General features: G+C 38.1%; 5 protein-coding genes across 25 annotated transcripts; 4 read left to right on the plus strand and 1 right to left on the minus strand.

Moving 5' to 3' along the window:
* The first annotated feature begins 4,781 nt into the window (after positions 1-4,781).
* On the plus strand, positions 4,782-144,283 carry SPATS2L (spermatogenesis associated serine rich 2 like). Of its 9 annotated transcripts, none has more exons than XR_009958859.1 (15): positions 4,812-4,870; positions 41,548-41,615; positions 41,864-41,924; positions 94,554-94,615; positions 106,353-106,461; positions 110,823-110,872; positions 111,866-112,106; positions 117,545-117,739; positions 118,188-118,323; positions 132,315-132,373; positions 135,110-135,219; positions 135,810-135,912; positions 139,525-139,745; positions 140,943-143,428; positions 143,546-144,283. XR_009958859.1 is itself a non-coding variant. In XM_062579404.1 (14 exons), the coding sequence occupies exons 2-14, from the start codon at positions 41,607-41,609 to the stop codon at positions 141,348-141,350; spliced, it is 1,764 nt and encodes a 587-aa protein (XP_062435388.1). In that variant the 5' UTR covers positions 4,812-4,870; positions 41,548-41,606; the 3' UTR covers positions 141,351-144,283. The 9 variants fall into 9 exon arrangements, 7 of the variants coding, with proteins under 7 accessions (XP_062435390.1, XP_062435388.1, XP_062435392.1 ...); XR_009958860.1 differs by having other exon boundaries at positions 140,943-143,055; positions 143,340-144,283; XM_062579404.1 differs by having other exon boundaries at positions 140,943-144,283.
* A 3,861-nt stretch (positions 144,284-148,144) lies between these two features.
* Positions 148,145-155,566, minus strand: KCTD18 (potassium channel tetramerization domain containing 18). 4 transcript variants are annotated; one of them, XM_062579412.1, is made up of 7 exons: positions 155,406-155,566; positions 154,593-154,790; positions 153,166-153,377; positions 152,022-152,215; positions 150,879-150,973; positions 150,395-150,497; positions 148,145-149,059 (listed from the first exon to the last, which is right to left on the minus strand). In XM_062579412.1, the coding sequence occupies exons 2-7, from the start codon at positions 154,747-154,749 to the stop codon at positions 148,522-148,524; spliced, it is 1,299 nt and encodes a 432-aa protein (XP_062435396.1). In that variant the 5' UTR covers positions 154,750-154,790; positions 155,406-155,566; the 3' UTR covers positions 148,145-148,521. The 4 variants fall into 4 exon arrangements, with proteins under 4 accessions (XP_062435396.1, XP_062435398.1, XP_062435397.1 ...); XM_062579414.1 differs by lacking the exon at positions 155,406-155,566 and adding an exon at positions 155,209-155,336; XM_062579413.1 differs by lacking the exon at positions 155,406-155,566 and adding an exon at positions 155,021-155,187.
* On the plus strand, positions 155,395-179,616 carry SGO2 (shugoshin 2). 6 transcript variants are annotated; one of them, XR_009958858.1, is made up of 12 exons: positions 155,567-155,658; positions 157,020-158,508; positions 162,729-162,883; positions 164,501-164,676; positions 165,110-165,187; positions 166,110-166,192; positions 166,639-166,874; positions 167,385-169,406; positions 172,382-172,529; positions 174,163-174,459; positions 174,610-175,441; positions 179,563-179,616. XR_009958858.1 is itself a non-coding variant. In XM_062579399.1 (11 exons), the coding sequence occupies exons 4-11, from the start codon at positions 162,739-162,741 to the stop codon at positions 174,266-174,268; spliced, it is 2,994 nt and encodes a 997-aa protein (XP_062435383.1). In that variant the 5' UTR covers positions 155,567-155,658; positions 157,020-157,436; positions 158,360-158,508; positions 162,729-162,738; the 3' UTR covers positions 174,269-174,587. The 6 variants fall into 6 exon arrangements, 5 of the variants coding, with proteins under 5 accessions (XP_062435384.1, XP_062435383.1, XP_062435382.1 ...); XM_062579399.1 differs by lacking the exons at positions 174,610-175,441; positions 179,563-179,616 and having other exon boundaries at positions 157,020-157,436; positions 158,360-158,508; positions 174,163-174,587; XM_062579400.1 differs by lacking the exons at positions 155,567-155,658; positions 174,610-175,441; positions 179,563-179,616 and adding an exon at positions 155,395-155,559 and having other exon boundaries at positions 174,163-174,587.
* Positions 179,617-179,636: 20 nt separating this feature from the next.
* On the plus strand, positions 179,637-227,576 carry LOC134142395 (aldehyde oxidase-like). 5 transcript variants are annotated; one of them, XM_062579417.1, is made up of 37 exons: positions 179,637-179,766; positions 180,820-180,886; positions 182,332-182,415; positions 183,684-183,741; positions 187,137-187,233; positions 188,996-189,104; positions 189,634-189,760; positions 190,614-190,675; positions 191,389-191,469; positions 192,580-192,660; positions 193,797-193,941; positions 194,112-194,204; positions 195,952-196,103; positions 196,347-196,440; positions 198,937-199,046; positions 199,905-200,089; positions 202,612-202,774; positions 203,589-203,681; positions 205,657-205,826; positions 207,203-207,329; positions 207,742-207,864; positions 208,752-208,848; positions 209,754-209,878; positions 210,919-211,052; positions 212,324-212,411; positions 213,469-213,555; positions 215,848-216,039; positions 216,342-216,569; positions 217,619-217,714; positions 218,392-218,520; positions 219,040-219,114; positions 220,749-220,801; positions 222,026-222,140; positions 222,785-222,850; positions 223,539-223,727; positions 225,095-225,262; positions 226,332-227,576. In XM_062579417.1, exons 4-37 carry the CDS (start codon positions 183,714-183,716, stop codon positions 226,380-226,382), a joined length of 3,933 nt encoding a protein of 1,310 aa, XP_062435401.1. In that variant the 5' UTR covers positions 179,637-179,766; positions 180,820-180,886; positions 182,332-182,415; positions 183,684-183,713; the 3' UTR covers positions 226,383-227,576. The 5 variants fall into 5 exon arrangements, with proteins under 5 accessions (XP_062435401.1, XP_062435400.1, XP_062435402.1 ...); XM_062579416.1 differs by lacking the exons at positions 179,637-179,766; positions 180,820-180,886; positions 182,332-182,415 and adding an exon at positions 182,536-182,649; XM_062579418.1 differs by lacking the exons at positions 179,637-179,766; positions 180,820-180,886; positions 182,332-182,415; positions 208,752-208,848 and adding an exon at positions 182,536-182,649 and having other exon boundaries at positions 209,759-209,878.
* Positions 227,577-229,620: 2,044 nt separating this feature from the next.
* LOC134141861 (aldehyde oxidase 2-like) lies at positions 229,621-274,690 on the plus strand. Its single transcript, XM_062578388.1, has 35 exons — positions 229,621-229,674; positions 231,675-231,732; positions 233,191-233,287; positions 234,109-234,217; positions 235,578-235,704; positions 236,736-236,797; positions 237,278-237,364; positions 239,514-239,594; positions 241,913-242,057; positions 242,775-242,867; positions 244,150-244,301; positions 245,007-245,100; positions 245,563-245,672; positions 247,388-247,572; positions 247,827-247,989; positions 248,096-248,188; positions 249,498-249,667; positions 250,571-250,682; positions 251,570-251,689; positions 252,416-252,512; positions 254,972-255,096; positions 256,289-256,422; positions 256,840-256,927; positions 260,280-260,366; positions 260,901-261,092; positions 262,531-262,758; positions 264,475-264,570; positions 265,401-265,529; positions 266,347-266,421; positions 266,765-266,817; positions 267,398-267,512; positions 268,594-268,659; positions 269,989-270,177; positions 271,463-271,630; positions 274,493-274,690. Exons 1-35 carry the CDS (start codon positions 229,621-229,623, stop codon positions 274,544-274,546), a joined length of 4,008 nt encoding a protein of 1,335 aa, XP_062434372.1. The 3' UTR covers positions 274,547-274,690.
* The last annotated feature ends 5,769 nt before the right edge of the window (positions 274,691-280,459 follow it).

Raw genomic sequence — 280,459 nt, forward strand, 5'->3', positions numbered from 1 at the left:
TTTAGGAATACCAGTAACTTGTAGCCTGCCAGATTTTAATTCCAAATATACATATTTTTCTCTGTATCAAGGGGGGCTGTTACTGGCTTTTAATATGCACTGAATGCTTAGAGCAATTTTTCTGCTCATAAAAATATTATCAAGAGGCTGACAGCAGCAGCCAAGATGTGCATAGTACAGACAGCTCCTCCAAGCACATTCCTCCTGACTTACACCACATCCTTCTAGGCCATTCCTAGAGCTTGTGTGAACAGATAAAGCAGATTAGAGGTTCCAGGCACCCTAAACTTTCCCCAAAGACCTTAAACTGCAATTCTGTCACCAGGACTATTCATTAGAATTGGCCACAGTGAGAATGTGAATATAGACCTACCTTTAGATGTTTTCTTTGCTCCTTAGAGGAGATCTAAAGTAAGAGCAAGAAATTCTTAACTTCAAAGCAAAGCAAAACAAGCAGACAAAAAGCTCTCTCTTAGGCTATGTCTGAATATCACCTACTCTGTGGTGATTTGATTTGGGGTTAATTCTTGGGATTAAAATTAACATCTGAGAGGAGGAGTGCTATCCAATGTATGAGCAGGACTAAACCTTTTATTTAGGCTTGAGTAGGAAGTTTGGCCATGAGCAGGCAAGACCTGTGCTAGGATTGATTTATGCCCATGTTGAACTTCCTCTTGGGGAGTTACGGTGAAGGCAGAGGTGGCAGCTGTGATCAGCAAACTTGTTTCTGTTTCCCATCCATCTGCAGGCTCCATGGGCAAGCAGTTATGCTTGTACAATACAAATGAAATGTATCACCAGTTAGCACACTGCAGGAGTAATTTTATTAAAGATGAGGGGAGTAAAAAACATGTTCCACTCAAGTCCTTGGAAGTACTTTTTCGGCTTCTTCCTTTTCTCTCCTTTCCCACCCCTCCCCAGTTTCAGTCTAAACAATTCCACGATGATTTCCTTCATGTGTAGTCTTACTTGTTTGTGGATGCTTTCTCTTCATTCCTTTTCAGACATAACCCTCAGATTGTCACAGAGCTGTATGTATTTATCCTTGTGGCCTTTCAAAGTATGTAAATGATTTGCAGATGTTCTACCATACCGTAACCAAACTTGGCTCTCTCAGTTTAACACACGCATGACAAAACCACATTGGCTCTGAAGAGGACTCAGCACAATAAGCTCACTAGGTTCTCCTTCTACATAAACCCTTTTATGTCCTTATTAATTAGAAACAGGAGCCTGTTTTTTTTTTTTTTTTTTTTAAGTTCATATGATAAGAATCAGTTCAAAGAATGAGACACATGCAACATCTTAGTGGTTTTATGATAATACTGCCAGGGATCTGAAATTTATTTTTGGGAAATACATGTGTGAGAGTGTGTTCATGTATACACACATATGTGTATGTATCTATGTGTGTGTATATATATGTTAAAGAAGCATAACTAGTAAAGCTTCCTAGAATATTTTACGTGGTGCATTTACAGTTAATGTGTTTCTATATGTGTTTCACATGGCATATCATTGACCTTAAAATTAAATGAATATTTTCTTGCCCTTATGACTTGAATATCTTTCAGCATGAATAGGTCTTAAAGCTGCTTTATGAATTGGCAACAGCACTGTGGTTTACTGAAATAAAAATATGAGAACAATATGTTATTAATTATATAAATCCCCAGACAAAAAAATCCTTCAGGTTTGGCCATGTTAAGTGTATATCAGTAACTTTTATCCTTCATATTTTATTTATCATAATATGGCACTATCAGACCTGGGCAAGTGGGGAATTACTTCATTATTGATAATTTAATAAGAGGTAAAGTGGCACAAGCAAGTGAGAACATGGTCTGGCTTCATCAGTCCAATTACTCAAGAGTTTCTTGATGAAAATTGCTCCTCTACTGTGCAGATCAACCGACAAATAATTTGCAAAATGTCCTTGATGATAAATCACCACAGTGCATGGACATCACACAGGTTTCAGACGGGTGGTTGGTACAGAGGCCAGGAAATAGGATGGAGAGAAGGCAGAAGGTAATGAACAAAGCCCTCTCTTGCACAGAAGGAGGTGTTTACAAGTTGCAGTGATGATGGGATAATGAACAAGCAGAGATTTCATCTCCTTAGCAACACATCCCTCAGGGTTGTAAATGTTACTGGACAGTAGTGGGAAATTCAGAAAAATGTCAACAAAAATTCGCTAAGGTTATTGAAGAAGTAAGGAATGTTGCTGAATTGAGCACTAGTTGGTGTGGACTGCTTCATGAGGATAAAGATATGCACTGGCTTGGTACATATGGTTGAATTTAGTTGCCCTTAATAACTCATCAGCATCTCTTTCAGAGTCCTAATCACATTCCATCTCCAATTTTATACCACTTAAAACTGCCCCAAAAGACCAGACTCCTGTTTTTTGTTTAAGTTTCTTTGCCAAACAAAGTCCCAGTCCAGTGGAAAGAGATCCTGTTGCATTTGTCCTGCTCCATGTGAATGATGTGTAACATTTATCCCAGATTAAGTTTTCCATTTAATTCTTTTGAATATGACTTTGTGCCTGAAAGAATTGTGCAATTATTCTCAGAATCCCCTTACAATTCAAGCTTTTTTGTTTTTCAAGAATATTCTGTAGTTCCTTGTACTTTATAATTCACCTTCTTGCATCTTGAGAAAGATGTTAAAATAGCTCTTTCAAGTAGATGCTTCAATACACCAATGGGAATTTGACTTACTACATTAAGTCCTCTGCTTATGTGAAGGAGGATGTTTCTGTTGGTTATCTGCCTTCCTCTTGACTATAATTGTATAAATGTAAAAGCTAAGTATAAAGATAGCAGATTCTTACTATGTTGCTATTCCAATATGCAGGGTCTCAGTCTTCTGTCTGCCCTGTCCTTTCACTTCTCTTTAGAGAGAAAGTATTTCAAACATACTGTGAAAACTGGGACCTTATTTTTCTCTCACCTTTTGATTTTGTAATTACGGTACACTAACTGTATTATCACAACTCAATTTAAAGTTTTTATAATCTGGATTGTGAGGTGTATGTAATACAAAGGCTTCAAAGTTGTGAGCTAGTAGTGGAGTTGTAATACTGGATCTGAAAGTTCTCAGTTCAGTTTCTGTTTCTTCTTGAAATTTTATTTGACCTTTGGCAAAATTGTTTCATTTATGTCCCTCCTACATCTGAACAGTAAGGACTGACATTTCTGCTTTTCCTTCTGTGCTTTGTGTGTATGTGTGTGTGCAATTGCTTAGCTCTAAGAAGCAAAGCACTTAAGCATAAACATAGCTTTACTCGTACTGAACTACTGACATTGTATAACTGTATGTACAACACCTAGAAGATGAAAAACAGAACATCATTTGGGACATCTAAACACTATGATGATGCAAATAATGACAGTACCATTTACCATAACAGAGCATGTGTGTTCTGGCTGTGGTCTCTGTTTTAGATAATTACCTGCATGGCGGATTGGGAAGAATTTCAGTTAGCTCCAACATACAAATGAAAAAGCAAGATATTTTAACAAGGAAACATTAATTTTCAAACTGGAGAATTAGGAGATAAAACTGTAGGATAGATGTTGATTGTAATTTCTGGAGGAAGCAAGAAGGTCAATAGTTCTACTAGACTTTGTACAGCAATAGGATAATTAGGGTGAGATATCTTTTTTAAAAAGTCTTTTAATTGCAAGATGTTAGTTCTTCAGAACAGAATCTTAGGCTGAAGCTAAAACATGATAGGTAGTGGTATCAGTTCAAAAACTCATGCTGATTAGAAATTATTTGACAGGAGACGGATATTGTACTGATGCTGAGACAGTTAAGTACAACTGTTGTGGAATTTGTAACTTTTTTCATCTTGAGAAATGTCATCCTTGTCTCCTAATCAGCTTCTGTCACTGCACTATGGCTAAAATAAACATCCATTCTGTGCAAACTACAGAAGGAGCAAGCATTTCTTGGAACTTCCTGTTTAAAGGGATGCATTTTTTCTTGGGATGATTCTGCTTGCCATTTATCCCTGGCACGAATGGAGAATGGGGAGAGAGAGGCTCATGTATCTAATTCCAGTCAGCACAGTAATGTCTGTTTGTCGTGAGGGATTTCTTTATTCCGTCTTCAAAGATGGGGCCAAAGAAATTGTATTGTGCAAATAGAACCTAGAATAGCATGTGTCCTTTTCCATTTATACTGTTTTTTCTAAATTAAAATGTTCACGGGGTTTTTTTTAAGAGTCTGTCATCTGAATGGTGAAAAATGTACCTAGATTTTCTGAACTTAAGTGTTGTTTACCACCTCCTTGGCACTTAGAGTGGAAGTATATCATCTTTGCCTCCGGGGATGAAGCTGGAATACAGTTAAAGCTCAGACACAACAGAGTTGCTCTGTACCAGCTTAGCCACAGCAAATGAAATTTGCTGTCCCTTATTAGAACATTCCCTCACTGAAGAGAAAGCTCCTGCGTGTTAGTTTCAATCCTGGCTTCCTTGCTACTTGCTGTGAGCCTTTCCAGGAGTCTGTTCACCTTTCCCTCCTTAGTTCTTACTTTCTGTCTAGTCAGACTGGAAGTCCCACTTGGGTAGATGCTGTCTCTCATTTGTACGGGTAGTACTTAAAATAGCAATGCAACTACATGGTACCATGTAGTTGGTACCATGATGATATTCCTGTTTCAGGACTGGTTGGTTTATCCAGAAGTATGAGCATCTATAGATAGACTCACCAAAAGGTACTCATAACATCCACTTAACCTTGTGAACTGTTTTCCCTAGATGACCACAGTCTAAATTCTGTGGAGAAGGTTTCTGCTCTGACTTGGTTCCTGAAGAAGGTTCTCTTCCTTGATGCCAGACACCAGTCAGCTAAGGTAATGTAAATGTTCTTCAGTGCAGATTAATCTTCCTTATTATTTAGCCTTAATTTTGGTATCTGCTGCAAAAATCCCTGTAGCCTAACATTACCTTTCCATTCTGTATCTCCTTGCATCCCAGTGAACAAATGCTTTGATTATGTTCTTGTTGGTACAAGACAATGTTTTACCTGAAAGCAAACATCTATTCCATCCCATGATAAGGTGTTAGTAACTGATAGAGTGCCCAGAAGCATGGATGTCTGGATTTGTATGTGAGGTTTTACATTCAAGTTTGATCTGACCTGAATCTGCTTATATTGTTTTACTTGTAATATAATATGGTCTAACTGTAGGTGGAACAGCAGAAAAGATTACCATACCGTCATTTATTTTCATAAGGATGGTTAATTTCGAAGAAAACCAGAACCAGTTCCCCACGTTTCCCTCCACAGATTGTAAAAATATTCTTAAATAAAAATTAGATAACCTAGCTCAGCTTTAATATAAGCAACAAAAGTAACATAAAATTCTGTGTGTGTTTGTGTTTTACTTTCCACAACACAGTGCAGACAAACAAAAAGAATTACCATTTTGGTAAACAAGAACAAGAAAGATCATTAAATATTTTTGAAAGTAGTCTCAGCTGAACCAGAAGTTGACAAGTGTGTGAACAGCTACCTACCTGTGTTCAGTCCTCTCACCATCTGCATCAAAGCTCAGTCTGTGTTTTGCCACAAAGCATCTGATTCATGAGACAGCCTTACAGGAATTTAATTAGCAAGGGATTGTGCAATGTGTGAGCATTTTTCATCAGGTTTCATCAGGTGTTTGGAAGAGGAAAACTAACAGATGTTTGATTCAGAAGTGTCCAGTAGAAACACATCACAGGTCTCATCATTTTTCAGACTGGGATAAATCTTGGTAACACTCTCCCCCCTTTCTTTTTGTTTTTGTTTTAGTGACCTTCAATACTGTGTTCCCAATTTAAACTCATTTGAGTGCGGAGCCCAGATTCAGTAAAGACAGTGTTATATCTGTTACGTTATATCCAGTTATATCTGGACCTCTGCACTTAGTCAAGACCCACCAGGGCACCCTTTTCTCAGAGGAAATTCTCCACGGTGTCTTTGTAGACCTGAGATTGTGCTCAACATCCTCTGTCTTACAAAGAAGACTAGAGATGTGTGAGCATCAGGGGAAAGCATAGTATTTTTGCCCTTCAGCATCATCTATAGGCTTCACCTCAACACTATAACAACTACACTAAGGTGTGCATCAAGTCCAAAAACTTTAGTTTAAAATCTGAATGCCTTTCCCCAATATCTTCTTATCAACTGAAAACCTCAAATAAAACATAAGTATTACATACATAAGACCATAGAATGAAAACCTCCCCTTTATGCTTCAAGGGACAGACTACATGTGCTACCCCAACACTCTGAGCCTCTCAGGCACTCAGTAGGCCTGCAAGGCTCTGACATGCTTTTAGCCAAGCCTGAAATATGGGGATGCAACCAGTGTTGTTAACTCCAGTCTGAAGGGTACAAGCACTTTAGCACTGAAAATGCAAAATAAATCTCCAGTGTTCTGTTGAAGTAACTACTTCTAGAGCCCAGTAATTGTTTCAGGAGAGACTTCTACTCTGAACTGTGGTCATCAGAAGTAGTCATGTCTGTTTAGGGGAGAATATATGCTCTCTGTGAAATGGAAGGAAACTTTGGATTCAAACGAACTCCTTACCTGTAGAAAGGACCAAGCAAAAGCAGCTACTTGTGTGCTCACCATCACATGGTAGATAAGGATGGAAAACCCTGTTAGATCATTTAATCAGTGTTTCTGTCTTTTGCTGGAGTGAAAGGTCTATGTTCTATGTCTAAGAATTTTTTTTCTTGCCTAAGTCTTGGGTAAATGTATGGGGAGAATTTTAGCCTCAGTGGGAAAATTCTTATGTAATCTGAATTGTATCTGGAGTTGTCATTTATTTAAACACTTTTCCTGGGTGTCATTTTTTCCTATTTCAGATGCAAAAAGTATCAGGTGAAAATTAGCAACATTTTACCCAGCCATTTATGAAGTGGTCCTGTTTTCCTCTTGCTTGCAGAACACTAATTAATTTCTCAAAAACACACAGTTCTCCTTTATTTATTTTATCTCCTTTATTTTTCCTTTCCTTTTATTTTTCCTTTATATTTATTTTATCTCCTTTTTTTTATTTATTTTATCTCCTTTATTTTATCTCCTTTAATTAGGTGCATTTACATGATCCCGAGGTGACACATTTATGAAGTGTGATTCTGGTTATACCAACAATAATATCATCTGTTGGACTGGCAGCAAGCTTTTCTTAGTGACACACATCCCAAGACAGGCAAAAGCTAAAATATTTCATTAACATGGAAAGCAAAGAAAACACTTTCTCCTTGTCATTATTACGTCAATGAACTTCCGTAAAGGGGAAGGGCAAAGCTAAAGTTTAAACTATGTTAAAGCAGACATTCAAGAAGAAAGGGATTTGGTACCAAGAATGTTTAAATGACCACTGTCCCACCCAGTATTTGTAACAAAGGTACTCATGAGCTCCTTAAGCAAAAGGCAAAATATGCTGCTTATAGTTCATTCCTCTAGTCAGGGAAGCATTTAGTCCCACGTTTCACATGTACTGTGGTATGGTAATAACATTTGTATAGTAGGAATAGTATCCCATCAAAAAAAGCTTTGAACTTTTCCTTCAGGACAAAATGAAGTAACGAATCTTGTTTCTATAGATCTGTATCTCATGGTTTATGCAAATTTTGACTTTTTTGCAGTTGCAAAATTTGTAAGAGGAGCCTTCTAAATATGTTCTTTTAGGTCTAACAAAAGCCCTTCCCTCAGCAGGACATTGGAGAGGATCTGTGTCCTCTACCTAGCCATCTTTTTTCACTTAACTATTTCTGAAATGCCCATTTTTCTATTAGCTTTGGTTGAATTTGCTAACATTTAAAAGTTGCAAGGAAGATGAATCTACATGCTCAGAAAACTACCTCCTACATTGTGACTACCTCCTACATTGCAGTCTCATTTTCTTAGGGAATCAGCTGATTAAACCAAAATAGAGAGTGCGCTTTTGAGTTGTCAGGAGATACTGTGTAGCGTAGAAGACTAAACGTAGTAGCACTGCTTGGCAATCAAATGCTATCTCATACCAGTTTAGTAGCTGGGTCAGGTCAATCTTTTTGTTTTGGTGAAGCACAGGCTGGGTTGTGAGATATGCTTGGTTCTGTATAGGAAAGAGTTGTATGATTATTGTGGGAATAGGACTGTCTCCTGTAACGTAGGATCATGGTAAAACAGAGCTGAAACAGACCTTCAAAATCAGGCGGGCCATCTCTCTCACCTCAAGGTGGGCTGATACGTGCTTACATCATTCTTGTTTGCCTTTCTTATTCTTAAATGACTGCATTATCTGCCCAAGCAAGCTGTTTCTAGAATTAGCCTACTGCTACCTGAGAGGTTTGCTAATAATTCACAACAGTTTTGAAAGTCACAAGCTTTACCATCATTCATATACAAGCAAGAGTGTGTCAGTTTCTGTATAATGCAGGAAGATATAAAGTATTAACTTAGCAACTGTGTTTAGTCCACTAATACATACTTTCCTGGTAAGGTACGCAAAAATTCCTTTTCTGTAGTGAAGCCTGTGAAATACCCAATTTCTGTTCTGTTGGAAGTGAATAAAGAACAACATCCTTTCAGCAATGGAAAAATCTAAAATCTCTACATGAAGTTTGAATTTCTGTGTGCAAAGTTGAGAAGATGGTGTTCTAGTGGGAGTACCTGGAAGCTAAACAGACTGCAGGAAAAGGAATGTTATAAATATTTGCTTCTGTTCCTAACTGCATAGAAAGATTTGTTTTCCATCCAGTCTGTTTTATATGTGTGTGTGTGTGTGTGTGTGTAAAGAAAACTAAGATGTTGTTAATACTTTGCGATTTGCATTTCAGCATTCAGCTGAGATTCAGGATATTTTATATGTATTATCTTAGACTTGTAGCAGTCCTATGCAATGGTAAGAAGTGTTATCCACATCTTGCAGACAGAGGTACTGAATCGAAGGGGCTGTTGTTCAAAGTCAGCTGCAGAATCTAGATGTCACAATTCTATTCTTCATTTTTATTAACCACCTTAATAGCCCCCTTTTTTTTTCCGTGCCTTACCATAAGAATATTCCCAAGACCAGCACTGTGCAGCTTGAGACTTATTTTGGTTCAGTTCTCTGATGTTTTTGATAAGGATGGAAATAGTAAAAATACACTTGTGAAGAATAATCACGGTTCATCATCAGACAATTAAGGTCCATAAAGATTTGAGGACCTTTATGAGGACCTTTAGAAACACCTCATCCCAGTGAAATCTGTATTGCTAGTTGGTGTGGTATTGCACTGATCTAGCATTCAGGATCACAATACCACAGCTTGAGGTCCAAAGGCTTTAGGGTAATACTTAGTAATTTCGAGTTCCAATTTGAAAAAGCTAAAATACAAATCATTTTGTTTCTTTGCAGGAGATGTATTTCTCCATGTTTAAGTATGCTCCTTCGTGTTTAAACACAGGCTCCACTTAACCTGCAGCTCATCTTATACATGTCCTGAAGACAGAATTTATGTTGAACATCTGAGAGAAATCAGATTTAAATGACTTAGCATTGTGCAGGAATTCTCTGTCAAGGGCAGGGACAGGATCAGTTTTCTCAAGGCCCCGTTCGTTAGCCTTGTGACAATCTTTTGTTTCCTTCAGTTCACCGCCTCCTTTGAAATACATCATCTGTTTCCTGCCATATTTGATGCTAAGGATCTGGAGAGCAGTCTTTTTCCCCGCATAGCCTTGATTCGTTCTAGAGCAGATCTGTTCTTTGCACTCAAGAGGCAGGAATCTTCTGGGAACATTCTGTCAAGGAAAGCCTGTGTGAAAATGTGTGGGCATAAAAGTGCAAATGAGAGTCACACGAAAATCTGTCTGCTTGTAGTGCTTGGCTGTGCAATCTTAATATGCTCTTAAACTCTTTTATATATAATTAAGATTAATATGCCCCTTTGCAGTGGGACGTAAGAGGATAATTCAGCTAGATGCTTCTGGAAATAGGGCATAAGTCATCTGGGAGTGGATCTGCACACCTCAGCATAGCCTGGGAATGATGAATGAACAGTTACACCAGAGCTTATTGAGGGAAGGGCTCTGTGCGCGTGTGTGCATGCACATTTGCACACCCTTGTGTCCGTGTTTAATTTGCCAGGTATAAGAAAACCAAAACCCATATAGAAAAGTGGATGATCCATTTCATGGTGTCATAGTTACTCATGGGTTTTCAGCAGAAGGGAACCTTTAGGTTCACCACACAGAGACCTGACAGTTAAAGTAATTGGCAGCATTTGTAGGTTATTATTTAGCTGCTCCTGCAGGAGAGGGGGGCGAGACATTTTTTTTGCCCCTGTGTTTCAAAGGACAGGAGGGAAATGCTGAGACTCTACACTCCTGGTTCCAGTCCAGGCTCTGTGGGGGAATAGTCTCTGGACTCAGGCTTTGCTGCCCATTTCAGCTCTGAGGTGACTCTTCTGCTCCCTCTGCTCTGTCCCACTGTGCACTCATCTCCTTCTCTTTCTCCTAGCAGTCTCATTCGGTTCATTCTTCTCATTCAGCTGTCCACTCTGTTGCTCTAACAAAACAAATGGGCTAATCATTAAGGTGTATCTACAAACTATTTTAAAGATACCTGCAGTAAGCAGAGACAATCATTTGCTGAAGATCTGGATCTACTCTTTTTTTCTTCTAAATGGCACAATAAAAATCTCAATGGTTTGTCTCCTAAGTGAGATTATTTTGCTTGCTCTACAAAAACTCCTCAGCTATGACCTCAGACAGGAAAGCTGAAAGAGCAGGAAAATCTGTTATAAACATCTGTTACAAACTCTGCATAAATGTCTTAACCTTCTGGGCTACTCTCTGTGCTAGAAACGCAAGTTCATAATGGCTCCAGCTCTCTCTGAATTCCGAGACCTGTTTCATATGACACTAACCTGATTTACAAGAGCAGAAGCACATCAGAAAATTTTCCCGTTAACCTTGACAGGAATATCCGTCCTTCTTCTCAGCAGTCAGTGAGAGCCCCTCCTCCGGTTTGGCTCTTCCCTAGAGCTCACCCTGTGGAGCCAAGGAGTGTTTGCTGCCTGCTGATGCATCTATGAGTGCCCAGTAACTAGTCTACGTGCAGACACTCAAGCAATTGAAAACCTTTCCAAGTGGCCTGCCTACGTCATGCCCTGGGAGCCTACGTGGATGTTATTCAATAATCTTTTCCATATCTTTTCATGTATGAGGGGTGATCAAGGTTCTTACACTCAGGAATTACAGCTATGCTTCCAGTGGATTTGCTGGGTTTCTGCACTGCTTGGCTGACCGTTCCTAATGCAGATACGGAGCCTCCTTTGCTAAGAGCCAGTTGGCTAAGAAAGGGACTCTGACATAACAAACCATTGCTAATATTTCCTGCCTTCCATTATTAATCATAGTAACTTAGTTCTTGCTATCTAATGTATGGCTTAAACATATCCGGGAAAGCCCTTCCAAAACTTTGGATGGATGCCTCTGGAAAATCTCCACTTCCCTTCCTGTCTGTAGTGTAAAACTTCCTGTTCCAGAGGAAAGCATGAGCTCATATGCTAGAACAGGAAAGCCAAAATACCAAGGTTCTGTTGCAAAGTCTGCCATGTACTTATCACGGATAGATCACTCTGCTTCCCTGATGCTCAGTTTCCCTTTACCTTTTGTCTGTTTGGATCGTCATCTCTTTGATGAGTGTGATCCCTTATTATACATTTTACCAGGCTTGTGCCTCTGCCAAAATGCAATTACATAGTATTTTTTTAGCATCTTTGCAAATTGAACCTAAGCTCTTAAGTGCTTCATGGCACTCTGTTAGTGATAAATGTGTACTGGTCGCAGAAAAACAGTTTATTTCATCAGTTCAGAGGCTAGCCAGAAGTATCGTTGCCTTCTTATCAGTCCATCATTCTTACATACATAGCTGCAGGTGATGCAAAGCATTCCTGCCACTACTGTATCCCTCTGCAGTACTAAGAAGAATACTTCTGGCCACTGTTTGCAATTAGAGGCCAGCTCATTCTAAGGTCATTTAATCTGGTACTGATCTTTCCTACCTTGGCGCCTCGGAAAATGGGACAAGTGAGTATGATAGCTTCTAGGCCAAATCTAGGGCTGGTAGAAATTAGTGCAATTCTGTTAACATGAAAGGAGTCATAGTTGCTTGTTACTATTTCTGAAATATCCTCTGAATACTTAATTAAATAGGCAAAGTTCATTACTACAATGCAGCAGGAAGAAATCTGGAAGTGCAATAGGCTCATAGTTATTAACATGTTAATGGTGTTTAAAAATACAATTGCCATGTAAATAATTACATATGTTGCCTCGGGGGTACTGCATGTTTTGATGCAGGTGCACTTCAGAGCAAGAGTTGTGCCTTGTGTAATAACTTAGTTGTGTCACTCAGGACTGGAAAATAGCAAGGCGGTGGCATTTAATGTATGAACAATATGCTAGAGTACACAAGCATGGAAAACTGGTACAAAGTGTGAAAATGTAAATCAGGTGTCTGCCAAGCCAGGACATGTGTGAAACAAATGTTACTGCAATGGTGCTAACAGGTGTTAGTAGCAGTTTCAGCCAGCATTTGGGTTTTCTGCTAATGTTTTTTAGCAGAAATCTAATATCTTTCCATTAAGTGAATCACAGCTTTTATATTTTTCCATGTGGAAATCTTCTGACCTTTCATTTTGTTATATAACAACAGATCAGATACTCTGATGTTGTGACTGGTTCTGACCTAGTCCAGACCCTGCAGCCCCTGGAAGGAGGGTCCAGCCTTCCTTCCTGCCTCCAGCTCCCCATGCAAGCTTTGCTGTGTGGGCAGCAGAGGATCATTCCCGCCAGAGCAGTGGGACCTAGCCACTTGAGAGTGACTGCACATTTAGACAGATACGTGTGTTAAGTGTGACCGGTGTTCTTCATCCTAGACAGCTGACCTTACAATTATATGTGCGTTAAAACACATACTGGCTAGGCAAGTTGATTTGTTGAGACTTACTGCATTTCCTCACAAACCTTGTCACTCTGTGTGGTTAAAAACTTGTAAAAAAGAGAACAGATACTCATCTGCACATGGAGATTACTGAGGTGTGAGCAGAATGGTAAATGAGTGGCACTTTAAGCAACAGTAAATCCATATTGCTAGCCTACTGTCAAACAGATGCCTATCTGAAAACTTGCATCCATTCTGGCATAAATATCCCTGGAGAGGACCTATGCTGAAGAACACAGCAACGTTTCCAAGAATGAGTGAGCATCTGGAGCAAATTCTTTCTTGTCTCCTATGCAATATGACTGTCAGTCTTATCTCATAGCTACCTGTGTGGAAGTGAGAGCAGGTTTTAGGCTGTGCAGTCCCTACAGATAATACATCTGCAAATGGATCTCCTAATTCACCTTTCTCTCTGTGACTCACTTTCTCTTCAGCAACTTGGTAGCCAGTGGGAGTAGATTGTAGGCGTGGTGGAAGTCTTGCAGGAGTAGTGCAAATGTTGGAGCAGCTGCCTGAAATATGTACATTTACCATAAAAGCTAAGGTGAAAATCTGTCCTCTGGTTATGCAAATAGGTAGATGATTATCAGCTAGTCACTGGCAAGTATCTTCATAGTGACTGCAGCAAGTTAGATTGGATAATTTTAGCAGAAAGGTAACAAATCCTGCTCCTATACCTTGTTGCATTGTGTTGGCAACTGGAGCAGGATTTTGCAAACAGTTCAATTGTATCTACCCAAAACAAAGGTGTGTTACACCTGCACTACAAAATCTAGAGTTTTTTTTTCCTTAATGAGCAGCTGTGTGTTCACTCCCAATAGCTTGACAAAACAGTGCTCATGGTTTGTGCTGTTCTGAACATTGGACTAGAGATTTCAATTATAATATATAGGCCCTGCAGTGCAGGACTTGGAAGTACCTTATCTCAAAATGTGTGTGTTGTAGCCAAGGGTGACAAAACAAAGTTTTGGAAAAATGCTTCTGCATTTTTTTTTTCATGTGAAAAACATCATGCAGTTGTAGGGAAGGGACTTAATAGTTATAAATCTTATTTGCCAAATGATTCCATGAATGATTTGAGTGTGTCTTTGGTGTCCATGTGTTCAGAAGGCTGTAGGACAATTGGAATACATTTAGAAAGAAAGTGAATTGAGAGCCAGAAAGAACTTTTTGATGATAGATTTAAGACTTGCTTCATTTCAGTCTTGGTTAACAGATGACTTATTCTCTACTTAAAAATACATAATTGTGGAAAATATTTCTAGCAGTCTCATTTTAGCAGAAGGTGACATATAAGATCTAATGGTTGAAAGCTAAACAAAGCTAGACAAATTCAAATGAGGACCGTATCACAGGATTTTAGATACGAAAGTTAGAGCAATTTCCTGTGCATATGATAGCCTTCAGGTGAGATATATCTGGAATTCCAAATTAGATAGCCAAAATACCAATTCTAATCTATGTGAAATTAGCTATTTAGATAGCTAATGGTTCTTCATCGGGGATTGTTTGTCTAGGGCACCAGATCAACTTCTTTCTGAAGCCTTTGTACAGAGGAGAACAGAAAACCATGTCTTTTTTTTCTTTAAAAGAGTTGTTCAACACATCTGTCTATAGTATTTCAAGAACAGTTTGTTGGATAGGCAGCCTTCATTTTAGTTAGTTTGTACACAACTGAAATTAATACTGTTCTTCAAAGACCAATATTTATTTCAAGAAGTTACATCTTTAGGCTGGATGTTTTCTTCATATTGACTATTGAGCTGTCAGCAACAGTGGTAAGGATTGCAGAAAAGAAAAGAAGCTGCAAAAGACACTTTGGTAATGTGACAACTGATATTTTGATGTATGTGGATTAGTGTTATCTTTGTTAGAGCAAATTTTTTTTAATATTTTATTGTTAGCTGTCCAAAACTTTTCCTGAAGGCTGTGTTAGCTATAGGAGCTCAGGGCTTGTAATATTGCTTTATAATGCTGAGAAATGATCACTTCGGTTCATAACAAATAAAAAGCTTTCTCCTCAGAAAAAACATGTCATTTAGTGCCAAACCCTCTCCATATTTGCACGAAATCAATACAATGACATTTACTGCATCTCATGTTGTTTGATGGAGGTTTTTTCCTGGACTTTTTTTTTTTCAGTAAAATCCTTAAAAGGGGGTTCCATTTGCCAAATACAATTTTCTTATTTTCAAAAATCACTTTTATTTTATATCCTTATCATGATGGTTGCTAATAACTAGTGAAGCCAGTGAAAGGTGTAAAATCAGTACTTCTCCAATGAAGACAATGGTAGAGCTATAAATTTCTTTCCTAGAAGCCAATTAAGTGGTTTTAGTTAAATCTTTGAGACTATTGATAGAACCAATGAGAAAAATAGCATGTTTTTATGCAGTTCAGTTTGGCTTGCTTCAGACTTCAAAACACACATATTTCAAAGAGTAGGTATTGCAGGGAAAACCTTGAAGAAGTGGAGAAACAAAAATTCCACTACTGTGATCTGCCATCTGAATGCTTGCTAGACAGTTATGTGGCTGAGTATCTTCTGAAGAATAGCATCAAGTACATCTCTAGAGTTAATCAAGCCTGTTTATTTTTCCTGGTGGAACTGTTTTGTTGGAAATTTCAAGCTTTACTTCATCTTAATGTTTTGTAGGGAACCTCTCAATTTTGCCCAGACTTTAGAGAAAAAACAGCTGGCTTCTCAGATTTCCTAGGCACTGAGGCTTGCCATCTGGAGTGCAGCTCCTAGGCTGGCCAGCTCCCTCCATTGGTGGACCTCCAGCCAAGAAAGTTGCTGAAGTCAGGGCTTCCCAGGCCCTTAGTCCCCAGAAACATTCTGGACTAAAAAAAAAGAGGAATAAAAAGCTGTAGTCCATGGAAAATTTCAAACTTCCATCTCTTGGTTCCAATTCAAGCATATATGTGTGTTTATGTGTGTGTATATGTATATAATTTCAGAAATTCAAAATTTGCTATGGAACAAAAATTCCAGTATCCCAAAGCTCTCATTTCCCCTATGGCAAATTCTGCCTGAACTGCCAAGTCAAATTGAAACCAAAACCAATATTTAAGAAGAGAGAGAACTGTAATAAAGAATTTCAGGTTCGTGTTTATCCCTAATGAAACTTCACTAACATATGTGTGCTAGAATGAAATGTGGTTTGCTGAAGAATAGAAAACACCTCAGGCATCCTTTGGTGGCACTGCTTCTTGTTTTGAGGAGATGGATTGTGCTGAATGTTCACAATTTCTGTCCAACTTATTGCTGTGTCGTTGCTTTAGTTCTGACCTCTCAAGAGAAATTAAGGAGAGTATATAGTATCAGGAAAGGGTGGCTGCCAAAAGTTACTTAGATTTAAAGAATAAAAGGTACTTGAAACAATTTCCAGGTGATTCAGCCAAATACCCTCCTTACAAAGTTAGAATATTGGCCTGCCCCCTAAATACACACTCCCCATGTAAATAACGCGTTGTCTTAGCCAGATGGTATCATAAAATGCTCGTACATAGGTAATGAATTGACATCTGTGGAAGCACAAAGTGAAGCACACATGAGAATGGGAGTTTTAGTTTTGCAAATGTTCCTTTCTCTTTTCTTTCTAGAAAAATGTAGATGCTTTCCTAACTAGAAAAGAAGCCCTGTATAGTGACAAACATCCAGGAATCAGAGGAAAAGCTGCTTGCAGATCAGATTAGGGGTCCTGTCTGAAGTCAGGCTGAAGTTACTGGTAAAGGGTTCTTCCTTAGAAACTCTTCTATTACCGCTTCGCACCTCTCATGGTGTCTAACATGGGGCCAGTCAGAGGCTGGTGTAACCTTTGAAATTTAATTGATCTATTATTGAAAGCTTTTAAAACTGGATATTTGACACTAAACTGGATCTTTTGTGCCACAAATAGTGACACTGAATATCAAAATGGAGTCAGGGGAACTTGTTTAGCCAAGAACTTGTAATTCACTGGGAGGTTAACTAGCTCTGAAAATATTTTGCTGTGATGGTTAAGTATCATGCTACCTAGTGGCTATTGCTAGCTAGTATAAATGCAGGGACCTTAGACCGATTAGGATTTCTGAAAAGGAAAGGAAATTTAAAATCAAGAAGACTATATACAGGTTTATGGAACCTGTATATAGTTTGTGCTGGTATAAAATTGGATCTATTACAGCTTCCAGATGTCTAAAACCAAGTATATAAGCTGGTGCCAGAGGGAACGGTACTGAGGCAGAAGCTCCTGGAGTTTGTCTTAGGATTTGCCTCCTTTCTCACAGAAATGCTTTTCCAAAAGAGATGTTAGCTATCTGCGCTACGTTATCGTGTTACCTGATTTCCTTAACCAAATACTAGTATTTCATGGAAACTGGAGATCATTGGTTCTGAACTGACGTAATTCATAATGTGGTATTCCTGGGAAGTAACAAGTCTGCAGGGACTGATGTATCTTTGTGACTGACAGGATGTTAAAAAAATTATTGTGTCTAAAATGCCTCCTGGGTTGACTCTCATCTTGTGTCTTCGGGAGGTAATTTCGCAGACTTCTCATACTCTTTAGTGCTTCACTGTCTGCTCTGACTCTGTAGCCCAGTTCTCCTCTCCCTTTAAGCTGCTCTCACTATGCAACAGCAGAGCAGTCTTTCTCATTTCTGAGGAAGTTTCCAAGTTTAGAGATGGTGTTTATGGAAACAGAAAGTAGGCCATCTTTCTGGCTATTCTTTGCTGTCAGAAAGCCCACTAGAGCCAAGGCAAGATGCAAATGAAGAGTCACTGGGGACTGTTTAATTTTTGCTACAAACTGGGCATTCCTCATGTGACCATGACGTGGGAGATATACAAAAGCAGCTTGAAGCCAGCGATGTAGTTGCTAATAATGGTATAGAATCAGGACCTACCTCTTAGTTTTCAGGCAGTATTTACTTGTGAAGTTTTCCATTAGCAAAAAATGCCCCACTTCACAATTTTTTTAGGGTACTTGATGATTCTGTCCCTCTTCTATTGCCAAGCAAGGAGATAGCAACCTGTACCTTTCTGATTCCTTGCTTCCCCCTCGCCACTTTCAGGGCAATCCTATTTTCAACCCTATTGAAAATGAACATATTTGCGTGATTAAGGATATTTAAATGTTGGTTATGCTGGCCTTGCCATGTTCCCTAAATCACCAAAAACGTAAGTCAAAGCTGACTGATGCTTTTGGTGTCCTTGCAGATCCTGGTAAATGGCAGTAACATTACCTAAAATGAGAGTCCACAGGATACGGGGAGGCTTCCTGAGCTGTAGTCAGAGGACCTGCCCCAATTTTTGCCAAGTGAGAATATAGACCATTGAATGGGAATCTGTTGTATGTTTTCTAGATGTACATTAAGGTCTGGGTCTTGCAAACACATACACATGTGCATAATTTTATTTGTTGATTGCTTAGTTATTGTGTCTCCCCTTATTCTCATTGAATTCCTCACTGTCACCACTTTGCAGAGAATGAGATGTGCTTGAGTGCAATATGTTAAGAATTTGGATCTAATGCTGAGGTGATGAAAGGGCCAAAAAGAGAGATAGCTCCAAATGTAGTTTGAGCTGTTCTTTATTATTTTTAATTTGATTTATTATTTTTGTTATTTTTTAATTTTATATTTAATCCCCTATAGGAATTTTTTAAATCTGTTTGTTTATTATAGTAAATGCAGAGCCATTCCTTTGGTCTGTTTTTTAAATCCTCAGTGTCTCAGGTATCCTGTTCAGCTAAATTCATCACCTTTTTACTGAATTCTAAGAAGCAGAAAAATTATAAAAAGTATTGCTGCATAAAAAACTGTAAAAGTGTATTTTGGAAGAGGCATGCAAGCTCTATTTCCCCCAGATTTTACAAAACATCCAAAACATATCCAAGCCACCTGGAAATTATCATGCCTGTTTTCAAGCCTCTTGTGTGACCTGATGGACACACACGGACACACACACACGCATGCATATTTTCAGTTTGTCACAACTTTTGTGCATTGGCACCAAACATTAGTGTCTGAAGGGGCAGTTTACATTTGGAGTAAGTGAAAAAGGTTACTGTTAGTGTTGAAATAGGGCTGATTATGGTGTAGCATGAACCAGATTTTTCTTCTCATGGCAAGACCTTCAAGCTTCAGATCTGAAAAGCCTTAGGGCCCTGATCCAGCCTTTCCAATCCTTTTTCTGACAGCTGGAATAGGCCTTCAGTACGCACATGTTGGCCTACTACCTACTAAGTCCTTGCTTCTTTGGCTCCTCCATTTTCTGGCAACTCCTGTAATAGATAGATATAAAAAAATGCCTTGGCTTCTAGTTGCAATTTCACATATGGTAAAATGAACTCAGCACTTTGTTATGTTTTTTTTTTTTTTTTTTTTTTTTTTTTTTTTAGCCTCAGTCCTCCCTCCTGGTGACAATTCCAAGAGCACATTTGGAAAATGGAGGTAGAAAATAGGAAAAATCGCAGCAAACACTGGAGACCTGAAAGTTTGAAGGTCTTGATACAAGCATAATATGACAGATAGGAAAACCTCTTCAAACTATCTCTGCAAACTCACAGAAGAAAATATGATGTGTGAGTTTCATGTGTAAAAGATGAAGAGTCTGGAATGAGTCTTACACAACATATCTGAGTTTCTGCAGTGTACAACTTAGAAATGAGCACTGAGAATCTACATAATTAAACTGCTGAGAGCTGTGAAACCAGTATCTGAAAGTAGGACGTGCAGTTATTGTAAAGGAGGATTTGTAAAGTCCCTGAAATAGAATTGAGCTACAAATTGCCAGTAGATTTTTTCACTCTTATGTGAAGTGGTTTCATATTTTGGAAATTTTCAAAGTTTTGGATTGATAGTAGTTTCAGTTTAAAGGTTATGAGTCTGTCCCCCTTTTGATGCAGCCTCATTATTCACATTTAAGCAGTGGAAGTTAAAAATATGCATCAGCAAAGAAATCTGAGATTGCTCCTCATGCTTCTAGTATGCAGTAAGTTTTTGGTACAACTACACAAAAAAGTGTTAGTTAATAATGGTATATATAACAGAGTATATAGAGCTTGGTCATGAATTAGCTTAGCAAATAGAGGAGAGGAGGATTCTCCCTTCCGATACCCCCATTCATACAGAATTTATTTGGGTTTTTATACAGGGAGAGGAAAGTGAATCATCAGTACCCATTCAGTTGTTTTAATGCCTTAGGAATCTGATTTCACCACCTTTACTTGCCACCAAATAGAGTAATACAATCTAGGCTTTCAGTAACTCATATACTATGACACAATCTGAGACATTCATGCATTATTCTAAATCTGGTCCTTAAATGTTTAATATAAGGTTTAAATAAAAGGTAACATATGTGTACTGAGGCTGCCTTGTTTCTCTTGAGTCACAGAACTGGAATAACAAGACTTTCTGTCACCATTCACTGAGCTGCTCATTTACATTTGTGCTGTTCATATGGAATTCATTTGCATGCCATTGACATTTGGGGGAGAGTGCTGGAAAGTGTCTGGGAGGATCTGCACTCAATGCAGGACAGATCTCTGACTGCAGTCAGATGGGAGCAAAATTAGCTTGGCCTGTGGGAAAAAAGTGACAAATTAAACTTGGCTTGATGAAATATCTCTCAATTGTAAATTTTTGTTTGGAAAGATTCAGCAGTACCTTGTAGGTAAGGCATACATGATTCGTATTAGAGGAAAGGAGAATTTCATTGCAAATCCCCTTCTGGACTGAGTGGTTACTTGTTATCTTTGAGAAGTTCTTTGAAATTCACTTTTTCCATCATCAAGATATTTTCCTGGTTTACTCAAAGGCTCTGGAGAGGCCAAAGTTCTGTTCCCTGCTGTACTGACCTGGTTTGTGATCTTGTGCGAAAGAGACCTTTTCATAGGTAGCCTGGGAAGGCTTTCTGGAGTTCTGAAACACCCAGCTGCACACTTGTCAGCAAAATGTTCCTTTTGGTTTAATAACTACAGAAGCCAAGAAAACTTGTCCAATGTTTACCAGGACCAAACAGTCTGGTTGAATGAGTATTCAATGGAGTGAACTGTAGCTGGAGTGAATCAAATGTGTGTGGACACTCTCAAAGCTGTTCTTTAGCTTGGGGTGAATGTTAATGACACTTCCGTCATTTCTATATTTCATGATGAATTCATTCAGATACTAGGTCACTGGATAAAGTACTCTGAAAAATATGCACATGTTGCTGCAGACTCAAAATCTGGTAATAGCAGCATGCGTACAAAAAAAATATATTCTTAGGTACTTTGTGATCTTAAAAATCAAATGTTGCCAGAAAATGCCCCAGTTTCTGACTGTGAGCATATACTCATTTCAGCTTTTCCTGGACACTTGGCTTCCCTGTGTCTCAGTAAAAGACTGGGAGATGGGATGTCCATAGGTAAAAGAGGAGGCCTCTGTTGCATATGACTAAAGAGGACTTGGAGCAATCAGTCAAGCTGGACTAAAGGTGGGTATTTTTATTAAATTACTGCATTTGCTAAATCATTTTTTATTTATTTTTCATAAATTATTTCAGGCAAAGCTGCCTCCTTCCTACTCAGTATAGGTATAGCAACTGGCACAGCAGATACCCACAGGGGCTATTGTAATACTGATCACATATATTAATATAGAATTCCCATTCAAGTGAGCAGGAATTGAGCCTAAGTAAAAACAGAGGAGAAGTAGCTTGACTGGGTGAGGTGAAAGGTATCCTGTCTCCTGCTAGTGTCACTGAGCAGTATGTCTGCAGCGTGAAGCATGGCTGCACATTGTTTAAGCCTTCACGTTTTTTTCATGGTGAATAAGTTTGAGATTCAGAATGAGCTTCAAATTCCACATTTATTTCAGGTATCTGGCATGTTTCATTTATTTTGCACGTACTAGCTGTGCAGTGAGGTGTAAAGTAAGTTCAGTTTGGAGATGCGGAGAGAGAAAGAAATACACACACTGAAAAATTCCTCCCTGTTTCTACAGAGATGCTGGCCACACCACCAGCGGCTGGCATCTCCTGTACAGAGAGTATTTGCCTGTATGTTTATATAGGAGCAAAAGCCTCTACTGAGATGCTTTCTGATGAGAAATATTTAAAAATATGCTTAAGTAAGGAACTGTTAAATCCCTCACAAAGCAGTGGCTTGTCACTTTCTCCTTGCAATCTGTTTTTATGACATATATGCATGTATTTTAGATGCAGGAGTACGTAAGTCTACCTTCTGATTTAAGCCTGTGAACAGTTCACAGTAGCTTACAATTCAGTTCAAACCCAAGTGCTTAGGTAGCACCAAGCTTGAGGGTTAATTTACAGCACAAGCTGCCACTAGCTGAAAAGAGCATTTGTTTCCAATTTCTCCTTCAGTAGGCACTAAAAGGAACATGGATCCCTCCCACCTGGCGTTGTATAAAATTTTATTAGGAGCTGGATACCAAATTTTGTACCTTTGGTGTTTCATTCTTTTAGATTTAAGCATATAAAGCCAGACCTTGAAAAGGTCCGATTAGTGCTGATTTACACCCATTCGGGATCTGGCCCAGGGGACACAGCAGCATCCTAACCTGTAAGGTTCTCACTCTGTGAAGCAGTTCTCATGTGCAGTTATTAACTACTATTTTCAAACTGCACTGTAACTGAAATGTAGTCCCCAGTTAACCCAAAGTTGGTTCCAAAAATTGCGTTCACAAGTGAGGTTACTTAAGTTTCACTTAAAAGTAGTAGGTAAATTCCTCACTTGAAAATCCCATTTGATGCTTATTTGCTATTGACTTCCCTGGGAATTGACCATATTTTTGCTTTTGAAAAATCCTGAGATATTTACATACATCTTTATGCGCTTAACATTCTAGCTGTGGGCAGTTCTGAAAGTATCATCTGATGGCTAGCAAACTGGAGAGTTTATTTGTTTTCCTATGTGGTTTCAATGATTTTTGGCATGTTCTTATCCATAGGATTGAACTTTCACTTCTGTTTACCATGAAGACTACCTTCTGGCAAATGCAAAGTGATTCATTATTAGTTTTGCATTTCTTCCTATGTGCTTTAACGTGTGTCAGCTGCATGGGATGGAAAAGATTTTTGTGCTTATAAATTAAAGGCATATAATGGCAAAGATTTATATATGTAGTTCCCATTGCATTGAGCAAATATTCACTACAGCAAAATCCGACCTCTCGAGCTGACAGGACTGTGTTTAATGTGCTTGTAATTTATTTGAAGGCTTCACTGATTTTTATTTTAGCTTTTAAAGTCTGTCACATTCCTATTACTAAGGCATTTTGCCAAAGGCAATCCAAAACACAGTTGAAAAGGAAAAGATGCATAGGGTCAGACACCTCATCCTCTAGGAATTCAGTGCTCATAGAAAATCTGTATGAATGGAGATACTAGAAATATCCCTAGGCTGAGAGATTTGTGATTCTTATAAAGTATATCAGCCAGCTTGCACATGTCAAAGTGGTATTCAGACCCCTTTTTTTCTAAAGGTCAAGTAAATAACTAGAAAAGCAGGGTGAAGTTTGCCTTATGAAGTATTGGGAGTGAAGAAACCCTCAGGTTATGAAAGTCATCCGGCAAAACTAAGTTGGATTTGAGTGATTTGTGAAAGCTACAGACAGAATAATTTATCCATTGAATGCTAGGAAGGAGCAACAGGCATGTTTTTTTTCCTAGTTTCCTGGCTGTAGTGATACTCCACAAGAACAAGCAGCCAGGGCAAAATGGGCAATTGCAGCTGACACTGGTGGCGCCATGAAAGAACACAGCTTGGTTTTAATTCTCTGGATAAAGTTTCCTTGCCACCCCATATATTCTCCTAGTCTCCAGCAGTTTTCCCTCAGGGTCTTCCTAGGCCAAAGGTATTATCCTTGTTTTTAATAGGGCTTGATGCAATGTATAGTCCTCTTAACACACTCTTTTCTCTATGAGGAACTAGCAATACAAATGTTAATTAAGAAAAAAAGTCTAGTGCTGGCTTTTCCCCCAGAGCTCGGAGCTTGGTGGATTCTTGGGCTGCAGCTGGGCTGCAGAGGCTGACAGGAGCAAGCTTAAAGGTGAATGTTAGTGAGTGTCAGTCAGAGACTGCGAAGGACCAGAACGGTCTATGGAGGCTGCCTTTGAAATAAAGACTGACCTGCCAGCCCATGCTTTGAGGACTGCAGTCCCAAGGCTTGTTTGTAACAGAACTACCGGTCTGTAGGGAAGCGTTAGCATGTGGCACTGAACAAGAAGTGAGCCAGTGGGTACAGGAGACAGCTATGAGTAAAGGGTGGGGGGGGGGGGGGAGGCGAGACTCACCCTGTGGACAGGCCAGGAGGTGGGAATCAGAGGCTGGAGTGTCTGGGGTGAGAGAAGGTGAACTGTTACCCAGAAAGAAAATACTAAAAATGTGGCAGAGTGGATAGGTTGTATGTCATGCAGCGTTGATGATTGAAGTGAAAGTTATTTGGCCTCAGAGATGAAAAAAGTTACATGGATAAAGAAAAATATTGCTGAAAATGTAATTTCTGCCAAATTCAAAATTACCACCTCTGAGTGGCAATTGTTAGCAGATGTCAGATTTCTATTTATTTATTTGCTTTCTGGACCAGTTATAGGTTTCATTTTCATCTTGTTTGTATGTTACTCTTTCAAGTCTTTTCATGCGAGGTGTATAGAATTTGTGTACCGGCACTTTAAAATGGCAACACTGAGACATCTGGATAAGATATCTCAATGACAAGGGCAAATTCTGTATCTGTTTAATGGTGCTGTTTGCCTTGTTGGTTTACAGAGTGAAGCATTATTAAATAACCCAGGTGACAGACTGCATAGCCCTTCTCTCTTCTCTCACTGGGCTGATGTTGGCCATCATCACTCACCTGGCTTCTCTGGGGAGCCTGCAGATAGCATCCGTGGCCCTTTATCACCTCCAAAAACTGAGCACCTGTCAGGGAAGAAGTCAGGGCCTTATTGATGCCAATGGCCAAGTCCATTCACTCATGGCTGTTGATACAACCTTGTGCAACGGACAGTGCCGACATCCGTGTTAGCAACTGTTTCCCCCATCAAAGCCTTTTGCTTGGACGAGAGTGTCAGCTGGCTGAAAACTGTCTTCAACCTCCAGATTTCTCTTGGAGCTAGTGGTTACTTCTGTCACCAAAAAAGTATGGCAACTTTTGGATGTGGTACTTATCTGGCCTACTTACACATTCTAGTGACATTTCCAGCAGCTCCTCTGTGACTTTCAGCTTAACTTAAAGCTCCTAGGTTTTCTTTGCGGGGAAACAAGCAATGCAAGCTGAAGGGTAGATTTTGAACATGCTTCTTCACCAAAAGGGCATATACTCTGTGTGACTGGGGGAAGCAAGCTTACTTCTCTGTGGGTTCAAATGAAATTTGAAAATTTGTTCCTAATTTACATACAACTTCTTTGTAAAAGTAGGCTCCTAGACTTGCAGCAAGGACTTGATGTCATCGTTCACTTTGGCACTCTTGAGAATTTTACCTGTTGTCTTTCTAGTTTCCTTCCTAGAAATTTCATAAATGTGGAGAAAAGTAATTTAAATGGACACTAATTAGAGAAGCTTTCTTCCATTTTAGAAGTATATGGAAGAGGAAAAACAAAACAGAAAAGAGTCCAGCAACCTCCTTTTGGAGAGGACAGTACTCTGGGAGGCCAGAGACATTAGTCCTGTTCCCATATCTGTCATTTGTATGATGCCTAACTGTGGGCAAATTGGTTTTGGTCTGTCTTATGTTCTCTTTCTCATGCTTGCTTCTTCTTGCTAATTGAGCCTTTAAGTGAACAGCACTTAACACAACAGAAGCTAAAAGTCTTGGATGGGGCTTCTAAGTATCACTATTAGTGGTGACAATGACAGTGTCTCTGTAGTGTTTAATCTGTGTAACATCTGCCACTCCTTACCCATTCCTACTTGGCAGTGGCAACTTTGTTTTCTTCCAGGTATTGTCCGATCAGGAGAGGAGTAAATTTTAGTGAGCTGGAAAATTCTGCAGTGGTGAATACTTTGGCAAGCATCCTGGATGCAGATAGCTATGTTTAGCCTTCCCGGGGAGCTGACTGTCCTCAGGCTTAACCTATCACTTGCATGCTTTTGACATCTTAGTTCTCTCATGAATGAATAAAACCAAGTAGCATACAAAGGTGTTACTGAAACTATGACAAAATAACCTCTCCATTACAAGTACTGCTGTGTTTGACATTGCTGTAGAGTATACGGAGAACAAGTGGTATGCTAGAGGATATGCAGTCCTCTTGGAGGAAAGAATAAAAAGTATTTAATGATGCTCCTATGTTTTTCTCTAGCTTAAGGCAAAATGGCGGAATTGACTTTTGTTTGACAGTAGTGAGAGACTGTCATTGACTTCAGTGAGAGAAGAGCTTATATTCTGATTCAAATCTTGCTGTGAAAAAGAAGAAATTTGTATTTGAGGCTTCCAGTCTGCAACTATTGCTTATTCTACTTAGTCACTGCTCTAATATCTTGCAGAGACTGGAATGTACATATTTTTCAATATACAGATACTCAAAAGCCTGTCTCCATTTCGGTGCTGGAACACTCCTAGCCATATGAAGTTTCATAGCAGTAGACCGCCCTGAGCCTCAAAGCTGCATGTTCCCTCTGTACTGTCAGGTGCGTGCCCTGGCTAGTCAGCTCTGGTGCTTTCAGCCACCTTCAATGAGTTACATCAGAGAAGGATTTTGTCCAGGGATTCAGCCTTCGATTTGAGTTAGTCACCCTTGATCACAGAAGCTAGACTCTGATAATTTTAGGAGTGTATATGTATGTATGATAATTCCTGGTGTTTTCCTCAGTCTTACAAACTGTTGTGCCCTTTTCTTTTTTTCTATCTTTGACATAATGAATTATAGTCACAATTACATAAAGCTATCTACTAACTATTTTTTTTTTCAGTGGTGACTTCTTTTTCCAAAAGGTTGCAGACTCCACTGCTGCTGAGTGTTTATTTAAAGTTAAGGAATGTAGTCACATATGTTCACAAATATAAAACCTAATTTGTCTGATATTGTACTGTGTACAGCACTTTTTAAAAAAACTAAAATCAGTCTAGCATGCATAGCTTCATGGGTTCAATCCAGCAAGAAAAAGGAGTTAAAATCCTGAGATTTAAAAAATCTTTTAGCAGATATTGTGCATACTGGAAAGAGAATAAATAGATAATTTGCCTGAGGAATCAGAAAATGTGTAATTGATAAAATTGGTGTAAACATTTCTAGAGACAATCATACTGACATAGGATCCTCTAAAACAGTGTAACTGAAACATACCTAGAGCCTGTGTTTCTGAACAGGGCAGGAATGGCTTTGTAGAATCCCACTTGATTGGTGATTTTTGAAGAAAATCAGTCAGAGAGTCTTGATGGTCTTGTTAAGCAGCCTTTGATGCCTTTTGATAACTTCAGTGCTCAGCTGAGTGGGCTTTGTGTTTTCCTGCTGGAGAAGGCATGGCTTTCAAATTAGAGTGAATCATAGCAGTAAGTGATTTCTGAGGTCCGGTTTCGGTGGCACTGTTCCAAAGCCCTGGGAGACATGACAGTTAGCTATGCAGCCATCTCACTGGGACTGACGAGGCTCCAGAGGCCTTGCAGAACCTCCTGTTCTGTAGATATTTCCCATTGTGATTGCAGCTACTTTTAGTTTAAATTATATGTGCTGAGAGAAACTCTGCAGAAAGACACTGAACAGAGAAGATGTGGAGGAAAATAAGGCAAAACACATTTTAAGCAGTATGAAACATGGGAATGAATAGCCCGTAATGATGTTTGCCTACTTTCAAAAAAGAAATTTGGCATTTATTTATTGGAGCCTAGCCTGGAGCCTAACATGTTGTATAGCACTCAGTGGACATGAACCATGCAAACCCACGATCTGCGTCGTTCTTGTGAAAGCTTCTGAAATGTCTGCATTGCACAAGTGATCTGTGCATGCAAAACTTGTTTACTTCAAAATATTTTTCTGTGAACTTTTCTTATTTTACTATCAGAAGTACATGATTTCATCTCTAAATGCAAGAAGTGAGGGCTACAGGAGAAAATAGGAAATGCAGTACACGTCAGTAATTAATTTTCTGTTCCTGGTTTGCCAAGGCTTATAAAAGATGTGTTCAGATATGCATGTAGGGACACAAGTGTTGTTGTTTGGGTATATATAGCATAACAGTGAGCTTAGAATTATTCAGATAATTATTCATACACAATTGAGAAAGCACTTTACTGGAACCATTCCCCCGGCAGTAATTTTGATGTACATTTCCTGCTAAGAATTTGTCCTGTCGTATCTGTATTTACCGAGATGGTTTAATATATGTTCTGAAGCTATGGGGCTGCATTTGCAATATTTTCCCTTACCGAGTATTATGTTGATAGACTTGTCTGTCTGGCAGACTAATTCAGTAATAAAAAGCACTAAAGAGAAGTTAACACATTTGTGTCCTCTGGGTATTCATCTTCCTCTAATTGAAGGGTTGTGCAGTTGATAGTGAAATGACACGTAACCAAAGAGGCTAATCCGTTAAAATTAGCTTGGAGGAGCTGGTAAGATTTAGGAATGCTGTGCTTTGATTGATAGTATTATTTAATAATAAGCATAGAGGACTCTGTGGTTGGATTGGAGGCTATGCAAAGATTGCTGGATGATATACAATGTCTTTCTTCTGTTGACCGTCTATGAACAGATTAAACTAGGATCATCTCTTCTTCTACTGAAGACCTGAGAACAGAGTGTGTAACTAGGATAGAACTGTAAAAATACCAGAGAAGAATGTGGTCCTTCAGATAACACTCAATAAATTCTGAAGGACTAAGGGTCTTTTAACATACCAAGGCCCAAAGTGTTGAATTTCAAGGGCAATATTCTCTACCATAGCTGCTGCTGCAGATCTGTGCTGTAGGATTCTGTAAGATTCTTGTTTATTTTGTCCGCTTCTAATTTATATACTGTACTTTCCTCTTATGTGTTTATTTTAAGTTGTCCTTCACGCAGAATTCCTTGTGATTAAGTAAAATACATTAAGTCTCCTTCAGAACTCTTGGCTGTGTCTCTGGCTGTTACAGAACTCATTGAAAAATCAGGCTCATCAAGCTTCAACCTTTCTTTTTCCTGCCCCTAGACTTTTCTTCTCCCTGGATACTGTGTTTGGGAGAAGTAATCTTTTGCTGTTTTTAAGGGATTTCAAGGAAGCTAAACAAACAAACAAACAAACAAATAAACATAATAAGTACTTTCCTCACTCTACTGTGAATGTTATCAGTCACTGAGAGCAGCAAAAAAAAAAAAAAAAAAAAAAAAAAAAAAAACACTTCTCCATTTAGGGAAGTGAAAAAAGGAAGGCATTTAGCAGGAATCCGTTTGAGCCTGTAAGAAAATAGAAGGAATTTCTGCTTTGAAACAGAAGTAATTGTGCTGACAGAGGGAGGCTGACTTATTATACCCAACTAGTTATCATGTGATTGCATTAGTCTATAAAATCTCCTTCACAACTGTATGCAGTATGATGCTGCAAAAACAGTCCTTTAATTTTTGCTTGCAATGTACTTAGTGCCACTGAAAAATGCAAAAGATTTCATGCAAAATAGAGTAGCTATAAGTCAGTAGAAGACTAAACAAAGCTCATAATGTGATCCAAAGTCCATTGAATTCAATAGCATGCTTTGTATCAGACCCCAGAGTAAGTAACTTAAATTTATAGATGATTAATTTATTAATTTCCATACTGATTTTCCAATAAAGTAGTAGATTTTTTGAAAAAACTGAAAATTGACTTCACTGTTTTTTTTCAGAAGGGGGAAAAAGAACTTCAGGTACATATTCATTTCTATATCCATAATGCTACATAGTCATTTGAAATTATTAAATGTTTTCCATAGGAAAATTACCAGTCACATGTTTAGAAAGTAAGGCACTTACTTAAAGATAATTTAACTGCTGTCAAACTTCAAGAAGAAATCCACAAATGTTGCATTGTTTGGTACTGTATTGGATATGAATATCTCTAAGCTTCACAGCAGTTATTGCTGGAGGACACAGTCAATTGTTCAGTTGCTGTAAATCTAACAAGTTTTTTAAAAATCGGTTTATTTACCTTTTTTTGCACAATATGACCTTTTCTCCTAGATGATACTGTATTTTCTTATCCTAATACCAACAGGAAAAACATGTGAATGGATTTGTGAAGGGGAGTAGACTCTGGATCACCATCTGTAAAATTAACTTCAGTTTCATTGGGAAAAATTAGATCATTGTTTGCTAGTCTGGTACCTGTCAATAGAGTCTGAAATTCATGTTTGGGTACCCCTACAAAGGAAGGTCTTGAGAACTGGATTCTCCTACTCAGTGGGATTTCTGCATACTGAGCATAAAAAGAAAGAAGACCACTTGAAAGGTTCTCCCTTCCACTTGAAAGGTTCACCCTTGATCTGATTTACAAGTTTTTGCCAGGCCCACCAAAAAAAAAGAAGAATGTTTAGCTTTAAAGAAAACAAGAATTGGATCCTCTTAAGACTGTAACTCCATCAGTTCAGTTTAGTTCCTCCTACGTCACATTAGAGGAGATCTGCTTAAGATTTCCATGTGCTCGGACTTGAGGCTTGTAGAAAAGAGGTGACTGGAGTAAAGGATTTGCATAGGACTCGGCCATTAGAAGCGGTGGTGGGCTAGAAGACATGCACTCACTAAGAGTGATACCATTTATCAGCGGTCCTTGCCTGCACTGGTAGCCATTTGTAAATAGGATTTGTAAAAATAAATTTGTAAATTATAGGTAATTCAATAAGAAATACCAAGTGTCTTAAACTTGGTATTTCTGATATGAATTGCAGCCTGTGAACCTGCGTCTGATATCTGAAACAAGAGTGAGGAGGGAATTTGAGAAACACTGAGCAATGGAGAGTTGGTTCCACAATCAAAGAAAAAAGGTACTCCTGAGCCTATCATCAAAGGGAGCTGTGCCCGTATAAGCAGCTCTGAACCCTTTAGAATGGGATTCAGCACTCTTCCCTGTAGGGGAGGGATAGCAATACAGGGCCTTCCTTGAATTTAATTTGTGTAGCATGCAAGATGTGCATACTGTGTAGTCACCCATGCATGAGCAGTTCTGCCAAAATTTTTGCAAATATTATAGTGTACTCCCAGATATGTAGTAAACCTATTACTAGAAGCTGGAGCGTAGAGGAGAAGGGAGGGATCCTTTGTGACTGAAAGTTGCTATACCAGGAATGAGAAAGTTATGCTGATTGTGAAATGATGCAAATTGTTTGGTTATGAGAAGAGATTTGCATAATCATTCTTGAAGTGTCATCTATTCCATCTATAATAAATTGCAATTAAGAAATAGTCTCATTTTGAATTATATATATTTTTAATATAAAATTCATTGGCTTCATGTCATAAGTACCTCTCCAGGCTTATTTGCATATCCCATTATAATTCGTAGTTTTCTACTAAGATAGCCCCAAACTAATCAGCACTTTACAAGTTAATCAGCTCATACTGTCACAAATGGCATAATGCAAATAATTATCCTTTAATTCAACTTCTAAACAGGGAGGAGAAAAGATCAGATTGAACAAAAACAGGCTTAGCCTGAACTCATGAATTGATAATCATGATTAATGGAGGATCTCTGGGAGAAGATGTGGTTAGTTCTCTTGCCTGTAACCCTTTCATCTGGCATAGGGGAGAAATGAGCACACTTTTACTCTACAAACAAGAAATGTCTAAACTATCTTTCACCTGAATGTAAATCTTAAAAGCTGTATATGTTGAAATCTGAAATTCCTAAAAGCTCTACTGGACAGTGAAAAGACTTCTAGAAAGTGAGTGGGATAAATAAAGAGCCAGGAATAACAAGAGAAAAGTCAGAGGAACAGTAAATAAATATTCACCCATGAAGTGAAGAGAGATATTCAAAGCTGATGAGGCAGTGAGGAACAAAAGAGCTTTGCAGCACTCCAGAGAACCAATGGTTTGTTATCTCCACACTGAAGGTAGGTTAAGAGGCCCTTGTTTAAACTTGGGCACTCTTATGCATTTGAGGGCTGAACAGCCAGTCCGGTGAAGAGGTTTGGGTTTTCATCTGCAGAGATTTTGCTTTTGAATCATTCCAAACAACCTGAGTATTGACTTGAGAGATACAGTGAAAAACCTGTGGTCTCAGGAAATGACAGTTCAGGTCTGGCAAGCCCTGTGTGTGCAGAGTGCCCACTTATTGCAAGGGAATTCTACATCCAGAAACTCAGGAGGACAGGATCCCTGAAAACTATGGAGATCAGATTTTCAAAATGGGGAGCTCAGAGTAGATGTCTAATTTTTATTTGCAAGCCTAAACATGTCATCTTAAAAGAGGAGAAAAAAAAAAAACAGTCAACAGCTAGTTACTACTATTGGGAAATGCAGTTCTAAGTTACTATTCCCACTCCCAGTTTCACTTATATTTATCTTCCATTGTTTAGATGTGTCTTCTCTTTATGCACCATGCTCTTAGATGTCCTCCTCATCAAGTCTGTGCTCAGTTCCTTTATTCAAAAAAAGTTTTCTGTCTTAGATTCTCCCACCATTAAATATGTACATCCTGTTTTATATGTATCTCATATACATTCAGATGAAAGGACAGGCAGTGTTTCTCTAGGAATGCCTAATTATAACAGTGAGCTAGGATTCACCAGTTCTATTCTTAAGTGTGTTACTGCCTTAGAATAAACAGACACAATACTTCCTCATTCTAGGTAATATCTAATGCTTATGCAGAGATCTGCAAGGAAAGGTGCGATGTAAGTACAAAATAGTTTTGCTACAGAAGCTAGTTTTTAATACGGTTTTATTTTAGAAAAATGTTTCTGTAATTTGGCAGACAATTCAAAAAGACTGAAGGAGAAAATCTCTATATACTTGCCAGTCAAGGCAGGTGAGAGAGAAACCATGGAAAGTAAAGGGAAATTGTAAATGCCCCACCACTGTGTCATAAATGGACAATATAGTGGCTACTGTATATCAGGAGTCACAGACCAAACAAGTCATGTTTCCCTGGAAAGTACATCAGTATCAAGGCAGAAGCTCCATTTTGTTTAGCACAGGCATGAACTGCTTTTAACTTGCATCCATTAGGCTACTTAGAAGTCAGGCACTAATTCAATTAGAACCTCTGTTGCATTAAAATTTGTGCTTGACAAATCCATGGCTTAAGAATTCACTTGTATATTTGCCTTTTCCATTCCTCAAAAATAATGGATGGCTTAGAAAGGGTAAATCAGGATAAGATCCAGGCGCGCACAGTCTGCTCAGCCTGTAGTTTGACTGCCTTGGAAACAGAATTGAGATACAGCCATTTTAAACCATTAGAAAGAAGTATGATTTTGTGTAATATATAGTGTCCTGTGGCAGTAAGTTCCATCAATTTAAGTCTCAGAGAATAACAGGACTTAAAAATAATTAAAATGTAGATAGCTGAAAGAAGTGTTACATAAGCTTTTCAAGATTAGGTTATATATTCCTGAAAGCAGCAACTGGAGGATATCTGAAGAAATCTGTCTTATCAGGTCTCCAGTGAAAGTAACTGCTTGGCTAAACAGACTAGAAAGGGAAGAACTTGATTTGTTCTTCAGGGGTTGGCAGTGTACAACGTGGATGTGAAATGTGCTCTGCAGCGCGCTGCAGAGTTGAACAGCAGCCTCCATTTTCTGCATCCAGCCGGCAGCTGGAGGCCAGCACGGGATGCCAGATGTACGTGACCTACATTAGCAGCCTGAAGGCATTTGCTGAAATGAAATCTAAGATATTGAATCTTTTCTTTTGGATTTCTTTGAAAGCATTATATACAGGATAATAGTGAAACAGATGGATTACTTCTCAGCCACCTAACATTTAAAGAGCTTATTAGTTTGGAATGCCTTTTTTCCCTCTTCTTTTTCTTGAAAACTTATACTATAGCTTGCTTTGTCCTCCTTTTTGTTGCCAAAAAGTTATCTGTTAAAACTATAAAATGCTGTATTTCTTTCCTCTCAGCAGTAAATAAAATACACCTGATGGCTCAGGGCCATGTCATTTTAAAAATGATATTCCTTCAACTGGGTCATTGTGAAGAATTGTACCGCTTGCATTTCAGGAACATGCGCTCTGTTGCTGAGATATTTTGTTAGTTTTTCTGCATTTGTGGATTCCTTTAATTTCCTTCTACTTGAGTGATATGTTCATTGATTTTATTATGGAGAATGTGTAGAACTAGATACATCATTGGAGAATAGATTTGTTTTGTTCATTTATATCTGTTATTTTTATAATAGATGAAGTGCTTATAAAACTGCCTAGTTTTGGATGTTGAAGGCTACTTGAAGTGGCTGAACCAAAATCCAGGCAGGTTCTATTCTGCCTGTAGTAGTGCTTGCAAATATTGGTGGTTGGAGTAAATGCAAACACGACAGTTTTGATTGGTTATTGGTGGGTAAGCTCTGTTGAAGCAAAATACTAAAAACAGTGTTTGGTTTTCTGAGTTACCAAGCTCTTTGGCACTGTTCTTACATATGACTCACTGAAAGTTAGGCAAAGCATGTTTTAATTCTTTTTTGTGGGCAACTGTCTGGGGTTACCATCTTCTGAGACCGTGGGGCAAAATCATGTTATTCTATTGCTGTTTATGAACAAAGATTCCTACCATAAACACACACCATTCTGTGCTCAAGAAGTGCTTGGGACTCTCAATATCCCAGATCACACTGCCCCTTTTTAGCTTATCTTAGCTTATCTTAGTTTACAGCTTCTGAATTCCCGTTTCCTCTCATATCAGTCTTGAGGCATAGGCATTGAATATTCAGTTTGCCTCAGGACATAAGCATGTCTCATTGTTGCGTGACTATTTGGCCTTGCTCACTTGCAATGTTATTATTTCTGTACTGTTTTCCACTAGCCCACTGAGGCCTGTATTTTTATTGTTACCAGTAAAATCTTTTTCTCGGCTTGGCTTCCTTTGTTGGCAAATGTGGTAAATCTTCACAGGTTCTTCAAAACTATTAATTTAAGGGCCCATAGAAAAAGTTTATAGTCCTCTTAGTTTTATTCAGTCTCCAAATGATTTTTAGTCTCTTTTTTTTTATTGCCTATCTTTCCAATATCTCCAGACAAAGTCTCCTCTGAGACATATATCTACCCCTGTCTTGACACAGAATGAACTTAACAGGGATAGAGAACATGCTGACTCTATGCCATTTGTATATATTACATACATACACATATAAGTATATTCTATACATTGTTATGAGACTCTCTGTCAATGCTTTGTCCCCATTTCAGTTCATGATCAGATAAGGTGTGTTTGTTTTTTAATCAAATCTAGCTTGGGACTTTGTTTTATTGCATGTTTTCATATCCTTTATATTTTTCTGGGGGCATCTGTGAGCAACTTATTTTTGCCTTAACTGATGCCTTAACCCCATGCCTAGAATCCATTTAATTCTTTCAGTTTCTAAAAATCTTTATCAAAATTGACAGCCCACATTCAGGTCATCTTTGCACAGCAGTTCTTCCAGGTTACTGCTCTGAGCAGTGAGATGAGGTGCTAATTTCACTCTCTAGTTCCCCATACCAAGGAGTCTTTGTAACCATTATTTGCCTGTGCGAACAGGCCCCACCTTACACTGCCCTACCCATACATATTACTCTGCTGAATTCCCCTTGCCCAGCTTTAGATTTTTCTCAACTGTGGCTCTCAAATTAGGTGTCTGATTCTTAGTTCTCAGGTCGGCCACAAACTCCTCTATAGCTTTTCTGCCTTTCTGTTCATATCCTTAGCTTACCACCATTTATTATGTTGCATTTTTACATGATGTGGAATTAGAGTAATAAAATTTACGCCCTTTACCTGCATTATCTGAAAGATATTACAAGTATTCAGTGGATTTGCAAAAAGGCTATCTTTTGATCTGTTTTCCTTGCCATTCGTGGCTCAGGACTTCTGAGCTTTTCTCCAGATTTCTCTCTGAAGAGAAAACATTTAAGTTTGTTCCAAATCTCATCACCTTTCTGAGAAAATGAAACATTCTAGTAACTTCAAAATGTCTAAAATTCAAAACTGCTATTCATATTATGCATAGTTTCTGTATAGTGATGTAAATGCGGAAGGCACATTGTAGAATAGACTTCAATAAAGTTCCTACTCCAAATCTAATTTGAAAAAATACTGCAGGACAAGACATCAGAGACTGATGACTGGTAAGTTAGTATAAATATATTAAACCATAGCGTATTCTTTTTCAATTGATTTTATTTTGTGATGCTCTTTGTACATGTACTTTTTGGAGTATTCATAAATAAAGCTGGTAACAGGTTTTTGAGAGAATCCTATGAACAACCTGAATGACGAAGCCTGTGGAAGCTAAGATAATTACAAAAGCTAAGAAAACACAGCTTTTGAGATAAAGTGAGGGAAAGGAGCCTTTTAGTCTAGAAAAGAAAAAGCTGAGTGGAGAAAAAAGTAAAAATACAAAAAAAAGTTCTGAGGAAAACTGATTGATTGCCCTTGCCCGCTGGATAAGGGGCAATTAGTGTCATTTACAACAAGGAAAAAGTGAAGTTTGGTATTAGAACAGATTTTCTAACTGTACAGGCTTTGAAATGCTGCCGTGTCCAAGGAGGCTGGGGAACCCCCCTCACCTATGTTGGACAAACACCTGCTGGGATAGATTAGATGGGTTCTGGGAGTCCAGTCTGCCTCTGTCTCTCTATTATCATTCTCCTCTCAAACTAACATGACTTCTAATGCTACAGTATAGGCTAGATTATTCCAGTTAGTTTTTGCTCTCCCTGGAAGTTGATTTTTGATATTGCTGTTGTAAGAATAGTCGCTGAAAGCTGATTTTTTGATATTACTGTTCTTAGAATAGTAGCAAGAATTTAAAACTTTTTTCCTAATTTTTCTGTTTTAAATTTTTTGTTTGCTTAGCTTAGGGATGCTCATTATTTTGTTTTAGTTCAGTTATGTTTTTCCTGAAATGAATGTTGTAGTTCAGTCTCACAATTTTATTTTGACTTTTGCAATATATTGTGTTTTTCTTAGATTTCCAGGTCCTTGGCAGCATATGATCAGGTGAAAGTGTTGGCTTTGATTTTCCTAAAGTAATATTTTAATCCATCATGGTGGTGCTGTGAATCACAGTGGAGACTCAAAAAACAAAATCAAAGGAAAAAAAACAAAATTGTTTTAAAGATATTCAATTGTTTGAAGACAATCTCATGGTTTCAGTTAGGCATACCTCATGATTTTTGAGATAGATAGTGCAGAGTCCGTGGATCTACAATACACTGTACTGAATTATTTTGATATATTTTCCCAATGTTTCAGATACGAGAGCTAAGTGACAGTTACATGATTTTTTTGTTGCAGTTCTTACACAGCAAACAAGAAATGTCTTTAGTTTGTGCAAATGGCTAATCTGGCAGCTTTTGTTACAGCAAAATAAAAGATAATAAGGACAAGGATTTTGTAAATGGGAAGAACTTTATACTGATGTGTGTTGCTTTTGTTGAAAACTGGGTAATAGTGAGCTTGCTGGAAGCATCTCTATGTTTGATTTACATCGTTTGTTTTTTAAAGTTGTATTGTTTGTTTCCAGCATATTGCCTCTTTAAGGAGCTTTTTCCACAGATAAATAACAGAACTGGATTAGAACCATCTCTGCCACACTGAGGCTGTATTTTAGGGTTGAAAGAGAAATGGTAAAATAAAATATTGTATATATGTATTGCAAACTGTTATGAAATATGAGGAAAAAGAAACCTACTACAAACCTCCTACATTAGGTCCTTTCCTGGAACTAGGATACGTAACAATCAATTAATTCTGTATGTTATTTTAGGTTAACATAGAAAAGTGACTTTTCGCTCGTCATGAATCTCATACTCAGGACAATATTTTTCTGATTCATTTTACTGATGTTTTTAAAAACGTATGTTTCTTTGCTTGCTCTAAACCTCAGACTTCTTTGGGTTCATTAAACCTGCATTCTAGGAAACAAAGCAGGGGACAGTTATTCAACCTCTTGTCAATTTAGGATGTTCAGGATTTGAGATAAAATTATGCCTTATTAAAGTCGTCTTCAAAGGGGTTAGATTCTGTCTAAGGAGCTGGGTTATTTCCTTTTATAGGATTGGACAGAGTGAGTTTTCCTTGTGTGTTTTATTTACCTTAGGTTGAAATATTACAGTACCTGCATAAAAACCCTGTTAAAGTTCATCTGAACTTTGCACAAGCAGAATGAATAAAATCTCCAGAGTCTGGTGCAGCATTTCTCCAGAATACACCCTTGAGTGAAGAAGGCTTTTGCAAATCCTGAGAACATAACATGGTTTGGGCTTGTCTTCTTTCAGACTCCTGTGACTCACTGTCCCAAAAGGCTCTCTCAAGCTTTAATGCTTCAGTCCTGCAAGGTGCTTAGGAGTCTGGCCTTGACCCAGGCAACTATTTGTACTTTGGGAGTTCTCACCTGTATAAAGTGACACACAGTGCTGTTTAGCACATCCCATGTTCAAACCCTGAAACCATGCCCTAAAGAAAGGTGCCCAAGCTGCAGATTTCTGGAAACTGGGAAGGTGTAGTGGAGAAGTAGCACCGCGTGCTTGCTCTCTTGTCACATTCCATCTTAAGTATCAGTTACTGACCATGACTCTCAGGGGTGAGACATGGAGGTGGATGGACTTTCAGTCTGACCCTGTACAACTGTTTTTGAGAAGTTCAGGTGCTCTTTTCTGGCTGAAATAGTCATTGCCTCAGCTGACTGGAGATGAGTCTCTTCATCTTTAAATTCTAGAAGTTAGTATGTAGCATGCTTTGCTTTGCTTTGCCAAACAAATAGCTTCCAAAAACCAGGAGGCTGACGAGCATGCCTTTAGTCCTGGTGTGGCAAGCTGCTAGGCTACCAAGGCACAGGGGGTGAATCGTGATGGCACTAATGCTGGTGGTCCCATGCATTTACCTATATAATTTCCATAGGACTAAGTAGTTTAGACAGGTTTCAAAATGTTATTGCCCTTCTTATTTCTAAATTCATCTATTCCAAATAACAAGTGAAAAAAAATACTTTAATAAAAAGCAAACTGTATATAAGATGTGAAATAATATTACTCCTATTAGCATGAGATCTCCCACTGCTCTGAAACAACTTGCTAGTGTATTTAATAGCAGTGCCATACATCTTATGTGATGTGAAAAGGTCTCAATGATGTCTTAAATAAAAATATTCCTGGCTTACACACAGTTAATATCCATAGGTTATATGTTCTTCCAGAGCTCCTTTCTGTAGTGATCATACTAGTTACTGTTAAATCCAAACAATTGAGAACTAGCAATAAATAAAACTATAATGAAAGATCTTTTTAAGAACCCTCATAGATACTTCTTAGTTTGTTCAGCTATCAGATGAGCAGGCTGGCTGGCAATAAATCACACTTTTTAAGTTAAAGTTCAGTATCTTTTACTTGCAATGATGTTTAATCAGGTAAGACTAAAAGATATCAGAGAACATTAAATTTAATTGATACTTCAAAGGATTAATAATGGGTGATATTTGGAGGTCCTTACTGGATTTTTAATTTGGTACTTTACTATAATGGAAGTTTGCTTGAATAAATATTAAGTAAGAACAAATTCTGAACCTCAAAATGTAACCCAGGAATAATTAGCAGTTATGTTGTGCTTAAAACTTTCAGGACTCTTCTGTGGGTGAAATCTTAAGCACAAAAGAGTTTTTCAAGTGAGCACAGTTTGGTCAATTAACTTGTTAAACGTTTGCATATAATGCAGTCAGAAGTCCACTGTGGTTTTGGAGAGCCAGTGCTCAGATCTAGCAATTTACAGTATGTTGAGAATCCTATAAAGGTTGTATCGAAGTATGGGGCTTGTCAGGTCCCTGCTCCTGATGCAGTAATAAATCACATGGTATTTTTTCAATTGGAGAATATATTAATATGCCTCCTGCTCCAGCAGGAGAGAATAAAATCATAATGGTTCATGATAAATTGCACAAATTTCTTGTACCCTTACCATTTGTAAGATATTTTCCTCCTCAACTTGAAACCACAGTGACACAGAGGAGAGGTTCTTTACAATGCACGATCTCTGCAGAGGAGAATGGAGGAATATTAAAGGATTAATTAAAAGCACAAGTCACCAAAGTTGATTAGAATGTAAACTAGGTGCAATTTCTTGCAGGATCCATTAAAGGCAGTCAAGATTGTGGTAAAGTGACAAAAAGGTTGATGATCTGCAACATCTAAGATATATTTAGATGAAAACAAATGCATTAAATCCAAGAATCCCACAGAGTGGAGATGAAGGATCGAAGTGACAAAGGGAATAGGGGGCAGAGAGCAATGGGAAATTTCTCACATTACTCGGTATGAGAAAAGAACTGAGTCCTTCTACTTATACTAGGTGAAGAGACATGTAGAGTCCTACACACCTGTTGTTCAAATTGTGAGCAGCAGGCCTAAATATTTCTCCTTCAAAAACCAGTTTGACACTATCGGATTTGGTTTTAATATCACTTTTGATATTATTCCTATTTACTGTTATTAGTAATTACCATGTTTTTCTCTTAGCCCAAAGCTTTCGACACACTGACAGCAGCTTCGCAGATTCGTTTCCTGGCGCGTCCCTGCAGCCAGCTGTGTCATCGCAATTGCTCAGCCTTTGCACTCACTGTGATTATCAGTTTGATAGATTGCAGTCGGGGTTTTGATCTCGGAGCAGTTTTGCAATAGCAATGCTGAGCATGACAAATGGTATCTGCTTAAACCCACAGTCTGGCAAATTGTCAGCATTGCGTCTTTCTCAAGCAGCGTGCAGCTTTCTATCTTCAGTAAGGCGATTGCAGCCAATTGTTGGTATCTCTGCAACAAATATGAGGACTGCATTTTACTGTAACTTGAATTCCCACCCTAGCTTTTGATTTTAGTCTGAATCTGGTGTTTTCTCCCTTCACAGAGCTGCTTTTGAAGAAACATATATAGCACTGTATTTTTCTTCATCATCTTTTCTTGTTTTGAGTCTTGTTCTTGAAATGGCAGCTGATTCCTTTACATAATTTAGTTAAAATTAACAACTGCTTGCTATCTGTTTCATAACGGTTCAATATTTCTGGGACTTAAAGCTTGATACTGCACATCGTCAAGGTTGCAGTCCATAATTTACAGCCATTCCTTGCAGAAATACAAATACGCAGCAGGCTTTGGTGGTGTCCTTTTCATCATTCATTGATGGGCAGTACACACAAAGCATGCAGCACCCCTGCTGGGCTTTTATTTCTCATGGGCAGGGTAAAACTTTGGTAATTTTGGCACAGATTTAAGTGCTATCAAATCTTTGAAGAGTCTTGGAGATCTCATGTTCCCTAAGGGTGAAACTTAAATAATGAAGCAAGATTTGTACAGTAGAAAATAACAGTAAAGTCCTCTTGAAGTTCTCTGTAGACATTACCCATCATTTTGAGAGTTCCCTTAGACATTCCTCCTCCTCTCTCTCTCTCTCTCTCTCTCTTTCTCTCTCTTTCTTTTCTTTTTTAAAGAATGCAATGATCATCTGGATTTGACTGGCAAAGCTGCAGTCTAGGCCAGACTTCCTTGGATGTCCCAGGTAAGGAATTAATGCAAATTTACTCTCTGGTTATAAAATTATTTGCATTTCCGCTTGATGTTTGTAGCTTAATTTCATCATGTGTATGAGACAGAAGAGGGGAGAGCGCTTTGAAACCAAGCTTGGCAGCTACAGCATTGTATTCCTTTATTTACAATGGTATATTCCTTTCTGTGGCTCTTGAAGATCTTGTTGACAAGCTGAATTCACAAAGGTGGTATTTTTTTTTTTTTTTTTTTTTTCTGGAGTTAATTCAGATTCTTCAGTTGTGGAGCTGTACTGTTGGGACCATGAGTTGGAAAAATCAAGGTAAAATTATTGAACTGTGCCTACAAAACAATGTCAGTTGTTACTGTTAACGCTTACTACTACTGCAGTTATTAGTGCTGGGTGCAGCATGATACCTGTAGGAATGGTGGATGTCTGCACATAAATCTTCCTGTTTTTTTCAATATTGAGTATCCAGTTTAAAGTTCAAGTGGAGTCATTTTTGCAACCATAAACAATGATATATACTGAAAAGTAGCATATTTTAACGTAAGAGAGCTATATCACTTCAAAGATTATAGTTAAAGCTGGGAATAAAATTACGTAAGTTTTGCAGCCTGTAGCTTCCCTCTACCTCCTTCTTGCTCTCTCTCTCTCTCTTCCTGACTCTGTTGGGGAATTAACTCTTACTTGGCTATAGATAAAACATGGCTTATTTAGCACTTATGACAAAATAAGTAGAACTGCTAAATTCTCCTTATTATGTCAAGTGTGGCCAACTCATCGGGCTAAACTCAGATGACATGACAAGTTTTACAAGAGGGATCAGGTCATTCAGGTAACCAAGACCTGCAGGAGCAAACTCTGCTTATCCACTGCTGAGTGGATAAGATTATCCAGATCTTTCATGGTGCTCTCTCACGCATACGTACACACACACGCATGTGCACGCAAACAGGTGTCACAGTACCACCAAGCATAGTGATACCATTAAAATTTGAGGTGCAGCGAGCAGTTTGTAAGGGAGATTATGGTTGGAGACAAGAGTCCCTCTCCTTCCACTCCCATAACTTCCTTCTCCCCACATGCTTTGATTTTTACTGTGGCACAGAGATTTACTCTAGAGACTCCACCTGATGGGTGAGGTAGCACTGGGAGAGTCCTCAGGCAGAGGTGTGAGATCTCTGTGCCTCTGTGGAAGCCTTCCTTCACTGTGTGCTTTTCTGCACTCACAGACCCCTCCTGGCCCCAAGTGAGATGTCTCGGTTTTGTTCCGGCAGACAAAAGAGAGAGCAGAGAGACAAAGAGCACTACCAGGACAGAGAGAAAAAGGGCTTGTTTCCAGCCTTCCCACTCTCCATAGTGGATAAAGCAGGCAGTGCAGTTTGGCCATGTGCTGGGAGGGGAAGCAGTGGAGGCGTGGAGAGAGAGGAGATGGAGGCAGATGCACAGTGAGGCCAGGCCACCCAGAGCCAGCCCAGTCTGGCTATCATTATAATTCTGTTGAGATAACTGTGCAGGTTAGCCAGCTTCCTACAAATGATATTTTTTTAAGCATATACTGAGTTTATTTTTTCTCTAAATTCTGAGCTTACCCTAGAGGGATTCTCCCATCCCACGAAGTGAACCAAGTAGGTCTTCACTCAGCTGTCACTTGAGAGTATCAAGTTCCCAGGTCTGCATTGTACCTTCCATTAGACTTAGAGCCGCATGGTGCCCCTCGTGGGGGGCTATGACAGCATGTAAAGCTGGTGGTCAGAGCAGGCATCATGTTTGTGGGACCTCCACACCCCATTAGTGCTGCTGATTGCTTCAGCCAATGCTAGTTCAGTTCCTCAGACCACATCAGGAACAACTGAGATTGTGCTATACCAAGTCCTCCTCACTGCATGATCAATAGTTTGGCACTTCCTAGAGCTGAGAACCTGCTGTCCAGGACAGTAAAACCGGCTCTCTTCTTGTTCCTCTGCTTTGTCTGCTTCCTCTGTCTTCCCTTCTTTCCCTTCCTGTTGTTTTCTGGACTGTTTGTGCCAGAATCACATTTCACTGAGTTTCACTTCTGACTCCTTCTCTACCTCCTCATAATTATTTCTGCCCAAGAATAGTCAGATAACTTATAGCAGTAGTTTTACTCGTATACTCAAATTCTGAACATGAAACTCAACCAGCAGTTCTGCTGACCGAGTAACAAGGTAGAACAAAATGGTCGTTTTCCTCGCTGTCATGGTAATGCCACTGAGGTGCTGTTAAGTAACAACATGTATCTGTGAGTTAACTCCTCGCATATCCTTCAGGGAGAGGAGCTCTGGAGTGCAATGGTGGTATCTTTCTCCTAAAACGTTGAAGCCAGCCTAAGGATTTTAATTGATGAGGAATTATGTTCTTAAACAATAACGTCACAAATGGGACGTGTTCATTATGTTCTAGAAGATTTGGGGGGCACAACTATAGAATTGTTGTCTAAATTCTGTTACATGCAGTAGGACACTAGTATGAAGGATGATATAAAAATTATATTATTCTTTGTATAATATATATGTATCATATATAGTAAATATATATGTGTGAGTGTGTGTGTATATATATATGTATATATATAACTGTAAATAGATAGATGGAGGGATGCCCCTTTTTCAGTTTTGTCTTCAGCTCCTTTAATGTCTGCTCTGTCTTCTCTTAGTATATTAGCTGTCTTTTCCGGTCTTTGAAAGTAGCCAGCTGCATTTGTGCATTAAATCTAGTAACTGCACATAGACAAATGTTGTTCTTGTTTTAGCCAGAGTGCTGTTTTAAGCTGGTTTATCTTTAGGGAACTTTGAACAGCTTCAGTCAGGGGTGGTGGTAGGGCCTTGCTGGCTACACTCGGTTCTTGGTTCCCACATAGCCTTTCTGTGCAACTATGGGTGTGGCACTTCCCGAGCTGGGGCTCCCTCCCTGTAAAATAGGGATGCTGCTTTCTTAGTGTACAGAAGTTTTGGGAATCTTTTTGCTTCTGGGGAATTTGGATTCTACTACGTTGAGCTTTCAGAGGCAGAAACCAAATCTATGCTCAACATCATTCCAGATTAAACCTTAAGTGAGCTTGGTCCTTTCTGAATCACATCATTGGCCCATTTTTTGTAAGAATCATTGTACTCCTAAAGCAAATTCTTTATCAACAATACCTCTTTATCTCTTCTCTTTTCAATATTTTTTAGTTTCTCCTGGCATTATTTGTATTATCTAATTTTTACCACTTTAATTCTCTGCCTGTCATGTAACAATATTGAAACTGTAATCCTTGCATTTGTTGTTTTTCTAACTTGATTACAAGTTTCTGCTTGTTGGCCAACCCTTTTTTGAAATACTGTGTCAGACATATCACTCTATCAACTATAACCTCATGTGCCAAACTGCTGACTCCGATAATCAGATTATTCAAATGTACCACTATTTACATTACTTCTCTGATAAATTTCATGTTGAATTCTAGATTTTAAAATGGAATTCCAAAGCACTGAACATCTTCACTCTTCTCTTTTTCCTTCTGGTCAGGATTTTTTTGTGCTGGTAACTTTTTTTTTCCTTCTGAAGGAGACTAGATTAGAGTCTTTATGCAAAACAAGCTATCGAGTACAGAATCTTTCCCTGGTACATACATTCATCTCCTGCTAATGTCAGTGTCAGTTAAACTCCCATACATCTCCAAGATGGTAATGGGACACTTCACTATCAGATTCAGTGTTTAAGGAAAATTGTGATGATTTGGGTGATTAGTAAATGATATGGTACTTTCTACTTCAAGACTTTAGTTTGAATTTAATCTGGCTTACTAGTAGCAGAAAGTAAATTTTCATCTATAAACTGCTTTCCCAGGCCCTGTGTAAAAAACTTCAAATTCTCATAAACAACATGTTTGATAGCAGAAAGGATGACAGGGCAAAGGCTGAAGTACCATTTTGTATACCTCCTAGAACAGAATGCGTATGCAGAAATTGGTATTGCCACAAACATTGTGGTGCATGGTGTGGGGAAAGCAACTGTGAATAGTTCCTGCTATAGATCACCTTATATCACAAAGTTTGGAACCAGATCTGTATTTTTTTGATTTCATGGGTTTTTTTCATTTGTGTCTGACCTTAGCTCCCACGAGAGATTAACCAAGCACCAGCACTGAATCCACTTTAGACAAGTAAAATGGGATAACATTTAATAAGTAAGTAAATGAATTAATTAAAAAGTCATGATGCACAAATTAAAGATTCTCACAAAACTGCAGCATTTATGTATCAAATTCTCAAAGCTGGGGTAGTTAGCTCACTGGACTATGACACAGTACTGAGTTTGCGTATTTTGAAGCTGTAATGGTTTGAAAGAGAAGGGCTTTTCATTGAATTTTGTTCAGTCAATGTGTTTGCTGGACCATCAACACTCAAGAGTTGACTGCACATCTTGTAAAGCCAAAGTGGGAGAAGTGACATCTGTGTCAAAACAGCCAAGTCTCACAGCACCTTGCTTATTCGTGCCTGGAAAGATTGGGCTGTTATAAAACAGAGACTGCTATGTCCAAAAGCTCTCATCTAGCTTATGAACACTCAGGTCTTCTGCTCCCAGTATTGAGTCCAGACAGATCAGTGATGAGCTAGGGCTACCAGCTCCTGGGCATGCCCTATTCTTTCGTTGCTGGAGTTTTGGGGATAGAACTGAGCCCTGCCAGAACACGCAGCATTATGCTTCTGGAGTACAGCCCATGGAAGAATGCCTCTGGGTGACTGGGGATGGTATTCCCTACAGTCAAATGCTGCAGGAAAGTAACACAAGTTCAAAGTGTGACTATTAATGCCTTCCTGCATATGAGGGTTATTCAGTCTAACTTCAGGCACCTAACTGATGCTTACAGGGTCAAAGGCTTCTGTAAAGTCAGTGAGGCCCCCAAATCTTCCCTGACAACCTAGGGAACCTAGGCTGCTCACATATACATCTGAATTGGATGCCTGAAGTTAGAGGATGAGATTATTCTCTTTAGCCCAGGGCCTAGTCTAAACATGGGTCAAAAACCTAGCACTGCTACCAACTGAAGGATGTATTCCTTCAGCTGTTCTTTAGTGCTGACCACATATTAGCACCCTAACTGGATGGTGGAAGTCACCAAAAAACAAGCATTCAAATTAACACAGAACCAATATCCTGGGACTGCAAGTCATTGTCAGAAACTCATCCATCCAGCCACAGCTTTTTGGATGTTGGCTAGTGTTACTGATAGCTGTCTTTGTATTTTTCCACTCCTGTTTGGATGCACTGCATGAGCAGGAGGACTATGGTGTCAAACAATCTCATGTATAGCTGTGGAGCATTTTTTTTTCCCATGTCCTTCCAGCTATTGATGAATTAAGAGCTTGTGCCAAAAAAAAAGAAAAAAAAAAAAAAAAAAAGAACACCCAAGAAGGGAGGACCAAAGATATCAAGCCTAGCCTGTTTACACACTATACTACAGCCCATAATCTACTGCTGTACAGACTGCCCATCTCTGGTGTCCTAGGAACCGCAGTGAAGAACAGGATAAGGTTGCTTACCCTGTACATTGCTCAAGCAAGAATAGGTGCCAAAGTCAGAGTCAGAATCCCAGGACCTGATATATCATGGTGTATTGTTAGTTGTGTTTGTTTTGGGGGGAGGGGTAATTTTTCTTCTAGGTTTTTGTCCCTCTATTTAATTATCCTTTTCAAGTCTGATTTCCCGACTTAATCTGAATGTGCATAAATCTCTAACATAGATTTATCATCTCTATAGAAAGTGCTTTCAGAGGGCTTGTGCAGCTTCCCAGAAAAGGGACACTGGTGGAAAGTGAGGCTTTCAAATTCAACAATGAGCCTACTATTATGCTGATTTTTGCCAAGCCTTCCCTCACTTCTTTCCCATTTGCTATAAGAGTGAGTTCAAGGCTTTTGTTTGTTTGTTTTTGAACTTCAGTTGTTCTTAAGTGTTTACCTCCCTGTTCAAGTCCACTCATTCTGAAACATGAGGCACCACAAGATCCTGCTGCATTACTTCTGGAATTAGAAAATGCTGGTGTTAGGCTCTTTTTTTCAACTGCATGTTTACAGGAAGATTTTAACTGGACTGTTTCTCAATCTTTTTAAATGTTTTTCTTCCTTAGAATTTGTATTTTGACTGTCACAGTCATTTGGAGACATTGTATTTTCAACCAAATGTGAGATATGGGAGCAGCACTTGAAATTATCTGTGATATAAATAAATTAATTGCAAAACAGGTTTTCTATTGATATAATATATAGTCTGCATGCTCATAACCATTTAATCAAATTCAGGCCTTGTGTGAGCTAACATAATGGCATTAACTTATGTATGGTTTGTGAATTATCCTTTCTGAATTTGACCCATAGATTTGATAGCCAAAAAAGCTGACTTCCTTAATCTTTTGCTTGTAATCTCACATGCAAATGTGTAGGCTTTTCTATTTATGAAGATGACCTGAATGTTGAATACAAGTTTGTGCTGATAGCATGTGGAAAAACAGCCTCTCTAGGTTTTCAGTCCTTTGTGACTGACTGTCAGAACTTCATGAATCTCCTTTTTCTTCTTTGCAAGTTGTTATTCCATATAGTGCTCTTTATAACTCCACAAAAGTCTCTCAAAAGGACCATCTCTCTGTTCTTTCCTTGGCAGCTTTCTCCTAAGCTGAGCATGTAAACATGTCTCTCCTGAAGACATTTCCCTGTTAATAACTTCTGGAGCCTCTCTTTAAACTTCTTTCCATTAATATTGCAGACACATATTTTAACTGCAGTTAACAAAAAGCCAGGATAAAATGTTATTATCAGCCTTCCTCCTAACTTCTAACTAATCTATGCCCTGTTTTTAAGCCTTATAAGTTCTTACATAGGTGTAGGCATATGCTTTTCCATTATCATAGCATCCTGCCACTTCATTGAAGGGTTTAGCTCACCACTCCAGACATGTTTTCACTGACGCTGATTTTTACTACTTTACATGATAAACAGGAGTTTGAATTAACATCTTCAGAGATGATTCATTGGCAAGTCAGCACAGTAACCAGAACAAATATCATTTTGCTTTGTGTTAGATACAGGCCAATCTTTATTGATTGAAGTGAACTAATTTGGAGCCTATTTTGTGTGTAGGTTTTGTCTGTGCCATTTCAGATGCCCTCTGTTATTAGCCACCACCCAAAGAGCAGTTCTTTAAATGATTGGCTGTCTACAGCTACACAGTGTTAATGGTAGTGTCAAATCCCAGATTTGTTTTTTTTAGTGATTGCAGGGCTGTTACTTTAGATGCTTTATGAGAAACAATTGTTTTCAACAGCTCCAACTTCCATTCCTTCCTTGAAAAAGAGAATGTGTTTATTTTTCCCCTATGTAGGCTATTTTAGGAAAAACGTGTAGAGGGAGCAGCTTTTGGCCAGATTTCTAGCAGCTGCATTCAGTGATTACTATGCGGAAAAATATTATCTGAGTAACATTTTTTTTCCAGGGGAAGATTATGCAATTTACATGGTTTTACAGTTGAATGCATACCCCATGTGTGTGTAGGTGTTTGTGTGTGTGTGGCAAGCTGTGGAACAAATCATGAGAAGCCCCAAGCCCACACAGTACCCATGGTTGATAGTGGGAGAATCAGATGAGGCTTAGTGGCTACTGCATTAGGCAGGACTCTGAAGTCCTGTGTCTTGTTTCTGCAGCTAAGTTCCCTGCGCCATTTCTTTCTGTGCTGCTGTCTCTTATCTGTAAGCCAGCAAAAATGATAGTGACTTGCTTTGTGTAGTACTGTGAGACTGATTGTTGAGGAGCACTCCAGGAGGACATAATGTAATTGATGTAACAAACTACAGTCTCTACAAGTCTTGCAGGAGCACTACTTTTCTGAAGCAGCAAGGAGAGAGAACAAATAGACACCTTTCTTTGCACTCAGTTGTCTCCTGTTCCATCCTCAGCCCTTACAAAAGCAGTAATACTCTTCATTGCACAAGATATGAATCCGTATCAGACTGATGTGTTCTTCCCCTTCAGAACCAATGAATTTACAAAGGTTGTATTGTGACATACCTCTGGATTACTGCAGGTTGATACCTAACTTGTCACTCTTCAAGGTCCTTTTCATGACAGGTCACCAGCTGCTGGAGACCAGATCCCTAGTGGACACAAGTTGACAGTGCTGCACTGGGCAGTGGAAATATTATGCTTTGCACAGATTTGCAGTTTTTCTCTACATTTACTGTATCCCTTTTAAAGATGCATTTTGTCTCCAGGTTTCTTTTTCTGTTTCCAGTGCCTCATTTGTAGGGAGAAGTGGATTCATGTCAAAGTACTTTGTTTTTTCTGGTTCTTTAATCCTTATGGTGTACAGCCTTGTATTGCACTTGATGAAGAGTGAGGTTGCCACTTCTTGGGGCTCCAAGGAAGTGCAGTGCCTGGAAGCTCCCTGGACAGCATGCTTTGTTGCACCGACCCTTCTCCAGTGCTCCACTGGGACTCTGCTGGCCAGTGAGGCAAAGTCACGCTGTGCTCATGCTACTCCCCAGAGAAGCTACTGCTGGCTGAGGCACAGCTTGTTTAAGGGCTGCTACCACAACTGGGGCTCAGTGTAGCCTCTAAAACTGGAAGCGGTATCCATCTCCTCTGCATTTCAGCCCTGGGGTAAGGACAATCCTCTCCTAAAAAAATTGATTTGCTATTCTTATTTAATTTTGTTTTAGTTTTTTAGGACATCTTTTATGACAAGAGTTGGATGATCATTTTGACTATCCATTTGAAAAGTTCATAATGTCACAGATACTCTCTTACTATGCAACTGTTACTATTGGATTAGTTGGTGTGGTTATATAATGTGTTAGTGGCAGACTACAGCAACCTTTCCTGTCACCACTCCCTCCCTCCTTATTCCCGTGTCTGTACACTTTGCTATACCTGCAGTCTCACTGTTTGTGAGCTTCAGTGTCAACTGGACCTCAGTTAAACAATCTCTAAAAAAAAGGTGGATTTTTAGCCCAGATCATTTCAGTAGTCTGGTCTGCAAGGAAGTGTCACATCTAAGTAGAGTAACAGATTACAGTGCCAAGATAGGAACAGGGAGGTTGCAAGGGAACAGGAAATCATTAAGGTACCTTCTCTGCCAAAGTCATGCTATTGTGTATTTACATCTGGAGTATCTCATACTCTTTGTCATATACAATGAGATTTGAAAATTCCATTCCTATTTTGCAAATGGGAAACTGAGACACAGAATATTAAATGACTTGTCTATCAGGACGCATCAGGAATATGATGGTGAACTGAAATGAGGCGGACTGAACTGGTGAATGGAGGATTTAATGCAAAATCCAAAGTCAGTGCTCTGGTCAGGAGGCCATCTCACTTTATTCTAATAGAGTCCAGGTTCCAGCTGAGTTGTTTAATTGTTGCTGATTATTACTTTACCTTTATCTGTGACTAAACTCTACAGATGATTCAAACACCACAAAACATGTAGTGACCATAAGTTTCATACTGCTATTTGGCATAAACAGAAGATAAGAACTAAACTCTGCACAGATAACATCCTCTTTTTGAAAATGTAGGTTCAGCATACAGCCAAATGTGCTGCAAGTCTATACAAATTTTCACATTTGCTGCAGCAATTAAAAAGCTGATCAAGTAGTGCTAAAACTCATAAAAACTCCTTCAACAATATACAGTCTGTGACACCTACTCTGGAGATCAGCCTGTAGATGTTGGCTTTTTCTTTTATTCTCTGAAAAAAAAATGTTGGCAGATTTGCATCACTCTCTGTATGAAGGGTCACTGTTTCCTGAAGATCTGTTTGAGGCAATCATCCACAATCTTCACTGCAGAATATTCATGATTCCTTCCATATTCCCATACTGTCCTCTACTTTCATTTGCTGTGGATGGCAATTTCCTTGTGCCAGCCTTTGTATGCACCTGCAGGCTTCCCAGTGCTTTTGTTCCCTCTGCTCTTCTTAAAACTGAGCCTAGTTTTTAATGTTTGCCTCACTTGTGTTTAGTACCAACACAACTCACTCTCAGAAGTGTACAAATATAGCATTTCTCACCAACATTCCTGGATTGCCAAAAAAAAAAAAAAAATTCAATGTGCTCAGCCTACAAACCCCGTATTTTTAAACTCATATGCTTCCAGGTAAGCCGTGAAACATTTTTCTTACGGAAAATACATCAGAAGTAGACCACTTAATTTTATGTACATTTTCTAAATAAATTTACAGTTCATCTTAAATAATTAAGTCTCGCCTTTTTAAAAAGTTGAAAGAAAGGATATAGAATAAAGTTGCATCTTGGATTTTACATCCCACTACACTGTCTTAGAAAAACCTGAACTGTTTCTGGCTGTTTTTATTTTTAGGTTGTTCATATACCGTCATTGAAATTAATGAGAAAATAAAAGGAGTGACCTTTGGCTGAGCACATATAGTTTATGCATGAGCTAAACAGCAGGATCCTTTTTCATTCTTTTTTCCCACATTCTCTTTCTTCTTGCTCTCCCACATCCAAATATAATTTGTAAAGCCTTTGGAGCCTTTCATCCTATGTGCTCCACTACATTCCATTAGATGAGCCTCAGGTTCATGATTCTCATCTATTCTCTTTTGCTGGAAGGTCAGTGGTGTCCTTGTTTTGTGAATATAGTGCACTGTTCGCTTGAACTTCAGAATTATTTCCAAAATTCCCAGACAAAATTGGTACAGCTTGGGATGCAGATAAATGCCAGCAATATAAAAAGAGCACTCTTAGAACACAAATACAAGCTTGGACATTCAAAGATATTGTAGTTAAAATAAACCAACATTTGCTGAAGATCAGAATAGTTTTAAAGGCATGATTCTAAAAGAAATGTTAATTCTGAACAAGAGGCCTTACCATAACATTGAAAATTTAATTCATGCCCAGCTTTCTGAAGTAGGTGGACTAATCCATTCAAAACATACTCATTCCACAAAGTGACTGCAACTAAGTAGAGCAGAAACTGCCAGAGAAGGTTTACTGGGACGCCACTAGAGAGTAATAGAGAAGAGAGTGCTATCACAGGGAGGTGGGGTCTGCCAGGCCGCCTGCCTGCCGAGAGGGAGCATGCTGCCAGCTCTGTCTGTCTGAGGAGGGAGGCCACGTACATATTTATTATAAATCTCACCTTGCATTATTTTCCATGTTGCAGCTTTGGAATCCTTCGTAGAAAATAATGACTGAGCGCTGCCTCCGAGCTGAATATGAAGCAGTTTTCCTGCTGAGGGATAGAAAGTAAAGCAGAGGTGTGTTATGATTGAGAGAATCTTCTCTGTATTGTTAGGAAGAGAGATGTATGTAAAGATTTGGAGAGGAAGGACTGGTGTTCCTTCAAGATGGTGTTTCTTATGTTCTGCGTGATCTAGCATCAAAATCATGCAACCTAAAATGGAAATTAATCCACAAGCTTCACCATGTATGTCTTTAGTGCTATGATTTTCCACATTGCTCACATTGCTCTTAAAAATGGGAACTGGTATGTGTTTGGGTTAAGGGAACTGCTGCTGCTGTTGTAAGACACCAATACTGATAGTAAATCCAGATTACAGTTGTTTATGGAAACTTTGTTCTGATTTTCTTTACTTCTGAGCGTGCAGTCGTATCTGCACATTCTGATGTTTAAATTTAAATGGACATTTATTGCTCCTTTACAGGACAAAGGTCTTAACAACAGCTCAGGCTATTAATTTTCTTTGTAGGTTTTAGATAGTATTTTAAAACAGTGATTACTGGAAAACTTGCAGTAAATTTTTATATTCTAGGAGTCTGGTGAGCGCATTCTGATAGGAAGATTCATACGTTAAGTGATTTATGTTGCTTGTTTCATTTCGCTCAGTGAAAAGTTCTTGAATAGATTTTTACACTATGACCACAGTGTTGTCACTGCACATTCCAGGAGTTTACTTGTAGATGGCAAGAAGGGCATACATAAATTATGAAACCTTTGTAAAATTAAACCACCTAACCCCACGGGGTTGCTTTCTCTCTAACGTAATTCCTTCTCCGCGCTGAGGGCACCAAAGACAGCCACGGCGTGTGCTTTGCTGGTGACTGCTGCACCAGGGTGGGCCTTCGGGAGCCCGCCGCCTCCGCTCTGACCTCGCGGCCGTTAACGGCCTCCCTCCTCCTCCGCCTGCGCCTGCCACAGCCGCGAGGCAGCGGCGGGCCCTGCGCGGCCGTTGCCGGGAGAGGGCGGGGCGCGGCGGAGCGCGCGCGCGGCCGTTGCCGGGGAGCGGCCGTGCGCGGCGGTTGCTCGCGGCCGTTGGTGGGCGGGCCGCGGGGCGTGTCCCCGCGCGCGGGCGGCCGTGGCAGCGCCGCCGCCGCGCCCCTCGGCTCCGCAGCCGCTCCGCCGCAGCGGCAGCGCCTCGCCGCGACCCGGCGGCTCCGAGGTAAGGCGCCGGCCGCCGCCCTTGGGCGGCACCTGCGCGGGCTGTGGCGCGGGGCAGCGAGCCCCTTGCTCGGGCCGGGGGTGGTTACCCCGGGGTGCGCCCGGCCCTGCTTCAGCCGTTCGCGTCCCGGCGCCGAGACCCGAGTTCGGGCAGAGGCGGGCGGGCCCCTGGCGGCGGCCCGGGCTCCGGCCTCCCAGCCCCCTCAGGGGCTGCCTCTGCGAGCGGCTCCCCCGGCCCCGAAGTGCCGCTGGAGCTGAAATTGGGCAGCGCTGGGCAAGGCTATTCAGTAACAGCCCTGATCATAAATAATTAACTGCATGCCTAGGGAGTTCAGAGCTGGGTCTTTCCGAGCGCAGCCTTTTATCCCTGGTATCTTCGCAGCCGAACGCGCTGAGCCAGCGTTGTGTTTGGTCATGAAATGTTGCCTTACGCTTGTGCGCGGACTGTGAAACGCTGCTGTTTGCGCTGACTTGCTACAAGGTAGGGACGAAGGTTGCTGTGCCCTAGGTACTGTTTCTGCACGAACCCACCTGTTTGTGGATTTGCTTTATCAGCACCAAGATAAAAGACCAGTAAGGTAACAGGGCTTTTTTTACCCTTGTCGTCTTTCTTACTATACTTGAAAATTTTAATCATTAGGTGTCCAATTCCTTGATATGTAGTGGCAGCTGGCAATATTCTCTTATCATAATCTTCTGCATCATAATGCAATGCTTTCTTTGTTGAGCTGTAAATGAATAGGGTAAGCTTCTTCGCCAGCCTCAGCTTCATCATCCTGAGATGTGAATCACCTGTACTACCAGATATGTTTTCTTTCAGAGAGCTAAGAGGCATCACAGAAAACCCAGCTCTTCCATTTCAGGTCACCTTCCCCTGGATTGATTTGATTGATTCCAGCCTGAAAATATGCATATGCTTTATACACTTCAAGGCAATTAATGATCTTCCTTGGGAATACTTTTCTGTTAACTTTTTAATTTGACTTGCTAGTTATAAGTTATAAAGCACCTTTCTTTGTTTTCTTTGAGTTTCTGCCTTAAAATACCTGATGCAACCGTAAAATATTTTCTAAATGTGATTATTCAAGGAAGGTAAACTAAAGGGAAAAGAGTGCAGCGTGCGAAATGTCAAGTTAGCCAGAAACTTATTTGCACTGGCCTTGAAAGAAATCCTTCTTGGGAGGTAGCCTGTTGAATGCCACTAGCTACAGTTTTTAAGCTGCTGTGAGCAGGACATTGCGCCCTTGCCACAATTGTTTCTGTGAATAGAATCAACCAATATAAATACAGAATGGTTCCCAGGTTAGAACAAGTTGATGAATTTTGTAAGGCTCCATCACAGCCTGCTGGAGCTGAATGCTGTTGCTAGCTTGTGAGTGTTCTTTTCTCCCACTAATTGTGTTATAGGAGTTGAAGGAATTTGGCCTTATGTGAGAACAGCAGAATCTGTTAAATGTAACGAGACACCAATCTAGATAAGGGTTGTACTGTGTCAGGTGCTGTATAAATGTATAAGGAGATAAGGTCACAACTTTGGGAAGACTACTGTGTAAGACAACGTTATAGGAAAGAGGAAGGAAATTAAATACCCTTCAGGATGTTTTCAGGATTGTCCTTAACTGAAGGACCTGTTTCCACAGTCCTTACTCAGATAGGTGCTTCTGGACTTAGTAGACCATGAGCAGAAACATGTGCTTAAGGGCTGTTGTTTTATCTGGCGTTTAGTAGTAAGTCTAAAAACTGAATGCTGTCTCTCCAAATGCTTTTAGTTTTAGGGGAGGCTTGGTTCTGGATCTAGATCCAATTTTTTTTTACGTAGTCTTCCTCACTCAAGAAGGTGGAAATAAGGTTAGGTCAGAATACCATCCTGCCATTTCCCAGCTACAATTTTCCTTGAAGTCTGGAAGTGAAACATGTAGGTTGGGCCTATTTTTAAGAGAAAGCACAAGATCCCAATGGCCTGAAATGTGTTTTACGTTTTCTTTGAGTTAGTTCTCTTCTAGAAATGGAGGAAATCCTAAAGCTATGCCTATCAGGAGTTATAGCCAATTTGTTTGGAATTTATTCCTCCTAGATTTCCCCCAGCACAGGTTATATTCATGCTCTGTTTCATCCAGAAGAGGTCCTCTCTTGTCATTATTGGGACTGTTTCCCAGTATGCTTTCAGAGTCCCAGTCTTAGTGGTCTCTGGACACTATAGATGATGCTGTTTATGCAGAATTCAAAAAAATTCCTTCTCAAGCATTTTCTCAAATCAACCTGAAGTAGCGCCTTTCTCATCCAAAGGAAAGGTTGAACTCCATTCTTTACTGTGGGCTGGAGGATAAAGGTAAAGCTCCATGACTGCCTTCATAATTAAAGATTTTATTGCCCATATTACCGTCGGGAGGAATATGCCTCCATACCTGTGGCTGCTGCAGTTGTCTCTTCTATCCTCTGTTTTTCTGCACTGTCTCTATCTTTCTGTTTCTCTGTCCTTCCCTCTGCATTTTCTTTCCTCCTCAGTTGCTTCACCAGCTCTCTTTAAAACTTTCTCCTTCATGTGCAAAAATAATTGGTAGTGAAATAGTTAACTTTGATAGCAAAGTGCCTTTATTTTAGTCTGGACTTCTGGCATCCCAGTCTACCGCCTTTCCCTGTTAATCCATCATTTGAAAGCAGCATTCTGTAGCATTATATCAAAGAATTTTACTCTGAACTTCACTAAGATTAGTAGTGAGGGGTGGGGGAGGAAGGTTCACCCTCTATGAGCTGTTTGTTTCTGAGCACCTTGAGATTCAAGAGGACAATGCAGCATTGTTTTGCCTCTGCTTTGCATATGGAAGGTTTTCTTTACAGTCCTGAGAACTGTAACTCCATGTTTTACAGACTGGATGCTCTGTGTGAGATCATGGGCCCTGGACCTTGGGGATGTATTTGGCATGCCAAGACTTTTGCTTCCAGTATGTATTTGAAAGTGACATTGTGTGTGATTCTCACAGCAAAGAATCTGGTCCTGGTATTGCATTCCTGTAGTATGCCAAAGATATTATTTACTAGGGCAGTCAGAACAGCTAAATCTATTTACACCTGGTATCTTAATCCAATGATGTGTGCAAAATATATTGCTTGACTTCAAGAAGGGTTGTAGAAGCACAAGAAGTATAAACTCTGGGATGCTGCAGAGCAGCAAGAAGCAGAGAATGAAAATTGGTATTTTTTGACAGCTTAGTTTCACAGTGCGTGGGTGGAACAGACGGGTAAAGAGGGCAAGTCTGACAGCTGTGACTTCTGTTTCTAAATAGAAGTGCGGTAATTCCCATAGTTTTTGGGTACGGATTAGAAGAAATTTGTTGTTGCTTATTAGTCTTCACTGTCTTTCCTGCTGAAAGTTTGTCCATGGGAAGCTTGTTCAGCAACTCTGTAGAAATCATATGTGCAAATCCCATTTTGAGTGTGTGTGCATTTGTGTGTAAAACCTGAGAACTGAAAGTATGACTGAGGGGAGGAAAGAGACGAAACATTTTCCTGTTTATGAGAAGGTCAGCAGGCATAATTAACCCTTCCTTTTGAGAGACTTTGGAAACAAACTTAAAGACTGATTCAGAATCAAATGCTGGTCTCTCAATGTGAAAATTTTCTTTTTGATGAAGAAGCCCCAGTATACTTTGTTGTTGATTGCAAATTCTCTGAATTATGAAGAAGCAATCACAATGCATTCCTTTATTATCTCAATGTAACTATACTTTTGCTAGATTTTGTACTGAAAGAAAAATGATGATTTGTTTTTTAGACAAGGCAAATAGTGCTGCAGCCCCAATTATAGTTCTGAAAAGTTCTGAAATAAAGTCAAAACTCCTGACATGTGTTTTAAACTTTTTTTTAAGTACAAAAGAGACTATCTAAAAATATGCTTCTGCATACATGTTTTGGGAAAGAGTTGTGACAGAACATTGACAAAGCACGTTTTTTTTTCCTGGTTCGCTTTTAAATTAAGCTATACAGTTTCCTCAAAAATCATGAGTTACAAACGAATCTGCAATACTTTTGTGACTCCTTGTCCTTTTCCTTCAGACAAAAGGCCCTTTCAATCCATTGTGTAACGGTCACTGATTTTCATGTGGTCACTCAAGAAAAGGATAGCAATTGGCCTTTATAATAGGCCTTTCAGTACACTCTCTGGTTTGCTGACCGGAAAAAAAATGCCTATGGCTGTGTACTAAATCCAGTGTTTAAATTACTGATGAATCTAATCTTCCCAGTGTTGAAAAGATAGGAGATCAAGTGGCAAAGAAGCCTTACCTGTATCCAAATATCACTGCACTGCTACCCAGAACTGGGGACAAATCCTTGGCCTGTGTAAGCTGGTATATTTTTATTTAGATTGATGTTTATTGGCTAAAAGTCTTGCTGAACTTTTTTTTTTTTAAGTTGTAGATAATTTTAAACCTGATATTGCTTAGATTTCTATGAACTGTTCTTCATCTTCTAAGATGTCTGACACTGTATTATATTCTGAGTGGTGCTAAGCAATGTTACTTGCTTGTGTTGCACATGACGAAATGAACTGTGAGTATGATTTCTTAGGTTATATCTATTCTAGAAAGTTGTGGGCATGTTTTGAGTTAGCATTAAATAAGCTGCTACCACTGTTTTTTGAGCAATGCAGTCTCACTGAGTTATCATACAATTAAGGAACTGCTGTACTGGTGAGGCCAACCTACTTGGCAGCGCTTTGGATGTTGTGGGAAGGTGGGCTTGTGTTTGTTGTACAACATCCGCTTGTAAAAGCCTTGTACAACATCCACTCGGAGGATTGTGGTGTTTGGGAGCAGCACCAAAGGATAGTGTTTGTGCCATGAAAAAGTTTGTCAAATGCAGTAGCTCTTCAGACTTCTAGGTGATTTTGTTACAAACCTGTGCAGAACTTGCCCTGAAGCTTCAGCACTCGTCTGCCTGAGTGCTCTCCATGGCACAGAAAAGCATGTGGCTATTGCTGCAGCAGGCCCCTGCATACTGACAGCTAATGGCGTGGTAGATCAGGCATTGAGCCTTTTGTGTTGACTTAGGTACACCTGCCAAGAAGAACTTAGACTTCAGATGAAACATGTATTCAAATGGTAATTTCAGACTGAATTATTTCTTTTCTTAGTAATGTATAAATTAAAAAAAAAACTTCAGTATGCACTGGACACTTCCAATTTGTGGATTGCACTCTTGCACTACACTTGTCTACTTTTGCTATTTAGATTACAGTGCCATGTATGATTCTATGTGTGTAATTAAATGTACTAAGTGCCTGGCACATGCAGTCTCAGTATGACGGTATTCAGACTGAGTGGGAATGTGTTCAGAGACTGTGGTTTATACTAGCCCTACAAGTCCCAAGATGTCATCACTGTTGCAACTCCCCCTTACAGTGTTGATGGGGGGGAATAACTATGTTATGCGGTAATACTGTCCTGTGTAGCATTTGATTTAGTGACCTTTGGGACTCAGTCTGAATAAAATGTTGCCTTTTTTGTAATTCTGTTTTCCAATAATAATTTGGTACTGGCTATGAATTGTTTTGAGCAGCCTCATTTATTAAGCTGTTGGCCAGAAGTTGTGCTTCAGTGGCAGGATCAAAGCTTATGTTCTTTGCTCTGGATTTGAAGAGAGGGATACTCTGAAAGCACAGTGTCAGCACATAAGTGGAGAAAAGCTTCCCCATCTTGGCCTGTGACTCCTGAGGCTTCCTGTGTGCTGCAGCCACTTCACTACTAGAGCAGAAGAGTGAAACATGCTTCTGATGAGAATCTCCCCCAACTTGAGGGTTTTTCTGCAACAGCCAAACCACATTGTGTACAAACGTAGTAGAAGCCACAAAAGATGAGGTGATGCATCTGGCCAGCAGAGAGGCAGCCAGGTTTGAAATGAAGGGGAGGGAAAAGGAAACAGCAGAAAGAAAAAGGTGGAAGGTCAGAAGTAGTGTCAGATACGCAGAGCTGTAGCAAGAATAGGGCAAGAGATGTACCTGTCAGGGGTTCTCGGAAGGTCTACCAAGTGAGGCAAATACAGATGAACCACAGCAGCTGCTGTGGCTGTGAAAGAGGAGGGCCTGGAAGCTTGAGGTGGTGCATGGAGCAGAAGATGGTGACTGGAAAGAACCTGGGGAGTGTGGGAGGTCAGGGAAGTATCCAGGTGCTAGAAAGAGCACTGGCACCAGAATTTTTAGCTATAGCTATGTAGATACCCAAGAGGGAATAGAAGCTTGAGGTGAGGGTGAAAGGGAGGGGAATTGCAGGGAAGATTTTCTCTATGCAGCAATGAAACAAGATCAAGGTTTCCATGGATGTGAGGGAAGAGACAGGAATTTTTCTCGGGTTTGGGCATTGGGTTAAGGGTCTAATGGAAATAATGAGCTTTTAGCAGTTCGCGTGTTACTGGTTTAGAGTCAGATTCTCCTGGAGCTTATACCGACAGAAATCCCAAAGGCAAGCACAGAATTTGGCTCATTATCATTGCTTCCTTGTCACTCAACAAAAACTGTAGTCTCAGTAACAGGCAACAAGGAGAGAACACACCTGTTTCTGATATCAGTTCTCTTGTGCCTTTTGAATCATTGACCTGTTATGTGCTGATTCTGCACCAATGTCAGAGGTTTTTGCAGTAGTAAGGCCAGAAAATGTGGTTGGCATAGCTGCACTAATTGATTGCAATTGCTGCACTGACTCTTTTTAATGTGATAATGATTACTTTATCCTAAAAGAAGTAAAATAGTTGTTGAAACAGCAGTATGTTGGGAAACCTTGAGCTGACCAGGCAGAAGAGTTCTGACTCTCCAGAGTTTATCCTTCTGTGTAAAAGGGTGCTATGGAAAGCATCATAGTTCTTCCTGGCACACACTGAAGACAGGAAATCCTCAACATCGGTGGGGTTGCACTATTGTGATATTGAGAGGAAAGTCAGTATCTTGCCTTATGATCTATTTAATATTTGTTAACTTCTGCTTTCTTATTTGTAGTTACTTTGTAATTACGTTTTACATTAAGTTTGCTGGTTTCTTGATACAAGAGGGTTCTAAGCATTAAAAGTTTTAATGATCTAGTATTGGGCTTGCATCACAGTATGAAATGTAATCTTTCGATTTATTCCTGTTGTGAGACACCGAAGGCCTTCATGTGTCTGGAACAGGTGAAATCCAGGTCCTCTGCAGCTTAATTTCTGGGGAGGGGATTTTCTCAGACTAAAATCTTGTCCATACTTTGTACATATTATAAATTTTGCAGTGCTTTTTATTTGAGTAGGAGTTTGGCTGTGTGTCCTTTGCCAGGAATACCATATGAGAGACAGCTGTGGAGCAGGCTGGATGTAGTGTGCTGCCTTTCACTGAAGTAGTCCTGTGTTTATATGGTGCTCAGTTCTGAAACTTGTGACAGTTCTGTGAGAGGGTTCACAATTCGTGGTGTTTGAGATGAAAGGTGCTCTAGAACGTGAAGCATCGTGTTTTGTAATAAGGAGAACAGGGCAACAAAAAAGTGGAAATTCAGAGCAGTGGCAGTTTCGCATTCTGGAAAGTCACTCTGCTGCTGCCTGTTCCAACAACAGATGGTCTTGTATGAAAATTCATCCACTGCACTGCCACCAATTGACAAAAAAATGATGGATTTTCTTTCTCTGCACTAATGGTTGATTTGAGGTTCACTTAAGTTACACTGTATCTGACCCTGAGAGCTGTTTTGATTCTCTCGGCTCGCTACCCTATAGGTGAGGAAAAGGTAGGAAGCTATTAATTGCCTTCTAAATTTTGGATTTTCAGAGATGTTGAGTATATGTAGGTGAATGGTGGTACCTTCCGAAGCATTTTAATGAGAGTTGCTGAAGAGGAAAAGCAGATATATTAAGCTGTAACAAGGGGCTTGTTAAATGGAAAAGGGACTGCAAAAAGGTTAGTTATTGTCAGCATTACATTGTAATAATTGCAAAATCATTGTTTTATCTCTAATAATTAAACTGAATAGCACACTTTTAAAATAACACTCACTGGTTTAATCATGCTCTTTTAAAATAATCTTCTTTCTTAATAGTAAAGATTACTTCTCTGTAAATTTTGTTAAAACTAACCAAACAAAAAACACAGTCCCCCTCCCCGCCAACCCAACCTTCAAGATTAGTTAGAATTATTTAGGACAAAATATGGCCATCTTGTATCTTGATATAGTGCTTGTTTCAGGCTGAACTCTATTCTTACCAGCTTCTTCATCCTTACTGAGCTGGCTGAGAAGTCAGGGCCAGCTTTTGAGAAGTAATCCAGTAGAAATGGTCAAACAGCATGGCAGTAAGTGCTGTCTTCTGCATTGCCAAAAGACTTGACAGGGACAACTTATTTTGAAGCCTTGAACTACAAGTTATGAACACAGAGAAGGCTCTTCACTGCACCCATAGGGGAATGAGCCAGGATCTTGCAGGGCTGCTTTAGTCCTGCAGGAATGGTGAACCGCTGGAGCTGATGCCAGCAGACACCATGTTTGCGATAACACAAGTGGCATTGCTATGCTGGGTTTTTTTGATTATTGTTATTAATAAATTTGTTACTAGGCTCCAAAAAAGGCTTTGGCTTTTGCTGATTTTGGAGCTTTGGTGATGGACTTCAGGGGGACTTACGCACCACATTTTCAGACACTTTCTGATTGCAGCACTGGCCACAGAAAAGTGCTTTCAGAATTGAAATTGAAAGGATAGGGATACACAGGCTCTTGAACTGCAGATGTACAACTTTAGAGACAGACCATAATTTATTAAGCCTCCATATTGATGCAAGTGTAGAAGGCTGCTTTCTCGTGGCTAAACGTCAGACATTTCAAAAAAAAAAAAAAAAAAAAAAAAAGTTCAATTATACAAATTATCTTGATTAATAGAAACAGCCAAGAAGCACTTAGACGACAGGGACAATATAGAAATATATCAGCCGTATGAGCACTGAGTCTGAACTCTACTAGGTGAGATTTTCAGTGTGTGTGATACGAGGAAGGCTAAAATGTGTATGCGCCATTTGTGTTGTCACATATTGAGATAGAAATGAAGATACTATGATTTATACTGGTCTGACTCTGTGCTCTTTTACATCACAGTTTTATGTTCTCATATAGTTTCGTCTTTGAAAGACTGTACCAAATTTACCATTGCACAGCTTGATCTTATATCAGGATTAGTATAGGAATAAAAATGGGGCCTGATCCTTGCCTGTTTTTAGCCATCTCCCCAGATTGCTTGGAATGCTGTCTCCATATTCAGAGCAGTGCCTGGAACTTACAGGCTTCCAGGAGTCCATTTGCTTTTTATTAGATTCTAGGAATTTTTTTTGTTTAGTTTTTAGAACAAAGTCTGAAAAAATGGAACTTTTGCTTCAAAGTGACTAATGAAGCTAAGCCGATAATTTGTATACAAGTTTTGGCTCAAATGGCATGAAGTGAATGAATTCTCACAATTCCTTGAAAGGATAAGCCTGCAAGAGAGATGCTGGTAGATCTTAACTGTTACGTGTTAGCAGCTGTGTGTTAATTTAATTTCTGTGATTATTGACAGATGTGAACATTCCTTTGCGAGAAACATAAAGAGCTTCAGTGTATTGAACCTCTAAAGGTCTCTTCACCGAAAATGACACTGTCAAGAAAAAAAAACACTCATACATCTTTTAGAGCTGTTACAAAAATGGCTATGCGGTTCCATTTATGCAAAAATACATAAACGGTAAGGCCAAAGCAACACCTGTGTCTCTGGAAACTTGTCTCTGTTGATGGCAAGTGTAGTTTCTTAATGCCAGTTTCTCATGAGGCATTAAATCTATGGAATCTCAATTCTAGTTGTGTGGGAATTGATTTGCCAGTTGGTATGTGTCAATCTCTTGTGTAAAACTTTTTTTTTTTAAGTTATTTGATTGTTTTTTAACAGCTCGATTCACGTGATAGCATAGTAGCTAGATTTAGGTCAAACAAGTATCCTGAGGGAGAGGCTGTTTTCAGAAGTCTTCTCTCACTTAAATGCCAGGGCTGTGAGATGAACAAGGCATCATGGTATCTCTGGTAACCCACTGGACTTTTCATTGGAGTAGAATGCTATATTTTGTCTTGGGGCTTTTTAAAAACTTAACCATAAGGCATCAGAGCTGAAGGAAGCCCTATCAGGGGTTGTTTCTTTGTTGCTGATACGGCTAATGTTGCATATTATATACACGGAGTTAATTTCCTTTTCTGTGAGCTATCACAGTTCACATTTCTCTTATGCATTTGTAACATGTTTATTTTTGGGGTAGGGATGGGCAGGTCTGCAGTCTGCGGTTTTTGCTTTGTTTCTTCCCTTATCTTGGAAGTTCTGACAGTGATCATAAAGAAATGAGTAAAAAATAGGCCTCTGATACAATGAAGAAGGAAATTTTGTTTTTATCTGCTACCATTTCTAAATATGTGAGATTAAAATAATTCTCCCTCTTGTTTTTCTTCCTCTCATAGTGTCTTGTCCATACAAAATACATTTGTATAGCCTTAAATTTTCCTTTGGAAGAAAAGCCGTTTCTTCCCTTTTCTCCCTTTCCTTTTTCTTTAGAGAAGCTGTAATGAAAAGAGTAATTAAAGTGTATAATGTTTTGAAAGTTTCTATCTGAATAGGAATTGAAATTTGAAAATGTGTTGTATCTTTTTTCTTCCTCCCAAACTAGTTCCTGGAAATTGCATTTCCAGCAGAATCTCTATAGTCCTATGAAACTTCCCTGCTTCTGTAGTTAAAGGGGGATGTAGCCCTCTCTTCTGCAGTGATAATGGCAACCACAAAATGGAAAAGACTGCTTAGTTTGGATATATTGAATATTCAGCACCTGCATAAATCAAATGGAAACGTTACACTATAAACATACTAAAAAATACTGATATTCTAGTGCAGACTGAATGGGAGGTGGAATTTGGGAGTTGTGTTTTTCTGTTGCATGAGTAAAACTTATCATTCTCCTTGTAGTAAAATATGGATGGGAATGGGATAGAGAAGTGTTCATTAAATACTTTGCAAAACCGAAAAAAAATCTAGGTGGGATGGTCTCAGTGGTGACCTAAATTATACCATTTGGGCATTTCAACCCATTCTGTACAGTTCTGTACCAAAGCCAGTATTAAGGATCTCTTAACCCACACCCAATGTATTCTAATGACAGAGGAATCTATCTGCGTTCTTGTCCCATCTCTGCTCTTGATATGCTGCACGACCCCTTGCCTGCCTGTTTCTATTCGTATTTCCCCATTTGACTAATTAGATTGCAGCACTCTCGGTGTTTGCGGTGCCTGACATAGCAGAACCCCCTCTGTCCCAGCCTCTCAGTGCTAGGATATTACAGCTAACAACACTGTGTAATTCAGAATTAACCAGAAGCTTTTACAGTAGGAAAAACAGTGTAAAATTTGATCTGAAAACAGCCCCAGCCAATTTACTATGCTCTGAAGCAGTCCGTGCAGTTCAGAATGTTTACTGTAACGTGTATATTTTTGTTCCATTAAGGATCTGATATGTGACTTTGGTTCTCATAATAGCTGTCCAGCTAGCTCCTTGCCAGAATTCAGATTGATGTTCAGTGTCAACTGGTCTTCATGGATGACCAGGAGTAAGCGTCTATTTCAGGGCAGTGCATTTTATCCAGTTCTGTGTCCTCGGACTGAAGGGTAAAACCTACCTTATATTCCCTCCAGGCCAACCTGCATTTCCTTTGTTTTTTTAAAAAACTGCCTATCAAATATTCAAAATGCACCCAATGCAATTCTTCATAAATCTTCCCATGGATGTGGAGTTTGTGCCCTGCCCTCCTAGATATGAATTTCTGAAATTATTTTTTAGTTTTTAGAAACTAAAAAAATTTTACTGTGTACCATGATGCTGCATCATTCATTTTGAAGGCCTGCATCTATGAAGAATAGACTACCCTGGCCTGCTCTCTGAATTTCTGTACAGTTCCTCAGTTTGAGCAGGCTGTCATGATGCAGTTATGGCAATTTTTGCTATCGTTTTCTCCCTTTCCCCCTCTGCACTTTGCACATGAATTTGTGCCATAAAGAGCCCTTGCCAATGGTTATAAGATATCAGCCCTTTGCAGATCAGGCAGAGATTATTTCACTCCTTTCATGTGCTTACCTTGGCAAAAAGCAGACCTCTGTCTTGAGGTGTAGATTTATTGCTGCATATATCACAGTAGCAGCAGTCGTATATTTCAGCTAATCCAGAATATATGTATTGTTGTATTTTAGCTCAAAAGGAGTTTTTAACAGAAATTTGCAACAAATTCAGAATATTCTGAGAAATGTTATGAGTAAGTCCTACTGCCATCATTTGCTAGAAACATTTCTTCTGCTGGAACAACTACTGAAAAGAAAGAAAAAGCTCCTTTAAAAACATACCAACCATAAATGGCTTCTGACCGTGAAGTCAGTCGTAAACTTCCAGCAGCAATATGAATCAGAGTCCTGTAAATAGTAAGTACAAGAACTGGGATTTGTGCTGATCCTTTCTGTTTTGGACATCACATTGATATCTCTTCCCACCCCCCCCCCCCCCCCCGCCAATAGCCTCTTTTGATAGAGGTTGAGAGCATCTCACGTTGATTCCTGTATCCCGATATGTCAGTGTAGCTGGTCTTCCTGGACCTTTGAGCCACGGTGAAGAGCCAGGAGACTACTCTGCATTGTAGAGAGGTCACGAAAAGGGAAATGTTGGAGCAGTTCAAAAGCTGGACATGACAGTGATTTTCTGTAAGTCTTACAGCCTCACTGTGAAATGGTTTAGAGCTGGACATGCAGCAACTTCCACTGGCTATCGAGTGCTGTTGACTCTGCAGCTCCTGATCGTTTCTTCCTCCTGGAACCAGGAGTTGGTACTGTGCAAGCAGCCCACATGCCTGCACTGTCCTGTTGCTGGTCATCTGCTAGTGCCTTGGCAGAGGGGCAGCAGCTGCAGCCCAAAGCCGTTGATTCACTGCTGTTAGTATGTCACACTTGAAGTCAATTCTGTATACTTAGTAGCAGGCACTTACCCCCCCAGATCAGGAACGGTGTGTTATATGAGTCCTTCGGGTAGGTCAGCTCCCTAATCATCTGCTACTGGCAGGAAATAGCCATGAAGTGTGACGGCAATACAGCCTTAGGATTTTCAGCTATGCCTCAGGGACAGCTTGAATACTAATAGTTTGTTTTAGCATGTTGTGCATTAAATGAGACATTTTGTTTATATGTGAAAGGACAAGGTGACAGGACAAGAGGCAAAGGGCAGAAATTGAACCACAGGAAGTTCCCCCGACCGTGAGGGGGAATTTCTTCCCTCTGAGAGTGATGGAGCACTGGCACAGGTTGCCCAGAGAGGTTGTGGAGTCTCCTTCTCTGGAGATATTCAAGGCCTGCCTGGACGCAACCCTGTCTAACATGCTCTAGGTGACTCTGCTGAGCAGGGAGGTTGGACTAGATGATCTCCAGAGGTCCTTTCTAACCTTACTGATTCTGTGAAAAATATTGTAATTTCACTGTTTCTTCATAACTTGATTTGCTTTTAATAGCCATTTTTTAGAACGTGCTGTAGTCCTAAACAGATAACAGGAGTTGCTCCTACAGCTTCCCCAATTAATTGGCTCTAGTAATTCACTAGGAGAGAGGTACTGATGAACTGAAGTTTAAGATACTGCAGTGGCTGAGAGAAATTTCAATTTTTAACATATCAGCTGATCAAAGCAGTGGTCAGGGAGTGTTTGTCAAGTGTGCAGATACGGATGTTAAGCTATTTGCTGAGATGTGAAAGCCTCAGATTTTCCTACTGAGGACCATATTCTATATGAGGAATTCTGTTAACTTGATTTCATCAGTAATGTGAGCAGAGCATACACTATGTAGTTATATACCCTGGAAACCCTAAAAACAAGCTAGATAGATTGAAGCCATATTTGTTTGTTTTTTATTGTGCCCACTTCTCCCTTAAAACCAGCAAAATTCTTAAGAAATAAAATGAAAAAAATAACATCAATGTACTGTTGAGTTTACTAATCTGAAACAAGTGGAAGTCAGTTCCCAAAGTAAAGGTTGGAAAGGGTAGCTCAAACACTGTACACACAGGTGGTGTTTTCCATGCAACTTTTTCTCATGAAATGTAGGTAACATTACTTTTTTTTTCTTTTTTAACTATACCATAAAGTATGTAGACTGTGTCTTGTGGGTGAGTTGATGTTGCTGAAGCAAACTTGACTCTTGATATATCAAAGGCACTTTGACCCAGAGGTACCAAGTCATTTGCTGGGGCTGAGGTGTCAGTTCCTGGGACACATCATCAGCAGTAAATACGTATTTGTTCCCAGGAGAACAAATACAGACTAGAATTCTGAATAAATGATACATACTGAGAGTACTGTGCCAGCAGACTGGGCCAAACTGTAATTTCCTTTAGCTTATGGTATATTTGAGTTCCCTGGAGGCTTTTGGTATTTTTACCAGCAGTCACTCACTTTATGCAAACTCATCAGCAGAAAAAAAGTGATATTTTTTTGCTTAATTTTAGCCAAATTCTTCCATGAGTAAAAGACTATAACAACCTTTTCTTCAAGTCCAGGCCAAAATACTTCAAGTCATCGAAGAAACAGTAAATTCTGTCATGCAAAGTTTGGAGCAAACTTTTCAGCTTTTTTGTGCTATTTTTATGTCATTCCCATGAAATAACTGCTTTGACGTACAAATTAGTGTTTCATGGAGCCTTCTGTCTCAAGGCTGTGAGAGCTCTGCATGCTTTGTGGTGTGAAATTCCACATGGGAGTGAGTTTTTGTTAGTTATGACTGAGTTGATCAAGATCCTCTGGGTAATTTTGATTCTCCTTCCTGTTAAAACTTCAGAAGAGTCTAGAGTTGTATTTACATTTGTAGGTTGGTTTCAGGATTCATTTAGGTTCACTATAATCCCGTTCTTGGAATTTATATGGAACAGGAAAAGACGATGTTTCCCCATCCTAAAAGGAAGGTAGTGAGGAGTAGAGCTTGATATTAGAAGGAACATTTCTAATTCCAAGATCTCTATGCTGTTAAAACCCAGAGCATATGCTTCCTGGAAGCAATTGCACTGAGCTGTGCTCAGCTCTTGCAGGAGTGTCTGGGAGGAAAGAAGCGTGTGAAACAGCTCATACAATAGCTGGCTGTGAGCTCTCAGTCCTCCTTTATTCCAGAGATTAGGTCATCTAGGAAGGAGTGAGAGGGAACCAGATTTGAGGATCTCATTGCTGTTGTATTCCTGGCCCTGCAGCTGGTGCTCCCTCAGGGGGACATGGTACTTGCTGTTCTGATGAGTGGTGCACAATGGACATCCCTCTGCTGGACTTTGAAGGATTCCCAGGAGATACCATCTCCTTCAGGGGGCTTCATGCCTAGTTACGTTGTTGTAAAAGCAGACTTAATGTTGTAGATTTCTGGCATGATACACTATTGATGGAACGTTTCAGCTTTCACATTCCTGATCTGATATTTTTTGATAAGCACAGAAAGGTCAACAGGAGGCGAGATCCTCTGAAGCCCCCTAATCACTGTATTCCAGTTTAATTTGGGGGAAACATTTCTAGGTGCAGTACATGGTTGGGGTTTATTGGTGTTCTTACTTATTTCAGTCTTTGATATTTGGAGCACACACTAAAATCCAGTATCACCTCTGCTGATACTTCAGCATTATGTGTTTTTGCCTGTTGCAGCCTGGACTGAGAGGATGAAATGGTTTTCTGTCTCTAGCAATTAGGATTAACCTATAATAATGTCTAAGAAAGGAAAAGTTGTAAACCTGTTCCTAAAGATTGAGTCTACTAGTCCACTATAAGTTCCATATTTATTTTTATAAATAAATATTTATGTTTGTTTGTTCTGTGTGTTAAGCACATGTCTGCTATAGCTATATGGTGTTGTTTTTAGTACTGATCTCACTGTCTTACCTGTGGCACTTAGCTGCTATAATGCTGTCTATAAATTGCAGCATAAACTCCGTATCCACAACATCAATGCGGTATCCACTATCCGTCATGTTTAGCAGATACCCTTCTTTGTCTACTCTCGTTCAATTAAAAGCATGTATATCCAGAGGTACTTTTTCCTCTGCCTATTTGTTTAGATAAGCAAATCACTTAAACTTTTTAAAAGTCTGGTTTATATATTCATATCCTGACCAAAAAAGTATACCTTGAAATGTATACAACTAGGTCAATGTATGTATTTCAGTATTTAGAAATTGTCTGTATGATTTAGTTGAAAGAATTGCTTTTATAAATTGCTGGGAAAAAACTGCTATTTTAGAGTGAGGGCAAAACTGATTTCAGCTAACTGCACAAAATGTGAAGCACTACTCACTTCAAAAATTTCTGTCCTTTTGTTGGGAAGCCAAAGAAAGGTTACGCTGAGGATGTGCCGGTTTGAAAACAGTGGTGATTGCATTTCAGTTGAGAATGAGGTATTCCAGCTGTCATTAATTGTAGAAGCTGCAAAATACTTAATTGTTCTGGTTTACTAGAGAGGAGTGAGAAAATAGTTTCTGCCCAGAAAATGATATTGTGGATATTTTTTGGAACTTACTTACACTTTTTTGTGATCTTATTTTAGAAATAATCATAATCTTATGTTCTGTGTGAACTAACATACTTAAATTTATATGGGTCCACATTCTGAACTTTCTAATAAATCTGTGAAGATTATTTTTAACTTGTCAGTGCCTAGCCTATCTGAGATGTGTTATTTTAGAGAGTTCTTCAACCTCAGTAAAAGCAAGCTTTCCTGGCAGATTGGCCTTTTGGTGTACAAAAATGGGAAATAAAACTCGCAATAGATTCAAGGGGTAGCAGAACTCAGTTAGGAGGGAAGCAGTTTTCACAGAGGCATGGGAAATCTGTAGGAGCCTACAGATTGTAGAGAATCTTTTTCTTGTTCTTCTGAGCATCTTCACTGGCCCCTGAAGTCTGTGAAAACAGAAACCCCATAGCTCCTGTAGGCACTGAATGTATCTGGGCTCATGAGGGTACAAGTGATTGTCTCAAGCAGGGCTTTCCAGCTCTGTGATGTTGCTTGGTTACCATCATTCCCACAACTCTCAAATAAAGCAAAGCAAATGTAAAAACTGGTTTCTATTTATGGGCTGGGCTACTGTACAGATCCAAACAAAACAAAACTGTAAATCCTCCATGGCTTCTTTAATGATCCCTCCCCCCCTCCCCGCCCCCGAGTATTCCACTTGGCTAGTCACAGGAGCTTTCTACTTAAAATGTTTCTTCAGTATATTAGACTACTACTAGGATTGTGCACAAATTCATGGACTTTTTGGCTGGTAACCCTCTAAGTTCAAGTTCAGAAGCTAGAATCCTTACTGAAAATGCAAGATAACAAATAATGGCTTATGTCATTGCTAACTCTAACTGGGATATAAAAGGAACAGAGCATCTTTCTGTGACATTATCTGTTAGAGGAGAAGCAGGGATGAGATTTGCCTTGTTGCTTTACTTGCCTGAAAAACCTGAGGAAGCAGTAAATCTAATGGATATACTTTGTATGTGTCATTCCTTGGAGGTAAGGGAGAGGGGCAAATGCTTAGCTTAGACTGTGTTAAGGAATATCTTGTTTAGTAATAATGAACTATTGTGGAGAACCATCTGGCTGAGAATCCCATATGATTTTATGAATATTACTAAACTTAGCTTTACAAGCCGTCTTCTGACCTTAGAAGGTGTTTTCATTTATTTGGAGGAAAATTCTCCTCTTGAATCCAATTAGGTGATCTTGGCAAATTACACAGACACTCTGTGAGACTGAACAAAGTATAGGTACCTGAGCAGCTATTCTGTTATTTTCCCTGCTCCACAGACAAATCTCCACAAAATGAGAGGTATTATCTTTGTCATCTTCAGACTCAAAAAGGTAACAAGCATGAGACAGCAAGTCTATTGATATGTTACAAATAGGTATACAAATTTCTAATAAACCTAATTCACAAAATAAATCTTCTCCAAAATCCCTACATATGAATGAGTTTCTTGGTAAGTAGTAAGCAGAGAGCTTCTGTAAATCTACTAGAATCATTAACAGTATGCCTGGAGTGGGTTCCAGAATCTCTTAGTTTCAAAGAATGGAGGAAACTAAAGTAATTAGAGGTATTTGGCAGTCAGCCAGAGGTTGAGGAAAAATAACCATATCCAAGTAAAACATGTGCCCAGCTGTGAAAGAATCTATCATTGTCTATCAGAAGTACAGGAAGTGTGGGAAGCAAGCAGAACTTAAATGTTGCCTTATGCTAGTTGTGTGAGTGCTACTGCTTTAACAAAGCTCACAAATCATTCCTCTAACTGTCTTGGGGGTTCTCTAGATTACAGTGCTTCTGACAGTGAAGCTGTCTTGCTGGACAGGAAATCAGTCTTAAACTAGTTGTTTAACCATGCAGCGTTGAATTTCTAGTGTTATCACGTGTATGTTATAGGTCCATTCCAGCTCTCTTGGAGGTCAGCAAGAACTGGCTTAGGCCTTTAAGGCTCTCAGAAGAAAGTATTGAGTAGCATTAAAGTTAGCAGGAACAGTGGACTAAAATAATGACAAATCAGTGTTTGGGGAATACACCTTTGTGTATACATGTTATTTATGTGTGGACTTGTTTTGTAAAAAAGTGTATTTATAAAGTCTGAGGCTTATTCTGAAACTCTAGCTCTCACTGTTTCCATAGGACCAGGAGGAGTTTCATATAGGATAACAGGATTAGATTCTTGATATTTATGCCTTTTAAGGCTTATAAATAATAGTAAGCTCCAGAACATATTTATTCTTCAAACTATGCTATTTCATGCTTGCTGGAGCAGAAGCAGTGCCAGTTCTACATCTGATTGCACTGCTTGCTCTCTGCTATGAGAACCTTGAAGAACAATTTTTCATTTGACAAGACTGTACAACTTTTAAAGGTTTTTTTCCTCGTTACAGCTGTTCTTTACTGCAATTCCCAGGTGGACCAATATTGGACATGGATCCTCTCTTTTGCCCTACTATGGTATTATTGTCCCACTCGTGTCACTGGGCAGAAGTCTGGCCCAGGATGAGGGCTGGTCTTGTCGTGCGGCTTTTACTTAGTTGTTTCCCAGTCATAAAATCAGTGTGAAATTTGCTTTTGCTACAGAATATGTGGCAAATCCCAGATAGAGGAGGATTTCAGTCAAGGAGCTTAAGCTGCTTTATAGTCTTGTGTATCTTGTGTTGTAATGAGAAGCATACATTGTAAATTTTCATATGAATTTCACTCTTGAAGGCAGGATCTTGCTGAGTATCCTCAACACTGCCTTCTCCGGTAGGAGTTTAGAGATTGCGATTCACAAGATAGAAAATGGTAGTTTAGTAGTAAAGGCAGGCTGAGCTCGTCCTTGGAGGCTATTGTTATTAAATGACAAAATATTGAGAAGCAAAAAAAGGAATCTCCTACAGCGTTGAAGTATAGCAGTGACAGACAAGGAGCATGTTGGGCATACGGTTGGGACTGAATGTCTAAGGTTTGACTGGAAAGACGTCCAGGCTCATTTCCATGCACTAAATAGCTATGCATTGGCAGTGAAAATAGGGAAGTGTGATCAACTCACCAGCTAGGCCTCATCTTCTACCAGTGCCAAAATCCTTAGCAGACTCTCCCTCACTTAGTGTAACAGCAGACCGCAAATGTCCTCTGCGCTCCGTCACGTCAGCATGTGATTGAAGACTCCCTACTTCTGCAGACTTGCTTCTGGTACTAGATGCTCCATCAGTGACCTCACCAGAGAAATACTTGGAATGAAAACTAACCATGGTCTGTTGTGTCCTGTGTTACCAGCACTGATTCCAGCTTGTTAATTCCAGCAATAAACCTAGCGTTCTCAGTTCAAGCAAACCCTATTCTTAATATTAAATATAGCAGTGACATATAGTGACACTAGAATTAAATGTGAGCATTGGACCCTGCAAGCTAGCAGTACTCAGCTCTTTCACTCTTCCTTATACTAGTGTTACTGTTAGTTTGGATTTAACAATATGGAGTGTTTTGTTCACTTTAATGTTCAGTCCTGCTGCAGTATCTAAGTTCTCTGCATTTGGCCTGCTGCAGGCAGGATCTCATGGATTCTGCTTAAATTAGGAGTTATGTAGGATGATACTTGCAGCAATGTTTCGAATTGAGGGTTTGATTTAGGACTGGTGAACTTGACCAAATTATTTTATAGCTGGCTTCTGCAAAGAGGAGAGCTGATAGAGACAGTCAAATAACCTTCAGTTACTTTTAGTGCTAGTCCTCATCACAGGTGTATATTTAAAAATTCCTTTTGGACTGTGCTTAGGATATGTCCTCAGGAATGGAAGATTTGAAGGTTATGTTTACTGCTAGCATCTAGAAGACTCGTAGGGCTACAGTGGAGTTGGGAGCGTTTAGTTTATCAGCTTATTTGTGTCACAGATATATCACAAAACCTCAGGTTCAAGTTAGGGTTAGGGCTGTGCATCAGAAGAGGCACAGTCAAACAACTTCTTTTACTCTTGCATAGTCTCAAGATGACTCTTGTATGATAAGGACTCCTGTCCAGTGTGTCATACAACTCATGTTATGTTTTGGTTCTGCTCTCTAGATTTAGTAAAGCCCACATCTCTATGGAGAGCTCCTGTGGTCTAGACTGCATCTTAATAGCTGGTTCAGGTGCTCGTATTTGTCATGGGTTACATACTAGAATTAAGGACATGCTAAGATCAGAGTTTGAGATGGGAGGAATTGAAGTTTGTATTCTCCAAGGCTGTAGAGCTGTATTGAGCACTTACTTCTGCTGCTTTTATGGGCTTACATTTAGTTTTGATGCTGTTGTTTGACACTGAGCTCTGCTTGATGTGAGGTTTGGCAATGTGATTCCTGAATCTCTGCTGCTTTTTTGTTCAAGTCCTGCAGGAGGGGACAGTGAGTTGAAGATTTTGAGATCGTATTTCATGGCATCTCCTGCCTGTGATTGGGGCTTAGGCTTTGGGAACATATACCCTTTATTTTCCATCAACCATATACCTGCCACTGATGGATATGGGCCACTGGTTTTCAAGTCCCTATTCTTATCTGTGTGTGTCACAACACATTTCTACTTCAGAATCTTTTTTTGTTTGAAAATATGAAGGCACTTAAAAATTGACCTTTCATTATGATGGGAAATTATCTTATAAACATTTGCAGACTTTAAGCTACAGTATTTGATAATAAAAGTGATGTAAGTTTTCTTTTAATTGTTGCACCTTTACTCTTAATTTATTTTCTCCTCTCGAGTCATTATTTCCTGCGTAATGTTTTCTTTGATAATATGCCATGAAACATAAAATGAGGACAAAGTGGTGAGTCAGGAAGGTAGTCAGATTATGGAGAGATGTCTTATGTAAATCCATTTATGTTTTAAGGTATTACGTCTCATTTGATCAGACTAGATAGGTGTGGTATTGTTTGGAAGGAAAGAACTTTTACCACATCCAGTATGACGTCTTTTTTGTCAGTTTTGTGTGTTATGTATAGCTGACCACATTAGTTACTTTAACAGACAGCGATGCACAAAGCGAAGACTTTTGAGTCCCATTTTTTTGTTATATTCGTTTGTCTTTTAAAATAGTCTATAACAGTGACAGCCCTTAAAATTACAAGAATTACAACTCTATCTTGAATAATTTTCTACTGGTGTCTGTTGAGACTTGGTTGTTTGAGATTACTTGCCACTTGGTTATTCAGTATTTCATTAAATTCAAGAGGACAGAAGTCATCAAAAAACTAATTGAGCAGAAACAAAATGCTTATTTTTTTGAAGTTGTAGACCTCTCCCCATTTGATTTTCAATTTTTAGTTTTCTACTGAAGTTGGAGAGGAATCTCTCCCACCGCTTGGGTTGAGGAAGATCAAAATTGGTGCTTAGAAGGTAGTGTTTTTGCAGGAAGAATAACAGAATCACTCAGGTACCTCAGTAGAGTAATGTGCATGTATAGTTTGTTCCGTTTAAATCCTAAAAATACTTGATGCAGACTATGAACATTTCTGAAAGGAGAGAGAGGTCGCTATTTTGGAAATAGAAAGGCATTAACCATTAAGAGTCTTACTCTTTTGCAGTCTTAATCCGTACACTCACTCGATGAAAAGGATACATAGTCTTCCTTGTTCTCAGGCTCTTCCCTGGGGTTCTTCAAAGGGAATGAAGAGCCCTGGTCAGGGTATGCTACCCAAGGGGCATCAAAGTGGGCACACTTCCTCTCCAGGTTTCCAGCCCCTCTACTTTGCTCATGAATCTGTAACTGTTAGGTGGATTCCAGTCCCCAGAAGTGCTTTCTAACATTGTTGACATGCATACTTGTATTTCTTCGTCAGAGCATCAGATTTTAAATTGCTTCATTTATCCCTTTGATTTTTGAACGTAACTGTGATTCAGCAATCCATGCAGAAATATGTGTTTAGATTGCAAGGGACTTTGGGATGTAAGTTGTGAGAGTCTGTGTTGTGAGAGCCTTTGGTAGATGAAGTGCTTTGGGGAACAATGGGCTGTTTCAGATGCAGAAGGAATTAAGAACTTTTTACCCCATTTTAAAATAAAAGCTGCAGCTCTGTTAGGACTTGTGTTGTCCAAAAGTTCACTGTGGTCTTTGGCAGAAGATGTAGTTTCCATATGGATAAACTGAGTGAAGATGGATGACAGCAGTCATCCATTTCTTGTCTATACTGAAGAGTAAGTATTTTCTAATACAGAAGAAGTAATTTGCAAAGACAGACCAGCTATACTGGCTTAACAGAGGCTGATGTCTGCACACAAGATGCTCAGAAATGTCACATTACACTTTTAGGGTTAGTTGAGGAACTGCTAAGCAGATCTTGTTCCTGAGCAAACCAGGACCAGTATGTGACTCAGGTGGTAACTAGGAAGGAATATCCCTGTCTGGCATATATAGTTACATCCCAGGCTTGCCCATAACTTCTTTCTCCTTGTAATTGCAGGAGGGAGGATAAAACTACCTATTACTTTTTTTTTCCTTCCAGTGAAATCAGGAAACTGGTTTCTGTTCGTTTGTGTGTGCATGCAGATGTAAATGGATGCATAGTTGTCTGTGTGGTTGTGTGTGTTCACCTTTGGGGAGAATTCCTCTGAATATCTGTTTGCAAATTGGCAAAGGCCTTGTACTGTAGGCAAACTGCTAGCATGACTATCTGGATTTGCCCTTGCTCCCACTGAGTTACTGTTCTTGAGATAATGTTGCTTAGAGGAGAATGACTGCACAGTGAAACTGCACTGGTGCTGCTCAGAGGGACTGGATTAGTAACTAGTGAGTTAATTGTGACTGTTGCACCTACAGCCCTCTAGCATTAATGGGTAAAGCTGTTAGCATCACTTAAGATTTATTCTTCTGATCATCCCAATGTGATGGCTAGCTTGAGTTTAAAATCTGAGTTCACTTTAAAATTAAGTTCATTTTATCTGAGAGTATTTATATGTGATCAGGAATTCAGCTAATTGCCTGAGCCTTGCTATTGCTTAACCTCCCATGGCAGTGAAGACAAGCTCTGTAAAAATTGAAAAAAGCATCTGTCAGCACCCCTGCATGTTGGCCATAGCACTAAAAGGATGAGGGTTTCTTCTCTCCCCTGCCCCCCCCCCCCCCCAAAAAAAAAAAAAAAAAAAAAAAGAGAGAGAGAAAGGTCTATAGGGAGGAAGCACAGAAGTAAAGTCACTAATAACATTCTTTTTCGCTTTCAGTTGTCTTTGCAGGGGATACAGCCTCTTGGAGAGGATAGAAACGTAAGAACAGAAACTAGAGTCATTCATAGTGGTGAGATAACTTTTTTTTATTTCTCTTCACTAATCATTATGTGACAGTTATCTCGGAAACTCGTAATTCACACTTTCAACCTATCCTCTACAACCAAGTTCATTGCTGAGCTGTAGTGCTAGAGCTGATCACAATGTCACATGCTACAGTGACTACAGGAAAAAATAGCAAATGCAACAATTGAAAAAGTAGTGCTTTCTGAATTTGTTACCCTGCAGCTTTGACCTCTTTACAAAGACACAAGAGATTGGAGGGTAATTGTGCTTCCTTTCACATTGTGCGTACGTGTGATGGATGATAATAAACGGAGGGTACTTCTGCTTTTTTCGTATGTTCCATTAGTGCAACAAGACAGGAATTTTGAGGGCTTCTTTCACTGTAGCAGCACAGCCTATTGGAACATCTTGAAAGCAGCTCTGATTTCTATTTTGCTTGTGGACCATACCTTTCACCACTCTGGATAAATTCCCTTTCTTTAGCTTCTGCCTCTGTGTTGTTAGGTTGATCAGTTCTTACTGTACTGTCCTACTGTGTCCTACGATCCATTTTGATTGTGTGAACTGCTGTGAAGGCATATCATGGATTGCAACTGAAAATTCTGCTGACTTGGTATTATGAGTTTGTCCTATACAAAGTAAAGCCCAAGATGATGGTCAGAGAATTTTGGTAAATGACAGCTCCATAGTGTGATAGCAAAATGGAATAAAATATCAGGAAAGTAGGTCTGTGTAATCACCACAGTCCAGAGGTGGCCTGAATGCAGTGTTTTTTGTCACTTGTTTTGGAAAACATTTGTTTAAACATATCAAGAGTTCCTTTTGCTATTGTGTCTGAAAGTAGCCAGTCTCTCTCTGTCCAGCATATTGGAAAACATGAGCAGCAGATTGTTCCAATCTAGAATCTGACAAGTAGAAAGCTAATGACCTCATTCTTCTATGTAGTTCTAATGGAAATGACCATTTTTTCAAATATCTTTAAGGTTTTTTTATTTTACTTGCAACTTTGGACATCTGGATTCTGTTCCCTATCAATAGCTTTGTGAGAAGTCTTTGAATCATTTAATGCCTTAATTTTGCATCAATAAAATGGCAGGATTCCTTTCCTGCACTTGAGTATGGATGTGGGGGTGATAAATAGACTATGCAATCTTTTGTGAAATACTCTGATGTTGTTATAAGAGGCAGAAGAAGGATTCATTTGCCAATGCCCTTGATTGCACATACCATATTTATTCAGTGTAGAGTGGTAACAGTGTTTATTTTCTTTTTCTTGAAACTTTTTAAAAATAGTTTCTACATGGCAGAACTCCAAAGCTATTTATGGTGGAGTGTTCATAGAAAGCGGCCTTATAGAAACAATCTCTTGTTAATTTATAGTTTAACACTTTAAACTCAGTAGCTGTGAACTGTGTAACTTCCTCAAAGGAAAGAAGAAACGAAGATACAGATGCCCAAAGTGTTTCCTATATATCTTCAGATAAGGATTGTGGCCAAGTATGTGGTGAAATACTACACGTATAGCTATGACTTTTACTTACTACAACTAAATGAATCCTCCAGTCTTTCTGAATAGACTTCGAGCCACCAGAAAGAGATGATCTGCCTGGAGAGCAGGATCCTTGGAAGCATCTCTGCACTCATCAGAAATGCTATATAGCACAGGAATTTCTCAGAAGAGCAGTGCTGGCTTTCGGCCATCTCAGTGAAACAATGGTAATTTTTCAGATGTATTTGGTCTTCTATATCAGAATAATAGCTAGTGTTTCTGAAAACAGGAAAGACGTTGCTGGGTAGTTAGTGAAGGGCTAAATTTGTGAACCAGATCACATACCTGGAGTGGCAGTAGTAGGTAGGTTGGTAGAGCCCCTAAAATGACAAAGGACTGTCCTTGCAAGAAACCTTGGGGACAAGATTCTGAGCTAGTGGTATCATTGGGATAGAAGCTTGGGAGAAGGATGTGTAAAAGGGCATGTAACAACGGAGTTTGTACAGTTCTCTGAGTAGAAATTTTACGCTTTGCTGTGTGATGGTCTCATGGTAATGCAGTTCCCCACCATATGTGCGTGTGCACACACACAAGTTGTGCAGCCAGCTGGTATGTAGGGGGAGGTTGAGCCATCATCCCTGTCTTGCTCCCAAGCAGCATCAGAAGAATGGAAAGTCCTGTTCTCTCCCATAGGACTCAGTGTTTGGTGAGGACTGTGCTGAGGTAAGGGAATTAATTTCTGGAGCATTTTGTTCCCATCTGAGACACATGCATATACTAGAGGCTTCTTTTGGCTTCTGTATCTTACCAGTTGTCTTTTGTAACTGCAGGACTTGGGCTTCTACATGCTAAAAGCTGGACTGGGTTTTTAATTTTAATCAGTGTTAGTCTGCAAGCAGTACTCTATTCTCAGATATGTAGTGGGACACTTAGATGCATTGCACCCAGTTCAACCTTTGGGTGTTTCCTCATCCTTCTCAATAACATTCTTTTCCAGTTTTCCAGATCCTTCCAAAATACCTCATGTCTTCATGGCACCCACAGTAAGGTCTCAGACAATCTTAAAAAAGAAAGAACTACTACTCCACATTTCTTACAGTTACACCTTAGCCTTAAAGCAGGACAGGCTTTATTTTTGCATACTCTGTGTCTGAGCATGAATCTTGCAGGTACATCCAGAGAAGAGGAGTATTCAGGACACGCTTCTCTCTCCCAACAGTCTTGGATGAGACTTAGTGCTGCAGATACCTTTCATCCTCAGATGCTGTAAGTCAGCACAGCTTAATTTAGCCCAGTGAACTCAGTCCTTTCACTTCAAGAAAACTTTTTCAGGGTAATATTTTAAAAATTATGCTAGCCTTGTCCTCTAATTCTTGGTTTTTCAGCTCTGAGGATCCTTCAAGCCATTACTAAAAGATTGCCAGTGTGTGTATATATTTTTCCTTTGTGAAAGCATCACAAAGGCTTAGGCAAACTTATAGCTGCATGAGAAGTTTCAGTGTAAGAGTTTAAGTCTCAAACTCTTAAAGTCTGTTACTGGATTTGTCGGTCAGGATGTTATTCATTCCCAGGAGAAATGTGACATTACAGGATTTGAATGGTCACACAGTAAGCACCTGACACAGTGAATGTCTTCATTAAAGACGCTGTTGAAAAGCCCTGAGCAGTTACATACTGAAACACTGGTTTGAATGAAAGTTTCCTTGAACAAATGGGAAGAGTGAACATATTCATAAAGAAGCAGCATACATTGAAGGCAGGAGAGAGTTGCATTTCTTCAATATGTTCTAAGGTTCATGCTGCAGAAGGTACAGTTTTTATTGCGCAGTGGTAGCTTGCACTTTTAGTCCCTCTTTGGAGGATGTTAGAAGAATTGTGGGTATTCTCATCCTCAGTGACAGAGGAAAAAACACCTTCTCTGAAGGCAGTAGGATGGAGCGTGTGTTCAGCTAGAAAGGAGCACTAAGGCTGTAATTTGTGCCCTGCCCAAAAGCAGGGTGTATATGGGGATAAGATGGTGAAAGACTCTTTGTATCTTTTCTCTAACTGCACAGTCAGGCAGTTTAAGAAGAGGGAAAAGAGCCAAAACATTCCCTGTTTGCTATGCTGTCATTGCAAGCAAGGTGGCTAGACTGTCTAGTCTCAATGAGCGAGCAGAATCCGTGGAAAATACATGATGGATAAAATTCAGCTCTCCCTATGTCAACACTGTTGGGAATTTTGCATGTTTAAGAAAGATAGCTAATGGAGCAGAATCTCATCCTGAGTAAATTATTTCTCATACATGGGTCTTTCTTGTTCCTTGTTGGAGAGGGAAGTCCAAATATTAAGCAACTACAAAGCCAGCTTCTCTTTGGTCAAAATCCTTGGATCTATGGATGCCAGCAGTAGAGCTGTATGTTAACCACAGAATGTAGCTGCAGCTCACATCTGCTGTCTGCAGGGACAGTGCTTCATGTTTTGGTATGTGGCTAAATTAGGGACGTGAGTTTGTGGCAGTTCTGACTGTGTGGTTTTGCTACAGAGAGAAGTCGTTCAGAATGACTGCTGTGATTGCTCTTTATGAATGAAGTTGCTAATTTTATGCAGGGTTTCATGAAAATACTCTTAGATTTTCAAAGATCAGCTGCTTAAGAATCACCTTTGTCTTTACTTGAGATGCCTCTAGATAAATGAAAGATATGACTGGCCTTACTTGACAATCAACACAGTGTTCAGATGTGATTCCCTGACTTCCCTAACACTGTAACTTCCTTTTTTGATGAGCTGAACTTATTAACTCATCCCACATTTTGTCATGGTTTGGGCTCTGTGGAGAAGGATATCTGGCTCTTAGGGAGTTCAGCTTGCTTTTTGGAGAAGCTTTGTTCAGCAGATGTTTCTGAGAAATGTTGAAATTGTGACAAAATAACATTTTTTCCCCCCTAACAAAAAGCCTGTTGAAAAATTCCCAACTAGTTCAATGTACTATATCAGCTATTATTGCTTTCAGAATGGTTAGATTAAGTTGAGATGCTGAAAATTTACCTTGCTTAGCATGCTAACTCAGTGAATTGGCACAGTTTCTTGCCTATGCTTATATGCAATACATGGGAGCTTCTAAGTGCTGTTGTAACACTGCTAATAAACAGAGATGGGAATGAAGATTTAGCAGGTAAGACTGTTGTGAAGTCCCTATATAAAACCTGCCTTTTCGTGCATTTCTTGTCTGGAAAGTGCCGCTGTCCATGTTTTAGTACCCAAGAAATGTAGTTATGGCATACTTCAGTACCTGACTTTTTCAGTATGTAGGGCATTGCTAGAGCTTAATTTGATACTTTTGAACAGTGAGGCCCTCGTTTCAGATGCTGTGGAACAAATAATATGTTATTTTATTCTACAAAGATTTGTTCAAATATTTCTTCTCACTGAGTGCAAAGTAAAGATCTTGTAATATGCCACAGTTTTTTACGAATTTGTTAATTGTGACGTGCCAAAGATCACCTCCATTTAATGGACAAAAATAGACAAACCGAAAAATACTCTAGCGTATGTATCCGTGTTGTGTATGTAACTGGTCTTACCTGCCTGGGAGAACACCCTCAGAATAAAGCATGCCACTACTTTCTCTGAAGTATTTCTCAAAGGAAGAACAGAACTTTTTTTTTTTTTTTTTTTTTTTTTTTTATCTGTTGATAAAATTGGTCCATCTGTTGTCCTCATGTCACGTTCATTTCCATGGCCAGTCAAGCAGCTGGCTTCACTAGGATTGTCATTGCCTAGGTAAGTGCCAGGCAGCACTTCACATGCTTTTGGCCTCCAGAGGCAAAGAAGTTTTCTGGATTGTCTCCCGACGAGAGGAAAAGACAGGTTGTGGAGCCTTTGTATCTTTTTGGCAGTGCACAGTCTGCATTGATTAATTGTACTTTTACAATTAATTTTGACATCCCTGTGAATAGCAAAACCTAGATGGTGTTGATTGCTACTGGAAAGAATAATTGATTTCTTGTTTTCCTTCTATAAAGAAGTGCAGTTTGAAGTCAGTAGATACTGTAATAATCACTTTGTTAATATGTAAGAGCAAGTAGGTTGAAGGACTGAATGAACAATAAGTAATTATAGGTTAGCTTGTTTAATGCTGTATTGTTGTTGTTTCCAGGAATATCTTTTGTTAACACAGGAAATCAGTTCAAAGTCCTTCTTGAGGATAGGAGGTTGGGGGAGGCGAGGAAGGCCAGCATTTGTTTTAAATCTAAGGTTTGGATATAGTTTGTGATTCTGTGGATATTATTAACTTTGGAACATTGCTGGGCTTTCATCTGTTTATCGGGAGTATACATCACATCATTTTAACAGAGGAATGTCTAGGAAATGTTTAGTGTTTTTATTACATGTTTATCTACTTCACTTAAAATACTGTTCAAGGGAAAACTTACATCTGTATGAAAGGGCCTATATGGGGTGACTCAGAAAAAGAAAGGCTACTTTTAACTTCAGTGCTCAGTTTTGCAAGGTTCAAACTACTCTGGTACATTTAAATCAGTAAGTACTTACTTTCAAGCATATACATAATTTCACTGACTCATGAAGTATGTTTACATATTCTTTGAACACACTTTAGTCACCTGAGGCATAGCTGTGTAAGACTTCTTTAGGACTTTCTTGCTTCTAGTTGAGTATCTGGCTTTAAAAGGATTCTGAAAGTACTCTCTGGAGTAAAGTACATTTAATGAATACTGATAAAGTTCTTCCCTTCCCAAATTTAGCCATAAACTTGCCACTTTTATTATGAGTGCGGGGCTTCCTTGCAGGCTCTGGCAGCTGCGTTCAAAATGCTGCTGCCTGGAGATTCCTTTGTATTTCTTATGGCTGTGGAGGTGAGCTCTGCTGGGTAGCTCTGCAGTGCTGACCTCTGGGCCCAGCGGCCAGCAGGTGTAAATCCATCTGCATAGCTCCTTGAATTCAAAGGAATTGCTTCAGCTTGTATTTGCTGAGAATCTGCCCTGTACATCTAACTGGTAAATTGTGTATTCGAAGAGATGTGAAAGGGAGGGAGGAGGAAAGACAGTGCAGACCCACAACACTTGATACAAGATTAAAAATGTGAAAGAAGGCTGAAAATGTGAGTATCTCTTTGAATTTAAGATTTATTCTGAGATTATAGGAATTTAATGATCTGGTAGCAGTTAGCTGGTTGAAACTTGATGCCATGTGATAATTGTATTTCTGAATGTCTGAAACAAGTGTAAATTTGAACCCCTTTTAACACTTAATTTTGTCCCTCTATTCTTAGTTTTTAGAGAAACCACTGTGACTTGAGGCAAAGCATTAGATACTTTGGCATTATCATTCCCATACCACAGTCTTCTAGTAGTCCACATTTGTGCAACCGCAGAAACAAATTAATATACACTGTCTCTTGGCATGCCATTCCAAGTTAAAAATCAGAGCCAATGTAAATGATTTTTAATGACTCGAGCACCTGCCAAGAACGACTTAAAAGATAATGCACAGTTTGTAAAAATTGAAAATTAACTTTCTTGGATTTTGCAGAGGGTTCATGAAAATATGTAATTTTGGTAGATTGTATTTTAATATTTCAGTGCTCTTTATCAGTATGTTTGGCAAGATTCCTTCAGACACTTGAGGAGGAGCAAGACTGTAATGTTTATTTTGACAAGCACTGCTGTGGAAAGTGAGTTTTCTCAGTCTGTTTTTTTCTGAAATACTGAAAGAAATACTCTTTCCAAATCCCCCATCCCTCCTTCCTGTATAGCAAAGAGGACCATTTTATTATCTGTGTAGCTGAATGCAGCTATTCCAATCTGTGCTTGGCTGTGCTAGTGAGATGCATGTAGTAATCCCAGGAACTTTAGACGCCTCCAGTTTATGCTGAATCACAGAGTTACGTTCTTTAGATGCTCCTCTAGGATGCCAGCCAGCAGAAGGCAGGCTATCAGCCCTCGGCAAAGTTGGGAGCACAGCAGTGTGATCCACTTGTGACTCCCTGTTGCGGAACAGGAACAGTATAGAGCCACAGGGCACAGTCCCTGAAGTGAACGGCCCCAGGAGTTGTATCAGTTGCTGCTTTATCCTGAGCAGTCACTGGCAGCTGCAGTATTGATGGAGTGGTGCTGGGATTCTTGGCTTTGAATTCCCAGAATGGGGAAATGCCTTTACTGGCTCTTGATTGGTTTTAGGGAGCTAGTTAATTACATGTGGCTTTGAAGGTAAGATGAAAAATAGTTAGAGAAACTCCCCTTCTTCCTACTTCAGAAGATGACCCAGCTGTTAAAGCACAATTCTAGGGGTTTGGAAAATGATTTGGAACAGACACTTGATCCTCAGTATCAGTATGCTGGAGATATTCCCCTCTCATTGGACTACTGAGGTGAGTTTTCTTGATCTCTGTCATCTGAGCTGCTTCACTTTGATTAAATAAACATTTGTAGGATCAATTTGCAGAGAGGGACTCCTCATTCTTTGAAGAAGTTTTAATTTTTATGGATTGATACTTTCCTACTCTGAAACAACAAATTGTTAGTAGACTTTTCAGCTCATTGCAGTTCAGATTTTTTGACATTTTCGTGGTTTATCATAGCTTCTGAATGTGGCATAGTGAGTGTTTCAGCTCCCTTGGTAGTTGCTTCCTCCTTCAGCAAAAGGTGATGTAGATTGTGTAGGTCGAAGAGTATGGGAAAGCACTATTGCTTCCATTTTGAACTAAATTTATATTTTACCACCCACATCCATTCAGTGGTAAATTTGATAGCTGTTGAGAGCTAGCAAAAATTCAAGACTGTGTATCTCAGCAGGGACACAAAACCAAATGAATGAGTTCAAATACATTATGTAATGCAAATTGTAAAGAGGAGGAGAGGGGAGCTGACTGCTTCAGATTCCTGTCACTCTGCTGCAAACAGCATAAAGCTGTGCAGCTTTGGAGAGGGACTGGCCTGAAAAGAAAATACTTTTTTTGACTGTATGTTAAGGACTATCTACTAATCAGTAAGGTAAGGAGGCTGGGAGGAATTTTCAAAGGTTGGTCCTAGATCACTTGGCTGTTCATTAGGAAAGAGCTCTTATCGCGTGTAAATACTCTTATTTAGAAATGCCCAGTACTGTGTAACAACTCCATTCCAGAAATCTCAGTGTTCTTAGATTTTGAATTCTCAGTTTTTGTTCAAGAAATCCTCAAAGCACAGATAACACTATTTTTTTTCAGTGTTTAAAATGCTATTTATTTTTAAAGTAGTTGTGCTTATTTTGTTATTTTAAAATATGATTAATTCATAAAGTGTGATGCCTACATACATTTTTTTTCTACCTACTGAACTGTGACTGAACTGACTAGAATGTGTTCTTAAAGCTTTCAGGGTTAGCTGTTCTTTTGATGTCCATTAATTAGCAAACATTTGACTCAATTTTCTGTAATAGAATATATTATGAGTTTATGAAATTTGAACATTCCTCCAACCTTATTATCTTTTCTGAACAAAGAGAATGGGAGATTGATCTATCTTGTAGCTTTATCTATGTTTTTGCTGATAGTATGACTTTTTTTTTTTTTAGTCTATAATATTATTAGAACCACTGTGATTGAGTTTGAACACAATCAGTGCAACTGAAACAACAGAGAGGAGAAAGTGAAGAGGATTGAGAACCTCATAAGTCCAGTGACTTGCTGTAGCTCTGTTATAGCATGTTGCACTTGTTGTAGTCTAACATGCAGAGGTTGAGGGTCACTCACCCTAAACTCGTTGCCACTACAAAGCAGTTCATGGCCATCCTCTGGACTTGGTCAACAGATAGTAGTAAGCCACAGAAAATTAGCCTGTTTGAATATTAGTGTCATGTATATTTTTAAAGCACGGATGTAAAATGTAAGGTCATGAGTCAGAGATCATCTTATAGTTGGAAGCCAAAAAGCCATCAAAGGAAGAAGAGCTTTATACCTCATTGAAGCAAGTTTACTAACTATGTAAGTACAGAAGATGACATCTGATGTAATAATGTAATAGCTATGGAATATATACATATATACGTACTATTAGAAGGGAAAAAAAAAAAAAAAAACGTTATTCTAGTAAGCAGGTAGCCAGACAGGGAAAGCTGAAATGTCTGTCAGTGAGTGTTAATGGTATTGTGATGGTGCTCTGACAGGGAGTAAAATACTGGGTACTTGTATAAAGTTGTGGATCACAGAGGTGAAAGTGTCACGGAACAATTTAGTGGAAGTAGCATTCCTGAGAGTGTATATGTGTGCCTGTGTACCTCTCGGCAGTTACAGAATGTCTGCTTTGTACTAGTACTCACCTGTTCCATAATGTGGGTACCTTGTTTTGTATTGGACTTGCACATGTGTCCTCCTGTTGCTGATTCTTAATTCTGATAATTTGCTGTAACTAATGCAGAGCTGGCCTTTTGTTGGTGTTGTGATTCAGCTATTTCATATGACAGAGTTCTTATTTGTTTTTGTTTTGGCTTTTTTTGTGTTTTTTCTTTTTCCAAATACAGTAGGAGCAGAGGTCAATATTTTGCAGTGGAAAAATGCAAGGTGATGGCATACATATACAGGAGAAGATATTAAAGACCTCAGATACCATTGATCTTATCAAGTGGCACCTGCCAGGCTAAAGTGGCTAATTTTGGACTTATGAAAACCAGGAAATACAAAATGATGACATACACCATTTCTAGATATGACTCTTCAGAAAGGTGTAAGGCAATACTGGAAAAACAATAGCTCTATTAATTGCACTTTATGCTATTTTACTGAATGTATTCCTTCAGAATGACACAGAAAGCTTAAAGGGCAGCTGATAGGACGCTTAATAATGTGTCCTAGATGCTCTTGACGCTGGCTATGTTTATGCATTTATTTTTTAATTACTATATTTATCTTTAAATGCTACATTACAGTAAATAGAAAATCATGATCTTGAGATAGTGTCTGAGTCTTTTGCTATCTGAAGTCATTTCACAACCATGATGACAGGGCTTTGGGCACAACTGAATTAGATATGGAGACAAAAGCTTTTGAATTTTACATAAATGGAGATAGGTCTCTGACTTGTTCCCTCAAACATCTTATTAGAGGGCACCAAGGGTTAGTAACTGTCAGTCACATACACACTAATGTTTGGCCTTTAACCTGGGAGAGAATTTTTTCCGCTGCTGTTTAAATAAAATCTGAGTGAAGACTGGAATAATTTCTGTCTGAAATACTTGAATTTTGAAGTTGCACTCTTGCAGTTTTTTCAGCCCTTATGACACACAGACATTACATTTTTTGATGCATTTTTAAGTTATGTTGATCTCAGCATTCATCTGCTATTCTCTGGTTGCACCTCTGTAAGATAGCATCAGTGAAAGCCAAGTGTGGAACGAAGGACATGTATCTCTGATTCTGCTGTTTTTGTCTTCACCTCGGGCATGTGGAAGACTGCAGACAAGATGGTATAATATAATACACGGGATAGATAGCAATCCCATTTAAAAATGAAATCTAATTTGTTAGAGGAACTAGGTATGCAGAAAATGAAAACATGGTACAGGCTGCTACAATCTCTGTATGTATTTAGTATCCGAATCTTACATTTGAATTTGGCTGTGAAGTTTTGATTGCTTTGAAGTTGGTTCTGAAGTTTCAATTGCTTTGTTCCCCCGGTACCTTACATGTCTGTCTTTTATAGCAGAGCAATTTTGACTGAACTATTTGGAAATGAGTTAACGACCCTTAATAAAAAATACATATGTATATTCCAGAGTCTACCATTGCTCTACTTTATAAACATATTTGAGTGACAAAATTGTGAATTCCAGTTGCTCTGTTAACAGTGAAAGCTTCCTCAGTGATTGCACTCTGAATGTGTGTGGTCACACTCAGCAGGGCTGGTAAGTTTACCAGTAGTAGGGTCCTCTAGCCATTTATCTGCTGCCTGGTGTTGCTGTACTGTGGCTTGAAGCCTGCAATCGTAGGATCACCTGCATTGTAAAAGGGAAGAGAAGGAGGACAGTGCAACAAAATCGTGGCATTTTTTTGGTTGGTATTTGGTATTTGGAAAGGTTAGCCACAGTACATTTGGAAGAAATTACCCAAAGAATAAGGAAGTACTGGGTTCCTACAAGGTGCAGCAGACGATTGCAGGAGCAGACAAGGACTTGATAGGTGTTGGCAAGGGTCAAAGCAATTAGACCTGGGATTCCTATTGTGTAGGGGGGGAGTGTTCAAAACCTTGTGTTGGGCAGATAAGGAAGCATATCACTTAAGGGATGTGAGAGACTTTCTCATCTGCAGGCTTACGGCTAGAAACCCCTCCAGCACTGGATTATCCTGTGCTGTAGCCTGTGGAATACTATCTTTTCTCCATTGCCAAAGATGAGTTGTATTTGCAGACAATGAAAACGGTGGAATGGCTGTTACACTCTACTCCACTGTGACAGAGCTTACTGCTGGTATGCTTTTACAAATCACACCTGCCTGGCAACATTTATACTTTTATAAGCTCTATCTCCCTCACCCTCCACCCCCACTGTGTATTTGCAGAGGAAATCTTTTTGCTCTGTTTGTTGGAGGGAGTGGGGGTGTTTCCTCTCTTTCTGATACAATTCCTAAGGCTGAAGTTCAGATGCTACCAGGTGATAGCTGCCAGGTTTTGCAGCAGGGCAAGGCACAATCTTGGTCTCATGTGTCTCTGATCCTTATGATGCAGGCAATCCCACCCATGCAAAATGCCACACAAAATGAAGTTTGGCAGCTTTGCCCCAAGGCCTATCTATCTGGAAATGTTTTGTGAGCCAAATACCCCACAAAGCAGTACAAGTTGAAAGCTGGCAGGTGTTCTTTGGAGGCTGAGCACAGCAGCACTAGGATTTTAGCACAGCTTGAAGACAGAGAAGGAAAACTGCTGTAAAGGCTGGCAGGCAGCCACATATTTAAGGCTGTGACAGGTGAGCTCTGGCATATTTTGCTACAGTGATTTAAGGTTATAGCTAGCTGTCTGCCCTGCTGGCCGTTGCTGCTTGCAGTAGAGGCAGCAGGACAGAAAACATGCGAGCTATCCTAGGCCTTGGGTATCCTAGACTAGTCTCACATTAGTCAAACTTGCATGGAGTTATTTGAATTGCTTGATTTGGTAGGGGAAAAAAAGGAGTAAAGCTCTGCCAGATTTAATGTATTCTGCTCTCCATCATTCCCTTGGAGCATCTCTCCTGTATTTTCTCTTTTCTTTTTACTGAAATGCTTTGTTTTAAAAGGCAATGTACACCATTCTGTTTGGAAGTATGTGATAGCGATCAAAGTAATGCCCTGTTCTCCATATTTAAGGACAGAATATAGCAAGCAAATGAGAATGGTTTCCTGTTCCAGAAAATATGTTTGGAAATCAATATCAGAAATTAATGACCTGTTTAAATAAGAGATTCTATGGTATTTCTTTTGTTTCTTTCAATCATTTTAAGGTTCTGTTGGTATGACATGCAATGGTGTTTCAGAAGCACAAATACAAGGAAGAGATGCGGACAGAAAGGCAAAGTATTTAAGCTGGACATTCAAGCTGAGAACCTTTCATACAGTGTTTTGTGCATCACAGATTGTATGCTTGTGTTAAGTTAAACAAAAATTTTAGCCATTGCAGAAAATTCTTTGCAAAAGATCTTTCTCCAAACATTTTGTGCGCATGTATATGCGGTTATTGACATGTAAGGAATGCTCTCTGCTAGCTTTAGGGCTCAATTTGGGGTCATACTCTGCTGTTACTGCTCTACAACCAGAAATCAGTGAGACAGCTTAGGTAAGAATAAACTTCTCTTAAAGAGTTAATATTCAGACTAAAGCTGTTAAATTTTAGATACAAGCCTGCAGCAAAGGCTTCTAAACTTCATTGGGACTATTTCCATGCATCAAATTATTCATGTGCTATAATCTTTCTTCACAAGATTAGAAATGCAGCAGTTTTTTAATTCAGGGATTTAAAAATCATTGCAGAAAAAATATCAGTTCATTTGATGAATGAGTTTGTGGCACAAAGAGAAAAAATAAACGTGATTAGCTTTGAAGCATAGCGGTAAAGAATATTTTTAAAAACAGTGCTACACTAACATTTTGCTTTTAATGTATCATTTGTATTTTACTTATATAACAAGAAGTGCTGGGCTGAATTCCATAAATGAGCTAGTGTTTTATGCAAGTTATTTCATAACTTGCCCTTGGAGAAGGTGAACAAAAAGTCTAACTCATTTTCAGCGTCTTCGTTTTGACAATTGATAGCTGCAATATGTATATTAATGAAGAGTCTGAAATGGTGAAGAATGAGTCCATATGCAATAGCCAATGCTGCCTTAGTATGATCTTAAAAAAAAGAGAGAGAGAGAGAGAGAGAGAGAGAGGAGGGCGGGGAGAGAGAAACTCAGTGAGAAGCGAGGTTATTTTAGTTTTATGTGGCTTGCCAAGTCTTCTTGAAACAGCTTGAGGCTGCAGGCAAGCTGAATCAGCACAACATTCGGCGGTGGAAGACTGTATTCATAGTAATACCTGGCCCACACAGCAAAGGAGACACAAATCAAATCTGGCAAGGTGCTCTGTGAAGTTTTTATGTCTAGCTTTAAACTGAATCTGAGAATTGCTACAAAGAGCTAATTTGGGTAAGTGTTCTAGTATGATTTAATTAGCAAACTTAATTTAAATTAGAAGCATTATTTAGCTAATATCATTGAAGTAGCAAAAGTTGAGAGATTCAGGCTTTTTTCTTCTAAGAGAGGGTAAATAAAATTAATGTGATTAATTTACTTGATACAGATGCAATTTTAAATTTTATACTTTGGGTTTAAAAAAAAAGAAAGTAAAATATATGTTAAAAAGGCAGACCTTAAAGATTTGAGTTGGCAAAGATTTTTTTTTCCCTTTGTGGTTTTTTGGCAGATTAATATATTTTCAGGACCAGAAGAGACTATTAGTTATAATCCTTATGGTACTTGGTTCATTTCCTCAAAAAACATGTTTTTTTCCCTGAAGTTTTTAAACTATTTTTATAACTTATATTTATAAATTTTAATATTTATAAATGTTGGATGTATTTAAGTCAGTATGCAAAGTGGCAGGCTTCCGTTCAGTAGTCTTTAACATTACTAAAACTCCTAGATAGTAGATGCAACAGTGATCTGGTCAAATAACCATTCATTAACATACAGCTATCTATTAAAAACAGAGCAAGATTTCAGTCCAGCATGGTTTTGATGTTGCTAGGGAGAGGATATGCTTTTCCATGAAGCAGTAAGGGAGTAATTTCAGAACTAGATTCTGCAGTCTGTGTGGGAAATCTGCTGGCCTATTTATGATCTCATGTTTTGTGCCTATGTGGCATGAGAAATAGCTTACAGCAAAAAGCAAGAAGCCCCCAAGAAATGGTGAACTGGGACTACAGACTGCAGTTGTTTCTTAACACTTTGCTTTAGTTGTTCAAACATTAAATACTGGAGATTGGGTTGCCCCAACCTCATATTCCATGTAATCTTGCCTGTTCTTTCCAGATATTTTGTGACTCAGCTGTTAGCCATTGAGTGGGTTTGACAAAGAGGCTGAGTTGAGTCCTTTCATCCTTGATTTTAAAAAAGAAAAGATAGTCCGAGGTATTTTCTTGAGCAGACAGTATGGTGTTCAGAGTGGCCCAGTTGCCGGGAAGAGGTCTTATTAGACACTGCGGGACTGCAGCCCTGTGTCTGGGCGGGGTAGTTGAGTCGTTGGTTAAAGAACATGTAAGGCAGATAAAAGGTTTGTGAATTTTAATAGATAGTACATCACGGTATAATAAAACAAGATAGGAAGAGCAGCCTTATCACTTCAAGCAGTTTTATCATAACTAGCAATGGAAAAGGTCACTTTCCTTTGCTCAGGTGTCTTGAGACTTCCTCCCCCCCCCCCCGCCAACCAGCACCTTTTGTTTGGGTTTCCATAATTCAGTGTCCTCTCTTCATCAGACTGAAACTCAGAAGTACATTCTCTTCTCCTCTTCTTACCTTCCTTTTTCCACTTACCATACGCAAAGTTTGGTTATATTTGAAAATGTGTTTCCTGGGATCTCATCTTTTTAATTAGAAAACATATGCATACAAAAATGAGTAACAAGATTAAATACTGTTATTGGATACTCTAATAGAAGCATTTAATTTCTGAAAAGTGAATTATGCTGAAGTGCTGTGTTTCAAAGTAGGAGCTGAGGGAAGATTGTTTAGGTGTAGCGAGAGATATAGAAGAATTATGGGAACTCTCATTTATCAGGAAATATTTCAAAGAGCTCAGATACAAAAAAAAAAGAGAGAGTTTCAAGTTAAAAAGTTGGAAAGAGCAAATATTTCATGCTAATTTCTGTAACTTCATAACTGTAACTTCAGTGTAGAGTTAAGAAATTTAGTAAGCAAGCCAAGCTTTTCTTCCATTTGATTGAGTCTTTGCTGTATTTTTGTGTGATTAAATTTTAAAATGTGAAGATTTAAGCCTATTCCTTACTGAAGTCTAACACTGATGGAAGCAGGATCAGGCAACTGGATTCCCTACTCTGTTAACTCTTTGTCATGTGATACAGTGTCTCCCTATTTCCAGTTATGTGGCTGTGTAAGCAAAAGCATATAGCAAAGTTTGTTAATCTCATGCAAATTCCATTCATGTGCTCAAGTTTTCAGACCAGACTTGAAGATTTAACTGTACAGACCTGTCAGCCTCAATAGGAGCTGTGTGGCTAAATCCTCTCATTTAACTTTGGAAATACCAGCCAAGCAGCAGTTGTCCACGTAACTTCCTGGCACTTCTAACTGCTTTTTAAGACTGGCTTTTCAGACAAATTTTCTGGCCAAAATTAAGATTGCTGCTGAATGAGAAAACAGGAGCTGTTGAGTTCAGCTAAGGTATTCCTTATTTTAAAAGTCTGAGAGATACCACCAAGTAATAATAAACAGGGTCCAAGAGATGTGGCTGGGAGAAACACGACACCCTTTTTATCTAGGTTCATACCAATGAGGCATTTGTAAAAGTGTTTTTAGAACTAACCTGAGGAGAGCATGATATTTGGGCTGTTCTTGCTTTTTGACAAGATTGAGCACTACTGTGCAGGAAGCTAAGACCTGTTCTTCTGTACTTTTCATGTTTCTCTAATGCTTACTTGTAAGCACATGTATTAGTCCTTATAGGTGTAGCACTTTGACAGGTTGGAATTAAAATCTCCCAATTGATCCTTTTTATTTTTTTTCTTCTTTCACAGACAATATTCTTACCAGAAGAAAGATGGCAGAAACCAGTTCTCCCACAAATATCAAGGAAAAGGTAGGCTCAAGTAACAACACAGTGCAAACCTAAGATGTTTATATACAGATTTTATTCCTGTTCCTTCAAACACTGCTCACATAATTAAGTATAAGTTGACTCTATGCGTGAAGTTAAGCACACAGGCAGGTATTTATAGTATTAGGGTATTATTCTCAGCTGATGAAAAACATATTTTGCTTCCCTGAAAGGAGGTAATGTTTTGTCAGTTAGGCTTCTCTTACACTCTTGTGGTTTCTATGCATGCTGATGCTATGGAGAATGGTACTTTGTGATGGTTGCTGCCATAGAAATACAGTTTTTAAAAAGATATATCCCATTGAAAATCATTTTCTTCAGTTAGACAGTGTTGTACCTGTGGTGTGTAAGAGTAAAATTACAGAGCCGGAAAAAATTTGAAAGGTTTTTTGTTTTTGTTTTTTTTTTCTTCTTTCTAAGTAGCTCTGCTTTTAACTGCATTCTGTGCACATGAGTAGGTCCACTTCATATCTTGGCTAGTACTAGAGCCTCACCAACCTTTTAGGAGCACTAAAGGGCCTAAAGCATGGAAGACTCCCTTCTGCAGGCCATTTGTATGTGAGGTGCTGTACTGCTGGGGATGTGGACTCACACATATACTCCACACACATACCCACAGTAACCACAGGTGTGCAGCATGACACAGTCTAGCAAGAGCCTTGGGCTGGGCTTCTATAAGTGCTGCTATGCTGGTTAGTACACAAACCAGGATGCAGGTTGTGAAGAGACAATCTTAACACATAGTTATTCCTCACCAACGTAAATAGGAAACCAGGAAACTTGCCAAAACACTGGAAAAATGAGAGAGAGAACTGGGAATATTTCACCATGCTAGAGTTGTATTTTAAAAGGAGCTAGGTTTTAAGAATTCACCTGAGCATCATCTTTATATAATTAGTTTTATTATATTTATATTTGGTTAGAGAGATGCTTTACATTTAGGAAGTTCAGAAAAGGCTAACATGGGCTTTATGAAGCCCAGTATGGCTCTCAGTGAGACAGTTTTTAAGTTGGTGTGATTCATGTTAAAGGCCAGAATCGATTTCCATCAGTGAGCCTTTTTTTTTCAGGTGTTGATGAAAAATTGAGTAAGCCTATTCACTTCATGAAAGCTGCACAAGGGAAAAAGATCAAGTTTGTTTCATAAAATATGTTCATTCCCGGAAACCCAGAATGGTGACGGCAATGTAAAACTCGGAAATGTAGTTATCTTCCACTGTATCGCAAGACCTGCCTGTGATGTGTTACACATCCTGCAGGGCAGTGGGCATGTGAAATACTCTGTTCTCTCTAGGACTATCAATGGCAAAAGCAAGGAAAAAATTAAGTACCGTTTCTTGGATGAACTTTTTTTTTTCTTACTGACAGAAATAAGTTACTCAGCACAAAAAAGATTTGCCTAACTTCCATTTTGTAGCTCAGCACTTCTCTGGACCAAAAACACAGAAGATCATTTGGCGTGAAGAATATGTGCAAGATACTTTAAATATGCCTTTCTAATCTAGATGGAAGATGGAAAGCAATTAATTACCTGAGGCACTGTCCAAGGGTCTGCTTTCTGAGTCATATTTTTCTTCATATTCATTGTTAACTCATGGATCACTCGTCATGCTTGAAGATTTGCTTGTCAATATGAATCTGTATTTCAGTGATGAATATCTTCGTTAGCCCTTGATAACAGCCCAGGGTTTAAATATTGAGAGCTTGATGGATTTTTGCAATAGAAAAAATTGCCATTAAATCTCATCTGCTAGTGCTGGAGTGCTAGAAGGCAAATTACAGTAACCCTCACAATGCAGCTCAGTAAACCAATTGAAGTTCTGTTCATTTACAATGTGGCTTAAATTCTTTATTAATTTAGTCAGTTTTACAAGAGTAGGATTTTACAAATCATCTGTTAGTCTTTTGCCAGTTTAAGAATGAAGTACTGCAAGAGGACTTTTATTTATACTACATATTTGCTATTCCAAATCTGATGTCTGTTGGGAGTAACTAAAATGAAATTTTTACAAACATACAAAATTTTAAAGTCGGAAATTAATTAGATCAATCCACACTCCTTTATGACTGGATTTTTGTTGAAGTTCTTGTATTTTCCATCAGCGTTTAGTGCCACTATATTTCCATGCCAGAATGAAAAAATAAGTTAACAACAATTACATTTTTATGCAAGATTACTGTTTTCTATTCTGGAAAAAACAGACTAATGACCTGCTAAATAAAGGCTTAGCAACAGAACAGCATAGACCTAAGAAATTGTTGCCTACATCAACTGGAAAACTGGCTTGTTCAGTTTACCATTCTATCTGGGCAAGTTTTACTTGTTTTAAGATGAGATTGCCCTGCTAGTTGGCTTTAGTTACATTTGCATGTACACTGCTAAAATGTAAGGATCTTGCTTGCACTTCTGAAAAGCTGGCATATTTACTGTATCCTGGCAAGGGAGTCCAAATCAGATCCCTTTCTCTCTTAAAGTAGTTAAATGTACAAAGCAAGAAGCACTCATGAACACTTGCTATGCAGCATAATAGTAATGAGATAGTGTTAAACTTTTTTTTTTGGGGGGGGGGGAGTATTTATGGGAAACAAAAATGAGATTTATAAATTTAATTCCCTTTCCCAAGTTCCACACAGCTGTAGCCATCAATGCAAATATAAGTAGGCCTTGCTTTTCACAAAGCAAATAAAAAAAATTGAAAGTAATACAGTTCCTTCTCAAGTCTCCTTCTCTCTTCACCCTTCCATCCTACCTCTGTGCTTGCAGATTATAGTATATTTAAGACTTTGATCCTGCAAAGACTTGAATGAAGTCAAAGCTTCTGAACATCTGCACACAAATACTTATTGTTACTCATTTTTGCAAAAGTGGAACTCAAGTTTTTCCTTAAACTGCATGTTGTTTTTCTGCAACAAAAATGTAGTACAGAGGCCATGAAATTTTGGCTTTTTTTTTTTTAATGATCTCTACATGATCGACCTCTTATGCAAGAAAATAAGACCTCTGCCACTGTCTTAAAGGTGCTGCAAAGCTGAGGCAGGCATTGCAGTCATGATTGGCTAAAGTTAGGCTGTTGACACACATGAGGTCTGTAAGACTCTACCCTCTAGTTTGAGGCATAAGAGAATGCTACTGTAGTACTCTTTGGGTAATTCATTCTTAGCATTTCAGCTGAAATAGTTTATAAAGTCAGTAGGTTGTACATTCTATTTTACATCATCTTTTTTTTCCTGTGTGATTTCTATAACTGTTGGCCTATGATATCAAGAAGCCTAATGGACATTTCCATAGCGGGCAGAGGCCCCTGCAGCTGTGATAGTTGTTTGAGGAGGCAGGGATGTTCAGATTACCATATTTTCATGCAGGTAAGTCACAGATTTTCTAGAAAATCACAAGGCCTGCTTTTCAGCAATGGCTAGTTACATGCTTATGTAGGTAATGCAGGAAGATGTTTAGCATGGGGATCTCATAATATCTCATAATAACCTCCTCTGCCCTGATGATTATCGTAGTTTTTTTCCTTTGCTATCCTGCTGGCTCTTGTTATCCTTACTTCTGTGCCTGTCTCTGATTATCTGAGAGTACAGTGTATCTGAGAATTTGTTTTCTAGCACCAGTACCTTTAAAGACTGAGTTGTATGTAATTCAGACTGTATACGTACAAATGTACAAATTCACTGAATTAAGGAATAAAATGAGCCAAGCTCATTGGATGAATTCCAAAACAATTTCGTAATATTAATGGCGCTATATTAGCGTTAACTGCACACATCACCAGAAGAAGTGCTAAGGTTCTGAATGATGGGACCTCAGCCATTAGAGTGAGGACTGCAAACCACATCTCCTGTAACAGTTAAACCTTTTGGTTTAAACAGAAGGGAGGGAATATCAGACACTCCCCAGAATAACCATTCAGCTCTGGCATACAGTTTTGATTTTGATAGTAAGGAATTGGATCTGGGTATCAAGAATTGTTCAATATTGAAGATTGAGTTGTTGGGCTCATCTTTGTTTTTATTGTGTATCCAGACATGCTTGAACAAGAACAGTCTTTTGTCAGATGGAATTTACAAAATACTCAGATGAAAATCCTGTTCTTGGGATTCTCTAGGGGTGAAGTTTTACTGAAGTTCTCCTGAAGGGTTTGCTTTTTCATTTCATTGTCATTTCAAATATCACCTGAGCCACACCTGTGGTTGAACAGATGAGAAGGTTTGTTCTATAAACAGCAAGAACAACACTTACTCGGATGTTTTGGGACTTCAGGGTTTTCTTTACAACGTAATTGTGGTTTTCACAAGCAATGGCAAGATGCAAGGAAAGAGTGGGATTCGTGGTGCAACTAATGGAAATAGTATATAGATTTTAAAACATCCTTTACAAAAGCAGATAGTTTCCAGTCTATGTGGGTCATCTTAAGATTGACTTTTGCTGCTGTTCCATGCCAACTTGTTCATCTAGGTGAACTGAGTGCAAGACCAGCAAAGTTTTTCAAGATGCGCTTATGTCATTTGATAAGCCATTTAAATTGCACTAAGAATATTATAGGTTCAGCTCTCTAAATAATATTGCCATTTTACAAGTGAAACAGTTTTTACTGAGCCCTGTTTTGTTATTGTATAATAATGATGATAAATATTTTTATTATTATGAGGTCCTTTCAGAATTCCTGAAATGTCTGTTTTCCATTTCACTAGCTCAGAAATTTGGGAGTGGGAGTACTATAATTCCAAGATATTTGCCCAAGGTGGATTACTGTAGCAGGTAGAATTTGTTCTCTGCTTCTAAGAAGTAAATGATCTAATGGTATCAGTGTGATAAACAGGACATGTAGTGAAAAGAAGAGGTGCAGACTTCATCAAAACTTATTTTGCTCGAAGGAGATGTTAACAATACTTACTCAGTGTGTCATAAAGAACTCAGTAAAGTTTCTGAAAAAAAATCTGCAGCCTAGGAAATACACCTTTAATGCAGCAAAGTTAAATTGTTTTTATGAAATAGATTTGTGCAGAAGTTTGTTAAAACCTTAATTTCTGCCATGAAGTGTTTTGAAAATGCATTTTCCTTATGAATGTAGCCAGGGCTTCTGCTAATACTAAATTCATAAATTCTAGACACCAGTGGAGTTCTGCAGACACACACCCTTAACTGATCCTCTTGCAGGATTTGGGCCAAGCTTAATTGGAGATACAGTCTAATTGAATATGGCTTATGCTGCTGCCTGTCCTCAACTGCAATATACATATACTATCAATATATATGTGTGTGTGTGTGAAGATTTGCTATAGACATACAGTAAAAATAGGCAGAATAGATGGATGTCTGTGTATTCGCTGATGATCATACTTTTAAAGTGAATTTAGCTTCTCAGAGAAAGTCTGTTGAGCTTAGTGTTTAATACAAAGTGGCGTTGGATTTGGGAGTAGTCAAGACAGTGTTCATGTCAGTACTGGCTTTGGTAACATCTGAAACAAAAACAGTCATTAGCTGTTTTTCTTAGTGTTCCTAACAAAGCATAAGTATGATAAGTATTTTTAAATAAGTAAGTTACCATAATAATAACTTATTTCAAGGGAATTAGACCAGCTGTTTTCCGGGGTTTCAAAACAACCATAAACTTTCAGCGAAGATGTTTGTCAGGAATATTTAAACAAATTGTCTGAACCCCGGATATGTTACTTATTCACCAGAAACATCCTCTTTAAGGGTGATGCCAAGGAGGAGCAGATGGAGTAGAGCAGCAAAGAGGCAACAATTGATTCCATGTTGTTACAGTTGCCTGGAAACCATATGAAACCATACAGAGGACCTAAAGGATGGAAAGGAATACACTGATAATGTCAGCTTGGTCTTGGGTGCAGAGTAGGTAATCTACTGTCACAAGTCTGTTTTCACAGTTTACCCAGGCTATGTTCTTTTCAAGCTTCATTTTTCAGGGAAATCCTTTGAGATAGATGTTCACAGGGACTTCAAGTGAATGGAGATTGTGAGATTGTGAGTGGTTAGAATTTCTGTGTCCTCTGCTCCTGTGTGCAGTGCTCCTCAGAGATAACCTATTATTGAATACTTCTTTAGTGTGAACCAAAAAATTGTCCTAAGTGAGATTGCGTAGAAGTTGAACAGTAATCCTCAGAAAAATAGTCAAGTACAATTTATCAGACTTCAGAGATTTTATTATCCGAGGAGACTTTGAACATTTTTGAATTTTGATACAATTTCTGGGAGGTCCTCCATGATGTCTGAGGTAAGGGTGCAATTTTATAAGAGACCAAAGTAAAATGACCTTATGATAGTGGAATTTTTGGTCCTGACAGATGCAATCTGGAAGCATGGCTCAAGCTGCACTGACTTCAGCACAGCTTGAGCAAGCATTAAAAGCTAAGTTGCAGCTCAGAAAAGGAGTTAAAAATCTTCTAGACTTTAAACATGAATTTATTTTATCCCTATTGAGGAGAGCAGTTAGGTCCACAGAAATTACGTGCACACTGAATCGTCGTTTTAATGGAGGCGGACCTGGATTCTGTGTTCCATCTTTTTGGCTGTGTACAGTTGTTCTCAAGATCGGGCTTCATAGTCTCAACTATTTTCAAGTAGCTTTTGCAAGCTGAAATTCTGAGTGAACACTATTAGTAGCAGATTAACAAAGAAATATCTTCTCTGATCACACTATGTGAGGGGAAAACCCACCAAATTAGTTACTGTCAGTGAAGGCCTATCAGCTCATGCTCACAACACAGTTACCATTCTCTTCAAGTCCTAGAATGTGTGCCTAGCATCCATATGATGGCACAAGATCACTGGGAATCTACACTGGATAAAGACAGGATGATTCGCAAAAATCATTAAAACAGCTGACTTCCCTGTAGTCTGTCTAGTAATGTTCTTCCTGTGATTGGGTTTCGAAGTAGGAAAAAAGTTCTGTGTTCTCCCAGATAAGCAAGGAAATACAATTAATAAAGTAGTTTTTGTTTTTGCAGACTGTCAGATATTAATGCAGTATCATTGCATGTTTGGAAATCTTTAGCTATTTTTGTACTTCTTTTTAAGCTTTAAGATGACAAATATTTTTAAAACGGAATTTGTGTATTGATGAGAAGTCATAAAATACTAGATTATTCCAGTTCCAAGGTCTATGTTGCTTATGTACTGTTAAGAGGATCAGATGTTCTTGGTAAGTTTGAGGACTTCAAGTTTAGAGAAAGATAACTGGAATTTATTCTCTACCCTGGAATACGACTCTGTCATGCTTTTATTAAAAGCAAGCTCTAGACAATTTTCAGGACTGGGAAATGACTGATTTCTCTCAAGCAGCTGGCGACTTGAAAGCAGGTGAGGTATACAGCTGTGCTGGCAAAAGGCTGGTGTATCATCTGAACCCCTTAGTGAGCCAGCAAAGTCAACCTGCCTTGATTGCCTAGGTCAGTCTGTGCCTTCTTTCACATCCAGCCCTACCCAATATCTACCACTTGTCATCCAAGCGTTCCTAGAGCTCCAGCACCCTTGCAGTCACCATGGTCTGTGATATGCCTGTTGTGACCTTTAGCTGTGTAATTGTGCCAGTGTTAGGCTATGCTGTCAGGAAGGCTCTTTGCTGTTGATTGTTTCTTTTATATCATCATATTCCTTTCCAGATATATATATATATATATATATATATATTTTTTTTAATGTGGAGACAGATCTCAACTTCAGGCACAGAAGTCTAAATGTGTTTTGAAACAGCAGGTTAAAACACAAAGAATTGAAATATTAAGGACTTTGAAATGTGCATTTCTGGGTTAAGGCTGTCATTTGGCTCAGTCTCCCTCCACTCTTTCCAGATACATGTCAGATCAGACTATAAAACTTGTAGCCATTTGTCAAGCTTTTCTGTATGTCCAAAGTCACTGACTTTTTCATTGCACTTCTACAATAATTCCAGTGTATTCTGGATGAAGAGATCAATCAGAAAGCACATGTGTTGGCAGTCCAGTGTATCTGGTGCACATATCTGTCTTTGAGATTCCAGGAAATTATATAACACATTTATTCCAGTTTGTTCTTAATTTTTTTTAAACAAAATAATTTTGATTTATTTCAAAACAAAATGTGTTCGATTTTCTTCTCTGCTGGAATTCTGATCTCTTTTTTTTTTTTTAGGTCTGCTTTTGTTTTTTTTCTGACCAATGCAATATATATATGTATTTTTATTGAATATTGGCATTTCTTGCAGGTTGGAAGTTTTGGTTTTCATGTAGCTTATCCCAAGTATGTCATTGCAGAAATCTGGTAGACAGAAACAGTAATGACTTAGTAGATGTCCTGAGTACCAAAAAACACATACAGAAGGAAGCGGATTAATATTGTGCAAGTAACTTCTAATTTGGAATTTCCTGAGTCCTAAATGCTTTACTTTGCAGTCTAATCTTCTTTTGCTGAGGAGGTTTTTCATGAAATCTCTTAACTTTTTTATTGTTTAAAGGGAAAGATTAGCAAATGCATATTTTGTATAACTGTCAACAAAGAATGCTGTTGCTGCTTTGGCAGTTGCCTGGTTGAGTTATTTGGTACATAAAATTCAATATAGGGAATATTTATGTAGTCTAACTAAAATAGGGCTGTATGCACTGTGTTGGTCATATGGATTTTTTCCCCTCTGTGTTGGCAAGTATTCTTCCTTAAGAACATCATGCTGATTTTTTTTGTATTAGATCTACTTCTAGAATGTTTCCATACATTTTTGTATTTAGTTGGATTATTAATGAGATAAACGAACAGTTTTGCTTTTAATCGTGATTTTTATCAGGATTAAAAACTTCTTAATCAAAAAGAAATCAAAAATTTCTTAATAGTTACCAATAAAAAGTCTTCAGTAGATTCTGTAGCCTAAAATATCTGGTGTGAGTTCTTGTGTTGCAGTTTTCTCCACCCTGCAGATGCTCCTAAGAGCTGCTCTTAATGTTTTTAAGAAGTTTTCAGACAGCAGTCTGTGGTAAACTGCCTGGTCCATCCTATGGTCTTGGCCTCACTTTTTTGTTTTCAGATGTTTCTTGAGATCTCCAAACTTTTCACAGCAAAGAAAGGCCTAGAAGCCATTTGAAACTCCCATGCTTACATTTAAATATGGTCAGAATATACTAAATATTTCGTTTTGCTATTTTTCCTGTAAGCGGTTGCTGCAGCTTCCATAAGGAGGTTATGCAATTCTGAGCAGGCAGAGAGATGATCCACATGATTGTGAAAGAAGAGGGATTTTTGTGAGAATATGAAGATGTAATCCATATGGTGAAAATGTTTGACAACTACCAGCTTGAACATAAAATGGGCTGCGGCTTGTGGCCAGCTCTAGCCTGCTATCTTTGCCAACTTATTGTTACGGAGCCATTTCAATTCATACTTGACACAACCTTATCAGTAAATAGCATGCCTGTCCCTGCAATCAGGGAAAGAATAAAACTCCTTTTTCTAAGATTTTCTCTGCACATCCTGTTGTTTTGGGTTTATTTTCAACTTAAAATATCTGCAGTGTCCAAAGAGTTATACTCATTACTTTTTCCCCCATACACATGGATCAGCTGAAGAGAGAAGCTCGAGCAGTCAGATTTTTCCGAATAAATCCTGGCAACACCAGCCTTTAGTTCAGGGAGTTCAGTTGACTACCGAGCCCGTCTAAACTTCACGCACATGAAGTTCACTGTGTGTACCAGAGGCTCTAATGTTGCTAGTAGTTGGGTTGGAGCCCTAGCTTGTGGGCAAGCCTTGTGCAGCCATAAGGTGGGAACATAGACATGGGATTAGATAGGCCCTTGCAGCAGGCCCTGGGAAAGCTGGAAAGCAATTTGACTCTCATATCACACCCTAGCTGCTAATTTTCAGACCTTCTATATTATGGTTGGGGCCTGAATTGTCCAAGGCTGGCCCTGCTACCTCAAATGTAGTGAGGGCAAATGTGCCAATGCAAAGAAAAGAATGAATGAGTAGTGGGCTGGAGTATATGACACTATCCAAGTAGAGATACTAAAGTTTTATGCTGAAGTCAGAAAGTGTCCTCCTTTATACAGTAAGAGAGAGGCTTCTCTCTGGAGAAGGAGTAGGAGCTTAACTTGGGACTTCAACTCATGATTCTTCTTGAATTTAGCTGAGGCAGTATCAGCCTTTTGCTGTGCTCTAGCTAAATCCAGCAAGCATCATGAATCAGAGTCCTCAGTCACTGTTTTTTAACAGAACCTGAAATTGGTGGTTTACGTTAATATGAAGCACTGAGAAATACAGTGGCTGAGGAGGAGGGTGGACACATTACAGCAAAATAGTATTTTTGTCATAAATTTGAGCGTTAAATGTTCTGAATCACCTTCTGGTGTCTCCATTGACAGAGACCCCCTAAAGGGAGTCTAGGAAGATTGTTCTTATGTCAGCATTTAAACTGGATAGCTAAAAGAAGGTAGTGTGAAAACTTTCATCGTACAAGCCCAGTTCCATTGCTTGCAACAGGAATATCTTCATGTTATTAATCGTTTTTAGTACGAGAAAAAGACTGCCAGTGCTTCACAAATGGAAATCAGCATTGCCTGCATTGTGATGCAGTAAAGTATACCATAATTAAGGATGTGTTCCCACAGAAAGCAGGCAAAAATGGGTTTCAAATAAATATTTGCAATGCAGTAACAATTTTCTAATAATTAGTATGTGCTGGATAGCTTGACGGAAAAGGTCAGAAAGCTACATCAGAAATACAAGACTGGTTTTGGCACTGATCATCTTGTATATTCTAAGTACTGCCAGAGTCTTCAGTTTGTTTTTTCTAACCAAATTTAACTGAATAATATTCTGGATATTTAGTAATATTCTGTAAGTAAAGCACAAGTACTTTAAAGCTTGTGTAGCATTAAAATGGTATAAGTATGGAGTTTCATGTAATTTTATTTACTTTCAGTTATAGTGTATGAGCATGATAAAATAAACCATCAGTGTGATTCCAGCAGGAAAACTGTGCTTAAAATACAGTGGGTTGATTGACTATTTGATTTAAACGGATACTGAAAACAAAACAACAATAGCAAATAACATGCTGTGAAAGTTGAGCCTAGAATGCCAAAACCTTTTATCGATTTAACACCTCATCCAACAGGAGAATTTCCGCAAGAAAACATGTGGCTTACTACGTCTTTAAGGACTTTGGTACACAATTTTTGCTTTCTGGTCATACATATTTGGAACATCAAACTCAAATTGTATGGACCAACTACTAGGGCTTGTAAAAATGATGCTGTTTTCTCATAGCATGAGACACTTTTCCAGATGTTAGAAGACCGTCAGTCATTTTAAAACTTTGATGTAGCAAGATCTTGTAACAGCATTGTTAAAGTAGATGTACACCCTGTAAGTTCTTATTGATGATGTGGCTTGTTGAGTCACACAGCAGCAGAGATACTTAGAAACATTCAGGAAAGAAGTGTAGGGACAAATTCCATTAGTTTAGTTAGATCAGTTCTCCAGATGTGACTGAGTGTAAGATTTGGCTCCAGGCTTACTAGTTAATAGTTCGCTGATTTTGTCTGTGGAAGAAATTGTTTGTTACTTTCGTGGGTCAGCCAAGGAGAGACATGGTATTAACTTTATACGTATGCCCTGTGTATACTTGTAAACATGTCATAGATATTTATATAAACACATGTTTGTACAGAATACCATTTTAGCTAAAGGAATGTGATAAACCTGCATATTGTCTTTTTCTCCTTTCAGATTAATGCAATCCGATCAGTTGTTCCAAACAAAAGCAATAACGAGATTGTTTTAGTGTTGCAGCAGTTCGATAACAACGTAGACAAAGCTGTTCAAGCTTTTATGGATGGTGAGTACAGTGTACCTTTTTCATTAAAGCTACATACAAATGTATTTGTTGCCTTTAGTGTCTTGAAATGTATTCTGTTGTTCTGTTGAAGTTCAGGTGATTGTGATACTTTGTCTGTTCATTTTTTTCATAATTATTTGTGCTACCTGCAGCTTTGCTTCTTCACAGTATAAGTTGAACCTGACTGTTTATCTGCTCTCCGTGATTTTGCCATTTTTTGTTGCCATTGTTGATGCAGAAAATATCTTTCTTAAGCTCTTCTGCCTGAAAGCTAATACTCCAGATTTGTCAGAATAAGATTCCTTATTGAAGATAGAATAACTAATAAAAATTGGGGATATAGTTCAGAGGCAGATAACCAGGCCACCAAGCCCCTCAACTTGGTGCATACATTGACATGAAAGCCCTCATCTGAATTTTGCAAATAGCCTTGACATTTGTAATGGCAGAACCAAGACTCCATTATAGTTCAAATCTTTCTAAATCTGTATCTGACTTTGTGTTTTGCATCATGAGACCATCTGTAAGTAAAGGTCATTTATATTTAAAGAACACTTTTCTGATAAACATATAATGGCAAGTATTTTGAACTTTCACCAAATTCTGTAAGAAGTTCTTTGCAGGAATAATGGCATACCAGGAGGAAATTCTATCAAAATCTTTGTAGCTTGAAGCTGCTTAAAATATACTAGGTGTTAAGTAGTTTCAAAAGCCCTGGATGTATTTAAAAGCAAGTGCATCGTTTTCAGGCTGACTGTACAGCCTGATGGTATGGAAACTTACAGAATCGCTAAGTGGGCTTCTTTCATATCTATTTTATTTCAAAGTAATTTTGTTGTTGTTTTGGATTAACTTATGGAACTGTATCAAAGAAGCATCATATACTACAAATTACACAGCAATATGCAAAAAGCAGAGGTAAGCAAACTGAACTATATTCACAAATGTGTCAGAATTCTTCAGTCAAATCAATATGGTGCTTCTTTATTCAGATACCTGCATAGGCAGATGGATTCTGATAGATATATTGAAATCAGAGTTTACGCATGTCCATACAGCAGGGAAAATACGATGCATGGATTGCATCTAATTACAGTAGTTTTGTTTTCCTATAATATATATCCTAGATAGCAGAGAGATGCTGCATGGTTATTCAGTATGTTCATTTCATCTGGTTTATTTGGTCTTAAATCACAATTACTCGTTTTTGGATAATGAGTTGTTTCCAGTGTGATGCCTCCCATAATTGTGAGAAATCCTGTTATTCCTGCTATACTCCTGCCCTCCTTAAATGCCACAGGCACTTCCTGCACTGTTAAAAAGAACCCTTAAGGTGTTACAGAATCTGCATGCTGCTCGTGGCTCCACAAAGCCCTTGTTCCAACATTTCAGAGCATTTCTGAAACTGCTTGAAGTTCCCAGCAAAGGAAGACTAGCTGGGCAGGTGCCAGCAGTGAGGATACTAGGTTGGAGCAGAGCAGCCACTTCTTGTTTCTATATCTCAGTTCTTTCCTAGCTTGGGGTAGTTGTCACTGTCTTATATTTTATCCAGACCATAAAGTCTGCAAGTGTCTGGATTTCAGGCATGCTTCCAACTTAGACTAGTACATTGATGATACAGTGGTAGATGTAGTATTTTTCCTTTATCAAGTTGCATGGTCCATCTGATGCTGCTTAGTAGAGCAGTGCTGTTGGTTGTGACACTAGCCCTACCTGTTCCCTTCTCCTGAACCACTGTTTCTGTTCATCTTGTGCTCAAGTGTGGATTTGTGATTGAAGACAAAAGGCATTGATGTCTCAGTCCAGAGAAAATCACAAAGTGAAAAAATATTTCTCCTACATTCAGCAATGATGAACAGCTCAGGACTTTTTTTTTTTCTTTTTCTTTTTTTTTTTTTTTGGGGGGGGGGAGTGGGGCAGGGCACTTTCATAGCCATGTGTTGTCTCCAGCTATCAGTAAGAAACAAAGGTCCAAAGCACACTTACAAGTATGTAAAAGAAGACTTGGAAAAAAAGCAAGCATATGTAACCTGAGTTCAATGGGCTTCATTTCCATTTATGATCATTGTGCCTTTTATTAAGTAGTCTTTGGAAATGAGAATTTGAAACCAGCCAATATTTGTCACTGTCTTGAAATAGAATACCCTTATTTTAAAGACAAAAACTGGAATAATTCAAACACTACTTGAGTGAACTGACAACAGGAAAGAAGTGTGTCTATTCAGCTGCCACTGTGAATAGAGTGAATATAACACTTTAAGTTATCTTTTCGTGAGAGGCACAAAATTGCTAAAGTGGAAATATCACACAGTTGCAGGGAACCTGCTGCCTACAATGAAAGGTGTGAGGGTAGCCATGCTGTGTGAGAAGGGCAAGCATGTCAATTTAATACCTCTCTGAGATGGAATTACTGCATACTGAATTCAGGAAATGGCTGAGGATGTCCAAATTCAGTTTTTTGAGATCAGTTCCTATTTTGCTTTGCATCTATAGTGGTCTGTAAGTTCCCTGTTATATAATTACTGCTATACATAAAATTTAAGTTAAAAATAGCTGTTAAAATATTTAATTTGCTATATTAGCATATACCTATTTGAGCATATACAGAAGGTCTGTTCAGACTGCTTTCTGGATGTGTTCAATAAAATATTCTGATGGGTTGGGTTAAGAGCATTCAGACTTGCACAGATAGTGCATTTCCAAGAGCAGAAAACTTTGAGTTCGATGTGAGAATTCCTAAAACAACCAACACTGTGCATAGTACTCGCCCAGAAGTTGAGAGAAGCAAAGTTAAGCAACACCAGCCAACACGAAAGAAAGTTGGACAAAAGTAGTTGGATACTGCTGTGAAAATGGTTAATAAAGCTGTCAAGTGAAATCACATATTTTAAATAGCATGGAGTGAAATGAGCGGCAAATGTGTGGATTTAGTTCTGCATTCTGAAACATGGTGTCTGTCAAAAGATAATGTATCTTTTTGAGGGATGTGTTGTACATATACGTACATATGTATGTGTGTATCTAAATATAGCTCTATAGATACACCTGTACACATAATAGAAATTTTCTTAACCCTCCCTCTGAAATATCATGTCATCTGGGAAGCAGCATATGGCTTTGCTGGCTTCCATACACATGTTTTTTCACAATTTAATAAACTGTCTTAGAGCTGTCAGGAAGGGACATAATCACTTTCCATGTATTTGGTAGACTTACCAAGTAACATCCAATCTGGGTTATTGAGATAGAAAAACAATTTTGGCACATTTGAAACCCATACAAGTTTTTGGCTGAAAACAAGCTGACTACTGATGGTAATCTGAAAGCAGCAATGCTAGAAACTAATATCACCAAGAGTTCCCTGAAATGAATGAGAAAACAGGATGAATATGAAACCCGGTTGCAGGAGATAATAAACAAGCATTTACTAGAATTATGCAGTGATGGTGAACTGATTCTCAGATTCAAGCAGAAACCTTTAGCCTGCTTGTGGTTAAAAGGATTATCATGGCGGATATAGCCCTAATAGTTTGGATGCCAATTCTGACTGCGTGCTTACAGTAACATCTATTTTCAGCAGTAGGGTCAAAGAAAATAAACTAAAGATGTTAGCCGGATGTAGAAGAGTTCTTCTAAGATGGCAGCTGGCACTGATCTGACTAAGCCTCTGCTTGCTTTGTTCTGTAAATTTATCTAACCATCTCGTTAGGGCCGGCAGACAATTTCAAGTATACAAAGTTGTCATAATTTTCAGTACAACTTTTAAATGTTTTTTACTATCATGCCCAAATTTGCTGTATGTTGACTTCTGGATGCAGAATTTCTGCAGAGGTCCACAAAACTTTTTGATTTTTTAATACTGATACGATTTTTATATCACGTTCTTATGCTTTCTGAATATGACAGTTAACATCACAGATATAACAGAATCACTACGTACATAAAGTACTTGAGCAATTTGCAGAAAGGTTTTAAAGCTTTTGAAGATAAAGGCAGGGTGGACTGCATAGTGTACTTAGATGCATCCCTTTTCAAGCCAGACATTTGAAAATTGATCTTTATAAAGTTTATGCTAGTGCTTAAAGTTAGGCACCCACTTTACTTTGTAGAATGAAAGCCATGATTAGTGACAAGTAGCCTATCCCATTTGTTTACTGTACTTACTGATATCAGATAAATAAAAGGGAAACAAATAAAAAGGAGACAGCCAGCAGCTGTTGTTTTGTTCTCCCAATATGAGAGAACTCACAACGACAAATGGAAAAACTTCCCAGACAGGAGTCTAGAAATCTTCTCTGAATACATTTGTTCTTTTTTGTAACTGAACGTTTATTGAAATGTTTTATCTTGCCTTTCTCTAGGTAGTGCAATTCAGGTTCTGAAAGAATGGAATTTGACAGGGAAAAAGAAGGTAAGGACTTGCCATTGAGAATCAAAGCATTAAGACCATTTATCAGCTGTCTGTCGTAGAATCTAGTACTATTACTTTCCAGTACTTTGTCTGCCTTTGCTAATTAAGTACTTGATCCACACCTGTATTCAGAAGACCTGAAAGCAAATGTATGTGTTATTTTTAATCGTGGTATTCTGTTGCTGTCTAACCCAGTGTATGAGGGAATTTCTAAGACAGCAGGGGGCAGAAGTGGGCAGACTCTGGGCAAGTACAGAATGAATCCCAAAACAGCACATGCACTCTGCAGAAACACTTAATATGCAATTGTATCCTGGCTGGTCCCAGCCACTTACAGTGGTAGAAGCTTTTGCTGCCAGGCATAGGACTAATCTATGCATAGGAATCATCTATTAGGGGTACTGGCAAGTCAGACGCTTCTAGTAGATGTCTGAGATACAATCTCTGTACTGTTTCTCTCTCAGCTGGGGCTGTATCAGGAGGCTGCCCTATGAGTTATTGTCACGGAGGCTTCCCCTAATGATGAGAGAGCAGGGGTAGCAGCGATCGGCCTCTGTCCAGGGTCTGTGGTCGCTTTCTACCTGTGAGAAGGATGCCTTAAGGGATTGTCCATTTTACTCTGTGGATGCCCCTTTCATGATTAGGAACTAGTTGTTCAAGATGATTGTAAATATTTTGAACAGCATCTTAGCACAGACTGTTACTGTTCTGAGATGTAAATATTCTGTGTGGGAGGAAGGGGAAGACCAGTTTGGGTCTTCAGCTTTGATTTGAAACCATTTATATATATTCAGCTGAACAGACACAACATATTACATACTGCAACATGGCCTGTAAATTGCATTGTAAGGAATGTTGCTTGTATGTCATTCTTCAAAACTAAAGAGTATGGACAATTTACTGATTTTTAAATTATCAATTTAAAATATCATTTTAAATTGATATGAACTGCATTGAGTAATGTCTATGTTCTTGTGATACATCTCTGTTCAGAACAACAGGAGAAAAAGAAGCAAATCTAAACAGCACCAAGGCAATAAAGATCCTAAAGATAAGAATGATGGACCTGAGAAGGTTTCTCAGGAACCCCGGGGAATACATGGCTGCCACCTGAATGGATGCTATAAGGACAACTCCTGCAATGATTCTGCCGATGAGAAATTGGAAGCCACTTGTCTTAAGAATAAAGGCGCAATATTTGTAGAGTCAGCACCAGTCTGTCCAGAAATCACAGGTAAGTGTATCTGGTACAAGTGGTAGTTTTTCGCTGACAAGAGCTAAGCTCACATATATGAAGATCCTAACACTTTTATTACCATGAAGAAGAATAATAAAAGAAAAATAGTTTGTACGGTGTACGTAAGCTATTCAGTCTATACCTGGGCACAGTTCTCCTTCCAAGATGACGATGTAAATGCCATTATTTCTAGAGGAGAAAGAAAGGATCAAACTGTAACTAGAGAGGCCCAGATGATACAGAATATTGCAGATATAAATACAGAAGAGTGCAGAGGTAGAACATAGTTTGAGTGTAATGCACTTACAGAAGTGATAAAATCTTTCAACTGGGGCGAAGTGATCTGAGCAATACAGGCTTGTGGCATGTTACAGAGTTCTTTATCTCCTAGTTTTGACTTCTCCCATTTTTTGTCTTGCAATCCCTGAATAAGCTACAGGCAACAGTTCTCCACTGGCTTCCCTAATAGGGAAGGAAAGGCCTTTATGTTGAGGGAGAGGCAGTCTGATAGCCTCTCAGTACACATACATTTCTGTTAGAGTCCAGGTATTGCTTCTGAAGCTCTGAGGGACAATAACACTCTTCCTTTCTGGGATTCTAGTAGATAGAGTTATGATTAGAATAATGTCAGGGAAAATAAACATCCTCCTCTGGGGGAGAAGCTCTGATAAAGCTTTTACCTTCATGTATCCTTTCATGAAATTCATATTTATTTTCAATTGTTCTCAGTACTGGTAACAGTTTTTCAACACTTCACATTTCAAACTTCTCACAGCCCTAGATTATTGCTGCTATGTTAGTATTTTTTTTTCCTATGTCTTAAGCAGTACATAAGACCATATTAATAAAACTTTACTTGAAATCCACTTCTCTGTTACTTCCAAAGGACTTTGATAGCAGTGCCAACCTTTGGCTAATTAAATACAAACTTTGCAAAACAGAGGAGCCAAATAACAGAACTACTTAGCAAAAAAATTTGTTCTAAGAATCAGGTGTTGGCAGAGGAGCAATGACATTTTTCCCAGTCTTGCACAGAGGGTACAAAGTTTCCCAGCTGTTATGTATAGAAATATGCCATAAGCCAAAAATATCTGGATTTCCGTAATGTTAAAAGCATTGTTATCACTCGTTCTGCAAGTTTTAAATATTCATGTATTCTTTTCTTTCGTATTATGTGGTACATATATATGTCAAGCTGTCGTGTTAGATTTCTTAAAGGTGCTTTTTTTTTTTTTTTGTTTTTGTTTTTGTTTCCCCAACCTGGATACATGCATGCATAAAGGTCAAACTTTTCATGCAAAGGAAGTGTTTTCAAAGGGATAATAGAGTTGTATGTGACAACTTTAAGCTTTAGAAAGAGTACCCATGCTGGTTTTGTGATCTTTTTCTGTGGCGTTGGAATAGAGTCCTGTTTTGTCTCTTTGACGCGATGCAGTCAGAAGTTGTTGTTCTAAGTAATAAGGGCAAAAAGTATCTCAGACTATTTCTTTTTTGTAGTAAGTGATTATAAAATTCTTACGTGGTATTAAACGTATTTCAAAACTAGTAAACGAGGGCTAAAATAAAGAAATGAAAAATGAAAAGGAAGGGGAGGGCGGGGAAAGGAAAAACTGAAAACTTTCAGAAAAAAATATTTCTTGACTTTACCATGACATAACAAAATAGCTTCCTAGCAATTTAGAACAGAGAAGGAAAGACTTTATGCTTCACTTCAAGCTGAAGCTCAAAGAATAGAATCAGAGTCTTACAGCTAGATTAATAGCAACTTAAGGTTGTTATTAATCAATATAGGTATAGCTAATTGTGAACTGAAGTGCACAGAAGAGAAGGGTGAGCAAGATCCCTCAGATGCCAGCAGCTGACCTCATGGTTTCTGGGCAAGTCAAATAGAATGTGCTAAAGCAGTCAGAAATGTTAAAGTGGATCCAAAATATACCCATTTCAGATGTTGTAGTCACCTTTTGTTTTGTCCTTATCTGTCCTGTTTGTTTGGTTCCTTCTCTATCAAATTAATATTACTATGATTAGTTTAGAATTCTCTTCTGAACAGCATGTGTGTTTAACCACTAGGACAGCAATAGGTTGGGGCAATTTTTCTGATGTGAGACATAATAGATATGTTACAAGCTGTTAAGGGCCCGAAAGCATCTCGGAACAAATAAGCTTGTGCAGTTAGAGCTTGTGGAGTGTTTAGGAAAGCCAGAGGCTGTGGCATCTTTATGCTTGTGTCTACAGTGAGAATAGGAACCTCTTCCTGTTCAGGGTTTTCCTTTGAAGCACCCTGTTGGGACCTTTGCCAGGACTGGTGAGAGAAGTCCTCTACCCTATCACCTGCAGGCAACTCACAGCATAGAAAGATCATCAACAGGTGCCTACTCACAGCCTTGTATGCTCTGCTCCTTATGAGGAACATGAGGCTGAAGCCTTGCTGTTTCATCTCAGCCTCTGAACATTAAGTGCTTCAGAGCCATAGAACCCTGGCTACCTGCAGGGACTTCAGGATCCAGAAGGGAAGATGCAGTGAAGCTGCGAGATGCATCTTGTGCTACAAAATGATGGGGGAAAAAACATCAGTTGCTACCTTTAGCTTAGGTCTGCTTCTCTTGCTATTATCCTATCTTTCTGAGAAGCCTTTAGCTGGATTTTTTGAGTGATGATTTTTCCACAGGGAGTCGTAGGATAACTGTGTTTAAACCCCCCAAAAAGAACAACAACAACAACAAAAAAAAAAAAAAAAAAAAAAAGAGAGAGGGGGAAGGGGAAAAAAAAAAAAGAAAACTTAGAATGAAGTCTTTGTATTTACCATATTGGGAATATTGTAGTCTGTGTGAATCTGGCTGTGAATATGCAACTGCATGATTAATGAATCTTCTTAGATGGAGTCCAAATGCAGCTTAGCAGTATTGTTAGCAGTACTGACTGATGAAGAGGTATGTCCCAGGCCCTTCTCATCTGCAAGAGAAAACGAAGTGCAGAATGCAGGACCCTGGAAAGCCAAATCACCTTATCATGGAGGACTTTAAAAAGTGTTTTCATTTAACTGTGGTCCAGTTAAAGGCTTTATCTCTGAATATCTTGAAAGGGAAAAGGCCCATAAGAAACCAGGATTGTTCAAGATGATGACCATTACAGACCCCCTGCCTCTCCTCCTCAGGGCTCCGTGCATGCCCTTGTAAAGAAGGGACATAAACACATTGAAAAGATATTTAATGCCAAAGATATTTAATGCTGTGCCACACTATTACAATTGCAGGGACTCAGGTAAAACCAGATACAAAGCAGATACTGTTTTTCTTCCTACTTTTTCTAAATATTTTTCATGTAGGATTATTTTAGTAAATCCCTCAAACTTCCTGAATGTATCTCAAGACAATTTTTCCTTTTTCAGCGAAAGAATTCATTGAGGTTCACTTGGTATTTAAAAGATTTTGAATGTCAAGATGTTCTAAAAACACATTTCATAGTTATTAACTCAGCTGGAGAGTCAAAGCAAATTTCTTTGGGCTGTTTCCATTCCTTGCGGGTCTGACAAACAGCTAACCATTAATACAGGGGAGATCAAGCTTTAAAGTGTTGAAGTTCCAAACCACCAAGTACAAAAACCTGCAAGTCTCTTCAGAGATTTGATACGGTCATTCTCAGTCTATTTTTAATTGTGTTGATTGTTCTAAAGCACACTTGAAAGTTCAATTGCAGCATATTAAGTGATCATTTGCTAGGCTGTGTTGATCATCTTGCTGCAGGGCTTCGGAGTAGCTTGTGTAAGATTTAGAAAAACAATGTCAAAGTATATTCCAGACAGAAGATGATGAAAGAACTTTTAGGAGTATCATGTTGTTCCAGATGATTTTCTCTACACAAAAAGAAACTCAGTTTATCATTTGTCTTGACAGTTATCTCAAAGGAGCTAGTTAAATGCAGAAAATAACAATTTTGCATTTAAACAAAATATATCAAAGGATTTGATCTGGGGGACAGAACCAGGGTGTCATGGCCTCTCTGTATAGCTTAAAGCTAGACTATGAATTTCTAACGGTCAAGATGAGTCAGTGAGGCCAGCCTGAAGTGACAGCTAAAAGAAGATTCTTTATAAGTCAAAGCTGTGCATGAGAGACATGAGAGGGTAATCAGCTAGCACAAGGTGAATGGCAGTAATATCGGGAGAGAGTTCCTGGCTACATCCGTGTGAGACTTGTATCTGAACTGAACCTTCGATGTACTTGGAGTTCTGCGTACTTAGTATTTCTTGCTTTCACAGATAGGCAGGCTTCTTTAACTTGGCCATGTTTGGTGTAAGATACTTTTTCTACCTGCAGACCCACCTTTTAACTCCCTATGAACAAAGTTTTTGCAGCATATTCCTATTCGTCCTTTATGTGCTGCTGCTCTAGAAATGTGAGCATTCTTTGTTGCTTTGGCCTTATACAATTGCCCTGGAAACGGCAAAATATACTTTACACCTGTCCTAGAGCCCAGCCAGGGCACTCACAAGTCACTAGTTGATTTTATGGAACAATTCAGGTAGAATCCCATAGTCCCAGCAATGTTAATTCCAATCTGTGAGTTATCATCCAGTTGTTAATCTGACAGGCCCTTTTTCTCCAGGCACCATGTAACATCAGTAGTGCACAAACAGCATTTTCAGAGCAATCTTATCATTCATTTGCCAAAGGGAATACAGAGATTAGGAAAACAAACGTAACAAAGCCTTTTCTACATAGGGTTCCTTACCAATAGCAAGCATTATAGGTCAGCTTTTGTAGCCATTCTTTGGCCGTTTTTGTCTGGTGATACTGGCATCTCCTTGAATCCTTTTGGAGTCTTGGAAAGTGGTCATCTTGTGGGAATCAAACAGGCTCAATGATTATTATCTTAACTCCATTGAAGTTGTTGAACCAGGAGCTTTAGCTTGTACATTGTTTATTTCCTGTCTGCTCTCCTTTAACAGCTTCTTTTGATTTAACTCTATCTACCTATCCTAGTCAAACAGGATAAATTTTTCTGATAGAGATGTTTTAATCAATATTAAAAAATGTTTATTAATGTTGGATGTTTTTGTGCATGTCTTATTTTTTTAAAAAACATTGAAGTCTCTTACTTTTCATAGCAGTCTTCATCTCATGTTCTGTCCTCTGATACATGAGCAAAGATTTCAAGTGCTGTCTGTGCAGTGAGGTATTTTTACCATACCAGCATGGAAGAGTCTATTTTCTTTTCATTTTTCTTTTTAGACTCTTGAAACACAGATGTGTTCAGATTGGTGTTTAATCACCAAAATAATCTGTCTCTGCTTTCAAAGTTTCTACAGAATGTGTGCCAGGAAGAGAAAAAAAAAATATTCCAGTCATTCAGGTAGTCATTCAGATTCAATAACAAGGCATCAAATCTTCTTAAGCTTGTGACTCCCTATTCTCCACCTTGATGTCTTCTTGCAGACAAAGAACATCAGAGAATATCCATGGAATTAAACCCAAAGTCTGTGAATGGAGCAGAACAGTGCGAGTCTCCTCAGTCATCAGTTCAACTTCAGTGTAATCCAGGCAGGCCAAAGTCAAAGTCTTCCTCAGTTAAATCATCCAACTCTACAACCCACCTTGAAACAAAGCCGGATGATTCAATGAAAAAGAGAGGTAAAGTGGATCTCTTCGTTTAGTGTCTGTGTAGGGGGGTGATCAGACAGTTGATGCTTCTGGAAAAGTGCGTACTAAGGAGGAAAAGGTGTGTTGGAAAGTGAGAGTAGAATTATGTTCAACATTACAAAAATGAGCAGGGTAATCTATAGTTGATTTAAAATGAGATATAAAATTAAGTTAAAATGAATTGTGAATTTTTAGGGCTCTTTTACTTTTTTTTTTTTTTTTTTTTTTTTTGATTTGGGGAATGAATTTGAAACGTGCATGTTTAGGAAATGAACAGCACCATAGAAAAACTATGAAAAAATTGGGCTTATGGATTTTGAAAAGATAGCTACCTCAGCCTAACCTGGGCCAGTAGCAGGTTTAAATATTCACCCTCCCTTATTCAGAATAGCCAAAACCAGCTTTCTGACTCTTGTGCTGTTCATGTTTTCCATTTTAGGGCCAAACATTGAAAAATCATTGAAAGATTTGCAGCGCTGCACTGTTTCTCTAACCAGATACCGCATGATGATCAAAGAGGAAGCAGATAATTCAGTGAAGAAGATTAAAGCTGCGTTTGCAGAATTACATGGCTGGTAGGTAAATCAGCTTGAGAGATTCAACAACATAGCCTAAGAAATGAGGGGTGAATGCAGGTCGCTGGCAGCAGGCAGGAAAGTTTATTTACATCCCGTTTGTTTGCAACATTTGTTTTCATCAGAAAAGATGTGGTGCCAGTAAGTAACTTCTTACCAACCAGAAGGTAATAAATACATATCTGTATGGATGCGTGCATACATCAACTACAATACTGCAGTTCTTAAGAAGAAGAAAAAATAGAATAGGGTTGTCCCAAAGTGATCCATCTTGATCTAATTTTGTTGTATTAAGTTCAGTGGCAGAATAGCTGGGCTAATGAAAGCTTTTTCAGAGTCCTGCCTGTGAGATTTTCTGAAGTTTCTCTTCTCTTCCTTTAGTCTCTTCCTTCTCTACACCTACTTCCATCTTTCTCCAGTGGCAATTTCTATTGAATTTGAAAAAAGAATTTTATTCTTTTTTTTTCTCTTTTCCTCATATCTTCTTGTAACTTCACAGAATCACGGACTGGTTAAGTTTGAAAGGAACCTCTGGAGATCATATAGTCCAACCGCCCCACTCAAGGAGCATCACCAACTTCCTCCTCTCTCACATCACTTCCAGTTCTCATCTCTTAATTTACTCTTTCCTCATCCTCTCATGTCTTCCTTTTTCTAAATTTTTTAGAAGTTATAATTTCGGTCATTTCTGATCTTTAGAATGTATATCTAGGCCATATCAATTGCTGGAGTAACAAATTTTATGTTTTATTTATATGTGGCATGGAAAGTGTTTTTCTATTTTGAATTTTAGGCCATTAGCCTTCTGGTAAGCAGAAATGCCATATAAAACCTGATTAATCAATCCAGTGTTGCAGTAAACAGGAAAAGCTATTAAATGCATAAATGCAGTTATAAATCACAGAAGAGCACAAAACTTATCACCTTCAATTTATCGACAATATTTATCAGTATTTTATGAGAATCTTTTAGAAAAATGCTATAGTATTGGCAAAAGATCATTAGTTCTGGTTTTTAGTAGTGTGTTTGCTGTCTTCAGTGATACGTCTACAGTGATTTTAGTGCTATTGAGGCCTCAATTCAGTATAGCCAGAAAGTCCAAACACTACTGAGCTGATTCTGTGGAAGATGTCATCGCCCTGAGCTGCTGGTGTGTCTTACAGGCTAACAAAAAGAACTTGCATTGTGTCTATCTCTGAACTCCTCTGAGCATGGACTGCAGTTGACAGTTGTAGTAAACTGTTTACTGTTGTAAAGAGTGCTCTGGAGCCAATGTAATAATGTTTGCTTATGATCTAAAATACCATAATTATATTCTTGGTATATAAAATTAAGTAAATTTCATTATCCCCTTGCACCTTTTTTGGTAGCTCTCAGAAATGTCTTACAGAATGTATTTACAGCTTTTTCTAGGAAGATTCTGATGTCTTTTTGTTGAGTAAAGTGATAGCTGAGTCTCATTTGCTGCTTAGCTTCCACTTGTCCTCATGTTGTTTCTAACAGTGTTAAAAATTCATTAATGTCATTCATATGTCTAAACTTGTTTGTAGGTGGTAATAGTTGCTTAGATTTTTAGATGATAGTCACTGTGGTTATGAGTTAGGCTTAGAATTCTATCCTAATATAAGAATGCATATGGAGCAATATTAACCAAAACTGAAATTCTTTGTTTTTCAGTATATTCATCTTTTAGCTCAAGAAACACTAAAACATATTGCTTAGTACTAAAACGTGTTAATAGGTGAACTTAACAGGAAAACAACAGAACAAATCAAAAAGAATATGTAAATTTAAGACTTAAAACAATGAAAAATTGGCTGAAAGAACCTTTTTTATAGTCTCCATTTAATGCCATCTCCTACCAGCTTTAGTGCCTAAATTATTGGAGTGGAGACTGCCAAAGCTCGAGAATGTGTCAGATCTGTGCTCTGAATATTCAAACCTCACAAAGCCATTGCATGTACATAGCACAACGTTGCAACAAGAACAATATAATGTCAGGATGTGTTTATGGAAATACGTGGGCTGCATAGCTCTTGCCAGTTCATAAGCCAAATTTTTCTTTTTTTTAATGAATGGAGGGAAAATTTTGTTTAAACAGCAAAATGGTATTTAACACCTCTGCTGAGATTAAAAATGGGGATATTTCGTATGCCCCTGTGACATAATTTGTGGATGAGATGGGATAGCTGTCCTGAGGGCCTTATTTATAAAAACTTGCAGTCAACTGCTATAAATTCATTGGGTTTGAGCAGATGTCACCACAGCCAGTGACACGTTTAGCTTCAGACCTTATATAGTCAACACATTGTATTCTTAGGCTGAAGGGTTTTGTTTGTTTTCACATAGCAGTTTCCTTACTTTAAAGCCAAGTAAAGCATCAACAGCGGTAGTGAGAGGATAAGGTAATTGAGTGAATACTCACTCTTGCATATATATCATCATCATGGGCATGGCAATTTCACTATGGCACAGTCAACTTGTCTGTCAAGTTAAAATGAAGCAATTCACCTAAGCTTTTGCTATAGGGTAACAAAGAGCAGGTAAACAAGGGCATCTGGAGGCAGGGAGGAATGGTAGCATGATAATGGTATCTGATTCGTTATAGTAATTCCAAAGTTCCTTACTAGTTATTGGGGAGTCACTGCAATTCCTAGCTGCTGCTTCGGTGAGAACTGGTTCAGATTTGCGACAGATTCAATGTACAAGAGTAACAGAGCACTGCCCCTGCTCAAAACTGGGAGGAAATACCTAGGTGGGCTTAATGCCATAACCTAGATGGGAATTTAAGTAGTACCTGTTACATGCAGCTATCATGGCCTAAGGAGTTTTAGAAAAGCTGTGTAGTCAGAAGCTTTATCTTATGTTGCAGCTGAAAGATGAAACACATTCCAGTTTGTTGTCTCTCCTGGGTTTTTCTTTTTCCGCTTCCTTTAGCAAAGGGCTAAAAGCCCTTTTTGTGTCCTCCTTTTTAGCATTTACTGACTTGTGAAAGTCAGGATCAAAACTTAGTTTCAAGAGTCAGAAATCATTTGGACTAAATCTTGTTTTTAACATTTTCCTGGTTTTACCAATTTCAACAAGGTTGAAGAAATGCAAAGATGATATCATACGTCTTCCTCCTACCTCCAGCACAATACCATTATTACAGAGGGAAATGAATAGTGCGTGTGCCTACGATGCTTTAAAAACAAAACTTCATCAGAAGGACTCAAAGAAATTTTTCCTCCTCTTAGCAGCGGAAACTTGTGCTAGAGGTGGCAGTTGTCAATAGAAGTCCCTGTGTCTGCATAGCTCTGTAATTCACATCTAGGCCTGATTGATGGAAGTTTCTCCTGAACACAGTTAGTACTGTGCTGCTTTAGAAAGTCTCCTACCTGGGAAAACAATGCATACCGCCCTCCCTCAATCTTAGAAAGCAGTGATACGGAGCAACTGGGCTGTGAACCCCTGTAACTAACTGAAGAAATGCAATGCTTGCTTCCTGAATTAACTTTTTAATGAAATGGGTCCAAAAAAACAATCCCATGAAGAGGTATTTTTAAAAATACTGCAGTAGGTTTGTCTTCTCTTCCTTAAGGAGCTATATAAGAGTTTCTGCTAGCTGAAGCCAGCTCTTTGCACGCCCAGAGCAATGACTTGCTTTTATACAGTACTTTTCATGCCGGAAGACACCAGAGCACGTTACAGGTCATGGGCCGGACCAGGCAGGGCTCTTTGCCCTGCTATGCAAGAATTTATCCCTTGCCCTCTCCTGTGTTTTGTGGCTGGCTGCTTTACTCCAGCACTCCTTTTGCCCTTGCACTTGCAGGGCATACCCTGATGCTGTTTTCCTGAAGGCTACCAGAGAGCTGGGTAGAGCAAGCTCAAGGGCACTGTTTTGTGGACTCATATGTGCACCTGAAAGTAATGAGGAGGCTCCTTCCAACAGTGTTCCTCAAGCCAGTATTCCTTGTCCTTGTATCCAGCTTTGGTGCACGCCTGTCTGGCCTATCTCTGCGAGTGCAAGTGTAACCTTCTCCAGTTGTTACTTGGATACATTTTGTATAGCCATATCACACAGTAGGGTAAGGCAGGAAAAGAAGAGTATCGAAAGCTGCAGGGGAAGGTCAGTAGGCTAAGGTGAACACTTGTCTTACTAGAATGCATTTGAGACATTTGTTGTCAAGATTAAAACTGATGTGCTCTAAGAGTATTCTCTCTTTTCCACCAAGAGACTGAATACTGATCTTGTGGCTAAAGAGAGAGCCCCAGGAAATCTGAGGGAAATGCATAAAGCACAAAAGGAACCATAGATTCTCATAACACTTCTTGCCAGAAAATCATTTTCACGTACTGGGTACGCACAGTCGTATGGAAACATCTGCTACTTGCCCATATGGTCTGCTTCCCACTACAAATGGAAAACAGTCTGCATAAAATTGTAATGACCAAGTTTAATTACACTGCAAGCGGAACTGGCCAAAGATGAGCATCTTCCTTTTTCTTTTTTTTTTTTTTTTTCCCCTACATCTCAAACATATGAATATGTCCAATAGAAGAACCAGCAAAATCAAGATTTATTTTTTTTAAGTGAACAAATAGCACTTGAAAGCTTTACCATGTGCTACATTTAAAAAAAGATGACTCTGAGATAATTCTGGAAAGATGGAGTTGGGCACAATTACCAACTTAAACGTATATTTACAAATATTCAGGAAACAAATGTTTCCCCTGTGTGTTTGGTGAACTGAAAGCAGCTTTTCTACTGTTTTCTAGTTTAAAATCAAAGCAGAGCACGGGTTGAATGGAGGAGTCATTTAAAAGAACGTAGTTCTGTCTGTGCTCACTCAGTGCTGGGCAATGAGGAGTATTGCCGATGCAGTTTCAGAGCAGTGAGTTAACATAGTCACACCCTTGCTGGGCTGGACTGTAAAGATGATGGTTTCTGTTGCCCAGAACTCAGAATCAATGGCACCAGATGAAGAGCTGCCTATCTGTTCTAGCGATGTGGTAACTGAGAGTGTGGGCAGACACCTGGGAAGACCAGGACTGCAGTGCTTTGCAGTGAACCAAGTTACAAGTTCCTGTGCTGCTCTTCCTGCATTCCCAGTCCTGGTTAGCTTTCTGTCCAGGTTTCTCTCCACCAGCTGACCTTTTGTAGTCATTATGCCTCTAAAGAGCAGATTTTCAAATCCTCTCACAAATTGTTCTGCATGTTTGCCCACCAGTCATGCAGGGCAGCCTGTAACTTTTGTGGTGTGGAGAGAAAAATGGCCTCCCAAACATTTGGGCCCACCTGGATTTTCAGGTACTTTTGAAGACTAGTCCTTTTACCTAGGTGCCTAGGCTATGCCCATACTGCTGGAAAGGGCTGGGAGGAACCGATACAACAGCTTTATCATCAGGCTTGATACTTGCCCGCATAGCTGCAGCGTCTGGAGAGGAGTGTGTTTGTTCTTGGCCTCCAGGAGAGGAGCTTGAGCTTGCTCTGTTCTCGCTACTTCCGGCAGTTTGGGTTTCCCCTTGCTGCGTAGTGAAGGGAACAAATGGATCTTGTGAAACTGTTTTTATTAGGTTTCAGAGAGATGCAGAGTCCCTATTCTGCCCTCCCTCTTGTTGATACTCTGAGACAACCAACATCCCAGATAGGTGCTAGGCATATTTCTGTTTAGTTTTTTTCCTGCTTTGACGTCTAACTTCTGCAGCATTTTCTCAGTTTTTTCTATTACAGATGGTTGCTTCATACTCATTTTTCAGTGAACTTGCAAAGCTTTCCGAAGGTGAATTCCGCTGTCTCATAGCCTACATTGTTCATACATTGTGGCTTTGTATCTTCCCTCTTCCTCCCAGTCATTTACAGGTGTGTTTGCCACTCTCAGTAAAACACATATGCGTGTGGTTTTGGGGGCTCTACAGACAGGTGGTTGTTTTCATGCATGTCAGAGTGGAAGAAATGTGAATGTACCCTTCTGGTCACAGTGTTGTCAAACTAAGCAGGAGTCTGGTTTATCTGACATGTAGAAAGAGAAATTATCTCAGAAAATATGAATATCAAGGGAGAAGAGTCTGGCTCTTTGCTCTGTGGCTATTTTCCCAGGTGCTTCTGGGGAAATTACCTCTTCTTTGTGTCGGGAGCATAATGGCAGGAACCAGTCTTCTGCCTCACCAAAGTGCTAAATATAGGCTAAATATATAAAAAACAGAACAAAGCTCAGTAATGGAATCAGAACTGAGACTCAGGTAGGAAATAAATCCTTTACAAGTGAATGAAAGAATCTTCAGGAGAATGCTAATGAGCTATGGTACAACTCTCACTCACAAAGTTGTTAAAACTTGGGCAAAAGGTGATGTCTTAATTTGTAAATAAGTACAATTTGGAAGTATTCTTTCAGGAAAAGGCTTTTGAAGTTAACTGTCAGCCTAAACAATTTTCTATAATCAGGCAATAAATACTTAATTGTGTAAAGTGATCTGCAAATAAAATAGCAAACAAACCTGTAATTAAAATAGCTTTACCAAGCCCTCTGTAATAGCTGGCTGCTCAAGAGAACAATATTAGGAAAGATAGGCATAGAGTGACACACAAACTTGAATAATGAAAAGCCTTTGGGCATTTTTACTATTACCAGATGGTACACTGTGGAGGGGATGGATTTCAGTGAAATTGTTTTATTCTGTCTGATGTTTATCTGCTTGCTGTCTCACTGTATTTGTGGTCAGAATGAAAATTAATACAATCTGGTTTGCTGTGTAAATGTTGTACATGTGCTAATACAGTGCTTGAAGTTTCTTATTTGATCACTGTGAGCATTGAAGTACTTTTGAGTAAATAATGGAAGAATACTGTATACTGAGACTTGCAAAATATGGCCGCTTTTCTTACAAGATCATTAATGCAAAGAAAACTTACAGGAGTGTCATTTCACCACTCATGAAACATGGCTATTCAGTAATCCTGTAAAGTTTCTAATCGCCTCTTACAGATCCTGACTGTGCTTATATTTGCATTTCACGTTTTAGTTCCTTGTACTGAAATTCAGTTTGATTTGCATAGCTTTGGTTTCTGGATTGAGGTGGGGGATTTTTTTTTTTGTAAAACATGCAGTTAGGTTTGAGCTTTCTCTCTTGCAGTTCTCTTTCCATTCTGCCTGTGGATCATCTATGTTGATGCTATAAAGGAAATATAGGAATGGGAAATAATGCTTCAAGATAAATCATAGCTTAATCAGGACACAGGGGCAGAGCTGAACATCCCGTGAATTTACATGTAGCTTGAGCTCAGGTATAGAGGAGACAGTACTAACTTTTCCCATTCTTTTCTGCAACTAGCTTGAGTTTGCCAGCAGCTTATCAACCAGCTCAACTTTGAGGGGCTCCTGAGGCCTGTTCCAAAGCCCACTGACAGAGCAAAGTCATGGGAGATCTCTGTACTGCTTTGAAACCTAAGCAATCAAGTCCAGTGTCCCACAACTAGCTGCCTACCTGCTGCTCCAAGCCCCATTCCCTTTTTTGTGAAGCAAAGACTCTTTCTAACTCAGTGTTCCAACTTGTTGCCTGCTAAACCAGACATCAGAGTGTCCCCATGGAAAAATAGTTCTTTTCCCACTTCCAAATGAAAAGCCCTTCTAAAGTCATCCAGAATGCCACCACTGACTACACTTTCATCTGTGTCCAAAACAATATTAATTCTCAGTCTGTGCGTGAAACTAGGGAAGTGCTGGATTCCTTGAGGCAAATCACATTAATTCACTGAACCCTTTAAGGCCCATTTCACTAGAGTGGAGTTTGGCAACTGTGTATCAGCACATGTGCTGGGAGGAAGGAGTAAAGAAAAATTGTTTTATGCCTCCTTGCAGCTTCTCTCATCTGTAGCTGTTGAACTGTCCCTAAATGCAACTTAAATAGTTCCTGTGGCTTGAGTTTACATTCATTCTATTATATCTTAGAATTAACTTTGCAGTTGAGGGTATTGGTGACCTCGCAAACCAGAAGGGAATCTGGCCTGGAGTATGAGTTTCTGTCATGCTGTCACCCATTTTCCATGGAAATTTTCCATTCAAAATAGCTGTTCCATATGGGAAGATTTTCATACTCCTGCCTCTACGTAGATACTGCGTCTCCCTGCTGTCTTCAGAGCTGTAATAAGAAATTAATGAACTAATTTTTTTTACTAGCAAGCACTTAACTGACAGCAATTGATCTAGTTGAAGAGAATTGATGATTTGGGGGGTTTAGCAGGGCTCTGGAAAAAATCATTTGAATTGCACCTTTTACAGTAGCTTTCATGCCATGCATCTCTGGCTTATTTTTGTGAGTTATGTCAGCATATGTTTATCTCTGTCAGCTTTTGTCTTTTTATTTTCCACTCTGTTCAGGAGTAATAGATTTGTCATGATGACTAGACGATCTATAGAGGTCCCTTCCAGCCTCAACCATTTTGTGGTTCTGTGGCTGGAGGAGGCAACTGGAGAGAGAAGATTCTGGTCATCTTGAACCCTTCTGAATTTCAGCAGTAAAATAACAGCTATAACTCAGCCAGCCTGGCAATCTGAGGTGGCTTTCCTAAAAAGGCACTAATAATTTTTATCATTTTAGTGGAATTTGGGGGCATGGCAGCCAACTATGAAAACTCATAGGGAAGTATGTTTTCACTGTATGAGCACAGTATTTTGTTCGGTAAACTAGAGAAAGATTTATTTGTGTCTACTAATGTCAGAACGAATTCAGAACTTGTTCTGAGTATGAAACTGTGAAATGAGGCAGCTGTCATTTTAATTTATCCCCATCATTTGCTATGCTGATGGCTCATTGCAGTTTGGCATTTGTAGCTGTGTTGCCATGATGCTCTAGTGTGACTTCTGACAGCCTATATGAGCCCAAGGCACTATCACAGTCCAGTTGACAAAGAATAGGACATGTATGCTCTTACCTCCTGAATCTCTTAGGCAAAATGAACCCAAGTGAACTGCTGTCTCTCCAGCAGCATCTTATATCTCTTCAGCACAAGCACAGCTCTGTCTCTCTTCTCTGTCCCAGTTCCGTTTGTGTATCCTGTAAATTAAGTCTCTGCCCAGCTACACTCCTTCAGCAAAATCATCCCCACCTCAAACTTTCATCTCAGTATTAAAATCAAACAGTGCTGAATCCTGTGCTCCAAACTGCAAGTACTCAATTATGATAAAAATACCAAGATGCTGAGTACCAAACTTATGTCCTGATCCTGAACAAGTGAAGAGTAAAAGAACAGAATCGGTGCTTTCAGAAGGGAGGTGAAGCAAAGGGAAGCGATAAGGAGGTAGTTGTGATACTCTGTTTTGGCTCTGGTATTGAACAGCTTATCAGCTGTGCAGAGTGTGAGACCTACTAGGTTCAGATCTTTCCTTGAGCGAAGGGGATGTGAGTCTTAGTATTTGCTCCAAAGATGATTATAAATACGTCAAACAGAATTGAATGCGTATAGCAGAACTGATGGAAAGAATCCTACAGCAGAGGGTTATGTGTACTGCTGATTAGGGCATGGGTTCAGATACCCTTGGAGAAGAAAATCGTGATGCTGAGTTATGTTTGTCACAGCAGCCTCAAGTAGGATATGGGATGAATAACTCAAGTGCTGATGTTAAAGGGAAGGAGAAGGGTTGACTGAGGCCTTCTAGGATGTTGGCATTGGGAACAAGCAGAAAAATTTGACAAGGATATGACCTCTCCAAAATTTCAGCTAAAGAAGTATGCTTATTATTTTGACCTGAATTACTAACACTTACAGAAGACCAAAATGAAGCAGCATAACTAGAGAGGAAGGCAGGACATTTTCTGAGAGGTTTCTTTAGATCTGAAATGCGTTCTGCTCCTTGCTCTGCTAGAGCCCAAATCTAATGATTTGCAAATGCGTGTAAAGGCAGTATAGCACACAGCATCCAGTTATTTACAGCACTCGGTCAGTTGCATATTGTGTAGTGGAGTATGTCAGGCTAATGTACCATTTTGATAGGAGGTGAAGGCTAGAGAAAAACAGAAAATGCGTTCATAGGAGGCACTGATGTGCCACACTTTGAACAGTTCCCACTAATGATAGCTCTTCAGGATGATCCTGATCATCCTGCTTATGCTGAGTAGGGCCTTATCCAGAAGATACGTTAAACTCAGTGAAACTTCCCATCAGGTGAGAAGCTGTTCAACTTAAGTGAAGTCAGTCAACTGTGGTTCTCTGAGATCTGTGTAAAATGGTGTGGGGTCTAAGCAGGAGCAAGAGACAAGATTTGTTTCACTGTTTTTTCCCACAGAGTTCATGTCCTTTCTACCTTTAAATCTGTTAGTTTTCTTTCCGTATTCATTTGCCATTCATCTGTTCTTTACAGTTAAGTTTTCTAGTTCTCTCTCTGTCATTTTCGTTTTTTCTTTGCCAAGTCCTCTTGATGGAGGAGGTTGCTGGGTTTGCAACAAAGTGTTCCCACGCTGCTGAAAGAGGGATCGGATTGATTTCTACTGTTTCTCTAATAATTGACCTTTATGCAAACTAGGAAGAAATGCCCCGTTTCTTAATGTTGGGTGACCGAAGACACTCCCAAAGATGTTTCCTCCATTTTTCCATGACCTATGGTAGTTTGTGATTTCCAGACTGAGAACACTGGCTTTATACTTTCCAGATGGGAATTAGTATGTCCCCCTCCTATTGTAGAGAAACAAGAGTGCATATCTTCAGCTGAAAAATGTTAGCACGGCTTTTTTTGCCTTCAGGGAAGGGCAGCTCCATGAAGATTTGTCCATTAAAGTAACTTAGTTTATCACATTAATGATTCTGATATTGATTGTTCTGATATAACGGCACCAAACACTTCTGCTTTCTTTTTCCTTCAGTTTTTCAATAACAGTTTATAACAAAATATTGAGACTGTTGCTGTCCATGAAAATCATCACAGTTCTGACCTCTACTACTGTTAGATCCAGACAGCTTCCTGAAATGTTCATTAGAGCCCACCCAAACGCATTAGGAGTAGAAAACTTGTCTAGTAACGGATGAGGTCTGACTATAAAATATGAGAAATATAGGACAGCTATGAACTCATTCTGGTAATAGAAGTGTTTTTGGTTGGCATCAAAATAAAATGCAGGTGGCCAAGCAGTTTAGTGAGGCTCTGTTGTTGGAATAGGGAGAGGATAGTCATGAAATAAACTGGGCCAAAATGCAGTTTTGATGAACTCTGCTGTTGCGACCTTGTTGCTTGATTTTTTTTTTTTTCCAATCTATGTTTATATAATCTGTGAAATACGCTAGGGATGCATTTTTGTAACAGAGATAGCAAAAACGAAAACATACAGGCTTTTGAAAGCTAGGGGAAACATCAAAGACCATAAAAATCCCTTTTAGCGAGGGTAGAAACGGAAGAAAACTTTTAAGATTCACTTCTGTCACCTAAAGCATTCAGCCAAGGGGGTTTAGTATGCCATGTAGTTACAGGTGATTAAGTGAAAATAGATGGATTCTGGAAAGCTATCACTATTCCGATTGGCAAGCTGAAATCATCAGCTGCCTCTCTGGAGTCCAAGGTTAATCATAGAATGGTAAGGTTGGAAGGGATCTCTGGAGATCACCTAGTCCAACCCTCAGCATAGCCTATATGGGGATTGAACCCACCACCTTGGCATTAGCAGCACCACACTCTAACCAGCTGAGCTAAACCTGCTGCTTATGCCTGGAGAATAGTGAGGGCCAACTTGTATATGTGTGTTTTTTCATTATAAAAGTATACCTCTTAACTGATTTGCTCCACTGTAAAAGTCCCTGTTGTTTTATTTCCTGTCATCTATCGGTTATACCAAATTGATCTGGCAGACAGAAAAGGTATTTTTATTCCCTTTTCGTGTGTGTGAAACAGAAAAATGTGTTGTTTTGTCATCTTGCTGCATCCTTTGCCACAAACTAACCTGCTTCTGTCCTACCACTGGCTTTCAGGAGTCAGTGTGAAGATAACAGCCTCTCCTCCTCTAAAGGCAGCAGGATTGATCAGTAAAAACTGAGGGTAGGACTCTGCAAGACTTCTGTTGCAAACATCCTGCATGAGTTTCATTAATTTATGGGAAGAGTTGGGGAAGGCTGCGTGGCACTTGAGCACTTTACTTCTGGTAACTTTCAGGCCAAGCTGGCTGTGTAACTGCCAAGTACTCTCCACGCTCCCTGCTGCCTACCCTTACCCTGCCTCACTTAACAGCCCTTCAGTCCTCTCTAAGTCTTCTGTCTTTGACTAGTTCATACTGAGCCCACAAAGATCTTTAATTTCTTGCAAAGGGTATTCTAGGAAAATGTTTTGTTAAGTTTTCTGTAATATGTCTTCTTTCTGGTGGAAGCTATATAACAGTAAAAAGTAAGAAATCTGAGCAGCTTCTGTTGTGGACCTTACTGTGCCAAATGGAAATGGCCTGCACAGAGGATGCTGAGAGCAGTACATTACTATTTTATTGTTAACATTTCAGTCCTGAAAAGAAAACAAGGACCAGAGCTTTCTTGTTGTCGTGTACATGTAAGGCCAGAGGAGATGCTGGTGGCTGTTCTAGCCTGAGTAGTTGCCTTTTTGCACATTCCTGTTCCCTCTCTGCTGCTGAGAAGGGATACAGAAGGGGTGAGGAAGGGATAAGGTGTGCTGGGCAGTGACACCAGGGAAGGTGATTTTGGGGGAGCACCATGAGAGCAGATCTTCTCTGACTCTCCCTCCTGGCCCATCTCTTCTTTGTTCCCTTCTCTACTACAGTTGTAAGCCTTGACACCTGCTTACCTTGGAAAATACAGGAAGGCAACTAGAGGCTGTTATCTCAAAGTTGAGATTTGCTGCTGAAAGGAATAGCAAAATTGAATGTGACACAAGCTGCTGAGAAATCTTGAGCTTGCTCTGCTTGCTTCACTCATGTCAGATTTCAGTAGTGTATTCTGGACCTACCATGCAGATTTGTCACAGAACGCAAGCAGAGTTTCACGAGGACATTTTTAGGCCTTGAAGTTGCAGTGTCTCACTGGGTACAAAAGCTTATGATTAAGGATGATTTTACTGAAAGAGCTGAGCTCTCCACTCTTTGCTTGAAGGCATGCCTGAATTTACCTCTGATGTTTGACTTACTTTTCTCAGTTTCCCCTTCTGCTTAAGTTTACTCACTTCTGCAAACTGCAATATTGGTATTGGTTGGTAGTGTTTATTAAACATGAACATGACTAGTTTAGTGAGGGGTAACTCGAGTGGCATGTCAGAGTGCTATCCATTGGAGAGCATGCTGCAGTGTTATTTCACAGAACAATGTTGCTGTGTTGATGATGAGAATGATTTACCAGACCCAATGGGCTCTCACTAGACCCACCTGATCAGTTTGCATTTTGAGAGCTTAAAAGGTCTAGCAGAGATTGCAGAGCAGAGATTTGTGTAGGGAGGGATGTACAAGAAATCTTGAGGAAGGCTGGGTAAAAGGGGAACCACACCTTCTCAAGCCTTGAGAGAATGGTGGGCAAGGAAGCTGACCTGTGTTGTAGAGGTATATTAAGGGTTAGTCATATCACAAACCAGTTTATTGATTACTCTAACATATTCTGCAAAAGCATCTATCTCTAAAGAAGAGAAGGATCTTCTTCCACACAGCTTTTATTCTGTTCTGTAGCATGCTGCACTGAGAGCTAAGCCATACTGACCTGAGTAGCAGAAGCAGTGTATCTGGCTTAATTAGAAAAGAGAATGTTAGTCATTCAAGAGCTGCTGTGCCTACATAATGCTGAAGAGGTAAATCAGAGCAACCTTCACATCTGTGTGGTGGATGGGCAGATCAACGAATTAGCTTATACTGATTAGCACTTGTTTTTGTAGTCAGTTTACCTCTCTGTTACTTCATCTTCTTCCATTTCTTTAATCTTAATTCCAAAACTGTCTATAAGTAAACACTGAAGTCTTTGTGTAATTATAACTTTTGATTTTGATGGGCATTTCAGTTCTGGCGTGAATTAAATTTTTTTTTCTTTTTTTTCCCCCCTCTTTTAGCATCATAGACAGAGAAGTGTCATTAATGGCAGAACTTGATAAAGTTAAAGAAGAAGCCAGTAAGTAAAAAAAAAAAAAAAATAAAAAAAAAAAAAAACCACACATGCCAGGGAACTTTTGGACTAGTTGGGGAAACATTTGTTTTGTTTGGCAGAAAAATTACATGGTACATCAATTCAGTTAGTAGCATTCCAGGATCTTTCATTGTATACATAGTCTTTGATGTTCTGGGATAGCTCCTGAATAGTTTCTAGCTTTAAGGAATGTGCATCATGTGTTATTCATGGCCCAGTAGTCAAGAGAATGTGTTTCAGCAGAGAGAGCTAAGCAAGAGACTGAAGAATTATCCAAGTATTGTTAGAATTAGATTTTGCCTGATAGATCAAAATATCACTGCCATGTCCTTCCAAGGAGAGTCACAAATACACGTGACATTCCGGAGTGCTTCATTTATATTTGAATTCTCACTTAGTTCCAGGTAAATTTAACAAAATTAAAATCCTCTGTTGCTGGCTAGGTCATTTGCATTCGGGTACATGCAGAGACTAAAAACTCTGAGTTTTTCCAGCAAAGGTTGGCATTAGGTTACGTTTGGAATTTTGTAAAGTAATTTTTCTGATACTGACATGAACTACATGTGGATTTGGAGTTCTGGGTTGTCCTGGGGAGGAGTTGTGGATAGAAACATATCAATAGTTTTTTTGGTTATGTGCAGAGACTCCTATGATCAGCTACAGGGCATGCACTTGCTCCTACGGAAAACAGTGGCAAAATTCCTATTGATGTCAGCACATCTGGATCCAAGTGCAAATTGCATAAACAAAGCTGCATTTTGGAAAACCACAGTCCAGGGCTAATGGTATCACAAGGACCCTTAATTAGTTTTGGCTGGGGCTAGTAGTCATTTTTGTGGAAAGTAAAGCTAATTCCTGTCTCCTGGTACACAAACAGTATTCACAAATGGCATGTTCTTGTTCCCTGCTTTAATACTGACTGCACACATGACGATAGATGGCATTTGTACCTGTTTTTACAGTGTAGTTTCTACTGTTTCTCAGGGCTGTTGTAAGCCTGTAAAGTGCCTTTAGAAATTTAGGCAGAAAGTTTTTATAGGACTATAATATGCTAACCGAGATTTACATTATTATTTATTTTCACATCTTTTTGCTGCACTGGAGGACTATTTTACAGTGGGTAATCTTACTCTTACTGTCAATACTGGGACAATTTCCAAATATGATCACTTTAGTTTGTTGTACGAATGGGTGTTTGGCTGGCATCTCATGCTGAGATAAATGCCGATATGAGGTGAGATCATATGGTTTGGGTAGTCACTTCAGAAAAGGTGGTGCTGGCCTTGGAGAGAAAATATTAGCATCACCTAGAATACACAATCAAGTAAAAATACCGAACAAAATAAAAATAGCTAGTGAATTGTTAATTTGATCTGATAAAGTTACACAGATTTGTAAACCGTATTCCTCAAAGATGAAATGAGGTGATCAGCTGGAAAGCTAGATAAAAACCTCTTCTATGGCATAAATAACATGGCAGGTGGAGATTTAAGAACAAGGCTCAAGAAACTTGCCTTCCTCTGCCTCCTCCTTGTTAACCCTGCCATGTTTGTCCCACATTCCTATATTGCATGATGTGTTTGCTCCCACAGAGTAATACTGCCACAGCTCTGTCTCCTATGTGCCTGCTGGGTTATGCTGTACTTCCAAAAGGACCAGCAAACTTTCTGTGAAATACCATTAATCTTCACCTAAAAAAAAAATGGCATGACAAAGTATGAACTGGTTATGTGACTTGCCAGGATTACTCGAGGCATTTGTGGCAAAGGGTGGAAAAGAAGACAGAGTTTCAACTACTGTAAAGGAATCTGTGGCCATGTGATGGTTTACAGCTGCCACCCACTTGCCCTGGCTGGAGGCCTAAGCTCTAGAAAAAGGGCTATGATTGCTATTATTTTACATTTAGATACTATTTTTCCTCTCTGCCTTAAGTGGTGATCCCACCAACCAACAAGTCAGGTGTTACCTTTGCATGGAGTCGTCATATAGGTAACAGTGTGTGCATATATTTAATATTCATAATGTCATATTATCCTGAATGTGAGTGGACTGTTGCTTTGTGGTTTATGGTTAATCTTTTCCTAGAAGCAGAAGATAGATGTTCACCATCTCCTTATGCTAAATATATGAGATGTACAGTAGTGTGTAAGTAATATTTATTTTGAAAAGACTGTTGGCCTTTGTAATAATGCCTTGCCCTAGAAATGGCAAACATGTATGTTCTGTACTTGAAAGCAAAATTGTAATGATGAAGATTTAAGCATAAACTATATATGAACAGATTTTTTTCAGGGGGAGTAAAATACTGCTGTGTAAATAAAATACAGCATGTCTTCAAAAACAGGGCTGCTGACTGAAAGTACGTCGTCTTTCCATGTATCAGTGGAAGATTCCATGATTTAGTGCTTAAAAATACAGCATGGGAAAACTCAAAAAAAATCCTCTGCCCTAGCTGTCTAAATGTTAAAGGATTGGTTCCAATCCTTCCAAAATGGGATCTGGCATCTCATTTCCAGATCTTTTTCAACACTAGGCAGTTCAGTTAAATTCACTGATTGACTCTAGTCTGTGCAAGCAGCATCATGTTCCATTCAGCTGAAGTGGGGAGTGTGGGTTGTGTATCTGCCTCATGTGTGATATACAATGTTAATACCCAGAAAGTCATGAATTAGAGAACATTTACCACCTTAGTATTAATTACTAACTGTTGGTATTTGGCAGTGGAAATCCTGACTGCTCGGCAGAAGAAAGCTGAGGAGCTGAAGAGACTGACAGACCTAGCCAGTCAGATGACTGAGGCACAACTGTCTGAACTCAGGGCCGAAATTAAGGTTAGATATTCATTTCTGCTGGGTATGTTAGCTGTTTGCACGGATGCCAAGAAAGGGCTGTCCCATTTAGATGCCCCAGGCTGTTCGTTCTCATCATAGGCCAGAGTTCAACTAGTTTTCCATGGGGAAGGCATACTTTCTTAAACTGTTATAGCACCTATGAGCAGTGTACAGAGACTATCCTATGATAGTGTCTGTGATGTATGTAAGCTATCCCCTCATAAGCAGAGCAGAGAAGAGTTCTGCTATTTGTGTATCATTCATCAGGCCCACCTGCCTAGCAAACCTGATAGCTTCAGGTTCAGTAGTCAAACACATGCATGCCAGTGGAATGATGCTCTTCCTGAGCCTGGGCTTGACTGGGCTGTGAGATCTGTCGTTTGGTAAGGATGGGAAAAAACTTGGTTCTTCACAGAGATCCTGCATACAGGGCAGTGTCACAGATTGCTGAGCCTTAAAGAGAACTTGTTGGTTGTATGTTCTGTGTTGTTATACAATGGTTGATTATAGGTTGGTTTTTGCACGATCTGTATGATCTTGCAGGATAGCTCAAAATGCAAATCATTGTTAATTTGTCTGTATTTTTGCAGCACTTTGTAAGTGAACGGAAATATGATGAAGAGCTGGGCAGGTCTGCCCGATTTTCCTGTGATACAGAGCAGCTGAAGACCCAAATTCAGCTGTGTGGAGAGAGTAAGTGCTGGTGATTTCTCACACTGAAGTTATAGGAATGTAGTATTCCCACATACCTATACAGGAAATCCCAGGCAAAAGTAAGGATGTGTATTGCCTGCATGTGTATGTACCAAGTCTGATGTGAATGGTGTGTCTGGATGCAACCGACATACTGCATATGAACAAGTTAACTGTATGCAAAATATTAGACTGACTACACAGTGGTGCACAGTCTATCTGCATGTGCAGAGTGCCCTCTTTGTCGGCAATTTTAAGGTATTACTCAAGTCAGTTGGAGTTTTCCATCTAGACAGGATTTCCAAGTGAAAATAAAAGTCACCCCTGGAGAACTCTTCAATTTAGTGGTTATTTATGATGAACTAGTAAATTGGAAGTTCTTTGTGTGAGCATGATGTCACAACAACCAATTCAGACCTCTCGTGCTAGAAGCAAGTCCCCAGCTTTATAGCAGTGTTCACTGGGTTTTGAAGGGGCTAATCGTAGTCCTAAGTGTTCCTGTTTCCAATCTGTCTGCCCTTCTGCTTGGAAATTTACATTCTTTGTCCACTCCAAGTATCACCTTCCTGATGCAAAATGTGAGCTTGCCTATTTCTCATCTTTGTCATGTTTCCTCCCACCCTAAAAGCTTTAATGTTTTTCCCTGAATATCCCCCCTCTCTATGATATCCCATTAACACCAGCACTCAAGAGAAAAAACATTAACATAGTAGTGAACTAGTGTGTCTTAGTGGAAAGAAAACAATTTCAAGAAGAAAAAAATAATCAACATTTCCAAGGAGTTGTTATAAATAGCAAGAAAAAGTATCACGCAATCTGCCAAAAACAATTTTGTGATTGCATGGCTGAAGAACTTGCTCCTTTGAGCCATAACCAGTTTAATTCATTAGAACATAAGAATTGCTATTGCAGAACACTTTGAAGGTCCATCTAATGTCATATCCTGTCTCTCATTGCAGTCGACCCAGGATGTTCCAAAGGAAGGCATAAACTTTCCAGTAATGCATCCAGTAGTTCACAGTGACTTTGTAGTCCCTCTCTGATACCCTGAAGTTTAAGAGACTGAAAATTCTGTTAAGGTTATCCTGAATGATATAACCACAGCTGCTATTGATACAAACATAGACTACTGTTTTTAACTTACTGAACTACTGTCCTAATAACTTCCAGCTGCAGTGAATTCTTCAGGTTAATTATTTATACCTCTTCTCAGCAAAGCATTCAGGCATGTACATAAGTGTAGACCTATTGAAATCAGCTCAGTGAAGTCAAAAGAACAAGCTATTAACCAGGAAGCAAAGGCGTCTTCAGAATTGCCTGCTGGTGCACTATAAGTCCAGAGAACTTGGTTCTAATCTGAGCTCAGTGACTTTAGATGAGCAACTCATGCTCAGTTGACATGTCCTTTGTGGGAGCCCTTCATGGCAAAGAGGTGTTTTTGTTTAGAGCATCTCACAATGAGGCTTATATCCTGATAGGAGCTCCGATTGCTCCTCAGACAGAGAATATTGGACCAGATCTGTAGCTAAGTACAGCCATTGCTGAGAGCTTTAACAAAAGCAGTAATGGAAACCACAAAGCTTCTGCAAAGGAAGGCATGGTCTAGCATGAGAGGATGATAGGCAGCATAGACTTGCAATGGAAGACAGGGAGAAACAAAAGGTAATGGACTGACATATATCCAGAATGCCCAGTGATGGGTTGTATCTTTCTTATACATCTTTCCTCTCAAGAATGTGCTTTTATGAGAAGCAGCTGGATGTTTGTACGGGCTTCCATGTGACATGGCCTGGCTTAGGGAAGAGAGCAATAGAATATAGTGACAGCCAAACTTACATCAGCAGCTCTGATTGTGCAGCTCTGTGCAATTCAACGTTAGGGGTAGTTGTATTATTTTTGTTAAGAGGACACCTAGTGGGAGAAGTATCTGATGTTAGCATAAGTGATTAAAAGCCTTAGAAAAAGACAACACCTGATGCTCAGTTCCTATAATCTACATCATCTTTTTCTATACTAAAGTGGAAATGTGGAAGTACCTCTTTGGAGGATACATAATATTAGATAAAACAGGTGTCTCACTGAGAATGTTCTTCTCACAGAAGTGACGTTCTAGTTTGTGTCATGTATGCAAGACGGGAACAGGGAAATTCCACAACCAGAAGAATCAAAACAGCAAATGAAGATCAATAGCTTTATTTCGACAGCCTCAGAATCCTTTCTGAGACTGCTCAGGGGCCAAACAGAGAAGCAGACAGCTTGAAGAGCTTGTGGAAATGCAGTGAGACAAGAATCAAGGGTTTTTTTGGTGTAATTCACATCCAAACATGGAAGTGGTTAAGAAATCAGCTGGTCTAGAAATACAGAATATAGAAAGAGGTAGGGAGCAGGGCTAAGACACTAAAATGAGCAGTCATGATTCATGATGATGCTGGCTGTGCCATGGCCTACATGGCACACGGCCATCAGTTCCAATTTGATAGAGATCCATGTTACAGGAGAACCTTTATTAGCCATCTCCTTGGAGAAGAATGAGCAACAGATAATAGGCTTTTTTTTTTTTTTCCCCTCACCCTTCTTAAAAAGTGTTTAGACATACTAAGGAAGCTTTTATGGCTATTACCTCTGTTTTAGCTGTTTTAGCCAATGCATTTGTGGACTGCAACTGCAGCCTCCTCAGTTTTCCATGGTCAAAGAATGATTCGCAGTCAAATGCAGTCCATCCAAGCAAGTGCATGCACAACTTCTTTAGACCTCAAACAGCAGAGGGAGTTACTGGACATCCCACTCACCTTCCTTCCTGGGTTTCTTCCTTTGTTACCTAAAGACTCCCATTCAAAGCATTATGACAGGACAGCAGTATGAGGGGCAGTTCCAACAGAGCTTTGTTCAATCCAACTGTTTAAAAGTCCATGAGCAAAAGCAATAGGTGCTAGGAGTAAAAGGTTAGTATTTGAAAAGTTTTTTGGATGACCGAAGATTTGAGCTAGCAGTCAGTAACACTTTCATACTCTCCACTGGCAACAAAGCAGTACTCTGAAAAGTACTGCTGCAAATCATATTTCAGCTGGACCTGGACAGGCACAGGTCTGTTTTAACTGTTGGCATCATAGGATTTGAAATAATGCTGATCTTTGCACAACAGATTATTTATTCTTAAACAATACTAAAGTAACTGTCTCCTAAGCCTTCGTTGTCACAATCTGGACTGCCTTCCAGCAAGGTACCTTCCTAGGCTATTTTTCTTTGGGCAGCTGCATTGAATAAGACAGCTCTTCACATTTACAGGACAAATGGACAAAGTAGTGCACCATTTTACAAGCATGGATATACCCAAACCCGGGATGTGCTAGCCTTCTGCAAGTCCCATTCCAGTTTTAGTGTAGTTCCACCGTATTGGTTCTTTAATCTCCAGAAATGCTGCATGATGAGCAGCTTCACGAAAGTAAAACATTATGGCCTAATTCTGACCCTAGCTATCTAGCTTGCTTCATTATCTAAAGTAAGGCTAGAGAAATGCTACCCAAACTCACTGCAGAGAAGATAAGAATAAGGCCTTATGTTTGGATATTGATCATTTAACTGATAATACCAAACACTTTTTTTTCTTTTCAGTTTCTCGCCCAAAGAACAATTATTCCTCAAGAACACCGTGTAGTTTGGTGCTGTCTTCAATGACTTCACAAGCAATAACTTGCAAGCAAAATATACACACTCGAAAATCCTCTAATAATGCCAAGAACTCTGATAATAGAGCAGCCAGCACTAAAGTTCAAAGTAATCTTTCTTCCAATCCTACAGAATCCTCTCCCCAAGGAATCCCAACAAATAAGCAGGTAAGAAATGAATTACCAACTAAACTAAAAGATTTCAAAGTTTTCAGGAAGCATGCAATATTGAAAGTGATTAATACCAAATCAAATATCGGTTTGCAGTTCATATACTTAGTTAATTATTTTCTGAATATGGAAAAATATGCAAGTATATCTTTTATGTCTTCATTTTCACGACCATGTGAACAGAAGAGATAGGAATATCAGAAGTGCCGTATCAGGAAAGACTGGTCTAGTCTCCATCGGTTAATAGATTGACCAAAAAAAAAAAAAAAAAAGCCTTCCATAACTTCCATAATAGACAATTGTCCTTGTCTCCTGTGATGGAGAAACATGTATTCCTGATCCTTGATAAGTGATCAGCTGATGTTCTGAAGCATGATTATTACATGGCGTTTGAGAGGGGAATCCTGCCAGATTTAAAAACATATTATTTCAGAAATTGTGTAATACAGCTTATAGTATTCCGCCATATTGTTAGCTATTTCATTTGAGGAACACCTTAGAATGTTCTTGTGTTGTAGTGCTTACTCAGGCAAAGCTGCCACTGAAGGTGATCTGAATTTTGTCCCAGCAGAGATTTTTGGCTCAAATAGGTGCCTGAAGGGTCACAAAGGATTGTTACATGATGGCAGTGTGTGTATGGAATCAGCCGTCATGGCAAGTCACCCAAATAAAGTAATAGAGTCACTTCCCACTACTGACTGAAGCTTTCTCTAAGCAAGATAACACAATGGACATCTCTACTACCATGTGGACTCTTAATTTCACTCTAATTTCCATGTGAATTTCTGTCTTACACTCTTCCTACAATCTTATTCTAGTTTTTGTATACTACTTTAACAGACAAGATATTTTCTTAATTTTGGGGAAAAGTCAGTCTGGATCAAGTTCTCCACTTCTTAAGTGCTGCTGTTAAGATGTATAATATTTCATCCCTTTTTTTCTTTTTTCTTGTATCATGGCAGATTTTAATTTGATATCAGTGATGTACCTGCGCATATGCTTCCAAGCTACTCAGATACAGCAGTGTACTGATAGTTCAATTATTCTAAGTGTTATAAATAGAGAACTCCAGCACCAGTCAGAACTGTGTAGTCTGTTCCTTCTCTAGTTTTTACTAATTCTGATTTGCTATATTTCTTACCCTGTTGGAAGGATTCAGATAGCCTAACAGTTATCCAATTTCTTTCTGGATAGAATGGGCCTTCTAGCCAGAGGCGAAGATTCAACCCTCAGCATCAAAACACTCGACTCAATGGATCTCATAAGTCACAAGCCACCAGTAATGAGGCAGATCCAAGTAATGTAAAGAGTGGTTCCAGGTCTGAACACAGAAGACAGCAGCATAACAGCTTCAGACCTAAAAACAAAGGAGCTATGAAAAATCAAGAGCAGTCCACAACTACAAGGACCACAGAGAATCTGACACAAACCGATGGAAAGCCTCAAAACCGACGGAAGCATCATATAGCAGACACCACAGATCACAGGCCCTTCCGAGGCAGTGTTGGCAGGGTGTCGCAGTGCAATTTATGCCCTGCAAGGATAGAGGTCTCTGCCGATGCCACTGTTCTTTCAGTGCCAGCTGTGACTTTGGTGGCTTAAAATGTCACAGTGAAGGCAGGCAGAGAAATTTAATCTCTTAATTTTAGTTTACTGCTCAAAATGCTTTTTGAAACAGTGAAGAAAATAAGTCAGAACACAGTCATTTTAAATCTGTTGCTGCTTAAAACTTGATATCTTTATTACTTACTAATTATCAACATTAATTCATACTTTCAAGGCTTTGCCCAATATGCTCAGAGTTATTTTGTCATAACAGTACAGAATTTTACCAAAGCAGCATTTACTTTTTAGAAGAATGAAATCTAGATTGAAAAAATAAATTGAAGATTAAATTCACAATAGGAAAAGACCTGTTGTAGATACATGGTTATGCCAGAAAAAGTTATTGTTTTTTAGAGCAACCAGTGTTAGGAAAGATCTCAAGAAGTTTGCATGCTCTGGTCTGCAATGAAATCAAATAATCTTTTAGAATTTTTGTGAAAAAAAATCTATACACCTTTCTGTGTTTGTATATGTGTGTGTGTATATATATACACATGCATACATACATGAGCACACACACTGTATACACACAGCATTGTTACATACAAGAAAATTTGAAAAAGTAATACATTTGATTTTTTGCTTATTATTCCATAACCTGAGATCTTTAAATTCAAGTATAAATTCTATTAAATATACTACATATTGGTATTTTTCATTGACAAACTATTTTTATGAGGCTGAGAAAAATGCTCAGTTCTTAAGTTTGGAATGTATATAGTCATGGCTATTGAGATGCACAACCCTGCTTTCCATCCTTATCAGTCACTTTTCTATGGCTGGTTGGATTTTTTTTTTTTTTTTTTTTTGCATATGAGAAGTTGCAGGTGTTCTAGACTTGAATTCAAATTATTTTTCTATATTTTTGCTGTAGGAACCATCTGTCCTATACAAGAGCTATGACTCTAATATAATTGCTTACAGCAACATTCAGCAGAACGTGGAGGTACATATTTGAGCAGATACCACATTCTTCTGAGTTTTCTATTAAAATAAAAAACTTAGTGTTAATGTCTGATTCTGTATTTCAGAAAACTTGTTTCTTTCAAAAAATTAAAATCTCCTTTATAAAATAATACGGTGTTTGCTGCTTTGCAGTAACTAACCACTTGCAATCTTACTCGATCTCTAGTCACTTAATTCAGTGGTTATCAGTGGGTGGCTTTCAGCTGAGTTTGGATTGGCTAGGCATTTGCTTTTAGCTAAATGCTACTACCACAAGAGCACAGAACAGCACCTTCCTACATAAGAGCCCCTGGATGTATTTGTAATATGAGTTATTACTTAATATAGTAAAGTGTCAGAATCCAGACCTGGCATCATGTGAACTAGAGGCCTGGGGATTAGAATCACAAAGATCTTTAAGGTCTTTCCCACTGTGGTCAATAAGAGTAGAAGACTTGAAGTTTGTTCCTAGGTATTTCTTTGCTATTGCTCTTTGCCATTTTCCTCTGCCTGATTTCTGTTAGCTGACTGCACGCTTCCTTAGTACTGACTGTTCTACTTGTCCTGTGCAGCACTCAAAAAACTAACTCAAAGTGTAAAGTGAGGCCCATTCCTTATGGACAGTTTTGCTTATTTTTGTTTGTTTCTTGATACCTATAAAGTTTTTCACATGTGGATATTGGTAGCATATGGTACTAGAAGACAAATGTGTCATCTTCATCTGGAACTCTAGTGGAAGATAATCAAAAGTGCATAGGTAAATATTGGGTTTCTTAGTATTACAGGCACTACTTCTACAAGGTCGATCATGAGGATTTTGGACTGAATGTTTTGAGTATATGGAATGGGAAGTTATAGAATCCAGGAGCTGAAGTGTGTTGTGCACACCCATCAGAAGGGTAGCTTTTCCAAAATTTGTCCAGGGTCTCTCAGTAAGGGATGCAATTATAAATTCCATGCAGATATTACACAGGAAGCTTGTTATATTGTGCTTAAATAATTGTCAAACTTCTTTTACGAAGAGATTTTTTTCTTCCCCAGGGAAAAAAAGTCTAGATTATCTACAGTGAGTTTTACTCCTTCCTTGAAGTTCTTCCACATAACAGGATTACTGGAAATTGTTTTATTCCGTAAGTCTACTTCCTCACAAACAAGCTTTTGCAAAATAAATAAAATCTGTAACGTAAATCATAACTCAGCGCAACAGGACTACTGCTAAGTACCAGCTATCCTTTGATGTGCTACAGGCTCAATATCCAACAGATCCAGGACTAACAGGTGAGAGGCAGCATTTCTCTTCAGTGTGCTGCAGACACATCTGTGTGGGTTTGGTGCGGCTTGGAACACATCAGGCTGAGCGCTCCAGGTGTGTTTTTATATTGGAATACATATTTTAACTATGTTACTTGGCTGGGCTCTGAAACCTAGTTTTGTCCAAACAGTATCCTGTATCTTTCAGTTCTTGTGTTGCTGTACCCTTTGACTTGTGTCTGCGAGTTTCTAGGAGCTTTTTACTGCTCACAATACTTGTAATTAATTGGATGCTCTTGTGCTTGTCTTCAACAGAAGTGATTTTTATCTTCTAATAACAGAGCCAGCTATGTGTGGTACTCCTCTTCATGTGAGAGATTCCTGCAGGAGTCAGTGAGGGAATTCTTAAGGGCAGGACAGAGCTTGACTTTCAGCTTTTCAGGCCAGCAAGTGCAAAAAGACCCCAATTTGTAAAGCAAACAAAGCTGTTTAGAATTGCTCAGACACAAACATGAAACCACACACTGTCTTTTGTACACTCTTGAAAGAGGAAACACACCTTAAAGAGCAGTATTTTGAAGCAGTTTGGATTCATTTCTCTCTTGTGTGAGATTAAATTGAGGCTAAGGGCAGAGCTCAGCATAAGGAAGGACCAGATAGGCAGTTAGAAAAGTAACATTGTTAACATAACCAAACTACTTGGAAACCTTAAATTACTTAGGCATGTTTGAGGGGGAGGGGAGTTTAAAAAATCACTTAATGTGTGTTTGAAAACATCACCTTAAAACTGTAACTAAGAGTTGTGAAAGGGAAACACATTGCTCCTCTAGCTCATAGCTCTTCCCTGCACCCCACTGTTGTAGGGGAGCACCTGGTTTGTGCTTGTATGGCGGTTCCGTACACATATGGAGCATCTTTCCCCATGTAGTGACTGGGCTGTGTGAGAAGTTTTAAGATCATCTATAGCCTTTAAATTCATGGATTGAAAAGAATGGATTAAAAGACTTATGAAAGGGGTAGATTTGAAAATGGACAAATCCTTGATGCAAACCACACTACGCAGTTGATCAGGTGGTCTGGTGAATTTAAGAAGTAAGTTTCAGCCAAGAGAGGTACGTTGTTTAAACAGCCAGACTTTTTGTCAGAAAGAAAAAATCTGTGAGGAGGAATACGTAAAAAGCTCAGAAAGCAAGGTCTGTAGCATCAACCATACCTGTTCTATGATTGCCTTTCTCCTTTAAGATGTTGTCTGGAATCAGCCTAGATTTTTGAGGGGCTTAGCCACCACAGAGTATTTACAATGTTGTACTTCTTACCAAACTTTGGTTCTAACTGCATCTAAGCAACAGGCAGCTTCATTCTCAAGTTTTTGATGATGCAGGTGGCTTTGTGTTTTTTTCAGGTGAGAATTTTTCCTTTGTAGATTGAGAAGAACTAAAAAGATGAAATTTTCTTTCTGATGGGAAAGGTTAGTATTTCTTCCTAGCCATAGTAAAATTTTAACCACAATGTATTGATTAGCTTGGTAGTTTAATATAAATGGGTTTAAAAGAATACTTTCCTGCTCTGCATAACAGCTGATTTGGGTAAATGACTGGAATAGTTGAAAAGAAAAAAAACAACCCCAATGAAAAATCTCCCTGAGAATCAATGTGAACATGTGCCTATCACATGAAATGATGTCTGTTGCTTACATTAGCTACAAAAGTCTCCATACGCTAAATCACACAGACAGAATTACATCTATTTGAATAACTTCTTGGTTACTTATACGTGCTGCATCCTAGGCACATCCTCAGTCACGTGGGAATTGATGTTTTAGAAACTAACTTAGAATGGTATTTTTCCTGTCTCCTTAACCCAAATGAACCCATATCATTGTTTGGAAAGAACAATAGTGTGAAAGTGAGAACTAAATGACTGGAAAATTGACAGTGGTTATGAGGGGAAAAAAAAAGGCATCCAACTAAACTGGTGATGCTTATTTAATCCCTTAGAAAGCAGCTATTAGATACTAATAATCATTAGATAACTAGATTGAAGTTATTTTCTGAACATAGTTTCTTCTATAACAAATGGCAATTTTATGAAGATAAAAGGCAAGCCGCTGTCAAGCACCATAGCAGTGTGTACAACGCTAAAAGCAGAACGATAGCTCTCATGCATTAACTACCCCAATCAAACTGGTATGTACAGCGTATCACAGATTATCAGCACAGATGCGTTGCCAGACAGTACGTCTTCAGTTGAGTTAGACAACTGTAACATTAGGAAAACTGCAAACTTGAAAAAAAACACGGGAACATGCAGTTTTGAGGAAGTTTAAACCTGCAGGAAACTCTCAGACTTGCAGAACTTCTGCTCTTTGTTCCAGCCTCACAAAAAACAGTCTTTTAGACACAATTTGGAATAACCAGTCTTTGGACTAGTAAGATTCACTTTTCATTTGTTTTCAGCTATCAGCCCCACAGAAAGAACATGAAGTGCAATTTTATTTCTACATTTTAAAAGGCTTTGGATGAATACTGTTGAAGCTATTGTTATAGACAAAAATCACCTTGAAGCTTAATTCTATTCAACTACCATGAAAGTGTAGGTGTTCAACATCAGTACATCAGTTATAAGAAACTATTAGCCAGCTTCCTGGGCATAAAAATATGACAGAAGTGCCTACTCACAGATTTAAAAGGCCATGTTTGTACCTCATCTAGATTAAGGAAAAAAACACTCTCTCTCTCTCTCTCTCTCTCAAATCAAGTCTCTTAAAAGTAATAGCAGTCTTGCTCTACCTTTCCACCGCAGCCAATCTCCTATTTCACCTACTTACTGAGTCAAAATTATAGGAACTGTAGTAGTTTTTTTGTTTTGTTTTAAACTACAAGCCTATGTGTCTAGCACAATGAAAAAAAATCATTAAAGCCACTGAAAACTGTGAAGGCACTGTAATGGAAATTACACAAAAGTTGCTTGAAAAATACTGTACTACCAAAAAGATTAAACAAACACTGAACTAGTGCCAACTCAAGAAAGTCCTAAAGGATTATTCGCAGACGGGTTTTTTTTGTATACATGCAAAATAAGTCTATATTTTCTGAGAGTTTTTGTGTGGTATTTATAAAAGTCATTTTAATTCATCTCATGTTGAAGAGGAAGGAAATCAGCTTTAGGAAACATTGTAGAAAGATTTAAAAGTATGTGGAAAACTCTTCAGCTATTCAGTAAGTATTGAAGTAAAAGTCACTCAGAAAATAGGTTGTTAAAAGTGATTTTCAGTAAGCGTTAAGAAAAAACAAGTTTCACATACTTAGTGCCAGTAATGAACTGCATGCATGAAAAATAATTATATTAGGCTAGTATCCTTCCATAATCTTTGCCTTTTTCTTATTTCAGTGATTTTTCTTTTTTGCTTAGGGGACAGGAAGAGCTTTGGGGTTGGGTTTTTTTTTAGATTTATTTAAAAAAATCAGTTTAATAATTCAAAAGATATGCTGGCCTTTAGTATTCAAAATAATAACCAAAAATTACAGTACTGCTCACCCTTATAGTAAATATTGTTTATTGCAAAGTGCCTCTTTAAAAATGTTAATACATGAAAATCTGTTTTATTAATTGTGCAGTTGTGAAATTTCAAGCCCTGAAAGCCTGAAAATGTGATCTCTTCTAAATGACCGAGAAAACAAAACATTTAAAGAACCCTTCTGTATTTCTAACAGTCTCAGGAATTTTAAGCCCATTTTGTTTTGGCAATGTAAGTAGTATTTTCAACATTTAGGACCAGCTGTATTTACTATATTGAAAATGCAGAAGCAGTAGAGAGAGGGGGAAAAAAAAAAGCCTGGCTTGGACAGCTTAAAGCAAATATTAAACAGCGTTGGTTTAAACAACTAAAAAGACTTTGTAAAAACAAAGTCTGCTTTGCTCTGCTGACAGAATTACACAGCATTTCTTCAGTTCAGTGTTATTACTCAAAATATACCCTGTATTTTGGGTACAGGAAGAAATCCAGCATATCCTGCCTCCTCCTCTAGGATAGGGAGGGGTTATTTTATCTCTCTCTAAACCTGGACACTTCTGTTACACTGCTTTGCTACAATCATGTTGCAATTCTCCCTCCCCTTATGTGAAAGGAGCTACAGAAGGACTCAGTAACGCCTGCCACAGCAACGCCAGCCGTGACTCAGACCTGAAGCCTCCCTGCAGCTGCAGAAAACATGGCCCACAGCGATGTGATCCCTGCAGTATGCTGCGGCCGGACTGCTGCCAGCGGCAGACCACATTCCATTAGAAAAGTAGTACACATAGGTCTCGGGCCTATGAAAAAGCTGCCTTATTACTTGCTAGGCATGCTTATTGCTCCCTGTATTTCTTCATTTTCTTGCAAGCAAAGGTAGTCCTTGTAATTGCTGTTAAGTAACAGAACGGTGACTTCTCTCCAGAAAGTACCACCAAATGTGCATTCAACTTCTGAAATCTTTGCAGCACTCAGTATCTCACACACTTGGGAAAAACTTGTGTCTGGTACTAATTATCATCACCACCTATTTTTCCCAATTTAAATATATTGATTAAGGAATTTAACTCTAGATTCATTAAAAAAAAAAAAAAAAAAAAGGTCAACTGTACTTAAAGTTGATAAACAGGTCTTCTATGCCATGTGCATACTCCCTCCAGAAAGGTTAGTTGTACCAGTACAGCCTGACAGAAATATGAAATACCACCATATTAAACTGCCCAGCGCTGAGTTTTGATGGCTTTTTAAATCCATGTTTCTTCATCCTCTCCCAACTCCTAAAATATATTTAGAAACAAAGCAGAAAACAACCCATTGTTCACTTAAAACCATTTCTCCCTACACTTCTCATTTTTTTCATCATAACTGGCTACCAAATCTTTAAAGAAATGATAACATGAGATCATCGTCTCTTTGACCAGATGATGCCGAGCTATCCAGTCTTTCAGTCTGAGCTAAAGATTATCCATCCACTGCATCATTCTTAAGCTTAACAGTAGCTGCTGATACAGCTGATTCTTTCCTGTTTAGTACCACAGAAGTTGCAGGAATTTCAGAAGCAGCGCTGCCCTGTTCACTTGTTATATTGGATATTGGAGAAGATGACTGAGGCGGTGTTGCAAGAGAAAGCGGGGTTCGCTTCAGCTTTACTACACGGTTGCTCGTAGGCTTCCTAGACGCCGAGATCTTGCAAGTCATCTCGCACAACCTCCCGCTGTCAGCCCTCTGCCTTCCCCCCGATGCCTGGGAATTCACGGGCACTGGTGTGCCCGTTGTGGATACAGTTTTACAAGCTACTTTGAGCAGCGCCAAACTTTCACTATTGGGTCGCTTCAGAGTTACCACAGAACCTGAAGTGTTGCAAGCAGCTACCTTTAATGAAGCTGAATTCTTGACTTTGATATGGGTACTTGTTGAGGGACCTGAGAATCTAATTGGCTTGGGACCAGCTTTACAGGGTAAACAATCTTCCTCTTCTTCAGTAAAGTCGATTACTCGTCTGTAGAACAAAGTACTTTAAACAAACTGGGTATTATAATTATTATTTTTATAACATAATTGCAAAATAGGCCATCTCCAACAGTCATCCACAAATCTGATCATTTTTTTTTCTGTTCCAATACCATTCATAGTTCTCCATTGTTCATAACTACAATCAGGTTTGACTCTATATCAATAGCACCAGCATTGTCTTTTACTTACACAAGTAACATTACATCTTAAAAAAATGGTAGGAGATAATGTGCACAGACTGCTAATTGAAATGAATGAGAAAGCTGGATGAATTGTAAGACAGAAAATACTAAAATAAAAAGCTACAGATTCCATCAGCTATGAAATACACTAAATACTAATCTGATGCATTTTACAAGACCTGAGCACGAAGGAACAGAAGACTTAGTTCTGCACTGTGAAATTTCAAAAAAGAAGAAAGATACCCCCTTTCTCCCTCCTCTGCTTATTTCAAAAATAAATGTTTAAGGATAAATGTCAAGAAACCAGCTGAAAAAAATATATACTGTACAAGAAATCCTACAGGGTCTCAAAGCTGGCAACTCTAATTGGCCCTGGAAACCAGCATTTTTAATGCTGGCAAATGCTATTTCTCAGTCTTGGCAAAGGAAAATGGACAGATGCCAGGAAGATGTTAATTCCTCAAGGAAACAATAAATGATGCGATAGAAATCCAGGTCACATTAAAATAGCCGATCAGAACATCAGAAAATCCAAGACCTGACCAAACAAGATCTACACTGGATGCAGGTCAGAGAGATGATCACTAAATATATATGAAAATTATTTTTGGAGAGGTGGGGCAGGGAAATAGAGGTAGCTCATATCAAATGGGTAGCAGCACTTGCAATGGCTACTTTTATGTAATTATTGAAAATGGAGTAGAGTCAGAAGTATCAGTATAAAACTGAAAGGAAAAATTCTAGCAGAAAAGAAATAAACACAAGACTAGTTAAGATTTTAAGTAGTTTTCAGTTAGATTTCTTTTTTAAAAAATCAGTCCATTTAACTATGTAATACTGTTCTCTATATTTTGAAATGACTTTTTCCCACTCCAGGTTATGTTTTCAAGCATATAGAAGTAGAATAGAATAAAGAAGATCTTTCAGCAGTCTAAACAAAAATAATCAGTTTCTACCAAGGTCAAATCTGCAATTATGCTCTCAGAGATTACCAAACATTTATAAAAATGTAAATAGAAACAACTTAGAAAACTCCACATTCATAGTTATCCAGAAATCTTAATATTACCCCCCCTTCCCCAAAAAAAGATTGTGCTGTATTCTGTTTGATTTTAAGCCATCTGTGCAAATCAGCATACCTTTTATGAACTGGAGGCATATGATGCAAGCTACTTTTCAAAGGGCGTTCTTCAAGAGTCCAACATTCTATCAGCTCCTGGGGCACTCTCCAGTAGCTGACACCTGCATTTCAAAGGGACATTGTAGGGATGAGCCAAGAGAACATAGCCAACATATTCCATGACTAAATAATTGCATTACGTAAAATTTCAGCTCTATGCTTACAAGCAACATGGTCCTTAGGACTTCCACCATAGTGCCTGACGCTAGCAGGCTGTCACCCTTGAATATGATGGCTCTCACTACACTTACTCACGTCAACTCACGTCACCTTACTGAAACATCGCTTTCAAATAACCACTACTACGGGATATTTTACGTCGTGTCACTTGTTGAATGAGAAAAACATACGCAGATTTCATTATGGTCAACTGGCAAATAATTTTTCTTATTTTTCTGTAAAAAGTACTACTACTAAAACAAAAGAAAAAATTAATACTCTACCTCTCCCTTCCCAGGCATCAAAAGCATCCATCATCTTTTTCAATTCAGTGACTGAGTAATAGCTCCAGATGTATTGGATGTTATTTCCAGCTTCTCTAGAAACATTGTTTTACAGGTAAAAGATATACAGCAAATCTAAATAAGTCCTTAAAAACAACACTGAAGAAATGTATCATTCTTTTTACCAAACTGTAACTCTAAGGACTTATTAGTAAATGTTTTGTAAAGTAGATATGAAAACCTTACCTAAAACTAACTTTCATTTCTATATAGCCACCCTCCTCTGATCTGCGTGCCTGTAAAACACCTATTGCTAAAAATGTGCATTTGTGAAAAAAAATGGGCGTTCATGAAACAATAATTCCAGAATTAATGGTGTAAAGTCTGTTCTCCTAAATCTCAATCATATATTCAAACAGAAAGCACAGTAGGAGGGCAATCGCAACCTGCTCAAACTGCTGAAACATTCACGCTTCTGTCTTACTCATGTTTCAAAAAGGTACACAGGCAAATACACTTCTGAGACTTACTGTAGGACCAAGAAAAAGACAAATTACTTCCAGATACTCACAAGCATAAGCCCACTACTGTCCTAAAAATGCATTAATGCTATGGTAGAGAAGTGTATTTCCTTTAAAGAATTACAAACATTTCCCTTCATCTTCACTTCTTTTCTGTGTCACATATTTCTTTCAGCTATCTTAGAAGACTGCAAAATACAATCCTATTAATTACTACCAACTTTGTAAATATTTTTTGAACTTTTTCTGGATGGGGATTCCTCTCCTGTATTTAATGTAAGTATCATCCTAAATTAAAACGTAATTCCAAAACATTGAAAGGTTTTAAAAATAGCAGTTAAAATATGAGAGCTTACAGCAACTGCATGCCAGCCACATTTTTTGACTCTAATTTTTGTACTCAGTGCTTAGTTTCTACCTTATCTCTGTCAAATTTGAATATTGTATTAGCCAGGTGTTTTCCAGGTAGAAAAGAATCCAATTACTGAGTATAGTACATTAATGTTACATTATGCTAAGTATAATACTTGTGTATTAATACATATTATTAACATTAGCAATTATTAATACTTAGACATTATACCTATGTGTTCATTGTGCAAGTGTCTGAAAGTCAGCTTACCTTTTGTAAATGTTTTTACTATTAATTTTCCTTCCTAGCTCTTTATTAATTCCATCAATCCCATCAGCTCTTGTTGCATACACACCAATAATTTTACTTTCACAGCTTGCTCCAGAAGTATTGAGATAGTGTAGGACCCAAACTGTAGGCTTGGTGCAGACTAAATCATAAGAATCACAGAAATCTAACAGAGCCTGGCAAAAAATAAAACACAAAATACTATATATCAATAAGGATAAATTATTTGTAGTTGAGTAACTTTCATATTTAAGTTTTCTTAACTGTATTGGTGCATTCTTTTAAATAAATCAAAGACATAGCTTATCCAGAATATTATACACCGTATTTCTTTTATGATTTCAAGGGAAAACATTGAAAATCTAGAAGGAATCCAGAGAACAGCAACAAAAATACTTAAGGACATAGGAATTCATTTATATGAGGAGAAACTTAAAAATCTATGGATGTTGTATGCCTTTCAAAGGGAGATGAATAAATGAGAACCTGAAATATATGAAACAATAAGTTACTTAAAGAACACTGATGAGGTCAAGATTAATACAGCCATGCCTCAGTTAATGAGTCACTTTCCAAATAGTTTAATTAGTGTTTAAGTAATAGTGCTCTAGAATAGACATCCTTAAGCTTTTACATAATAAATCCACTTTCTCTATCCTTTCTTATTCTAAAAGAAATGGCAAAGTATGGTTTATTTTTCAAATTTTAGAATGAGTTTACAAAACTGACTAAAAGATGTCTTATGAAGGGATCAGATCTGACTTCAAGTAAAATTTGGAGCACAAATAAGAAACTATACAGTGTCGTTCCTACTATGCGACTTTTTGCAGAAGATTTCCATGTAAAACTGACAGTCAAGTTTAAATTGTTACTTTTGCAAGTGTTGAAAATGAAGTTCCAAACACCTGACAAGAGAGGGACTAGAAAAATTAAAAGACCTGATGTCCTTGACTGCTGTGACTGTACAACTCCAAGATTTCTAATCCTAAAACTCTGAGTTGACTAGTGATTTAAAATGGCAATTAAGAGAGTGCTAACTTGCATATACTGTAGTTTTAGTATCCAATGTTAATGAATGGTGTGGATTGTGGAGTACATCTTTAAAAAAATTAAGAAATATCAAGACCTTTTTAAGTTCTATGTTTGACCTTAAAGAATATGTCTCCAATTCATTGGCCAAATGATCAGACAGACTGTATGGATAAGGGATGCCAAAATAATCTGCTTCCTCCTGCAATGCAATTCGAATTTGTTCATCTTCGGGAATCCGAACTTCTCCATGAAGATAATCTAGAAGATACTTAAATAGGCTTCCATCTCGATCAATTAGACAAGCCCCTGAAAATATAAATAAAACAATTTAAAATATTGCTTGCAACAAGTGAAGACAGACTTGTCACATTTTGCCAAATCATCAGGTAAAGCCTTTTTATAAAACTTCTTGACTTATTTTACCTAGGAGGAATAAATATACTTTCTCTATTCTCTTAAAACTACTGCACTGTTGCCCTGGAATACTTGGTAAATTTGAAGAAAATTCTAGCACAATGAACATCTCTTGCCATGTTTGGAATTTCAGTGAAACTACTGATCTGCAATAGGACTGTGGCCAGGTAAAACCTCACCTGTACTGTGCTCCTTTTAAAAGGCTACAACCTAATTCTAGATGCATTTTCATTCTAAGCTTTAGATACAACTTTTTTCACTCTTGCAGGAACATTTTCAGGTTTAGGTGTCACTCTTTTTTAAAAGTTAGAAGTAGGATCATCTTTAGTATGCATCTAGCCTAAATTTCCCAGGAAATTGCTCCAGATTTATGATATTTTTTATTTAGTTTTCCCTCCTTTGCTGCTGGGCTTAAAAACCACTAAGAAAAACAACCACATAAAATAGCCACTGGAACTACACACAGCTCTTCACTGCAGCTGAAAGATAGTAGCAAAGCTCTGCCTATAAAAATGTCAAACACTTCAGATATTTTAAATTATCACAAATGACCAACAAGGGATCACTATTCTCCATTGACCATAGTTTTAAAACTGGACATACCAGTAGGGCTTCTGAATCACAAACAAATGCCAAATTTGACCCATGAATAGTTTAGTTCAAGCTTTCATAACAAGCCACAGCTATCAAAAACTCAATCTTCACTGGTACTGAAGCATTCTGAAACAAAGGTAATAATCTGATCTCCTTAGGTAATGAGGAACAGAAAGAGCAGGATGCTCCTGAATAGGAAGTCAGAAAGAGGACTCAAATTAAATTGCAAGTATTCTGCCAGCTTCATCTGTATCTGTCTATTTTAACATTCATAGTGCAGTAGCATATTCCAAAGCAACAACCTGGACTTGGGACGAGACAGCACTAAGCAATATACAAATGTGCTTGCACACGAACACGATTCCACAGCCCTGTGGAATTCACGCCACATTGCTGCCTTGCGACGCAGGAAGACAGAAGATGCAAAACACATGTAAAACGTTATGTGAAAGCACGTGTTTGCCACAGAGCTCCCTGATCAGAGTGTAGCATTTATAGCTTAAACATATTTACCGGTTTCATCCACTGTTAGAGGAAAGCGTCCACTAAACATTGAAGCTAGCATCGAATCCTTAAAGCGGCATAAAGACTCGCGCCTGGCTGTGTATACGCATCCTTGCACATTAAGTCGAAGAATACCCTGCACCTCTTCAGCGTTGCTTTCTTCCATCGCATTTGCAAACGACGATGTTAGCTACGAGCTATTCAAGCCTGAAACACAGAGAAATACATTTAATGCCGAGCAAGTCTGAGCACGTTACGCACAAGACCTGAACGTCAGCCTGGACAAGCAGAATTTTAGGTGGTGAGGATATATTACGTGCAGATAGTGTTGGAAGGACAATGAAAAAGAAAATCAGCGTGTTCTGGGAGGCGTTGCTGCCCAGTTCCGCGCACTAATAGTGCAGCAGCTTTGTGCTAACGACAGTGCTTCCTCAAACCTGATCCCCGCGGCAGGGCTGCTGCGGCGAGCGCCGGCCGCGGCCGCCTCCCTAGCGGGGCATTCCCGACGAGCACCCGCGTGTCTGGGCCGGGCGGCTGCGCGCGGCGGCGGGAAGCAGCTCTCCAAACCGCGGCCTCAGAGCGGGCGCTCGGCGGAGCGGCAGGCGGCCGCGCCGCCCAGGCTCACCGAGCGCCGCTCGCAGGCCTCGGCCAGCAACGCCCGCGGGGGCACGGAGCGCCGGGCCCTGGGAGGCCGCCCCCGCCTCGGGCCGGGCTGCGTGGGGGCCCAGTCCGGCTCGGCTCGGCCCGGCTCGGCCCGGCCCGGCCGCGACGCGCAGCCCCCCGCGGAGGGGGCGGGCCCGGCCCGGCGGGCTCCCGCGTTACCTGCGCCGCCACAAAATGGCGGCCGGGCGGCGATGGCGGCGGCGCGTCGTTGCTGATGACTTTTCTGTGGTTGCCGGCGTGTTTACTGGAAGCGCGACCGATCCAGCTGCTGCTTTCGCAGCCTCAGTAGCGAGGGCTCGCGGAAACGGGGCGGGTGGGTGAAGAAGGTGGCTTGGGGCGGGCCGGCGCGTCGCGGAGCGCCCGCGCTGTTTTCATAGCGCTGCAACGTCCGGCCTCGAAGCCAAAGGATCGAGTGAGCCGCTATTCTTTAAGAAGCGCGGGGGGGGGGGGCGAGGGGGGCAGTATGTTACTTTTCAGGATAATATTGAAAAGGAGCGCTTAGCCCTTTCTTCCTTTAAAGAGGAAATAGTTTTCCTAGCAGAGTGTAGCTTGTTTTCTGAAAGTAGATTAATTCTGCGTTTGAGCTTGGGGTGCTCCTAAGAGGAGATGGTCTGTCTGGTTAGGCCCTGGAAGTATTTTTATATATATATATGTATATATATATATACATACACACACATATATGTATGTTATAAATAGCTGAGGCCGTTTAAAATGCATAGTACCATTTTTAAATCCTTTCTTCTCCCCCCTGCTTTGCCTCCTACTATGGAAGTATTCACAGTTTAGTTTTAGTTAACATACGTGAATGTGGCTATTACAGCTTTTAATTTGCTGGCCTGTTGTGAAATACAACTCGTACTTTGCTGCTTCAGACTTGTATGCCTTTTTAAGATATTAATTGTTTGCTTCAAGAAAGCACAGGTAAGTGTAGGCAGGGCGCTTCACTGTCATACAAGCACATTTCACACAGATAGATATACAGAAACAGTGTTTTAATAAATTGCTTATGTCTGTAATATAGATGCTTGTTTATCACAATGCATTCATAAACAACACAAAAGTGGGGAAAAATAGAGCAAGGTTCTTGTTACTCTTTTGTCTCAGACTCATTAAAAATACCTGTAAGTAGGGAAAATGGTTTTAAGATACAACCTTACTTTCTAAGAAAACATTTACCAACTCCTGCTCCCAAAGCGAAACACTGTGCTTTCTTATAACATTGTATCTACTTAAGTTCCCACCTAACTGTGTAAGCAAATAATACAGGATTCTAAGCTGTTTTAAAGAAGAATTTATTTTCTCCCATCCTATATAGAAAGACCATATACCTATAGATATAAATGCCACATAACTATAGTACTTGTATGTAAAGGTTAACAGGCTCAAGCTCTGGGTTTCTGTGAAGTTGACTAGATACCTAGAAAATACAATAAAAGGTAACCAAACTCCAAGTGTTAACAATACACTTTAAAGTTCAGTAAAAATACGGTTATTTAATTGTACAATACGTATAACAACAGGTGTGCCTGTATTGTAAACAGCTTAGCCATATTTACCTAACAAATGGATTCAATTATACATCTACAATTCCTATTGATTTTCATTTTGTATCATGGTTATTTTTTCTGCCATGTTTTGTAAGATATTTTTATGCTCATTCTATATTGCGTAGATATTGAAAATACACAATTTTGGGGCCTATACTGTGTTGGGGATGTTTTGTTACGTATTTCAGCAATTTAATCTGTCATTTAATGAATATCTCTTTAGGTACTGGGCACTAAAGAAGCTGCAAGTTACATGCTGCTGAATACCATACAGAAATGTAAAAGAAGTGGAAGCAAGTTTAATGGATTATTTTTGTGGAATGATTGTGTCTGTTTTAACTGGGACTTTACTACAGATAAACTGCATGTTGTTCTTTATTCTTTGCTAAAGTTTAGCACTGGAAGTAGTTCATATGTAGCAATTGCAATTTGAATGTGGCCATTGTTGTCAAATATTGCAATATACTTTAAGTTGCAACTTCCAGTCTTTCTCATTCTTTAAAACATTCACTTTTATTAATTTGCAGTTTTCCATTCTTGCTTTTTCCTTGAAGTTGGCTTGTTGCTTTCTCAGAAAGTCTGAACAAAGTTTCTTCATTGTATTTCTACATTAGAACACCCGGAGGAATACAAATGCATGGTTTGTAATTTTGGACTTCAGATTAAACCATTTGAAGTATTTTTACTGTTTAAGCTTAGCACAGCATGTACTTCCTATAGAGGTGGGTAGCATAACTAACCTGTGCTATTAAACTGCCTTTTATGTCTTTTGAGCTGCATGTTCTTGGGAAAGAAATACAAGTGGTTTGTTGTTGTTTTTTGAGGTGGGGGGAACTGGTTTCCTAAAGAAGACTTGTACGCTCATCCTATACATATTTGTGTTTCAGTTAACCAATTTCAGTCAAATTTGACAGAGGAGAAGAGGTATTAAGAAATAAGTTTTCTTTAACCTTGTGCAAGAAAGGGAATGTTTAGAAGAAAATATCTTATTAATACCATAATTTCAGGAAAAGCTGTAGTATGAACTCAGTTCTTGCTAGACATAAGAGCGTCTGCAGGGGGACAAACTGTTCTATGTAATCTACCTGCCAGAAGCGCTTTAATCATGGCTCATACTTTAATCATAGCTCACACACCAGGCAATTAATTCTGCAGCTTGAATTTTTCTCTGAGGTGGAGTTGCTGGTAGCTAATACGACTCAAATTCAATCTGATTCTTGCCACATGGCTAGGGCTCTTAAAACAGGCCTGTGTCTTCTTTCCTTCACTCCCTCTCTTTTCTGATGTCTAATAAGCTGTGGGACATCCTGCAGCTTTTGTCTGCACAATTTAAAGGCCAATTGTAAAATCCCAAATCGCCAAAAACCAGGCTTGTGCTGTAAATATATACTTCAGATATATAGGCTGTGAAATTTGGCAGTGCTTTTGGCCTCTACCTCACTTTTAGCAGCTGGCAATTAAGTGTAGATTTTTACGTGTAAAATACAGTGGAGAACTTCCTCATCAGAGTTTAAAGGAAAGTATGACCCTCTGTGGAAACATGATCCTTTGTTTTATTTTAAGTTTATTGTCAGCAGTAGTGACATAAATTTAAATGGAAGCAAATTAGTGATTGCTGCTTCAGGAGCTGGACCACTTTAAAACTGGAGGAAATTAAAGCTATTGGTTGGATCCTAGAGGAAAACATACTGCCTTCTGGAAAGATTAAGGAGGTAAGTTACATTTATTTGATTGTCTTTGTTGTTATTTTTTACCTTTACATGAGGTTAATTGCTCTTTTATTTGCAAAATGTGAAATAGGTGTTGTCTTACAGTGGCTACAGTTGCTTCCAAAGTTGCCTTGTGAGGGGAAAATGTAATGGGAAAGGTGTGCTAGATTAAATCTTGATTTTTAAAGGGCTTGCATAGAGGCATAGTGTTTTGCAACTTCAGGGCCATGCTGAGAAAGTATTATATATCATGTAGAAATAAGAAAAAGCAGGAAAGAAAGAGTCTTCAGATGCTATTTGCAGCAGGTAATACAAAATAGGAAATTCATATAGATACATTTTCAAATAATTAATGCAACTGGTATTTATTGTGAGATTCCCTTATTTGCTTTATAGATCATCATCATGTTAGCACATCAAAAGGTAAGATTTTTCATGATGACTACTGACATGATGACTTAGAACCTAAATAAAAGTTGTTATGAATAAACAGCAGCTTTTAGACCACCATTGCAAGAAAATCTGTGCTGTTTTGTTAATTTCAATCTTCCACATCCGTGTGAATTTTCAAAAATAAACATTAACACTTTTTTTTTGGGGGGGGGGGGTTGTGTTTTTGTGTTTGATTTGGTAAATGTTATGATGACTCTATACTTTTCCCTCAAAGCGTATTAATTGTTTATCATTTCCTCTATTGCTAATAGCTAAAGATCGGTCAAAAGAACTTTAGGTTTCCACTGTGAAGGGATTGAACAGGGTTTCTCTTTTTAATTTAAAGAAACTCCTTAAATAGAAAGCCAAATAACCCCAAATCCCTCCTGTTGCAGGAAACACTAGTATCGGTATGCAAAATCTTGGATTTCATGATCTAGACTAACATTTTGGTCAAAAAGAAAATGCTGTGATAAGTTGGAATTTTACCTGTTTATTTTAATTGGATGTGCTTTTCAACTTTTCATTTATTGATATTAAAATTATGTTGTATGCCATCAAATCAAATGCAAAGAATTTACCAAATAATAGCATTTATTATATGCTATGTCAGCATATCTGACATCCAGAGATGATTTGGTCATTTGGAGGAATTAAATAATATATATATATATATATATATATAAATGCATTAGTAAGAGAGCATAACTCTTTTAGCCATCACCCCTGGGAAATACATATACATGTGCTCAAATCATGTAAAATAAGATTATTTTGGCCAGCAATGCTCATTGGAAGCAAACATCTTCATAGCTCCCACGCAGGGGCATAAGAACATAAAGGCATAGAGTCACCCTGCCATTTTTAAATTCTTTCTCAAAATGTCTGACAGCAAGATGGCATCTCTGCAGCTCCCAACTCTCCACAGTGTACCAAGATTAATGTTAATTATTTAGGATTAACACTTATTTGTTAACTTTAGTCTGTTTGTTGGTTGGTGTTTAAAAAGTCTTACGAAGTAGGGAAGCTTCTAACGGAAGGCTACCTCAAAGCAGAAGAGGTTCTTGATATCATCAGCCCAGTTTGGTTTTGATTCATCTCAAGCGTTTATTGCAAAGATGTATCTCAGCAAGGTTGTAAATCATAGATTTTGCTCAGATTACTTCTCCGTAGTTAAAGCAATTTCTTATATGTGGTATCTCTTCAAATAGCTTCAAACTTAGCCTTAATAATCTTCATTGAAAGCACTGTGGGAAAATAATCCAGAATGTCTTTCTACAGTAACTTTGCAGAGTTGTCAGTTCAAAATGGCCTTTTTCTTACAGTTGCCACAAAATCACAATATGGGATATACGCACAGAAAATGTAGGTTCAGTTCTGTACATACTTTTTCAAAATAAAATCGTGTGCTAAGAAAAAATTACAGATTACAAGTAGCAGAAGTCCCCATGTTCTCAGAAAATGCACTGATTTCCAGAACTCTTGCTCAAATTAGTCTTCAAAGTACAATATAGGTATAGGCTACTTTTATAGGAATATGAGTGAAGCTTCTTATTCCAAGAACTTCTTTAAATAACTGAAGTTGTGAAACAAATCTGTCTGCAACTCATTAAATATAGAAAAAAATATATGTACATACGTATATATTTCTGAGGCAATCAACGGAATTTTACTCCTTAGTTAACTATAAAATCACTTGTTGCCTAAATCCTCTCTTCCTTTAAAAAGGAGGAAAGTACAAGGGAGGATAATGTAAAATACTGTTAATTTTTGTTGCTTTCATGGTTTGGACACTGTTTCTTATTAAATATTTGCATGTCCTTGACAAAACTGCTATAGTGCCTTTCCTGTTCTCTTAACAGAATGTCAAAACCAGATACAGCAATGGATGTTGGTTGCAGTGTAAATCCAGCTTAGATACAGGACAGGTTTGCATTAAACTGTTAAGGCCTGGCTATGTATTTTACATTTGAAGTACCTAGTACAAATCACTACTGTTTGGTGTTTTTTTTCAACTTTTCGTACATGTTTTCATACATAGTTTTATTCAGGTATCATCCAGTGATTTAATTCTGGATATAAAGTAATTCTTTATATATTACGTAGAAGAATGTATACACGTGTGAGTATGTGAAAGACACGTGGGGGTGCCGTAACGGTCGACTTGCAGGCTGAGGATCACTGTCCAGGAAGTCTTCTGCTTAACTTTCAAACCAAGACTGTTTTCTGTTCAGTTTAAACATTGTCTCATTGTGTGATAACAACAAATTTCTGAACCGGGTAAGTATTATCTAGCCCAAGGCGGCTATACGGAGAGCATGGCTGGGGCGACAGCTGGTTCTGTTCGTGTGGTGCCGGTTAAAAGCTCGGAGTCGGAGCTCGGGGCTGTAACGCCGCTCGCGCCCGGCGTGCCGCGCCGCCGCCGCCCTCCGTTCGCGGAGCGGCCGCGCCGCGCTTTGCTGCCCGCCGCCGGGCGGCGGGGAGGCCCCGGCCGCGCCCCCGCGGCGGTTGAGGCGCGCGAGGGGCGTGGCCCAACGGCTGCCTCGGGCCGGCCGTTGGAGGCTGGGAGCCGTTGCTGGCCCCTGAGGCGAGGCGGGAGCGGGCAGGCCGCCTCTTCGCCTCCGAAGCGCGAGAGCTCCGCTGCGAGCAACAGCCACGGGCAGGCTGTGGGCTGCGTACCCTGGGAGGCCCTTCGCTCAGGGTAGCTGTGCCCTTCAGGGTGCCCGGTGGCGCTGGGAGACCTGCCTCCTGGAAGCGGTTTGCTGGGACACCAGTGCCTCTTCCACAGGTGGAAACCTCTGCCTGGGGACAGATCTCGGCTGCAGGGGCACTCAGGTCCTCATTCTTGCCCCTTCAGTGCTTCCAGCTGGCATGCAAACTTGTTTATCCACCCCGATGGGAGGGGCTTGATGTGTGCCTAATACCCCAGTCGCCTATAGTTGCGGGGAGGATAGTGAAATCCTTTCATTAGGATGTCTTTTGGAGAATGATTTGCAAGTTTCCTTTCCCTGTTTCCATCTTCCTGCCACCTCTTTTGGCATCTTTGACCTAATCTATCAATCTGAGTAAGGCTCAGATTTTAAGTTATTTTAAGACTAAGATCATTGTTTTAACTTATTTTAAAATAAGTGACAAGGTTTGGGCTTTTTCATAAGTTCATCTTGATGTTATGTGAGTGTCTCAACTTTTTTTTTTATCTTAATGCTCATTTTGCAGAGAGAAGTTTGAAAGTGCTTCAACTAGACCTCACATTGAGAAACCAAAAGGGATTACTCGAAGAAACAAAAAATTCATTAGTGTTTCAATTTTAAGCAAGGTTTCAGAGGAATGAAACAGTTATTGGATTCTGGAGTTAGGAATAAACTAATACTGCTTATTTGAAAGCTTAATTTGTAAAATTTGTATTAGCAGAGCAAAAAGTGATTTGATTACAAGGTTTTATTTATTTATTTGTTTGTCTTTTACTCAGCTGTAAATTTGGATAGTTGGGTGAAGGGAATGGGCAAGATAAAAATCTATGAACTTTTGACTCTTCATGTTTATTAGCTGTGTATTTAGCCAGTCTCTGTGACAACGTGAGCTTAAATATCTCAGGGAACAAATCATTAACCTGTTTTGAATTTGTTTAACTAAGGTTCCATTTTAGCTAAGAGCAGACATCTTAGAAGTCATTTTCTCCATGTTAGAGATGATAAATCCTGATGAGAGAGATGCAACTTAAAAAAAAAAAAAAAAAAAAAAAAAGCAAATACATGTTTTATTATTTGGACATTCCTCTTGACAACATACAGGCTCGTTCTGATGATGCGTAAACAAACAACTGCTAAAGTGTCTACCGTTTTAACCATGGATGCTGTTAAAGGACATATGAGGAAGAAGGATAGAACATTACAAGCTGCAAAACTGAACACTTCTCTAGCATCTAAAATAAAAACTAAATTAATAAGTAAGTCCTTCCTGCTAAGGTAAAACCAAAGCCATTTACTTTCTTACAGAGGACATGAATTCAAAAGGAATAGTAAGGTGTTTAACATGACTTACTGAACTGCTGCCTAATTCAAAAACATTAATGTAGTATGTTGAGAGTTTTAGGACAGTCTCAAGGTTAAAACACATGATTTTAAGTTGTTTATCTAATTCTTCATATATTTTCAGTGCTTGCTCTTTGTCATGGCCCATGCTTTAAAAAGTGTACTCAGGTGCATTTCTAACATCTGTGTAGTATTTATCTTAGACATCTAAAAACTGTGGAACCAAAATTAGTAAAATGAAGACCTTTTTAATATATATTTTCTATAATATCTAGTATTCCTATTTTCAAAATGAGGTTTAAATAGAATTATTGATTAAACCATATTCTGAATCAAGAAAAAAGACAAATATTTATCTGCTAATTTATTCATTTGCCAGAATGTGCCTTGCTTTCCCAGTAAGTCTGGGTTAAATTCAAACATAGGTTTTTTCATGATAGCCATTTTGATTTTGTTTCTAACTGACAAAAAACAACAATATGAAACTTCTTAGACCCTCTTCTGAAAAATACAGGGAAACTATAAACATAGTGAAGCACCACTACTTCAGAATTGTTTAATTCAAGCAACATGATGAACTGCATGTTGACTTCTGCTTCTCTTTCTATAATTGATGCTGTAGGAATTGTTAGTATGTGTATTTGAACTTACTGTATTTTTATGTCAAAAATACTAATTTTCAGTTAAAAATAATTAACAGTATAGGTGAGGAATACTAACTTCCTTTAGAAATCTCCACGTTGTTCACACTAGTAATTTATTTCTATTACTGCAATGTTCTCAAAGCAGAACGTTTGGATTAAACTATTGTTGCCTGTTTCCCAAAGTATGAGACTTTACAAACTTAAGATTATAGGTCACAGAATTAATAGTGTAAGACAAAGAATAAATGTATTCAGAGTAGGTTCACTACCTTCCTCCTTTTGGTACTGTAAAGGGTATGGTCGGAGTATGGTTAGTTTATCCTGTCCTGTCCCTGCCTTGAGTCAACATTATGTATGTGTGTAACATGAATGTGAGGCAAAAAAAATCAACGTTATCTTGGTAATATGCAGTATCACTTAAAAAAAAAAAAATCCTAAGAGGGTCTATAAAAGACATGAGTAGGCAGGACATGGGAAGGTGTATTTATGATTTAAATTTTCTTTCTTTCTCTTGATGGATCTCACATTTTTGCCCAAATTGTTTGGGCTTTTTCATTGTAAAAATACATATTTGTTTTTTAGAAAGCTAAAAATGTTTTTATGCTTGTAAAACTATCCATTTTTTAAATACTTTCTGCTTAAAATATCCTTATTTTAAAAATCCAAACTAGAGCAGAACCCATGCATGAAACAAACTTTAGCTTGTAGCTGACAGAGTGGTCTTCAGAATGATATGCAACCAGAAACAGTTCTGTATTAAAAGTGTTAGACTTACTACTGTTCCACCAAAATATATTCATAGGAAAGCTGTTATATAGTGATAATTCATACAGAGAATCTGGAATTTAAGCTGTTGGAAGTAAAACAGTATGATTTTGTCTCTTTTAGATAACTCATCTATTTTTAAAGTATCTTTAAAACAAAATAATAAAGCATTAGCTCTGGCTTTGAGTGTAGAGAAAGAACATTCTCGGAAGCTAAAGAATGAGAAGATTTTTCTTCAGAAAGAAGTAGAAGAGCTGCAGCTTCATAATATCTTGCTTCGTCGAAAACTAAACTATTTGGTATGCTGTAAATAATATCATTTAAAGTTAGAGCAGCTAAACTGACCTTTAAGTTTTCTCTAGGACCATAGTATTGCTTCTTAAAATGGTGATTTAAAACATCCATGTCTCAGAGGAAAATGTGTGATGTTAGGTAAAGTTATACCTAACTACCTGTCTCATAGCAAATCATTGTTTGCATTTGATTTTTCTTTCGTAGGATTGTTTTGTGCTTACTGTTGTGCTTACTGCCACTGATGATGCATCTGACCATCTGTGACCATTTTAGTTCACTTTCAACTTTATCAGTAGTGCAATGGTATTAAAAATTGGTTCATCTTTCAACCAAGTATGAAAAATTACAACATATACTCTCTTTTATAGTCTCTTTTAAAATAAGCCAGTAGCCATTTAAAAGAGATTTTGTTTAATATTTTTTTTCTTGTACATACAGAATAAAACTCTTACAGAAATAGAAGCTTTTTTGAATAGTAACCTCTTAACTGCAATAGAAATAAGCACTCTTTCTGAGGTAAGATGATGCTTTTTGAACTATTACAATATTTAACTCTTTTCCTAGAGTAATATTTTCACAGTGCCTGAATAACCAGAATGTTGAAATCAGTTATTCATTTTAAAGCACTTATCTCAATTGTTTAAAATATGGAGTGAAATCCTGGTACAACAAAGTCAATGGAAATTTTGCTGTTGTATGGGGGGGGGGGGAACAACTCTATGGTTTGATCTTGTCTATAAAGAATCCAGAAGTTTTGTATCCGTTAGACCAAATGAAGTCATGTTGTGAGAAATAACATACAGTACTGCGGTAGGTGGCATTCTTCACTAATGAGCTCAATATGCTCTCCTTGCTTAATGCTGGAGTGAGCTATGCTACAGGAATAGATATCTCACACATTGAAACTTTGCCAGAAAGTATAGCCCATGCTAGTGCTTGTATCATGGCAAATTTACAGGTAAGTGATTATCTTCTGTTTTACTGTATACCTGTGTAGTATTAACAAAATATTTTTTATTGTTTATTGTTGAATTTTTACTGTATTCTCAACAGCTGTTTGGTGTTGCTTTATGTTTTTATATACATAATGTACTTTGGTGTTGCATTAATTATATCTACACGGAAAAACTATACAGTACTTTGGGATGCAAGTAATTAGATTTTGATAAATTTTGCTACAAGATATTTTTCTTCAAAGTTATTGTGTGTGTTTGAAGGAACATATTTTCGGCTATACACGTTTTTATGTATCTTATCTGCAAAAGTTATAATTATTCAGTGAACCACTAAGTATCATGCAACTTTGATCAGTACTTCTATTTTTGCCCATTAATTTATTTTTTTCAGGGCATATTTCTAATACTTAGGAGAATATTCAAATCTTTCTACTTCTCCACTTTTTTTTTTTTTTTTTTTTTTTTTTTTTTTTTTTTGAAAGAATCTTCAGAGTTCTCTTCTCCTGTCAGAGAGAGACAGCAGCTGTACAGACGACCAGGTCAGGAGTATTTGTAAGTCAGCTAGGTAGGTGATTGTATTAAATGTAGAAGTTGCTAAGCTAAGTGTTTGTAGTTTTTGTGTAGTTTTTGTTTGTTTGTTTGTTTGTTTTAACAACTAATACTGTATGTTTTGTTCTAATATTTCTGAAGCAATGTGAACAAAATTTCTGTCCAATTCAGAAGTTACCTATATGTGATTTGGAATTATGAGCAATATTGGTAGACAACGCTTCTGATTGAATAATTAGTTTCTTTGTGGGAACTCACCAGCACGAAGCAGGGGTCTCTATCAGAAAAAATACATTTTACCCTAAAATAGAGCCAGAAGTAAAGCACATCTCATATTTGAGCTCTTGTTTTCTGCTTTTTACGAAGCCAGATTTTACTAAAGGAATGCATTAAAGTGAATTTAAGTGAATTTTATGGCATAAAATGTAATAAAGTCTTTACAGTAAAATTTCCTCTTTTCAGATCTCTGGAACTGCCAGTGAAGCTTCCTTTAATTGCAGCATCTAATGCAAAACAGCAGGATAGCCCTTCTATGTGTGAAGAACTAAATTCTTGTACAACTACTACAATTTTGTCAAAGGAAGTACACTCAGATCAACTCAGGTTTGCATTATCATTGCCTTCCAATAAAAATAATCAAAAGTCAAATGAAATAGACCAGGTGGAAGCAACTGAAGACACAAATACATTTTTGAAAGGTATGATGTATTTCTCTACAGGTGATTTGTTTTTCAGAGATCACAGAGACAGTACTTAGTAATTCATTACTTGATGTACAATATAGAATATATAATAAGATTCATAAACTGTAATAAATTATTTTAATCAAAAATAGAATGCTTACCCATAAATACAGGTGTCCTGACAATCATTTGTAGAATAATGTTCACTGGGGAAAGAAAACAGCTGAAATCATAACAAAACCTAACATGAACTGAATAAAGCTAAGATAACAACCAAATAATAACTTAAGGAGTCAGAGAAATAGTCATTTCTACTTATATCTAATTGCAAAAATCCCACTTTGGTAAAATGCAAAACTAGCTCTAATTAAACTGATTTTTATAACCAACAAATGAAAATGTGTATCGGTTAAAAAAAAATCCAGCTTGACATTTTCTATGCTTCTAGTCCAATCTTGTCTATCTTATTCTAATAGCTATACTCTATTCTTTTTTACCTGCTGAAATTTCTCTCTTTGCTTGCAGAAAATCAGTTAGCTACAGAACTAAACTGCAACAATGTCATTCTGACTCGTCTTAGTAGTGCACAATATCCGAGACAGTCCAAGGAGCTTACAAAACAATGTACTGATAGTTCATTGCCATTCTGTGGAAATGTGACTGAAAGGAAGAAACATGCAATACATTATAGATCAAAAACTCAACCTAATATTAAGAATTCTGATAAAAAATGTAGTTCAAATAATCTGCTTCATTGTGATATTAATGGCAGCAGCAACAGCAATGATGTGAACTTGCAGGCAAAATCCAGTGGCTTGTCTTGCAGTATTCCTTCACCTCTTCATTTTAGCAGTGAAAATAACATACGTTTTAAGATGCCTGTGGACAAGATTAAACCTGAAGAAACTGTTTATGATGCTGATATGGAATTGACTGCCAGTAATGTAGGTGAACTACTCACAGTTACATCGAAAGATAAACTACACCAAAATAAAAATAGTAATGCCAATTCTGATAAAACACCAGCAAATTTCAGAAGAGTAAACTATTCTAAAGAGAAAATGAAAAGCAAGCCTAAAGTAAGTTCACATTCATATGCAGAAGAAAGGCGCTCTAAGACTGACAGCAGTATAGATTCAAAAACTAGTGACTCAGGAACTCAAATATTCCAAAATCAGACAGAACAGCTACCTACAGAGAATTCCTTAGGTAAATTGAGTTTAAAAAATACCAGCAAATACTATCAAGAACAGGGTTGCCCAAGTAAAGCTAAAGATACTAGAAGGACTTACCTGGTTAACCTACTGAGTCCAAGGAAAGAAGTCCAAGGAAATCAAGAAACTTTCCCAGAAAAGTTTGAAGATATGGAAAACAAAATACAAAAAGCAGACTCTAACTCATCTAATAATGAAATCTCCCCTGAAGTTTATTCTGCAGAAAGTTTTCCGTTCCAGGATAACATCTCTAATGCATTGTCTTTACAGCAGGACTTTCTACATACAAATGAGAAACATATCAGCCCAGAAATGAATAGGAAAGCCTTTCAGAACCCTTCTAAAAAGAATGCAACAAAATATTATAGAGAGGAAAACGGATGGTATAGAGAACATGGTTCAAAAACGTCTCAAACAGAGATATGCCAACATGACTGGAAGAGCAAAGAAGAACAGAAGAATGTCGGAAAGAGTAAATACAACCAAAAAAGTAGTTACAGACAAAGTGGAGACACTGAAAGTGGCAGTATTCATAAAACCATTCAGAAAATAGACCGAAGGAATAATAATGTTTCACCAGGAAGATTAAAACATACATTAGCAAAAGCTAGCCGGAAAGTATGTATAATACCAACAGAAAACCTTAAGCAATTTACACTTCGTAGAAATGAAGGGTTAAAAAATAAGAATGCATTGCACACAGATGTTGTCCATGGAAGTAAAATAGCTAAAACACTGCAAATACAAGGAGCTTTAGATTCTGAGAATTATGTAGCTATGAATACATTGCAAGCTAGTTCCTCTACAAAAAAGGTTGCTGATGGCAGTATTGACATGTTAAAGAAAGAGGTAGATTCCTCATCAATGGCACATAAAAATCCTTTTGTTATTAATTCTCCTGATGATCAGGTAGAGAACAAAGGGAGCTTTATTTCTGATTTTACTGAGATCAGACCAGAAAAAAAGGATTTGGGGAATGCTGACTCAGGGGAGCAGAATATTTTGGACAACCAGAAAGTCCTGCCTGAGACAGGTTCCTTTATGAGCAAGTTAAAGCCAACAGTTCAAAAATCAGACTTTCTTAAATTCCTACCTGTAGACTGCTCTGAGAATACAACATCAAGCTCAAGTAGCTTTTTCCAGGAAGGTATTCCCCATGTGGAGCTCCCAGTTGTTGATTTTCATAATGTTTCAGTGGACTTCTCTGTCCTGAAGAACTCTGAAATCTATGGAAAAAATGATAATACAGAAACACTGAGTGCTGAAATAGCAGAGCAAAAACTGGATCATACTTCTACAGAAACTTATAAAAAGTCTCTGATACCTTGTTGTGGTAAGTGTATGGGGGGCAGAAAAAAGGGGCTTTTTAAATTAGGTAATGCCTGGAATGGTGATAAGGTACCTTCTCTGAATATTATCCTGTTTTTATTCTTTGATTAGACTGGCTAGAACAGAAGTAGAAAAAAGTAAGACAGAAAATCAGTAACATTATTCCTATCTTCTATCATATTATCAGTCATGATACATTTTCAAGTTGCGGTAATTAATATTTCTATTATTTTGTAGTATATTCCAGGATGATGTTTGGCCAGGCAGATGCAAGTAATCTACATTTTTGAGAAGGAGTTAAAGTTAGAGCCTGTACTATTTTTGCAAAAGATGTGGTAGGATTCAGAAAGTTGAGTATAAAAAGATATAGTAACTTGGGCTTTTATATAAAGCAGAAGTCAATAAACTATATTGTTCCCTTTATTAATGGAGAACAGAAGCAAGAGTTGTTTTCGTTAACTAGGTCTGTATTTCTTTAGGAACACTGTAATTCAATGGGAAATCTCAGGCCTTTACAGAAAATAGTTTGAGCAGGTCTTCTGTAGCATCTACTTATGAGAATGCTTTCATATGATGACTTTTATTTTAAAATAAGTTTAAGTTAAGAAAAAAATCAAACTTTACAATAGTCTAGAAGAAAAGATTTGAATTATTTTATCATACAGTGAAAGTGGTAGAGGAATATATGAATAACGTATGTGTGCTAGAGTCAGTTTCCTAGCTCAGATTGATAGCTTTGATTCTGAACTCTTAGTCTAATACTGTTTTTGCTTCATTTGATTGCCATGACACTATAGTCAAATGATCTCCTATTTTGTAGGACAGCAGAATAGGAATCCTGGCAGAATTAGAACAATGTGCAACATATTACTCTTGTTAGTTAGTGGTTGCTTCTTCCCATTTTAGATTTCTTTTGAAGGTAGAAATAGGATCCTATAATTTTATTAGCTTCCATGAGAAATTAATAAAGCTCTGTGATCAGCAGTATTTTTGACATATAATTGACATAAAAAGAAGCAAGTTAATCATCTGATCTTCATTTGTTTAAGCATAGTCAAAAAAAAAACAGTTTGTTTTTCATTCTACGTTCAAATTTGTGCCTTGAATTAAAAGGAAACAGGGAAATGCAAAGTTTCCTGATGAATCCAGCTCTTTGCATCACTACCTTGACCTGTGCTTAAAAATACAACTTGAAAGTCTTCTAGCATGGAAGTTTCTATTTAATTAGGTCTATGTGAATGTAAATATTCATGCTTAAAGGCATCCCTCTTTCTTAAATAATTCAGACTCATAGAAGTCTCAAAAACACTTACTGCTCAAAAAGAAGCTAACCTGATGTCTGACCTCAAGTTTTAGGAATCTAGGGTCAGAATCACATTTTACTTCTTCTTTAAACCTCATCCAAGTCGTGAATGATTTGTGAGATGGTCGGAGTTGGGAGGTGCTTCATGATCAGAGAGCCCCCTCTAATTTAAATGAAACAGACACTGCCCTTCCTTAAGGAAAAAATGAACTCAGTCAAAAAATAATACTTTTTTGCCTTTGCCCTCGTAAGTCACAAGGGACTCACTGCAAGCAGCACAAAGTCACCAAAGTCACTTTAATACACCTCATGTACTTACAAGTAAAAGTAGCAAAAATCCAATGAAGAACCTCTGAAATGTGGTAAGCAGAAACATAGAAGAGTAGATCAGAGGAATATTTATAAAATGAACTGTCCTCTCCCCTGAGAGATTTTACTTGATTTCAGCACAGAATTCTGTTACGGAGAAAATGGTAATTTAGCACTATCAGTCTGACCATTAGCTAAGAGCATGCAAGACATTCTGATGTTACTGTGAAGAAATAAAATCTTTACATCTTTAAAATATAAACATTCAGTGTTATCACTTACTAGTTTCAGGATAGGCATAAAAGAAAATTTGTCATTTATCCAATATCAGTCTTCTCTATGAGATAAATAGCATGCATCTTTTGTCACGTAAGATTTAAATGAGTAAAGACTTGAAACTCAGGAAATGAAGGTAAGAGTTTTAATTTTAATTCTACTGCAAAACTACATCCAAAGTGTTCTTAACTGGATGCATGAAATATAAAACCTGATTTGTATCTTTGAGGAATATACGTTCTTGAAGAATGGGATCCAGACTAAGGGTATATTTATCTCATCTTGGATTATGTTCTGCATTAAATCTCAGTGCTTCTCAGGAAGACTGTAATCTATGAATGGTTTAGAATTTTTTGAAATGCAGGTTAAAGTAATAATTTCAGTATCTTACTGAAATTACTGAAAGTATTTGTCTCCAAAGTATTGATATTTAGTCTAGCATTCTGGATTGGTCTTAAAAACTCAAAAGTTTACAGAAAATTAACACAAATAGTACTGCTTTTATCAAGAATGGCTAATTTTTAGATATAGTGTTTCTCTTTGACATGTTCTGTGCTTCAAAATGTGAGGCATTGTAAACAGCTCCATAGCATACATTTAAAAATGAGGGCTCACTTAATCCCCTTGCTACGTTCCTTTCTTGCAGAATTGGTATAAAGTTGGAAAATCCAAGTCCTAGACAGGGAAAATCTAGTCCTAGAGAACTGCCTCATACAGATTGAATCTTCAAATTACAAATGTATACTATCCCTTGCATTTAAGGCCATGACATGTTTGCAATTTTACTTTTGCTGACTATAATAACAAATTTTGGGAACCTTAAATAGCTAGCTTCAACTTACAGTACTTTTGAGGCTTTCTTAGACTGTCCCAAGAACCACGGTAGTCCTCAGACAGCTCAGACTAGGATAAGTGAAAGCTGAAGCATTTGGTTTTGCTCACCTATTCCATCATGTGCTGAACATCTTTAGATTAGGAGCAGTAACCAATTAATTGGATTAACAAATATTAATTAAAAATAATTATGAATTGAAAGTTTACTCAATGATTCATAAAATATTTGAGATGTATATAAACTACTGTATTCACAGGGAAAAAGGCTTTGCAAGATCTGACAAATACTAGTATGTGTTCTCTCACTTCATTATCTAAATCCCTCCAAATGTTAGAAGAAAACTCAGCAGTTCGAGCTAGACGAGGAGGAGCCGCTATTTGCTACAAAGAACCCAAACTAAACTGGTAGGTGTAAGTAAATGAGTGGGGGTTTTTTGTTTTTGGGGTTTTGGGTTTTTTTGGGGTTTTTTTTTGGGGGGGGGGGGGGTTTTGTACGACAGAACTATCCCTAATAAAGATTTTATCTAAAAAAAAAAAAAAAAAAAAAGAAAATTTAAGCAGTTGGACTATTTCTTTCATAAACTCAATTGGAAAGATACCTTGATACTGATGTAAAGTGTTTCCTGTTATTATGACAGGATTCCCAAGTGCCAAAGAAAGGCATTCATCAGTCCTAAAAACTAAAATACAGTTCATAATTTAATTTAATATTTTATACCTGTGGTGAATAATGATGAATTCTTAACATTTAATATATCATAAACCCCCTTGGCGATGTATGTTTGCAAATGTTCTACTCAGATATAACCTTTTTACTGTAATAATGTCCTTAGACTCTTGTCAAGTGGCAAGACAATTTATGTAGTAATGTTATGAAATCCGATGGTTTTGCTTCAACTAACTACATTTAGTTATAAGAAATCATCTGAACTTGAGATATATTAATTTGATAATTAGTAATTCACCTCTCAATATGCTTACCAAATTCAGTGACACAACTCAGGCTTTCCAAATCTAAGAAGACAAGACAGAAATTACGTAATATATATTAAAATTTTTAAGAGGATTTTAAAGTCAAAAACTTGCATAAGAAAATCAAGGAATTTGCACTTATGTGAAGTAGAATAAATCTAAGTCCTGATGGACCTTTAAGTTGATTATTTATGAAAATATTCTGAGATTTTTCTCTTATAATGAGAAGGTATAATATTAATTTAAGGAAAAAATCATTTCTGTGTATATATATTAGCAGAGTACATATTCATGACCTAAAGACATTATCAAGATTTCCTTATAATAATGAGAAAATAAACCCATGAACTGACAAAAATTGGTCTGCTGTTCTCATGCACCCCAAAAATATTTTTGTTTACCTATGTAAGTAAACAAACAATTATAAGCTACAATGAGGCTGAGGACAAACAGAAACAAAGAGTAGCATAAAAAGTGTCTTTTCATTCCACTGGTTTCTAATATTTTAGAGATATCTTTACCATAAATTTTGTAAAAGAAATGTAGAAGGATTAGAATTACATTTTTCTTTTACTGATCTTCATTGGATGCTAAAATAATGTTATGATATTATAATAGTGACACATTCTCCTATTAGATCCTATTAGTTTTGTATTTCTGGAGAGATACAATAAGCTAGTAACAGAAAATACTTTTGTATTTCACTTGAGATTTTAGATACTGTCTCTTCTTTATATATAACTTTCAAATATACTGTCCTGATTGGATACTATTAGGCCTTTGGTTTAAATCATTTTTGTGTTTTGCCTTAAAGGAGCAAGTTATGATTGCTCACATATTAATATAGTATGTGTCACATAAAAAGAGTAAGATTTTTAGCATTATTTATGGAAAATAATTTTTGTGTCTTGCTATTTCAGACATATTTGTTTTTCATAAACTTAATGTCTTTTGTGTATCAAGCTTTCACTGATAGTATTTACCATTTAGATTTGTTGTTTTAGTTACGTAGGTGCTTGCCACAGGTGTTCACCTATGACATTTGTTTTATTTCTTTTGTTTGCAGCAAATTAAGGCGTGGAGATCAGTTTACAGATACAGATTTTCTGAATTCCCCTGTTTATAAAGTAAAAAATAAAAGAAGCTTTAAAAGTAAATCAAAATTTATTTGAAGAAGACAAGAGAATTGCCTTTATGAACACTATTTTTAAAATGTGTACTTCGTTTTTTCCCAAAATGGTATATAGACTGCTTACTGTTTTTTGATTAATAAAGGTGAAACACAGCATTCCAAAGTAGATTTTTCTGGAAAGGAACCTATAAGTAAGTGACACAGGATACCTCACTGAGGAGGACAATACAGGTTAGACTTCACTGATGTTATGCATTTTCAGTCAGTAAGTTGGTTGCAGAGTTTGCAGCATTTCTTAATTTGTAAGAAAAAGTGTAAGTTTTAATGAGAATAAAAATAAATCACTTTTGTGAATTACACTGAGTTCTTCATATTTTTCAGGAGCAGAATTATTCTCAGTTCTGGCTGGAAAAGACACAAGCATCCCGAATTTTGATAAATCCACTGAAAAAAGATGAACAAGTCTCATTATTGTTTAATTATAAAGTGGAACAAAATGTGATAGTTGATTTTTTTTTCCTTTTTCTTTTTTTTATTAGATTTCACAGAATCATGTTGAAATTTGAATGAGGGGGTGTATTTTTATTTTTATTTTTTTGGAATAGTAGACAAATTCTGGTATTGCCAGAGACAACCAGACAGAAACAGCAGTATAATAGAAATTCAGTAGTAAGTATGATCCAGACAAAGCAGTGCTGTGAGTTTCCAGTTGACAGAGTGTTAGTGTGACAAACACTACAACCACATCCTGTATCAGACTTGTTATACTGTTTCTCCTCAGGAGCCTCATGAATCCACTGCATGTCCTCTAATGCATTGTCAACAGACACAGTTTTCTGGGATAATCTGAATCACAGTTGTTGCCAACTGCAGACTATAGCTCACAGTGTACTCAACTTTTACAGATTAGATTGGATAAGGCTCAGGTTCATTTTGCAGCTGAGTTTGCTATAGTTCATTTTAGTTCATTATAGCTCATTCAGATTAAAAATAAACTAACTTATTTGCTTATAGAAGATGGCTCTTCACACAATATGCAGTTAGGCTGAGAAATTCCTTGACACAGGAGTAGATGTTACTAGGTGGCATGAGCTTCAAAGTTGATTGGAGAAATTCATGGAAGGAAAATCTATGAGAAGACACCATTTCTGGCACAGGATATCCCTGAATTGTAAATTGTTGAAGGCTGGAAGAGTATTTCAGGGAAGTCTCGGTAAGCATTTCAACAATTTTTATTTTTTTTCCAAAGCATTCACTGTTGAAACCTCCAGTTGTTTTATTAGCTAGACCCGTGTTCTAACCTTGTTCTAACATCTCTTCTTATGTAATTGGTTTTCCTAAATTTATTATACATGCTTAAAAGCAACAAAAAATCTGTTTACTCTGTCTGTATCTGTTTGTACCTCCACTCTAACTAGTATCACTTTGATCATTACAACATGACTGAAAGGTGGTGATTTACAAACAAAAAGGAATTTTGGAGGTTAATATTTTTTCTTTAGAAAGCTTTTTGCTGAGAAGGGAGCTAAATGCCTGTGGTTTTATTTGTACAATGATCACAGAATAATTTGATATTACAATAATGGTAGTTTGCGGACATTTGTAATTTTCACTGTAAAATGTTAAAAGATGTATTTGTATTCTAAATTATGTCTTTTGAAAGAATACATATTTAGAATTAATCCACATAGTTATTCCCAGTAATTATTACAACTGAAAAAACCCCCAAAACATATAGCTATTCCTGGATCTATAACTTTTTTTTTCTCAAAAAGTCAGGCACTCGATTTTGAGAAAACATCTGAAATTTTTTTAGACTTATATAAGCAATATAATTTTTAAGATACACTTGTAATCTGGTTTATTTATGTTACAGATCTATGTTATAATCTTGATAGCACTTTTTTTGTTGGTAGTATTAAAAAGCTTGCGTTTTCTATCTTGGTTTCGTATTTATCTGTAGAAATAGTATGCACAGTATATCCAGTATCTTGATCTCCTTCATTAGCTCTTTCTGTTATTTGCATGTGAGCGCATATTTCATCAGTTCATCATTGGAGGCAGAGAATGACAGTAGTATTTCCTGGCAGTCTTTAGTAACTTCTCTGAAATTGCTTAAACTAGGATAAGATATGTTATTTTACATTATTTCTGCTATTACAGACACAGTGTCAGTTAAGCTGATTTTCTTTATAAGTTGGGAAAAAGCAGTTCTTTAATACTTTTATTATACCATTTTATGTTGTACGGATCAAGAGATGTGCCAAATAGCGTTCTCATTTATTAAGAACCTTTCAGCAAAAGAAGATTTTACAGTGAGATTTTGTAATTACAAAAAAGAGAATAAAATATTATATGTAAAGGATAAATTTATAAATTCAGATTTGGTTTAATTTTGTTTTCCAAATATGAAATGTGCACTGGATGCAACAATATGTAGCTGCAAGATATTAAGCAAATTAGTTACTTTTTGCTGGATTATATATTTACTTAATCTAGTAAAAAATTAATTATTAAGCTATTTAATTGATTGGGTTTTTTAGATACAGAGTACTGACTGCTGCAGATGGAATAAAAATATCTTCCATAAATGCGTGGCTACAAATAATATTTTATGTTCTAACAGTTACTTCTGAATCAGAATGTAATCAGAGATTTTTTTTATTATTTTTTCCACCTATATTAAATTATTTTTTGTTTATGGAGAAGCAATCTGGGCTGGATTTATGTTTATTCAACTCTTTCTTTCTTTCACTATCACATTTTTAAAAATCAGTATTCTAAACCTAAATGTATGTCTGAAATATTTCATGCCGAGGTACTTACGGCTAAAAGAGGGAAGAGCTCCTCTTTAAATTGTTTTTGCCTCAGTTTGAGTAGGTATAAATCAAACTATATACTGAAACCTGGTATGATATTACTGCTTTTTGGAATTAATCTGTAGCTAAATGAATAGAAATGAAAGGAAGTATTGTCTGGATGATGACAATGTTTCTTCATATCTTATATGTATTTTTAATATTACTCTGTAAATTACACAGAAGTTGAATCTTCCACCTTGTTTACAGAGTTAATCGAATTGAGAATTTCCTGGGTTAATTCCTGAAGTTAACACTTGTTTTCAGAATTGAAGTGTAATCACTTAAGAAGGCAGTTGTGAAAACCCTGATAAAGTACCATCTTTTGACATACATCTATTGTCCAAATGGTTGACTTTAATGAATCTACTTTAAAGAATTTAAAACAACTAAGTCACAATAATTTTTGTTGCAGACCCTATTAAAGTTTTAGTCTCAGATGTCCTCTTCCAACTTTTGTCCACAAAATACTGTTGGCATCTACAAATTCGCATAACAAATCAATGAATGTGTTCTAACTCTCAAGGTTAATTACATAAAATTCTTAATGTATGTAAGTGTTTGCAGAATTTGGGCATAAGGAACCACAGTTTTAACCCTGGTGATCAGTTTTCTTTCTCTGTGTCATTCAAACTAATTTGAAAAGCTACTCAACAGTTGAATACGGTTTCTTTATAACAGTATCTTTGCAGAAGATGTTAGTTAATGAAAAGGTGGATTATAAATGACAGTTGAAGTTAGTGTTCAGAAAATCCTTATTTGATAACAAAATGATTATTAAATAAAGATGTATTACTCAGTAAATAGCCAGAAGATTACAAATTGTGCAATATTTGTTGGATTTTGTATTGAAAAGCATTTTGCAGCTTAGAACAGAAAACTTTATTTTCTTAAGGTTTACCAGTATTCTTTATTAGTGAAGATTTTGGATTCCAGCATCCAACTGAAGAACTTGTTTCCATTTAAATTAAAAGCAAGAATTCAATTGCTACTTTAGGTATTCATTTTGTAAAGAAAATATAGAGAATAAATCTAATGTGTGTGTTAGAGAAGGTATCCTGCCAGACATGCAGTTTATCGGTCCTGATCTTGCAACTGGAACACAGCCGGGCAGAAATCCTTTGGTTTTAATAGCAGTCTTCACATCTACATGTTTTATTTTTTAAAAAAGCAATCTATCCTTTTATCCAAATCACTTGGCTACAGAAATCTTGTGTTTAATACCACGCTTGCACCGTCATTGATGTGCTTTCCTTCTTCAGCTTCTTTTATATAAAAGTTAAAACTACCAGTAAAGTTAACTTGATTACAGATTTTTACTGATAAGTATCCTTCTTACTATTACTTATCACCAACATGGGAGTAGGGAGCATTTCTGGACAACTATTGATCACAAGAGAGCTAGATTTGTGGGCAGATTCATTTATATATAAATATATTTGAAAAAGACATGCATTTTGAGAAATGTGTGGAATCATGATGTCTGATTCAGGAACTGCTATCCAAACAGTAAATGACAACATCAGAGTTTTATATAATAGTAAGGGAGTGCAAACCAGGGGTCATCAGTTTTATTATCTTTGGGGTTACAAAATTCAATTTGCCTACACCGATAAAACATGGAAAAAAAAAAGCCAACCTGTATCTCTGAAGTAAGCTTAGAGTTATGAATTATAGAAATGAATGTTTGTTAGAATTATCCAATTTATTTTCTTTTAGAATATTCCTATTTACTATGACATAGCAAAAATGCATGACAATCCTAGAAGGTTTTAAAATTAAAACACCAAGCAGTTCACAGACATAACAGGTTAACCATACTGACAAGCAATAACCATGACTGTTGACTGCTGCCATCTTTTTGCTATGATTGTCTTGCTATTATATTTTCCACTTAAAAAAAATTTTTTTTAACTATACAACGAAATGCTACTCAGTCATAGACTCTCTGGGGGATCTAAAACTAAGTATTTGAAAGTGGGATGAATGAGAACATACATCTGCTTTCACAGATATAGGTAGATTAATGCTTCATTTGTGTATTAATATTGCTATGATACTTCTGTTATTTCAAATATACTGCTGTTGGAGAGGAGTATTAGATTTAGTTAATGCTTTGATTATTTGTAGCATGGGAACAGTTCTGACCAAAATATTATCTTATGCTTAATGGGAGGAAAAAAAAGAGATTACTAGAAATGAAGAGGTTCATGACATTTTTGAAAAGAAAGATCTGAACTATTTACATTAGAAATACCATACAGATTTAGCACAAATCTTAATTCTATTTGAGTTTAATAATAAAGAAATCATCCAAGTATCATTTAACTGCAGTATCACTTCTTATCTTTTATTATTATTATTATTCAAAAATGTGCTTACTTAATATGCTTTTAAGTACAAATAAGAAAAGTTGTACTACCAGGTCATTAATGGGCACTAAATGGACATTATCATCAACCTTCTCTCCTTACAGTTCTTTATGTACATCCTCCTTTATGTCATCCTCCTCCCATTTACTTCTTTATGGAAAAATATCTGTGAATATACATAAAGGAAGGTTTACCTTTTCGTCATGAAGACAGGAAAACTGAAAAAAATATCAAGACTCCTCCAAAATCTGTAATGGAGATAGAGGAAGGTATTCCAGCATGCACATTCTAACTCAAATTCTTTCTTCGTAAGTAAATAACTATTCCTTGTTTTTGAAGAATGATGATCCGTTTAAAATAATGCAAAAATATCACATTACCTGCTCTCTTTTCCTGTAAATTACCAGAATTTCAATTGCACGTTTTTGCAGAAAAATGAGTCATACAGGTCAAAACATACCTCTGGATATAGCTTTCTGATGTGTCCATTTTACATGTTGTGTCGAAGTATAACATAAACAGAAGCACGAAAAGATGTTATTTACAAGTATTAAAATCATAACTCCTTTTTGTTGTTTTTTCATGAGTCTGTAGGCCCAGAGCAACTTTCCCAAGATCCTGTAGAACATTCCATCATGCGTGAATTTGGAGTAAAATACACTACTAGTGAGATAGTTTATGTATGAGAAATTCATCCCTAAATGGAGAGTTCATCCTCGCTGTGGTCACCAGTTCCAGAGCCCATGCAAAGATTGTGTATGTGTACTAGTAAGGACTGTAAGATGTGTTCACACAACTTTACAGAAAAAGTTTACTTATTCCATTAGTATGAAAAAAATCTTCTAGTAAGAAACTTACCACCCAGGCACTGTGATCTGTATCACAAAACAAAGTGTTTAAATTATTATTTCAGAATTTCAGCAAACATTTTCTTTGTGAAGACTGTGTATGTCACTACATCAGCAAGATCATCAGCAAGATGCAGAAATGAATGGGAAAGTAGATTTTGTCCTGATTCAATATTATTTAAGAAAGAATTACACACAGGCTATTTTAATACAATACTTTCCTCTAATTTTTAAAAGAATTTATAATTACTTTTTTTAATTAAAATACTTTTGCTACTTTTCTTTGTGAGTCACAGTCATTAGCTCTATTGTTAGAAATTCAATGGAAATAGTTGTTACAACTCGTGTTCCCTTTACTCGCACTGTGGAAGCAAAGCACTTTTTTTTTTTTTTAATTATTGTTTCTCTCTGTTGCCCCTGGTTTGGAAGCTAGAAGCAGAAGCTCATGCTGTATTTTCCCAAAGCTTTTAGAATTTTAGAATCATCTTTTTGGAGATGGTCTTTATTTTTCAGTGAAAGTCTGCTGTTATACAACGCCTTGAGTGCTATCAGCGAGACTACTACAGTATTCCACATACAGGTATGTAATTTTCAATAAACCTATAAGGTCTAGGTCTTTATGCCTCATTCCTTTTAGTATAGATATTCTTCAAGAGTAACAAAAGACAAACAGAAAAAAAAAGATGTATGCAGGTTATTTTAACTAACTCGGGAATCATATGACTGTTACAACTACTCATTTCCTCATTTTTTTCAGCCTTACTGCTCTTGTTGCTAAAGCAGATGTTATATCCAAACAGAGAGAAAATTTACTTTGTTATTACCTAAGATTCAGTTCTTTTATTTGTTCTGTAAAACTGTAGCTCACTTTAGGCACTGCATAAAAAAACTAATTTACCTGTTGAATTGTAACTAAATGAGATTTTAGCAGATCAGTTGATACATTGTTGCCAGAGTAATTGGTGGCAAAACAGCTCTGGACAAAATGAATCTGTTTCAGGCACTGAGATTTAGACACTTTTTGCTGAAGATAAAGCACATTGGACATTTTTTTTAATAACTCTGAAGTTGTTTTTCTTAGCTTTATTCAATCTAATTTTTTACATTTAATATCTTAGATTACCACTAATAAGCATTTTGTTTATTTTAAAATTTGTAGGAAAATTAATTCAATACAATGAAACAGGAAGAGAAATTTTTTATGATATGGTTCTATAAACCTTCATTTTCAGCAGTAGCCTTAACAAATGCATATACCTTGGCATTACTGAAAATTATTTTGTGAGTGCAAATTTTGCAAAATTTACATTTGGTTTATAATCAGTACTTTGTAGGATTTTCTCAGAATTCAAAATTTCCATGGGAGAATTTATTGTTAGAAAATGACAACAGTTCATGTTGCTGATGTTTCTCAAAGCTAATTTTGGGAACACAGCTGACATTATTCATTCCTACTTTGACATAGGTCAATCGGCTTTCTTGGTATTTAAATAGAGTATTTAGATAGAAAACCCCAAAACACTCAGCTGCAACTTTGCTTTGTAGGAATGCATGTGCCCTACATGAAGTAGGTGATTTTTCTTGAGAAATTTTACCCTGTTGAAGAGATTCTGTTTAATAAAGATCAATCTACAACTCAGACCAGCACGCATATATGTTGCAATGCTGAAGGATCCTGAACAGTTCAGATAAAACTAATTTGACTGCAGTTTCAGCCACCCTCCCAAAGGTTCAGAAGAGCATACTCTTGCTACTGCCTAATGGGTATACTTTTCAAGTGGACTCCCTAAGTTCAAAATCTAGGTCCTTCCTGAGGCAGTGTTAATGAAACAAGAGTTCATCCAGTTGAAATCTGATGTTTTATAGCATTGTTCATCTCTTCCAGTTAAGAACTTTTTTTATATAAATAACACTAACCTGTTTGAATTAACGAGGATAAAGTATTCCTGAATCTACATTTGAAATTTTCCTGAAATCATTGCAGAAGTTCATTAAAACCAAATGTCGCATTTACTCATTGGGCAGACCTCAGGACCTCCTCTCCTGAATGCTGTGCGCCGGTGTCGGCTCCTGGCCCTGCCGTTCTGCCCCTGAAGCTGTCACCTGGCGGTAAGCGCCCGCGCAGCCGCAACGCGTGCAGCAGCGGAAGGGTTAACGAGGGCAGGCCGCGGCGCCCGCGCTCCCCAGCCGCCGGGGCTGAACGCCCGCGGCCGCGCAGCGCCAGCGGCTCAGTTGCCCGGCGTGCCCTGTCCGTGTGGGTTCCGGAGCCGGCTGCAGCTCCCAATGTCTCTTCAGGGGGCACCGGGGGCTGAGGAGCTGGTTTTCTATGTGAACGGGAGAAAGGTAAGTGCTGCCAGGAAGGTGTGTGGAGAAAGAGGAGCCCCAAGGATCGTGGGGGCACGGATAGCCTATGGTTTCCTCAGACATAGGAGTATATTTCAAATCCTCACATGGGCGTTCTTTCCCTTTCTACATTTTTCTGGATAAGAAGCAGATGCAGTCCAGTAGTGTTACTTTAGTTCACTAATTCTTGCCTGTCCACAGTAAGTAAGGTTTGAAAGGCAGAAACAGCAGAGGAGGGTGAATGTGCTTACAACATTCCTTTTTAGCTGGCTTTTCTGGGCTTGAGGAAAAAGCATGCCAAAGTGAAAATTTAGAACGTGCTTTCCCCTGGGTATCACATTTTGCTGGTGAAGAAGTTAGTTTCTCGTTCGCGGATGTCTGGTTTTCTCATCTTTGAGAAACAGTTTTCAGACGCACATCTGAAAGTAAGACTTGGGTGCTGAGCTCTGGGCTACAGACCAACATAAAGATGATACTGCAAGAGCAGAATTAAACTGTTTATTAATTCAGTGCTAATGAAAAGATTAGCTGATTCTGAACAACAAAATAACAAATCCTCTAATCAAACAAGAATGTACGCATTTCTTTTGCTCTGTGTTGCTATAGCCTACTAAGGCAAGTGAATGTTTATATCTAGAAAAGTGACCCCTCCAGGCTTCCTCTAGTGTTCATCCCAGTAGGCAAAAGTGTCTCTAAAATCTGCAAATCGTTAATTCTTTATGCTCTGTGAGCTCTGTTGTAGTAAAGTCTTGTTACATTTTTATTGCTAGTGTGGTTCAAGATAAATTCCTACAATATGACCTTTCACTGAGCAGGAGTTGGTTCTGGTAGTTGCAAGCTGTCCTGGCACTTTCTTCCTGCAAGCGTATCTGTTGGGAAAGGAATTTCTAGGAGGCGACCAATTAGAGTAGTTCTCTGAGAGGGAACCAGGGGAGGAGGAGGGTTTTCTTCTGAGTTTGTGGTAATGTAGTGTGTGAGCCAAGTGAAAAGTCTTGCTTTCTTAGTTAAAGCTTCAGTTTCCTTTCTTACTGCAGATAACAGAGAAAAATGCTGATCCTGAACAAATGCTGTTGTCTTATCTGCGGAAGAGACGTATCCTTTTCCTGTTTGATCCTTTAAGTCACTTATACGAAAGCTTTAGTCAAGCAAAATTATCTTAAATGATAATTAAAAAGCAACTTACCAAGCTAAAGAGGTTGTGACTTCCTTAAGAAGATAGAACTGTATTAGATGATGTGTCCTTTAAGTGAAAGCTCTTCAGTGAGCTGATGTATTTTTAGCCTAGTTTCCTAAACAAACAAGAGTTACATAATCAGGCACTGGTTATGTGCATGCATATCTGTCTGTTCCTCCTCTACAAAAGAAACTTAAGAATGTTTTGACCAGTATGAACAAAATCTGACAGAGTAGGAGTCTCCAAGTTTTGTGAAAGTCTCTCATAGGAAAGGAGAGAGACCTTGTCATGAGACCCTGAGTCTGCTGGAGTTTTGAGGTAATCTCCCTTTTTCTTGTGATGAGCACTCCAAACAGGTTTACAAACTCAAAAAACCCAGCTTTTAATAGTAAATAAATATGAAAAAGTAGGTTTTTAAATCAGAGGAAAATTAAAAATTAATTAGGTAAGACAAAACAGAAATTGTAAGAGCTACAGCAGGCACCCTGCCATTGTGTCTTTGCAGACAGGTTTCTTTCCTCCTGGCTTGGTTTCAGTCTATGGGTCAGTTGTTTTCTGTGTTGATCCAAATTTTACGCCACTTCTCTTTTTCTCTTTGCCTTCTTTGTGTCATCTGCTTTCAATATTCTTAGCAGTCTTACAGCATCTGCTGTGCCACAAGCTTATTCCCAGTATTCATGAAGCTACTTGCATAATACTCTAAATATGGTTCGTGTAGGAACTCACAGCCAGGAGTAGGGAGAAAATGTGGGGAAAAGCAGAATCTCACCTTTTTGGCAGCTTTCTAGATTGACCCATGAAAAATACCCCCAGCGGCTAAGTCATATACCATTGCTGTTACTAGATAGTAGAGAATTCATATAGGAGAGAGTGTTTATACATATCTCTAAAAAAGAAAAGCTTAAGTCAGCGTATCTTAGTTACTGGTTAATCATAAGCACAGTTTGAAGGAAAGTAAGTTGCTGAAGTTCTGGTGCTTACAAAATTATTCTTTAGCAGTCTGAACAACTACAAACTCAAATTACCAAAAAAAAAAAAAAAAAAATTCAATACCAGCTCCATCACAAGAGATGCAATTTATTGGTTAAATTGTACTGGTGAATAAGATCATCTAATTCTGTACTGATTTGCTCTGACACCTTGAAATATCATTTAATCTTTCCATATCATTGTACCCTGGTTATAAAGTTAATGTAACATTAGCTGGTCTTTCAGAAGCTAGTTAGGGGTTTCACCATACAGTTTAAATGCTAGCTTAAAGTGTTCCTGCCCTCTGCTGCTCGTGTCTCTATGATGGTGTGCCATCAGATGTGCATGCACAACTCTTTTCTGAGACCACTGTGTTAGCCAGACTGAGAAACTGATCCTTATCTTAGTAAGCCTCCAAAATAGTTAAGCTAACAGAGCTAAGGGGAGAGCTGACTTTGGTAAAGACACAAAAAATGAGTGGCAGAAAACAGACAAGACAGGCATATCTTATGCTGATGTTGCCAAACTCTTCATAGGGTGAAATGATTGCCTGAACGACCTTGAGAAGCTTGAACATCTTGCAGTACTGTGTTTTAAACTGCAAGGTGGACTATAATACCTATCTAAGCATCTTTTGGGGAGGCTAAAAGCCATATGAATTGGTGCATTAGACTACTATTAATAACTGGAAGGGCAGGTGTGGAATAATAAATAAATAGAAGAGCAAGAAGGAATGAAACTGCTTCTTAAAATGTATTTGTTTTATCTGATAGAGTAGGGTGTCTGTGAAAGTGCTCTGTAATCAGAAAAAGTAGTAGAAGTCAGAGCTAAAGGCAACACACTCCATCTCAGCAGCTTTCTGAAAGTGAAGAAAGTTAACCCCAAAAGTGATGTTTTTCTTTTGATGATATGTGGAAAGAGAAAGGCCTTCTTGTCCCTCTATTATTCCCTGCTTATGGCAGAGAACTCTCTTTGCTTTATCTTGTGCCAGTCTTGGAGTTGCTCTGACCTTTCTGTGTACTAACTCCACTCAGACCATCAGAAAACCAACCTAGTTAAACAGGTTAGTAAGTAAACTAGCCTAGGGAAAACAGTGGATAGCTTTCAGTTTGAGTAGTGACTTAAATCAGCTCATGAAAGGTACTGGTGAGAGTAAGAGTTGGTGCAGGAGGTTTTGGGCTTTGGGGCAGGTTACGTTGGGAAGAGGAAGGTCTGAAGAAATGGGGAGTGAGGCATTTTCCTTTTGAGGGCTGTAAACCATTAACCAGTTGTGGGCTCCCCAGTACAAGAGAGACAGGGAACTACTGGAAAGAGTCCAGTGTAGGGCTACGAAGATGATTAGAGGACTGGAGCATCTCTTTTATGAGGAAAGGCTGCAAGAACTGGGCCTGTTTCGCCTGGAGGAAAGAAGTCTGAGAGGAGATCTTATCAATGTCTAAAAAAATATCTTAAGAGAGGGTGTCAAGAGGATGGGGCCAGACTCTTTTCAGTGGTGCCAAGCAACAGGACAAAAGGCAATGGGCAGAAATTGAAACACAGGAAGTTCCACCTGAATAGGAGGAAGAACTTCTCTCCTGTGAGAGTGACAGAGCACTGGAACAAGTTGCCCAGAGAGGTTGTGGAGTCTCCTTCTCTGGAGATACCCAAAACCTACCTGGATGTGATCCTGTGCAATGTGCTCTGGATGACCCTGCTTGAGTAGGGAGGTTGGACTAGATGATATCCAGAGGTCCCTTCCAACCTCAACCATTCTATGATTAAATCAGGTGTTTGAAGAATCACAGCTTCAGACTGGCCAGTGTTGCAGTTTCATGGAAGTGAGCACTGTATTCCTGGAAGTGTAATCTTTCAGCTGAGAGGGTTAGTGTCCTGACCATTGATGAGCCTTAATTTTCCAATGGCATGTAAAGGAAAAACTGGAATATTTTCTTTAGTGCCACACTGGAACTTCAAATATGTTACTATTTTGTAACTAGCATGCATTTCTACCTTTCATATTTTCAATCTGAAAATTATTTTTTACTTCCTGTTTCTGTCTCAACTTACTCCTCTTCCTCAAAGTAAGTCAGAATTAAGTTTTCTGTTTCCGTGATGGGAACAGGATTTTAGTCGCATTATTCCTTAGCTTTGATCTTATTTTCACTGAAAAATTTTTATTTGACATAGAAGGGCATTCTGTAGGCAATCTATGTTATTGTACCTAACCAGTTATATATTCCAAAAATTCAGGAAAAAGGTGGTCCTCCAGGTTAAACAGAATAAAGGCCAAAACTGAAACCTATATACGTGTGTGTGTGTGTGTGTATATACATGTATTTTTTTTCCCTAATGGCAGCACTTTCAGTCCGTCTTACAGGAACTAAGTATGGCTGTGGAGGGGGCGGCTGTGGTGCCTGCACGGTGATGATATCAACTTACGAACCAGCTTCCAAGAAGATACGGTATCCTTAACAGAAAATTTGGAAAACACTACACAGAATTTTACGACTGTAGATACCATTCCCAGATACAGAACTGTAAAAACAAAATTGTAAAATCTGTACTTAATGGTAAAAGAATGCAAAGGTAGGGTCACTTTAAACCAAAAGAGAACACTGTACAAAGTTCTGTTCATTCAGCCATATAATGAATTTGCTGAAATTTCTTGCTTAAATGTGTAATTTGCTTGTCTCTGCTAACAGCTCCTGTGACGGCCTTTCTCTTCACAAGATATTCATTTAACATCCTTCATATTGCCCAGTGGAATTTAGCTTATACCTGCAGTTTTCTCATGTGACTGACAGGAACATGAGACAGCCAGAGGTTTGAGCTGAATTAACCTAGATCTTTGAATTTAATACTGAACACTCTCAAAAGAACCCAGAAAGACTTTGAAATTCAAAAAGTGAGTTTCATTAGGCTAGAGCAAAAACTAGAAATCTAGAAAACTAGAATCATTTATTTTGAATTGAGGAAACTCCGAAGAATGGTTATATAAGACAAAATAGAGGCAAAATGAGTAATAAACAATTGTCTCCCCCTTACTCTGATCTTGCAGGCTTGGTTTCAGCCATCTCAGTGGCCTTTTGGGTCACAGCAAATCTGTATCTTCCACTCTGGTTTCCAGGAAATTTGTTTCTGTCAGCTCAGAGACTTGGTTCTGCTGTTAATCTCCACTCTTCACAAGTGTCTTTCAGTCTCTCTGCTGTGCTGCAGATCTTCAGCTTCTTGCTGTGAGTTTTCACAAGACAGCAACATTTTATCAAGAGCTGATGCTTTTTAACTGCAGTATGTCAGTTACTGTTCATACAGCAGGATTTCAACAGCCCCCCATCTCTTGAGGTCCATGTTGGCTAGTATCATGCATGGCTCTGTGAACAACTTCTTATTTTTTCACTTTTGATTTTCCATCAAAAATACTTGTTCTCCAAAATGTTCAATGAGAACGTGTCATTGTCAGTTGAGTACATTTTAAGGAAAAAGTCAAATGTTCTTATGTTCTTTTGACAATTGTATTACATGGAAGGCAATACAAATGAAGATATTTAGAGATATTATAAAAGTTGAAAAGAATCAACATGACACTTTTTAAAAGGAACATATCCACCACTGGAAAACAAAACATTTTAATGATGAAAAGCTTTTCAAAACTTCATTTTGATATTTTATCATTTTGTCCCTATTTTTGTGTGTGTGTGTGTGTGTGTATATATATGTGTACATATATATATATATATATGTATATGTGTGTGTGTATATATGTATATACATATACATATATACACACACACACATATATATATGTATGTTTTTTTCTTTTTTTTTTTTTTTAACATGAGAATTTCCTTTGGATCAGGATTCCAAATTATCAGCAGTAATTCTCCTTTACTTCCTGCAAAGGACTAAACCAACCCTCTCCTCTCCTTTGTCCTCCTCCAAACCACACTTGCTCATGGGTGAAAGAGGTTAGAGGGCAATTGGAAGAGACTGAAGTATTAAGGAAGAAACAAACTCTCCGGAACTGTCAATATTATTTCCTCATAGATGCAGTTCTTTTACTAGGGACAAGTCACACTGCTAGTATGTAATCCCTCCTGAAGTTTATGGTGGTCTTATTCCAAATGTTTATAATAATTGCTTTGTAACTGAAAACTTTGCCTTGATTTACCACAGAATAATATTCCACTATCTTTAAGCTCCCTGATTCTCCTTTATATTCCAAAGACATTATTCGGCAAATGCCTGTCTGCTTCCCATTTGCTCCTTGTATGGTACAGCAGTTACCACAGTGGAAGGTATTGGAAGTACAAAAACCAGGATTCATCCAGTTCAGGTGAGAACATAGTATCATTGTGTAACAGCATTACTGATTTCTTTCTCCATTTGGACTGGATTAATTGGCAATGCTTTACGGGCACAGAGATTTCATATGCTGATTGTTATCCCTGAATAACAAAAGACAAAGATATGGTTGATCAGGATGGATGATCCATGGCTCATAATGGATCTTGCTTTAGTTTTGACAACCTGATCAAATAATTGGTACATAAGAATGGGAGTGTATCAGGCCTGAGCTCCATTTGGGTAAATGATTTATCTGGACAGTGGCCCTTAACTGACGTAAAAAAAAATTATATATATATATATATATATATATAAAAGTCCACTGGAGAGCAATTTGCTTCCCTAATAAGATATGCTGGAGTGTTAGACCCAAAATACTCTTATCTGAGACTGGCTTACTTAAAAGGTCTACATTGCTATGAAAATAGGACTTATTATTACTTTTCCCATTTCTGAGCGGGTTCATTAGGACTGTGATGTATGCTGGAATGAGGGCTATTTGTGGCGCTTAATTTCAGGAAAGGCTTGCCAAGTGCCATGGCTCCCAGTGTGGTTTCTGCACCCCTGGAATGGTGATGTCCATATACACTTTGCTAAGAAATCACCCAAAACCCACTTCGGAGCAGATAACTGCAGCCCTGGCTGGTAAATATTGCCACTTTTAATTTTTAAGTACATCCTTAAACCATTTCTTCTTCTGATACTCTGTGTATGTGAATGCCAGTCTTTGTGAAAACATGCATCATGCATTTAAATTATGTTTCCCCACAGAGCTAGTTTTGGTACTGGATACAAACCTTGTATTCCCTGTCACCCTTGGAAAATGAAGCATGGAACTGTGGACTGTTCCCCTATACATCCCCATATACATCTTTCGAAGTGTTTTAAGTCAGATGTGAGAAAAATTAAAGCATACTGGAGAAGTAGCTGCATCTAAATACCTCTGAGATCACATCACATCTGGAGTAGTGAATGTCATAAGCCTTACAGGAGAGCCCTTTTTGATAGGAATAAAACAGTCAAATAAGGGAGAGCATCATGCAGACCCTCTTCACTAAGGGTAAATGTGAACATTTATTGCAGGAAAAATAACATTCTGTCATCTGTTGAGCTCTAGAATCATAGTGGAGCCAAAGGCATTTCCTGTTCCTATGAGATGAGCTAGATGGAGGTTAATGCTATCCTCCCGTGCTGTTAAAAATAAATCGGAGGGAGAAAAATGTTTTGAGTGGGTGAGGAATTTTCTACAATCCTGTATCTCCCATATACTGAGCTGTAGTCTAATTCCCTCTAATGTAGCTCTCAAGTATTTTATACTCCCCTTAAAACAATATTTTTTTTCATCAGAAGTTGCTAGATGTTAAGTCTTGTGACACTTATGTTTATTGACTTTCAGAGAGCTAACACTTCAAAAAATAGAAGCCTTCTTTAAGGGCATGACATTTAAAACTTGTATGCTTTAGAACAAATCTTTTTCTTACTTGCTTCCTTTTTTCAGGGAACCTGTGCCGCTGTACTGGGTATAGACCAATCCTAGATGCCTGTAAAACCTTTTGTGAGGTAAGGAGTAATGATGATACTAGATCATGCCTGTTAGTATTCATCATATATTTATGAACTAATGTTTTTATTATGGAGGCAGGTGCATGAAGAGCATGACTTATTGTAAAATACAGTATCTATATATCTACAGACCATCATATTTTATACTAAGGTCATGTCTTCCTTCTGCTAAGAGATGTAGATTTTCTGTCCCTGTAACCCAAATAAAGGTGTTCAATGGCCTAACTCATAGTAAAAACTGACTGATGCAAATTAAATTAGTGTCTAATCTGGATTACGAAGAATAACTGGGAATAACTTCATGTACTTTATTTGTGGGTCAGTACTGGCATAAATAAGAGCAGAATTTTGATTTATGTTCTTTGTCATGTAATACTATGTATCAGACCTACAGTGGAAGAAATGGGAGAGTGAACTGTGGGTAAAAAAAATAATTCAGACTGTCCTGTGTGTGCTCTCACAAAGACAACTGTTTTTCATGTTGTACCCTTTGTATGTATTATTTTGTATTAAGGACTTTAACATGATAAGATTTTAAGATATTTTTTGTATATCTCTCCTTTAACATACAAATGCTTCCAACTTAGCTTATTATTGAGGTTCATCCAGAACTTTATTGAAATGTAAACATAAATTCTTACTGGCTTAGGTGGACTTTAACTTAATGCCATTCTGGGAAGTATTTTGCTAATGGAATATTACTATTTTAGGAATCAATTTGCTGTCAAAGTAAAGCAAATGGAAAGTGTTGCTTGGATCAAGATGATGATTTATTTGGCAAGGGAGAGAAGGTGGGATTTTAAGTATTTTCATTCTCCTATTTAAATATAAAACTTGCACAACAGAAAATATTGCATTGCTTATTTCTTGTAATTAAAATAAATGCAGTATATGTTGTCATTTTTATTCTTCGCCTATTTCACCTTTTTTCATAATGCTACTTTTTTAATCAGACGTATTACTTTTTTATCAAGGAACTTGAAGATATTTCTAAAATCTAAAGATTGTTTTTATATACTTGTATGAGGAGGAGATCATGTAGCAGACAGTTGGTAGAATCATAGAATCAGTAAGGTTGGAAGGGACCTCTGGAGATCATCTAGTCCACCCCTCCCTGCTCAAGCAGGGTCACGTAGAGCATGTTAGACAGGGTTGTATCCAGGCGGGCCTTGAATATCTCCAGAGAAGGAGATTCCACAACCTCTCTGGGCAACCTGTTCCAGTGCTCTGTCACTTTCACAGGGAAGAAATTCCCCCTCATGTTCAGGTGGAAGGTAGTTTGGATCTGCATACTTGAGACTCAAGCAATTCTTCAAGTTCAGGAATAGTAATGTTCTCATATTGTGATCACTGCATTATTGAAAAATCGGGGCATATGTGGAGCTATCTAAAATCAGTGATCAGTGATGGTCTGAATGTAATCAATGATGATTTCATAGGAGGCTCACTGTTGACTTGAGTCTGAAGAATGAAATACTCCTAAAATCAGTCATGAACTTATTTTTATATCTTATCCATGTGAATTTTTGACTTTATTCTCAGTTTTATTTCAATGATATTTGATCTATTTCTCTGCCTTTTGAGTACAAGTAGGTTGGAAGGAAATGAGCTGCTACTTCGTAATATGACTGTAGGGAGTTTATAGTTAGTTTTTTGGTTACTTGCCTCTGCCTCTACACTCTCATTTCTATTAGCAGTAAGCTTTGAGAAACTGTGATAACTGCTTCCCTCACCTTAGCAGCTCTAAGTGATGCATGATATTTTAGCACCAAATCCAAAGGCTAATCAGATTATTAGCTTTCTTTTGACTTCAGTTGGACCCTTACAATTTTTTTTTTGTATGGAATTAAGGATGCAGGGAAAAAAATACTCTTCTTTACTTGTTTTCTATTTTTTTTAAGATTCGCAGTGGACTCTTTTCAACAGAAGAATTTCAGCCTCTAGATCCCACCCAAGAGCTTATATTTCCTCCAGAACTAATGGTAATTTATATTGCTTTTAGACTATTCTTCAGCTTTACCTTTTCCTTAACAGTGGTCCCTAGTTCAGGATTCATTCTGAAGTCCTGCTTATTCATTAGAAGAAATGTTGCAACATCTTTATATCAATCCAAAATGATACTCATTTTTTTTTCAGTGAGTTGTTTGAATAATCACTTATAAAAGATAATGGTATTGGGAAAAAAAAGGAGTCACAAAGTTGAGCACGAGATGAGAAGACAGAGAAGTAACGTAAAATGAGTTTTCAATGCAGCACCTGAGATGCAAATGCTTCTCAGAAAACTGAATGGGAGACATTTTATAGCATTGGCAAAATGATTTATATTCCCCATTGTGTGGCTTAGTAGATTTGCTGAACTTTTCTCCCCGAATGTCAGTCTCTGACCAGACTGGGGTGCACTTAGCCTCAGTGATTAAAGTGCAGCAAAGATATAAATGGCTGAAATAAGGGTGCATGAATGAAAAGTGTCAGGCATCCTTAATTATAGACAACAGTATTTGCTCTAGAAAGACTAAAATCTGCTTGCATTGCATTATTGTAAAGGTATAGATCTCAAAACAAAACTTCTCTATAACTAGCAGGCTGCTTATGGAGAAAAGTTGAAAACTTTAGATCAGGAGTTCCTGGCTGGTGTTTGTACCACCACTAGTTCACAAGCTATTTCCAAGTGGTCAGTGAACAGAACAGCTGGGCACAGTGCTTAATGTATGAAGGGATGCTGCACCCAGTGTGACTGGTGACCTCCAAGCAAACTAACTGTATAAAGTCCTGCCTAGGTATTTTTTTTAATTATTTTTTTCATTCGTTTCAGCAGGTATAGGATCTATTCTACACTTTTTGTTTTGGGGATGTTTATTTTTGATTGTGTTTACTAGTCAATTGGAATGAACTGAAGACGTTTCATCCATGAAGTAAAAAAAAAAATAAAAATAAAAATAAAAATCATCGTTGTGTGAAAGACCAGCACAGCAGTACCACTTCTGTCCTGTTTTGAAGGATTAAGTAGAACTACTATCCTTTAAGGCTTCTTTTGATCTCCAATTGAATGTGAGGTCTATTAGATGCTGCCACCTCTCTATATGTTTAAATATTTTAATCTGCTGTATTTTCCCATCAGAGGGTGGCTGAAAGTCAACCAAAAAGAACTCTGGTTTTCCGTGGGGAGAGAATGACATGGATTTCTCCTGTAAGCTTAGATGAATTACTGGATCTGAAAGCTACCCACCCCAAAGCACCTCTTGTGGTTGGGAACACCAGTCTGGGTATGTACAATCAGAATGGCTCCTATTGCCCTAGCTTCAGTGTGCGGAGGAGTAGGGCTACGTTTATTTGTGCTTTTCCATCCCTAAGATTAGGCTCTACTGTTACAATTGGCATTGTGCAAAAGTTGTGATTTTTTTTCTTTTGTTATAAGTGTTTTTCTATTTTATAGGACCTGAGATTAAATTCAGAGGAGTACTTCATCCAATTGTTATTGCTCCAGCAAGGGTTCTAGATCTGAACTTGGTGAAATGCGCGGATGACGGTTAGTAGACTTGACTGTGTTCAGACATGTGAGATTCCTCTGCAGTAAGGAATGTTGATCCGTTCTGTAGCACTGAAGGTGTGAATTGTTGTACAGTGTCTTTGGCTCTCTAGTCATGCCTAAGCATACTTGGTTTATTCCTGGATCAAGGTGGTCACTGTCTGCATGATACAGAGATTTGTCTGCATGGCACAGTACAGTACTGGTCAAGAATACTCTTTTGGGTCCCGTTAGCCGTAATACTTCAAGGATAATTATTCTGACAATACTGCTTCTGGTGCTAAGTCATACAGCATTTGCTTTTAGATCTCTGTACCATGCTGTATTACATAACATATTCAGACCCGTAGTTAGCAACATTGCAGACTTGTTTACACTAGGGGGAAAAGGCTGTGGTTAATCTGGGGTAGCTAATATAAATTAACTAACCTAGTTCTCAGCAGTGACAGTATTAAGTATTGTAGATTCATACTTTTGGCCCCAATTTATATATCTAAGGTCAATATAGAGAATTATTTAAATTGGTTAAATATAAATGAAGCTGTGCATGCTTACTGCCAAAGTTTTAAAGAAATCAAGACCTAAATGAAATTTTCTTCCTGTATGCCTGAAGCTGTTTTTTTTTAAGTGGTAAAGTTTTGCCATTCCATTTAGAATATCTTTCGCATTTCAATTCAGTCAGCTAGGTCAGCTCAATGACTAGTTTTTTCTTAGCTGAAGAATGGTTGGGAGTTGAGAGAAGCAGGGACACAGTTTACTACTACTTTCAATCTATCAGTAAAATGCAGTTATGAGAGGTTGAGATTTACAAGCTCTAAAATGAGAGATAAACCATTTAGTTTGCCATCCAGAGAAAAAATTGCCTCTGTTTAAGCATATTTAAATACAAAACATACTTACATGAACTTCAATATGCAAATTTTAATATAATTTTACTTAATTAATAGAAAGATATTTTTAAATTATATATAGCAATATAAATGATATATTTAAATATATAGCAATTTTATAGCTTAAAAGCTGTAAATTAGCTTTTTATTTTTAAGTGATATACTTTTATTTGTATTTTGACTGAATCCTGGTGTCCACTCAACATTTACATAATTCATAATTGAAATCCTGTTAATAATTCTGAATACAAATGCACCATTTGCCATTTTATAACATAAATATTAAAAAGTATAATCTGAGCAAATATAACAGTTTATAATTGCTCAGATAAATGCATACAGCTATAGATTGTCTTTTTAGTGGGAGAAAAAAATACCATATTTAGTATTAGGATTATATATTCTGTTGCAGCTAGTACCTGCCTGTTCTTTATGAAAATAGCTAAAGTGTATGTGATGCAAAGCAAGATCAGATTATGATGAAAATAATGATTAAAAATAGGAAGTACCAAAATGTTGAAAACATTTTGAAACTGATTAAGTATTTAGGTGAGTTTTCACCCAAAAGTGATTCAGTCAAAGCTGATGCAAGAGAAGCAGCGGAAATGAGCAGCTGCAAGCAGGAAAGGGGCTCCTTTTACTGAAGTGAGCCATTAACTGAATTTAGACATTTAATGAAACTTCACGCTCAATCTCCTGAATTAAAAGATCACTGTCCCTTTAAAATGCAAAGGTCCTTCACTTTGTAGCTGTCCATGCTGCACATGAATAGTTTTAGCTCTATAATCTGAACATGATTTAAAACCTAGCCTGTAAAACAACGCTAACATTACACTTTTATAATATTTTGGCTACAGGATTAACTCTAGGAGCTGCCTGCAGCCTCACTCTAGTGAAAGACATCTTGAAAAATGCAATCTCAGAGTTCCCGGAGGAGAAGACAAAGATATTCCGTGCTGTCTTGCAGCAATTAAGAACTCTGGGTGGAGAACAGATAAGAAATGTTGCTGTATGTTGTGTGTTACTTGCAAGGATATTTGCATGAATGAGCAAAACTACATGAATTTTTTTCTGACCATGTAAAACTTGCATTCTGTTTTTAGCTGTGAGTTTTTTGTCAATACTTTTTTTTTGAGCTTTTGAAATATGTAATCTTACATATAATTGTTGTGGTATATTGCCACTTAACATGAAAATGTGAACATGATGGAGAAAATTGACAAATTTCTTTTCCTTTTTTTTTTCCCACAAGTCATTAGGTGGAAACATTGTAAGTAGAAAATCAACTTCAGACTTGAATCCCATTTTGGCAGCTGGCAATTGTATGCTCAATTTGGTGTCAAGAGGTAAGAGGAGAAATCTGGTCTCTCTACTTGTGCCAGAAGTGCAGTATTATATTGTATGAGGGGAAGGGATGAATCTACAGCTGTGAGTGTTTGTTATGGAACTCTCTTCCCACCTGTGTACAAGATCACATCTGTAAGGGAGAAAATGTGCAAACTAAGAACATATCAAAAAGTCTCATGTCAAGGATAAGCATTCAGACCAGCCAAATCATGTCTGCTTCTATAGGCAGTGAATTACTAAAAGCACTCATAAAACCTCATAGCTGGAGAAGCTATATGCCACCCTCTTCCCCAGTATTCTTCTGTAGTTGATGCCTTGCCCTTGTTTTAAAATTACTTTCTGGCCATGACAAGATCTCCTGCTTCTCCTTCCTCCCAGATGTTTCCAGTGCAAGAGCCACTAGTCCAGCTCTTTTTTTCAATGCCCTCCCATTTCCTTAATTTCCTTTCATTGTTTTTTATACTCCCCTCTACTAGCTCCATTCCCTGTTCCTCAATTCCTTACTGTCCAAAAGGCTGGTGAAAACTTTGGTAAACAAGGGCTGTGCTTACAGTTGTAAACAGGGTCTGCTGACCTGCAACTGCATACTTTCCTTACCAGGTGGCTAATGCTTTTTTTGTCCTTGAACCAGACAGAACACGTTACTATTTCAGGCTCTATAATACACTGCTCAGCACCTTGAAATACGCATTCTTTGCAGGTTTGTGTCTGAGCCAGAGTTTCTTGGACCAGGTGCACAAATAATTATGCTGTATGGTTTCTGTGATTTTTTTTTCTTCCTACATAGTCTGACATTGAAAGGCGGAATATCTGTCAGAATGTCATTCTGACAAGTGACAATTAAACTTTTTGTGTCTTCTCAGTGACTCCAATGACATACGTGCATACTTGAGTGACGAATAGCATCACTTGCTGATAACATCTTTCTGTTAACCTTGGAAAACCTTACAGCTGGGAGTGGATTTTAAGCCTCTTCACATATCTTTAACGTATTTCTTTACCAAGTAGTCATTAGTGACTTAACAAAAGGAGGTTTCAGAAACACTATTAGTTCTTAGTATTTATCTTAGGTCATAGTGTAAGGGAACATGTATCCTCCCAGATACTGCCAAGCTTGCAGGTGGGATTGGACGATAACTTTTTTTACATGTAAATCAAGTGTATGGAATTATAAAGGCAAAAACCCAGAAACAGCAATGCTATTCTTTTTATGAGTGTTACTTTTGAGATTCACACTTCATCAAAAAAAATTCCTTTAGTAAAGTTTTGCAGTCACAGCTGAATTTTAGGAATGCAATTTCAATGCTAAACGATATTCTAAGATTAATAAGTTACAATGTCATCATTCCACATAACATGAAAAAAATCCTTGCTTTAAAGCAGCCGCTCTTGAAGTATCAGATCTCTTGAATGTGAAATGAGTATTTAAGTATCTGAACCACTTTAAATGCTACAGAAGATTGTTTATAGGAAGACTTGAGACTAGATCAGGACCATCACAAGATACTGTCTAGTAATAAGATTTTTTTAAAAAAAAAAAAAAGCATTGGATCCATTATTCAGCATGTGCAAAGTACAAAGAGCACAGAAGATGAGTAAAAGATTACTTTGACTTCATCTGAAAAACACACAAAATTAAATTCTACAAGGTGAATTGTTGTGGCATTCCATCGGTACAGTGTGAAGTTTGTGCTGCTGTTTTTGCAGGATTACAATTCTAACAAATACAGTTATGCTGCTAGTGCAGTTGCAGTCACACAAACAAAACTGCTTTAACCATCAGAGCTTATTTAATTATCAGAAACAGTTATATAAATTACAGTAAATGCCGCATTTCTACTTGGAAGCCTGCTGGCTTAACTGATATAGTGATATTGGCAAACCCCATACAGCGTTAACCCAGAGGTTAAGTGTTCAAAGGACTCTTACGGTTTTACATACCTCTCACAATTTTGTTCTTTTCCCATCTGAAAATCCCATCTTTAATTTTATTAAATGATGAATCTTAGTTGCTTTCAGAATAATCTACCAAAAGAGAGAGGAGATGGCAATAGTATTTGTTCCCTTCAGGGCTCCAAGAGCTGTTCAGAGTCTCGAGACAAAGAAAATTCAACTTTCCTTTTTTCCAACGAATCTTTCCCAGTCACCTTTCTCTCTCCCTGTGCCTTAGCAGCACAGGTGGTGATGACGACGTTTTTAGAGATATGGAGCAGGTTGACAAGTGCAGGGGAAGGGATCAGTGCAGCAGCATCAGAAGGGCCAGTTATGGAATGGAGATCATTCCCTGGGCTCTGGTGTTTTGACACTATAGAAGACACCTTTATTTCTGCAGCATACCACTGATGAGATGATATTTAAACTCTGAAGTCATTATTCACTATGAAGACTGCAGATATTCCGTGCCAATTAAAATGTGATTGATACATGCTAATTATACTTACCACTGTACAAAATTTTGTTTTATTTTATTTTATTTATTTTTTATTTTTTTTTAGGAAGGAAGCGACAGATTCCCTTGAGTGATATTTTTGCAGATGGAGCTGGTAACAATACTATTATGCCAGAAGAGATCTTGGTCTCTGTCTATATCCCCCATTCTAGGAAGGTAAATTTCTAATTTGTTTATGCAGTATTAGATACTATTAAATAAAGAGCCTGGGAGTGGGGTGGGGGGAGCATAATCCCTATGTTTAAAGTCACACTGTCATTGCACACTTTCTGAATTAACCTTGATCCTGCCCATGCTATACTGTCTCACAGTTTAAGACAAAAAATACAATTAGCAGGTAGTTTATAATATGCAAAGAGTGATATTCAGATGAAAGATGAAAATAATCACCCCAAAATAATGAGAGCAATAACTGCTGGCAGCTCATTACAGAAGGGGGTCTTGCACAGCCTGCCATAGTCCTCGCTTGAGCAGGCTGCCCGCCTGTGTTATGATTGGCATCAGTCAGGTAAAGCCTTGTCATCTCTTGAGGATTTTGGCTGAAAAGAGATAAGATTAACATGTTCACGATGCTTTCATAAATGTTGCTAACTGAATAATAGTCTTAAGGTGGTACTGTGTTTGCAAGAGTGGATGTGGGATCTGATAAGAGAATTATAGGCCTGAAGTTTGGCAATACTTTGAAGCCTGCAAGCTTTGTTCATGTTCTAAATACAACCCCACTATCTTCCTCCTCCTCTGCAAAAATACCTGTCTTCTAACTATCTACTAGGAAAAGGTCAAGGTCATATGAACTGTATGAATGATGGAAGATCAGGTTGGGACTGCTAGAAAATCACGGAAGAAAAAAAAACACTAAAAGGTTAATAGAAGAGAGTAAATGGTTGACTTTTTAGGAAGTGGAATTTGTGTGCTTTGTTTTTTATTCTGTTACTTCATACACTGCAATAATAAGTTCTGCTTTCAGATACTTGCATGTGTGCAGGTTTTCCACTTCTGTCTAATCTTGCTCAGGGCGAGTATGTCTCTGCATTTCGACAAGCACCACGACGGGAAAATGCTCTTCCAATAACCAGTGCTGGTGTGAGAGTTCTTTTTGAAGAAGGCACAGACAAAATAAAAGATTTAAACATTTTCTATGGAGGTAGCATCTCGACCACAATCTGTGCAAAACAAACCTGTCAAGCACTTATTGGAAGGTATGGTATCGACTTTTCTGTCTTCTTTGAATCTCTGGATAAATGCATTTTGTCTTGCAATACTGAGAGACAGGGTATACTCTCGGAGCATGAAAGTATGAAAGAACACAGATTTCACGTGCCTAGCTGATGCCATGTATGCCATATTCACAGAAGTGAATGATGCCTTGAATGATGACAGTTCAGGATTGTTACATTTTGAACTCTGCGTACACCTCAGAAAATCTCACCTTGTGCCAGTCTTACTTGACTGGAGTCACCTCATGTTGCTGATGTGTCATCTCTGACGCTGTTGGCTGTGAAGAGACATACAAAGGGGGTGCTGCTTGATTACTATCAAAGGAGGCAACAACAGGAACACTTGGCGATGGCTCCCCAGTAAGAGGACATGGCTTTTTCCTCCTTTGCTTACTGGGTTCAAGGGTTTTGATTTGGTCTAAGGTGATAGCTACCTACCTTGAATCTCCTCTGCTACCGGGGGAGATGAACAGAGGATATCAACTTTAGTTCAGTTCAACATTATCAGCCAACTGGTAGTGGCAACCAGAATTTACCACACATTCCTGTGTATCACAGCTGAGGTAGATGATAGAGAAGGATATGAAAGAGAATAAGCCAACGGCTTTGCATATTTTGCCTGGGACTCTTTTTCATACCTAATGGGCAAATTAGGAGAAAATAAGAGCCTAGTTTAAGCACCAGAAAATAAAGGATAAAATGTAAATTCATGGCAACCATTTTTCCTACACAATCACTGACTATGTTCTGAGTTAGATTTTCAGGCATTTCACATTGTGTTGGTATTTATCCTATACTAGTAAGGTTCTCACTGTATAATTACTTGGTGCAGTTCAATTATTAGGTTGCTATTTCCATGAAAATGTTTTTCAGAATACTTGAGCCTTAACAATATTAATGCTTTTGGTTATATTGTGACAATCCTGGGAGCTAGGTAAAGCACTGCAGTTACGTTTCCTATGTATTACAGCTCAGTTCAAAGTTTGATCACAAATGAAAATGAGGCTCTGATAAAATTCTTTTAAGGTCATTGTGGCCAGTGGAACATTCCTGTTCAGTTAAATAGAGTTTGGGTTAGTCGCTAAATACATTAGTCTGTTATAAAAGGTAGCAAAAAATAAACAATCCTTGATTTCAAAGGAAATTTTACCTGCTAACTAAATTAGGGGCAAGACGGAGTTCATTCTTAAACAATTTCTAAAACACAGGGCTGCACTAGAAGAGTCTAGGCACTGAGAGAGTACATAAAGGGTTTGAGTGAATGACCTGAACTGTGTAAATACTCCTTAGTGCAGTTATCTATTTTATTAAAAAATAACAAAAAGTAAATGATTAAAAAAAAAAAAATCTTTGAACCGTACTTTTTTTGTGGCGATGCCTTGGATCAAATGTCTGAAATTGTGGGCTTGAGTCCCTTTCTTTTCAGTATTTGGTTTGGCAAGTTCATTTGCCTTTTGGATTGCATTTAAATTTGAGATCCTTGGACCTCTGATCATCCAGACCTAATACAAAACACTGGGGCATCCTTTCAGCCTGTAACTTGAGTTTTCCTTCCAAAAGGCATGAAGGCACATGGGTGCAACTCTAGTATAAGTTAGACAGTGAGGTGTGAGATAGGAGCAGCGAGATTGCTGGATACGGTATCCATGGTCAAGTGTACCTGGACTCAAGCATTGGGAAATGTTGCTGGATTCCTTAGGTGTGACGGTCCCTTACTACTGTTTCTTTCAAGTCCTTCAGTTTGGCTTTAATAGATACAAGGAATGAGAATTTCAAGTGTGCTCAAGAACCTTAGGAGCACAAGTCAGGCCTTGGTCTGACTTTTCAGTCTTTTCAGTATCCTTTTGTCTACAAGATCCCCAAATAATCTCAGATGCTTTGCCTGACATTTACTCTCATTTTGCAATATCTTTCCCATGCCTGGGAGATGAAATCTGCAATTAAGTAAAGCAGTATAAAACTGTTTCTCTACATTTAGTCCGGCTGTACTGTTTCACTAGTTGAAGTACTCATTACCTGTTGTTGCTTCAGGTGCTTAAATTTCTTCAACATGTTTATATTTTAATATCCAGGGCTGTGTAACTATGGAAAACTGTGTTAAGATACCTCAAGAAAACAGCCTTTTCAGAAAATGTGAAGCAGCTTTCCGGTACTCATCAGATCCTTTGAAAGCATCTCCAGTTTGCATCAGTATCATTATTCACTTTACTTTAAATATAGGACTATCTGGGGACTAGTGATAATCCATAAGAGTATTAAATCAGCTTTAAATGTGTATGTAGGGTAAGTTGACACAGCACTCAATGCTGCTGACCTAAGTGACATTAGTTCCGTGACCAACTTTGACCTATGCTGTTTTCAGAATTGCAGGCCATCATTAAAATCAGAATTCTGGCTTTATTATGAACAGGATTATGCATATGGTACGAAGGTATTAATGTAATTTATATTTAATTTTTTGATCTTCACTCCTAGTTTGTTTACATGTGTGTTTTTCCTGACAGATACTGGAATGAGAAGATGCTGGATGAAGCTTGCAGACTCCTCCTTAAAGAAATTGCTCTTCTAGGCGTAGCCTGGGGTGGGAAAGTTGACTATAAGAAAACTCTGGTAGTCAGCTTCTTTTATAGATTTTTCCTGGAAGTATTGCAGTCTTTAAAGACGATGGTAAATGAGTTGTCTTTGTTTGTTTTTGTGCAAACAAATGTCCAAAGTGGTTTTGGTATTTGTTGATTGTAGTAGTTTGTAGAATGTGCTTTGCTGTCTGTCTAGTGTTGTCTTTAGACAACAGATAGAGGGTTAGATGCCCATTTAACTTTCAGGTGCCCAATCCTTTGACATTGGGCTGCCTTTTTTTTTTTTTTTTTTTTTTTTTTTTTAATAAGGGCAGCTATGTTAATTCAATAATATATCAGTACTGATCTCTCAGGCTCAAAGAAAATATATATGAGGTCATATGCAGCCTGTCTACTATTCAAAGCACAAACAGCCAAGATACAATAAAGGCTCTGGTAACTTTATGCTAAATCAACCATCCTTCTGGTATGAACTGTTGACTGGGTGAAGAGGACTCAATAAACTTCACTGACCGAAAATTTTCTAGCTGTGATTTATTTATTTTTGTCTCAAAATCTGTTCTCCTGAGGAAAAACATCACTTTTGCCTTTCTCTTGTGTGTTTATGTGTTACCTTGAGCTTTTTCCTCTGAATTACCATTACCAGGAGTGATTCTATGCCAGTTTTGATCAGACTGCAGAGCAAAGCTGTTTTGTGTTGCTTGCTTAAGCATATTTGCTGAATGCAATACATTTTTTAAAATTATTTAGTAAAATTCATAACTATTTTAAAATTCTTATTTTAAAGCCTTTCTAACTGAAGACTTGAAGGAATTTTCTATGAGAAGAGATTAAATTTGGTGATTTTGGTTGTTAGTTTTTTAAATTGGAATATGAGTTTTAATAGTAATTCAGTTCTTTTTCAGGACCCTTGCCACTATCCTGGCATACCTATGGAATATGGCAGTGTCCTACAGGATTTCCAAACCAAAATGCCACAGAGCATCCAAGTATACCAGGCAAGTGATTTTTTTTTTCTTTTTAAGACTTACGGTAAAAAGTCATGGTTAAGGGGGACCCTTGCTTTGAAGATCAGATACAAACTTTTCCAAAGGAATGAGGGCAACAGTAGCAAAATACTTCAGTGCTTGATTTTTATATATATCTAAATCATAAAAATCTTGTCTGTTTAAAAGAAAAAAAACTCATGAGTATTCTGAAAGTTTCTTCTAAAACGTTCACAAAAGGTAAATAAGCGTAACAAATGCCATGTTAACCTGCTTAAATTCATTTTAGCAGCGTGAGCAACCCAGCTGGAAAAACTTCAGGAGTAAATTGAGAAAACTGAGAAGTCCAGATCTGTAGATAACACTATAGTATTCTTATCTCAAGATATACTTTTCCTAGCCCTTAAGAGGACTCTTAGCTCTTACTATAGATTTAGGAATCAAGATAGAGGTGTTTGATGGATGCCTGTGCAAATTAACGAGTGTTATAGGAGAATTCACCAGTAGAGGATAGCAGAGACCAACTCTTGGATTTTCTTTTGACAATGCTAACCCTTGTGAATGGATCTCAGTGGGAAACAAGCCCTGGAAGGTTTTTTTGATATTTTGAGATCCTCAATAAAGACAAAAATCTGAAGCTTATGAAAACCTAAATAAAATTCTGATGAAATCAAGGGAAACACTTTTTTTTTTTTTTCAATTTCAGATATCCTTTAAAATAACTTTTGCTATAAACTATTTTAAATTTAAGTCATTATATCCAGCTTCCTTTAGAGTTATCTTCAAAGGAAAGAAACTGGTCACTTTTAAAAGGGGCCAACATTAAAGGAACTAGTTCTTTGTCATCTTAGGCTACTGAGGACAATTTATCCCCCAGCCACAAGAAAATGATTGAGCAATGGAAATGAATACAATTTGTTATTAAGATCAGTTGATAGTGAGCAACACAAATTATTAAAAATGCAGAAAATCAGCTTTGACCCTTGAAATGTCTACCTAACTTTTTGAAATCTCTATCTTTTGCCTGAAGTTCTTCCTCAGCATGTTACTAAGCTTTTAAAATTAGGAAAAAAGAATGTGTACCATAAAAGATAAATACCTGGTCAGATGAGATGGTTAAAGTCTTCTATTAATGGAAAAGCTGAGCTGATTTTAATTAGACAGCCATCTGAGGAACTTCAGGAAGTCATGTGAAAAATGTTTCTTATCCTTGGGCTAAGAGCAGACAGTGTACTAGAAAGTGCAGGAGGAAGGAATGTTTAGTGAGAATACTTGTGTGCTGGAAGCTGTATGAGAAAAAAGATTTTGATATCTGAGCAAATAACTAGTTCTAAATGTGGAAAAGGAGAATACTAGTGTGATCACTGCCCCAGAGATCTGAATAATGATATAGAAGTGAGCAACAGTTAACTGATGTGGCAGAATCAGCTGGCAAAACTGAGTTAACTGCAGGAGAGACCTAGCAAAATAAGGTTAGTAAGGCACTAAATTCAAACACAGGTGCAAGGGAATAAAATTAAGAAGAAAATATTATCATGTTGATTTATATGAGTTAATTTTAATCTTTCAGGGAGAAAGAAAAATCCTAGGAATTACTGCAAGTAGCTCAAAATGTAACACCAGACACTTAAAATACAGAGCAGATGCTAGTGAGAATAATTCAGAGAATTATTCAGAAAGCCTCATGACACCAATCAATAAAGGAGGAGGCTGTCTGTCTCAAAAGGAATGTTATTTGTATAATTTTGATGTAAATGATTAAGGAAAAAATCCATGTAGATGAACCTTTGCAAGGCTGTTGAAAGTCTCCTTAGGAGAAGAAATTAAAGAAACCCTTAGGAGCAGCAAAGTCCTCCATCCTAATCTATATTCAGTATTGAACCATAAGAGGATACTATGAACAGTTGTTTCTTCATCTGATTTTCTGATTAATATAAGAACAATATGGCTATTCTTCTGTAACTGGGGATTTTGCATATTTGTACAGGACGTAGAGCCAGGTCAGCCTCCCCAGGATCCTGTAGGACGTCCCATTATGCATCAGTCTGGAATTAAGCATGCCACAGGTGAAGCAGTTTACATTGATGACCTTCCTTCTGTGGACGGGGAACTCTCTCTGGCTGTTGTCACTAGTTCCAGAGCTCATGCTAGGATTGTGTAAGTGTTCAAAGTGTATCTGAAAGAAGTGTTACTATGAAGTGCTGAGATCTTTACAGCAGACTAATGAAGTCAAGGTACATGTACACAGGACAGCACCCCTGGTGAAAGTATTGGCTCGAGTACTGGAAGTCACTTAAGTGTGGCAGTATTGTTGCACTCTTGTCTACTGATCTGGAAGGCTCCAGCTGGGCTTTCCTATCTCATGCCATATTACTGTGCTAATAAGGCAGAACTGTTTCTGATCCGTGAGCCAGCTTACTCGTTGCTAGTCTAGGTACCTCCACATAGTGCTGTGCTGTGCAGTGCAAGCAGGCACCTAAATTCAGCTTTACCAACATAGCTTTGAAATCTCAACCTTACTATGATGTAAGTTGTTTGGGGTTTAGGAAAGAATGCTGCAACATTGCAGCAGCAAGATAGCAAAGCTCAGTATGAGACCTCATAGGAGGAGATGATGATTGTCTTTTGAAAGAAAATCCATTTCACTCACTCATGCTCTCATACCGACCCATGCAAATGCCAGGATACATTTATCTTAGCAGTTTGTCCAGTATTCAACCATCCAGATGCACATATTCAAGTGGTGTGCCCAACGTTCAAGCACCGAGACATATCCAAGTGGTCTGATCAGAATTCCTTTTGATGACAGAGCAGACTGCAGATGCTAACTATGGAATCCTTGTCATATTCCTTGGCTTATTCTTGGGTTGGTGATAATGTGCTGGGTTTGGATGTGCCTTTTTGTACTCTTTAGGAGTTGACATCTTCCCATCTCTGTGAGTCAGTAGGATTTATTGACTCTCCTTTGTCTTCTGATCTGGGTGTCCTGAGAAGATACCTGCATATGTGATGGGATTTTGATGACCTGCCAAACTAAGTGCCATCAAAATGTGCCATTGTTGGCATTCCTTCTGATGCTTCCACACCTGTACATTCCCATTCATTTTCCATTTATACCAATCATACTGTAGAATTTTTAGTTGTATCAGTTTGATATCTGTGTAGGCTGTGAGGTCTTAAAAACAAAAAGTTGCAGTTGTAGTGTAATAATTGTGCAGCGATTTTTTTAATTATTAAATCAGGGCAGTTTAGGCATTCTAATGGGCCCATGACTTCCTTAGATCTAGAGTAAGGATCTTCTGGAAATGAAGCAAATTAGTAAGTTTTTGTTGTTATTGTTGTTTGTTTGCTTGTTTTAATTCCCTGTGACCTAGACTTCTTGATGTGCCAGGAAGAGAGGGAAAAGACATACCTGAACCTATGTACAGATTCTGGCCATACAAAAAATGTACCTGTTTCGAGTTTCCTCCATATGTGCAATACTTCATAAAACTAATGCATTACACTTCTTTTTTTCCCCACATCCCAATCAGGTCTATAGATATATCAGAGGCCCTGAAAGGACCTGGTGTGTTTGATATCATAACAGCTCATGATGTCCCAGCCACAAATGAGTTTTACTATTCCAGTGATCCAGAGATTTTATTTGCAAGAAACGAGGTATAACTGCATATCTTTTTCTTTTTTTTTTAACTGATTTTCTTCATTTTTAATTGATTTTCTTCGGTCCTTTATAATGAAATTTGACCTGATGATTCCTTAATTTTTGTATTGTATATGTGTCAAGGAATAGCCATTGTAAGAGTAAATTTTACTGAAATTTAGGGCAACTTAGGTTTTTGGGTCAGTTATGAATTTTTGGAATACCTTATTTTCTATTGTTCCCTAGTTATACTGGTCTTTCTAATAATTTGTTAGCTTCAGGGATGTTCTAAAGCAAATTCAAAGACCCAAGTCAAAGCAAAATTAAAAAAAGGAAATGTGAATAGTGTTTATGTGAAAGAATAATTTCAGCAGGACATGTGGGGATCACTTGAGTCCACTATTCTATTAAGTGATGTGTATTTTACAGGTGATTTGCGTTGGTCAGATTGTCTGTGCTGTGGCTGCAGATTCATATGTTCATGCCAAACAAGCAGCTGCAAAAGTGAAGATAGAGTATGAAGTATTGGAGCCAATGATCTTGACAATTGAGGTACTAATCACACTTTTCTTCTTGTATTTTTTTTTCTTTTATGTATTTAGGCAGGGAAAAGTTCACTGTCCACTTGCTGTTTTTAACATGATATTCTAAAGAAACAAGGTGAACATGAACTTCCGATTCATCAATCCATCATTATCCCCTAAAATAACTTTTTAACCTAGTGGGCCACTTTTGACTACTTGTGATAGATAGGCAACAATCTCAAAATTATTAGGGTCTGTAAGCCATAATAACACATAAAAACGCTCTTTTGATGTCCCCAGTGAGGAAGAGACAATGAGCACTCTGGCAGTTTCTAATTTTTGTTTTGGTACCAACCCCTGTTCGATCAGCGTATGTATATTGGCTGAGCAATCAGCTTCTGATTGTCCGTAGCATTTTTTTTCCAGCTATCTTTTTTCCAGCTAGCAAGCCAAAAAGTTGGACTGGAAATACAGTAAGTGTTAGGGGTATGTGGGAGGAAAGATGTCAGGGATATGAAACATTTTGGAAATGTGATGTGGTAGTCATAGGGGAAATGGAGTTATGATATGTTGTGGAAATAGGGAGTAAAGGACACATTTGCAAGATTATTACATGCTTTCTTGGTCATTTGCTAGATGTGTGGGAGGAAATAGTCCACTGAATACATTGAATGAGCTCCCTTAATAAAACTACTACCATCAATAACACAAGATAAGTCAGGAAAGCATTGTGTGGAATCGATAGATAAACTCATCAACTATGGCAGTAAAATAATGAAATAGAGTTCTTCGCTGACTCTAGTAGCTGGTGGTTCAAAAGTCTGAAGAGGATGGTGTTCTCCCTGAGAGTAAAATGCCACTATAAACTGAAAATGTTAAAAATACTCAAACTGTTTGTCTTTTTCTCCACTGCAGGAAGCAATAAAACACAACTCATTCTTTGAGCCAATAAGAAAAATAGAGCAAGGAAATGTTGATCAGGCATTTGAAACTGTTGATAAAATACTTGAAGGTAAATTGTAGAGTATGTTTGGTGAGAAGAAGCTGTCAATATTTGGAATTGTCTGTTCCTTTTCAGGTGCCAATTCTGCCTTTTTTTCTCAGTAATGTCACATATGACCTTAGGCCTAAAAAAGCTCTTGGTCCTCTGTAAGAAAGTGTGATTAAATCTAGTGATCTTGGGGTCCTGATACAGTCTAACTTTCTGCCTTCTCTGTCCTTGATACAGAATCATAGAATCACAGAATAATTTAGGTTTGAAGTAGGTCATCTCCTGCTCAAAGATTCTACAACCTCTATGGGCCCCTGTTCCAGTGTTTGATCCACCCTCACGGTTACAATTGTTTTCCTTGCATCAGGTTGGAATTTCTCATGTTTCAACTTGTTCATTGCCTCTCGATCTTCCAGTGTGCACTTCTAAGAACAATCTGGCTCTGTCTTCTCTGTGTCCTCCTGTTGGTTAGTTGTAGACTGCAATAAGATCTCCCCTTACTCCTCTCTTCTTATGACTGAACAAATGCAATTCTGTCAGCCCATCTTCATACATCCAGTGATCTGGACCCCTTACCATCTTGGGAGCCTTCTAATGGACCTATCTAATGTGTTCTTGCTTTGGATATGCTACAAAATGCATATGGACATGCATATATATATGCTCTATTTAATATTCTCATCATCTGTAGACAATATTAATGTGCTATTAATCAAATTCTGTTGTTTTCACTGGAACCAGGACAATCGAAATCTGCAGAGTTTAATCTGTGTTTTTATTTTAGATATTGCTCCTTCATAAATGATGCATCGGAAGATTTGACACTGACCTCTATAATTTACATGATGATAGCCAATTGGTTCTTTCTGGGTTCACGTTCTCTCTCCCTGCCTCTCTCAGCTTTTGTTTTTTTCTGTTTGGATCAGGGCAGATTCATATTGGAGGACAGGAACATTTTTACATGGAGACTCAGAGTGTGCTTGCTGTTCCAAAAGGAGAGGATAAAGAAATGAATGTGTATGTGTCAACACAGCATCCAGCAATTATCCAGGTAATACACTGAATTCTCAGAGAACTTGTGACAATAGAGCTCTTTGTGTGGTTTACAAATCCACCTAGCCAGTTTAAAAGAGCAGGAACATGAAATTGCACATTTGGATTATCCCACAACAGTTGCTTTGTAGTACTGCTGTATCTTAGTGCACACTCATCACTCTGCCATAAGGATAAGGAGGAAGTAGAAGTCTCTTATTTCCCTCTGAACAAAGTGCCTCATGCCTACTAGTGTAGGAATGAGAAACTCCCTATTGGGTGCTGATGATCCTCCATCGCCAGTAGCTTCCATAGAGCTGGGGAGCATTCAGTGCCCTGAACAGTCGGTCTGCTGAAGGAGTGATCGACTGTAATAGCTGTAGGGGAGACCTCTGCTCTGTGCCAAAACTATAAGGCAAAAACTTACAAACTCTGACACTGCTTATAGTCTGTATTGCAATAGCCATGGTGCATAGAACTGACAGCATTTCAGTGAACACTAGTGTTTTGTTTTCAAAGCCCGTTGCTCAGCTCCCTTTGTCATTTCTGTTACTTTTATATCACTAATAGCCAGAAAGCATGAAGAACTTTTAAGTGTCTGAGAAAATGATGAATATTACATATTTGAAACAAGAACATTCCTGACATTTGTAAGACCTTTGATTATTAAAAACTAAATGATCTGAATTTAGTTAGGAATAATTAAAGTAAATTTATGATTTTATTAATTAATAGAAATAATAAAATATATGCTTTAATATCTTTTACTTTTTTCTGCTGCTTCTCACAGTTTGGATAATGAAATCTAAGGCTGTTAATTTTTCACTTTTATCTCTGGCCCTTTCACATTCTCCGTAGTAGAGATTTTGACAGCATTGAGTGTTTGGTGTTTGGTGGTTTTTTTTTTTTTTTTTTTTTTGCTTTTTAAGCTGAAAATCCTGCTAGCATCTATGGAACCCTTTTCTGGAAAAGGTTCTTATTGCAAAACCTAAATGTTATGCCTAGTTTGACTTGAGAAAGGGTCCTGGTACTGATATAAAAGAGAAATTTGTTTTACAGGAGATGGTAGCTGCAAGTTTAGGTGTTCCAGCCAACAGGATCATGTGTCATGTCAAACGAGTTGGTGGAGCTTTTGGTGGGAAACTCCTGAAAGCTGGTTTACTGGCATCAGTTGCTGCAGTGGCAGCAAACAAGTAAGTGAAGTGTGTGTGTATTGGGATATCAAGAAAAAAATTGGATGGACAGGTTTTGCACCTTGGCTAAAATGCTTTCTGCTTTCTCCAGATTTCTAGCTAAAGAGTCATAAAATCCTGACTGTTCACATTTGGTAAAACTATTCACTAGATTTTTTGTTTGTTTTGGTTTGTTTTGTTAGTGTGTTAAGATGCTCTAGACTCATCTAAGTTGATAAGACTGTAAGAAATCAAGATCAGTATAAGCTAGAAATGTTCTTTAAATGGTTGACCATTAGAAAGGACCAGCCTCTGAGACTGAGGTTTTGTATGTTCATTCAAAACATCATGTTAGTAATCCAATGCTATCTTCTTCAGGATTCTGCTGTGCCAGTGGAAGAGGTTATGCATGGAGCTACTTCTAGGAACAAGTCTTTCAATCCTCATTTTTTTTCAATCAAAATTAGCTTAAATCTATTTGCTATTATGTCTTTGCTAATTCTAGTTGAACTAGTTTAGGAATCAACACATGCAGCTCCACTCCCCAGATCTGACAAGACAATATCCTCTGGCTGGGTTTGGCAGTTAGCTGACAGGACAGTAACCTCTATTATATGCATAGCTTATTTATTGCAGAATACACATTATGCTACATCCTGTCTTAGCTAAAGTGATCTTATAATCAGTGTGGTTAGCTCAATACCTGCCTCTTTTAATACTGTCACTGTTGTACACACTGCTCTTGATTATTTTTGGCCATATAATCTGTGTTTTGCATTAAAACAGGCTGTGCTAACAACAACATTTTTCTTTATAGTATGACTTAGTTTTACATCTTATGTTCATTTTTCAATAATAAATATTTTAAACCATGTATGAATGTAAAGACTAATTTGCTTATTTTTATTATTATCCATATTTTTGCTTTATTCCAAGGCACCCTATTTCCATATGACTCTGAATAGCTAAGGCTGAATTCTAATAGCTATTAGCTCACTTAATACAGTTCAGTCTTAAAACTGCAATGACAGTTTCTTCTGAGGAAATTTGCACTGAACTGTCTAGCTGTCTTTCAAGAGGTGAAATGAAAATGGATGTGCCTCTAAATGCAAAAAAAAAAAAAAAAGACCTATGTACATAGCTTTAAGCATATGTTTAAATCTTTTAAAATTAAATTTAATCTAAATATGTATTTAGATGCATGGCTAGACCTGGATTCATGACGAATAGCTGTCCTATTAATAAAATCTCTAATTTTGTCTGAAATTGTCACTTTTCTTTTGTTGATTTAGAACCAGCAGAGCAGTCCGTCTTGTTCTGAGTCGAGGGGATGATATGTTAATCACTGGAGGTCGACATCCTTTTATTGGTAAATACAAAGTGAGTGCCACAAGAATTCAGTGCAAAAATAACTGACCGTAGTCTAAGAATGAGATTTCAATGTCGCTGGTTAATACTTGTTCTAGTAATGAAAATAATTATAATCAATTCAATTTTAAAATAAAACCGTTAACCAGGAAGTCAAGAGAGAAAATTGTTGTACAAACCATTCTCTGCACGTATCTCTATCTCTACAGTTTTAGACTCTTCTCAACCCTGCTCTGTTCAAGTCCTTTTCCTTTTATAGCTCTTCTGTTCTTTTTTTCCTGGGAACTGGAAGCCAAATGTTGTTACTAGTTCAGACATCTTCTGCACAGGTTTATTTCAGACCCTCCATATGCTCAAGTTCAAGCAAAGGAGTAGCTAGCTTTTCTTGGAAACAGTGTCGTACAGGAAAACTTGTCCTATGGAGGAAACTAATCTCATTCCTGCTCATGCACTGTCATGGGACATAACAATTCATTAGGGCAAGTTTTGTCTCCTTTTTCATCTCTACTACATAGATAAAGGGGTTATACAAGGTGCCTACCTAGAGCTGAAAATAAACTGTGGCTCCTGATGAGGAGCTGATCAGGAACTGATGAGTTCCTGATTCAGGAACTATCATTAGTGGCAACAGGTGAAAAGAGACATATGAGATAAAGATTAACATTTCTTCATTTTTTTAAAAGCAAATGTTATACTACATCTGCCAGACACCATTCTTACAGTAAGAGTGGGAATTAACTTTGTCTACAGTGAATACTCCTAAGCAACCCAAAACACTTCTCAGTCATCTGTTGGGCAAGGCACACGGACATGGGGCTTCCCTGCTTCTTGATCTCCCATTGGAATAATGTTGCTTGTTGTATGCTGTACCTCTACAGATCACTGATGACAGCTAGGAAAGCCCATAGCCCCTTACTCTCTTGCTTTTCCCCAGTTTCTGTGAATGGTACTGGGGAATGAATAGTGCAGTGTAACACCGATTGTGTGGCTCACATTGATTTCCAAAAAGCCAAGCACGGAAAGGTGAATGAATGACAAAATCTAAGAAGGCTGTGTTGATCTACTCTAGGTTGGCTTCATGAATGATGGTAGGATCATAGCTGTGGATGTTGAATTTTACATTAATGGAGGATGCACCCCTGATGAATCTGTCCTGGTAAGGATTTTATAAGCTGACAAATCTTTTAACATGAAGGAATCATTAGCTAGGAAGTGATGAAGGACAACTTCCATTGCACAGATACTGTTATTTATATAGCCTTCTGTCGTGGGGACTCTGAACACCTTTGAAAATTTAGCTTTCCTTATTCAGTTCAGTGAAGTACTGTACAACTTTTCAGTATTTCTCTACATATTAACTTTATGAACAGTTTCTCAAGCTTATTTTCCCATAATAGACACATCAGCTAACGATGTATTCTTTTAAAATACACAATGCCTGTGTGTGTGCTTGCTTTTGTGTCTACAAAGCTGGGAAGGCCTCCCTTAGCCTTCCAAAAATAATCACAGTGATAATTATGTTATTAGCTGCATGTGTTTATGTACTTAGGTCTGCAGTTATTGAACTCTGTACCTTGCTTCCTCACTTACCCACCTTGCATGCCTGTGTTGCTTGCTTTAATAGCAGTCACAAGCTATCTGTGTTTGCATGGGCTATTTTGTCTGCAACTGAAATATTTGTAGTGGTCACTGTCCTGTTATCGCTGCTCTGCCTATGGTATTTTCTGCAATTTTTAATTCTAACCTAAACTAACCAGCATAACCTTGTACTAAAAAAAATGACCCGAGTTAGAAAAAAAAAACAGGATTAAAAATATGTAAGTCAATACAGATCACATTATGTCAGAACCAGCTTCAGATGAAATTCTACAAGGATGCAATTTGAGCTGGTAGAGCTGGGAGTAGAGGGAGTAACAACCTTTCAGAGCACTGTTGTACAACTGAGTAACGTTTTCGTCCAACTCGGTTGCAGCCAAAATAGCACTTGTGACACAACAACCTGACTCTCTAACCTCGTTCCCTGATGAATCATTCAATAACAAGTGGTTTATTTGTGTGATTCCTTTCCATTCTATTAGCATAGCATTAATAACTCAGTACTTCTAAAAGGACAAAGAGACTTACTGGAAATGAAAGTTTTGCAGTTTTCCAGTTTTCTAAGTCAGTGCAAGTTATCACTGTGTTCCCAAGATAGTATTTTGGGATTTATTCTTTAGAGAAGAGTTTACTCTAAGCAGAAAGAACACACATTTTCTGGAAGCCAATCCAAAGGAATTTGCTGCTTACGTGGCAGCCCAGACAGAGGCAAGATGATTATTACTCATTGTAATAAAAACTGACCTTCAGGAGTTGAATACTGACGATCTTATGCTTAACTGAATCATTATTCATTCAACAGTCAATTATATGTTTTAACTGACTGTGATTGCACCAAGAGTAGAACAGAGATTTTTGGGAGGAAATCTTGGTATAATTTAAATTGTTACATGATACACTGTAGTCACTATAATTTATCAATAGCCCTCGTATGCAGTCTGATCATCTTCATACATACACTTTCTCTGAAGCCCATAAAAGTAGTACTCATAAGAAAAAAAGTTTTGTTTTTATTCCATGAACAATGTTTCAATTCACTTTTTCTATGTAAAGGTAGCATTATATGACATTATGCATATGCACAGTTATTAAAGCAAAACTTTCTTAAGTTGTTTTTATCAAGAAATATTTTGAAATTTGTTGTTCAAAGCTCAGTAGAAACACTAGGAGTGCAGGGTTAAATTTGCCATTTGAGAAAACTATTTGAAGAGAACCAGCGACCTCTTCATGAGATATAAAGACATTTTTAAACTTAAGTTTTTATTTATTTTGAGGTATCTAATAAGGATTTTTTATTCTTGTGTTTTTGTATTTATCACGTGAAATTTCTAAACAAATAAACATAAGAACAAGAAGACACTGTAGACTGTGGAATTTTTATGCTTTCTGCCAGACCTAAAACTTTACTGTGAATTTCTATAGCACATGATAATTCAAAATGCTTTCACAGCTTTTCACAGTTCGTTTCATAGTTCTTGTTGCTTTAAGTCTAACTTGCCTATTTTAAATTTTACATGATTTCTGGTTTTGAAGTAAGAGCAAAATCAAACTTAAAATGAAAACCAATTACATCCTTAACTACTGCCTTACTGACTACCATTCAACTGCGAGTAGCACCAGCTGTATTCTGTGAATATCCAAAGAAAAGAACTGATATGTAGTATTATGCTGCTTGATAAATCTGTGAATAAAGTCTGCCTGTATGGATAAGAGCATTCCTATTGCCAGTGATTTACAGAAACCTGATTTTAAAGCTAAATGTCCCAAGTTTTCGTAAGAGGAAAATCTAAATGTGATCATGAAAGATGTACTGTTCTGACATTTAACCATACCTGTTTGCCCCCTATTTCAGGTAGCAGAAGTATCCTTATTAAAAATGGACAATGCATACAGGATTCCCAACTTGAGGTGCTGGGGTTATGCCTGCAAAACTAACTTGCCATCAAACACAGCATTCAGAGGGTTTGGTTTCCCACAGTCAGCGCTGGTGACAGAAACCTGGATAACAGAAATTGCAGATAAAACCGGTTTATCACCAGAAAAGGTGAAGAAATGAAGACATCTTCTCTCTTGAAATAAAGCCTGTGCAGTTTGAAATTTAAACCTTGAATTAGCTCAACTGCTTGAACAAATCTTTTCTAAGTCAAACACAATTTGTGTTAAAATTCATAAATACTTTGTTTTCAACGTGAGATTGTTGAATGAACAGCATGCTCTTGCAAACTGAACTGAACTGATAATTGTTCAAACTATACAAAGTTATCTTTTTCTTGTCTACTAGTCTCCCTAAATGGTCAGTCGGATTTTAAAATGGTTATGTGATTTCTGTTATTTTTCTTATTTCAGATTAGGGAAATAAACATGTACAGGGAGAATGAGCAGACACATTTCAAACAGCAACTTGATCCACAAAACTTAATACGGTGTTGGAATGAATGTATGGAGAAGTCTGCCTATTACAGTAGGAAAACAGCTGTCAAGGAATTTAACAAACAAAACTACTGGAAGAAAAAAGGGATTGCCATTGTTCCACTGAAGTTTCCGTTTGGCATGGCCACACGTTATCTTTCTCAGGTTAGTTTCTTTAAAGGGTAAGTGAGATAAACTTTTCATTCATAGAAGACTACAGTTGCTTTAGCTTAGAATGTAAAGCAAGTTTTACCTTTCAACTCCTGGAAGATTGTCCTTGTCCTAGTTGTTATTTCCTAGAGGCTACATTGGCTTCCAACTCTTTTTGAGATGAGATCAAAGTTGTTTGGCCTTCAGAACTTAGGTAGCTTGGACCCTGACTACTTAAAGGCCAGCTCCATCTCTTGTGATATGTTATAGAACAGTTGAAGGACTTTCATGAAGAGTCTTTGAGGACTGATGGCAAAGCATTCATTAGATAAGTTGTCCATTCTAGAAATTGCTTCAAGGTTGCTTTTACTGGCCATGGGGATACTATAGAAGCAGTTCTTATAGATGTAACACTTGTGTGTCATCAAAGAGTAAGTTTAGGGAAGAAAAGGAAGACGGTGGTTTTGGTCTGTGTATTTTTTTAATGTAGGTGCTCAGCGCTTTTGGGATAGACAGTGTTTTATCAATTGAAAATTAATTGGCTGGCTTGTATTGTATCTGATTGGCTTTCTGTTCAAGACTAAACTCACAGAGCCCCTGATAATCTATAGTGCTACTTCCAGCTGAGTCCAGGAGAAAAATCCCATTCAAAACTTTCCTGCTGTGTCTGGCATTGATAGCCTGCCCAACTCATGCTGTCCAAAACCATGTGTCCATAGGCTCACAAACTTTGACAAGAAAGAAACCAGAACTTGCAGCAATTTGCATATCCAACCACTAAGCAGGGAGATCCTCCAGCTTCTTTTGGAACCACCAAGGTTCGGTTGCCAGGTCTAACTTTATTTTAGGAGCTAGGAACAAAAAGAAGCAGACATCCAAAGATTTGCATCTTTTCCTTTTGAAGCTCACTGAAGAGGAAGAACAGGGACTAGCATTCAAAATTTTGCCTTCTGCTCAAAAACACTGGACAAAAAAATTGAAATATGTTTTAAAACACTATGCTATTTCTCACAAGTTTAATCTTTCTTTCTTTCTTTTCTTTCTTTTTTTTCTTTCTTCTTTAGGCTGCTGCTCTAGTTCACATTTATACTGATGGGTCCGTGCTTTTGACACATGGTGGAATTGAAATGGGACAAGGTATTCATACAAAAATGATCCAGGTACTTGAGAACAAATATTACCTTGGGCTTTATCTGTCATGCAGATAAACAACAGGAAGGTTTTCTTCTTGGTTACTGTAGCAGCTGAAGGAAGACAGGTATGACAATTTCTTCTAATCATCATAGCGGGTGGTTCTTTGCATCTATCAAGCTAGGAAGCAACAGTGCTTTCATTAAGGGTCACAGGGACAACACAAAAAGAAAATGGAGTGTTTACTTTTATTATTGCAAGGTGCATGGAGGTGCTTTTTAGAAAGAAGGTCTTTTGGGGTTTGCCCCACATAACTCATAAAAAAGAGAGTTGATGTCCAGATTAGTGTACAATCTAAAGAGATGAGATTATCATCTTTGTTTAATGAATAGTTGAGACACAGGTCTTTAAAGACATTTACCATGTCAATGAACCCTTTGAATCTGGGCCTGCGTGTTTTGCCTTAAGTCTTCCAGAAATTCACCAGCAAAATCAAGAACTTAGTGTGAGTCTCTGGAGTTTGAGTCCAGCTGAAACACTGCCTTTTTCTGCTTCTGTACTGACAGACTCAGCAGATTGGCTACAGCTGGAGATTGGAAAAGTATTATCTTTCGTAGTATCACTGACTTAACAACTATAAGGGAACTGTTGAAATGTTTAGAATGTTCCTGAAACACATGAGGATATGTTCTTCTTCCTGTAACAGGTTGCTAGTCGAGAGTTGAATATCCCCATGTCGTATATTCACTTTTGTGAAACGAGCACAACAACTGTTCCTAATGCCTGTGCCTCAGTGGGATCTGCTGGGACAGATGTCAATGGAATGGCTGTGAAGGTAAAGAGTGGTATTTAGTTTAACACAACTCCTTAGTCCTTGTGATGTTTAATGCCTGCCAAAATTTAAGTGTTGGAGATCCTGTAGAAAACAGCTTGGAGATTAATGATAATACCACTGGACATTACCAAGAAGAAACATCACTTGTTGACAGTTTCTAGGTAATGGTACTTAGGAGTTTTCAGAATATAATCCAGACTTTCCCCAAATGCTTATATGTTTGACTAAATCCTTGTTTCATCTAGCAGAAACAATTAACTAGTCCTATCTAATCCCATATCTTATCCCTGTTAAGAGAAATTTCCTGATTCAGAATGATTCCAGTCTTTATAACTTAAGTCCTTCTAAGGCTTGTGTTTATGTAGTTGAAATAACACCTCCTACCATGCTTTTTCAAACCAACATCACAGTAAGAAATGTATTAAATAAATACCAACCAGGATATATTAAGTACTAAGTAGTACCAAATGTATCTTTGTTAATTTTTTGTTATTTTTTCTCAACTTCTTTCCTGAACAGGATGCTTGCCAAACTCTTCTGAAACGCCTACAGCCTATAATCAACAAGAACCCAAAAGGCACCTGGAATGACTGGGTAAGAGAAGTGAATCATACAGAATATGTTTGTGTGCTTGCAGCGACTGTGATATACATATTGCAGTCTGTTGGTCTTCTAAGCCTAATAAAGCTAAAAAAGTGCAGAAACAGATTGATTCAGCATGTACGTGCTTGATTTAAGTATGTTACAAACAATACCCCTGTCATTTCTTGTGGGAAAGGTCAGAGAGTGATCTGTAAAGTCACATTCAGAGTTGCTGAAGTTTTTTATGTACAGAAAATAACAGCTTGTATAATAATGTGACTCACCTCTGTTTACCTGCAGACAAGCTGTTGCAGAATGATTGCCAGGTTATTTCTATACAGTCAGTTTTCCTACATGGCTGTTCTTTATTTTTTTACCAAATCAATAAACAAAAGCCTTCTCAGCCTTTTCCTTCCATCTGTCTTCTGTATGCAGTGTATTGCAGAACTGCAAAAAAGGTAGCAGGAATCCTTCCTATTGTTCTGAACTGTAATTAGTTATGTAATAATCACCTTTGGAATAGGATAATACAGAAATAGTGCTAAAACTGTTCATAGAAGTAGACTATCTAGTGCCCACTTGAAACTGGATTAGAGTCTTAAGGTTAGAAACTGAATGTTCTTAACTATAAGCCTTCTGCATATATCCACTATTTTTGGCAATATATTTTATCAAGGTATGGCTGAGAACCAGCTCTACGTGTTCAGAGGTTAAAGAAGAGCCCATTCCTTACTTCTGTTCAGCCAGTACTATTTTGTGATTTACAGCCTAATGAAAACAATAATCCTTGCCAAGAGACATTTACAGATCCAGTACACCAGAGTGGTAGTTCTCACAGGATTAAATACTGTAACAATTGTGAAAATATAAATTAAATCTGAAAGTATTTATTCCAATTGATAGAAGGTAACATTGTAATACTTGTGGCAGCTAGACAACTGACAGCTACATAGGTGAAGATAAAATACGGTTCTACTCTAATGAGTAACAAATTAATTTGAATAATTCAAACATACTGAAAATATTAGCAGAAATGGCTGACCTAAGAAAGAACATTAATCCACATAGGAGGTAATTTTACATCTTTCAAAGTAAATAAATTGCAATTAAGTAAAAATAATAATTCAAAAAGACTTTCTGACTTGTAATCTAAGGAAATCTGACATGAGGATCACTGAGAGGGAATAGATTTAGGACCTCATACAGCCATTTGTAAGCCACTGGCATAAGAACACTGAAAGAGCACTTACATTGTCAGCTGTGATTTTTGTGCAAATAAGGTCACGTAGATCTTCTGTCTCAGTGATTTATCAACTAGGTCTGTTCATCTGACAAAGATACCTGTTTCTGTTGAACTGAACAAGGAAATCAAGCAGGACCATTTTTGACTCCGGTGCTACCAGTAATAAAGATTCTGCAAGAACATTGTTGACAGGTCTATTCGTTATTGCAAAAAGAATTCAGATTGCTCCTCCAAAGCTGGCTTAGTTCTGCAGCATTAGGCATCATGTACAGCTAAACATCATTAACGTGACTGGTCTACATTTTTTTACCAGTTTGTTATAGTTTATTTTTTAAACAAATACATCTCTGATGTGTACCTTCCTGAATCATTGACATACTACAAACACTGCTGTATTTTACAGATTAAAGAAGCTTTTATACAGAGTGTGAGTCTTTCAGCTACTGGCTACTTTAGGTAATGTATTTTTATCCTTTAAACATGTGTGGATTGGAAAGAATAAGTACAAGCACTGATTTCTGAAGATAACCTATGCAGTGGATAGGAGATCCTGTCCAATAGTTCGTTGGTTTCTTTTTTTTTTTTTAATGACTCAACTTATATTTTATGTAATTCCTTGATATTTGGGAGTTTGTAATATAAAGTTCAAGTGCTAATTCATTGCTGGCCTTGTGTGGACACTCTAGAAGGGACCAAGAGAATATTTCCTCCCATCCCTGCCCCATGATTCCACCATAAGCAACCTGGGAAGCGTTGAAAAAGTAACTGCTGCCAATGGCAAAAGGTGTGCCAAGTGAGTTATAGTTTATCTCCTAGAAGCTATATTGCTATAAACTGTAAGTATTGCTGTACTACAAATTACTTACTTTTCTTCACAAACATGGTCACACTAGGTTGTATAATAGGTAGAAAAGAATGACAGCATTGGAACCTTATTCAGCACACAACTGTATATGGCAGCCAGGTATACTTATGGAAAATTAGATCCATTTGAATCTGGATCTGGACCTTATGGTAATAAGGTTACCATTTTTCTTTAGAAGAAGAAAATTTTTAAATATCTGGCTGAGTTTAAGAGAAAGCTCATAGTATTTTCTTAAAAACTAACTCAGGAATCAGATGCTATGCTTCAGCACTAATTAGAAGAGAGTTAGGGACTTAGTATTCACATGAGGAGTGGATTTCGAGAAAGATGAATGGGGCTGCTCACTGTGCTAGTTTTATAATCAATGTTTTGAACTCTGCCTCTGGAGCTTCAGAAAATTCCCACTGTATATACTTTTTGGGATGGATTTATTCATAACAGCAGGTTATTGTAGGACACAGTTATCTTAATGCTTAAAGACAATCTCCACAAGATAGCTCTGCTCTTTCCAGTGGAGTCTCTCAGTTCTTTTTCCTGAAGTTTTTCATTCCAGAATGTTTCTGTGATTTTGCTTATTATAAATTTTTTGAAATGGAATAGCATGTTTGTCTGCTAAATTCTGTATAAATACTAGCTCCATCAAACATAAATAGCCAATTCTTTGTAGGCTTTTATGGAATTTACCTGCTGGGATTCTGACCTGCTTTTTTAGATTCTACTTTGAAGTGGTTTCAAACTTTAATTTGCTCATCTGCTTTATGATGATAATGCAAACATTCATTAGTTTCTTCTTGTGGATTTTTTTTTCCAACCAGAGGTTACAATGAAAGTATGGATTGGGAGAAAGGGGAAGGACAGCCATTCACATATTTTCTTTATGGAGCTGCTTGTTCAGAAGTTGAAATTGACTGTTTAACAGGAGATCACAAGGTAGAAAAATGAATGTCTCACGAGTTTTGGAAATAATGTAAATGAGGTTTCACTAGAATTCCTTGCATTACTGGATGCTCCAACAGCCATTCAGGTTCTGCATTAATAAATCACCTGTGTTCACATAGTCATAAAAGTAGGAGCAGTGTAAATGAAAATTGTGGGTAGAGCAGAATAAAAGCTGTACACCATTAATCAGCTTCTAGCACTTACGTGTTAATGTTGCATTGGTTCACCTTTTGGGTTATGGCAAATGCATGACATGTTCTCTACTTCTTCTCTTCATGTTTTGCCAGCAGACAAATTACAGCAGAGCTCCATATTCTATTTCCAGGTTCTTGACCATCCAGATAGTTAGATATCATAATCCTCTGATCCTGCATATACCATCTGCTGAACATAGGACTTCTTTCTCTGGGAATTTTCTTTTGCGGTGGGAAAAAGCTGGCAGGACTGGCTCTGGCTAAAATTCCACTGGAGCTGACACAAGCCCATTTTACTTGTGATGAGTATTGGAGATTATTTTAAGTTGTGAACCTGGAGGGGCCTCTCTTTATCATACATGATCCAACTCGATACTAAATATAACCCACAATGTGTTCTAGTGTCTCTACCACACACATCTTTCTTGAATTTTTTGACAGAACCTCAGAACAGACATTGTTATGGACATCGGTTGCAGCATAAATCCAGCCGTGGATATAGGACAGGTATGTGCCAAGAATTTTCTGCTGTCTTATTTCTATTAGATTGATGAGTCTTTTATCTGAAGTGAATATTACCTTTATTAGCTCAGAGACTATTAATTTCTTACTAGATAATATTTTAGATCACAGATCGTACTATGATGTCCTTTACTTGTAGTCTTGCCCTGTTGGAGTCAGTTTCAAAGCGTCTGTAGATGTCAGTGAAGCTTGAAATTCACCCATGATCTCTCTTGTCAATTTTTAGTACTTCCTATACTTATATGTATGTGTGTATGGTGTGTACATATATATATGTGTGTGTGTGTATGTATATACACCCACTATCTGCCAGACTTAAATCCTGTTTTTGATGTACAGTTTCTAAATTCTCCTGTTACATGACCTGCCTTCCCACCTGATAGGAAGGAAACTTTTTTTTTTTTTTTTTTTTTTTTTTTTTTTTTTTTTTTTTTACTGCAGGTTGGTCCACACATCTCATCGCTTGATCAGGAATGCACTTTTCTCTTGGTGTAAGAGAGGAGTGTGAAACCTTTTCCCATCATGGTAGCCCCAAAAGGTTCAGGAATCCCGCTAGTCAAACATGAAAGAAAATGATCTTCTAATAGCTGGTGATACAAAACAGTTCTTGCCAAAGTTGTACCCATTTTACCAAATATGAGAAAATAAATGCTATTTCTTCTCTTATTTTAAGATTGAAGGTGCCTTTGTTCAAGGCATTGGACTTTACACAATGGAGGAATTAAAGTACTCTCCGGAGGGAGTCCTCTATACACGGGGTCCAGATCAGTATAAAATCCCTGCTGTTTGCGATATTCCAGAACATTTCAGTGTTTCTCTGCTGTCATCTTCCCAAAATCCTTATGCCATCTATGCATCCAAGGTAAGCAAACCATCACAGGGCCTGATTCTTTAACCTCAGTATAGTCAAAGTAATTACACTGATATAAAACACATAAGCTTCCAGTTCCTCCCCTTAAACATTTCTTCAAATAGATATCCACACATTTGTTTTGTTTATGACATCTGGGAAGCTGCTGTGATATGATATAATGTGAGATATTACTGCATATCCATCATGACTGGCAAGTGGTAATGTTAGAGTTTTAATAACAGACTATAAAAAGGGTCAAAAGGTACAAGATGAATTTAAAGCTATACCTTTAAAATGAGGTGACAAATTAGAGGGTTAGAATAAAAATGACCAAGAAATTGCTAAATCTTAGAAACAATGAGTGTGTGCAGCTTAACTATATGTATTATGCAATAAAAAATTGGAGTGTGCAAATATTCTGGCCAGTTACATATAAGCAGCAGGTAAGTCAAGATTAAGGTAATTCTGCAAATTTGCAGCTGTTTCAGATATTAGGGATGCTTTTAGAATATAGTAAAATAAAGAAGCACTATAGGGGGGAAATATATTTTAAGGAGAAATTTAAGAACCAGTAGGTCTTTTAAAATTATTTCAAGTTGTCCTGATAATAATGAGAAAATTATTTATTTGAAAAAAAAATTCTCGTTGAAGTGAAGTAGTTACATAGTTGATCTAGAACTGATCTGGAGAGCTGATGCTAATAACCCTCAAACAGAACTTTTATTCTCTTCTGTGATCATACTTCCTTTAACTATCCTTAATATATACCATAACAAAGGGTGATTCTGTCTTCAGGCAGCATGTTTCAGAAAGACATTTGATTCTCAGATTTTAGCAAGAAGAAAAGTAAGATTCTGTTGCAATATCAGATCCAATCCAGATTCAAATATTCAGTACCTCAGCAATGAGAGAGCTACAGAATAAAGGTAAATTTGGTCTGTGTTGGAGATAAGGAGCAAATATACATCTCATGTTCGAAACAGTGAGAGGACATCAAGCTCACAGAGGTCAGTGTTGTTTGTCTTCAGGGAATTAGTTTGAGTTCAGGCTTTGTTTCTTAATTGTGCCTGTACATGGGTTTGGATTGTTCTGATACCACATGCCGGTTAATCTTATTTCAGTTTAGCGAGGAGTCGAGAAGATTCTAAAGTCTATAGCTGATACCTGAAACTAACCTTTTAGGTCCCAGTAATCAGCTAGCAGCGTAAGACTTGCTGTGATTTTAAGCCTACTTGCACTGAATCTAAGAAAATCTTCCCTGTTAAAGAGTAAAGCACTTATTGATTTTTAAGCTTTTCAGTTGATACTGAAATGACATTTATTCCTCTTGGTTGATCAAAACCTACACCTATTTGGCTTCCTTTGTTCTCTTTCAGGGGATAGGTGAGGCAGGACTGTTCTTGGGATGCTCTGTGTTCTTCGCTTTGAGAGATGCAGTGACTAGCGTGAGGAATGAAAGAGGATTAAAAAAGACCTTCACACTGAACAGCCCTCTGACCCCTGAACAAATACGAGCAGCCTGTGCAGATGACTTTACTGAGATGGTAATAGGAAGGTGGGGGAAGGGTCTGTTTAAGTATCTCTAGGAGACAGAGCTCATTGCTTTCGGGACACTTACTTTGTAGTATAATGATCATCTCCAACTGGTGATGCTTTGTAGACATCATGCTGCCCACTCCTTGAAAATGAAATGTCTAGTAACAAGTCTCACTCACACAAACTATTCCAGCAAATGCCATTCAAGCATTGCATTAGAATCTCCCTCATTCTGTACAGTCTGTGCTTTCCTTGAAACTTCCATCATTTTTACAGTCCCCTTTCTCCTTGAAGCCTCCTCCTTCTCTCCTGTGTGTCAAATCCCATAGAGGTTTAGATAACTCCTATTAGCAGCATGCAATGGATGCTAGATCAGCGTCCAAACAGCTTCAACCCCCTACTGAGTGTTTTCTACGGATGGCTTGCACTCTTGCACTGTTACCTCATTCTAGTACTCTTTGCTATGCCCACATTACTCCTTGGGAGAAAAATAATTAATTCAAAAATAACAAAAAATGCAGAAAAAAACAAATGAGCCATGTAATAAACACTTTTAATAATGCATATCTTTCTGATTCCTTGTTTTCTGCTACTGTTCACTGTAGCCACATTCCCGCTGCTGTTGCCATTTTTTCTATGAGGGTATTAATTTAGGGCATGAAATCTGTGAAACAAGGTCCTTGGCAATATATACATCCATACTGTGACCTGAACCTCTGTTGTAGAAGAACCTCTGTTCTGCTGTAGAAACTCTTGCATTCTCATTCACAGATTGTTCTTAGTAGCTAGTATTTCTGTGGCCCTCAAATCAGTAGCTCTGTGAAGTTCAATTCTCATTGTAGGAGCTTGCTAGAGGTGAGGTCCACCAATGCAGAGACCATACTTCTCCATCCATGTTCAGCCCTGAGCCCTAGCCTTCCTTGTAGCCACCTCCTGTGGGTATTTCCTGTCTATCTCCCGCAAAGCACTCTGCTGAGTGACTTCAGAATGCCTTGGAGGCATGTGGTAGGGACAGTGTTGGGAGACTAGTCAAATAGTATTAACAAGTCACTCTTAATTTTTTGTTTTTTCTTTTAGATAACGAATGATGGATGTGCTTCCTCCACTCCTTGGGCCGTTTCTGTGTGAATGCCAAACCAAAGAGTGCACAAGATCTGAATGGAATACGGTGGAAAGTACTGATTTATTGCTTCAATACACGATAATCAACACATAGATAAAAATGGTATTTTTCTCATTTTCAGAAATATATGCTCCAGCTACAAAAAGATACATATTACATCTTTTGTCCTTTATCCTCATTCTTCCTCCAGTATATTCATTACACCACTTTAAAGTACTTTACTGAATTTAATTACTAGCGACATATCTGCATTTGAAGCATATGCAGTCCACAAAGAGGATCTACTGAATAGTTGCACAGCAGCCCCAGAAAGATCAACTCAAATGCAGCTGCAGGAGCAGAAAGTTAGGATGAATTATCAAGGTATGTTAGATACCTTGCTGATACTTGTTAAGCTTTAACAACTTGATATGATATTTCATTTTTTGAAAGGCTTCAGCTAATTTGCTAATTTAGATTTGAGTCTTGCAGTGGAGGGTCTGTGCAAAGATCCTTTTGTCTGTTGAAGGATTAGAATCCTGTTCATTGGATTCAGTCCCTTTTTGATTACAAAAGTGATGCAATAATTTATAGTAAAGCTGCTCTTGATTCTTTTGGCACAGACCTCTGAGATAATAACATGCAAGAAATGAGTGCTAATTTTCTTCCATTATGCCAGGAGAATTGCTGTGGCTGACCAGTGTAAACAGGAGATAAATTAATCCCAAAAGCTGTAAGAGTCACTTTGCTCTTATTTCTCTTGGAGGATTTCTTTCTCTCATAGAGTTAGCCTAGAGCCTCCAAACTTTAATGGAAAAACTCACATGGAGTTCAGTGTGCTTTGAACAGGAGCATGGATGAAACTGTCTCTGGAAAGGATTCTTAAGCAGTGCTGTTGTGCACTGGAACTGCACTTTGTTCTTTGCAGTGCAGATCACATGCCTATTTTACAGTATTTCTAAGCTATTATTAACAAGGACTCCTTCCACCTCATTATAAATGGCACTGTTACCTGATTGTCTCAGTAAAAATCTGTATATGTACCAAACATGGGTTGTTTGGATTTTTTGGACTGAAACATACTAAGCTGTCTCCTGGCTTTTAGGTATTAAAAAAAAACTGCATGGAAGTTAGAATTATCAGCAATTAAACATCCTGATGTATGACACTGTGACTACATGAAATAATATGAAATAAAGTTGGAATTGGCAAGCAGTAAAGAGTTTGTTTTATTACATTTTGTAACATTGTTAGAAATGTACAGACTCAAGGGACTAGATAAGCAAAAAGGTTAAGGGCTCTATAGGCACTAGCATATTGGTTAGCTATTGACACATTCATGTACACTGTACAGAAACAACCACACTTAAAATGGTGGAGAACTTTGCCTACTAGTTTTCTTGCTAAAAGAAGTGTTTATGCAACTATCCACCCTCAGATCTGCAAGTCCTGGTATTCTGAAATTTAGATACTGAACTGTCAAAAGTCCAGTATTGGATCTGGTTCTTCTAGCCCTTCAATGAACCTGCATTGTTTCCCCTACTAAGTGTGGATGCATGCTGCCATGGTTAATACAGCAGTTCCATGGTTGGCAGGACCCGTTATGGCTTTTGCCTATAAAACCTAGTGGCTGAAGTCTCTTCACTACTTATATTATGGTAGGCCTCAGATATGCATTAGAGACTAAAGCACAAAAGAAGCAGCACAGCTGTTGAGGATCATTTTCTTTCCTTCAAAGAGGTTGTAATAAAAGATGTGGGATTGACTATTCTGTCTTGCAAATCTAGGCTGGCTCACTTGCCATATGAAGTAAAGAGACTTTTATTGTAACATATAACAATAGTAAATGAAATAAAAACACACTGTACAAAAATGGAGGCTTTTGAAAGTCAGGCACATAAATCTGCTTTTAAATAAAAATAAAGGCCAACTATAATAAAGCATTTTGGAACTAATGACCTTGTTTCCTGGATCCAAATCCAGCATAATGGATAAGAATCTAGAATCCCAAACCAAAATTTGAAATTCCAATCTTTAAATATCTAGCACATCTAGAGTATGGTTATCTCTTGATAGCATCCAGGCTATTGAGCTGGGAGGCCATAGAAATAACCATCAGGAAATTTTAAATGTATATGTAGTAACAATCTTGATTCTATTAAACCTTGGTTACCTTGCAGGAAAAAAAAATCTAGATAGTTCAGGTTAGTGAAAAACTAAAATGAGAACCATGGCTCTATAGTTTAACATTTAATACCCCACAAAACTGAGCATTGTTGCATGTCCTGGGTTCTAGCTTCAGGCATTTCTACATTTTGTACATTCATCAGTTATTGGATAGTACACAAAAACAGGCCTGAAAGTTGTAGTTTAAACCCAGAAGTCTGCTATCACAGAGAAATGTCTTATCATTTATGTTACAGAGTTAAGCTTTCAGATTCTCCAGATGAATTCCGAATCTTTGGCTGCATAAAAGGCACTAGGTGGTATGGAAAGTACTCCTGTTTCACTTAGTTTATTGCCTGGTATTTTGGGTACCCTATCAACATGAAGGTGATGAGGGTTTGAATCCACCCCTCTGGGGTGGGGGGGGAGAGGGAGGGGGTTTGAAGTGTGTGTTCTTAAAATTACAGTTTGATATAAAAGTGGGAAGTGGCAACGTTGCCATTTTTAATTACAGTAGCCATCACTAAATTATGTGGAGATGACAACCCTGTTAGTGCAGGCTTCAAGGAATCACAGAATGGGTAAGGTTAGAAGGGACCTCTGGAGATCATCTAGTCCAACCTCCCTGCTCAAGCAGGGTCACCTAGAGCGTGTTAGAAAGGCTTGGCTTGTTCAGAGTGCTCCTACTTGACTGAGTTCCTCAGGGAACTTAGCAGAGGCTTTCTCACTCCTAGTATAGCAATTGTGCCAGGTGGGAGCTAAGTTCTGGGCTGTTGAGTTTGGGCCAGTTCTGAGCAGGCCATAGATAGACCTCTACATTAGTTGGGTTAATTCTTTCCAGATTATTTCAGCTCACCGGAAAAGAGTTGGAGTAGGGCATAGGAGTAGCATGATTGGTGCATTACTATGTGAAAAAATATTAATTGTTGAGTAACAGCATACCTTACGCTGGCTCCTCCCTGCATTCATTTGATGCTTAGTCTGAAAATAAATTCTGTGGGATACTAGGCAAACTGTTGCCCTTAAGGAGCATATAGCATTCCATTAATTTCCCTGTGGTGTTTAATGCTTTATGTTTTCAGATTTTAATGCAACAGCATGGCTTGCCCCATACAATCAGATGAGCTTGTCTTTTTTGTGAACGGCAGGAAGGTAAGTTCTTAAGTGCATTGTTTTTGAAGGGCACTGCTTTAATGGTAACTGTTTATATTCAAAACAGGAAACCTGTTATTCTGGAGCAGCAGTTCATTCCTGGGTAATCATCTTTTCCCTAGAATCTTCCTTACAGCATCCTTACTTTCTACCAGACTAGACTCATGGATTATTCCTAGCTTTGCCCTGTGTCTTTAATGTGAATAAGAATATTGGGTCGCTTTATAGTTTCATTTTGGGTCAAGGAATTTTAAATTTGTCTTAGGACTTTCCATTAGAATTGAATTACATTTGAAATTTTCTTTGAAAGCCTTAAGACTTCCATTGAAATGAATCACAGTTGAGCATTAAAGTCTCTGAAATTTCAAAGTCTTAGCTCTGTGTAACTTAAAGGGGCTCACATTGGCTCAGTATTTTCTAGGTACACAAAAAGGTCAAAAGTTTTTACATAGCCTCAATGACTTTATGTTATCCTTCATGTCACAGAATTTTTAAAATTATAATTAGTTTGCTATGTTAATATGTTTACTAAAATCTCATGCTGATGTACTTCTAAACCCAATGTAGTGGGAGTAATTAAGTCACTAGTAAAAGAATAAGATGAAAATAAAATTATTGACTTTTTACTGTTCTTGATGACAAAACCTCATATTTCATTTTCTAAGACATTTTGTCATTTTTTGTTTCTTTCCAGGTTAAGTGAATAAGAATTCCTGTTAATAAACGTATCACCTGAAATATATGATAAGCTGAAATGAAATTTTATTTTTCTCCCCCCAAAATACTTGATATGTATTTTTCTAAAGCTGTTTTCCAGTTATTCAGTCAATATTTTTATGTTTTAGGGGGAGCATACTGGCTTTTTTTTTTTTTAATCTGATTCTAGGTGGATTAAGGAAAAAATTCTTGTGTGTTGTATGTTACCTGTCATTAAATACCAGCTGTGCTTAAAGGCAGACTCTGAAAAAAGGTTCAAGTCAAATGGTGCTATTCTATATTTTATATAGCAATATTGTGTATCGTTGTTGTTATTTAACTGATAATAGCCAAATAGCTGATATTATTGCTACCTCTTCATTCTAGGTGAAAATACTCTTGATGCTCTGAACTGCTACTGCAATGCAGTTTGTTCCTTCCTGTGGTAAAGCTGAGATTTTATTTAGTTCTCTTAATCCCTCAATGCCACAAAACAACTTGCAGTTGTTTCACTCTGCAATTCCAAACAAATTCCTGAACTTGCTCATATTTTCTTATGTCTAAATTAAATGTTTATGAATAAGTTGGAGCATACTGCTGGTATAGGAAAATGGTCTTTGTTCCATTGTAATGGGTCCTAATATATGTTTCCAAACTTGTGTTATCTTGTCTCCAGCATGTTGAGGCTTACTGATGCTAGAGCAACGTTCTTGAGACAAGGCTGAAGCAAGCTCCGCTTAGACCCAGCAGAACTCTACTACTTTGAAAATATATTTAATTAAATATGCTCCCTGCTCTTTTTATATACTAAGATTTTACTCTGACTTTGTTGCTTAGTCTCTGCAAAGGAAAGGGTTAACACTGACTTCAAAGAGGTAAAAATAGGTGGAGTTTTCACACAGACAAGTCCATGGCCTTGAAACTAAGGCCATGAACTTAAAACCTCAAGAATTCTGATTAACACTGATGTGTATCAGTAAACGATCTAGCCTAAGGATTCTCTTCCTTTTTTTTTTCTTTTTTTTTTTTTTTAACCCTGTCCTTACTTAGCTTCCTTTCTCTTTCAGTTCTCTGAATAAATCATTTTTTCTATTACTTTAAAAGTACATATTTGCTTAATATTGCCTGACCTGTTCATTTATTTATTTGCAGGTTGCAATCAGGTGACAGGATCCTGATGCTGTGCAAACACATCACTTACTAGTTCACAATCACAGTATTTCAACAGCATAGTTAATCCTTGTGGGAAGATTATATCAACTCTCTCTCTAATCTCTAATCTCTCTTTTTATTTCATACTGTAGGTAACAGAGAGGCAGGCAGATCCCGAAGAATTGCTGCTCTTTTATCTAAGAAAGAGGCGTATCCTTTTTTAAAGCTTTGTCTCTGATTTGTGTAATTCTGTAAATTACTATAATTGGGGATTATTTGTTTGATTTTTCTTTGGAAATCATTGTAAACAGAGCAGTAAGTAGAAGTAAGACAACTCACCTTGTATTTGTTCTTGGCAGAGTAATACTGTGCTGTATGTGCATTGTTTGTGCTGGCTATGTGTGCATGTGTGTTACTCTTCTAAACCCTATTCGAATTCTTCTTTATAACTCTCCAAACCACTTAACCTTTCAGTGCATCTGTGACAAATATAATAATTTAAGAAATCGATGTGGAACTACTCCCATTTTAAAATCATTTATTTAGGCCCCAGTCCCTCAAAGATTTCTACATAAGCTTATGTTTATTTTTTGTCAGCTGAGATTGTTCAGGAGGTAGGTCCCTAAGTGGTGTCATAGCTATATTGACTTCAGTGGCAACTATCCCAGCTCTAAGGATCAGCCATGCAGATTATAAGGTTAAGCAAGTGTAAGCAGCTGCAAGCTTTGCAGCTGAGGGCCTTCCATGATGGAGGCAAAACAATATTAAAGGTGAGGATTAATTGGGAAAGGCTGTAGTGGAAATACTTTAATAGCTATAGTAATGCTTGCATTGTCCAAGCATTCAGTAGAATAATAAGCATCTCTTTAATAGCTAAGCACTGGGTGATTAAGTTACATATTGATTACTAGTGGAAAAGCACAAGTGGATAAAAATTGCACTAACTTTAGGGGAATCTAGAAACACGATGAAATCAGATGGAAGGGATGATCTAGGACATACAAGCAAAATGGATCCAAATGCACACTCCTAGTGGAAAGAGTAAATGGGGCTAAGTACCTCTCTGAAAAGGAGCTAAATGAAAGGAGACAGCAGATTCCACCAGACAGTTATGCACTGAGAAACCAGGAGGAGGAAGAGATTGTGACTTGAAGGTGGAACTTTTATATGCAGGTACCTGATGGAAGAAGTCCTTCCGTATACAACTTAGGTGCATTCACCGGGATATTGTGTTCCGTATTGGATACTGCATTACTGTAATCCTTGGGTGTTCAGGAAGCAGCAGTGGAAGCATATGGAAGTCTGCTGGGACTGCTTTAGAAATGCAAGATAAGGGTAATCATGCCTGACAATCAGGAAATTATCATGAGTAAAGCTAATAAGAACACCTAATGCTGTGCTTGTTCAACACATCCCGCTAAGGGGTCCTGTTTTCAGTTTCTTGGGACTTTTCCAAACACTTAACTACAGAGACTGAAAAACCTCTGTGCTGGAAGTCTGAGCTCTCTTTCCATCTGTCATATACCCATTTGCTTTTCTCTGGAGCTATTTGGTCAGAAGATCCCTCTTGTTCTACACATGCACATAAAACAAGGGAAACTTAGAAGAATATCAAGAAAAAAAACTTTTGAATATTGACAAATTTTTCTTTAACTATCTCCCTTCCAGTCCATCTCTCAGGGACAAAATATGGCTGTGGAGTAGGAGGCTGTGGTGCCTGCACTGTGATGATATCCACATATGACCCAGCTGCCAAGCAGATAAGGTGTCCTCATACTGATATTTGGAAACAGTAAATTACTCTTTCCAAAAAAGTCATATTCACTGGGAAATATATGGTTTCTTTCCATTTAGATGGAATTTTAAGGGATCTGTTACTTAGTTAAAAGCCTTACCTATAGCCTTTCTCCATATAGGAAATTACAAAGTTGACCTCACTATCATAAAGTAACAAATTTAGATCTGCTCTCTCCAATCTTTGCAATAATAAAACTTCCTAGAGAGGTGATATTTTAAAATTGGGTTGTTTATGATTTGAGATTTCAGAAGCCCTTTTAGCATCTGCCTCTCCCTGACTCTTTTCCTGCTTTATTTGAGGATATGTCGCTGTCAATAAGTCTTCATTAGACGTTTCACAAAATCATTGATAACTTTCCCATGGACTTGAGCAATGAACACATTGCACTATAATTCTATGGTTTTGAATATAGCAAAACTCGGAGTTCTACTTTCTCTCTCTGGTTCTAGAAACTGTTTCTTTAGTAAAGCTGTGTCTGACTTTGTCAGGTCTGACTGCAGACTCTGGATTTTAATAAAATATGTGATGCTTAAAAAAGAATAACCCTCTGCTTCTTTATTTAGAAAAGCTTATTGCTTAATGCCTATAAAGAAGTACCAGTTGTAGGAACAGGATGCACACTTACAGTCAAAGTGCTGGATTCTGTATGCTTGCACCTGCTTTGCCCATCTTCCTTTTGTTCAATCTAAGCATTTATAGATGAGATGGAGTATATATCCTTTGTTTCTTCCTCCTTGGCCCCACATGTTAAAGCTATTTAACAGCATATTCTCTTTTATACCTCAAAGACATCATCCTGCCAACTCCTGCCTGCTCCCCATCTGCTCACTGCATGGTGCTGCTGTGACCACAGTGGAAGGGGTTGGAAGCACAAAAACCAGGATTCATCCAATTCAGGTGAGAGCACACTGGCCTGTGTGGTGCAGAGAGCTAATGGGATTTTCCTGACTTGTGTCTGTAATGAAGCTAGGATCTGTGAGAACATGCAGTGAGTCTGTGCAATGAGGAGTCTCTGAAGGGATTCTAGGAACTTTGGATTTTGTTTATTTTGTAGACAGGCATAGAACAGCTGTTATTGGGAATTATCGCAGCAATTGCTGGGCTGCACTTGGCCTTGTAGAGGTATAGAAAGGGGGATATGGACATGGATGGAGTTTCTTCTAATGTACTGCCATGCAGGGAGCATATCACAATCTCCACAACGCAGAGATATCCCTCGCTATGGCATATGGGATTCCAGCTTTCAGCCTGTTTAGCCTGGAGAAGAGAAGACTGAGGAGGAATCTTATCAATGTGTAAAAGTACATGAAGGGAGGGTGTCAAGGGGATGGGGCTAAACTCTTTTCAGTAGAGCCATGTGACAGGACAAGAGGCAACAGGCAAAAACTGAGCCACAGGAAGTTCCACCTGAATGTGAGGAGGAATTTCTTCACTGGGAGAGTGACAGAGCGCTGGAACAGGTTGCCCAGAGAGGTTGTGGAGTCTCCTTCTCTGGAGATATTCAAAGCCCACCTGGATGCAACCCTGTCTAACATGCTCTAGGTGACCCTGCTGAGCAGGGAGGTTGGACTAGATGATCTCCAGAGGTCCTTTCTAACCTTACCCATTCTGTGAAAAGAGCATCAATCTGTTCCATTTGGTGCACCAGCATGATGCCTGGCCACCTCATTGAGCACAACCTGTTGCACATGTTGCAGTAAGAGATGAGTGATTTCAGGTGGCAACTAGATTGACAGTTATTAAATTAGAAACACATTTTCTCTATGTGCCAGAGACTTTCCTTGAACTAGATCAGCTCTGTACTTCCCCAGTTTTGGGTTGTTCCTGAAAAGCACAGTCTGACCACATAGGTTTAAATACATTTTCTAAACATCCTCTCTTTTCTGTTTCTGAACTGTTCACAGAGTCTTAACTCTGAAATTAGTCTGCTCTGAAGCTCATCATCTGATGAGATGTTTTGTTTTCTGGCCTTCAGGGTTAGAAATATTTGCAGTATGGGTAGATACCTAAACGGAAAATTGGGCATTAATCTGTCCTCACATCAAGGAATTAGAGTCATGAGAGTATAACTAGAAGGCAATATTGTCCTTCACATGACCACACTCAGCATTTTTCTTGTGAGTGGTCATGATGGGATAGCCAAAATGCTGCTACTGACCTAGAGCCTGTATGTAGATGACATACCTGAAGATGACTATTCAGCCAGTCAGGGAAGCCATACACTAGAATCAGGGCCTCTTGCTTTATTTTTTTCTAGGAAAGGCTGGCCAAATGCCATGGCTCCCAATGTGGCTTCTGCACCCCTGGAATGGTGATGTCCATTTATGCTTTACTGAGAAGCCATCCAGAGCCTTCCATGGAGCAGATAATTTCTGCTTTGGATGGTAGGTTTCAGCTGGTAAATTTTAAGAAGTATAATAAAGAGATAATTGATTGCAGAGGTTATGATTTGACTCAAAGAGCAGTAGATGATATTTCAAAGTGGTATTTTGTCATAGCCATGGTGTCTAAGAACATCTCAAAGCCATAAAAAGGCAGTTCCCACTGGAAACTACAGGTGGGATGCTCAGTGGCATTTAGGGCTGGCTAAATATTTCTCAAAATCGCTGCATTTAGGCCAAACTGCTTTCATATCTACCCTACAGAAGCAGCCTCAATATAGCACAACATGAATTGAACGTTACAATGAATGTAATGAAAAAGTAGGCCCTTTCTATCTGCAGTGTAAGTACTCACCCATCAACGGTGTGAAGTGCATGATACAGATTTTTAACAGACAGTGGCAGGGGAAATCGATTACATTACATTTTAGCTCATTAAAACATTGATTACTCTTCAAGAAAGATTTACCTCAATAAGCGAAGACGTTTCAAAGCACTTTCCAGCCTCAAGTTTCCTAACCCTCCAATAGCTCCCAAAATAGTTGATCCCACCAGCCAGCAGCTTTTGACTTTATGAAAGAACTGCCAGAAACTCCAGTAGGACTTTACTACTGCTATTATTTGTACATAAAAAAACATGCTAGTGGCAGTAGATTTTTGATTGCATTATAAACCCTAGGACTGTAGTAGTAGTGGTATTGGTGGTGGTGGTAGTGGTCTTATTAATCGCAGTATTTACTAGTAGATGCTTTTCAACACTTTATTTCTGACATATGTTCATTTAAAAATCATAAAAATAATTCATAATATTATTAAAAATAGCCTTTAAAATAATACATTTTAACCATACATCACAATCACTATTAAAGGAATATTTCACATTTTTACAGATGTGATTTTGCCTATTGGTGACTTGAGACACAAATTTCAGCATGTCATACCTCTGGTTTGATCCCAGACCATTTCTAATTATGCTAGTGCTCCCAAACCTTATTCTGATTTCTTATGGCTCATTGTTATGTGGTTTATTTCAGGTAATTTGTGCCGTTGCACAGGATACAGGCCAATTATAGACAGCTACTCATCTTTTGCTAGGGTAAGTCAGTGTTTTCAAATGTATTTCTTATTTTGAGGCAGTTGGTGATACCTGAAAAGCTGAGCCTCCTTGAAGCACCTACCTGCAATCTGGCTTCATTTGAAAATTCTTTTTGGCTGAGGCTTTGGAAAATCTGGCTGTTCACGCCTATTGGTTTTCACATGTTCTAGGCACTTAGAGCTGCCATTGACTTTAGGTTTATGTCTCTTGCAATGCACTTAAGAATCCTTTGCACAAGATCTGATGGCTTGATCCAGGCACCACTGATGTTATTTCAAGTTTTTTCATTTACTTTACTGATAAAGGTCCAGAGGATACACAAAAGGCACTCCTAGGGGCCCTGTGGTTTAAGGGATCTCTTGGACTAGCTTCAAGTGACAGAAGAAATCTGCTTTGAAAAGAAAGAATCAAAAGGGCAATTCACAAATAAATCACAAAGCAGCTTCATTGCTTTTATAGAGCAGTATACGATTTCTTTAGCAGCCAACATGTTGCCAGCTCAGAGGAACTGGACAGTGTTGCTTGGATCAGGAAGAATGTATGTGTTCATCTTCTACAGGAGGTCAGGTAAGATGCTTTGGGATGTTTTTCATTATTTCCTATTTGCATTATAAAGTTTGTAGGAAAGGGCCATCTTGAACTATGGCAGCAGCTACTTTTCTCTTCTTGGGCAGTTAGCCCAGACTGAATTCCATGCTCTGGGTGCTACAGAAAACTAGTACAAGCTTATCTGCCTTGCCATGTAATCAGAAAATAGGTCAGAATGGCCTATTTAGTGACATTTTCTAGTAAGTGTATGGAACTATAAGTCTCCTTTATTTTGAGGGAAAGGAAACTGTTGATCAGATATACCTTTATGAAAAAGATGATCCTGATCTGAAGTTGAACTTCCCTATTAGAAGTTCTGCAGCCATCAGCATGTTTTTGTGTTCCTGGGACACTAAATCTGAATTTCCAAAGGTGAAACAAAGCTACTCCTGTGCATTGTCAGTTTGTATTTGTAGAGCTTTTCATAAGCCTTGCTGTGTATTAATGGTTCTAAGGTCTTCAGGAAAGAAGTGTCTCATCTTTGGCATTCTACAATACTTGATACATTGGCATTGCTTCAAAATAATAAGAAAAATGCACATTGTTTTATTCTGTATATAAAAGATATTGCACAGACTAAAAATCCCAAGTCACCTCACTGATGTTTCTTCTTGCAAAGTCCCACAATTAATATGTACAAGGGTATGTAAGGGAACTTCAGTACACATAAGGCCTTCAGAATCTGAAGAAGCTGGCCTTCAGAATGGTCCTCCAGTCACTATGTGTATATCAGACCTTGTCTTCATCCACCTTCAAGAGGCCATAGTGCTCTAAAATTACTTCATGTAGCTTCATCATGAGAAGTTGAACTTCTTGGGTATATTCCCTCTGAAAGAAAAACATTAAGGAGCCTCTAAATCATACTTCTCTGAACTAGAATGCCTTCAGTGATTGGAGGAATACTTGTTTTGCCAGTGAAAAACCTCAGAGGAGTGTAACAGGATAGATGTGTGTGCGTGTGTGTGTGTGTGTGTTTGGCCACATGTGTACTGTCACTGCCCATTTAAGAACGTAAAATTGTTAGCCAGCTATTGCAGAGGTTATTTTGAAACATAAATCTGGCAATGCGGCAGTTGCTGGTTACAAAACAGCACCTACTTTTGGTGCTCCTTTGTTTGGCTTTCACTAATTTGCTTTCCTCTTAGTTCTCATCCAAGTAAAGTACCTGGCACTTGACTATGGTCAAGATAGGAGAAGATCAGGGAGAGCTAGAATTATTTGCAGTCATGTAAATGGAGCTAGCCAGCAGATGAGTTTATCTAGAGCCAGATCTTTATAGTTCTTATGGCCATGATCTGTTCAGAATGTCTAGAGATGATGACTGTATCAGGAGGGGATAGGAGACTTCTGACTGGGACATGTCAATCTCTTTTCCTATTCAATATAATTGAGATTCTGTTGTTGTCTAGTCTGACAAGATTTTTGATTCCAAGAGTAAATCAATAGGAAAAAAAAAAGTGCTGGAAACAGAGGATATCCAAAATCTCCTTCCATGTAAGCTCCTTGCTGAAAGCTCAAAATATGCATAGCCTTACAAGATTTTAGCTGAGGCCTCAGCAGAAGAGGAATATCTGGAAGTAAGTAGAAAAAAGTTAATTCTTAGAGTATGCTGTCAGCATTCAGTTCTTGCAGTGCTTATGCAAGAGTGAAGAGACTAAATTGAAGGAGAAAAAAGTCTGACTGGTTAGATGGACTGCTACATTGTTTGTTCTCATCTCAAACCTTCTGTCAGACAACTCCATAACAGGCACAAATTATGAAAAGAACATAATTATGTACAGAACTGCATTTTCACACAGTAGATACTTTATAGAATATGCTTGGCATGCATTTGCTGTGACCAGTTTCAGGAAAACACTGCAAGGTCTCTCCTGAGTTTTGGTACATTTCAAGAAAAGACTTGAGAGTGATTGTCATAGTAGTCTATCTACAGCAGCTTGTGAATAGGTATGATAGAACTAAACATTAAAAATCAGCTTAGAGGTTTAACATTTTGAACTTTCGAATACAGCTCAACCCATAAAGTATCAAAACTAAATGTCACTTCAGCAAAGAATCTCTTCTGTTGACAGAGTTGTAAGTTACTCTGAAAATATGAATTGTCCTTTTTCCCCTAATTTCTTTGCAGATGCGTTCAGGTCTTTGCAATCCAGAGGAATTCCAGCCGGTGGATCCAACACAAGAATTTATATTTCCTCCTGAACTAATGGTAGGAAGTACTCATCTTTCCTTTTGTACTTCTGGTTATCATGCAAGGGTGGCTGAGTTGGTACAGATGTTGAAATCATGATGGACTTGTGAAATTGAAGGACGTGTTTGAAACGTTTATCCTCAGATAAACCAGAAAGATCAATTTGAATCAAATATAATGAAGTATTCTGGCTTTGATAATTTCTATCTTGTCATTATTATCAATAGCTCACATTAAAAAAAAAAATTGCTTGCCTCTCTAGAACCAAAACTTTATGCTTCCAGACTTTCCAGACAAAACAACTCCTTACTGAGAACCATTTCATTTTGGACTGACTGACCTTTTCTGTGGAAAACAGTGTTTTATTGAAAAGTTCCAAAATGAGCTCCTCTATCTTTTCTATCTTATGATTCCCTGCTGGGCTCAAGAGACCACAGGACCCGTTTTCTTCCAACAGGCATATAGAGCCTGGCAACCTGAGTGTGGACTCTGAGTTATAGATGGGAAAGGCTACAGGCCCATAGGAAGGGCAAAGGATCTGAGCAGGGAAGAAAGAAAAGGTTTGTTGAAGTAGCTATTGGAGGGTCACAGAAGGACAGATGGAAGCTTGAAAGGAGGAGGCTGAAAGTGTACCATGAGCTGTAGAGAGAGGTAAGAGAAAAAAGCAATGAAAATGGTAGAGCAGAATTTATCCAGACTAGACTGAATAGAATCTGAGCAGGCAGGTCTAGGCCGGTCTTTAATCTCCACTCATGCTTCAGTGACTTCTTTTGAAATTCTTTGTTTGCATGCTTTTTGCAAACATTCCCAGGCAATTTTTGCTGCTGTTACACAACCACCTTGAGGACACACAAGTTCATTTAGGGCCTAAAAAAACATAGACTGGTTCTTTGATTTGTTGCAGCATTACAGAATGTTATTTGCTGTGAAGTTGTTGGCTTTGTAGGCTTTTCAGTCATAGAGGACAATTTGTTTAATGATTGCCTTTCAGTGCAGATCACACAGTAAGGTATGAGCTCCTTTATGAATCCTTGAAGTGGAAGGCAGTTTTACCTTGACCTACCTTTGAAAGACTCATGCTTTAAAACTGCATGTATTAAATGAGCATTTTGCAACTTTTATCCATGGATTAAAGACCACTGTCAAACTGCTGCTGGCTCAAAAAGCTGTTCTGCCAGAAGGGAGATGGTGCTGTCATCTGTTCTACATGTTCAGGAGAAGTAGACTGTTTCTCTAGGCTACTCGAGCTCTTTAAAATGACCTTGACTGATTCCATCAAGCTTGCTCAAGTCCTGTGGGATTTCCAAGCTGTCTGTCAATTTGAACAGGTTTCGTGCTAAGCTATATGTTTAGAAATTAAACCTATATGGTGTATATGCTTTAAAGGTTTGTAATACAGGGGAAAAAAAGCATGTGAAATGCAGCTTGTACAGTAATGCTTAGTGACAGATCCCTCTTTCACAGCATGGGTGGCCACACTAGTAAGATTCTGACTATTCCACAAATAGTTCCTTTTACATGTGCTTCAGGCAATTCCTTGACCTAGAAGGTCAGGCCATAGTGCAACATTTCTCTGGCTTGTCTGCTGGCCTGTTTATTCATTGCATTGTTTGCAGAGACAGATGTTTCTCAGTGTTTGTTTTTGCACGTTCTGAAGGCATGATTCTTCATGGCACCCGTTGAATATGTAAACAACATAAATGATAGTCCCAGGGAAAGAAAGGGATAAATTTAGCATTATATAACAGGAGGTAGCTAAGATACCATTTGATTAAACCAAAACGCGAATATCCATCAACCAGTTCAAGGAAACAGTTTCTCTGAACAGATTAATACTTGCAGATAAATGGGACAGCAGCTACTTTAATTTAGAAAACACTTTACATATTGTCTGAATGTAGTACTGCAGATAAAAGGCACTCAGCAAGTGGGCATGCAGAGATCCTCCTTGACTGGATCACACTTCTTGTATTCTCTCACATATGCAGTGAGATTTTGGTATTCTGGTCTCCTGAAAAATCCAGGCACATTGCTCTATTGGTTACATTGTATACAGAAGAGTCTTTCTGAGCGATCAGGAGCAGGATGAAGGAAATCGTAAGACTAACCTTCCCCTGTCACTAGTTTAGTGTTTCTCTTATCAAGTCATTTAACTGATTCTGGTCTCAGTTTCTCTAGTAATAATACAGATATAATGCACGCTCACCACTGTACAGCACTCCAGGAATCTCAGACGAAAATCCCCATTAATGTCTCACTGTCTATCATGACAGTGTTCAATATGGTGCTTTATACAGACATTAGTCAAAAGTACCAACTCTTTATCATTTCCACAGAGAATGGCTCAAGAGCAGCAAAGAACAACTCTGATTTTCCATGGCAAGAGAACAACATGGATTTCTCCTCCTGGCCTGAAGGAGCTTCTGGAGCTGAAAGCCAAGTATCCAAAGGCACCCTTGGTTCTAGGGAACACCAGTGTGGGTATGGAAAGACAAAAGGTCTCTTGAAACAGGGATTGTATTATCTAGTAGCATGTAATTCTACGTTTTGTCTTCTGTGAATCCTAAATGCGTCCTAGTGTTTGTGCTTCAGTACGTAGGTCATTTCCCCTGATTTTTTGCATCATGTCAGCAACTAGACTAGACTAGCACCACCTCCACTGCAACCTGAGATCCTGAGTCCAGGATCTGTGCTGCCATACTTCTCCCAGTAACTTCAGAGAGACAATTTGTGTGAATAAGGAAGGGCTCACACTGGTGGAAGCCAAACAGTTTCACATCTACGTTAGGTTGAGCATAACAGAAGAATGCCTATAAAAAGGGCAGGATAATCACATATGTTGTGATATCCAGGCACTTGCTAGTTTCTGTGTATTATGGGCAGTTTTTTATATTTATAAATTGTCGCTAAACTTTGTTTCCTCCCAGTTGGGAGGAATTTAGTAAGAGCATTTCCTTCACTGTTGGGAGATAAGGCACAGACCCAAAGAAAACCTTTTGGGATTTATAGCATCTGTGCATTTTCTTGCAAAGGAAATTTTTGTAAGGAACACTGAATTATGGCATTTTTCACTATTGTTGGGGATTGGTTTGCAACTGCTTAGTTACACTGGTTTTGCACATTACAGTCTTTGTGTCAAGGAAGACGGTTAATTCTTTAAACAGATTTCTAATCATGCTATCTCACTTTGCCTTTCAGGACTCAACAAAAATGTCAGTGTTGACTATCATCCACTCATTCTCCATCCTGCTAGGATTCCAGAAATGCATGTTGTGAGTAGCACAAATGATGGTAAGTCTCCAGCTTGCCTCTACAGGTAGTATGAACAGTGATGACTGAATTAACTTGAGTTTTGCCTTGAGACACCAGAAGCAGTAAAAACTGTTGATCCTCACTGGTGTGAAATGTCAGTCATTTCACTAAGCCCTCTAATCAGTATGTCAGCTCACTTATGGTCTAGAGACAATGAATGTTGACAGACAACTTATGAGGCTGTTCTGCAAAAATATTTTTGTTCAAATATCAATTTTCTACAGATAGCAAACACAGAGAAAGCCCTTAAGACAGCCTTAATTGTTTATGTTTGCAGGGTGATATGTCCTTCTATCACAATCACTAATCCAATAAAATCTTCAATCTAAAACATAGAACTTTGATTAGGCTAGGGCTAAATTGTCAATGCAAAATATTTAGACATAGGTTTCCAATCTAAAATATCAAAAGATTTTCTTTAGAATGGTTGGACTGTATTCTCAGCTAGTAGAAGTGATCACACATGCCCTAACACCACAAGGGCTGTGCTAATGTACGTCAGCTGAGAATTCAATCCAGTAGGCACATCATTTCAGTGGAGCCATCTGCATGAAAAGTATGAAATGCAGCATCTTCTCCATGGGAATAGCTTATTTAGCTATTAAAAATGAGAGAAATTAACATTTTGTTGCAACTAGACTGTTTCTCTCTTTATGTTTTCCTAGCTCTGTGATTTACATTTTAGGTGGCAGCAAACTATAAATATTTCCAAATTATTATATATCAGTGCAATGCTGCATTTAAGGATGCCTCAATAAAAGATGACTTTAGAGCATGGTCTTTGTTCAGAAATAGCTCTTTACAACCTTTAAAGCCTTTTCTACAGGCTTACTCCAGGGTTTACTGATGTCCATGGTAGAGGCTTCTCTGATATTAATGGAAGAGTGATCAAGTATTCAGTACTCAGTCCTGGAAGATTCCAACACTTTGGTCATCCTTTATCCTAATGAGTCAAACTAATGTTCATGTCTTTGAGGGTATGCAGCACAAAAAAAAAGGACATGCATTGGTGGGTGCAAGTATGCAGTATAATATTTTTCTGGTAGGGGTGTATACTGGGAAACATTGCTGAATAAGGAAATACTATCTATGCTTCTTATTGCATGTAGTATGAAATGCATCTTTACTGTCATTTCTCTTTACTATGCTGCTGAGAAAAGCTGTGTACAAAAGCAAATATTTAGAGGCCTTGTCAACTGTATAGCTGTTGCATTTATAGTGTGGTAGTATGATTTCACTGTTAAAACTCACTTGATTTCAGGGCTAGTAATAGGAGCTGCCTGCTGCCTGGCCCAACTTAGAGATGTCCTGATGGAGACAATCCCAAAAGTACCAGAGGAGAAAGCAAAGATTTTTCAAGCTCTTTTGCAGCAGCTGAGAACTCTAGCTGGAGAACAGATCAGGAGCATGGCTGTATGTATTCAGCAGTGACAGTAAATAAGCCAACACTACACACACATCTGTATGGATGTCACTTACAAACATATGGCATCAGAGAGGAAAGCTGGATGGGGCTGGTATCATGGCTGGTAAGGCTGAAGAGTCAATACGATCACAAAAGCTGTGTGAAGTAAACAGGGAGTCTTAAAACAGTCGTCGGTGGCAAATAATCTGGAGAACTGTAGCCATTGAAATTCTTGGTATCCTTGCTTACTGGCTGAACACAGAACTAAAAGATGGGGGGTACATTGGTAAGATACTGCTAACCTGTCAGCCACTCCTGCTTTACCTTGACTGTGGACACATAGCTACTTACCCATCATGCATAAGACATCTATGGTCCTATCCCCTGACATTTTTTAAAAAATTGTTTACCTCAGTATCTTGCATTTCTTCCTTTAACCAAGGGGATGGCACTCTCTCTTTCTTCTGTGCAGAAGGGTTAACCTAGTCTCTCTCTTAGCTAAGGTGATATGCGACAGAACTTTGCAAGAGAAAAATAAATTAAATCATATATATATATATTTAAAAAAAATGCAGACCTGCAGTTAAAATTGAACAAAGAAATGAAAGTTCTTCCAACAGGATTTTTAATTGATTAACATGGGATTATGATACAAATTCCTGTTATATGTGAGAAGGATAGGCCTTAAAAAATAACCTCATTGTTTGTTAAAGTCTTTAGGAGGACACATTGTAAGCAGGGGATCGACCTGGGACTTGAACCCAATCTTATCAGTTGGCAAATCTGTCCTCAACCTGGCATCAGAAGGTAAGATGAGGACTCCATGCCAAATATCTTTTCCAGATGGGCAGAGCAGTGCAAGAATATGATTGTAGGTTAGAATTTTCAATCATTAATTTCCAGCAATAAATTTTCCTATTATAAAAATCAGCCTTTCCACCCAAAGAATTTTGCAGGCTAAGACTAACTCTGGAATGGAGCTGGCCATATGCTTTTAAGGCCGTTGCACTGCAGAACTTAATGGAGTTCTTGCTATTTTTCCCTGAGAGCAGTCCTCACGGAAAATTTGAGCTCTTCTTGTCTGTTTGTGTTCATGTTAATTTTCATGGCAACATTTTTGCAGGGTTATTTTCACTCTAAGATTCTAACATCCTAGAATGCTGAGGACAGTATTGTCCTGTAGCAACACTTTGAAATTTGAATCTGCAAAGCACAGGTGTTTCCTTTCTTGCTCTGCATTCAATAACAGAGTATGGTTTTCTCCAACAGATGGCAAACGACAGATTCTTTTAAATGATCAGTTTCTTGCTGGCTGTGAGCATGCAAACATTAAACCAAAGGAAGTTGTTGTCTCTGTTCTCATCCCATATTCTAAGAAGGTAAGGTCTTTGGTGTTTTTTCTGGATTGCTTTCAATATTTTGTGGTGTACACTGTGCTATATTGGCTTATAGCTTAAAGAAAGCTATGAAAAAGATGCAAAGCGTTGTACATTTCAATCTAAATATTGGATGATAGAAGCCCTCAATGCAACTTTATACTAAGCTAGTATTTGAATGATATTTCAGAGGTTTAGTTTAGTCACAGTGTAGTTACTAGGAATATTTCCATTATCTTCAGTGATCTTTTAATTTGCCCCTAAACATACAGGTGGCTACTGTAAATATACTGTAAATAGCTCAAAAGGTTCTGTCCTCCCAGTGTCACTTCTCATTTACAGTTCACCCATCCAGTCGTGATCATCTTCTTCTTTGGGTCCCTCATTGTTTCCCCCCCCCACACACACACACCACTCTTACATGTCCATTTCTGCCTCATCCAGACAAAGAAATTTGGGCTGTCTGAATTTTTGCAGGAAAAAGGCCATGCTGTCACACAGTCTTCAGAGAAAAAGTTCATGTCTGGCCTAGTCTCACTAAGTAATTAGTGATTTACACCCTGAGCAATCTTTGGACTGTCTCTGGGACTACTCATGGTATAAGGCCCTAAGTGCTATGAGCAAGGGTAACAGAATGTGGCTTTAAAAGGTTAGGGGCAGAGGAGAGTGTGCCGTTGGTAATCATATTCTTAGATATCCCTCTAGTGGGTGTGAGGAAAACTACCAGGCAAGTAACGGAAGACAAACAAGGAACACAAGCATGTTGCAATTCAAGTCAATGAGGGATTGACCGTAGGAGTCTCTGTCAATCTTGGAATAGGAGAGTCTGTTGCCAAAGTAGCTGCCCATTACAACACAGTATTGTGTACATACCTGACCTCACGCTGGAGGAGTACTATTGCCTCAGAGACTGGCCAACCGTAGCAGATTTCCCATGAAAAACTGTAAGATTCCATGAGCTTAAAATTCACAGTAGCATAATCTGTGCTGGTAGCAACAACAGTGCTTCTGCTGCCAGAAACTCTGAGCCTTGGTGATGATTTGAAAGAGAAACAGACTAGAGGAGGAAATGACAGAAGCACTGTCAGCGCTACTTGAATACATGGAAATGGAAGGCAATAGTACTACTGGCAAACTCAAGAGGTCACTTCAAAGAGGAGAACTAACTGTCCACAGTCACATGAATAGCATGTGAGATTCAGCAGCCTCACCACAGGAAATTAACTCATCACCATTTCTTGGGAGGCTCCCAAGATCATGAAATCTCGAATCTTATATTTGCCATGGGGGTATCACATACTGGTTGTGAATGACCTAACCTGCTGGTCCCTTGTTTAAAAGGTCTGTGACTGGTTGAATCTGAAATTTTTTTCAGGGCTGCTCTTCTAGCCCTTTGAAATTGTTAATGACAAGTCATTAAACTGTTGATAAAATTTAAATTTTGACATGTTTTGTTTACATATGGATAACTTCAAATATGGTCCCTTTTTAGCATGCCTGTTTATGATGAGCTTGGTACTTACGAAGAGATTTAAAATGTTAATTAGAACACTAATTCTAGCAAATACTCTTTAAAAATGTTTCTTTCTTTGGACAATGGGAACAACTACAATACAAGGAATAGTAGATTTTTTCTTTTTTTTCTTCTTTTTTTTTTTTTTTAACAAAGTCCGTTTCCGCCATTGATGAATTTTTTTTCTTGCCTTTTTTCCCATTAGGATGACTTTATTTCAGCCTTCAGACAGGCTGAGCGTCAGAAAAATGCTCTATCCATAGTGAATTCTGGAATGCGTGTCCTCTTCAGTCCAGGCACAGATACCATTGTAGATCTGAGTATTTTATATGGAGGCATTGGTTCAACTACAGTCAGTGCAAGAAAGTCCTGTGAGAAGCTTATAGGAAGGTACTGGATGATTTAATGTATTTAAGCAAAAAGCAGGAGGTATAGTGTGATGCATGGGGTCTGTTGGATTTTGTCAGTGGAGATCTCAGCATCAGCCTGTCACAACCTCTACTTGTCAAGCCTTCGCTAACAATAAGTTATTTCTTGATATACCTTGTGCTGGTTCACTTACTACCTTCAACATACTTCACATTAGCTTTAGCTGCATGTTATTTATAGACGTGTCTGTTCATGCCAGTCTATTCTTCTACCAGGCAATGGAATGATCAGTTGCTGAGCGAAGCTTGCAGACTGGTGCTTGAGGAAATTTCTCTCTCTACTTCAGCTCTGGGTGGAAAAGTTGAATACAGAAGGACTCTGCTTGTCAGCTTCCTTTTCAGATTTTACCTGGAAGTATTGAATGGTTTACATCAGATGGTAAGCACAGGGCAAGCATTACCCACCCACAGCAGCATCCAGGCTGCAGAAATTCTCCATTTAGCTTAGTTTTAGAAATAAAGGTCTGACATCACTTTTCTCTCAGTATCCCTTCAGACATGCTGAGCTCTCAGAGGAGCAGAAGAGTGCCTTGGGAGTACTACAAAGTGGTGTTCCTCAGGGGGTCCAAATCTATCAGGTGAGGTGTACTTGTAGTTGGGACTGCCACAAACTCTGTCTTAAAGAATATTGTGCCCTTTTAACTTTTCATTCCTAAGTCACCACTAATTATAATACGAAGCTGCTTAAACAGTTGATCCTGTGGGAAATCTTTTTTTTTTTCCCCCTTTTTTTTGTATAAATTCCCTGATTTCTCAGGGTGCAGATGCACTTAAGGTGTTGTGTGACATCTGGCTATCCTGACACAGCTGGCACAGGGCACAGCTTTCAGCTAAGCAAGACTTCAGCAAGGTTTACTGATCTCACTTAAACTCTCCAGTGGGCCTCAGTAAAAATAAATGGCGCAACCTGCTGCAGCATCGCTGTGATAGTTCAAGCCTTAATAATCTTTTTCAAAAGTTACAGTATGAAGGGGAAAACTGGTTGGCATGTGAAAAGGTTTGTTCAGTAGAAGATTTTAATAAAAAACATATTTATATTTCATCAAGAATTTTCACACAAATATTTGTTTTGTTGGAAAATAAAAAAAACATTAGAAATCAGACTTTTGCTTCTTCTCATCAGTTTTCCACCAAAATCCTTTAGCACTTCCTTCAACCAATAATTCATTTTGTTCTCCTTTGATAGATTCACAATTTTTAAAGAGAAATACATGTTTTACGGATAACTTTTTACTCAGCCAACACATAAATGTTGGAAGATTTTCAATTGTCCCGATAATAATCTATTTCAAGTTAATGTGAAATGAATGTATTATCAGCAATTCAACAACAGAGAGCACCAAAGACAGAACTGTTGATGGGGATTTAATAAGCAGAAGTTTGGATGAAAACATCTTTTAGTTTAGTCGACACTCGCCAGAATGTTCATTTACTTGTCTCTTTAGGAAAATGGACAAGGCGTTACAGTGATCCCTAAATGTAGCCTTGGTTTCAGACACTGTTTTCTCTAAAGTAAGAAAATATGAAATACTGTTTCTTTAAACCAGTGGTGATGCTAAACTCTTTTCTGAAGGATGCGACGAGAAGCACTATGCTCCCAGCAGTCTGGTTAGCTAACAGGTTAGTTGATATTCACACAGAAGACATCAGCTCTGCTTTGTCTGCCACAGTTCCACAGTCTGGACAAGTCATTTTGTCCCTCTTATCTCTATTTTTCTTGCTTTTTACATTTATGTTTGCCCATGGATATTATCATAAAATATAGGTGGTTTCCATATAATCGTAGATTGCATTTAATAATCACAAGATGATCTCAGAAAGTGTTTGTGAGTAAGGCCTTGTGTAATTATTTTTCTGACTTGAGGATAACACTTTCCTATTATGCAGGATGTTGACCCAGGACAGTCACCACAAGACCCTGTGGGACGTCCCATCATGCACCAGTCTGCTATTAAGCACACCACTGGTGAAGCGGTTTACATTGATGACATTCGTAAAGTTGACGGGGAACTTTCGCTGGCTCTGGTCACCAGTATTAAAGCCCATGCAAAGATTATGTAAGTAAGGAAAAACTATCAGAGAAATGTTGTAATATGATGCCATTTACATGATTCACCCCATATTTCCAGCACATTTCCATCATTCTAATTAAGCACCTTCATTCATTTCATCAAGTTGGGGTTGGAAAACAGAAGAGGTGCCTAGTGCATGGTTTTATTGACTGAAACAAGTCAGCATGCATCTATTGACACATATCATGTACAGTAGCTGCTTATTGTCACAGAATCAGTAGCAATCGGGGTCTTAGTTCACAGTTTTCCAGAAGATCTGGTAGCTGTATCACACAGTCTTCCTCACTGCCATCACCATAAATCGACTGAATTTGCAGGGCAGTTTCCTCACACAGCTCATTGCTATTCATATGAATGATGTTTATATTGGAAGAGAAAGTCCCATGATAGCAAATATATGAGGTCTGGGTATTTAAATCTGAATGCTTGTGTTGCAAGCAATATACACGCATAAGTACATTAAAACTGTTTTTTTATTCTTATCCTCTGATTTCGCCACATTATGAGGTATTCATTACAAATGAGGTAAGAACTACCTTACTGTGTGATTTAGATGGTGTCAGATATGGACAGAAGAGTCCATATTAATGCATTCACCCCTTTCAGTACAAAAAGTGTAGGAAGAAAATATATTCTTAGATCTTGAATGTACTGGGACCAGAGTTTAAAGAGCTACTTTATGCTATTCACACACAAATGTTCATGCTTTTTGCTTTTTTTTTTCCTGAATATGCTAATCAACACTTTTCCACTTTCTTCTCTGTGAAAAGATCTCTGTTCAGAATATCAGGTGGATTATGTTTCTGTCCTGAAGTTCATGGAATTGCTTATGCTGGAGATGTTTGTACCATGTACTGTATTCATTTATGTATATGCTCTACTTTCCAGATCAATTGATGCATCAGAGGCTCTTCAAGTGCCAGGAGTGGTTGATGTGGTGACAGCAAGAGATGTTCCAGGAGAAAATGGCAATGATGAGCAAGCATTTGCAGAAGACAAGGTATTTCTTGCTTCTGGTTGTGTGACTGAATATTTTGCTTCAGTTAGTAGCAAAAAATGAAAGTGATTTTGCAACTACTGTCCTTGTTGCAATGAGAAGAGAATGATTGTAAGAATTATTAGTGCAGTACTGGGCTGGCTGGGCTGTACGGAATTACCATTCCCCAATGCGAGAGACAGGAAAAGTTCCCTTAAATCACCTGGGTTTAAATGAACCATCAGTGATTCTTTACTGCTTATTAAATGAGCGATTGTAATGGCTTCTGAGAAAAGATGAAATAGGCAGGGGATTTGAGACTTTTTGAGGATGAGAAGTAAAGTGAGATTTTTCCCAGCTGGATTCAAAATGAAATTAATTGCCAGTTTATACATGAGAAAATGGCAATGTGAGACAATACTCTGTCTTAATATTGAATATCAGCAGAGGTAAGAAATGCAGCCTGCATGGTGATATGAAATGTCTCAGACCTTATGTCTCCATTACAAGAGACACTGTAGCCTGGTGTTTAGAAAGGGGCAAGCATAATTCCCAGTGTGTTGCTCTTACCTCTCTTCTCCTTCCTGTCTGATTTTCCTTATCTTTCTAGCAGAGACAAGGAAAGCAGTCTGTACCAGAGGATGTTTTACTTAGTACACTACCTGGCCACCTCAGGACAGACATGGGGGAAATGTTCATGACTGCTGATGTCAGCAGCATTCGTAATACTGGAAACATTGCAGCAGATGAGGGATGCCCATAGCATTTCTCATATAATGAAGATAAGTCTGCACTGGGATAATATTCTTAGTGGAATAGAATTGAGTCTAACCTATTTGCATAAGGGAAGGCTTTCATACAGGAAGGTACTCCCACACTTTTTCCTTGGGTAATACATTGGTCTATTACAGGTCATTTGTGTTGGTCAGATAATCTGTGCTGTGGTTGCAGAGTCAGTGACTCAGGCAAAGCAAGGTGCTGAAAAAGTGAAGATAGTATATGAAGATCTGGAGCCAGTTCTGACCATTGAGGTAACAATCCAGCTTCTCCTCCTGGTCTGATAAAGCTCTTACATTGTCTCATTCAGTATTTATCTCCTTGTGCAGATCTCTGCCAGGCTTTGGATTATCTTTTCTTTGGCATGAGATGCGAGTTTGTTTTCAAGATGATGACTGAAATAGTGTATAGATTTCCTCCAAAGTGTTTTTTTTTTTGGGGGGGGGGGGGAGTATAAAAATTTGTTTAGTAGATACCTATTCATGCAGTGTGTCAGAGACTGATCTTTGTAGACCTAGGATGAGATACTCTGCTAAAGATTTTTTTGAAAGTTTTAGGTGAGCATTTCCATGCCTCTAGGAGTCAAACTCACAGCAGGAGAAGGTCAGTACAGAATCAAATTTGAGGGCTTATGTTTGCAGTTCTGGAGTCACACATCCTGTATCCATATTCTGAATGTTTTCAAGTCTAGCAGGTTTTTAGTAGCAAGCAATCTGATTCTGAAATATTTTTCAAAAGCTATTAGTGACATTAACAGACATTCAGTGTTTCTAGTCTGGAGGAAAGAGAGAATTACATGAGTTATGAAAATGGAAACAACAGAAGCTCTCTGGTGGTGGAGAAGGAGGAATTGTCCTGCTTTTTCTGATACCTAGCTACCACCATCTGTCCATCTGATTGTATGGATGATGAATGAGTGTACTATATAAAAATGGTCTGACTGTCCAAACTACAGCTGACGTGGTTTTTTCTTTCTGCAGGATGCAATAAAACATAATTCATACATTACTGAAGAAAGAAAAATAGAAAAAGGAGATATTGAGAAAGGATTTAAGTCTGCTGATGCTATCGTAGAAGGTAGTCTTACATGCAGTATGGGAGAGGGGAGGAGTCCTGCTAGTTCAAAATCTGACTGCTTCCAGCTGGTGGTGGAATTTAAATTTCTATTCTCTGCTCAACATAAGTTACTCTGGTGTTAATTCTTTACCTTCACCAGGAAAGGAGATGAAATGGACAAGTTTAAATGAAGCTTAGTTAACACCTGCTTGCTCATGTTGACTAAATTCTACCATTTTCTTGTCTTAGAAATCAGCTAACTGAAATAAGTGCCCTACTCCTAGGTCAAACATTACAGCTAAATAAGGCTTTGTTTTATGGGTATTAGCTAATTTAACCTATCCTGACTGCTTGACTTAGGACTAACTCCAGAAATAAGGGGATCATAGTAAACTCTCTGGAGGAACACTCACACAGTCATCACATCCACAATCTTCAAACATTAAACAGAATCCTGTACCCTCAGACCATACCCTATGCATGGATATCAGACTTGTGCTTAAAAACCATCAGTGAAGAATATTCTACAACCTCCAGCTGAAGCTTGTTCTAGAGCTTAACAGTCCTTACAATTAGTATGCATTTTATCTAAGTCGCTCTCCCTGCAAACTTTAAAAATTCATCCTCTAAACAAAGTCTTCTCATCTTTTCCTCACAGGTAATGTTGTCACTGCTCCTGCCTCAATTCTAATTTTACTACATATCATGATTAGGGTAATATTTCAGGTGAGGCTTTACCGATGCCAAGCAGAGTCTCCCAGAAATTTTATATAACATTAGTACTGCAGAATGAGATTATGATTGTTGTGGCAGTGTTAATTGTTGATATACAGTCAAGTTGAACTCCCGTGTAATCCCTGCTTAGCTCTTGTTCAGCAATACTTTAAATACTGGCGGGTACCTGTACTGAATTTTATCCCATTGATTTTAGGCCATTTCTCCAATGTAGAAAAATCACTTTGAAATCTGAGCCAGTCCTTTAAAGACCTTGCAGCCCTTACCAGTTTGATATTATTCTACCTGCATCATCCTTGCAGCTTGACAGGCAGTCCTGTAAACTGCTTTCCGAGCGCAGTTTTCAACCAATTGTATCTCCGATTTTGTTGGACAGCTGTACTTCTCAATTTGTTTGTGACAAATTAAAATATGTGGTATCTATATACACTTCTCTTTCACTGGCTTGGACAATTTCAGTCCTTTTCCTAGTTTTGTGTTTCAAACACTAGAATGCTGCTCTGGAACTTGTTTGTGAGCACATTATAAATGCCTAGATAATGCATATATCCTACTCGTGTGTTTTTTTGATTATTCTTTTATGACATATATTATCATACCTACCTTCTGCTGTTATCACTTCTCAGATTTCTGCAACTGAGATTTTTTTCTTCACTGAGTCCTAACAGCACAGAAGGGAACTTAGCAAGCCATCAGTTTCTTTTCCAGTATCAATCCTATCTGTATCATTCTTGAAAGAGCAACTGAGTTTATCTAATTTGTTCTTGGAGACCTCCAGACATAAAGACTCTGCAGCCTGCCCAGATTACTTCAGTGCTTCAGCATGCCTATTATTGGAAGATTTCCTTACAGCTAACTGAATTGGCTGCAATTTAAGTACTACTATGATTCTTGTTCTGTTTGCTGTGAACACATAGCACAGATTCTTCTCTTCCTTTTAGCAGCAGCCGCCTTCTATGTGTTTCAAGATATCTTCCTTTTCTCTTTTAGGCTGGGCCACCTCAATCTGGTCAGTCTCTCTGTGTAGGTCCTTGACCTCTGGTGATTTTTTTCTGCTCGCCTGTGGACTTTTTCTAACTGCTCCTGATCAAAGGTCATGTCACTCTCTAGTGGTTTCAGTTCTGATCCCTACTACTTCTGCACAAACGTGTATTTCAGGAATAACTGCTAGGGAAATATTGTTAGAGCCAAGAATAGCATGAAGTTAAGATCATACAGAGAATCGATGAAATTAGGTTTTTTTACTGTATTGGGCTATGCTAACAGATTTCCTTCTCTAAAAGGAGAATTGTATAAGAGGAAAGTGTCAAGACTGGGTTGAATGAAGTGCACTAGGAAAAAGGCATACTGGTGCAAAGACGATAGGAATCAAAGGACAAGAAAAGATGTGTTTTCCCTCGTGGAGTGATTCAGAAGAGGATAGAGTATAATCCTGTTATGGTAGATGAGATGTAGCCTCCTGAAGGGGAAAAAGTGTCAGATATAAATGGATACTGATCTTATCTTGGGAAAAAAAAAGTTATTTAAGCATTAGATGATGTAACAGACTAATTTCCTCCTAATAAACACACGGTCTCACAAGGTGTAAACATGGCATACAAAGAAATCAAAAATAAATGAAATTGTTTTTCTTCTTGTGAAACTCTTTTTTCCCTGTTATACACATATAGGCATATATAAATTCCCTCCCTATTCATTTGATGATGAAACTCAGCTTTGATTTTCCTGTAATTATAAATGTACAGGTGAATTGCATATTGGAGGACAGGAGCATTTTTATCTGGAGACGAACAGTGTGCTTGTTATTCCAAGAGTGGAGGATAAAGAAATGGATGTGTATGTGTCAACTCAGCATGCAACAGATGTACAGGTAAAACAAAGCATTAGTGATACCTTTCTTCCCTTCCTAAGTAACCTTAAAGGTGAACTACGTGGCCTTGAGAAGAGTGTTGCTTTCAGGCTTCCGTGCTTCTCTTGAATTGGTGTTCCCAATTCTGATCAATTGATTTGGATCTTATAAAAATAAGAGGCCCAGCTACACTAATGATGAAACTTAATGCAACAGTGGGTCTTGTGAGCAGGATGCTATTTGTACTATCAAGTCCAATGTGGACATAATAAGCAATATAACTATGGGATGGACAAAGGACGGATAATAGAGCTCTGATTTTTTTCCCCCCCAAGAAAAGCCTAATTCTGTCTGTGTCTCAGATATACTGGCCAAACACTGGTAAAATCTGTGAGAATCCTCAACACCAAGCATGAAGCATGAATTGGACATTCACTTTTTGCAGAATGAGTGTCTTCAGATGAAAAGAGTTGCATTGCTCATATAAGTCATTCTGTTGATGGTGATGGGGCCACGTGTGTAAATAACGATAAATGAATGTGTAAATAATAATAATGTATGAATTATATGAAATAATGTTGAAAAAGAAAGGTTAACAGATCCTAGCTGAAAACAAGATTGAATTCTGGGCCTGTAAAATAAACATTTTCAATTAATATATGTTAATTTCTATGTGTTTAGGATTATCTTTTACACTTGATTACTGGCTTGCAATTTTTTAAGCTTTTCCTATCAGCTGTGCAAGTCTGATCCTGAACTCCTTTTCCAGTCAGGCCTCTATTTGCATCTCTGGCAGCTCTGTCTGAGGAGGTATTTTTGGAGTGCTGTGGTTTATCAATATTTCAGCTGTACCCTCTTGTGTGCTGTAAACAATCATTCCATTCCATTCTGCTTGATATTTTAGTGGATGTTTTATATCTAGCTTCAGATGCAATGTGCAGTTCTAGATAGAGATTGATGATCTGATTCCAGATATAATAAAGTAGTTTATGGAAGCTGTTGTTCCATATCTATTTTCTACTAGATTGTGCTTTCATTAACTTCATTTGTTTGAAGTAAATTTTCATATCTATAGCAACTCCAATTTTATGTCTGTGATTTTTAGGCCTATTACTTCTAACATATGGTTAGTCATGGGGAATAAGCATTTTTTAATGTAATTTGGTAGGCAAATGACAATCCTCAATAAAATCCTGGATGTTCACTTTTGCAGGAATTAGTGGCTTCAGCTTTAAACCTCCAGTCCAACAAGATTATGTGCCACACGAAACGTGTTGGCGGAGCCTTTGGGGGGAAGATTACCAAACCGTCTTTCTTTGCTGTGATTGCAGCAGTGGCAGCCAACAAGTGAGTCCTTTTCAGTGATAGAACTGAAACAAATTAGAGACGACAAGACTAAATTAAAAGCAAACTTCAGTCCTGAACCCTGCTGGGGAGTTGGCTTGAATACATTGTCTCTCTTTGGTGGCAAATCTTGGATAGAGGCTTGAAAGTCTGGGCTTTTGGCAATGGAATTCACTAACTAGGTGATAGCCAAAACAAAGGCCTCCACGCATTTTCTCTCAGGGCTAATCTGTACAAATCCCAACCATTCAGGCCTTTCCCAGGCACAATGACTTGAATTTCTTCTCAATATTTAGGGAAAGTGCTTTTCATTCTAAAACATGTCACCACTGTCACCACTAAGAGGTTAGCCGTATAACATCTTTGTGATCTGCATGGATAGGCTGTAATAAAAGTGGATTTTTTTGTTGTTCACTACAGGACTGGGCGTCCAGTTCGTTTTGTCCTTGAAAGAAACACGGATATGTTAATCACCGGTGGACGGCACCCTTTCTTTGGAAAATATAAAGTGAGTGAGAGGAAAAGATACTTTGTTGCATTATCGGGTAATAGTTTCATCTGAGGAAAATCAACATCATTTTATGGATGAACAAGACACAGCACGAAACCAATCTCCTTCTCTTATCCTAACCCTAATGCCAACCTTGCACAAGTCCTGAGATGATGATATTAGGTTATGGTTAGACTAGATTTTGAACTGAAATTTGTGAAAAGAAGGAAGAAAGTTTCACTTATTAAATTTTGTATTAACCATAGGACAAAGAAGAGGGGATTAGGACAAACAGATGTCAATAGCATATGTATTTCATATTCTTCTGGATATCTATTACCTGATTATGGTTGAATCTAGGATGAAATATGTAGTTAGGACTAGGAATATTGTTTGGGGAAAATGGTTCAGCAGTTAGTTTCTTACTGAGCCTTGCAAAGACTTCAGGAACTAAGGCTAGTGCAGTTGAGAAAAGAGTTTCTACAGCATGTATCATGTACAGATCACATACATACCTATGTGTATGTATATATGTGTGTGTGTGTGTGTGTTTATACAAGGAATAGTACTAGGATTGTGGCTAGAGGAAAAACTGGAAAAGAGTTTTGGTTTCTTTCTCTGTCTTGAAGAGGTCACAGGTCCTGGCTTTGCATGTGTTTGTGTGTGTCAACTATCCAGAACTCCCAGGTTGGGTATTTCATGCAGTTGTTACCCAAACACATCTGAAGATAAACTTAATATAAAGATTACAGTTTCTTCCTCAGTTTGAGAAGAAAGTTGATGTTTTAAGTGATGAGCTGTTTAATTTCTGCTTATTAATAGGTTATTGGCAGATATTGATAAAAGGGGTATTATTAGTGTTAGGATTTAGGTTGCAAATATGGATAAGGATTAGGAGAAGAAGGAATGGAAAGTGATTGTTGCTTAGTCTTATTTGAACTCCAAAATCCTTATAAACTCTGTTTTTAGAAAAGGAGAAGGCTTGTATTTAGTTTTCATGCAGATATTTATAAATATTTATAAAGGGAGATAAAGCAAAGAAAACATGGGCTGAGATGTCTGTTTTCTCCCTGAGTATTTCATAGGCATTTGGGAAGGGTGTAAAGCAGGAATGGAAGTCTTGTGTTTAATTTTATTGAAGATACTGGCTACCTGGTATTTCTAAAGCTAATCTGCAGGCTTTATTAGCATTACAGTGAAGTTTGAGAAAAAGAAGATATCTTGGTTCTTTCCTGAGTCTTACACAGATACTAAATGTAGGATGAGGGCTGCAGCTGATAGGGATTCCTGGCTTATGTTTAGCTTTGCTGAAGGAATCAATTTTCTCACTACTTCTAAGCCTAGAGTTAGAGTTTGAATCAAAAATGTGATTTCTTATGCTTGCACTGGCTCCTGCGATACTATAATGGTTGTCTTTGAGAGACAGCATTTGGCTTTATTTTGGTTGAGTTACCTTTTAACTGAGAATCCCTACTATAGATTTAGATTTGGGTTAGGGAATGACAACGTTCCCCTCTATTTTCCTAGAGAAATGAAAGCAAAATGACTTTGGCTTCTTGCTAAATCTCACGGAGACCTTTTAAGCTACGGTTAGGACTGGTAATAGGTCCTGTCACATAATCCTTATATTTGGCATATATTTTGAATTTTTGATTTAGATGTCACTCATCAAGAATCACTTAGCACATGTGTAGCATTAGAGGTATGTTAAAGACAACCTTGCCAAGTCATGTAAAGATAACAGCAAAAATCTTCTGGTGGAAATTCCAGCTTTTGAAAAGCTCTGTACGCATACTGGCTGCCTGGGGATTCTAGACACTAAGGGTAGAATAAGGTCACACTGTTTGAGAATTAGTATTCTGGAGTTTGATTTCCCAAGTTACATAGGCATCTGAGTTTGGAAGAGAGTAGATATTGGAAAGGAGGTATGCTTTATGTTTAGTTTTAGTGCAGATATTGCTTGTTAGAGTATTCTTAAACTTAGGGCTAGGATGGTGAAAAAACAAAGCGTGGAGTTTGGTTTTTTTAAACATGGTCTTTCATGAGCCACAGTGCTAGAAGGAAGATTGCTCTTGAATGGGCTGTGTGTTTTATGTTTAGTTTGGAGCAAACACTCTTTACTCAGAAATTACTAAGAGTGAAAGTTGAATTTTGCAAAAGAAGTGATGAAGAGCATTATTTTGAACAAAATACTGTATAGGCTCCAAGCTTTTCTGAGGTGGTTTTGAAAGGGGCATACAGCTTATGGTTCCTTTCAGTGGAGATCCCTGTTAACTAGGGATCTCTGAGACTGTGGTTAGTGCTAGGAGAGGTAGAAGTAGACAAACGTTTTATTTTCTTGATGAATTTTCTATGAATCCCAAAGCTACTGAAAGTGGTAAAAGTTTGTTTACTTTAGTTTCAGTTACTAGTTACCTGAGGGTCCTATGACTCTTGTTAGAAACAGGATTAGGCTTGAAGGAAAGAAACAGTGGAGAATTTATTTTCCTGACAGATCTTACATGGAGCTTGATACTTAGGTATGGCCTTAGTTGGAAGCAGTAATTAATTAATCATGTTAATTCAAGTGGCTTTTTTCATTATCTTGATATCTTGAAGCTAGGATGAAAATTAGGAATCAGTGATGACTAAAGTTATCACTTTTAGAGAAAAAAAAAAAGGAATTGTCCTTTTTGATGAATTTTCTATAAGCCTTCACAGACTTATAGTTCATATTTTTTTGATGTAGCTGTAACTTCCTGGGTTTTCTCTCTAAAATTAGGATAATGGTTACAGTTTTGGAGGAGAAGGGATATTGATCTTGATCTCTCAAATTCTAAATCTAATTCCAACCCTAACCTTTTCTTTACCTAGATGCAATTACTGCAAAAACTGCATGAACTGCTGACTATTTTAAGCATAAACCACTTGTTTCTGTCAGTCCCATCTCTTATCCTATCCATGCAGTCATGCAAGGATTTTTAGCCAGCAGTAATATTCCTTACCTTTTGTTTTCCTACCCTTAATCCTGATGGAGCTGAATTAGTTTACATCATTTAACAATTTGGGCCTCAGTTATTTCATAGTTTTCTATGGTTGTTCCCTTTTAAATGTTGTTATATAAAGTACTAAAATATACAAACATATACTACAATTTTTAAAAATTTAAGTGGAAAGAACCAGAACTAAAATTATTTTAAATTTGTTGGATATTTCCAAGCATGCCATCAGTAAAATATATGCAGTTTTGGCTCATGTTATCATACTGTCTAGGTAATTATCTGGATGAAAGATGATTACAAATGGAATTTGTCAGGAAGTAGTGGAAGCATTATCTTGCTTAATATTTTCTTTAGTGATCTTGTCATCCTCTCTCTGGTTTATATTACAGGTTGGATTCATGAATGATGGTAGAATCATAGCAGCAGATTTTCAGTGTTATATAAATGGTGGCTGTACAAAAGATGAATCTGAGTTGGTAAGCCCTTCTGCACTGATACCACTTACACTGACTTAACTGGTCACAAAATGAAAGTAAAAGCTCTTTGTCCCAAATTGTTTCTATTAAGGATGCGTCTGTTCTTGTTAAGTGTACCTCTCACCTGCCTGAAGCAGAAATGCATCTGTAACTCAGATGTGGATTATATTATGTCCGGAAATATTGGACATAGAAAATTGAGATTTATAAGTTCAGAGAAGCATACCCAAGACAGAAGTTTTATTAGGTAGCATATTATTACAAAGTTGCTTTTCGCTTTCCCCAAATTGAAGGTCTGATTCTTCCTACAGTAATGCTTATTTACGCTATTGTAATTCCACTGACTTAAATGTAGTTTCTCTCTATTTACATTAGTGTAAACAACAGAAGAGCAACAGGCCTCTTTAATGTAGTTTTGCTCTACCTTAAAGCATCGATGTCTCATTGGTCTCTTGAGCGTCTATCACAGGTTTCATTGCCTTTTTAAAGGAAAGAGAACCACCTGAACAAATGTAATCTCTTCTCTTATTACAGGTGATTGAGTATATTGTGTTGAAAGTGGACAATGCATATAATATCCCCCATCTTCGAGTCAGGGGCCATGCCTGCAAGACCAATTTGCCTTCTAATACTGCTTTCCGAGGATTTGGGTTTCCCCAGGCAGGTCTGTTTGAGGAGACCTGTATTGTGGCTGTGGCAACCCGGACTGGCCTACCACATGAGAAGGTAAAGGAACCAAATAAAACATGACATAACAAGAATTCTAGGACCTAGACTACTGCAAGCTCCTTCTGCTTAAGCCTGTTCTTAGAGGGCCAGATCTATCAATGTTACTTGAGCTGAATGGTAGTTTATTCAGCATCTGTACCTCTGTAGAACAATACCTCGTGTACTACCAATAACAGTAGAAAAACCTGGCCAAGAATCTGTTCCAAGATGTTCAATGAGTGCCATTGGCATGAGCAACTCTAGTCAAAATAGTGTAATCTCTTGTGCTGTGTGTCCAGTTTCATATCTCTCTGTGTATGTGCAGCTGTCACCTGAATCTCAGCCTATCTGAACTGGGCTTTTCATCTTTTCCGTCCATCTTTTCCCTCTTCTGTTTTTGTCTATCAGCAGTTTAGTTAGCTGCCTCCTGTCACCTCAGTACCAGGCTGACATTTCTGGCCTCTCCAAAGTCTTCAGATCCAGTTTCTCAACAGTTTTAATTGCTGCCATTCCTCTCCTATCATCAAGTTCTATCCTTTCTTTATGTATTGCCCAGTCCAGTGTAACCTTTTCCTGTTTTGTATGTACTCAAAGTATATCTAAGCTGTGGTTGATAAATCATTTTCCTTTCCTAGGATACCAACCATCATGTCTTCTCCCTATTTTTTTGAATGTTTTCCCTCTCCTATTTACTTCTCTCTCCCTTATTACCTTTCAGGTAAGCTTTCAGACATATCTCCAAAGCCCAAACAATATTTTTAACTTTTGCTCTCACTTACTTACCTACTACCTCCAGGCCCAAGCCCTGCTCTCCATCCCTTTGATAATTTCCTCAAGTCTTACCCAGACTTTGTGCCTTCCCCAGAGCTGCTCCAAGGTTTCCTTATATGCCAGAACTGTTGTCTTTCCACTTTCAAAAGTCTTCTTGAGATTAACCAGGAGTCCATTCTGCTGTTATTCATCATTAATGAGTTTTCTGTAGCTCAGTTGGTTACAGCATGGTGGTAGTAATGCCAAGGTCGTGGGTTCAATCCCCGTATGGGCCACTTGTTTGAGGGTTGGACCAGATGATCTCCAGAGGTCCCTTCCAACCTTACCAATTCTATGATTCTATATTTTCACCTGGCTCCATGTTGTTCTGCACTTTTTGTTTAGTCTTACTGAGAACTGAATTTAGCAATCTTCTTGAGAATTGAGTTTCTTGAGTAGTCCTTCCTTATATGAGCAATCCTACTGAGACCGCTTAAGTTCATGAACATGTGATATGTACAAAGAATCAGGCCACTTGGGCAGCAATTTCCTTAGAGAAAGGAATATGTCATTATGTTTAATATAATTAAATATTAATTAAATATTAATTATTAATATGTCATTATATGATATGTCATTGTATAACATGTCATTATACAAGGCCATGTTTCTTTTCAACATTGTGTAAATTTGCTTGCTGTTTTAGGTTAGGGAACTAAATATGTACAAAGGAATTAACCTAACTGCCTTCAAAGAAGAGTTTGATGCGAAGAATCTGTGGAAATGTTGGGAAGAATGCTTGGACAAGTCTGCATATTATGGCAGGAAAGCAATGGTGGAAGAATTTAACAAGAAAAATTATTGGAAAAAGAAAGGAATTGCCATCATTCCCATGAAGTTTTCTGTTGGATTTAATGCAACCTATTTCCATCAGGTAACTTCTTCGAAAAGGTGCCTTTGCAATATAATCCCTCTAATTTTCTCTCCAAAAAGAGATGAAATATAATCTCCACAAGCAGGAATGAGAAAGAGGAAGATTCCTACATGTCAGGTTGGACCAACATAAAATATCATCCATTGAACTATACTTCCTTCCAGAAAGAATATCACTGTATCTGGCTGATAAACGCTGACTAAGTACGAGACTATAACCTGAATTTCTGATTTCCAACGTCTTACCTTCATCCAGCAAAAAATAAATAATTTAGTGTCGAAATATGGAACGTGGAATCTTTCATTGCCTGGTCCATAGTGAGAAAATTGAACACTCCTATAAGTTCACATAAACCTGGATATGTGATAGGTTAACCTCTGCTACTATAATTTCTTGTGGATGAAGATAATTATATTTCTGGGAAAATTTTCTGGCTGCTTTGTTTTTTTTCTTATTTCATGCCTTGAACCAAAAATTCTTTTAAATGAGTTTCAAATTAAACAAAAAAAATATAATTTGTATATGAAGGTACAGTGAACTATAAACTAAATTGACATGGTTCACATTTTAGTTTTTTGTTCCACCTCTTGATTTTTATGGACAAGATTGTAAGTCAAGAAAGAGCTCAGAGAGATTAATTTGTTTTACCCAATAATGTTCTCGTGGTAAAGAAACACTGAGTCTAGAGATCACAATTCTTCTGAAACAAAAGGACAATAAGAGGTATAAATAATAGTTAAATTTCATCTAAGTCTTTAAAATAAAGCTTATGCATTTTATTGACTTTCCAAAAGTATAGAACTAGTTCCTAGAGAATAGATTTATTGCTTACTCTGTTCTTAGTCAGCTGAAATTCTAATTGACATCAACAAAATGTTACTTGATTGCAAGCATCACTGGCACCAAAAAGATTACACGGCCACTATTTCTCAGTGTAGAATTAGTAACGGATAGAAAGATATCTTGTGGGCACTGTATTTCACAATACCTCAAGCTCCATTGCTTACTCTCTGAGTGTTGAGAGCTGACTGCACATTGCAGAGAAATGTCTAGTACAGAATTTCTAGTCCTCTTTCATAGCCACTTGTTTCTTCATAGGAGTGGTGGCTTGTATGGGATTAATATTTTTCACCACTATTCATAGAGAGGTTTTTTGTTCCTGATTTTATCCATGAATGGAAAATCATTACTTACATTCCCATCTGTCCATTCTCCAATCAGAATTTCAGCAGTAGAACTCTGCTATTGTACTATAGGTGTTCATAGGAGAAGATACTTGAACCTGTGTGTTCAAGCCACCAGTACCTTGCCTCTGTCCAAACTACTTTTGAACCAGAATCAAAATCTACTCTGTGTTTTTCTTATTGTGGATGAGGAGGGAAAGAGTATCTGAGGCTACACAGGCATTCTAACTAGAGTGAAATGTTCATATTCACCCAGTTTCACAAGATGAAAAGTATGCTGTTCTGTTATTTGATCTAATTATTGTGATCCTTCCCATTAATAATGACTAACTCAGTTAAAGACCACCTTTTCCGACAGCAGTGAAATTTGTTATTGTCAGACTGCTAGAGAATTTCTACTCCCTCTTAATATACTGATTCCTGTGAATGAAATCAATGAAATCAGTCTTTTTTAAAAAAAAAAAAAAAAAAGACTCCGTTCAATGCAGTAAAAGGTATCACCAAGTTTCTGTGACTTTTTGCTTTTTGTTAGGCTGGAGCTCTTGTCCATATTTATATAGATGGATCTGTACTAGTGACTCATGGTGGAATTGAACTGGGACAAGGAATTCACACTAAGGTGTTACAGGTGAGTCAGAGAGATACCATCTGAGTGTAAACAAGAGCCAAGAGGATGAATGGTGTCTATAGACATAAAAAGGCTAAATTAGCTTGTTGCTTCTGAGTTACTGATGAAGACAAACCTTGAGAAAGATAAAATCTATAACAAAAGTCATCTCTCAAGCTCTGGGTAAGAGCTGAACCTCTTCATGAGATCCATCACTGTTATCAGGAGAACTAAGGCACAGAGAACACATGAAGAAAGGATCTAAGCTATTTTCACAGAAAATTAAAATGCTGTAGAATTAACTTCATAGTGTATCCAGCACCAATGACAACATCAGTTCATTATGCATTTCTGGTGTAAACAGTGATAAACAAAACTGTGTGTCATATAGGTCATTTTGCAGCTAAAATGAGGTCTCTTCTTCAAAATGAGCTGAATTAACATTTGAATATCAGAGCTGCATGAAAAACAGTGAAGTAGAAACACAAACTAACCAAGCATTTTCAAATGAAGTAGCAAGGAAAACATAAATATTTTTAAGATTTCATTCAAAAATTTCTATATATAACCAGAATTTGATTGGAGGGAGCAGTTCATCAGAGGCAAAACATATTATATATTGTATTGTATTATATTTATTTATAAAATATTTATTTCACAAAATAATTGCTAAGGAAGACTTCAGTGATTGTCCTAGTTATAGTGTTACTGTTGAATTTGATAATTACTTTGTGTGTGTAGAGAAAGAGATGCATGGCAATGCTCTATTTTTCCTAACTTGAGACTACCGCTTCAAGAGGACTGAATATACATACATACATATATATGTATATATATTACTTCTATTACAGATTGTCAGTCGAGAACTGAAGATACCGTTGTCATATATACACTTCTGTGAAACAAGCACAACAACCGTACCTAATGGCAAATACACAGCAGGTTCAGTTGGAACAGAAATCAATGCAAGAGCAGTCCAGGTTACATTTATTTGCATTTTTTCACATGATCATTGGTTCTGTTAAATAATGAATCCCCTCTGAGCATTCATAACTTCTTCATTTTTCTTTTGAGCAGCTTTTATAAAACAAATCAGTTTATCTCAAAATCTCTCTTTTTAGTTATTTTATACGCACTGTTTAAAGCAAGACAAATTACTGAGCATTGGTCAAAAGGGTCGCTTTTTGCTGCTTTGCTATATCAGATTTACAAATATTTTTTTCAGATGGCAGATAAAGGAATGTGTGGAATTTCAGTTTATTCTGAGAATTTAAACACTGTTTAAAGGGGAATTTAGCATAGGGTATATTTCAGGTCCATTTCTGTATAATCAGAATGAAATACCTTTATTTATTTAAATGCTTTGAGATCAATTATGCTTTCATTTATTTCACAATAAATCATTCCCGCCAGTCATTTTCTTTCCCCTCAAAATGGGAGGGGAGATGCATCCTTTGTCTTCCTTTTGTTGATGATTTCAGTGGTAGTCCAGTACGTGAAGGTCTCATACATTAGAGCAAATCCCAGTGCCAGTCTTTGCAAAGTACTGCATCTGTAGCTGGCAGTTAGCAGAGGAAAGAAGTTGTAACTAAATGAGCAGAATTATGGCCCTCAGAACGAAACTGCTAACACAAACCAGCCTTGCTTTGAGCTGTTACCAGCTGAAGGCAGAACAGAACATGTTGGAGGAACAGTTAGCAAATTAACCTCACCAGACAAGTACTTGTATTGTTTTGAAAACAGCAGAAAGATTTGGTTTTATGTGTTGGTAAACAGTGCCTAATTTTTTCTCCCTAGGATGCCTGTCAAATCCTTTGGAAGCGCCTAGACCCTATCCGAAGTAGAAATCCTAACGGCAAATGGGAAGACTGGGTAAGTGCCTTTCTGTATTTCATACTACTGAGTTATGATGAAGCAACGAGTGTAGTGTGAAACCTGCCATTCCAGAGGGAGGAAGGGGATCCCTGCCTTAGGTAAACTGGAGGAGAGGAAGAGAAGGAACAGTGCAAGAGCAAGTGGTGCAATCTGCTGGCCTGGTAAATCAGGCCAACTTCAGAGACTGTCTTTTGCCTTGTGTCCCTTCCTAAAGACCATTGCAGGGCAGAAAGAAACACCCAGTTTCACTTTTTCTTCAAACCTGATAATGAATATATATATATATATATATATTTTTTTTTTAATTCTTTCCCTTTAATAATGAATATACCTTTTGCAGATCAGCGAAGCTCACAAGCAAAGCATCAGTCTTTCAGCTACTGGCTATTTCAAGTAAGGAATGCTGTTAGTCTCTTTGGATGTCTTGGCATCCAAGATGCCACTTTGTCAGTATGTTGCAGGAATGATAAAACTTTCCCTGTTAAATCTTCTCAAGTCCAAATCAGATGCAGCATAGAAACCATTAAACAATTGCCTGGACCACAAATTGCAGGTTTTAGGCAGGAGGAGGCCTTCTTTTCAACCCATACTGGTTTCAGAAGCACTTTATATCCTTGATTAGCTAGTTTGCTAGTGGAGCCATAATATTCTCCATTGCCAACTATAGTAGGGCACAGGAAAGCATTTTGCTCCACAGCCATCAGTTTGCCAACATCCTATTCTCCCAAATCATTCAGTGCAACAGGTATTTATCAATGATCTGGCTACACCCAGATCATCTTTAACTATAGAGATTCCCCTTCCCCCCCCCCCCAAAAAAAAAAAAAAAAAAAAAAAAGAGTTAGGTTTGAGAATTTACTTCATGTGCTATATGATTCCCCTACTGGTCTGGGTAATGAGGACAAATATGATGAAGCAAGGGGTGCCTTCATCAAAGTTAATCTCATCTGAAGGATGTTCTTACTTCCTCTAGGGGTTATGTTACAAACATGAACTGGGACACAAAGAAAGGCCATGCTTTCCCATATTTTCTGTTTGGAGTTGCTTGTTCTGAAGTAGAAATTGATTGTCTGACAGGAGACCACAAGGTAATAGCAAAAAAATACAATGAACTGAAGTAGAACTGGGTAAATTCCCCACCATCGCTACACTCAAATTATAATTTTTTATTCTGCTCCTTTTGGTTGAGAATAGAGGCATAGTCTTTGTTGAATATACTCCACAAAATGCCAGCAGAACACCAAATAGCTATATATGTCTTTACAATATAATTTGTTAACCTTCTTTTTGGGAAAAAAAGTCTGATGTTAACCAGAATAATAAGAGAGTCTACAAAAACAGCAGAAAATTAAGAACATCTAATAATGTATCTACCATGTATGACAGCTTTGAAATTCTATCACACCTTCTGAACATCTCCCTGTAAACTAGCTCTTCAACAGTACCAGCCCAGATCGTTAGTTAAAGTCCCCCTTTTTTTAACAAGACTGCACTTAAAACAGAAGAAACGTCTTTCACACAGAATGCCTGTTGCAAAGGGGATTCAGTGCAAGGACAACTCTCAGAAGCATTGTATGGAGACCAACACAATGTCTTCAGGGCTACTGGGGAAATGCATTTTGCAGCAGCAACTGCCATACGTCTGTAGCCCATGTGGAGCTAGGCTCCAGAGTCACTGGAGTCTGTAAACCCCATCAAACTACACCTGGTTGGGATTTAGGAGGAAAAGCTGTGGGACCTTATATAAAGACTGCACAGTAGTCATTCTTCCCTGACCCATTCTCTACATTACGTATCAGAAACTTCTGATCTTCTAGACTTAAGGTGACTGCTTCCACACTTACACCAAAGCATAGGAAGCAGCTAAACATAACATCAAACAATTCAATTTCCATTCAAGAAAAAGCAACACAGCCGTTCTTGAATTTCTTATCATTCCGTTCCTCATCAGATGTGCCACATCACACGATCAAAAAAGCCCCCAAAATGCATCACCTGGGTGCACTCTCCATCAGCTCAGTCTATTTCAAGTTGCTTTCATTTGTTAGAATAAATTTGTAAGAGTTGTGATGACGGATCTTTAATGGGTGGGACTGCATGTTGTTTAGCATCCCTTTGTTGTTGTGTATTTTAAATATAACTTCATAACACCTATTACTTGTTTAACAGAACATAAGAACAGATATTGTCATGGATGCCTGTTTTAGCATAAATCCAGCTATAGATATAGGACAGGTATGTATTTTCATAGTTGTGCTTTATATTAGATGTTAATGAGAGATGGCCTTTTGTGCATAAATAATTGCTGTTACTGATCAATTTAATGTCCACCAAAGCCTCTGAGAGACTATCCATTAAGGCTTAAGGAGGTTAGATTAGCAGATGTCAAACATTTGGTTTTTTATTTGCAGCTACAAATAATAGTAGGTTAAGTTTTCCGTTTCTTGATCATTTCCTGAGAAGCGATGAGTAAAAGCAGGTCCAACAGACAGGATTAGCACCCTGAAACTCCTTGTGACATTTTCTTGAATTTGTATTCCAAAAAATTATTGACTAAAGACTAAATCTGAGCTATTTGCAGAGTGCTGTTGACTTCAGCTCTGTTAAGAAGTTCAAATGTCTTGGAAAAAGCTATTGATACGGAACAATATCATATCAATAACCATATTCATATCCATGGCCATGTATTATTCAAATACCTACAGCTACAGACAAATTGAATGCTTATAAAAGCAGTGTCGCTTGTTAATAGTTTGTAAATAGGGAAATATTGGTGAACGCAGAAGTGTACTAAATATTTGTCATTTCTTTGCAGTCAAAGGAAATGCTCCTAAAAATATGACCTAAATTTTAAAGCCCTTCTTATCCTACTATTTATTTATGCTGTTACAAGCTCTTCCTCATACACTTGACCTTTGCCTAATAGATTACGTTCATTATGCATATCCAAGGATTGCCAAGTTTCCAAAGTCATTCTGCCTCAGCACTTTGGTTCTGTGTTCGTTTTGCACCAATGCTTATATCACCACTGTCATAGCTGGGGTGTATCCTCAGCAGTTGCTCCTAATTTAGGTTGGCCTGTTGTTTTCTCTTCATCTCCAGTCTCTCGGATATTTGTGTCTGACAAGTTCTTTAGAAAAGATTTCACCTGTTATCTGCAATTCTTTTTAAGTAAATATCAGATTGAGCAGGTTATTTGTGTCCTGGGTGTGTTCCTGGGCAAATATTTCCTTACTGAAGTTCCTTTGACCGACGCTCCTGAAGTCAGTGGATTTGACTCAGCTCTCAGTTATGCCAAAGCAAATCAGAGGTAACTGTACTAGTTTCAGTGAGTTTAGCCAGGAATAAGGAAAAGTAGAACTTGAGCCAATGAAAATATTTGTGCAAGTCAGATGAGGACACTTTGGTCCTGTTTTAGTCTATGTTGGTTTAACTTTTACTTGTGGAAGGAAAGGTGCCAGCGAAAGTGTAATCGTAAAAAGTCTAATTTTATGTATGTTTTTATCTTTGAAAATGAATGAATGAAAATTTAAAAATGTACCTTTTTTTTTTCTCTTTGCTCAGATTGAAGGGGCCTTCATTCAAGGAGTTGGTCTTTATACATTAGAAGAAATCTACTTTTCCCCAGAAGGAGAGCAACTCACTCTTGGCCCAGATACGTATAAGATCCCTGCAATCTGTGACATTCCTGAGCAGTTTCATGTGCATTTACTGCCAAATTCACGCAACTCAATTGCCATCTATTCCTCCAAGGTACACAGGCCAAATTTACTGTATAAAATACAAACAAGCATGCCGGGTGATTCTGCTGCAAAACCTTAAGTGTTTGTGGTGCATTTTTTTCAAAATAATTCTCATTTCATTTATGCAACAGATTTCAGAGTTTCTTCAAGTACTTAAATGGTGAAACACTTCTGTTTTGAGGTTTTTAGACTCCTTCTAGATTCTTTCCTGTGATATGTTGACATTACAGTAGCAGCTGGAAGCCCTAACCAAACATGGAACTTTTTGTACCTGGCTGTTATGCTACATAACATAGGAAATAAAAGAGTCTGTCCTGAAGAGCTTAAACTGCCTAAACAGGAAAAAGGATGCAAGAAGGAAATTTTATGATCCTTTTTAAAGATGGAGAAGTCATGTGGAAAAAAATAAAGTAATTTCCTAGAATCTCACAGGAAGCCTGTGTTAGGTATGGGAACAGAATCCAGTTCTTCCATTAGCCTATTTGCAAGGCACCAATCTTTTTGTTTTAAGGTTATATCAGCCTCTGAGGAGGAACCTAGCATTAGACTTGAGCACTATTCATAGCCTCAAAATAAAAGCAAAAGCAAAACAAAAAACAAAAACAAAAAACAAAAAAAACTTCAGAATAGAAGGAAATAAAAGGGGAGTTAACTTGGAGTATAGGCCTCTGGCTACCAAAAGACCAGAATACCCACGGTGTTCCAGTCTAATGTCTAGACTAGGTATGTCAGGAATGGGAATTTCCAAAAAGTTCACTCCAGATGGTTATGGCATTACCTGGTATGAATGAGTAAACAAACTCTTCCACAAGAAGTAGATAGATACTAGATACAATGGGCGTATTTCTTTTCAAACTTAGGCAGTGCAAACTTTATCCCTGTAAGAGGGGCTAAGGAGGGTTTTTCTTCCTCTGTTAAATAATGTAGAATTAAGTCCACTTGGATATGGAAAAGGAGGTTTATATGAGAAGTCCTGTGTTCTTTCATGGTTTTATAATATGACCACTGAAGTCATGGAATAAAGCTTTTCTGTTAGTGTGGCTTGTGTTAAAATGATCTCCATCAGCTAAATCCTAGGCCTTCATGTTTTTCTGATTTGAAAATTCTCTGAGATCCAAGGAAATTTGTTGAATCCAAATATGCTGGTCTTTGCCAAATACTGAGCTGGTGTGATTCAGTTTATTTCAGATAACTTCACTGGAGATGTGCTGATTTAGCTCTGTGCTGTCAGTTTCTAACTCATCAGCCAATTTCTAAACTCATCAACTACTCCAGCTGCCTCTCTTCTTTGCTAGGGCGTGGGTGAGGCTGGATTCTTTTTGGGCAGCTCAGTTTTCTTCGCGATAAGAGATGCAGTAGCTGCTGCCCGGGAGGAAAGAGGATTACCCCTGGACTTCACACTGAACAGCCCATTGACTGTTGAGCGGATTCGCATGGCCTGTGCTGATGAATTTACTGAAATGGTAGGTAATGGTATTTTCATTCTTCTCATGAACTAGCCACCTCCTCATTACTTCTCTTTAATCTGAATGGACTGTTCACATAAACTGATTAATGAGCCGCATCTCTTTTCTTTAACTTTCCAAGCTTAGCTGAGCTTTGCATATTATTTAATTGGGGCATTTTGCTTAGCTGTCTTGGCAGAGTAGTATAAACTGACAGCCAGAGTTATCACTAGTCCAGACATGAGGAATCTGTCCAGTTTCCTCAGTGGTAATGATTTCAATTTATATATCTCCCTTATTCTCAGAGCTCCTGAAAGTACTTTTGAGATTATAGTCTGACTTTGTCTTAAGTGTCATTTCATTTGCATCTCTATTAGGAATTATTACTCTATTTAGACACAGAGCATATCTGCTCCATCACTTGTCTTGTGTTCCTGGTCTGTGCTGATTCCACTTTGTCCCACGTACCCCAGTTTTCTTCCTCCCTTCCTTGAAAACCAGGGAGGTAGAAAGACAGGCTGATACACATCCTGATCTTAACACAATATGGAGTTAGAATACACGCTGCATGCACAAGAACACTCCCAAATACAACATTTTATGTCTAACTAGTATGGATTCATGCAAGCATCACCACTGACAGTGGCTCCCACAGAATCTGTGAGTGCAAATTTCACTGTAAAGGCCTAAACTGTCTAGGTCCTAGTTGCTTCAGTATCAGCTCATTCTCTGTGTGCTGAACACACAGGCAGATGCTGGCAATGATTATTCCTATTGTACAAACCATTCCTAGTGAGGTTTACCAGGACCTTCATCTTTGACCTTTGTCTGCTTTGTTTTGTGAACTAAAGAGACATTCAATTGATACTGAAATGATGAGGTCCAAGTAGGATAACAGGATTTAGGCACCCCAAGCTCCTTACATGTTTTGGCATGCATGCAATGTATTTATCTTCTGCCCATCTCAGGCACTGTAATTCCTTTGCAGCTTTGATGTGTAGGTTTGAGAACTGTACAGCTTGCCTATCTGAAACGGCAGCATAGTGCCAACTCTAGCTGTTTTTGACCTACTGCTGTCTTTCCATATCTCATATCTTGCACAGATGGAACGGCACCCACAATTGGTGGACTGTGTCCTTTTATTGAAATTTCCCCCACATACACCAAAATTATTTGGACCACTATCTGCACGTTCTGCCTCTGCTTTCTTCAAAATGAGAATGGCAAAAAAGTATACCCTCGCCTTTATAGCCCCCTGTGACTTTCTTTCCAGAGCAGTGCCTTCTATCTGCTCTTGTTATATCTTGCTCTTCGCTCACTAGTAGGAGTTGGCAGGACAGAGCAGAAGCCTGCTAGAGAGTACTTATTTTTGTGAGATGATGAGGCAGGAGCCAACTTCCCTCCCCCTGTCTTCCCAAGCCAAGGGTGATCACACAAAAGAGCTTCTTCAGAAAGGAGGGCAAGAAGGGACATGATGACATAGTTTTCTGACTTAATAACTTTTGGCCACTTCAACAGGTTTTCCACTGTGCTCATCCTTCTGGCACTCTAAAAGTAGACACAACTGGCGCTGCTTAGTACACTTGCCCAAAATCTCTGCTTATTTATAACTGGAAGGGTTTTTTTTTAAAAAAAGGGAGGGTGGGTGGAGAATAAAAATATGAAAGAAGTAAAGCATGGAAGTCAGCTATCAAATAGATAAATGGCAAGGGTTTAGCAGCTGTTCTCATCACAATCCATATCCACTGAGAAAGCAAACTGAAAAAAAAAAAAAAAAAAAAAAAGGCATGTATTTTGGGGGCCTGGAAAATGGAAACTAAAGCTTTAACTTTAAATCATTCACCTGCTGAGAATGTATTTAAAGCTATAGTGTTAGCTGTAGTGTTTAACCCAGGTTATTTTTGGTGGAGCTGATGAGCCACAAGGCTGTAGCCTCTGCAAAACATCAGGAACACCTTTCTGGTACAAAGATTGAGCACAGGGCTGCGCAGAAACTACTTTCAGATGTTCTCTGGATGCTTGCAGATCTCCTGGTACTGTGAAAAAGCACAAACTACTTCCAATAAAATTTTCAAGTTAGAGAGAAGTGCCACCCAGTAAGAGAGTATTTCACTTCTGTCAACCAAGTAATCAAACCCTTCAGCATGGCAGCCTGACCAAAAGCCCCACAGAGCAATTGTGTTCTACATTAGGCTGCAGATTTCTGTATGCCAAAAGCTGACTCAGGCAAACCAGCAGGCCCCTAGCTATTCCAACGTCAACCAGCAAGAGACAACATGATTTCAAACTTTCTTGAGGTTGGGACTGTGAATTCCTCATCCACCCACCTCTGCTTCCTTCCCTGCACAGTGGTTTCTTTTTTCACAGTGATACAATTTCTCATATTAATAGGAGTCGCAATCAAGATCAAGGACATTTGTGGGCTAGATGTTGTGCAAACAAACACTTAAGAACAACTTACAGCCTAAGTAATGGTAAAGTTGTTATCCAAATCCTGGTTTATCTGTCTCCAGCATTCTGAGGGAATGCCCTCAAAATTGTATTATTTCCCTGCAAATATCATTGCCTCTGTGATTTAATACAGTCACATTAAGTCATGCTGCATAATGGAACCTCATATGTCAGTTCCTGTAAGTAATCTGAGCTTTTCAGGCTGTGCTCATCTGCGTTACAGAGATAGGTACTTATTTAACTGTTTGATTACAAGTATCCCATAGACCGCTAACGGTAAACTGGGTGATTTCACAAGCCTTTATAATATGAGAAAGTGGGGATTAGTGCTTGTCATGACATTTAAATGATTGAAAAGCAAAGTGTATTTGGAAATTGTGGTAAAAATTTTTAGCAAAATTGCATTGTTTTCTCTGTATTTTCTTTCAGATTCTGAAAGACAAACCCGGAACCTATAAGCCATGGGCCATCAACATATACTAATACTGTTTTCCTAAGTATGAAATAACTAGGTAATTCCTTCAGTCACCTAGTGACTGATAGCATTCCAGCAACAAAGAAGTTGAGCTATAATATGTGAACACATACACACACCTACATATCCATATTTCTAGTACCCACCGTATTGTGCCACCAAGTAAGAGATCTTTCATTTTGAAACGTAAGTTTCTCTCTAAATCAAATCTTGCTCCATGCTACGCAGGAGTTCATGATGTCACCTCGTGAACTTCTTTGAAGTTGCATGGGATTTTGAATAATATCTGCAATAAGGAGCAGATCACAAATAATACCATTTTGCCATTTCTTTATCCAGTTTAAGATTCACAGCTGATGTTATCCACTCTTTCTGTTCTTCTAGCACATGAAAATTTCAAAGATCAGATGATCTCAAATTCCAGAGACTCTGAAAGTGCATATTGCCAAATGTTTTTTTAGAGACTGATGTGGTACTACTGTGGTAACTACAATAATAGTAGTATTGTGTTTTGCTTTCTGGCAGACTGTCCCAGGCCTGCTCATACCACTACCAGCTTTGACCTTACCTCAGAGCTGGAATAAAATCACTGCTGTTCACTGCATCACCAGGCCCCACTCCTCCTCTCCTTTGCCTTACCAACAGCTTTACTCCTTTTTCCCAGGAAAAGGGGGAAGTGGAATAGAGCTGCCACAGTCATCTATGGGTTCTGAGATAGGACAAGGTGAGAGAGGTATTTTGTGAGGTAAGAAACTGTATACCACAAAGAGTTAAAGAGTAGGATAGATTCCCACCAACACCTTTGAATGAAGCCCACAATAGGAATGAGATTTTGAGATTTTTTGGGATACAGGGAATTAGTGAGTAAAGATAGAAGATGAGAGACCCCACATTTCTAAAACCTCACTGACTTCATGTCTAAAATACTCATTTTCAAGGAGTGTTGTCTGTTGTTAATATAAGCAGGCACATGCAGCAGATGTGCAGCAGGTGACTGAGACAGAAAGGCTAGAGGGAAGCAGCCCAGAGAAAACAACAACAATAAAACAGTTTGTCATTAATGAACAGGTGCATCAGTTCACTTTTTAACTCAGCTGTGCCAAACAATGCTACTGCTACTCTGGTAGACCTGATTTTAGAAAGGATGTTTAAAAGTGATGCAGTGGCAGCTGTGTGAATCTTAATGGAGTGTTTCCCCATGAGGAGAGGAGACCGAAAAGAAAGTGCAAAGGAATTTGAGGAAGAGTAAAGGAGATGCCAGCCAGCATACATGTATGTACAAATGTATATTTAGTTTTCACATTTAACAGTTCATAGCAATAAAAGTAACTGTAAGAACACATTTAACAGTATCACTGTGTACCCAAAATACTAGCATAGGAAATAACTCTGCAGATACTCAACAGATATTGCATTGTTCAAATCCTGCTCTCAGTTACATAAATGTACATCTAGACTATTTTCATTTATTTGAAAAGAGAGAGACATAAATATAAATCTAGATTTATTTCATTTATTTTAATGGAGAAACTGCAGACTTAGATTAGCATGGTGTGGAAGACAGTGCGACCCACACATACCATCAATAAATCATATTTATTCTAGTCTGAAGGATAAAACAGGATTTTTTTTTTTTTTTTTTTTACAAATAAACTCATATTGCAAGTAATGAGGATCTTGCTAGGTTATGCTGGTAAAGTTTTGCTGTTTGTTTCTCTTGATAAATTGTGAAAGACTATATCTGATGAGAAAAGCTCAATTGGCAATATGCTTTGCAATTTTATAGTCTCAAAATGTAATTGTGATTTAGACAAATGCTCTCATTTTAGAATGAATAGCAAACTAGGCGGTGCCTTGGATTTAAAATGAATCAACTTACACTGCAAATGAATGAAAGGATGAAAATTCTGCTTCTGAATGTGATGTCCACTAGGGTATTTTTTTTTTTAATTTTTAATGTGGTATTTTGGGGATTTCATTGGGCTGTTAATTGGAATTTGCTTAAATATGTCTTCAATAAAGGCAAACTGGTTGGGCTAGAAGGAGCTCTGTCCTGATACTTTGTGACACTATGATCTATAACCAATATTGCTTCAAGAAAAAAATACCTTAAAGTGGAGTGAAATGAGATCTGGCTTGTATATAAATATAATGGCCTCCATGCCAGGGCACAGAACATACTTAAAAGAATTATATGCAGAATATTTATTCTGTTAAGTGAAGTGATAAAAAGTGGGTCTCCATGAACACAGAGGAGCACAGAGACACAGTGGCAGGTGGGGGAAAAACTGAGGCAGAAAAAGGACCCCCCGGGCCCAGCTTCTCCTGGGGCAGTGCTGGGGAGCCGCAGACCTGTGGGCCAGGGTGGTATCTGCCACGACGAGTCAGGGAGAGGCTTTCCTGAGCAGCGTTCAGATGGAGGAGGTGGGTTACCGCCTACGGGGGGATGGGGCTTGTTATTGTGGCCAGCACACTTGTGCCTGATCACTGCTGTCTGTCCTGGCTTCTTATTAAGCTCCGTTTCTAACTATTTTCCTGGGTTGGAGGGACTCCCTATTCTGTGTGCATGTGTGTGTATGGGAGTCTAAGTGCCAGAAACGAGAGAGGGGACAACAGGCCATCACAGGGGCTTCTGTGTGTATAGGAGCAATGACTAGAGCAAACGCAGGTACGCAAGCAAGTGTGTGATCACGAGCAAACATGAAGCTGGACTGTCCAGCAGGTAGGATAAGTGGCTTGGGAGCCAGGAATATGTGTGTGAGACATCCAGAAGAGTTGGGTACTAGCAGGACTGGGAGGTCGGGCCAAATGCTGGAGAGGCCCCAAGTGGGGTCAACTGAGAGACCTGTTGGTATGCGCATCTCTTTGCAGAAGGCAACTGGAGACAAGAGAGTCCAAGCCCTTGGCGTCAGGGCAGACAGTGTCTGAGGGTGGTTATTGGAGGAATCCGCAGTGCATGTGGGTGCGTGTGTTGGTGTGTGCAAGAAGGTGTGAGTACTAGCAACTGGAGCAGGGCTGTGGGCCTCAGGGGCTCCTGTATCCACACATCAGCAACTGCGGAGAGTGAAGATGCAGGGAGTAAGTACTGGATAGACTGAATGTCTAAGGCCAGCTGCTGGAGAGACCCATGTTTTGCAGATATGTGTATATACTTCCCACTAAATGTCCTGCATCCAGATCAGTCAGAGAGACTGGTGGCCTTTGTGTTTGCGTGAGTGCCGAGTGTTCCTGTCCCTGATGATCTGTGCAGCCGGACGTCGGTATATGCATATAGGTGTAATGCACACAGGTGGGTGGGTGGGTCTGTTGGGACTGCATGCTCAGCCTTGCTACTGGTTGGAGCTAAGGGCATGGAGCAGCATCAGCCTCGCTTCCGCTGGGCTACCGGATTCAGTGACTCCTAACATATTCAGCTAAAGAAATTGTATTTACTGCAATGGAGGCTTTCCTAAGCACTCTAAAAGTACAATTGAGATAAATTACACTGTATGTCTAGATGCGAGTACAAGCACTCTAGCTTGAGAAAGGATGGTTGTTTCATTTCCAAGTTGATGTGTTATACATGGCAAGCGTAGGCTTATTTTTTCCTTATTTTTAAAACTTTACTTTTATGTATATATATGCTTAAGTATATTTGTCTTGTAGCATGAAAATATTGATTTTACCATCTCTCAGTTTAAAATACTGATTTTACTATCTCTCAGTTTTGCCCTAGCTTTCTACTTTTAAGGGTAGTGTAAATAAATGAATGCTGGGTGGGTTGATGGCAAGAACGGACAGAAGACCATAAGCAGCCTCATTGGAGATGTGGCCAGATATTCTTTAAGATAATCAATTGAATAAGGCAGTCAGATCAAATGCAAGTTAACCAAGTTCTGCTTGGATAACAGAATATCACAGATGAAAGCTAGGATTATTTACTTTTTGCAGGCTTTAAATGTAATCTCTGCTAGCTCTTATATGGATGGATTAGGAATGCGTACTTTCTTTCCAAAACATAGATATGCTCAGAGAAAAGGTTTTCAAAGGATCAAGCTCTATTTTTTAAAAAAAAAAAAAAAAAAAAAAAAAAAGCGAGGGCTGGTGCAGATCACTTAGAATGGTGTGTAAGAGCACCAAGGACAACATTTCTCCCTGCTTTTTTCTGAATAGTTACAATTTAGCTGGGAGATGTTAAGACTTCTTTGCTGGACCAGACCAGACCAAAGAAAAGATTCACAGTCAAGGAAATGGTTTGTTGGAATAAAAGAAGAAATTGGGCTGGGGACAACCTTAATTAAAGTCATTGTTTGCAGGTGGCCTTCCCTTCCTGAGGCATGGTGATTGGCCCCCTTTGTACATCTGGTGTAACCTAATCAGCCTTTCCAAGAATTTTAGCCAAAGAAGCATTATACTTTACACCTGGTGGAAGTTTGCCAGCTGTGTAACTTCTAGAGGGAAACTTGTGATCCATTAGTTCACTGTTTCGCCCTTTTGGGGAGCAAAGAACTAAACTGCAGTTGCATCCCCTGTCTTGTATCAGCATGAACGGTATGTGACGTTATATTCAATCTTGTAGATAGTTCTAGTTACGTACAACTGCATGGATTGTTAGCAGTATTAGTAGTGAATGGCTTCTTAGGCTGTACTTAAAGGACCTACAGTAAAGTACTGTTTTTGTATATGCTGTCTTCTAATATACAGACTAATCTGCGGACGATAGGATGAGAGACCTGTTATTATTAGTGAAAGAACTTGCCTTTTAACTGAAGCACAGAAGGCCTGCACTTCCAGAACTATGGAACAGGGTTCTAGCATCACATGTGAGTAATTTTGTCTGTCTAGACTGGGATACTTTGAATCTGTACAATGTGATACTATCACGAGAATCTGAGGAAAGAAGAAATCGTTACAAATATGATAGCAAACCCAGGACCTAATAGTACAGCAGGTATTCTATTGACAAAGGTGTGAGATGGGAAAGCTTTTGATGGCTTTACAATTTTAAATGTCCCTACATTAAAAAAAGAGAGACCTAGTAAACATACAGGATCGCTGATAGTTACTGAAAAAAAAAATTATTTGAAAGAATGCACAAGTGAGAAGGTCAAATGTGTGTGGTTTTTTTTAATAGTCTGCTCTTTACTGTATATATTTGTATAGCATCTAAAATGTTAATCAAGATGCTAATAAGAAACAGATATTCTGTGTGTAAATTAAATACAGTAGAAACGTTTCTGATCCCTCTGCACACATTAAGTACATTGTATGAAACAGCTTGTCAAATCTGAAACTGGAAAACTTAATCCACTTGGAATTAAAAATATGGCCAGGGCTAGCAGATTTTCTGCCAGTTTCTCTGCGTTTTAATGAACAACAGCTTGACATAAGCTTTGTTTAGAGCTGCTTTACCAGTCTGTTTTTACTTAACTAAATCAGTTAAGATGTCAGCCTCTCCAAAACAAGAGTCAAATTTACCTTTTTTTTTTTACAGCTGTTAGTGAATAATGCATTATTAATAATATATTGACTGATATTTTACTCTTTATGCTCTGCATATATTAATAATTATAGAGAGAAGTGTTCTGCTGTACTAATAATTCTAACATGATGCATGAAATCTTAGAAATATTGCCCTTGATGTTAACGGGGTTGCCTGTGGTTGTCTTCCTTAACATCCTAACTAATGCTGATACCATGTTGTTTGTTGCTTGCTCAAACACGCATCCCTTCAACGTGCTCCTGAGTATTTAATGCCTACCAAACACACTGAAAGACTGAAACAAAACAGGTGATTTTTCTGGTGCCTTAGGTGAGGGCCTGCACGTCGTTACAGCGCTGACGAACACCAGCGCCCGCGCGGCACCTGCGCTGCACGGCACGTACCGCAGCGCCTATCCCGCCCGAGCGGCAGGGCTCCCCGCCCCGGCAGCAGCTGCCCG

This window comes from Rhea pennata, chromosome 6 (genome assembly GCF_028389875.1).
Source record: "Rhea pennata isolate bPtePen1 chromosome 6, bPtePen1.pri, whole genome shotgun sequence".
Classification (NCBI taxonomy): domain Eukaryota; kingdom Metazoa; phylum Chordata; class Aves; order Rheiformes; family Rheidae; genus Rhea; species Rhea pennata.

Coding starts and splice junctions, on each gene's coding strand:
- LOC134142395 (XM_062579416.1), top strand. CDS start 182,590: ATGTCTCTTCAGGGGGCACCGGGGGCTGAGGAGCTGGTTTTCTATGTG. Junction 189,761..190,613: donor GATAACTGCAGCCCTGGCTG/GTAAATATTGCC, acceptor TCCTTTTTTCAG/GGAACCTGTGCCGCTGTACT. Junction 211,053..212,323: donor GCTGCAGTGGCAGCAAACAA/GTAAGTGAAGTG, acceptor TTGTTGATTTAG/AACCAGCAGAGCAGTCCGTC.
- SPATS2L (XM_062579404.1), top strand. Junction 106,462..110,822: donor TGTTCAAGCTTTTATGGATG/GTGAGTACAGTG, acceptor GCCTTTCTCTAG/GTAGTGCAATTCAGGTTCTG. Junction 139,746..140,942: donor GAATCCCAACAAATAAGCAG/GTAAGAAATGAA, acceptor CTTTCTGGATAG/AATGGGCCTTCTAGCCAGAG.
- LOC134141861 (XM_062578388.1), top strand. CDS start 229,621: ATGGCTTGCCCCATACAATCAGATGAGCTTGTCTTTTTTGTGAACGGC. Junction 235,705..236,735: donor GATAATTTCTGCTTTGGATG/GTAGGTTTCAGC, acceptor GGTTTATTTCAG/GTAATTTGTGCCGTTGCACA. Junction 236,798..237,277: donor GCTACTCATCTTTTGCTAGG/GTAAGTCAGTGT, acceptor CGATTTCTTTAG/CAGCCAACATGTTGCCAGCT.
- SGO2 (XM_062579400.1), top strand. CDS start 162,739: ATGATGCGTAAACAAACAACTGCTAAAGTGTCTACCGTTTTAACCATG. Junction 166,193..166,638: donor AGTATTTGTAAGTCAGCTAG/GTAGGTGATTGT, acceptor TCCTCTTTTCAG/ATCTCTGGAACTGCCAGTGA. Junction 172,530..174,162: donor AAAGAACCCAAACTAAACTG/GTAGGTGTAAGT, acceptor TTTTGTTTGCAG/CAAATTAAGGCGTGGAGATC.
- KCTD18 (XM_062579412.1), bottom strand. CDS start 154,749: ATGGAAGAAAGCAACGCTGAAGAGGTGCAGGGTATTCTTCGACTTAAT. Junction 153,378..154,592: donor TCTAACAGTGGATGAAACCG/GTAAATATGTTT, acceptor TTATATTTTCAG/GGGCTTGTCTAATTGATCGA. Junction 152,216..153,165: donor CAAACATAGAACTTAAAAAG/GTCTTGATATTT, acceptor ATTTTTTGCCAG/GCTCTGTTAGATTTCTGTGA.